Raw genomic sequence first — 229731 nt, 5'->3', positions numbered from 1 at the left:
CGCAACCCCCTGTGGGGTGAGCTACCGTAAAATTCGTTCATAGACTATTTCTACATCTCTTACAGAAGATTCCTACCAAATTTGGAATTTATAGGAGCTATATTTTCAAAACGGGAATTGTTCATTGTTAACGCCCCCGCAATCCCCTTTGGGGGATGAATTTCATAAAATCCGTTTTTAGTTGATCTCTACATAACGAAAGTAATATTCCTACCAAGTTTCACATTTCTAAGTCCTATAGTTCCCGAAATTTCGTGATGAGTAACTATAGAAATTGGAATACTTCGATTATCATCGAAATTTTTAACGTTTTAGCAGACTTTTTTAAAATTTTCTTACTTATAAACATTCTCCTGACAATTCTGAAGACAACAAAAAAAAATTAACCCAATCGGTCCAGCCATTCTCAAGTGATACTCGATCATAGATACGGCATTTTATTTTTATCAAAAAATGAGAGTGGGTGTGCAGGGGTGCGTGGGAGTTGGTGGGTGGATGCATGAAAGTTTGTAAGTAGATTCTTAGCTGAATGTAAAATAACATTATCCGTTTAGTAAACTCCGGTGAAATCCATGAAAACAAAAGAATCAAGAGAAAACGCTTGTCTTTTGTTTTTATTAGCGGGATAAATGTTCATAAAAGTAAAACAGCAATAAAAAAATAAAGGAACGTTAGAATTCTAAAAATAAATAGTCATAAACCATCTAGGAAAAATTTCGCATCGAATGGTGGTAGTTTCATGTCGATACGATCAGTGGTTTAGGCGTGATTGAGCCTCAAACGAAGACCATTTTCATTATATATAGATAGATAAAAGTTGTAAATAAAAATAATGCACTGGTAAATAATCTTATAACTATAAATATATTTTATTTTTCATTAATTAATTAATAAATAAAATTAATAACGTAAACGATAGACGTAAACAATACATAGATCATTTTTGTATTTTATAATTTTTTTTAATTATTTTATTTACTGTAACGTCGACTCTATATAATTAATTATTTATAATTTATAATTTATACTTGTTTATTTTGTATAATTTAAATAATAAAACTGATTATTTAAAATACTGCCAATTTTTTTGAATACACTATTATTTTACAATAAATTACGCTTGTAATTAATTTTTAAAAATATATAAATTTGAGATTCGTCTATATTGGCAAGCATTTAGGCTGGTTAATTTAAAAAAACAAGTAGTTTTTCTGGCAGCTGATTAATCAGCTAAATTGTGTTCAAATACAGTAATTAAACTGTAAATAATTTATAATTTTATTTATGTGATTACACTGATGCGTTAACATTCTTCGGCTATATTTAAAATACACAGCCGTGAAATGATTTAAATAATTGTTAGCGCTTCTTTACTCGATCCTTAACTCGGCGATCGAGCTTAAACTTTTCCAGTTAAGCGATACGGCAGTCGCTTTAACTGATGATGAAAATTTTAAAATTCAAATTCCAAAGCTCGTCATTGAGCTGCTTTTGGTGAAGGTATCAAACTTTCCACAGCAAAAGGTGATTGGTTGAGTCTTCACGACCTGCTTGAAGTTCTGCAGAAGCCTGAGGCCCGCGGAAGTCTTCGTAGCCATCACCGCCTGAAATAACCAGCAGCTTTGTACGGATTATGCTGCTAGTTTGTGGTGTTTTACCAATTTTTAATGAGTAACGATTTATTTTCGAGTGTGCGTCGACTTTTGTTGGTGACGGTGCTTCTACACATGTAAGAAAACGCACATGCCCTGTATGACCGTGTGGTATCCCTGGAAATTTATTAAAATTTTTTATAATTTAAGATGTTTAATTAAGATATGAGTAAAAAATTAATCATTAAAAAAATTTTAATATTACATTGCTTGAAAGATTGAAAAATAATTTTTTTTTTTAATTAAAAAATTTTAAAAAAATTATTAAATTATAAATAAATAAAATTTCGTTTTATTAAATAATAAATTTTGTCAAATTGCACTGTACTGTCTTAACTATTGACGTTTTTGAAGATATAAGCTCATCCTGATGTTATACTCATCAAGAGCTTTCATTTGAGTACCCACATGCATTTTCATATATATATATATATATATATATATATAAAAATATATGAAAAATTGATGTGGGTAAAAAACCGATTTTATCGAATGACTATCTTGGACACAAAATTTTTCTTATTCTCTTAATAAATAGACAATAAAATTTTTTTTTATAATTAATAGTATACTCAAATATCTCATTTATAATTTTTTTTTTTTAAATCTTAGTTTAAGTTTCTAAAACAATTTATGTACCACAATTAACAAACATTCGTCTTAAAATTTTTATTGCAAATCGTGTAAAAATTAATAAAACGAATATGAAAATCCAAATATATCGACTTAAAAATTCAAAAGTATGTATTTTAATTTCCATTCAACATTTGTTATGAAATTTAAAATACAAATGTGTTAGTTAATTGTGTTACACAAATTGTTTTTAAAATTAAAAAAAATTCCTAACGTTGTAAGGTCACAAGTATAAATATCTAACGGTATATTTCTCATGCTTAGTCTGTTACAAAATTAAACCAACCATTCTATGAAATGTTTGTCACTGAAACTTAAATATTTTGTTAGCAACGTGAAGGTTGATATTTTTTTTTTATTAAATCAAATATTTTGTAATACTAACCATTTTAAATCTCAATTTTTAATTTTAAAAAGAAACATAAAATATAATTAACTATTTTATAATCCGAAAAAAAATTTAAATAATAAATAAATAAGTATGCTAAAATTTTATTTTATATTTCTCGGGATTTTTCATCAATTATTTAATCTTAGTACTATAAATTAAAGGAATAAAATTAATAAACACTATTTACCGGTAACTGATGGAGCTTGAGGTAATCTCTGTGTCGATGCTTTGATATGTGGAATGGGTACTGTCAAAAGTACACCGGCACTTGTTCCTATCCATAAGAGATCGTTGCACGCCAAAAGCGCGGTAACTCGTAAACAGGCTGCTTTATGCTGTCTTATTATGTCATCGCAACCTGCAACAAATTTAATATTTTCGTTAAAATAAATTTTAGCTTACTTTATCTTTTAATTTCTTAAGATTAGTGGCCCAGTTGTTTGACACTTGCAATTTTATTCTAATTAAAAAAATTAAATGTTCTAAAAAAAAACCAATTATCTTAAAATTTATAACTTAAAAAATTATATTTTTTTTTTTAATTAAAATAAAATTGCAAGTGTCAATAAATCAGATAATAAACCAGTTAAAAAAATGTTTATCTTCACCGCTGACCCTTGTGATAAATTACAGAATCGATTTTATTGTAAAAAAAAATACCGATCAGATTAAAATAAAAATTTAGCTAGTAAAAAATAATAAATTGAATACTTTACATAATCAACAATACAGATTAAAAAAAAATCAATCAAAGATTTAATACTTACTGGCAAGCATTTTGGTAACAGCAGGCGCAATATTGACATCTGACAAGCACTCATATGAAGTAGCATGATACAATTTAAGTACAGCACTATTATGAAGTGAAATCCACACACCAAGAGACCCTGACGAAGCGATACAAGATACCGGACGTGCATTATCGCCCCCGACATTGAAGGCATGCTCTATTTCTAGAGTGACAATATTTATTATTTTAACAGTATTATGACAGCTACACCAGAGTTTGTTGTTCACCGAAACAGGGACCATTTTGGTGACAGGATATTCAGTGGTGCCGACGGACACAGTCATGGGATCCAAGGTGTTCCAGCCATTTTGATCCCGACTGTAGACAACAATATCTCCGTTAGACAGTGCGACAAAAACCTTGTTGTCCAAATAGATGATCGAGTGAACGCTGCTGCCATGCTGAATTTTTATTTTATTTTTCTTTATTCTAATATTGTCATTGCAATTGTAGACATGTATACAGCCGTCCTCAGTACCCAGCCACATCGTCGGCTGATTAGTGTCTTCGTCAGCACCATCGATGCTAGATAAGTCGCTGTACATTGATCCCGCGGCAGTTTCAATAGCCCGAGTTATTTCGTCTGAGTCTGAGTCATCAGAACTTGAGCTGCTGTCTAGTTGAATGTTTCTTTCGCTCGCATCGGTGTCTTGTATCGAAATACTTATCCCACTTTTGCTTCCCGTTAATGAACTATCACCATCCAAATTATTATTATTATTATTATTATTATTATTATTATTATTATTATTATTATTATTATTATTATTATTATTATTATTATTATTATTATTATTATTATTATTATTATTATTATTATTATTATTATTATTATTATTATTATTATTATTATTATTATTATTATTATTATTATTATTATTATTACTAGTTGACTTGAGAGTGCTCGATTTGGAGCCAGGCAATTTAGCCGGAATACCAGCAACGCAAAGTATCCTCGCGTTGCAAACACCATTGCAGGAAGTTACTTGCGGAGGCTCCGGACTCAAGCTCAGCACACACACCTGTCCTACGTATCCATCACTGTTGCATACCCAAACGTCAGAGGAACCTTGGCCGTTGGTAATTGTCGGAGCCGCGCACGTAAACTGCAATCCAGCCCGGGTCTTGCGAATCGGCAGAGGTCCAACAAATTCTGGACACGGCCTCTTGTCTGAAGACAGCGCTAATTTTTGCTTCGCTTCATTGAAGCTCTCTTCCCAGCTGGCACGCTTCTCGGGCTTGGTGAAGATTATCGAGATATTCTCCATTCCCGACTGAGTGTTCAGGGTGAATTCCAAACAAGCTAATTGCGAGTGCGCTGTATTGCGATCTGCTAGTTGACGCTGGGTTTGGGATAGCATTTCCTTTATTATGTCTTCTAATTGGTGTTTTGCACCGTGTAAAGTCGCAGCTAGTTCTTGCAGTTGACTTAGTGTTGCGCAGTCTTCACGTAAATGGTCTACTTCACGAGCCATTTTTCTTAAATTTTCGTCTTTGGCTGGAATTTTCAAGTCATTTAGATATTTTTTTTTTTTTTGACGATGACTTATATGAATAATAATTTTTTTATTTTTAATAATCACCTTTCATTATTTCTAAATCGTCTAGAGAAATTCTCATAAGCAGCTTGTACTTGTTAGCTTCAAGAAGTCCAACCAAACTGTTTGGACATGAGCTTCTGGATAATTAAATTTTTTTAAATTAATATTTTGTTTAAAATTAATGGCTTATATTTGTAAAAAAAAATAGAACTTTTTTTTTTTTTGAGTTCCCTACAAAAATATGTTTAATTATGATTTTTTGACAGTCCTCTCTGATAATTAGCTTGATGAAAATTTTTTTTAAAGTCGCTCAGAATTTAAAAAGTTTTTAAAATCTTAAAAAATTGTTTTTGCATTTAATTTTTTTTTCTCATTATTTTTAATGTGAATTTAAAAAATTTTTACTTCTGAAAATCTCAAAAAATTTTTTTAACTTTAAAAAATGCAAGATAAATTTTTTTTTTTAATTAAAATACAGTAGTAATAATTATTTTTTTTTTATTATTGACATTTTTAAAGATATAAGCTCATCTTGATGTTACACTCATCAAGAGCTTTCATTTGAGTACCCATATGCATTTTGATATATTTTTCATATATACATATATATATATATATATATATATATATATATATATATATATATATATATATATATATATATAATATATGAAAAATTGATGTGGTTACTCAAATGAAAGGTCTCGATGAGTGTAACATCGGGATGAGCTTATATTTTGCGCCACCCAAATATTTATATTAATTTTAATAAAAAAGTTACGTACGTTAATGGCTTTCTTATGGTCCCACTTCTTCGTTTAATACTAGTGATAACCAAAAGATCAGAAAATAAAAAAAGCGCTCTTTCTTTTCGGGTACCTTGGTTGGAAGCTATGGTGACTAAGTCATGACGAATAAACGCTCTATAATAATAATAACAATTATTCTATCATAAATATGAAATATTTAGTAATAATATTTGAGTAATCATTCATCTAATAATTAATCAGATAATCAATAATAAAACTAGGAAAATACCTATCATTGGTAACAATTCCGGCTAGACCTTCAACTAATGACTGAACTTCCCTCAAAGTAGTTTGTTGCTGCTCCCACTCAAGAGACTCTCGTTCAGTGCAATTAATCTTGACAACAAGTTCGTGTATCTCCTTCTGAGCGGCAATTAACAGATCATAATCTGGATGGGATGTGTCGGTATGTTTCAATAGTCTCTGGATGAGTAATTCGTACCTAGGAATTTTTTGTACTGGCTTTATTAGTAATTGATCCAGTCCGAGTTTTCCTTTGTGTTCACGCTCCATTGTCTCGAGAAATCTTGCAAATGCTGGCTTCGATTGACAAGTCGCTTTGATGGCTTTCTTAGCGGCCTTCCAATTGTCAAGAAACAGAGTGTATGTTTCTAAGACCGCGGGCTTTGTAAACTGCAAACATTTTGTCATGTTATTAAATATAGAATTTAAAATTTTTTAGATTATTTAAAAAATCAGAAAAAAATTATTTAAAACTAATTTTTTTTAATTTCGTAATTTATTTTGAAGAAAAAAAAATATATATATATATATATATATATATATATATATATATATATATATATATATATATATATATATATATATATATATATATATTTACCACATCAAGAAAAACGTCACCAATTGTTTGACCAACTTCCCAAGTATCTAATCTTTTTTTAAGTTGTTGTAAAAAAACTTCATGATGACTAAGAATAGCTGGTACCTTTAAAAAATATTATTTATTAAATTGTCAGAATTTTTTAATTAATTATTTAATAAATTAAATAAATTACCTGATAAAATATTTCATCGACGGTTGCTGAGTCTACAAGTCCAGAATTTTCCGAACTTTTTAGAGTTTGCAAATATTTCTGAAGATATTAGAAAAATATTAATAAAAATTAGGAAAACGGTTGTCCCTGCAACTTCCCGCTAATTCTATAATCAAGCGCTTAAAATTGCACTTATGACGTCTTCGAGTTCATAAGTCTGATAGAAGTTTAATAAAAAAAAATTTTTTTTAATTTTCAAACTGCAATTACTTTTAAATCATTTGATATCATTATGAATCTCATATTTTGACACAAAAATGAGATTTATATAAAAATCATACCAATGTACATTTGAAACTCGTAATAAATAAAAATACTTATCGGAAAAAATTTTTTTGAAAGTAAATTAGTAAAATTTTCATTTTTTCTGTTGATCAGAGGAAATTTATAATAATTGAGAAAAACAGTATTTTTATCATGCACTAAGTATACTGTTGAACTACTTTACTTTCTTCCTTGATTTTCTTAACTTGGAAGAATATTTAAAAAACACTATCTTGGTTAAAAAAAATTTTTTTCGTCTTAAAATAATTATTTTTTATTTTAAAAACAATTTAAGTCCTCCCAAAAATTTTTTGAATTTAATTAATTTTTATTTTTTCTGAATACAGTTATGACTCAATAATTTTATATTATGATTTAAAAAGGCTATCAATATCATTATGGTTTTATAATAATAATAAAAAAAAAAAAAAAAAAAAAAAAATTAATAATCTATTAGTTGAAAAAAAAAATTTGTTCCTATAAATATTTTACTTATTATGAGAATCAAATGTATATTAATATGGCTTTTATATGAATCTCATATTTGTGTCATAATGAACCTCATTATAATATCAGATGATTTTTCACGAATAATTTACTAATCAATACAAATTGATCAGACAAAAAATTTCAGAGTAAAATCACTTCTTTTTTTTTGTTTTAATTTTATTTGTCAACGATAACTGACGAACAAATCAACCAATTTTGATCGGCCCGGCAACGATTGACGTGTTTTTTTTTTACATTAAGTTCAATTTCCAAAAAACGGGGTAAAATTAATAACTTCCCAATTTTCTAAAATTTTCAATTTTCTTAGCGGGAAGTTAAAAAATATCAATTAAATAAATAAAAAGTTATTCACTTACATTGACTAGTATTTGCAACGCCTCTACGTATGATTTTTCAGTATCATAAAGCTCCACCACGACATGCGTTCTCGTATCCTGCAACAACAAAAAAAAAAAAAAATGTAGACTGATGCAAAAAATTTCATAACAAAAAAATACTTAATTATCACGTAATTAATTGGTTAGCGAGTAATCACACACATTAATCACTCAATAACAATAAAAAACCAAAAATATACCAAAGTTTGACGAATAATCGATTCAGTATCTTGTATTGTATCGTAATTAATATTTCGGCGATTATCGAGTGAACTTTTAATAGTAATATCTAACGGAAGTACGGACGTAATTATTCGTTTGAAGATGTTCATTATGTGTTGTGGCATTTGATGAAATTTACTTTTTTAATCAGTAAATTAATAGTTTATTTATCAAAAAATAAATAATTAAATTATTTATTTATTTATTTATTTATTTATCGGTAAATAAATTGAAATATTTGAAACACTTGAAGACACCAACTTTAATATCTATGAAAATGAAGAAATGATAAAAAATTTCATAAGCAGGAGTTACTATCAACCTGTACTCATCCACGTAGACGGACAGAATGATATGATTAATATCATATTACTTTAAGCGAATTTGTTCATTAGTTTGGTGGGTTAATGTCACATTGGAGCACGTGCTACACGTGAACGCATAGAATTCACGAGTACATATACCCACGTGCAATTATTATTCTTTAACCGATTGTGCGTATATCATAAGGGTTAATTATGATACTGCTTTTTTAATTTATTGAATTACTTATGTTTATTATTATTATTATTATTATCATTTTTTTATTATATCATTGCGCTTCATCCCTTATTTTGTATTGTTTTTTGTTTGTAAGGGAACAGTGTACTAAAATCAGTTCAATAAACTGCATTATTATTGTTATTTTTTAGATTTTTTAGTTAATTGGTTGTCCAGTCTAATACAACAATTTTTTGTCTTTTAATTTTTTGGTAATATTGTTAGCCTGTATTTCCCTCCAGGGATGAACAATTTAGCCTCAATTCACATTTAAATTTGCCATTAAAAATAAATTTGCTTGAAAAAATAATTCGGACGACCCAGACCAGGACTCGAACCTGTTCTTTATAAATTGTTTATCCCTGGAGGGAAATACAGGCTAACAATATTACGAAAAATTGGAGAAAAAAAATTGTTGTAAAATTAAATAAAAAATCTAAAAAGTATTATAAACCAGTCTTTAGAAGAAATAAATGTTAAAGTATATCATCGGCTTTAGAAAAAAATTATTAATATTTAGTATTACGATTATTATTTTTGTGGAATGCTAAATATATAATATATATCAATAAATGTTACATGATTTACTTTTTAACTTTGTGATAATCATTACATATAAATATTTGTATAATAGAATTTAAATGTAACTAAGGAATTTCGCACAAATTTCATAACAACGTTATGAAACGAGTTATTTTTTATGTCCTCCAGAATATAGGAATAAATAACTTTAAAAAAATTTATTTAAATAATGTAGGGTAAAAGTACCGGTTTTGGCAATCTTAAGACCATTTTTAGCCACTTGATATTTTAGTGAATTTGTAAAAAATTCAACTTGCAAAATATTCAAGTAGAATTTATGAATTAGTACCTTTGTACAATAATATGAAAATAAAGTGGCCAAAAAAGGTACACTGGCCACAAACGGTTCTTCTACCCTATATATCTTTGTCTCCAAAAAGTTTGAATAAAAAATATTATTTTTTTTAAAAAAAAAAAAAAAAAAAAAAAAATTATTGAAAATCGGCCGTTTTTTTTTACCGACAAAACCTATGTAACCCCATAATCCTTGCTTTTTAAACATTATACATGTGCTACTGATTTTCATTTTTTACACAATAAATACAAATTTTCAAAAATTATACACATTTGACTTTATAACAATTTCTTTTTTCTACCTACGAAATTATTAATTTTATAAATAAATCAACATAAAAAAATAAATTTTGGTCTGATTAATCTGACTTCAATATATTATAAATTTTTAAATTAAAAATGATCACGATTTTTATTTTATTTCTTCACTTGCGTTTTAGTAAAAAATAATTTTCTTTCTAAAAATATGTATTAATTAAAAATAAATTAATTTCTTCATAGCGAGCAGTCTAAATATTTTTATATCAACCTTAAAGGTAAGCTGTTAAAGATATTTAAGTCTAACATGAGAAAACTTGAGAAAAAAGCACTTGAATTTTTTAAAATCCAAATTTTGAAGTTAAAAATTAAAATATTAATTCAAGATTGCAAAGATAAATTGATTGTATTGTAACATAATTCTATTAATGCTTATCATCATAGTATTAAAATCAATAATTATGGAATGAGTCGAAAATGTGACTGGATTATCAGCAGTATGATTTTCTTAAATCGGACTCAAAATCACATGGTGAAGAATGAATCTAGGTGAAACTTATCAACATACTATAATTTCAAAATATTGTATTGAGTGTGTCTAGAAGAATGAATAAGAAACATAGAGCAAATATAATAAAAATAAAAAAATGTAATGTTTATATTCCTGGTCTAGTAGCCTGTGGGCGACACCGGAAATCCTCACCTGAGCCAATACGGATATGACGCTAAATAACATTTCCGGTTCGTACGATTTAGCATTAGGAGTAATCCGGTGTCCGTTTAGTGCACCGTAAAAGGAGTAAGCAAGTTAAATAGAGAGCATATGAATTATTATAAGATATATTTCTTCATTCATGTGTTGTTACGTTTGAATACTCATCTGCTGACGTCAATGTGTGCTAGCGGCTAGTCTAGAGTAAAGATCAATTCATTCATGTCCCGTGGCTTGTTATTTTCGCGAAAAATGACTTATTTTTTTTTTGCTCTTTGTCTCCGTTATTATTTTGTTTACTAAATCATTATATTTATATTTACATTGGTACGTCACTATCAGTGCGTATGCGTATGCGTAAAACCCGCTTTTCTTAGCCGAATTCGCTCATTACAAATAAAATCAACGGTCATGCGTAATTTGGTTTTAAAATAAAAAATTTTTCTACTAAAATTATTTTTTTATAACTTAAATCATTGATCTATATTGTTGGATTTAAAACTTATATCCAGTAAAATTCAAATCTGTTTACGATTCACATTTACAATGATAAACCGCAAAACAATCTCTGACATGTATCACCCGGATATTAATAGACAGATGTTTATATATATATATATATATATATATATATATATATATATATATATATATATATTCTCAAGATTCTAAAGATTCTTATGTCATATTTACACGGAATAGAAATCATAAAAAATATATAAATAAATTTTATTATTGTTTTTATTTTACCGCATAAATTATTTTATGTTTAATATACTAGAGCGTGTTTTTTTTTATTCTTTCATTTTCTAACATCTTATTCAGTAGTTTATAAACTACTCAACATTCCACCGGAATGTTTAACGTTTTATAAATAACTTTACTAACTATCAACTATCTGAAATTTTTTATAGATATGTATATATAAGAAGTTAGTCTTACGTTTCTGTGAGTAGTAAGCACCCGTGCGGGGTGTTCAGACGACCCGCGAAGAAGCTGGGCTAGTAATTCTGGACTCGGTCCCGGGAGACCTTCTAGCTTACTCGGACTGGAAGTTGCTCTGTGGTGGCACGGTGTCGGTGGTTCTGAGTTGCTATTACTTCCTGCACTGTATGACGAATTTGCAGATACTTTTCTCTTTGGTCCAAGACTATCAGACAGTGCTGAATCGGCTATACGTGGCTTAGCCATTTCTGCTTCTAACATTTGCCCGTATGGCCCTCGAAGTGGTCTTTTGCTATATCTAATCATAAATTTTTAATATTAATTATAAATATAATTAGAAATAAAATAGAAATTTTGACTGTAAAAATTCTTTGAAAAAATTCGTAGAAAAAAATTTGTATTTATTGTGAAATTTAGATTTTAAAACAAATATATTACTTTGTAAAAAATTTATTTTTATTTTTTAAAAAACAGTGAGCCGAATTTTATGAAAATTTTTTTATAAAAAAAATTTATCAAATTCAGCTTTTTTTTTTTCTAAATTTTTCTAAAAAAATTAGAATAATTTTATACCAAATTCATAAAAAAAATTTGTTTTAAAATCAGAATATCATATGAAATTTACAATAGATAATGTTTTTTTCCACGGGTAAAATAAAAATTTTCCTTATTCGTTTAATTATTTAGACAGTAAATGAACAATTACCGAAAAAATATCAAATCATAAAAAAATCGAAATTCAAGAGCTTTTTGACGGCAAAAAATTTCTAACTACAGAAAACCATTTTATAACAAAAATAATATACCCGTAAAAATTTTTTTCTGATTAATTAATTTGTGTGTATAAAAATAATGTATTGTTTAATTATAATTAAAATATTTGAGAAAACAATGTTACCTTCGAGGCACATGACCTTCACAGTCTGAAACATCACTCAAGGTAGCCGGTAAATCATCCTTCTCTTCCTTTTCTTCTTTACTGTTATCGTCTTTTTCGTCTTTTTCTTCACTGCTCTGTGCAGACAATTTGTTTTTGTCATTTTCCGAGGGTTCTGGCCACTGGGTTATGTACACGCCTTTTCTGCGTTTACTCGTGTCACCACGATATCTCCGTACTTTGCCCGTGAGCGCTAACACCTCGGGGGTCTTTTCACTTGGCACTTTGGCCGGCTCGTTAACTGTCTGGCTCAGTCGCGATTCTTCAGACGGTGGAGTGATTATTACTTGGTGTAATTCTAACCGGTCTGTTGATAAGTAATCACTCATTATCAAACAAAAACTTTCTATCAAGCTAAAACTAAAAAAATAAAACAAAAAAATACCTTTGGAGTCATTATCATCGGTTTCTTTAGTCTCGACTTTATCCTCCTTATCATCAGCGCAAGGATCCGGATGCACTGTATTGATAGGCGAAGATTCTCGACACTCGAGCACCGGAGGTTCAGGACTAGTTAGGGCGCTGGATGTTGCCAGACTGTCAGACCCGTCACTCCTGGGTCTCACTTCCTCGCCGAGGGTTTGAGTCGCTCCTAGACCCTCTGTCGAACCTACAGCGCTATCAACGCTCGCTATTGAAGCTCTTGGACTCTCAGGATTTGGGCTGTTTTGAGACGCAGCGCCTGGACTCGTTGCTCCGGATCTTCGTCGTGGCAATGTACTTGCTCTTACATCCTTTAGCTGGACTCGATTTACATTTGATATTGGTTGGGTTCTATGACGATTACCTGATTAAGAACAGACTCTCTTGCATGTAATTAACTTTTAATATTAATAATATTGTAAAAAAAAAAAAATTTACTTAATCAAGGAATTATTACATGGGTTTCCTCCGGAAAAAATGAAATATTTTCAACAATTTTTTTTTATTAGAAAAAATGAAATATTTCATTCACACTTTTTACTATCTTGAAGACAAAGTTTTGAGTTTCAATACAACAGCGCCTTGAGCGCGCAACTTTTTAAAACTGTATCTCCGAAACTATTATTCAGATCGATTTGAAACTTTAGGATAATATTCTAGAGATGTTGTAGAATTTAATAAGACATAAAAAAAAAAAAAAAATCGATTTTTTGAAACCCATATAACCCCTTAAATCAAGTAAATAATTTCGAAGAATTTCATCTTCTTGATTTGAATATAAAAATTTCTAAACTAAGAATTTTTTTTTGGTTTAAACAAATTTTACTTGATTCAAGATAATAAAACTCTTTTAAATTATTTTCTTGGTTCAAAATTGTTTCTCTGAACACGCGGAGATGTAACTTAAAAAATTAAAAATTTCTAAGAAAATAATACTCAACAATAAATTTCTGATAATGTCAATGGCTCATATATACATATTCATGACATTAATGTACCAGATAATAGTAACAATAATAATCCAGTAGAAGATATTTTATTATTAATAAATAAGTTTTGATTGTACATCTGATTTTACACAAAAATCAAGTTCTCAAGAATCAGACTTGATTGGTAAATAATAAAATGGTTTCAACCCTCACAAATTGAGATAAAACTGACAATAAAAGAATTTCTGATTGTGATGTTTCCGATGGTACACTAACTAGTGTAAAAGGCAAAGTATTTAATACAAGTAGTGATAATATATCACTATATCTATATATCTATAAATGAGTAGTAGATGTATTGAAGTGACGGGCGCATCGGCTTCAAGGTTTCCACCCAAACACGTCGTATGTGCCAACGTTGTTATTTTGAAAGCGTCTATACTTGATAGTGTCGAGAGGTGAATTTTCATATCTATCATCACGATGGCTACTGACTATTGCGCGACAAATATTTTAATATACAATATTATATAAATATCTGGCAAAATAAATAAATAAACTATAAATTATTAATAATATAGACAAAATTAAACCGATATTTATATTTAAATCTCTCATATTTATATTTTTATTCAATGAATCAATGAGACTTAATGGTCTAATAGGCGCGCAGTAGCCTATCGGATCCGACCCTTGATTACCAAAGCATTGGACCGGGTTTGAGTCCCGCGTACACCCAATTAATATTTTCAATATTTATTCTGCTCAGCCCAAAAAATAAAATACGAGTTCTAACTTCAAAAGTTTACCCTCTACCGTAGTCGCTCATGACCTTAGTATTTTATGTGACTTTAAAACAATAAAAAAAAAAAAAAAAAAAAAAAAAAATTAAAAAAAAAAACGATCTCTTTCTTCTTAAAAAATTTTGACCAAAAAACAATGAAAATTATTAATTATAATTAAATTACCTTGATTGAAGTCAACTTGCCCGAAGGATGCGCTTCTAAAGGGTACACCAGTTCGATGGAAAGTTAAGAGCGATGTCCGAGGCTCTAATGTGGTCACTGCGTCCCTGGCCTCACTCTCACTGCCGCCAGATACTGATGGATTTGTTATTGTTGTCGTAGACGCTGCTGCTGGTGAGATTGCAATAGTATTAGCAAAGTCAAAAAGATGATCCGGGCACTTAGCACTATCAACCACCAACGAATCACTGTACTGCCTCAAGTGTTTTGGCTCACTGTAGTACAAGTCCGAGGAAACCCGTCTAACTTGATCATTATTGTCACTACTTTTTTGTCTAATCACACTTCCTGGTGAGGGTTTTGACCACGAAGTCCTTAACGACCAAGCGCTTGGTTTTTCATCGCTGACCGTCACTGGGTTAACTGTAACTGTTGAATACTCGTGGTAATCATCACCATCGACACTTGTACTTCTTTCTAATGTCCTTTCGTGGGTGTTATTTCTTCTATTGCTCTCTGCGGTGCCAGTTTCAAGTCCCGGGCGGTCTTCGTTGTAAATGTAATTTCGCGGCGTTGATCTGTTGGTTATTGACTGAAAGATTTACAATTAATTAATTTATTTATAATTAATTATTTTTAAAAAGAAAAATTAAGACAAACCTGCGGGTACTGATGATAATGATGATGATGGTGATGATGGTTGTTGTGATTAGCTTGCTGGGTGGGTAACGACGGTGGAGGCGGAGGTGGAGAAGCGTGAAGACGTGACGGCTTTCTTGGTGGTGGTATTGGTGCGGTGGTACTTTTTATTTTTTCCGTCAATTCGCGAAGACGCTCGGCTTTTTCGCTGCGGGGGCCAGAAGAGGATTTTTTTCCATTTCCTCCTCCGCCCCCACTCCATCTAAATCTGTGCAAGCGGTCCACCGCTGGTATGTTTTGTTCCTGAAAATTGAAACAAAATTTAAAATAAATAAATAAATAAATAATAAAAGAATAAATTAATAAAAAATAATAAATAAAATTTATTTATATGATTAACTTTGGATATTTATCGTTTATTTGGTAAGCCCATCCGTAATCCAAAAGTCAGGGATACTTCTTACAGCACACTTCTTAATTTCTTCAGCACAGCGAAGCTATGTCGTGAAAACACATCCTCTTGCTCTTACTCTTTTCTCTCTCGACAGACGATAAAAATAGGCCATCACTTGGTCTCGGCTTAAATACAGACGCGAGTTTAGAGAGCGACGCTAATGTTTAAGCTACGTGGATATGTTGATACCGTACAAGCATTGTCGGCTCACTAGTTTTTATTTTTTAACAGCATCTACTATTAATTATAGATGTGATTTAAAAGCTTTACAACTAACTAAAATGCTTTTTAAAAAAAAATTTTATTTTATTTTTTATTTTTAGACTTTAAATAAATAAAAAAAAAAAAAAAAAAAAAAAAATACTGTCTGACAAATTGTTGTGAATAACAATGACGTTCATTCAGTGTTGTCATCCTTTAATGCCTATCAAAATTATTTAAAAAAAAATTTTTTTTTTTTTTTTTGTAAAAAATTATTGAAAAAAAAAATTTTTTATTTAATAATGTTAATAATAAAATAAATTTAAAAATTGTACCTGTAGTTTGAAAGAGTGATGTTTGGTCCAGTGAGCGATTTGTCGCGGCACAGAGACAGAGTTAATTGTCGGAGCAAAAGCACGAGTGGATAAGACGGCGTTTGTTGAATTGGTGGAAGCCTTAGCTGGTTTCGCGGCCGCAGTTGTCGACGACGATGATGATGATGACGAGGATGATTGCAACTGGGAGCCGTGGCTTCCCATTAGCTGCAGCCCCCCGCAGTTATTAATAGCATTTGAGTTTGACGGTAGTCGGTTGGACTGGGTTGTTGTTCTGCTGGTGGGAGGCGGCGAAGATTGTCCTCCTACTCTAACTACTCCTCGTGCACGATCGACGGCAGCGTTGCCGATGCTTCCGCCCAAACTAGAAATTCCTCCACCGCTGTTATTGGCACTGTTACTATTGCCGGCGTTACTTCCACTGTTACCGCCACCGCGTTCACCACTTGATGAGCATACACTTGGACTTGGTGATGATACTCCGGACAGTCCTCGCGGCAGAGGGAGCCGCGAACGTGGACCGATGCAGCAGCAATCCCCGATACCGCTCAGCCCCGAAATCTTCTCCGACGTTGGCATTTTAACGCTCGTCACCAGACTAGTGTCTGTCAAACGCTCACGAGAGTCACTTTTTCGGCAACAGTACTTTCTTTGACAGCTCTCCGATGAGCTGTCTGTTGGTATTGGTGATACGGCTGGTGTTGGTACTCTTTCCTGAATATATATATATATATTTTACTAATTATTTATCATCCCTGACCTTTTGATTATTTTTTATTTATTTAATTAGAGCTAAAAAAATTTTTTTTTAAATTACACTTTTAGTTTTTCCAATTTTTTACAAATTAAATTTTTTTCATAATAATTTCCTTGCTATAAAATTCATAAAAAAATTTTTAATTCCTGTCAACTTCAGTGTCATAATTATTTTTTTATTTAATAAAAAAATGTTCATTTGAATCAAGAAAATTGTAAAAAAAATTCTTGAAAAAAAAAAATTTTCTTGGCTCTAGAAAATATTTATAAAAATAATAATAAAAAAAAAATTTTTACTGGCGCCAAGATTATTTTGATCTTCTTGATTAATTTTCTTGATTTAAGTAAACTTTTTTTTTTTTTTTTTTTTTTTATAAAATCTTGAAGTTAAATAAATTGGAAAATAGTCTCTAGCTCCAATTTTAGCTCAACTTGTCACACGATAATATTTAATTTTAATTATTAAAAATAATTTTTCATCAAAAACTTTGAGAAAAATTAAAAAAAAAAATTTTAGCTTGATTTTATAAAGATAATGTTTTTATTCCTATTTTTCTATGACACAAATTTAGAGCTCAGAAAGTTCAGAAGTATTTTCAAATCCACTCAACGCTGATGTAAATATCGTACAAATGGAACGATACTTATAATTATTCTATAATAAAATTGTTATTAAAACTAACTTCAAAGCAAGTTGATTAATGTAAATATAAAATTTAAAATTCATATCAATATATCTAGTATTTTTCGTCTGGTTACTGCACCAAATAAATTTTTATTTATAAATCTTGAGTATTTTTTACATCAACACAGACTATTTCTCAAAATTATAAAGTACTATTTAAAGCTGTGTCTTTTTTTTTATTTTTAATCAAAGATACATACCTATAATCGCGATTATCGTCACACGCGAAAAACAAACATCAGATTAAACGAAAACAATTATAATGACTCATAAAAATAGCGCGAAATTTAATAAAGTTCTTTATCATTTGTAAACTTTAATAAATCTATATTATTAATCAAGTTTTCATATCGTTCTCACCGATAGTCAATTTATTATGATAAGTATTTGGGCTGCATTCAAAAATGGTCTATCTCTAGATTCATAATTAAGAAATGACCTTGTATCTCGTGAACTATTGACATTTTTAAAGATATAAGCTCATCCCAATGTTACACTCATCAAGACCTTTCATTTGAGTACCCACATCAATTTTTCATATATTTATATATATGTATATATGAAAAATATATCAAAATGCATGTGGGTACTCAAATGAAAGCTCTTGATGAGTGGAACGTCGGGATGAGCTGATATCTTTAAAAATTTCAATAGTTAAGAAAGTACAGTGCGACTTTAAGAAAAAAAAAAAAAAAAAAAACAAGTTTACTATTTACTAATTACCAGAAAAATGTAATGAAAATAATTTTAAAAAATTACCTGAGAAAGACGTATTGCATATTTGGTACCACCTAAAACGACGTATGCATTTCCAGTATTTCCGGTCATAGTTCGAGTCGCTCCACCTGTATACCATCCCGCCAATCCACCGCTCTGCCTCTCGTTCTCGCCACCACCATCCCCTTCTCCGCCGACGCGGGGCATTCTTCATCCTTCTTTCAACCTTTAAATTAAAATAAATTTTATTTTATTTAATCTTGTTTAAAAAAATTCAGCCGAGCCGGTGAAGAATTCTCACAATTAGACATATAAATTTCGGCGTCTGGGTCTAAATAAATGGGTAAAAATGAAAAATTATTTGTCCGTGATAAAAATGATTTAAAAATAATAATCATCACATGAGTGATTTTAAAACTCTTAGGCTCGGTGAATTTGTGTGTGTTTATATGTCTAAAAATAAATATTCTCCGCGAACCGCGAGTGGACGAGCAATTTAATTGGACGAATGGAAGAGACAACCATTTATCTGCTGGAATCCCACTGGTTTATAAACACACAGAGGTACCCGAAACACGTGCCAGCAATTTACTGGTCATTCGTCGTATAATATTCTTCTACTGTGCAAAAGTTATTATTGCGAAATAATACACTTTTTTTTTTACACAATTATTATTCTTATTTCATTTATCCTATTTAACTTGCTTACATTCGTTGTCTCATCTCATTTTTATCCACTAAATACACAACAATATAAATTTAATACAATTAATTTAACTATTGACACACTTAATAGACTCCTTATAGTAATCACATTGTATTTATACTTCTTTATTATAATAATAAACTCGTAACGACCTTTTTTACACTGTTACTTTAATTGTGTAAGTATAATAACCGCTCGGACAAATATTTCAACACTTAATCATCGGGATATTGTACTTTTTTATTTGTTAAGTGATAAAATCCACGTGTTAAGTTTTGTGCGATAGATTACATACAACTCAACACAATAATACAATTATAATCCTTAATGTACGTGTATGTATACAATACATAATTAAACATTAATCCCAAGCAAAGTAACACCCAAAAATCTCAGTAACTCTCACAATAAATCTATTGAAAAAAAAACAAAAAAAAAAAAATTAAATGTTTTCTGTTCCAAGACCTTGAAACACATCTCACTTTTAAATACATTACTGCTATTATTTATTATCAAAATAAAAAATTTATTACTTAAAAAATTAAACACCCAAAAATGAGGTTTAAAAAATAATATTCGTCTGAATTCTAAAAATAAATTCGTATGATTAATAATAGATGTGATTAATGAAAAATCTTTGGAATGGCTCCAAAAATGTGGTAAAATTCAGCAAAGTATTACCCACATAAGACACAATAAGAGATTCTGTAAAATTTAAGAGAATACACTGAAAGAAAAATTAACTTGAATCAAAAGTAAAATTCTTGAGACAAGAAAATAATTTTGAAGAAGCTCATTTTTTTTTAATCAAAACAAAAAATTTTTAAATCAAATGAAATTTCTTAGTTTAAGAATTTTTTAACTCAAATCAAGAAAATTAAATTCTTTAAAATAATTTACTTGATTTAAGTAAATTTTTTTCTTCTGTGTATAAAATAACAAATGTATTAACTGAGAATAATGAAAATAATTACTATAAAACAGTAAGTAATTAAAAATGAATTAAACTTGATAAAAATCAACCTGGCAATTGGACGACGCTTAACATTTAAATGTCTATATATAAATCAGTGTTTTTTTAACTCTGTTTATTACACCATCGCGGGCAATGTTAAAGAACATGTGAGCAAGATCTTTCAAGGCTGCCGATGATAATTATTTTAACTTATAACATAACAAGAGCAATAATTACTTGGTTTTTTTCGGTAAATTTACACTGAACAATGCCGCGTTAACTGAACAGAGAGAAACTGGGAGTAATAATAATAATAATAGTATTACTTAATTGGTAGCTAACCGGTGACTGGTAGTCCTATGAGGAGCAGTAGTGTGTCGTGAGTACGAAATTACGGATGGGACGTTCCTCAACGTCAACCTACACGGTAAAACGTGTACCTATATTAGCTGTGTACATACCTAACTCTATAAGAGTGTTCAGCGGTATTCTGTCATGTATTAGCACAGCTGTGGGCAGCTGTGGGGCCACCTTGGTGAAAGTAACTAACCAAGACAAGACTGTATGATCCAAAGAGTTAAGTCCTCTTATTCTACACTACATTACTCTCTAGCTCAAAACTTAAACTATTCATTTTATTTTTGTGTTAAATCAAGATAAATCTCAATATTACGCTCTTAAAAGACACCTCAATAACTCAATGAGTCATTTTCCGAGTGTTGCTCCTTTATGATTGACTTTAACATAATCCTAAGATTATTCGGTGATGTATTGCTCGAATCTTATCCACATTTACAGCAACTAGTACATTACAAACTCTAAATAGTTTAATTTGACTCAAGTTTGTTGTGTACTGGCTTGGCGGGAAACAACATATATCAAGCCAAGCGTATCACTGCGGTCAATCAGTTATTGCTGTTTTAAGTAAGAAGAGATTTGTCTAATGATATTCAAACAAAATTTGAAGAAATTAATTAATTGTTAAATTACTACTCTGAAAAAAAATTTGACGAATCAAGAGAAAAATTCTTGAACCAAGAAAACTATTTTGAAGAGTATGTCTTGAATCGAAATTAAGGAAAAAAAATTTTAAATCAAAGAAAAATTTACTCAAAACAAGAAAAATTTTTTATCTTAAAAAAAAGGTGTACACTCTTTTCTCTGTCGTCCTTTATTGGACCAACCAAAGTATCTCTGTCATACTTGTACAATAAATGGAATCTTAAAATGCATTTTATACATAAATAAATTAAAATTTTCCAAAAAAAGCGCTTCGCTTGATAATTAAATTATCTATCGAAAAGTGAGGCATTTTTTTCGAAATTATATCTTATACACGAACAAAACATGTTTAATAATTAACTATCAACCGCTCTTGAGAATTTTTCTGCTCAAAAGAAGATGAAGTTCTTCAAAATTATTTACTTGATTCAAATGAATTTTTTGGTAATTTTTTACAAGTGGGTCAAATCTATTTTTGGCCATATCTAGGTGAAAAATTAACATTTAAAAATTGTTTTCTTTTATTCGGCTTGTTTTTACGGCGAATTTATAATAAAAAATGTCGTAAAAGGAAAAAATAAAAATTTCGATAGCTTTTTTGCCTTTAAAAGTTGAAAAAAATTTTGGCTTTCATGTTTTTGGATAAAATTTCTATTTTATCTTTTTTTGATATATTTTTTTTTTAAAAGCACATTGAAAAATATATATATATATATCAATAAAATCAAATAGAAATTTCATTCAAAAAAATGAAAATAAAAATAGTTGACCCCATTTGTAAATATTTACCAATTTTTTTTTCTGTGTATTAAGTACTATAATCTGTGATTTTATTAAATAACTTACTTTCAGGAATAATTGGTCACACGTCGAATAAAATCCGTGTTAAATGATATCTTCTGATCATCTTGATCATTTTAATAACTTTAGTACTCTGTAAATAAATAAACAAGTATGAATAATAATTTTAATTTTTAATAGAAAAGACACAAGATTGCCGGTATATAAAATAAAAAGTAAATATATCGCGTCAAGACAGTAATCATACCGTAATGCTATCACGCACTATCGCATCTTATTTCAACCACGCACACGTTTTTGATACCCGAGTTCGAGTCATGACTGTTATATATATCGTGTATATAATATAGGTGGGGAATGCAGCGGTTACCATTCAATTGGAACGCGCCTTCTTGGCGTACCTTTCTTTTCTCTCTATCACTTTAAACAATCTCAATTGTTTTTATCACTAATTATTTATAAATCCACATGTTTTCTTACAATTATTTGAATAAAATAAAATAAAATAGAAATTACCAAATAAAAAGTCTTGGATTTGTCTCACTAAACTCCATTTGAGTGAACGGTGTTGGTATTGTTAAATGAAATGCTTTATTGAATAAAGTAATTCACATAATAACGTTGGGTTGTGTTAGGTTGTACTGATTATACTAATCGGTGATGTTCAGCTCTCATTGAATGTACTTAACGGTTATTAAATCGTTGGGGACTATTTTTGGAGGATGGAGAGTTTCTACCTGGGCCCAAAAACCAATCTCGATGTCAACTGACGTGTGTAAATTTAAGCACGTAGTGTATTGCAATAAAAGCTAAGCAAACCAAAGTTAAGGCGATACGCCAGACAGTACGGGTTTTTTAACCGGACACAATCAACAAGTTGAAGAATAAGAATACTTATAAGAAGAAGAAGAAGAAGAAGAAGAAGTAGAATAAGAATAAGAACAATAATGATAATTATTAAAATAAAAAGAAGAAATATAAAAAAGGGGTTACATTAGCTAATTCAAGCTTCGTACGATGAATATTAAAGTTTATTAATATATAACAAAGTATGTTGCATGCACATCGCGTGCATAAGTAGTGTAAGTGTGTATCACAATATTAAGTTAAGTTGAGTAAATAAAGTAGACAGGCGACACTGATTTTTATGATACTTTATGTTGTCGAGTACTACTGGTTAAAGTTGTAGAGACAAGACACTGAGCAGAATAAACGGGAATAATGTCATCGTCCCAAACTACCAGAGATTAAGATGATAAAAGTCACAGTGTCACTTTTCAAAAAAAAACTTTTACTCTTTTGGAGTTTTTAAATTAATTTTACTAAGGACAGTAAAATTATTTTTAAGAAAATGATGTGATGAAGATGATGATAGTACTATTTTATCGGTATTGATATCGGAGTAATATTTTACTACACAGGTGGTTGGGAGCTATTTTAAGGACTCGGGTGAAAATGACCGCGCAAATTGCACACCGCGAATTAATTATTTAACTTTTTAATTTGTTGATTAAACAACGTTATAAACGAGTGACGTGAGAAGAGCTTCGCGGTTTTAAAACACACCGGTCCCTGTTCAACGACACAATGAAACCAAACTCGTTGTTGCAACGACCACGGGAAAAAGAGAAAGAAAGAGAGAGAGAAAGATAACTGGTTCTGGATGCCAAGAATATGTATATACGTATATATTCGAATATATTCTTCATTGTGTTATACGTATATATATGTTTATAAATATTGTGAGAGTAGATCCTCTGGTTCTCCAATTGACTGCAGAGTCATCTAGGCCAATGGTATCAGAACTCGGGTATTGATGCTGTGATCCAGGATCTCTGGGCTTTTGATCAATTAATATGGTTTTAGGGAATGAATTGTTAATTATTTTAATATGAGTTTAAAATTATAAATTGTAAAATTTACGCTTATAATTTTTTTTTCAATTTCTATATTTTTAATTTTTGATTTTATTTTTTTTAAATATTTAAGCTACACGGAAAGAACAAGATGACACTGGATATCATCCCAGATTATATTCAGTAATATCTGTGGTGAACAAAAATTTCAGATAGTAGCTAAAAAAATTCCAGATTATACTGCGTGACATCTGGATTATACTCATTATAATCTAGATTATACTCATTGTAATCTGGATTATACTAGCTACTATCTGAAATTTTTTTTTTTTTTTTTATAATCATTTTTACAGTAAAAAAAAAATTTCTAAACATTTTTAGACATCGGCTAACTTAATTTTAATAATTTTTTTCAAATAATTTGTTATGAAAGTTAAAAAAATTGAAAGTTTTCTCTTGATTTCAATATCATATTTAAATTTGGCGCGCTGCACGACAACAGCGCAAGTGAGTCAATCTAGTGACATAGTTACTAAGTAAAATAACTAAAAGCCTTGGGGAAATTGTTGTAACAAAAGTTGGTAAAATTGTTGTATGTAATCGAATTACTGTGTTGTATTATTAGGGTGCGGTTAAGGTGGGGCACATTTTTAAGTTTGTTGTTAAAAATTATAATTAGTTTAAATAAAATAATTCCGACAAAATGACGATTTTGGAATCATGTTGGTCTCCAATTATTTGGACAAATAATATTAAAGCGGGGAGTAAAGCAATTGCTTTTTACACTGTGGTAAGCATATTATAACCATTGCAATGAAATTTAGTAAACAGTCAAACATTATTTTTTAATTTTCAAAATGTTTTATTTTATTTATTTATTTTTAGGCAATGAGTATTATATTAATAACACTGATTGTTTATCAAATGTGCGGGGGAGATTCTACTCAACTTTACAATCCGCTTTTTGAAGCCGATTCCAGACTTTGTAAGTCACTTTTTTTTTTTTAAACCGATGACACATTTTTACTCAGTGTCATCAATTAAGATAGTGAATTTTTTTATTATAAAATTTTCTCTTAAAAAAACATTCTTTAAAAATTAATAATGTGTCAATATTAATTAAAATTAATTTAGCAGATATTTGATAATTCTTCAAATTTTTGTGACAAATAAATTATGTCAAAAAAATAATTTAAAAAAATTGACGTAGAAATTTTCAAAAGTTAAATTTTGGAACAAATTTTTTTTATGAAGAAAATTAAAAAATTGTCAAGTGACCGCTAAATTTAATGTCATGAAATTAACAGACTTCTATAAATTTTTAGAATTTTTTTAAATAAACAAATTATTACAAAAAAAAATCAAAAGATCAATTCTACACGGAAAGAATAAGATAACACTGGATATCATTCCAGATTATATTAAGTGAAAAAAAATTTCAGATACTAGCTGGTAATATCCAGATTACAATGAGTATAATCCAGATATCACGCAGTACAATCTGGATTTTTCTAGCTACTATCTGAAATTTTTTTTTTCACCACAGATATCACTGAATATAATCTGGGGTGATATCCAGTGTCATCTTGTTTTTTAAGTGCATTAAAATTATTAAAAAAAAAAAAAGTATTAATTTTAAATATTTTCTTTCAGCCCTGCAAGTTGTAGGATCATTATTCATAGCTTTCTTCGTTTTGTTGATTATTTTTGCAAGATTTATTGTGATTGGTATTAATCACCGCGTGAGAGGATGGTTATTACCTTGGCTCGTTGCCTGGTTTATTTTCTGTGCCTTTCAATTAGTATTTGGACTATGGTTATTAGGAGGATATTATATTTATGTAAGTATATTATTTATTTTTAATATACAATTAATTTTATAATACTTCAAAATTAATCATTGGATGAATTTATTCGTAGCTTCAAGTTGTTTTGCCGACACTGATCAATTGGCTTTGGATGGGATACAACGTAAGTAAATATAATTTGAGCCTCGTAATAATAACAATTACCAAAATATTAATGAAGAAATATACTGATATATATTTTATTTTTTTTTTTACAGTTTTACTGTTGGTTGTGTGTCCTGTCGGTTTACAAACTCTTCCAGCAGATACAGTCACCCAATATTGAATTACTGTGGCCGTAAACGAGATTTTTTTATGATAATTTACACGTGACCTTATAACCCAAATATTTTTTACTAATTTTTATTGAAGTATTTAAAAATTAAGTTAAACGATAAGTTTAAAAGTGCAAACGTGACAAATTTTTTTTTTAAATTGTTGATAGTGTAAATTTTAACACTACATCTATTTGTTCAGTAACGATCAAAGACTGAAAATAGATTAAATACTATCCGTCCAAATTTGATCTGTTACCTTTTGTAACTTATAAGTATAAGATAAATTTTGTTACACGTAAAAAGTATCGTTTACTTTTAAGATGAATGCAAATAATGAAATTTTTATATTAAAAAAAAAAAAAAAAAAAAAAAAAAACGCACAGAGATTTTTGTAATCACTGTTAGAAAAATTATAGGTTAATATTTTTTATAAATAAAGTACCGAAAAAATTTTTATTTTATTTTAATCAATTTTATTTTGGATTTTCCAAATTTTTTTTATTTTACTGAAGATTTTAAAAATAATTTTTCGGTTGAAAATTTTAATCATTTACGTATAGTGCATTTGAAAATCGATTCAGGTGAAAATAAATACCTGCATTACATTTTTGATTCATACAAAAAGAAAATTGAGCGCTACATTGATTGTCGTTGTAACAAAAATAATCTAAAACTTAAAGACACTCAAGCCCGTTTTCAGTAACAATTTCTTCTTTACAAATACATTTTTTATTTTCTGAACATTTTGTTTGTCTGAGTTTCTCAGTGCAGTCAGAGTCATACGTACAATAAGTTCCTACTGGAGCTAAAATTGAAAATATATTATATAAAGTAGTTAAACTTTTAAAAATAATATTATCTTTGTAGAATAAAATCAATTAATTTACATTTAATGCATTCATTTTTAGATAAAGGTACATAATCAGGTTTACATTGATACTCATTGTTATGACAAATTGAATTATTAACTGCACATCGTTCATTTTTCCAACAATATTGTCCAAGAAATGGCTCACATGTACTGTTATTAATTTCATTATATTCATCTCTACAAACACATCTTTTAGATTTTGAGCATTTAGCATGTAAAACGCTTGAACAGTCATCATTAATCTCACAAAAATGTCCCAATGGATCTAAAAAACAATTATTTATTGAAATTGTAAAATAATTTTCATACTTTTTATTTTATACACTGATAGAAGGATTTACTAACTATTAATAATTTAATTTATTAAATTTTAATAAATATTTTCTATCATTCAATAAATATTTATTTGGGAGAAAAGTACATTTATTAATAGTTAAAAAGTTTTTATTAATAGTTAACAAATATTTATTAACAGTTAATAAATATTTCACTCAATAGTATAATCGAAGTATTGACGCGCTTTTCAAAATTTCTATTCAATTTTTTTTCTGTTTAATAATATTTTATTGGGCAAAAATAAAACTGTACTCAAAATTTCTCAGCTCTGTGCAATTTGTACTCCAATAAAATAATTTAATAAATTAAAAAAAAATTTTTCACTGCATATAGTTATATAAATTATATATAATTGAGTAAAATTAACATTGAATAAAGTTTGTAAAATAATATAATTTTATTTGTTAAGAATAAAATTATTGAGCAAAGTTTTTTTTTTTTTAAATTACTATTTTTGCTTTTTATTTTAAATAAAAATTTTTTAACAGTTAAAAAATATTTATTAGCCATTCATAAATATTTAATAAATAATTTATTAACAATTAATAAAGCTTATTAAATATAAACAAATCTTTCTATCAGTGCGTTTAGTTTTACTTACTTGGTATACATTTATTATTGTTATGAATGGATTCAGGTACAAATTTATCCTTACATTGACATTTAAAATACTTACAAACCGAATTATCAACTTGGCAATTTTTATCATTTATACAAAATTCGCCTAAAAGCGGTTTACACGTTGCATGATTTTTTTCGACATAATTATCTTTACAAATACATTTATTATTGTCAGAACATTTTACATTTTCTGCACGAATACAGTCAAAATCTATTTACAACTTTTTCTCAAGGGTACTAAAAAAATAAAAAAATATTAAATGGGATAATTGAGAAAGTAAAAAAAAGTTAAATGACGTAAATTTACTTTGAACACATTCCCGATATGTCTTTGGAACAAATGATGGATTACATTGACATTTATTGTCAATACAAGTAGAGTTAAGAGCTATGCAAGTCTCATTATTTTTACAAAATCCGCCTAAAAATGATGCACAGGTAAAACTGTTTACTTGAATATAGTTCGGTAAACATTTGCATCTTCCTTCTGCACACATTGTGTAGTCAACGTGTAGACAATCTAAATTATATTCGCAACTGCTATTTAGATTTGATGATTTAGTACACAAAAATGTATTACTCATTGAACCCCATCCCATACTTTTGCATTGATTATCAAAGTCACAACATGGGCGATATAATAAGGGATTACACTATAAAATAAAAATTTTATTAGAATTTAAATTATTAAATATTTTATCAAAATTAAAATTATTAAAAATTTATTTCAATTTTAATTATTAAAAATTTTATTAAATTTAAATTATTAAAAATTTGATTAATAATTTAGAAATTAAAAAATTACACAATAGTAAATTTTTTTTAACTAAAAAAATTACAAAGTAGCAAATTATTTGTAGCTAAGAAGATGAATTTTTTATAGTTACTTGCTTCCCAAATTTGGCGCATTCTTGAATCGAATGAATTATACTTGCATCTGATTCGATGAATAATAGAAGTAAAATGGCAAAAATCATTTTATTATCTAAATTTAAAAATAAAAATAATTTTTAAAAATTAGATTAAAATCATAAAAAAAAAAATAATTAAGTTTTTAATTAAAAAAAAATTTTTTTTGATTTACTAGTTAATGCACGACTTAAATATAACTTGAGGTATCACTGTTTGAAGAATATTATGTATGATATTGAACATCAGATAGCGATTTTTTAAAAATAAACAGCATAGCCGGCGGCTAGCGTATATCATCAAGTTCTTACCAAATAACAGACACATTTGGTAACATAATAACAAAATTTATATCGTTAAAAATCATTAAAATCATTAAAAATAGATTTCAACAATCGATCAAATATATAATTCAATACAAGCCGTATTTATCGTTAAAATTCTTCAAAGAAAGATTGAGAAATCTCAATTAAATTCGATAAAAATAAAATTTATAAAATAAAAAATTAAAAAAATTAATCAAACAATTAATTCAATAATAATAAAATGACTGAAATTAAAACTATTTATTTCAATGATAAAATGTCTCATTAGTAATTATCTGATTATTAATTTAATCGTATGTCAACAGACAAAGAATTAAAAAATTCAAAAATATTTTATGTTGTAAAAAAGACAATTTATTTTATCATTAAATGTCAATCATAGCTTCTTTATTATTAACAGCAGGTTAAGTAGAAAATTCATCTTGTGTGTCCATTCACGCACAGTTAATTCAATTACTGTGCAATATTATTTCAGCAAATATTATACAACTTTATTTATAACATGATCTTTGAAATAAATCTACATAAACCCGTGCTATGATATATTGAAACAATTAGTCATTAATTTTTTCATTCAACTTTAAAAAAAGTATAATAATATTTGCATAGAAATAATATTTGCTCAAGATTTGCGCGAGAAATTCTTTAAAAAAAGAAGAGACGAAATGTAAATACATTTTATAATATGTGTTGCATAATGAAATATCTGGAAGTTAATTAATGTTTCATTGCGACCGCGTTTATCTTTCGTATTAATAAATTAACAAGCAGACAAAAATGAGCTCAATTGGTTGAATGATATCCGTAACATACCATAACATAACATAACATATCATGGACATGTATAAAATATTATATTAACCACAATAATTTAGCGGCGCGGCATTTAAATTTTATCATGTTACTTGATCTCGTTAAATTAACGTCATTGTCGACGTTAAGTAATCGTTTTTTCGGTCTACATCTACTAAAAATCAAGTGATACAATATTAAAGGGTGCTTAAGTAGTTAATCATAAAAATAAATTAAAAGGAGTAAAAATAACGTCGGTTGAGCCGATACAACCAACCTAAACGATCGATTTGTCTTAATGAATGACGTAACAGCCCGACCGGGTCTTAAGAATTTATTTTTCGTTGAATAAATCTTCGGCGGTGTATTTCGTGAACCAGACGGCACTAATTCGATTCCCAAACGAATGGAATGGAACCAGCGACGCAGTACAAGCATAAGCAGTTAAGTAACAGCAGCAGCAGCAGCAGCAGCAGCAGCAACAGCAACAGCAGCAACCGATCTCATCCGAAAAAAGTTTAAATAAACCTGTGTCCTGTGTCTATTGGTATTGGTTACAGGGACCCGAAACTCTCAAGATAATATTAATCCTGTGAAATATTTCGCTGCACCTGAACAAGACGCACGTGGTACCTGCGCCGGAGAATTAGCATAAGCCTTTATAGGTATTTTTTTATTGATGAAATCTAAGTGCCAGGACCTCGCTGTTGCCTCGATATTTATATTATAAGACCAGACAGTCCCAGAATAGTATTTCTCGCGAAATTTATCCCTCTATAATTATTTTATTGTTGAACCCTCATAAATATAAGCTATCTACAATTATGCGTCTATTATACTCTAGAAATGGATTTATCGACGAAAATAATCTAGTGACGATTCAAACTTTAGGTCCTCGCATTTCGCATAATAAAATAATTTAAGAGTGTCGCAATCAGCTTCAAAAATAATTCCAAAGGAATATTTAACTTATTTGTTTATTTATTTATCTGGTGAGAAATTATATCGAGGTGTAAAAAAAATACCTCTGTAGATAGAACCAGTATAAAAAATAACAGTTTTATGATACTGGCAATTTTGTACAAAATTTATGTCAATAAGATAATGCAAAGAGAAAATAAGTACAAAAAGAACGCCATTTGGCAGCCGAAATGAAAGTAGATTTCTAAAATACAGAAAACTTATTTTTGATAACAAAAAAACATTAATACTAATAATGTATAACTTAATTCATTGTTTAAAAAGAAAATTCAATTATAAATTTAAAACTAATTTTGTTCAAAAATTTATATTGTAAAAAAAAAGTTTCTCAAATATTTATCAAACAATTTTGAAAATTATGAGATTTAAATTATCAATATCCAATTTTAAAGATTTTTTTTTAGCCGGATTAAAACAAAAAAAAGAAAACGGTAAAAATAGCCAGAAAATTTTCAATCAGTCGCTTTTTTTTTTTTTTAAATGAAAATTTTCAAAATTCCGTCCGTGCAACGATAACTACATCCTTACTGATTAAAAAGCAGTTAGGCTTTTACGAGATTGTTAATAACTTTGTAATAATTAAATATTTTTTTTTTTTTTTTTTTTTGATAAGATATAACTTCAATTTTTATGTTTTTAATTCTAAATTATTCAAATCGGGTATTATAAATTAAAATATCTTGGATTAAACTCAAGTTAAAAAGGTTCATTTAATATGAAATATTTAAGCTATTTATTGAATATTTAAACCAGTGTTGATGATAAATGATAAGCGATAAATTAAAAAATTTTGGGGAACATCTGAATGATTTATGGCAGCGTAAAAGATCCAGGACTGAAGATCCGTTTCACAGCCACAACTATAAAGTTACTGCGACAGTTGAAGTCTCTCTGTCATCGTATTTATGTTGTATTCTTACGCGCATAACATTAGGGCGTCACTCCTATATATAGTATATATATTTGTTGTAGCAAACTGATGATTTTTTTGTCTATTTTTTTAAAACCCGTACTTGTGGTAACATCTGGCTGCGTCTTAACCGTTGACATCGAGGTCGCCGCGCAATGCGTGGGACAACGAATATGCGGGTATTACAGTAGACTTTATAATTTATAATTTATAATACAATACTTGTGTTATTTATTATCATTTTGTATTGTGTTTTTCAACCCGCGGCTGCTTCCAATCAGTATTTTGTTTATGATAAATTAATTATAATTACAAATTGTGTTAAGAATCAATGGTCTTACTCAATTCCGTCGGGTATGGATAATTGGGGGGCAAAATTTTATAATATTTAATGTAGAAACTTATAAAAAAAAAAAAAAAAAAACAAACAAACAAAAAAATTGGAGTATCAATGATACATTATTAAATTTGTATATTAGTAAAAAAATTAACTTGACTCAAAAGAAAAAATACCAATTTGAAGAAAATAATTATCTTGAGTCAAAAAAAAATTTTTAAGCTAAAAAATTTTTTTTTTGATCAAGATTTTTTTTCTCTTGACTCAAAATAATTATTTTTTTCAAAATTGTACACAGAAAACAAAAATTTCTTGAACCAAGAAAATTATAAGGAAGACCGAAGTTATTTTGGAGCAAGAAGAAATTTTTTTGGCTTAAAAAAATTTAACTTCGTTCAAAAAATTTTAATTAAAATTGTTTCACAATTTTCAATTAAAGACACAGTAAAAGAGTAACGATCAAGCTCACAAGAATGACATAACGCATAAGTACGATTCTGATGAAAGACACCATTGGCTGACTCCCTATTGAGACGTGTGCATCCTGGTAGTTTAAATTGGGACTGCAGCGTTCAAATTCTTTAAAGGAAAAGGAACTCGTTATTTCGAACAAGATCCGTCTACATTGGACTAGTCTTAACTGAACTGACTAGGCTACTTAGTCTTCTGTCTTGAGCTCACGTCCTGTATTTAAAGACGTTAAGACGCCTCCAGTCCTCGAATCCGCAATCCCGAGACCGGAGTTTCTTTCATTTGTACTTTAGCAACTGTTGTGTCTTGCAAGAGCTGAAGAGCGAGCATGTAATGCCGAATAGAACTCTCAAAGACGATGACAAAAAACACAAACAAAATAAAGGACAGCGGAGACGAAAAGCAACCCGGAGAAAGAAGGAAGAGAAGAACCGAGAGGAGACACTGTTGTGTGTTGTGTGTTGTGTGGTTTGTCAATGTAGCTAAACCGAATGGTTCTTATTCTTTGTCGGAGTTGGCGGCGTACTCGCGCGGGTTCCTTCAACTTGTATCCTCGGGGATTTTTCATGATGCAAGTGTACGAGGATGTCATTGTCGATCGTTCCACGTTCTCAACTCGGACGCTAGGTTTGCATATTAAGCAATCCCCTCGGATGCTACAGAATGAAAAAGTTTCATGAAAGTACAAAGATAAAAAATAAAAAACGAGCTTAGTTATATCAACTCATCGGTATCTCTTTTCATTAAAACTTCGATTGGAGCTATACTCCTGTCTTGTTGAAATAAAAAATTTTATTTATTAAAACTATCACTATGTGACTGCCGTAACTTGTAAAATAAAAAGAAATAAAATTTTACTTTATTAAATAATGACTTTTGTTAAATTGCACTGTACTTTTTTAAATATATAAGCTCATCCCGGTGTTCCACTCATCAAGAGCTTTCATTTGAGTACCTACATGCATTTTTGATATATTTTTCATATATACATATATATTTATATATAATATATATAAATATATGAAAAATTGATATGGGTACTCAAGTGAAAGGTCTCGATGAGTGTAACATTGGGATGAGCTTATATCTTTAAAAATGTCAATAGTTCACGAGATACAAGGCAATTTCTTAATTATGTATCTAGAGATAGAGCATTTTCGAATGCTGCCTAAATACTTATCATAATAAATTGTCTATCGGTGTCTAAATTTAAAAATAATAACTTGTAAAAATTGGATTTAAATTACAAAAAAATTAACCAAGTATTTAATCCAAAATATTTTTTTTTTAAATCAGTATCTCTTTTTCATCAAAACTTCGATTGTAGCTCTACCTCTTGTCCTCTTGAAATAAAAAATATATCTGCCTTTAAATAATTACAATAACGGTCTGCAAACGAGTTTCATTGAGAGTTTTTACCCCGAAGTAGCAAAAAGTTTTAATAATAAAACATTTAAAGTTTAATGTTTCCGTAATTTTTTCTTAAATTAATTTCACAATAACTAAACTCGGTACGGGCTGAACAGTTAGTTCACGTAAAACCGTTTATGGCTGTGTTCCTTGTAAAATAGCAAAAAAAGGACAATAGAGAAAGAGGCGCTCGGATGTACATACAATAGTTAAACTTAGCGTCGTCTCGTAGTACCGTGACGAATCGTGTAAATTGTTCAAGGAGAAATTGGTCCGTGATATCGCAAACGTCTTCAGGTGCAGTTAAATATCTACATGTATAAGTATATTCCCTATGGTATCTTATAGCACGGAGAATATTGTGGTATACATGGTTGAGCTTCCCACGTATTATCTACCTAAAACTCTCAAGCTAATTTCTCTCTGTTCTCTTAATGTCCGCGTCTCGACATTTAAACCTCTCGAGTAGACTAAACTTAAGTTAACTATTAACACACTCTACTGTGTATAGAATTAAACATAACCAACTTTGGTGTCCTCTTTTATTTCACGCTAATAAATGTAGTGTAGTGTAGTGGAAGAAAACTTGACAATGGGTTAAGTCCCCTTTATATGCATTCGCAGTCTTAGTCGCGTGTATTGTAAATGTCGTGAAAGCAAGCCCCACTAGTTTGTCGCTATTATTTATTTAATTATTTATATAACACGACACAGACAATTTTTAATTATGTTAATTAAAAGTAGCCATTGTAATTGACGAAAAAAAAATTTGAATTAAGCTAAATAATTACTCGAGTTTAATTAATGGTCAATGTTTAGGTACCGGACATGATACATGTGACATGTGTGTCATATTATGTATGTATGAATTATTTATACACTGATAAAAAAATTTATTTACTTGAAAAAATTTATTGAATATTACTAGATATTTTTTTTTTTTAATTTTTATAAATATTCTTTTGGAAGAAAAATACGTTGTTTAGTCAATTTATGATGATAAGTATTTAGGCTCCATTTGAAAATACTCTGCCTCCAGGTACATAATTAAGAAATTACCTTGTATCTTGTGAAATATTGACATTTTTAAAGATATAAGCTCATTCCGATGTTACACCCATCAAGACCTTTCATTTGAGTACCCACATCAATTTTTCATATATTTATATATATTATATATATGTATATATGAAAAATATATCAAAAACGCATGTGGGTATTCAAATGAAAGCTCTTGATGAGTGTAACATCAGGATGAGCTTGGAATATTTAATAAGAGAGTCTAAAAAAAAGTTTAATAAAAATTAACTGTTAATTAATCATATTCAATAAAAATAAATGATTTATTAATTATAAATATTTATAAAATAATCTAATATAAAAAAAATTAATAAAGCTAATAAAATATTAAAAATTAATTCTATCATCTGAATAAAGTAGCAGTCGCGATAAAATGCGTTTAAAAACTCGTTGATGTGATGTTGATGCCAATGGGAGTTTGTTTTCCCTTTAGATGTATCAACATCTCGAATTCATTGAGAGCCAGCGGCCCATTGACAACCGTCTTATTTCTTAGAGTCATTTCTGGAGGGAACGTAAACGGTGGAACTTGTATATTGCAAGTACTGAAGTATTTAAGTACATGATGTCCGATTGCATTCGTTTGAGTCCAGTTGATGATAAAAGTTGGATCGATCGATCGATTAAAAAAGTAACCGATGCAATGCAATCCAGTGGTACGCCGGGTGAATCGACAAGGGAGATCTTGAGTTGCTGAGACGTGTCGTCGGATACTCGCTCATTCAATACTGAGGCGTCCAACTTGAGAATTCGAATCATATCTTCTTTTTCTCTTATTTTTATTTCTTCCTCTTCATCCTTCTCTTTAGATTTACTCACTGTACAGATCGGTATTATATCTGGTTACTCGATTGGTTTTTTTACCTCATCTCGGAGCTTGGACCACTGCAGACTGCAGCAGCGAGCCGATAATTGTAATTATAATTAATTGTTGTAAGCTTTTTAAAAATTAAACAATGTAAACATATTTATACTTAAGTATTGTATGTTTGATGCATGTTTGTCTGTTCTTCTCAATGACATTCAATACTAGGTGATAAATAACAAAAGCTCGGGTTCAGTTTCACTCTCATTGGTCATTTTGTTCGTTTCGACGAATAAAGAAATTCAATTTAACGAGATGATGTGACAAAAACTGGTTGCCTGATTATTGTACCGAGATCTCTCGAATTTTTTGAAGTAAAACACCAACGTTACAAAATAAGTAAAAACAATATAAAATAATGACAAAATTGAATTTAAAGTTTAAATCGTGCATTGAATTCTCCGACTACAGCACAACAACCACTCACCATTAACTTTATCTTCCCGTATAATCGGTTAATTTTTTTTTTACCCAATAAAATTACAAAGTCAAAGTGTAGAAAAATTTATCGTATTAATTTTAATAGCAAATACATATACGTATATATATATATATATATATATATATATATATATATATATATATATATATATATATATATATATATATATATATATATATATTTTCAATAATAATAACTTTTTAAAATTAAAACGACGAGAGTATGAACGGAAGTTGAAAAACGGTGTCCAGTTTTTATCTTAAACTTCAATCGATGTTCGAGGAATCAAATGTCGGATCGTAACTCTTTAAAGAGAATTAAATCGGTAATTCAAAAATAAAAAAAGTTATTTTTATTTTTTTATTGTTAGTTTAAGAAAATCCACTCGAGGTAGTCAAATTTTTAAAACTGCCGCGAAATTTTAGCCAAATTTTTAATTTTTTTGTAAAAACCTCTGCCAAAAACTTAATTTTCATTTTATTTCCTTCGTTCAAGACCTAGTTTGTAGTCTTAAGCACGTATTTTTTTTCCGAGGGCTCACCGTAAATGACGTTACAATGGTAGAGTTTTTAATATTTTTTTTTTCAAAAAATTCACTAATTCCTTATTAAACATATATCTTTAAGACAGTAAAAAGTTTGAATAAAATATTTCATTTTTTATATTAAAAAAAAAATTGTTGAAAATAAGCCGGTTTTTTTCCAGAAGAAACCCATAAGCTTAATAAGCTGCATGGATTTAAATTTTTGGCTTTGAATCAGCAGTTGTAGGTGTAGGAAAGATTTAAGTAACAATTTTAAAACTTTGGTTCAAATAAAAAACGGCATATGTTTATATTTATATTTATATGAAAATAATATGACTAGGTATATACTCATCGCGTTAAAAGAAGAGTCATGTGGGCATATGAGGCACGACAGCGAGTGGAGCCATCAGAAATCCATTAGATCCTTTCACTGTGTGGGCACAATTGCGGGTTGTGTCAGTGCAGTTACACCCACACTGTTATCCTTTGGCTGTATACAAACTAGAGTGTGTGTACTTGTTGTCTTGCCATCAAAGTCATCCGTAATATATTAGCATAAGACATGAACTGTGTCTCTGCTTATTATTGTTTATATAAATATATATAGCGTATATTATATAGTACAATACAATATAAATATATGAGTATACGGAGTTTAGTTTTGTTGGGTCGTATTTTATTGAGGAAGAGTAAATTTACAGAGTACGTGCCAATGGTTAATCTTTTATCTTTATCTGCTAACACTTATTCCTTTAATTTGCTCACTTCAGCAACATCAAACAGTAAACTCACTCTCAAATAACTTTTATCACTTTTAATTTATAAATGTAAACATATTTTATTTTATCGACTCGTTGCAATGCTAGCTCATTTTGTTATTATTAATTAAGCTCTAATTTGTTTCAGTTAATGTCGTGTTTTGTGACATCTAGATCATCTGATATCAATTCATATCAGATGATTTCTTTTTTTATACATTTTTTTTTGTTGCGTGATGTGTGATGTGTTTTGCGGTGATAGGACGTTTGAAGAGTGGACTTTAGAATTTTTTTATTTTTAGTTTGATGTATTGGCTTTAATAAAAATTAGATTTCGCAGAAAGATGAAAATATTAATTAATTTATTTTATTATATTATTATTGTATTATAAATCTTTAGATCTTGATATGAACCAAAGTGAGGTAAGCCAAGTTTTTTAAGATAACATTTAACATGATTCATTTTTTTTTTCCTATTGAATTTAGTAAGAATAAGTATGATTTTTAATATTACGAAAAATTGCGAAAATATTCAACAATAATATTTTCAAGAAATTCATAATAATTTATTCACAAAAATAGAGATTTAAAAAAAAATAAAAAATTAAGGTACCGACATGTAACAGATATTTCTAATAAAATCAAAAATATCCAATCCAATCATCAAGTTTTTATGTTAATCATTATTTACGTTTTCGTTTAAATATTAACAAAAAATGCTGATTTTTGCGCAGAAAAAAAATTTACGTAATTAAAAAAAGACTTTGTATCTTGTGAAATATTGACATTTTTTAAGATATAAGCTCACCCTGACATTACACTCATCAAGAGCTTTCATTTGAGTACCCACATAAATTTTTCATATATTTATATATATTATATATATGTATATATGAAAAATATATTAAAATGCATGTGGGTACTCAAATGAAAGCTCTTGATGAGTGTAATACCGGGATGAGCTTATATCTTATTTCAGCTTTGATAAAATAATTTTAATCAAATAAAATTTACAAAAAATATTGCTTCTTTCTTTTTCGAAAGAAATATTTATCACTCTTTATTTTTAAATAGAGTGTCGAAAAATATAAGAATACACGGTTGATTATTTTTATTTGATTGCTAAAATACTGTATTGTTCAACTAGAGACTGTATATAGTAGTGACTATAGATCTACCCAATAACTGTTGTAATATTAAAATTTACGAGCATTGTTACACTGACTCGATTTAACGGTTGCGAAAAAATGAAAATGTTTAGCCGTAAAAGGCAGCCGTCGGTTCACATGTATAAAGATTGGCGGTGTTGAAATTCAAAGATGAATTACAGCTTGAATGTGATTCATAGTAGACTATGGTGAAGCCTAAAGTGTCAATGATAAAAAAAAAGTTAGAGACTGTTTTGTTGTGCATTAAAAATATAATATAAAGTAGAGATACGCTTACGCGCAAAAGAGGGTGTAGAAAGAGCGAGGGGTCTGTTAAACTCGAAGAAATAAATCGTCTTTCCGGCTTCATTAAGGTGAGGCGCCGAACGATTCGCTTTATAAATCAATTCGTTCGACATCGACACCGACAAGTTTGCGAGTAACGAGAAGAATGTCCAGTTCACGCCTGTACGCTTGTTTCATGCCAACTTCTAGTTACATTATTCTATTTTATCATCACTCATTCCTCATTCGAATATACATACACTTACATCTGCATGCTCCCTTTATAAAAGTAATAATAAAAATTAAAATAACAATAATAAATATATGTTCAAGTATTTTTTTTTTACTTTTGATAAATTAATTGCCGGATTGTCTGAGGGAACACACATTGATGGCTATTCAAGGAAGCTTGTTAGGACATTGACACTCTTGTTGAACGCAAATGAAAAAATTTATTCTCCAATACAACCTGTTTAATGTGAATCGCCTTGAATTGTCATCGCCACAAGAAAATAATAAATATATAATTAAATTTAGCTTACACTAGTAAAAATTTATTTAATTATCATGATTAATAATGCATGCATATTGTAAAAACCTTTTAGTTTTCTTACTTCAACCTTTATTTTATTTTATTTTCATTTTATTCACAGGAATGATGTTACTGTGTATAAAAATCACTGTTTCCTACAAGAACCGGATTTAAAAAAATTTTTATCATTGTTCTTGGAAAAGAATAAAATTTTTTTATCAAAAAAAAAAAAGGTAATTATTTACAAGTGGGGGCCATAACTACACTGAAAAAAAATTTTCTTGACTGGAGTATAAATTTTCTTGGCTCAAGAAAATATTAAAAAAGATTGAAAATTTTTTGAATGAATATTTATGATAAAAAATGTCGTGAAAAAAAAAATAACGATTTCGATAGCTTTTTTGCCTTCAAGAGGTGGAAAAAATTTTGGCTCTCATGTTTTTGGATAAAATTTTTATTTTATCTTTTTTTGATATTTTTGATATATTTTTCTTTTTTTTGGAAAGTAATTAAAAAAACGAACAATTAAAAAAAAAAAAAAAAAAATTGATTATCACAATTTTCTAAAAAATTTATAAATTTTTAAAAAAAAAAAAAAAAAAAAAACACTACACGTAACTCGAATAAAAAATTGTTCTAAACGAGGAAATTTTTTTTTCTATCTAAACAATACTTTAATTTAAATATTGTAACATTAAACTTAATTTTCTAACCATATATTTTCGTACTTATTTGTTTTAACTAATGCTCCGAATGATTCATTTAAAAGGATATCTATGAATCGAAATCGACTTTGATCCAAGTTTAAGATTATTTCAAGAAATTCGATAATAATTTTCTTGGATGATGCATCTTAGCTTCTGTAAAACAATATAAATTCAAATATATAAACATTTTGTTTTATATATATTTTATTTATATGTTTATGATTTACTTACGGGTAAAAAAAGTACGATAACATTTCATTCAACCATCTGGGTAAACCCGATAATCGTCAGCAAGATTTAGTTTACGAGCTAGCTGTTAACTGTTACTTTGGAGTCAGAGGAAGTTGATAAGACACTTATTTGTAATCACAATCAGTAATCACATATATAATAATCGATAAACTTATTTTTTTACAGTTAAGTATAAAATGTATGTATTTATTATTTAAAATTCAAATTACGACCTCTGGCTGCTGAATATCGGAATAAAATCGTAATATTAAAAGTTAAAAGTATAATATTAATATAATCTGTAATTTATAGTGAAATTAAAAAATTAAAGAGGTGGAGTGAGTGTTGAAGGAATATTTGTAGAGGTGTATAGATCATTAGACAGGTTGTTATAAGCTGTCGAGTTTTATGTTATATGCTGTACTGGTTATATCTAATATATTATATATTATACATTACATATTATATTGTAGGAATTAAATTAAATAGAAAATAACACGAGGCATATGTTTCGATAGACTGACGTTTGATATCATGCGTGACGTGTGTGCTGACCAGCGGGCCATACGCTATATATATGCCATCATATATTACTGTACTCATCACATATTAATATTATATGATACAGGCCATTCGATCGCAGACTGATGACGATGCCAGATGAGATCTCTACTTGTATTAAACTCTGCACACTCGATATAACAGATAGAGAGATATCTATCTCTATACCATGCTAGTCACTGCGTTGATGTATCAGATGACGTAAACGATAAATGATATACCTAGATCGTATGTACGTTTTATGCGGGCCGTTCAAGTATATCTGGTGTAGAAAAAAAGAGGACAGCGGACCCCTACGACAAAATCTCTAATGGACTCCAATAATTTTTTTTTTTTTTTTAATTTTATTTTGAAATTATTTCATGCTAATCTGATCTAATTTTTTGACATTTAAGGCTGATAGAAAAAAAAATTAATTCATTAGTGAAAAAAATTTTAATTGAATCTGAAATTTATACAGTCTTTTTTGTTGATTTTAAATTAATTTGTCGACTGACTGGTTGAAGGGAAGTCATTGTACTCGGTCAGATTTTCAACAGTTGACATATTGAAACTGCTCTTGAATACACAACTAGTATGTTAAGTTTAATCGGAAAGAACTTGGAGCATTCTTAAAATATATAAAGTTTTTTCAGATAACCCTGAACTTGTTCTACCGATTAAATTTAGAATAATAATAATCTGTGTTTTATTCCAAGTCCAATTGTGAAAAATGTCAGATCATCACGTCATTTTCGGGCTTTAATTTATATTAACAGTTTTTACAGGCATATAATCTTTGAGTTTGATCTGTTTGAAAAGTTGTCTTACTTTTCACTTAATCAATCTGATTTGATTTTTATCTAAGTTAAGTTTCTGTCAAGAACAATCTAAATGAAAATATTTGTCAACTGGTTCATGGAAAAAAAAAAAAATAGTTGAAAAATTTTTATTATTTTTTTTTTTTTTTTTAGCATAAAAAGGTTATTTTATTAATTTTTTTGCTTGGAACTCTTTTTAATCACTAACAAACTATAACTGTTCAATTTTAATACAAGATAATACTTTCAAAAGAAATCAAATTTCAGTCAAATTGAATTAACAATAAAGATTTCGCAGATAACATTAATTATTTTGATAATATTGTATAATTGATGAAAAGTAAATAGACATTGTTTAATTATTAAGTAGACCATCTCTTCCTTTGTTCAGTTAAGAATGAAAATTCCCCTTTTTGATTAAACGATAAGCTCGCCGTTTGACCACACTTCAGTAGCAGCTGTTGTGTATGACTAACTCCTGCAGTTATTAATTTCACGGATAATTGGTTAATCATTGTCTGCTCTGCAATACATCTTACTCTACACTACTGCATTTCTTCTCACTCTTATTCACAATTTAATGCTCTATATTATTGCAATCAAATCAGTAAACTATAAATCATTTGATTAAACAAAAGCAATTAATATTCAGTCAATTAATATTTCATATTTTAATTTCATTATTATTGATCAATTAAACTACAGTTTTACGTTAATGTCCCAACTATTTCGCTCAACGATTTGAAACAACCATGCTGTAATTTTCGATTTCACATAAACTTACGTTATTAGTCACGGTTTTTAGCGACGTTAATAAACGTCATACTGCAGTCTTGTATTCTGAATTTCTTTTCTCAAAGCTTGGGAATTTTCTTGCGACAATGAAATCTTAACTGCAAAGACAATAAATAGACAAATAGTCGAGACTTTTTTCTAGGCCCATTATTTATAATTTGTCTGTTGATTAAGCGACCTACCGTCGTGACAAGTAACGCTAAATTTATTTTATAATTACTGTAGGAACAAAAAAGATAAAATAAAAAATTGAAAAAAAAAAAAAAAAAAAAAAAATTTACTTTTTTGCATTGTGTCTCTACATAATGACCGGATATTGTACTCGCACAGGATATACGTTTGTTGGGCATCTATTGCGTTGTATCAATCGACTGGCGTGCTGTTACACACGTACACGTATACATATATAGTAATAATGTCAAACGTGATAATTTTTTTCGTTGCCGGTTGTTTCCACTCGATAAAAATTAACATAAATGTAAGCGAGTTTTTAGGTGAATTGCGAAGAAATTTAATTATTATTATTACATTTGTTTTTATGGTTGAATTTACAAACTTAGAATTTTTTCAATTAGATGAATGGCAAAATTTTATTTACTTTTGTTAATTTCTGATAAATTTTTAAATTAAAAAAAAAATTAGCTTGATTTAAGTGAGAAAATCGTGAACTAAAAAATTACTAATGGAGTAAATTTTATTAGCTTAAAAAATTATTTTTTTTTTATTTAAATCAAAGAAATTTTTCAAAATAATTTTTTTGGTTCAAGATTTTATTTTTCAAATTTAATGTAAAAAATTTTAGTAAATTTTACTTGATTAAATAATTTTCTTGATTCAGAATTTGATCTCTTCAATCAAATAAATTTTTTTTTTGGCGTAAGAAATTTTTTTGTTTAAATAATTTTAATTAGATTCAAAATGATCAAACTCTTAAAAATTAAAATTTTGGTTCAAGATTTTAGTTCTTAAATCAAGTTAATTATTTTTATTAACGTGGTTAATGTAATTTTATAATCATTAATTGAATTAAGTATTAAATATTTGAATTAAAAAAAAATCGACCATAAGAGCGTTAAATATTGGAGCTATAGAGAACGTAATAATTTAATAAAATGTTGAAACAAAATAAAATGTACGATGTATTTCGTGTAAATAATAAAGTTTGGTTGTATATGGATAAATATATATATGTATACATGAATATTGTGGGTATATCATAAGCGCAAGCGGAAATATTACGTAAGAAAACGGTGGTGAGATTATGGTGGTATTAGTAAGTAGTATCGTGAGTTTGTCGAGTTGGTTGGGTGAACATTGGCCACCGCACACGCGCAAGTAATCAACAATGTTTTATGTTAAACGGTCCATGTTAAATGAGAATGAAGCCGCTACAAGAGCTATAGATATGTATAAGAATATATATATATATATATATATATATATATATATATATATATATATATATATATATATATATATATATATATATATACGTGTATATATATACCCCCACAAAGCTTGTCTGGTTTTCTGCATCGCCGGATGTGGTCAGTAAGAATGCATGGGATACAACGGGTGAAATCTACAATGAGCTACCGCAATCTCATTGCTATAGAGATACTTTTTAAATTAGACTATCTATAAATTATTGTAATATCTCCTGACTTTTAAGAGATACTAAATACGCTTTACTCTATTTTAGTTCTAGGTCTTTGAACTTTTTTTCTATTGTCATGTTTAATTAATTAAATAGTAACGTTACTTTTTTTTTAATTATCATTAATAATATCTGTTATTATTTTTTTAATTTTAGTAGTTGTTTCTACTCCGGTAAAAATATTACTTTGTTGTTGTAGTTACAGTGGAAAATTTCATTTAATCATATACAGAGAAGAAAAGTAATCGGTATATAACGAGCTGGTACCGAGTAGTTATATTATGCGGGTTAACCCTTATACTATATATACTTAGTAGTTAGTCATACTTTGTATCCATCACTGCTATTTTCTCACAGTTATTGTCATTCGTCACTTATTTCACAATTTATTTAATCAACTAGTTAATTGACTTGTATATAATGCTATTCCACAGTCAGTTAAATTATACCGTGAGATGTTAGATTTTTTTATGAATAATAATCACATCTATGGTAACGACTCTTATTTTACTTCTAAGCAGTCATGGCTGTAAAATTTTTTACTTTTAATTTTATGGATTTAAAGATTGAATTGTAAATTTTTTTATTATAATTTTTTATTGTTAAAAAAATTGATAAAGATTTGAAATTTTTTACGTCACATTTTCAGATAATTTTTAAAGTTTAAATTGACTTTTCAATAATTGATTTTTTTCCTTTAAAAAGTACAAAAAAAATTTCTATCAATTAAAAAATATTTTTTTGCTCTAAAAATTAATGACTTTTTATCAAATTTTAAGTTTCTTTTTTTTTTAATTAAAAAAAAAAATTATTTTTATTAAAAAAATAGCAAGAGTGTTTAATAACAATTGATCAAACAAAAGTATAATAATAAAAACGAAATTAAAAGCTCTGAATAATATATAAGAATTAAATATAAAACGCCTGGTAATGGATAATGGGACAATACACTCAATGCAATGAGCATAACTTGAATCAATGTACATAATGTCGATTTGATTTGATTCTCAATCGATTGAATCGAATCGAATCCACTACTTGATCATGAATAACAACAATACCGCAGTGAGTGGAAAGCGTGATGGTTATTATTCACATGATTGCCCATTAAATAAATTTACATTTATATTTAATGGCTTCCTAAGTTATTTATTCATTAAACATTAAATCAAGGGTTTATACTAATTTTTTTTACCACAACAACTATCACTATTATAATTATAATTTGTTGAACTTTTTAAAAATGTTTGTTTTTATAGCGACACATTAATGACCAGAAAGAATGTGATAGCAATGCGTCGGCGAGTTTGTAGAGAAATCATCAATGACTCGGATTTACGATCGACTTGTTCTCTGGTGAATAACTGACCGTTTTCTATTGCCAGTGTCGACTGTCTTTGCTACGGCAATGCTGTGTCTTCCGTGATATCCTCGTCCTCATCATCCTGGTCACCGGTCTGGTCGTCTAGTGTCTAGTTACCGACCACCACGAAAGTTTCTACTCTCAGATCGTTAAAAACAGTGCGAGGAAATAAAAGATATTCCAAGTTTTCTATCTAACAACTTCACATATATGTATACATATATATATATATATATATATATATATATATATATATATATATATATATATATATATATATATATATATATATTCATAAAATACTAAACTCTTCGACTTAACTCTGATGACAAGTGTTTGCGTTGACCCGATTCTTGCTAACTGCTGCTAACTCTTATTGCCAGTTTAGTTAATAGTTTGTTTGCTTTCATTTGTATTTCCAACTCACCACTTTCTCAAATTATTATTTATCTTTTCTTTGTAATTTGCAATTATCCTTCCTGCTAATTTAATAATCGGTAATCATAAACAATTATTCGTTTAATTATTAATTGATATCTGTTAATATAAATACCGTAAATTTTCATGGGATTTATATTATTATAATAATTAATACTAGCTAACTCGTGTAAATATTTCGCATAAGATCGTGATCAAATAAAAAATGATTTTGTTGTAATGTGGAAATAAGGTTGAGATTTGCATTTACTAATTTTCACATTTTAATATGGCTTAGTTCATATTTATTTATGAACTAAGTGGATAAGACTTTCTGTACAGAGAAAAAACAAATTTCTTGTGCAAAGAAAATTTATTTTTGGAGCAAGAAAAAATTTGCTTGAGCCAAGAAAATTTACACTTTAGTCAAGAATTTTTTTTTTCAGTGTACTCGTGTGTCACCGCACACGCTTTACTCGTTATGCCAATCTTCATAGCTGAAAGCTGTATTCACTCAGTTACATAATGTACTATTGCGTCAGATTGTAAATGACAATTTACATCGCATTCATAAAAATAATGTGTATAATTGTCGATTTTATTGCTTTAATTGATTTATTGATTTAATTGATTTGCGGAATGGATTAGACTTTCGCATAAAGTATAAACATTTAAGGAGCTATCATTTCAATTAAATATTACAACATAATCAAATTCATTATCAACAGCATGACGCTGTATTTTTTTTTAAATAAAAAGTATTTTCAATTCATTTTTTCAACAGAAAATAATTTAAATTTTTCGCATGATATTTTAATTTTTAAGATTGGTAAAAAATTAAAAGAAAATTATTATTATTATTTAAAATTAATTTAAATTTAGTTATGAATAGGCGTGATAAAAAACATTATAGATTCATTAAAAGTTCAATGATGACTCACAGTAGTGTATGTTTGACAATATATACTTATGCATGTGTAAAAGAGCCATTAATATGCAAGAGCGAGAGCGGGAAGTAAAGAAACTTTTGAAGGGGATGAATCATGTCTGAAACATCTCGATGACATTTTAAAGAAAAGCCTTTTTTCAACAAAGACAGTGATAAAAAAATGATTATTTACTCAACTAACAGAACAATATTTCCATTTTTCTATGAATAAATATTTATTATTATTAATAATTCACATGCTGTGAAGAGGAAGATAATAATTGTAAGAAAAAAGAGTAGAATAAAAATTACAATTTATAATCATCGGTTATTATTACAGAGAACTCGGAATTGACTCATCGCTATTGAGAATAAAGCACGTGTGCCTTGACGTCTCGGCGTGACCATCTGCTGTATCGGTGTTTTAATTCAATGAGGATCGTTTTTTTTTGTTTTTTATCCATATTTTTAATTAGTCATAGTTAAACTTTTCTTTTTGCCCAGCTGCATTATTCCCGAAACGTTGTTTTTTTTTTTTTATGGTGAAAAGTTTGCAAACATTAGAGTAAAAAAAAAAATAAAAATAAATTAATAATTGGTAGTTTTAATAGGCGTATAAATTAGTATGTTTTTATCCACCCGTTTATGCAAATGAAATTAATATAAATGAATATAATAGAAGACGATGATTGATAAATTACTTATAGGACTTAGCTCGTCACCAGACGGCTTATATTAATATTATACAAGGGATTATTTTATTTAGAAGAGATGGAAAGAGGAAGGAGAAGATGAAATAGTTGAATAAGCCGAGTAGAGGTATTTAATTTAATATTTGGATATTTATTAACACCAATATCACACACAGAGCTGGTATTTTATGTGAACCAGGAGAGCCACATACCTAACTGTGCACGATACCAGAGGAGTAGGAAAACTAGGCAGCCTTGAGGGGTCCGGTTGCGAATTCAATCCAGGTATATTCACCATCCTTAAGAATAGCATTCTTTCTTATATATATATATATATATATATATATATATATATATATATATATATATATATTTAAACTCCTGGTCAATCGTGTCATTCATTTGCATATATGTATATATCTGCTATTGCGATCTTCTCTACATCTCAACATCTCAAGTTTATACCCATACAAATAAACAATAACATATACATTTATAGGAATGACGTAAACCTGACTAAGTTTTAGTTTTTTTTTTTTTTTAATTAGTTCCAAAAATTATTCGAACTATCTTTTAGTCGTTTAATAATTTTATTTTTTTTTTTTTTACCAAGAAGCTTGCTCCAAATTTTGGAGTAATTTTTACTCTAAATATTTACCAGCATTGTTATAGAAATAAATTATTCTTTTCATAGTTTTTTTTTTTTTATTCTACTTTCTGATCTATAAAATAATTTATAAAAAAAAAATTTTGATACTGTAATTTAAAGGATTAGTAAAAAATTTTGAGAAAAATTTTATTAGAAAAAAAAAATTGCTTCACAAATTTTTGTACGTAATAAAATATTGGTTTTAATAAGAAAAAAAAATGTTTCATACTAAATATTAATAAATAAAAATAATATCGTATTTTGAAATTGTATAGTAACGTGATTAGACGAGAATTAATTAATTTACCGGTTGCGCAGATTATAATTTAAAATTGCAAGATGGATTATTGCAACACATCTGTACATTAATAATTAATGTTTTATTATTGATAGAATAGAATAAAATTGTAATAAATTAAAACTTAAAAATAATTTGTGTTTATATTTTTTTAAATTAAAACGAAAAAAAGTTTAAAACAATTAATAGTAATATGAGCTAATTTACCACGCGCAGGTATTGTAATACACAGCGGTACTTTTTGTTTATGCTGATAAAATGCCATTGATAAGCGTAATGTGTTACGGCGACTGCGATTATAATAATCAAAAGATGCGCTGTGTTGGCATGTATTTAATTGAATTATTTTTTTTTTATGGTTATCTTTTTCATTGTAAATTAAATAATAATTAATTGTCGTTTTATTAGCTGTTGGCTGTCTTCGTACATAATAAGAAAAAGATAGTTTGTAAATATGTGTATTTAATATTTCATAAAATGAGTAAAGTAAATAAATATGTTTATGTGTGTAACGCGTATTGAGATGTAAATAAATAATTGTACATACATCTAGACACATATTCTTGGAATTAAAAAATTGCACGTCAAGGACACACAGAAAGTGTTTTATCTCGTCGGAGAATGTCTCAGTGATATAAGATGACGTTATAAGAGCGGTATGATTATCATGACGAGATAAAATAGACGGTTCAATCGTGTTTTGAGACTGTGTATGTAATTTGCTACACAATCTTCTACTTTTATTTTATTTTAATGTATTTCGTGTATAAAGAACCATTCAAATCAACTTTCAATGTTTTTAGGACTATTTGAGTCTCAATAAAACTAAATTATTAAATATTGTAAAAAGAAAATTGAGAAAGAACGACCCTCTTGAGCGGGCAATTATTTCCTGACTCAAACACCGGAAACAAATTTCTCAGATATATTTTTAAATAATTTTACATTAGTTTAATTTTTTTTTTTTTTTTTTTCAATGACCTTTTTCAAATTGAAAGTTTATGAACATTTTTTTTAATTATTGAAACATTGTTTAATTTAAAATAAATCTAGTGTCTATAAAAATTAATTTATCATTTAGAAATATTTACCGAACAGAACAATTTATTGTTTCCAAAAATCTGCAAAAAATTTTAAGCTTTTCTCTCATAATAAATTAATATTATTCATAAAAAAATTTTTCTCAAAGTCGTAAGGGGGTCAATTGTACTCCAGGTACCTGTTGAGTCTCAAAAATATGTCAAATAAATAAAAAGTTGACGATAAACATATATTTCTTTAAATTTTCAGGGTGGGCTGTTATGCCCTGAGAGACCGTGTCTGACAATTTTAAACACTACCACGTAATTTTGTAAAGTAAATACATTTATTGTCGTCCATAAAAAGTCAAAGGACAGCAATAGATCATTCAGTGCCCAAAATAATTTTTAAATGTCTCTATATAAAAAAAAAAAAAAAAAAAAAAAAAAAAGCAATGAATAAAATTAAATAATATTTTTTGTTTATTTGAAAAAAGTTCAACGACCTTTTAAAATTCAAATTAAGGGTTGTGGGAAGCAGAATAGAGAACACTAAAAGACTTATGTATTAGTTACAAAATGACAGTAATGATCTTTAAAAGCTTATAGTTTTATTTTGGAGAAAAAAAACATTCAAAAGGATTTGGCAGTGTGAAATTTTTTTTTTCCGTAGGTTACATGAAGGTAATAGGGATTGTATGAATACACACCAAATATTCTTAAGAAAGGAATAAGTCATTGCGCGATATTATCTCTGTTACAGGAGGAATGAAAAGACCGCAGAGGGACCGCCCGTCGCGACAAGCTCAGGATTTCTCGGGTCCTCAGTCACAGAAACAGTAACAGAAACATATTACAGGGTCTTCTCTTTTCATTTGACGGCAAATGTTTGCCTAGAAGTACTCGAGATTAGACATGACAGGGAACACTCTGGTAATACTAAACTGTATTTTTTTGAAACTCTATTTTTTACTTTAACTTGAAGTACTTTAATTTAAAATTTTACAACCACTATGCGTCCACCCGAGCCAGTTTCCCATTAATGTTGCTTCCTGTAAATATATACTTTCCTTTCTTCCAAGTACCAGTTATACCGTAAATCCCTTAAATGCTCAAAACTGTTCCTAAAACTCGGATAATCCTCCTTCCATATTTTAATTTTACTTTGAAGAAGAAAAAAAAATATCAACATAAATAAAAATAAAAATAAAAAAACCGAACGTCAATAAAATCTGTTGACAAATTTTAATAGATACCTTATTCGTCAGTAATAGGAATTTAATAGCTCAAAGCTGTCATGATTTATACCTCATATATATTTTATCTTCATCTTCTTACAGAAATTTCTAGAATAATTACGTCAGTTTATAACCTATAAATCTTATGGCAAAAAAATTGAAAAAAATTTGATTGAAAAATTATAAATATTTTTTTTTTTTTTTTTTTTGCGTAGATGCATCTCCTGCGAAGTAACTCTAATAGGATGAAACAGCCGAAAAAGCATATCACTAAATTTAAAGGTAAAAAAAAAAAAAACAGGAAAAAACCCCGCGTTTACTCAACAGTTAAGACGTGGATGGTTACCCGGTTTGACAGGACGGGCTATTATACGCCGGGTTATATGCGACTCGTGAGACAGTCAGTTGTATTAGACCGTGGATCCACTGGCATGATATGAGTACCATCATCAGTTCGTTTATATCGTATATATTATATATATATACGATATATATATATATATATATATATATATATATATAATACACATATATTTGATTTAAATCTTGGGAGAGAATGCCGAGATATAAATTTTGTTTAAATTTGAACCCTTCATACGAATGTTTGGTTATTTTTTACAAATATTTTTCTTATCATTAAACTTGATTTTGAAAATGCTAAACGATAAAATGCAGTTTTTATAAAAATAAAATTTTTTATATTTTATGTAACAAAAAATTTGAATTTCTTACCTTGAATTCTGCATCTTGTTCCATCTTGATTGTAAATATTGGAGTCATTGAAAAAATTCCTGTCCGTGTCAAAAAATTTTATGCAAAAATTTATTTTATTAAATATTTAACACTTTTGTAACACAAAAATGTTAAACATTTAAGATAAAAAATGTTTACACAAACTTTTTTAATATAATGACAAATTTTTTACTGTGCACAATTAAACTCATAAACTTTGAATCACTATGTAGGTCAGTCATTTCACAGAAAATTTTTATCAATTGATTTCGTAGAAACTTCTTTAATTTTTAAAAATAAAATTCTTATTTCTTCCTTCAATAATCAATTCAATCAAAAACCTTGAACTAAATTTTTCCATCTCCCCTCTAGTTAAGAGAAACTTTTAAAAATTCTATAAATTGTCAACAAATAAATGTTCCAAAAAACATATTTTTTAAAAAAATCGATGGCAATAAAAAAAATCTTATCACTTTATGATAAACCAATTTGTTTAAAAGTAACTCACGGTTAAAGTTGAACTTTCAAATATTTTTTCACTTCTTACACTTATAACCAAATTTATTCACTTCAAATAAAACTAATAATGACACTAAAGTCAGCTGACACTTGTCGATATTAAAATCTTTTATAATAAATCAATAATAATAATAATAAATTATAAAAAAATTTATAATTTTTGTCACTGTAGTGTCATAAATTAATAACTTTTCATAAAACACTGAAATTGAGAACAATTTGATCGGTTTAGGATTTTTTTAACAAATAAATCAGAGCAAGAAAAAATAAGAAAAAAAAATTCCACATTAAAAATTTCCAAAAAAATAAAAATGTAATTTTTTTTAAACAATTTTCTAGACCTAGTTTATTTGTCAAATAAAATCTGTGTCACTTTTGTATTCACTCAAAAATCACTTTATTGAAACATAACCAAAAACTCCGTTTGAAAAATAATATTAAAGTTAGCCGCCATTTTGAATTTGTTTTTATTTATTAAATTAGCACAATAAAATTCTTTTAAAAATCGCACCTAAAGTTTTTTGCAAATTACATTTTTTTTTTTTCATTTTTTGTGATAAATTTTTCTTATTGAAAAAATGTATCACAAAAATTAAAAAAAAAATTTAATAACCAAAAAACTTCAAGTGCAATTTTGTAAAAATACTTTTTTTGTTCTAATTCAATTGATAAAAAAAAAATTTTAATTATTAAACGTCGGTTAATTTTAATATAATTTAAATTTTCATGTTTAAAAAACATTAGTTCACAAACCGAATATCTAAACGAGTTTATTTCACCTCCAAAACAAAACTAAAAAAAAAAACAACTGACATACGACTAAAACCCGCGCACAGTGTATATTAGTTCGCGTAATTGCCGCCTAGACGAGCCCTTAAAGGCTTAAGTCGCGTATTGCTCTACTACTATTTGTTCTTATATGCATACAATATTATGCACACTTATATATTCGCATATATATATTTTACAGTACTGTATAGCATCCAACATAAGCACAATAGTGTGTAGCAGTAACATTGGTACAACACATGGCATGTGCGGGACAAGCTCTTGCTCTCAGTCGGCGTTTCTCGCACTACGTGGCTTCAGCAGTTGATCGCGGTGTGCTGTGCTATGTCAGTACTGCTTCGGCCGTCGTGTTATGCGGATGCTGTTATACCATGCGGTTAACCTGTAAAGTGCAATAAACGCGCGCATGCGTTTATATTTTGTTAATTTTTTAATTTATTTTACGGTTCAATCACATAATACTTCAAAATAAATTACTAGTGTTTCAAACCGGACTTTTAAATAGTTACACGCTTGTAATAACAACTATAAATATTATAATCGTCATTTGTTTTTTCAATTTTTTTTTAAAATCCCAGTTAAGTGAATAAACTTATCAGTGCAAGATTTGAATTTCGCTAACGGTATTAGTATCATGACACTGAAGTTGGCAGACATTAAAAATTATTTAAAAATTTTATAATAATGTAATTATTATAAAAAAAAATTAAATTAAAAAATTCCACATGTGAAAATTAATAAAAAATTACAAGTGAAAATTTTTAGAAGCATTTTTTTTGAATTGTAATTAATTTGTTATTAAAATTTTTAAAATTGACAGCTGACGGCTAACTTCAGCATTATTTAATATCGCGTGTTTTATTTTATTTTTTTTTTTTTTCGTTTTGTAACAAATATTTAATAATTCAAATTCATGAATAAAATTTAGTGCGGGCGTGATAATAACGTGAAAATAAAACACTTGTGCTGAGTAAATGTTTGATACGTACATTATTAATGGTATTAACCACGTGGATATTGGTTAGTCGCGGATAGCGGATACGCGGTGCACTGTAAAAAGCTTCTATTTTATTTGAAAGGTAAATAAAACATATTATACTATATATTTAAGTTACTTAACGTTATATTATGGTAATACTTGACAAATAGTAATAATAATAATAATAATAATAATAATAGTAAAAATATTTATGAAACCGCGGCAAAGTTGTTTACGATTGTATGATAACTCAGTGTATATTAAATGCTGACATCATGAATTGTTGGTCATCAGCAACAACATGATCATGATCATCTATTCATCATGCTTTGTAGACCAATTGATTTATATATTTCTATTGTTATTATTTATTTCTTCTTCTTCCTTATTTTTGTCTCTTTACTTGTATTTTAACTTTAATATTTTTATATACATATGTATATAGTAATTTACAGTTGTTTTAATTTACACAGAAAAATACTTAAAAGACCTTGACATCTTGTCTACCTCTTAGTTGTACATTCGAGAATGCAAATTGCCACTAAATTTTCTTCTTCCTCACGTTTAAGCACGATTCTGCCATTCACACGACAAATAGTTTTTTTTTTTTTTTTTTTTTTTTTATCGGGCCCTTTGCTCCAATATTTTTCGCCGATGATAAAAAAGAACGGTATATTATATTATATAAATATGTAACGAGCGTGTGATAAAAACATTTATAACACACTTTTCTCAGGTCGAAAAAATAATTTAAAAAATGATCCTGAAATTGAGAGACATTTAATGATTTTTTTGTAAATAAATAATTTATAACAAGAAAAAATTGTTTAAAAAATTATTATGTTAAAATTAGCTGTCACTGTACTATTTTTTAATTTTATTTAACAAACAAATTTACTCCAAAAAATTATTTTTAAAAAATAGCATTTTTTATTTTTTAAAATGTCTACACGTCAATTTTTTTCTAATTTTCTTTTGCCATAATTTATTTGTTATAAAACTCTTAAAATGATCAAATATGTGCTAAATTAATTTTCATAAAAAGTTTCATCTTTAGAAGCTCCAAAAATTATAAATGAGATTTTTTTAACATAATTTTCTATACTTTTATTTTTTAAGAAAAATAAAAAAATTATTAAATGTCAGAAAATTACAGATTCATTGAATATTAAATTATTTAAAAAATTAATAATTTCCAATTAAAAAAAATTAATAATAAAAAGTAGTGTACTGTTGAATTAACCTTTTATTGTTGTGTCAAGTGCGCTTAAATAATATGTATGTACACAATTGCGTTAGGTTAATTTCTTGAATATTAATTCGTAGATAAATGTGTCGCCAGTGAGTCGAAACATTTTTATTTTATTCATTTGTTGTTTGCTCTTTGGCTCTAATTATATCTATGAGTTTCAAATGAATATACATGTAATGTATAGATGTCATCTAATTTATAAGACGACTAAATAACTTGTAATAGTCTATGTCCCGGTTGCTAAATAAATTGATAGTAAAAAATTAAAGTATGTAATGCAATAAATACCTAACAATATAGTTATGCCCGCTGACCATTTTTTCATGATAACGAGTAAGACCTTTTGCTCCATTCTGATTGCTCGTTCACGCCTCGTTGACATATCGATTGATGACTTTCTTATTTCATTGTAATGTCTATCATTATTGTATTGCAGGATTTTTTTTTCACACGCGATTGCTACATTTTTATTTAAAAAAAGGTGTAAATAATAATAATAATAACAACAAAAATAATAATGATAACAATAATAAAATGGAGAGTGGAGCATGAATATAACGTCTTGTGTCTATAAGTGCTAGACTCAGGGACGTAGTCATGATAGTTTTATTTATTTAATAAATTTTTCAACGGTTGTTAAATTTATTTGAGTTATGGCGCCGATACCGACTAACACCAAGTAAATGCTTCCGTAGAAAACTTACCACATATACTTGTGCTCTGTATGTACTTTTATTATTCTACTTCTCTGTTATGTTATAGTTAGTGTACCAAAGTAACTATCGGTATTATTTATATATTTATACGCACAGAAATTGGTCTTGTTTCTAACACAGGCCATTGATGTTAAATTTTAGTGCTCGCTTATGTTGGATTTCAACATCCATGTTCTTTGATATAGCTGTTAAATTTTACATAAGAAAAATTCATCATATTTTTTAAACAATTTTTTTTTTTTTTTTTTTTTTTACTTACACGGAAAAAAGAAAAAGGGAAAAATTATATTATATAATTTAATGTGGCGCTCCGTACAGAAAACTCGAAAAATTACAATTTCGGATTGTAGTTGTTACAAATTTTGTAAGAATTATATTGTAAAATGTAAATATTAAATTTAAAGCTCTGTAAATTAATGTTCGAAGTTTCAATTTACAAAAATTTTATTTCAAACTGCAATTTTTCTAGTTTTTTATACAAAGCGACGCTTAATACTATTTATAATGTAATTTTTACATTTTTCTTTTTTGCGTGTAGAAGCTTTAGAAATTGTTTAAAATTTATATGAGAAATTTTTGGAGCAAGTTTTGTAATTTTCAAATTTTGAGTGTTAGATGACAAGCTCATTTTATTGTGGTAATTTTACAAAAAAAAAATTTTATTAGACTTTAAATTAAAGATGTTTATTCCAAGTCATGTCTAATTATGTTGACAATCATTATTTCTTAGAATTCTATGACTCATTTTAAGTGACTCCTGGCAGTTTGGAAACTTAAAGATTAGTTTATAATTCTAAAAATTTTTCGATGAGAATCTTCTTAAAAATTTCAAGAGATTTTATAACTATTTTGAAAAATATTGAGAATTTTTTTATAGGTTGAATTTTTTTACCACTCTAAAAATTACAAATTTTTTAAATAAATTTATTAAAATGTTTTTTGATTGATGAGAGAAATTTTTTTTAGAAAATTTTACAAATAAGGCCAAGGATTAAATTAAAAAAAAAAAATAAATAAAATATTCTTATAAAATTTTTCACATAAAAATATCTGTAGATCAAGTCTGTATTTTTTAAAACTTTTCTTATATCAGTAAGACAAATCAAAGTTATATTTTAATGTCTAGTCGAATTAGAATTTCATAAATTCAGATTTCACTGTCACTTTTCCAGGAATTTTTTTATGACGGTCGACAGAATTTAAAACATAAATTTAACGATCGTTTACCAGTGACAGTCAACGAATTTAAAAAAGAATTAAACATGTACCTTGCAACAAAATATTCAGTGTTAAATTTTTGCCTATTGATGCAATATTTATTATTTCTACATCCATTATAAATAAAATTTTTTCCAAAATTTAGTGATCTACAAAAAAGATTGAAAAAAAAAAAAAAAAAAGATAAATTAAACAAAACAAAATACTTACTTTAAGTATTTATTAAGAGATAAAAATTCTTTACAAAATTATACTATAAATATGTAAATTATAAATTGCGTCAGAGTAATACATGTTTTTAGATACTGAAGATAACAATAAATTTAAAGAATAAATAGAAGTAATTACTTAAGTCCTATCGTGTCATAAATAAAAACAAATTTTGAGTGATTTTAATCTTTTTAATTTTTAATTTCAAACGGTAAAATTTTTTTAGAGTGATAACTAGACAATTTTTAACAGTGACTATAAAAAAAAGTTGTAAAATGACAGTTAGATTTATATATAAGTACACAAGCATATTTATAAAGTCTCGAAATAAAGTGTGTTGTATAATTAAATGTTAAAGTAAAATTCAGAAATAATGTATCTTATTAATGACTCTTCTGACATTGTGTTGTCAAAAGCCGAGCCCTCAGCCTTCAGTTAGCTTTCCGCTTTATTAAAACACGTGACAAACACGTGCGACAACTTGTGTATTTTTATTATTGTGCATCTCTTTACTCGGTTATAAGTTTTAGGGTATTTTTATTAATTTTCTCAGGAAACTTTATGGACATCTGGTTTTTATTTAACTTCTCTTAAAAGCTACCGTGATATCTAAATAAAAATATTCTATTTTTCATCATGATTAGATGAAGACTAACTAGTCCGAAGATGTGTATCGGCTTTCTTAAAAATTAAGTGAGAAAAAACCCGAGATTTTATCAAAAGTATTGAATGACAAAAAATACAAGAATTCATTCTTAATTTTTTTTTTTTTTTTTTTTTTTTTTTTTACTGACTTTGACATTTAAATTTTCTGGAAATTATAATTTATGTTTTATAAAATTTCTCACCGTTGAATTAAATGGATGCGCATCAAGGAAAATGAGGTTTAAATTGACTTGATAATTACGTAGGTTCTATATTAAAATAGTGAGGTCATATAAAATTAGACAAATAGAATGGGTCTAAAAAAATGTGTAGTAATAAAAAAAGAGTCTAAAAGGCAAGGCCAAGCCGGGAGGTCGGTTCTGTTAAGATTAATACTGATATACATGCACATATGAGTATACAGATGGGGTATATATTATACATATATACATATATGAAGGTATATATCGAAGTATATTGGAATTGACTGCGTGTAAAACCAGTTTAGCAAGCACACGTCTTTTACACTGGCAACACATCTCGTTGGTAAGCAACCGCGAGGTGTTTTCCCCATTGCCCACAACTAAACGATTCCTGACCCTTGACAACCCGCACATTTTTTTCCCCACAACTTTTCACCTTTTATTTGAATTAAAATCGAAAGTGCTCTACTCGGTATTACGAGACTTACGTCACTTAGCTCGGTCGTTTCAATCGCGGCTGCTTATCGTCTGTTATGAATGAAAACAAATTGAAGCTGTCATCTATTATTTTGTTATCATTATTATTATTTACTTGTTATTGCTGTAAACATACGTTTTCATAATAAAAATAATGATAACTAGCAACCTTGTAGTTACTATGTGACTACCGTGACTTGTGAACTATAAATAAATAAAATTTTGCTTTATTAAATAATTACTTTTGTTAAATTCCACTGTATTTTTTTAATTATTGACGTTTTTAAAGATATAAGCTCATATCGATGTTACATTCATCAAGAGCTTTTTTCATTTGAGTACCCACATGCATTTTGATATATTTTTCATATATATATATAACTAGCGACCCGGCCGCGCGTTGCTGTGGCTGAGTGATTTAGAAAACGTGCACAGCATTGAGAAAATTTGAATTAAAACGTACCGCCATCTATGATATATTTATGTCAGGCAGTACTACAGTTAACTGTAAGGCGCCATCTGTTTCAAATTTATGAAACTTACGATTAATAACGATAATCAACATAAGTAATCATTTTATTGTTAATTAATAAATATTGCGACCATGAATTGAAATGAAAACTATCCTATCTCTCGAGTTGGAACAAAACACACATTTAAAAGAAAAAATAACTGAAATTAGTTAAGTAGTTTAGGAGTCCATCGCGGACAAACATCGTGACAGGAGATTTATATATATTAATGATATAATATATATAAATATATGAAAAATTGATGTGGGTATTTAAATGAAAGGTCTTGATGCGTGTAACATTAGGATGGGCTTATATTTTTAAAAATGTCGATAGTTCACAAAATGCAAGGTTATTTCTTAATTATGTATATTTATATTCTCTTAATAATATAGATAATAATAATTATTTTTTAAAATATGCGCGGTTGTTAATATTATTATTATTATTTTTTATTATTATTATTTGAAATAAATAAAAAAAGGAATTGAATATCATTTGGCCATGTGCAAGCAGCTTAACCATGAGGAGTAACTCGATGTGACCTGGTGTAACTCTAAACCATATAGATGAACATCCCCATCCAATATTATATCTGTGCTTTATTAAACTATGACTATAACTATAACTAAACTAAAGTGAGGATCTTTGCTATATTATATTATGCTTAACTCAACTCAACTTCTATTCATTCTTACTCTACTGTTCCATTTTTTTGAACGACTGTCTCACTCATGTTCATATAATTTGCCGGTTGTTATGTTATTTTCTTACTTATATTATACTCTATTCCGTATATAATATACTTCTACGTGCTCCGTTTCTTTGTAAGCCTAAACAAACATCACGCCCTGACCATATGCCCAATTTAAAAAAAATTTTAAAGCCTCTTATGTATGAATACACACATCAGGCAGCTAATGTAAGAGCACATAAGATCCGTTATCATTTAACATTATACACTCAGAGAACTCATTTTACTATAGTTTTTTTTTCTCTAATAATAAATTAACAAGGTACTTCAAGTTTTTTTATTTTTGTAATAATAACTATTAAAAATTTTTTTTAATTTCATTGAACATTATTAAGAGTAATCAAGTCAATTTTTTTTTGAAATTTTTATAATGTTTCGCGATAGCGACGACAAGAAAATTTATTATCATGTACTTAAGTAAATTATTTATTTATTGCCCAGATATCAAATCCAGCAAGCCTTGAAGCTGCTAAGTATATTGTAATGCTTGATTTTGAATAACATTTCGCACGCTTGAACGCGAAAAGGTGGGTGTGCTTTATTATCACTAAATTAGAAACATGATGGAGTGTGCTCATTTTAAATCATCACCAATTTCAAACAGCATTTTTACGGTATAAAAAGAATGTGTGCTGATATAATATAATGTAATGAGATATATATAACGTACAATATACAACGTAAAAAAAAAAAATCAATCGGAAAAAAACATTTCAGACGTCAGTTGAATCTCAAGATGTTAGTAGGCACGATACCTCATGAAAGATTCAATAAATTGACCTGATTCTTTTTTCACTAGCTTCACTTGACATTCCGATTGGATTAAACCGTTTTGAATGTCACACTGTAATTTTTTATATTTACGAAGAATTGATTTATTGAAGCTCTCATACCGCGGCATCGATTTTTATAATAGTATCCATGTTAGCTTTTTTCGAAGTAGGAAGGATGAATTGTCAAAATGACAAACGAGCAAAAGCGCTCAATGTAATGGTAAAAAATAGACTCCTAATTTTTTATTAAATAAATAAAATTATTATTTTTTTAATTGAATTGAATAACATTTTTAATAAAAAAAATTTTTAATTCGTTCCTTAAAAATAACTTAGATTTTTTTTTTTAACTATATTTAAAGATTCTAAAATAGAACAAATATGAGATTGAACTTAAAACCTTATCAACAGTTGTAGTTTCAAGTTCAAAGACCCTGAAAATAAATAAATATTTATATTTTTAAACTTGAATAAAAAAATATCGTATTTAAAATTTTTTATTTTCAATAAAACAAAAAAAAAGCCTCAAATGCAATTTTATTATTTTGAATAAAAAATTTTCTCACTTTTCATAAATAAATAAATTATTGTAGATGACTGATTATTTTTATCACTTGAAGAGAAATTCTAGCCCGCATTTAAGCAAAAATTTTTTGGTAAAAAAATTGTCAGCTTATCATATAAAATAAAAAATGAAAATTAAAATAGAAAGGTGAAAGAGTTAATTTGTACGAGCGCCAGGCGCTGTAATAGTGAGGTACGTTATCGTGTATTTAATACAGTGCAGTATGATGTGAGTAGTGCAAGCGTTTTGTAATTGCCACTCGTCATTATCGTGCTACTCGACTTGACGCGATGATTACGGGGCATGGACGGAAGTAAATCCAAGGGTGCACGCCCAAGGTAGCTGCAATACCTACTATACCTCTGTACTGTTGACTTCTGCTCAAGTACTTACCTCTAAGTACCATTACCCACATACTCACATGCTCACACTCACACTTACATTTATATTACATTAACATTCGCACTCGCACTCGCGCATACACTTACATAAGTAACTGCAAGTATTATTGCGATGCCCAAGAGAGACAAGAAAGAACAAACGGTACTTTGTATATCGTGCAGCCAGATTAACACCTTAATGGATAATATCATCGAATTATATCCACCAGTGAATTAAATAGCTGTATCCATACTGTAGAAGTGCTAGCGCAACGCCTGTGTTCTGTCAATTGTCTCTCTTACAACAACAACAATAACAAAATAACCGTTTCAACAATAATCTCCTGCTCTTACATGCTGCGAGCTATTTTGTCACACTTATTATCTTTACCTTTTAAATAATTCATACACTACTAATATAATAAATCGAATTTATTCATGCTTTGATAAAATTAAACAGTTATATGATTTATGATTTACTGAATATTTATTTTTATTAATGAAAGATTTATTTATCGATAATAAATGGTATTATTTTAATTTCGGTTAATGAACCTGTTATTTTAAATGGAAATAATTGGACACTCATTACGTAAAAATTCTGCTAAAGATTTTGAGATGTTTACACCATAATTTAGTACACTGATACATAAATCAACTTGATTAAAGAGAAAAAATTTTTTATCGAGCATAAAAATTCCTTGATCAAGTAAAATTTAATTTAACTAAAACCAATTTGTTAGTTTGATTGATTTTTTTCTCTTGAATCAAGTTCATTTTTTAATATCGCATAAAATACCAAATTTCGAAAATTAAAAAAAATTTTTTTCATGATGGAAAATTTTAGTCTTATTTTCAACAAATTAGAATTTTATCGAATTTTACATTTTAAGCTTTAAAATTTAGTTTAATACTGACGAAATGGAGGAATTATTAACTTCTTAGTGATAACTATATTGATTATTGCTTGAAAAAATTTTTGTCAAAAAAAAAAAATTTGTCGAAAAATTTCGAATTTCGATTTTCAAAAAATTTTTCTGTAAAAATAAATAATTTCGAAGTTATTAAATACATTTAGCAGTAGAAAGAGTGGGAGAATTAGGAGAAAGAGAGGTAGCAAGCGAGAGTGAGACAGGGGAAGGTAGTTCCGAAGTCGCCGCCAGCCGTCGCGCGGTTCCGACTTTTGTCCCTCATGAGAGATTTGTTTCTAAAGTGTTAAATTCAAAATTAAATAACGATTTAGTAAGCATACTTTAAAAATAAGCGTCACGAGATTTAAGTGTTACGAGTGCATAAAACATTTTGAGCAAAAAATGTTGGAAATAACTTGCAACGACCGTCTGGGAAAAAAAGTCCGCGTAAAATGCAACCCAGACGACACGATCGGGGACCTTAAAAAATTGATCTCCGTGAAAGCAGGCACCAACTGGGAGAAGATTGTCCTCAAAAAATGGTACACCATCTACAAGGACCCCATAAAGCTCTAGGACTACGAGATCCACGACGGAATTGAATCTGGAACTCTACTACCAATAGTATGTTCTTATCAGCTTAATATCTAGTACGATTATCATTGAGAATCCAGTATATTAACCTGATTTTTGAAACCAGACGGAACTCCGGGGCTTGCTCCGAGTCTTTAAAAACAAACAACTTTAAATTTTTATGTTAACCTAATTTTTTTCTTCAAGTGTATTACACCTCTTCCATAGAAGTCGATAAAAAATCGTAACTTTTATGGGATATAAAAATTAAAAGTCACTTTTATTAACTCAAAAAATAGTAAATTTTTCAATAGAGTCGTCTGTTAAAAATTAAAAAAAGTAAAGTTCACTGTACTCTTTTATTTTTGTATATTTTCTTTAAAGCGGACAGGTTTTGCTAGTATGTAATATAATAATTATTAAAAAAATACAGAGTTATGTATTTTTATTTGATAAATACATTCTTAATCTTTATCTCAATCAGTAAATCCGTTGTTTATTATTTATTATGTAAATAAAATTACAGTGGGTAATACATATTTTATAATTAATAACGTAATTGAGATGTTATTATAGATAAGACAAAAATAAAATAATAATAAACTACTATTTATATTTATTAATTAAGTATTTTTATTTGAGGATTTATAATAAATGTATTGATAGTTACATAAACTAAATAAGATACTTATCTTTCTCGCGATTCCATTGGTTAAGCTAATTTATTTGGAAACGAGTCATCGTCGCTCGAATATGACAAGTACAACCGAACCGGTCGTGGATATGCTGACTGAATCGTGTGCATCTTTTATCCATACATACATACACATATTCGAGTGTACAGTGATCTCACCGTGGCAACATACTCAGTGTACTTAGCTCTTGTCAAATTGCAGACTCCACGTGCTCACGAGACCGAGAGAACGTTGAGTACGACAGGAGTATCGGAGCTTTAGCTTGTGCTTCGCTGCTCGTGACTTGAGTTAGATGGATATGAATTGGATGTGCGAATTAATTACCAGTACATTGACACTTGTATGCTTTATCTCATTTATATTATATATATTTATATTCTAACACCCCAACTTGTCCGTAGGATTTAAATAGACGTTTTAATTAAAGAATCTCGAGTCGAACAAGCTTCTGCTAATTTTCAGGTATTCAATCAGTCAGCATAGAATTTTTATTTAATTAAAACTAAATTATAAAAGACAGCTTACGTCAGTCAACATTTTTAATTTTTTTTATAATTTGAAAAAAAAAATTTTTTTTCGAGTTTTAAATAAAAATTTTTTTGATGACAATTATTTATTACTAAAAAATTGTACTACATACGAAGTTAATAATTAGTAAATAATTTAAATAAAAAAATTTTAGTGACAGATAATCATTTAGGAATTTACTTAATTAATTTAATAACCAAAAACAATATTTTGAATAAATTTAATTTATTATTTTTTTTTTTGTTAAAAAATTAAAAGATTTTACTTCATTTTTTTTTATCATGTTCCATTTTAATATACGTCAAACACATTTGTATTTTATCAAAAGATTATGTTTATACAGTCATTCGGCAACTTTGATTTTCAACCGCTTACTGATTGTGCGAAAAAAATCCAACACTTTAATTTCTTAATTCTAAAAATTTCATTATTTTTCAAGTAAATCGTACAATTTTCTATTTTATTTTTTTTTAGGGCAAAAATTTACAAAAAAAAAAACATTTTTATTTTCTACTTCCGGGCTCTATTAATCAGGGTAAAAATTCAATGTAATAATTATTGGTGTCCGTAATTAAATTAAAAACAAATAAATAAATTCTCACCGATAGTATTTCTAAAGCGAATAAAAATAATAATTGATTATTAATTAGAGCTTAGCTGATGTGCGACGTATTCATTCCTTCACGGTTTATCGAGTGATAGGTATCTCACGGCGCCGCCTGTGCACTGTTGATAGTGGTTTATCGAAGAGTGTGCCAAAGAAGTACAAGACTTGTTCTTAAACCTTAGACGATAAAAATAATACAGAGGCAAAATAAGGAGCGTATAAAGAGTCTGATAAAAAATAAGAAATAATGAAAAATAATAAAAATAAACAAGTGTCGTCTCGGTAATCGTAGTCATGGACTCTAGCTCGAAGAATTTCTTCCATTACATTACATTGGGCTGTGACTCATCGGCATCGGTCTTTTACCCATACGGGCTTACTGTACATAACACGGGCGACAGCATTTATACGTTTATACATTTAAATTGCGACAAGTTTGCGAGTAAGAGCTGAGCGCATACACAAACCGCGGTTAGATAGAGATAGCCATTAAGATGGAGATGGAGATGGAGAACAAGTTAAATGTATAGTAGTAGGAAGCGACTTAGGCGTGGAAATGGCAATAAGATTCAGCGGCAACTTAAGATTCATATCTCTATCCTCGACTTTCTAACTGATGTGCAAATCATCGACTTTTCCTTTGACTTGATTAATTTACAACAAGTTATACCGCCGTTACCATCCAGCTTTACTTGCTCAACTTAATATGTATACATACGTGTAACTCCCCAGTTAAAAATCACAACGTTTGTCATCATTCAGTTTCAGTGGACACAACAAAAAGAGATGTCGTACTCTGTACTGTATATCTTCACCGTTCCTATATCCACACTCAACTTTGTGTATACATGTATGTATATGTATATGTATATGTACCTGTCACGTAGGCCGCAAGAATTTGTAGCTCGAGATAACGACGGGAAATATTGTAAATTACTGTCGATATCGATGCCCTCGAGAATAAGAGACAAGTAATATTAAATAAAGTTTGCATTATGTTTAGTTCTGCTCTGGCATGCTACAAGTTGCTTGTACTGCCCGTGCCGATGATCAAATATACGCCTGGAGGCTCACTTCTATCCACCTTTGTACCATATATAATAATACGAGTATTATATTATAACCAATACTACATGACTGCTCCGTAAATTCAATCAGGTTACATCCAATTGCGAGATACTGTTTTATAAGTAGATGGTTATTTATATTCTCTGTTCCTACCTCTTTTAATTATTATTATATTAATATTAATTGCTGCACTAAAAAAAAAAAAAAAAAATTATCTTGAATCAAGAGTAAAATTCTTGAACCAAGAAAATAATTTTTAAGAGTTTCATTGTCTTGAATCAAGTAAAATTTACTTATACCCAGTGAAATTTCTTAGTTTAAGAATTTTTCAACTCAAACCAAGAAATTTTTCAAAATTATTTTTTTGACTCAAGTCAAATTTTATTAAAATTTTTTTTTACTAATTAATTAAAAAAAAAAAAAAAATTAAAATCAGGAAAAATAATGACAATAGAAAAACAAATAAACTTTGAGAGAAAAAAATTCAAAACTAATGTTTTTAATTGATACAAAATTTTTTTTCTTACTATTATTATTTTTTTATTATTATTATTAATTGGTATAAAGATTGTAGGGTTTTAATTTATTTGCGATCCAAATGATAATAACAATCAGCAACTAGTCGATCAATCTGACGTCTAATATAATTATATTAATTAAAATGATTAAATACTTAGCTTGTTTGACATTAAAATCAATGTTCTAACAAGCAAAGAGTAAAAATTTGTTCATATACATTAAATTGATAATTAATAATTAATAATTAGTTGCTGTTGGTTGATTTTTTCTAGGATAAGATGAAAATACATCGAGCAGACTCTAGGTAGCGGCAATGGACGTGAGCAGCGTTGGAGACCGGCAAGTCGATGGATCGACATGCACTGCAGTGGTCTCGTGTCTGCAACAGGCACGAGATCGTCAAAAGAAGAAAAATTTAAACAACAACAACAACAACAGCAATAGTCGTGCAGTCGATCGATCGATAATCGCTGAAAGAGAGAATCATCATCTTGGGCAGATCATCAGCACGGGCCTCGCAGCAACCGCACGAAATAAGATTGATCCTTACCAAGAATTGGAACTTTACCTCGCTCGAGTAATTGTAAGTTTTAGATTAATATTTTTAATAAGTAAAAAATTTAATTTTTTATTGATAAGGTAGTATCGGGTAATAAAGCCTAGTTAAGTACCTTATTCATCATTACGTCTGAATTAATTCACGCATAAGCTTATTTTTCTGTACTGTGGTTTATTATAATATAATAATGAGAGAAAATACATTAGCAGAGGTACCGAGAATACGATTTGGCTCGAAAATGATGTGAGTAATATTCGTAAAATAATAAGTACAGTGCAGTGTAGTGTAATGGAGATTTATGATCCAGAGATCATTTTGAACAATGGACACTTGAGTGTCCGTGCGCGGATGAGCAAATATATTCTAACGGGGGCGGTTTATATTTACAAATGCGTGGCGTAAACATTTTATTCGGTAGTGTGAGAGAGAAAAATTGAGAGCAGCAGCAACAGCAGCAGCTCAGTATATATAATTGTAACGAGTAACGACTACTCGGTGTATATGGGTAATATCATATCATATAGGCAAGAGTTAAAAGTTAAGAGCATGGTAGATGAGAGTAAGGTAGCTTAAGGAGGAAAAGATAGAGGCAGTACAGAGGTTTAGTTATAGAAACGAGTTTAAAGTTGGCCGAGGCTGAAATTGCCTCTGGTGATATGGCCTCCTCCCACTACTTATATACATATTGCGAATGATATTATCCACGTGTCTTGCTACTGCTCTCAGATTTCCATTTTATGCTCCATAGCTTATAAACTTTAAACTCTTGGTGTTTTATCTTTGCTTTATTTTTTTTTCTTCCTTTCTCACGAACTTAAATTCAATAAATAATGAAATATTTCGCCAGGATAAAATTATAGGATCAATTAGATTTAATTTGTTCGTATATTACATCTATTGACTCATACAGTTTTGATAAGATCTTAAATGTTGTGTTTAGTTCCTTTTAATCGCTAAATCGGGTGAGAGTGAGTCATTTTATTTTAAACTTCTGTTTACTTTAAATTATGTTTATAATTGCCGGAAAATTTTATTGCATGAAATTAAAAATTAGGTATTTAAAGTTTTTTAATTTTTGACTTGAATAAATTATAGGAAGAAATTTTTTTTCGTCTAAACACTGTTTTGTTAATTCATAGAAAAAAATTTTTAATTGAGCAATCTTGAAGGTCTTGAACGTTTTATTAATGTTACATTGATAATAAAAATACGATGCTCACCAAAAATGAATATTCTCATGAGTTTTATCAGTTTACAAAAGATAAAAAATATCTCTGTGTTTATGGTATGGGTTTTCATCTACACCAGACGAGAATATTTTTCTGGTGATTATTTTTTAGACAGTATTTTTTTTTTTTTTTTTTTTTTTTTAATGTAAAAATACATTATGTAAAAATCATTACATTACCTTCAAATAGTTTAAAAATCAAATTTTTCCAAAAATTCATTTTTTTTAGAAGAAAAAAATTTATTATTATTCTATAGAAATTTATGTGTAAAAAATTTTAATAGACAACAAAAAAAAAATAGTATTTTTTTTATTTTTAAATGATAATAAAAATTTAAAAAAAATTCATAAATTTTTATAAAAAAAAACAAAATCAGAAAAAATTTTTTTGACAATTTAATTTTTTTGGCAAAAAATAGGTAAGTTTGAGTTTTGTGCAAGTAAAGAAAAAAATCAATAGTCATTTTTTAAATCACCATAGTTAAAATATCATTGAATACAAATCGTGAATATCAATTCATATAAATAGTAAACTTGAAAAATGAAAAGGTAATGAATAATATTTTGCTGAATGAAAGCGTGTGAGCCAGCAAGTCCCACGTTTAATTCCATTCATTTTCTGTATACATTATACCGATATTATATTATTGCACTTAAAAGTTTATTCTCGGAAGTAAATCCTCGGAAGCGCTTGCAGTGACTTGGAATTTAGCATCAACGTAATCGGATAGCGTTCGATCTAAACTTGAACTATACAAGTGAATTGTTGTTTTTTTTTTAAAGTTTAATTGAATAAAATTCAGGCGGAAAAATTCTAGAAACTACTTTAATTTACAATTAAATAAAATCGGTATCTCCGGCAATAAATTATCGCAGACTACTATGAACGATAAACTTGTGATTATTTAATCACAAACGACATAAATTATCGTACCCATGAAAGCCTACACATAAAATAATCAAAAAATATTTTTTATTCAGTTAATTATCTTATTTAAAATTATAATTTCGTCCGAGGTTAAAAAAGAATTGAGCAATAAAAAATTATTGCTCGTAAAAAAAAAAAAAAAAAAAAAAAAAAAAACGCATGGTTTTAAATATAAATAAAAATAAAATGAAATTAATTAATTCGATAGTTGTGTCGAGAGTATAAAAACGTGACACAGTTAAGACACGAGAGCGTACAAATACATATTCACATTTTATTAACGAGACCTTTTGTGTGAGCTCATAGGGGGTTAAGAAAATGAAAATAAAAGTAAGTAATGATTCAATCGTATCAAGGGAATTGCATTCACGGTTTCGTTTAATACTCAATTCAACTCTTTTGTGTATTACATATTACATTCTACGGATACTGTCATGTCCCAAGGACACTATCAGCCAGAGAACGTGCTGGCCCATATTTAAGAATAATACCTGACGTTCCCTACATAATATTGTAATGGTCTTTCTTTTGCTTCGGTAATTCTCTTTTATACAACAAACGGATTTGTAATAAGTAAGCAATAAGCAATAATAACACACATACACATATTTATGCGGAAAAGTATTGAGGTATACCTACACTTTATTGTCCTATAGTCTTTAGATGCATAAATTAGCCCGACATCGTACGTAACATATTAACTATTTCTCACTGCATTTCTTTCATACTTACTGTTCAAAATTTCGCGGTACATAAAATTATATTTCAATTAAAGTTAGATGTGGAGGGATAAATTTTACACCTTAAATGTCGTAGATAAATAAAAATTATTTTTTGATAAATTTACTTTAATGAAAATTAAAAATTAGTAATTTTAAAAAAAAAAAAAAATTTCAACATTCCAAAAATTTTTGAAATTTCATACAAAAAGAAGAAATCAAACATTTTACCTAACCAATTTACAGAAAACTTAAAATTTTTAAAATTGAGCCAAACAAAAATAAAATAAAATTTTCTAACATTTTAAGAATTTTTGGCAATCATTAAATTTTTTTTTTCTTTTACTCATTTAGAGTACTAAATATTTTCGATTTAGCACAAAAAAATAGCAAAAAATGACCGTATTTTTCAAATGTATAAGTAAGAATGCCTACACGTTATTGTCTTAAGCTTTTATATGTATAAGTTACCAGATATAAATGTATATGCAGTGATATAATGCGTGTACCAACGAACAACAACAACACAATAACAACAACCAACAACCGAAGTAATAATACTCAATATATAGCGACAACAACTAGTAGGACAATGTTATGTACAGTAGAAACGCATCGTGTTTGTATGCAGCCAGATGCGCAGAATAAGTGATACCAGCCGGGCCTAGTATGAATCCACTCAATACTGCATAGCATGTAATGTTGGTTCTCTTTGGTTCATGTCTGTGCTGCTTACAAAACTCTTTTGCTTGGTAGCACATGTATACGGCAACAACAGAAACAGAAACAGAAATGAGAATAATAATAACAGCAGCAGCAGCAGCAACAACGTGGTCTGTCTGATGATGGAAATGCGTCAAGAGAATGGGCATGGGCATATAGAAAAAGAGAGTGGTACGGTGGAAAGAAGTACACAAGTCCCAGTGTGAGTGTGTGGGAGTTTAAGTGTAGGACTGCCGAGCATCCGGTTGGGTGTGTCGGATGTTTAGTTTCGTCCGATAGAAACGTCCGGCAAATCTGTCGTTGGCTGCTGCTTGGCTTTATGTCGATGCCCCCACAGACTTTGAGCTTGCGGAATCTCTCACAATGAGATACCAAATGGAATTAGGTCTATGAGTAATATCGCTACTCGCTTTTAGGGTCATTCTTTCTAAACTCTTCTTTGTTATTTTATGGCCCGTTTCATTTATTATTAAGGTCTGAGGCGGTCTTTTGTTGCCTGGTTAATTAAATATTTATTTTTTAAGCTTTAAATAGATTTTGAGAAAAATTTACCGACAATACGGGTTCTTGTCAGCTTAGGAGGTAATCCATCTGTTCAAAATTTAAATTAGTTGTTTTTTTTTTTTTTTTTTTTTTTTTTTATTTATAAAATTTGGGTAAAACTTAAAAAATAATGGAATTAAAATTTTGTTCGGTAATTTTTTTATTAAAATATTGCACGGTTAAATGTGAATGTTAAAAAAATTTTTTAACCAAAAAATTCAATTAAAAATATTTAACTCAAGAAGTTTTTAATTTTTTCGTCCGAAGTTATAATTTTTGTCAAAAAAATGTAAAAAATAGCGTTTTTTTTTTTTAATTTATAAAAGCTTAAAGCCGGAAATTCAATATCAAACGCTTTGTTATATTATTTCTTCCTTCCTTTACGAGATACATATTTTTTTAGCTACCATTATCTTACAAAACTAAATAATACTAGAGATATGTTATTTTTCATAATTGTTTCTTTTTATAAACTATTGATAAAATGTTATTGAATCTTAATGATTTTTTTACAAATTAATAACTAAAAATTTTTTTGGAAATAAAAATAATCTATATTATTAAGAGAATAAGAAAAATTACATGGCAGGTGTATTTATGTGATATAATAGATTTTTATGGTTAAATTTGGTATCGTTGGAAATAATTAAGAAATTACCTTGTATCTTGTGAACTATTGACATTTTTAAAGATATAAGTTCATCCCGAGGTTACACTCATCAAGACCTTTCATTTGAGTACCCACATCAATTTTTCATATATTTATATATATTATATATATATGTACGTATGAAAAATATATCAAAATGCATGTGGGTACTCAAATGAAAGCTCTTGATGAGTGTAACATCGGGATGGGCTTATATCTTCAAAAACGTCAATAGTTAAAAAAGTACAGTGCAATTTAACAAAAGTCATTATTTAATGAAGCAAAATTTTATTTATTTGACTGCAAGGTTGCTAGTTCTTAATATGCAAAATAAATTGACTTTTTTCTGAGGTGAAATAAAAAATAATTGCCAAGACTTATTTAAAAATGTCTCAGTTGAAATGAAAATAATAGGTTTGTTTATATTATTCAAACTTAAAACTTGTTATTTAATTTGAAAATATAGTCACGTGTCCGCGGATTGGCTGTAGAGCAGAGCATTTACAATAATTTACATCCCATCGGCATTGCAAATGGAAAAAAAACATTTCTCGGAGAAAAATAAAAGACGTGATGTGAAGCTTGAATAAGGAACAAACGTATAGCAGGAAATAAAAAGATATTATTTAAAATGAAAGGAAACAAAAAAAAAACAAAATAACAAAAAGACAAGATAGTAGTTGATGCAAAGAGGGCGAGAGATCTGCTCTCGGAAATTTATTCGATGGTTTCGCTTAAAGGACGAGTGTTGCATTAATGTGTGCTGGTAATCGACCCCTTTGAGTGGGTATACATGCCGGCTGAATTTCTATCTTGAATCAATGGACAGCATAAGCAGTACAGTGAGCTAAGAGTAGAGGACCAGATATACGTTTAGTCACATTTCCATCGTCATTTCTCTTACCTCGTGTTTGTATCTTTACGATTTCAGATTATTCTTCCTGAATAAAGATAATCAAGAAACCGGAGAATTATTTTCCTAGTTATGCTCTAAACAGCTGTCTCTTTCGTATCACAAACGCGGTTTTTTTCTTTTTTTTTTTTTAATTATTATTATTATTTATATTGTGTACAGTGACAATACTTTTGTTGCAGCGTTGACATTGTGGTCGTGTGCATCTGAATTATTCTCAAAGCAGATGTGCAATTCACACAATGTTCTCCCGCTGCGTCTTATACTTTTTTCCATTGCATTGCCTTTAATATCTTCATTTATTTTATCACCGCGTTTTATCAATTTATTTATTGCCGACGTAGATTATTTTTTTATAACAAAACATTTTTATTGATCGTAAATTTATTACGCCAATTATTCGGCAGTTTAATTTACAGTGTAGTTAATTAGACGAAGATATATGTGAGGATAAAAATTCGGCGGAGTTCTTTATAAATAAATTAAAAATAATACAGTAAATTTTATAAGAAGGAATTTTCCAATTAATATTCATCCGCTGATTACTACTATTGGCGAAAGAAACTTAACACCTAATAGGAATTACAATTCAAACTACATAATAATAACTACCTATTTTATTGTAATTATAGCGCTAACATAGCAATCGATCTAAATTGATATACATTTAGTTTTAGTGACGTATAATTATTCAATTATTCTATTCAAAGGCTAAGTAGAAATTATTTTAATATTTTTGTGTTGTATTGCGTACAATAATTATTGCAGTATAATTAAATGGAAAACACTAGCTCATAATCAGGTACATGATTTTTTAGAAATTATTTGATTTAAAAAAAAAAGGAAAAATTATTAAAAAGTCTTTTTAATATAAATTTTTATTAAAAAAAAAATTTTTTTTTTGTTACAATAAATTCGTATTTTTTCTAGAGACCATTTCTTTTTCGCTCAGTCATCAAATTATAATTTTTTTCATATAATTGGAGAGTCTTGACAATAAATGACATAATTTTCCAAAAAAATTTTTCCTATAGATTTTTCCAGTTACAATAAAGCCTCTAGAAGTTAGATTACATAACTATACCCTCAAATTGCTTTTGAAATTTATTCAGATCAAAGTCTTACAAAAGAAGCATTTAACTCAAATAAAATTCTGTTATTCAATACAATTGATTGCTTCGCTCATATGAATAGAAAACTCTTATTATTACTGTGACCTATCATTTACTTGAAAATACTAGTTTAAAACTCGTTACATTTTATGGTAATTGTTGAGATATGGGGCTCGGTCATTTTTTTTAACTTAAAAACTCAGAAAAATTGAGTTATGTATCAACAGAATTTTTTTTTTTATTTATTCATAGCGGATTTATTAAAATTTTATGTTTAATTTTTTTTTCGCAGTTTGAAAATTTTAAAAATCTTGTCTAGATTTTTTTACATAAATTTATAGAGTACTATGCAATTTTTTCTTTAGAGAGTATTTTTATTAAACAAATTAAAAAAGAAAAATTTTTAAAATCACCGATTTTATAAATTAAAAAAATTCGAAACTAAACATCCTAAGTAAGTTCAAAAGTAATTGACCGTTAATTAAAATATAAAATTAAAATTCACAGTTGACAGTATAATAAATTTAATAAAATCTTTTGGGAATTTAATTAGCCTACTACCCTACTGAAGTCTCAAAAATAGACTCGAATATCCTTGATGTAAAACAAGTGAATTTAAGCGTCTCATAAATAATAATTTTAATTGCTTGAATAAATAACAGAAACTGAACAAAATCACGGGTACCAATTTTACGGGAATAGAAATGAGCTAATTGATTTCTTTATCCGCGCACGAACAAACTTATCACATGTATAAATATAAATATAAATATAAATATAAATAAAATGATGTGATTAACAAGAGAAAGCAGCTGAAAAGGAATAGCATCGGAATTGATTGGCAAGAACAATAATTCCATTTAGCTATTACACACAACTCACACACCTGTGTGCCTGCGTAGTTACACCTTGAGTACGTGTGTATTGTTGTGATTACCGTGTGAAAGACAAAGAAAGATAAAGAATAAATTACAGCTGAGGGCAAACACCTTACACACCATGAGGAGGAAAATAACGAGCTCTCTCTTCTCTACCTCAGGCATATCACCCTCGCTTCATTCTCCCGGTTGTCTTCGATATCCACCACACACATACCTACACATTCACACTTATCCTCACATATTTAAACACAATTATATAGATACCCCATATACACAAAACCAACTACTACTCCCATCCGGTGTATTTCGTAATTCTCTTGGCAAACGTGCAAATCGTGCCGCAAATTGATCGTTTGGAAGTACAACCTAACTGGCTAACAGGTAAAGAAATAAGGAGGCATGCTCGTTTAGTCACAGTCGATAGATCCAATACTCTTATTGCGACTTTAATAATATTTCTACTGTTATAATATCATCTCAATAATATTATTTTACATTACATACTCAATTACATCCTCTTTACATAAACTCAAACTCCATTTATCTTTTTTACGCTTTACGTACTTTTATTCTCTTATTTTATTTGCATCATCTAGACTAGACCCTGTAATCCATTTGTTAGAAATTTATTCATGCATTCTATGTCTTTATGATGAAACTTCCTCAGCATTTCGCCATTATATCTTTTGAATAATTGCGTTAAATTTCGCAGGTAATAGTGGTTCAAAAATTGATTTGTAATAAATAATCAGTAATAATAATAAAATGATGCATAGAATATTTTATTTAATTTGGTACGGTTGTTTTTTAAATATTTAATTTTTAGGCGAAACTCTTCAAAATAATTTTTTTTTGTTCAAAAAATTTTTTTTTTTAATCAATCTAATTTTTTTTTCATGTCGGGATAAACTCAACTTATAAATTTCAAAATGTTACATTTTTAATATTTTAGCGTAAATTTTTTTCTTGATATTTTTCCAAAAAATAAAAAAAAATTATTTATAAATCTAAATTTTTTTATCTAATACATAATAGTTTATAAACTACCAATTAAAATGACATGCAGCAAAATAAAAATTTATTGCGGAAGTTTTAATTTACACGTGAAACACTTAGACTTTTTTTATCCTTTTAATTCAATGACTTATTATACGTATACTATTGTATGGTAATCTGAAATCTATATTCACAGTGAGTAGATGAAAAATTAACAAGAGTCCTCACGGACGGCGCAACCGATCGCGTGTATGTTTATAATAATTTATCCGCGCGCGCGCGCGTGTGTGTGTGTGTGTGTGTGTGTGTGTGTGTGTGTGTGTGTGTGTGTGTGTGTGTGTGTGTGTGTGTGCTGTCGGTAAAGAACAATAACAATGTTCTTCATCGGTACTTTTATCAGAAACCTTTTTAATTTAAATAATTTTTACCGGTTAACTATAAATATAAATATATAATATCGTGTCTCATTCTATTATCCTGAGATAATAAAAAATATTTACCGGTCACAAGGTCATCATAGCAGTATCTAATCAATAATAACAGATAATTTAAATATTTTTACGCTTTCACGAGCTTATAAGTGTGCATGCTGTTCGAGTCTAGAGAATAGAAGTTAAGAAAAGAAGAAGGGAGATAGGAAGTACAAGAGTTAACAACGATTTAATATTCTAATAGCTGATGAGGATCAGGGTCGGCGACCTCTTACTTGAATTACTCTTTGGTGGTACAATATAGGGACTGATAACAAGTTTGATCCTTAAATTTATTGAAAAAAAAAATTCATTTAGTTCTCTTTAATTTTTTGTATCAATTTTTTTTATAAGTAATTTATATTCCGATTAAATGTTTATGTTTGTTCTCAACACATAACAGTACAGAGCTTAAATTATATTAGTTTCATTCGCGTTGGGCACTGAATGTAATGTGAATTATGTAAAAAGTCAAAAAATAAACATAACAGAATGTTAAAATAAAAAAAAAAAAAGCGGCTCTTAGTGACACGACAGATACACTGTGCACAAAAGCAACATGATCCTTTCGTTGAGGATCCGGTAATGTAATCTTGGTGTAAGTCTGTGTGGGAAGATTTCTCAGCGACGATCATGAGGATCATGAGTGTTTTTCTGCCCATTCAATTATTTATTTATTTATTTATTTATTTATTATTCTTCGTTGTTAGTTAAATAATCCTTTATTTGAATTGTCGTTCTTAAATATCTTCTTCGTAAAAATAATTTTATTTACAAAAAAAAAATTTGATAGAAGATTTTATTTGGGAAGAAGAAAAATAAAAATTAGCATATTCGTTAAAATTATTTTGATTATTGAGGATGATTGTCAATGAATTTAATTAGTTGTACACGGTCATACAGTTTTAAAAAAAAATGACTTAAATAAAAGAATACAATGTGAGTAATTAAAAATACATTTAATGTATTACATTATTATACGAGGCATTGAGTTAAATTTAAATGCGAAAAGTGAATTGAAGTTGTTACTTATTTAATTAGTTTTTTTATAGTTGTTGCTCTTGACATAAAACTTGGAATATTTTAAGAGTAATAAATGACATAAGTTTATTTTTGAGGGTAATTGTCATTGAAATTCACTTAATTTATATTATTAATTTTTTATGTGAGAAATAAGCTTTGAAATTAAATTAAATTAATTTAATCATGGAGATACGGATGTCACAAGATTTTCATCTTCTCAAAATATTGATAATAATGTGAAAATATTTAAACATTAAATTAATCTTTGCTTAGTCATGCAGAAAAATAATTACTCTACGTTGCTAAAGTTAAATATATATATTTTTTATATATATTTTTTATATCTTTAATTTAAATTCTTAATCATTTTTTGCGCTTAAATAAATTTTTAATGCATGACTTTTTGAAATAATTTATTTAAAAATTTGAAAATTAGTGTGAGGTCTGTAGTCTTCATTCTAGCGCTGACTGACATACGGGAACGACGAAGAAATTGTTGATATCGAATGTAGAGCAGTGAAACAAGTAGAGTAGTTGAATGACATGGAGGGGTTCCAACACTCGTGAAAAGATGGCGTTAAAAGTGACATAGGAAAATTTAATTTGAAACTTAGTCGATCAAACAGCATTTTATTTTAATTTTTCGATTAAAGTTATTTATTTATTCATCCTATCTAATTTGTAATTTAAAACATCTGGGGATTTAAATATAAGTTGCTATGATTTAAGACTTTTTTTTTGGTTTTTCAAAATACTTTATTGATATGTCAGTTTTAGAATATTTATTTCGTGATTTTAACTCTTCCAATTAGATATTTTATAAATTAAGTAACGTTATTTGATTTATTATTTTTATGAATTAGCATAAATGATTCATATTGATTTTAGGAGAAACATTTTGTAAAAAATGCTTAATTAGATTTATTATTTTTTTTTTAATACTGTAAAATTAATAATAACTATTTACCTTGCAGTCACTATGTGAACTGTAAATTATAAAATTTTGATTGATTAAATAATGACTTTTATTAAATTGCATTGTACTTTCTTAAATATTGACGTTTTGAAAGATATAAGCTCATCCCGATGTTACACTCATCAAGAGCTTTCATTTGAGTACCCACATGCATTTTGTTATATTTTTCATATATACATATATATATATATATATATATATATATATATATATATATATATATATATATATATGAAAAATTGATGTGGGTACTTAAATGAAAGGTCTTCATGAGTGTAACATCAGGATGAGCTTATATCTTTAAAAATGTCAATATTTTGCTTATTCTCTTAATAATATGGATGATGAATTAATAGTAAAAATATTAAATATTTTTTCTGATGATATTTTTAACATTAAACTTAAATTTTTTTTATTGACTAAAAATTGAGCCAAAAATACTCATAAAAAATGTAATATAATTTATATTTTATTTATTTAAACGCATTTAATTAACTCCAAATTTTTTAAATTAAAAATTAACCAAAATTGTAAGATGTTTGTTTTTTTGGTCACTAAAGATTTTAAAAAATATTTTGCACGCCTTAAAACGAAATTGTGTTTTATCATAAAAATAAAAATTGGGTGCATTCATTTTTAATTTAAATAGAACTTTTTTCAATAATTCATCGTTATGTTAACAAAAAAAAAAATTTTATTAATTTCAACTCCGTAAAATCAAAATTTTGACATCGGATTATGATTATCAAAAATTTAATATAATATCAAAATAAAAAAAAAGTAAATTTAAATACTGAACATTTTTGAACCAATAAAACACAGTCGATTCCCAATCGGTATAATGAGATAAATATCTAAGTAAAATGAGGTTAAAATGCTTGTCAATAAAAATAAAAATTGAGTTAAAAAATTTCAATGGAATATCTTAAACGTGAAATCATCAGATCGATCAAATACGAAATAAAACGGCATTCTTTACATTACCGTCGTAAAAGCTACCTCACCTCTTTGATCATCAAGTCAACATCGAGTCATTGAGTCTCGGTCTTAGTTTCAGTGTTGGCTTTAACTCGGGGGATCTCGAATGTCGTCCTTAAGATCGTATGATCCTTGATTCCTGTTTGATTCTTCTTCTCGACGACAGTTCTGTACAATACAGAAGTCCGTATAGTATCGCTCTTGTATTGGAAATGTAACTTAAAGTGCAACTGCTGGTCGCTGCATACCTGCGTGCTTGTATGCGTGTCGCATTTCTTCTGTCTCTTTGGTCTCCATTGGTGTCTTGGTGGCTTGAAGGAACGACAAGATACCGTATTAGGGCACGCTACGGCGCTACTGTCGTCAATAGAATTTCCAATGAGCTTATTGATATGAGTTTCGCTCACAATCCCACTAGTTATGAAACATCCAAAACTTTTATTCCAGATAATAAATTTCATTTATTATATTTTACGTCACTCTTATTTTATACTTTGTACTTTATTTCACCACCTTGTTCGCTCAAAAAAAAAAAAAAAAAAAAAAAAAAAAAAAAAAACACCTTTGAAAGTTTCCCTACCAATAATTTAATAAATATCATTTTTACTCACAATAAATAACATTTTTATTGTATTTAAAATCAAACAAACAACTCAAGACCAAATTTAAGAGCCTCGAGATTTATTAACTCGGATAATGATGACCATTATTTCTGTTTGTATTGTTCTTATTACATATAATACAACCACTGACCGTACTTACCAATACTCGATTCATTCCATTGTATTGATTTACGTGTAAGCATTGTTTTCACCAATTTTTACAACTTGGTTACTACTATTCGACGTCAACTATACAAAACTAGTGGTATTAGTTTTAAAAACCTGAATAATGTGAGAAAGACAATAGGCTTGAGGAGTTTCTTGTGATTCAACATCGCCGACAATGTCAACGCAAAGATAATTGACTATAGTCGCCATTTCACAGATAAATATCTACTTAAATTAAACACATTTCCGTATTCTACTACTATTACAACTTAACCTTTATTACACTCTAAATCATTTTACTTTTATTTCCATACACTTAATATGTACTTTTATTTCTCGTTAATTAAACGACTTACGAAAGAAACTCCCTATACATTTTACACCAACAAAATTAGTCTTATTAAATTTTATTTTTAGAATTTAACAATAAAAAAAAAAAAAAAAATAAAATAAAAAAAAACAAACATTGATGGATAATTGGACAATAACTTTTTTATTATACGATCAAAATTTTTTAATAAAACATTTATTTATTCAGATATTAAATTCTCGGGAAGTTTTTATTTTTATATCCACATTTCATCTTGTTCTTACTTAATTTTATTTGTTGACACAAAAAATTGGCCTTCTTTTGCTGGTTAAATTTTTATCAATTTAAAAAATGGAGATGCTTATTCTCAATGAACAAATTACTGATGAAAGAGCAAAAATTTGTCTTGAATTGAATGATATAATATTAATTAAAAGAAAAACTTTTTAATAATTAATTATCATCATTTAAACTTTATGTTCGTTCCAATAAAAATTTTTCTTTAATAAAAAACGTTCCAATTTTTCAAATTAGTTTTTATTATTGCTCTATTTTTTTTTATTAAATGACGTAATGCTACTCTCAAGTCCCACCGCTTTTTCAGACAAGTCTAAAAAATATTTTTTTTTTTTTTTTTTTTTTTAATTAAAATTGTGTCTAGCAATATGAATAGTATCACCGATCTTATTATTATGATCATTCGATTGTAAGGATTACTAATCAGTGAGTAATTTCAACGCTCCCTTATTGTGATGTTCTGTGACGGAAGTAGATGTTATCAGTCGGGAAAAATAACTTTTCTTTGAATAACATCACTTTATTAGTCATGAATCACAATATCTATTTAGACACTTAAATGTTTGCTTGTATTCTTAAACAAATTTCAACAGACTATTTTTTTTTTCTAATGAATAGAACAATTTTTTGTTATCATAGCAGCATTTACAAACTTACAGATATTAATTTTATTTTTAATTTTTTATCAGACTCAATAAAATTTACATTTGAATAAATACAATAGTCCATAATTTATCCTTCAAAATTCTAAACAACAAATTTACAAGATTTTTTTATAAATAGAAAAATTTTTGCAGATAAATTCGATTTTAATTATTTATCATACTCAATAAAAAATAAATAAATTGTTGTAAATTTTGACAAAATTTATAATTTATTCTCTACAAAGTAATATTTAATTAAAAAAAAATCTTTAAATATTACCCATTATTCTTCACCAGCTGACGTTGTTATTAAAATTTCAAGTCCCTTTTTTCCCAGTACATTAATAAATCCCCACCATTACCAAATTTACGATCTCATTTTTTTAGTTATTACGGTAGTACCTCGTGTTCAATGTTTCGTGGTTAAAAAATAAGCCCAATTCCTATAAAAAAAAATCTCATGTAAAAATAAAAAATGTTATTCAGATTGTCACAAAAATATCAAAAAAAAAAAAAAAAAAAAAAAAATGACAATAATCAAATTTTCTTGAGGGCCCCCGTTGTTTGCCAGACCAACAGTTGAGTAAACATTAAATCACAAGGTAAAAAAATATAAATATCAAATGAATGATATCAAACGATTATACAGTTCTTAATATACCTATTATGTATCAACATTATCATTATTATTGTTGTTAATATTATTATTATCATGAAGTTTAAAAAATTCTTGAACATATACACATACAGACGACGTTCTCAAGGCGTTGGCGAACAAAAGTCCATGAAGGAAACAACATAAAAGCTGTTTCTTTTCCTCCACTACTTGGACATTATATGAGCGTTTAGTCCGATACGATGGAGAAGGAGGATCGAGTAGAGCGTCAGGGAGACCCACATGCGGTTATAATTTAACAGTTCCACCGCGTCGTTTCTCGTGGAATGTAAACATTGTATATGTAGTTACTTCATTGCCACGATACTTAGTACTTAATACCTAATAGTACGATTAATTTATATCTCGAATAAAAAATTTAAAAAATTACCGCGAAAAATTCCGCAATCTTCCGCTAAATAGTAAAAAAAAAAAAATATGTAATTAATGAATGTGCCGGTGATCGAAAGCCGAATAATCGATTGCATGTGCCGGTTTGGATAAAAAAGTGAAACTATAAAAATATCGATTGCTTTATCTGTTATCGTGATTCACGTGTTAAATACGTGAAAAATAAAAAAATCTGTCAAACTTTATTACGATACATTAATTTATTGCTTATTACTTATGTTGTAATTAAAAAAAAAAATAAATAAATAATTAATTTAATTGAAATTAATTTATGAATTATGAGAATGAGTAATTGACTTTATTATTTTTCTTGTTAATAAATAAATTATAAAATATAAAATAAGTAATTCATAAAATAAAGTATTATGGGATTATAATTGACAGTGGATTGAGGCGTGAATCTTAATAGATGTGTCCAAGTCATTTAATCCCACCTACGCGTGTGAGACCAGGTGCTCGCTTACGTACATCTATATACATATATGTATGTTATGTTATATTAAATGTATTTTTATTTGTGTATCTATAATAACGACGGTGAATAAACAACTTTTAATTCGATTGATACGTTCAATCCTGGGCAGCTCACCCGATGATGAATGTCGCGAACGTTTATCGCGGACGTCGACCGCCACCGGCCACGCTGGAATTTAAATTATATTGGAGTGAGGAAGCCAGCTATGAAAGAGAGAGAATGTACCTCGTCCAAGGTGCGTCGTACGTGATAATATTATTCCGAGAGAAAGGATTTTATTTTTTTTAAATAATATACTTTTACCTTTTTCATTTTTCATTTTAGCTTGTTTTTTATTATTATTATTATTTGCTTATTTATTTATTACATTTTCATTTTTAATCACCAAGTTACGTTCATTCTGTTTCATAATCGCACCATTATTAAATGATTAATCAACATTAAAATAAACATTACTCGAGAGAGTAATAGACAAAGGTTTTGTTGGTACTTTTTTTTTTTTTTTTTTTTTTGCAAGCTAACAACTACAAATGTCATCGGCCATATGAGCGGCACTTCGCAAATTAACTCAATTAAAAGTTTAACGTTCTTTAAAGATGACATCACTTGCATGCTCAAAGATATTTAGTACTTGTACATACTTTGTTTTAAATTTTTTTTTCAAAGTTCTGACAAATTAAAAAAAAAAAAAATTATTTTAAAATTTCAAGGAAATACTACCCGCATTGAAAAATAAAAAAAATGTTATTCTATATATAAACAATGTCCTCGAATAATCAATCGAGGTTGTGAAATCTAAAAACTGCTTTAATTTCCTATCGAAGATGTGTGATTTGAAAAGCGGGGCCAAGGATCACTAGTTAGTTTAGTAAACATACCGTTTGTTCTTATTTGTCATCATAGAAAAAAAATATATGATCATAATAATAATAATAATAATAATAATAATAATAATAATGAGAAAATAAAAATACCAGAATGGTCTTGTGAAAGTAAATCTATTAAATTTAAATTAAATTTCCTTATCGATATGATTTTATTTTCAGAAAATTTATTTATCATTAAACCGAGTGGTTGATATTCATCATCACGTCGGTAAACCTGGTGATTATAAAGTATTAATTAAAGAGTTGTAGCTATTATGGTGGTCCCCTTCCCGGTTAAAAAAAAAAAAATAAAAAACAAAAGTGGCAATTAGACGAGCTTTCGATTTGTCTGCGCTTTCGCGTCCGCTTTAATTGGAACTCGATTATTGTAAGATAAACGGAATAATTATCTTGAGATTGAGTTACTGAATCACTTAAGCTACATTTTAATTACTATTTTATTTGCACTTTAAGGGATTTTGTAAGCAAAGAGTTTATTATTAAATGTATCTGATAAAAATGAGTATTATTGCTAAGAAGTTAATTATTTCTCTATTTTTTCACTTCAAAGCTGAATTTTAAAATTAAAATTATGAATTTTGATTGTTATATTAAAAATACAATTTTTTTTTATCATAAAAAACTTTTTTAAATTTTGTGGATCAGACACTGATAAAAAATTAAATTAATTTGAGACAAGAAAATATTTTTCACTTTTCTAATTTTCAATTAAAATTGATTGAACTTTAAATTGAAGTTAAAATTGAACCATCGATTTATAATTGAATAAATTAACACGATTTGAATGAAATTTCTGTTACAGGAGGAAATTGATGAAATAATAGTCACGTCGCTGCCATCACAATCTATTCAAGCTTCGATTCCCGTTAAAAAACTAGAACCAACGGTTATCAATAACAACAACAATAACGTTGATAATTCATCAGATGGAGTAACTATTGGAGATAATTTAAACGGTGAATCTGTGGACAGATATCAAGTAAAACAATCAGAGAATCAACTGGCATCTCGAGTTTCCAATAAATTAAATTCGCCGACGAGCAAAACATTATCTGTCGACGTACCGCAATTGATCGCTCATACCCGAGTGTTAAATAACATCAACATTGATAAAACAACAACAACAGTAACAGCAACTCCAGTTATTGAATATCGCGATTTGTTGAGTGAATTTGGGTTATTAGATAGCGATGGTACTGAAAGTTGTCCCGACAGCAATAATTCATCGGAATACTACGACAAACAATTATTATCAATTAGCGAAGATAGTATTAGTGACAGTAATGTTAAACAAAGTAGCCATATAATTTCAATAAATAACAATAACAATGAGTCCAAAGATAATTTAACGGGAAAGGGGGAGGGAAGTGCAAAGGTGGAGGCCAAAAAAATAAGCGGTAGTTGGCCGGGTATTGACTATGCTAATAAAATAATAATAAGTAACACTGGTTCCCATAAAACTGATGATAAATTATTGTTATCATCGTCGGGTAACAGTTCTAGTCTACCAGCGTGTCTTGATAGTAGAAAAGATTTTAAAAATTCAAAGGAGATTCAGTTTGTTCAGCCAAATAAATTATCAAATTACGGTTTTGATAAAACTATTAATAGTAAGTGTACAGTTAATGATGTTAAATGTTGTTGTAAACCTCCGCGACAGGTTAATGACATCAATTGTAAAAATAATAACAATAACTCAAGTCCAATGAGTCGTAGATGTAGATCGTCGACGAATTCATTAACAAAATCAAAATTGTCGGCATCAAGAACCGACGGAAAGGAAGAAGAGACGACGACAGATGCCGATTACGATGATGTGTTTATCGATGACAAAGTTAATTTACATCTGCAGTTTATTGATACAACAGCTCGTTCAGCCCCAGTGACACCGACCGATGAAAAAAGTCTCCCGTTTTCTAAATTATTCCGTAAAAAATATCCGCTTAGCTCTAGTTGCAGCAACAATAACTGCAATATCAATGCCAGAATGACCGACGCGATTTTGGTCAGAGTGTCCTCGCTACCGGATCAAGATCTACTGGACATTAACAATGATAAAAATAACCATCAGCACCATCATCATCGTCATCATCACCATCACCATCACCATCAGGAGTTTAATAGACACCCAATGAAGAAAAAGAGACGAGCTATTTCACCGCTGACACTTAGATCGGACATCACCGCCAAGAGATTATCCGAGTCAGATAAAGATGTCAGTCAAATAAGTCCGGTTCAATTAAAAACCTTTTTTCCGCTAAATAATAACGGGCATAATGACGTTGCTGTCGGTTGTGATTTACCAAGCGGGAGAAAAAACTCATCGGATACGAGCATTGAGAGTGGAAAATCGGATAAATTTGTTAAAAATGAATTCAGGAAAGCTCCCAATGATGACAGTTCGCGATCTGTATCCGTGAGTATTCATTTTATCCTCGATAAATTAAAAAAAATTTATGAATTTATTTATTAATTTATTTATTTATTTGGATTTTGTCGTTTATTTTTAGCTGCCAATATCACTAACGGCATTATTTTCACGGCTGCGCAATGGCGGGTCTTGCTGCCCTAATAGTCAGCCTATGGAGACGTTTAACTGCTCGAATATGGCCACCCAAACATCCCCAGCGATTTCACGCAGCTCGAGTTTTACGTGGGTCAGCGATTGTGATTCGCCTCGAGGTATTTTAATTCACGATCCAACGAACAGTGTTGTTGAGCTTGATCATCAACTTCAACACCATCACGATCACAATCACCATCACCTTCATCATCACTATCACCGAAACAGTAATCACCAGTGCCAGCTTATCGAGTTAATGAAAAAATATGATTTTTCAGCGGAATCCCACATTGACGATCATTCGCTCCAAGATGAAAGTACTCTGGATCTAGCGGCCTCACCTCAGGACACAGTCGACGATGATAACAGGTCCTCCTCGTCCTCTCAAGATCTCGTGCAAAGTCTTGATGAAATTTCTTCCGGCAGCACTTCGCCTGATAATACGGATCGCGCTTCGCCACTCGAAAGCGGAATTGGCACCGCCAGCCCTCCAAGGAGTACAGATCGACGTTCAATCAAACGTAAATTTCACAGTCACATTATTTGTTGTATTTTATTATTTTATTTGGATTAATTATTAATTATTTTTCACGCAGCGTTGATCAACAACAAATGTTGTCGCAAAGAAACTTGGGAAAGAATTCGAAGGCGTCCGTCAAAATTAAATTCACGCTCTGATAAAAATTCTACTGACGTTTGGGTTCGCAGAGAGAGTGTTTACACCCAGACCAGAAATCAAGATAAAGGCTCCCAAGAAGCTGTTGATAGCAGCAGTGGAGTTGATGATACATTGCCGAGGACCAAACTTTCAAGGCCGAAAGATTTAATCATCGGTAATTAGATTGTATTTTATTTTTAATTGATTTAATTTAAGCTATCAATCTTTGTTAACTTTATTCAATTTAATGTCAATTATAGACATCAGTAGTTCATTGAGTTCTGGAGAAATGCTTGAAACATTGCCACTTTCATCTCCGAATTTGCAAATCCAACCCATTGAAGAGCCGGCTGAAAACGCTGACCACCAGGAGACTCAGGTATTTTTTATTTTTATTTTATCTCAAGTGATCAATTTATTTTATCGATATTTAATTTTTAATTTGAGTTAAAAAAATTTTAACTTCGTTCTTTAAATTTTTGGCAATTTAAATGAAAGTAGATATATCATCATTACTATTTAAAATAAAATTTTTTTTTACGTTTTCATAAAAATTCGATAAGGAATCGCGTTAAAAAATTATTCGGAAATTACTCGGAAAAAAGAAAAATCGAAAAATTACATTATAAATAGTAATAAGTGTCCCGTCGTATTCAAAACTAGAAAAATTACAATTCGAAATAAAATTTTTCTAAATTCAAACTTTGAATGTTAATTTTCAGAGCTTTCAATGTAATTTTGATAAAATCTGTAATAATTACAATCAGAAACTGTATAATTTTTCTTTTTTCCATGAAAGTTATGAATTTCTAGTTTATACAAATATGAAAAAATTTAATTTTACATCTATCAAAAATCAAACTTTATGAATAAATTACTCTAGAAATCTCGCAGGATTTCACGGTCAAAATTTCATGTCAAAACATAAATCATGTAAAAAAAATAAAAAAGCACCTATCATTATCCTCCAGCAGACACAGATAATTATGCTCTATGTAATGTGTTTATGTATAAATTCTAAAACGTATTTCGAAAGAGTCTGTGTCATAAACAAAACCCGAGATAAACAGAGACACGAAAAAGAACTAAAATAAAAATGTTAATGTGACATTAAAAATAACAAAAAAGTACCTCAGTGATTAATCAGAGGCTTAGGACCCGCGGTGGCACGCAGGACCGATTAGTCTCCAGGTATATTTAATTTATGTTTGTTATTTATAATATATTATGTGATATTAAGCATTAAATATAATATATTATTCAAAGTACGGCAAAATACAAGACTTTCGCCTATGAACAACAAGGGAGTATAGAGACAGAGTTTGAGACCATTAGTTTTTCCTTGATTCACAAGATCCGTCTCTCTTTTCTCTATGTGTACTTACAAGACGGCATTACTCACGGCCCACGCGAGGTGTGTACATGCACTTCAGTTGCCCGTTGCAAATGCGGGTATTTGTATTTAACTTGCAAGACACACCGTCTACAATCTTTACTCCATACTTGGTTTACATACACGATCGCTAATTTTCTAACGTACTTATATACTTATACTCTCCTTGTATTTATTTTATTTTATTTATTTTATCATCGATAAACAGTAAACATGATAGAGATTTAAATCTGGTTTTTATCGTAACTAAACCTCAATGATTTATTTATACAGAGAGTTTAATATTAACCTTGAATAAATTTCGATCGAAATCCCACACATGTTGCCATCAACTATCTATCCCATGTGTGTGCAAGTTAAGTTTTGTTGGTCTTTGCCGAGCTGACCATTGAAAGAAAACTAAAATATACAAGGTATCAATCAAGTGCCAACACACTGACCACCCTTTGACGTATGCATGACCGGATGTCCGGAGAAATACAGATTACGAGGCAACTAGTACAACCCACTACACATATAATAAGTACAAGTATTCTCTTTTCGTGTTGAGTACTCGCCACTGTAGTAACACTTTGCTACGTCTATTCACACCTCTCTGTGTTTGTGTGCTTTAAATTCTCACTTTGGTATATATCACTCGTGGTAGTAGTACTGTGTTGTAATAAAGGGATAAACGCTCACAAACAGACGTGTAGGTGAGCGATCAAAGCGAATCGATCAGTGAGCTGTGTCGCACATTAATCGGTTGGCATCCCGCGACCCTCCGATAACATTCTATAACCTGAGTTTACTAATCGAGTGTCCATCAAACAAATGGCTTTAATTATTAAACTTTCAATCGCATATTGTTGAAGTTACTTTTTTTTTTTTGTTTATTTATTTAAATAATATTCTAAGTGATTTTGCCGAACAAAATATTCAATTTTAACAGTGTTTGTGTTCTTTATTTGTTAAAAAAAGCTCTGATGAAAAAATAATATTTGGTAAATATTTTTAAACAATTTTATCGAATAATTTTTAGTTTTAAAAATAAATGGAAAATTTTTTTTTTTTTTTTTTAGAAATTTTTGATACAAAATTTTTTTTTTTTTTTAATTTTTGATTAAAAATTTATCAAAGTTTAATTAAAGTTATTAACTTAATTATGTAATAATAATTTTTTTTCAATTGCAAGAAAATTTTCAAGATATTAGTCTATGAAAATTTTTAAAAAGTTTTTTAATAAATTTTTAGATAAAATTAATTTAAATAATTAAAATAATGTAAAAAAATTTTAATTACTGAAAAAAAATTATAACATATATATTGAATACAATTGTAAATTGACGATAATTCGCATTGGATTGACAGTAAGTAGGATTTGAGTCAAAGAAGAACTTTATAAACGTTTGAGTAATTTAATCTAGTGTGCGACACACGGGTATATAACATTGAAAGTGTAACCTATTTCTGAAGCTATCGATTAACTGGTTATATTTAGGGACACACTGTGGCCTTGGTTACTTTTTTTTAATATCTAAATACAAAGGAAAAAATATGAATAAAAATAAATATTAATATAACCATAATAATAGCAAGCGGGAGGAATGGAAAAAAAAAAAAAAAAAAAAAAAAAATCGGGAAACTACTAAAGGTCATAATTCAATATCTTCAAAGTCTAGAGTAACAGCATTAATATTTTAACTCTGTGTAAAATCCGCCGCTAAATTTTAACGATAAATATTGTATTACGTTACGTTAGTTAAAATGAAGTTACTATTTTTCACGTACTTTTATTCGTAACAGCTTCAAAGAGATTTATCAGTTTAATTTGCTTTATTTTACAGATCCCGCCGCTTCACTTCCAGCCCGACTACCAGCTATCTGGTGAGTAATTTAATTTATTTAAAATTACAAGAGTATTATTTATTCCGCGTTCTATAAAAGGAATAAAATATATTTTGTTTATAAAAAAAAAAAAGATTTTAAATTTAAAATTGCAATTTCAATTCTACTATACGCGTTATTTGATTTAATCCATCCTAGATTCTATATTTCGCGTTAGCAATAAAAAAAATGAGTTACATTTTATTTGTTTGTTCATTTTATAATGCATAGACATTTCTTTAAAGGTCAAAATGATACCAGTGACGCATAACTCGAGATATAAAATAAAAAAACACGGAAATTGAGTGTCCAATTTTTAAGTTATAATTGCGAATTACTTAACTACGATAAAATAAAAGTTTTAAAATTAAAAATAGAGGTCTTGTAATATACTTAAAGCTTTAAATATTCACGGACATTGACTTGGCATTATGCAATATAACTTCCTTGCACGTGGCGAGTAAAAGCTGCTACACAACACAACATTATTACACACATTAGCGTACACAGTAGTGATACAGTTTGATGCGACCCGACCACTTGGTTATTCTAACACGATTTTAAATTAGCATATGCCATTATACTTAACATAAATTATTTTTGAGCTATACTGTGTTTAAATTTATCCCTATTCTATAAAAATCTGTATGGGGGAAGGCCGAAGAAGAAATGGGGACAACAATGCATTTCTTTTCACTAGAATATCTCAGATTTTTTATTTATTATGTACTTACTTTTCAAAGCTCAGGAAATAACTTTATATTTTTTTACAAAAATACTTGTACAAAAGATCGAGTTAGTTTTACAGAAATTTAAATCTCTGGACTTTAATTTTGTTTTAATATTTTACACACAAAATTGCTCAAAAAATAATATCTCTTACCAAACTTAATTACTTTCATGAAATCTAATTAGATTCACTCTTAGTAATCAAACGTTCTTAACATTATTACCGAAAGTCAAAACGTAGCAGTATTGAAGATATAAATGTTAATTAAAAGTTAATTTTAAATAAATAGTTCATTTCAAAACTTTGATTAACTTTTGAGAATAACAAACTAATTAAAGTTTTTTTTTTTTTTTTTTGAAGAAACTAAAATTCAATATTTTGAGTAATTACTGCTGTGATATTTTAAATGACATCATATTTTTTTTCTTTGAGACTGTCCTTTGCAGCATTAAGATTTATATCATCCGTGTACAATTAATTTCATAGATAATTATCCTTGAGAAAGAAAAAAGTACTGTGACGTTATTATTCAATTGAAAGACTGAGTGGCATATTGTCAAAATATTTATTACAACTTAATAAAACGTTACATTGTAGAAAAAATTTAGTTGATAGTATAAAAAGGTCATAAAATTTAAGTTGGTACTTATAGCACAGATCTTTATTGAAATCTTTTGATATTGATATACAGCCTGAATCATAAAAGCTAAACATCTTTTAATATATATATATATATATATATATATATATATATATATATATATATATATATATATATATATATATATATATATATATATATATATATAATTCTACTTATATTATTTCTTTGTCCGGATTTTTTTATTCAATCTTTGAAATAAATTTTGGAAATACTATCGCTGTCATTAAATTAATTATGAATAATTTAATTAAAGATGTGACGGTACAAATTCATAGGAACTATTTGAAACTACTCCAAAAATTTTGATATTAATATTAATTATCGTCCAAAAAATAATACCATGAAAAAATTCAAATTTAAGTCTTGATCTTTCTAGTGATCCAAAATTTAATTAAATAAACCCAATTACTTATTTTTAATTATATAGATCATAGTTTTGACCTTGAAATTTTTTCTGTAAATTTAAAACTTATAACCTTGACAATTTATGGTTTTTCCAAGATATTTTGAGTCATGATCTTGAAGCTAGAAGAATTATAATCTTCTAAATGTCAATAGGGTTTTCCCCGTTGATCAAATCGAGATAATTTTTTAAAAGTGAAAAAATCTACGCATCAAAAGCTTTCATAAATATTTTTTTATTGATTGAATTATTCATTTTTTTTTATTGAAAAAAAATAATAAAGCAGTTGTTCATTTGAAAATTAAAAATGCGTTGCTGAGATTTTAACAAATAATTAAAAAGAAAAACTTTTTTTGAATCAAAGTAATTTTTATTTTTCAGTTCGATAATAAAAGATTTAATTTGTATCTATTTGAAGTTGGAATTACACGGAAAGAACAAGATGACACTGGATATCATCCTAGATAATACTCAGTGACATCTGTGGTGAAAAAAAATTTCTGATAGTAGTTAGAAAAATCCAGATTATACTGGGTGATATATGGATTATACTCATTGCAATCTGGATTATACTCATTATAATCTCGATAATACCAGCTACTATCTGAAATTTTTTTTTCACTCAATATAATCTAGGATGATATCCAATGTTATCTTGTTCTTTCCGTGTAAAAAGTCAAGAAAATATTTTACAAAAAAAAAAAATTATAGAGAATAAATGGATAAAAATCTCAGAAAGATTTTTCAAATGAAAAGAAGACAACCCTTAAAGAGGAATTTTAAATTTCAAGCTGTAGCTTAATTGCGTAAGACGAGGTAAAATTTTGAGGGTTGTAATTAATTCTGGCAATTAGAGTGGGTAGCAAAATATTATTTATGTTAAATGAATTAATAAAGATATTAATAAATAATGTAATGTTTTATAAAAAATGTAAGATAAAAGCTAAAATAATAATGAGTAATAATTATTATAGCGTTAATTATAAATATGAAAGTGAATGGTTTAAATTCGGTCAATAAAGACATAACCAGTGTGTTGTATCCTTTGACGATGACACCCAGGTGTGTTTAAGACAAAAAGCTATTGAGACGCCTGCGCCTGGATTCTCCATGCGCTTCGGTATTCAACGAGGAGGCTTTGAGTTTCCTCCGTACCGCCGCTATCACAACCGTCGTCGGATAGTCCCGCAGTTTATACGTAGCATTCACGCGATACGTCCGCTGATTTTTAATTATTATTAAAATCCACATTTTATCGCCCGACCATGTAATTAAACCTTTGATTTATACTTTAATCCCATCAATTATTATTCCATTACTTTAATTCATTTTAAAACTCAATCTACATTTTTATTTTAACTTTAACATTATCCGCGAGACGTGATGTGATTTTTCAGAGTGATTTTCTATTTCCAATCACTTATTTATTGAAAAGAAATAAAAATAATCACCGCTATTTTTTTTTTTTTTTTTTATAAATGCAATTAAACAATTTCATGACGGTAATTTGAAATAAAAAAAAAATTACGCAATATAATAATTATTTTCGTGAATTTGTTGAATATTATTAAATTAAGTGAAAGGTTCAAAAATAAATAAAATAATAAAAGAGGAAGATAAAAAAAAGTTGTTTAATTATATATTGTATAAGGTCTGAAAAGTATCACATCAAAGTACTTAACTTAATTCGAGGTGAAGAAATCATTGAGCGAAATAAAATAATTTTAGAGTAAAAAAATAAAAAAACGGTAGCCTCGGGTCTATTATTCTTTAAGTGAAAGATATTTTATAAATTACTTTTATTTTTAGACGTATTTTTTTTTCCATTTTCTTTAGGTAGTTTAAAAACTAAACTTTTGTAAGCGGAATCATCTCTTTTGAGGCTAAAATTCTATTTGATTTTTATACCTTAAATATTAATAACAATAACTGAGTTGAAAACTTTCGAGTTTTTCCATTTCACTCATTGTAATAAATAATTTCTCTCAGCTTTTGTGTATATTGATGTTGCTCCTTGTTATTGCTTTCACTTAGAGCGCCATTAATTCGAGTAAACGTTGAATAACACTAGTTCCAGTAGTTAAATTGCTATTTTCTAATAGACGGACCGTCACAACTACAGACGTTTCACACTCAACACACAAAACACCTTCTCTATTTAACTTATTTTAAATCAAGTGCTTAATGACAATAACTTATTTAAATTCAATTTATCATCGAACATTAGAAGATATTTCTTCGTTTTATTTTATTATTATTATTATCATTATAAAAGTACAATGATAAATAGTTGTAATTTGTATAGCAATGGAAATAACCTACATTAAATGGAGTATTAAGCAAAGTTAATTATTCAAGTATTTAATCTTGTCAGAAAATTTACTCTATGCACTTAATACACTTATGTACTTAGTTTTCTGTTGGTACTTACCAAGTAATATTATTTATGCTTTAGGATTTATTAATATTGTCATTTTTCATCAGTTTATTTTTATACTTTGAATTATTCATTCATTTATTTATTTATCATTTAATTTACATATTTAATTCACAATACAATAATAATTCCTGGGAAAAAATTATTTAGAGCTATAAATAACTTCATGAAGACTTATTTATTTAATTTTTTATACAAATGAAAAATTTTTGAACCAGAAAATAAAAAAATTTTAATTTTTTAACCACAAAATAATTTTAAACAATTATAATTTACCGACGATCTTTTGATTAATTTTTAATACTAAATTGTTTCTTCAAAATTATTTATACTTTTATTACCAAGCTTGCTTATACATTCATCAAAAATCGTTTGATCTCTTATTACATGAAGAAAGAACACTTGACAAAATAAAGCTTTTTATAACACGGTGCTTCAAAAATAAATAAAAATTTCATTAAAAATATTCTTTACAATTTATTATAGCACAAATAAATCATCAACCCATACGAATAAATTAAGTAATTTTTTTATTAGAAAAAAAAAAAAGGAATTATTGAAAATTTATTAACCTTATACGATCAAAAAAAATGTAATTATCTTTATTAAATCATTATTGAACGTGTATTAATTAATTAAATTAATTATTCAATTATTTGCGCTAAACTAGATACAAACCTTGACACAAAATATTACAGGTGGTTTAGTACATAATAAATCACAAGTTATCTACAATAAATAAGCTTCAAATATTTATAGCAATAAATCTCGAGTTATCATAAATGAGAAAGCATTAATTACAAATACTTGAATTTTTAATTTTTCATTTACATTGAATTAATTACAACTCTCAAACATGAAATTTTTATTTAAAAAATCGACACACACTGTAATAATTTACACTGTAAAATTTGTGCTATTTATCATTGCGTTCACATAACTGGGGCATAAAAATTCAACAAGCGCGACTTCCTGATAAGACAGTGCCTATTCGTGTAATCTTTTTATTTAATACTTTTTTATATTCTCTGGCTTGACACTAAAAGAGCGGAATACGAAATACCAAATCGCTAAATTTAATAATCGTCAAAAGTGTCGGCAATAAAAATAAATTACCGTTAATTCAATTTCGAGTTTCATTTTACAGAACAATAGTCAATAGTCAAAAGTGTCATTATTACATCAACGGTGATTGTTGACTTGATTTAAAATTGATCGATTATTTACCACAAACTTCATCACTGTAAAAGTTACAAAATTAATTAATTAAATGTCAAGATAAATTTTAAATTGCAATTGAAAAGTTTATGATGAAAATTATTAAAACATTATTCTCATTATTAATTTACTTACAAATATTCATACATAAAATTGTAACTATAATTAGCGTAACCCATCTGCCCGCTCGGTCGTTCATTAAATCCCGCGCATTAATATGCGATACGAGCTTATTAGTTTCTCACATACTTACCAAAGTTATACGATAATTTTTTGTCGTTTTTATTAAATTTTTTCCTTCCCACAAATTTCATTTTCGCAACTAATTTTTCTCAATTAATAAAAAATATTTAATTAACTAGTTCGTTACGTTTCATGGTCAATAATATTTTTTATTTTTATTTTAATTATTGATTATAGTCAGTATTAATTCGGATAAATGATGCCATATAATCTGTGATACAACGATGAACAATGATATAAATAATTTAATTAAAAAAATTATTTAAACATTTAAAAAATAAGCCAGTGATTATTTATTTGACTGTATATTTGAAATAACAAATAAATTAAAAATGTCGACGGAAGATATAAAATCCCGTGCATCACCTGCGCCATCAGCTAACATTGAAGACACATCGGGAATTAGTTCTCGAAGAATGTCTTCATTTAAGGAGTACAAATTTTTTCGGAGCTTCAGCGCTAAAGTGGAAAATTGGCCGATGCGAAAAGCAGAAGCTTTATGGCGGCGTATGCGTGAGAGAAAAATTGCAGGTACAATTAAAATATAAATTTTATATTTATTTCAAATAAACTTAAATTTTCGTGAAAAATTTTCTTTATGAAAAAACATTTTTTATTTAATTTTTGTTGAAAAAAATAATTTCAAGCGCCAAAAAAATTTTTAGGAAGACCAAATTTATTTTGAAACAAAAACAAATTTTCTTGGCTCAAGAAAATTTGAATTCGTCCAAGAAATTTTTAGTCTTCCTTAATATTTTCTTGAGCCAAGAAAATTCATGCTCGAGTCAATAATTTTTATTTTTTTCGAAATAGAAATAATAATAATAATAATTAAAAAAATTTTTCTGAGATATTTTTAAATTGCAAAAATACCTGTGAAAATAATTCTAGATCAAAATTTTGACCTGAGATTTATTTTTTTACAAATAATTATTTGTTCGAGAATAATAACTAATTTATTTAATGAGTAATTGATCTATAGAAAATTAAATGAGAATGTTTAATAAATATTACTTTGACATTTCTCATTTTTCCAAGATAATTTCGGTAATTAAATCCAAAAAGTGTCATTTAACATTTGTAACAACAAAAATTAATTGAATATTTATTGAATGCAATTCACAGTTAATAAATTACGATCTGCATTGTAGAGTTGATGTAATTGAATTTTTAATTATTCAATTACCGCAGTTAATTAAACCCTTTGAAAATATGTATTCATAATAGAAGTTCGAATAATAAATTTTGTTGAAACAAATAAAAAATGAATATGAACAATCAATATTTAAAAATAAAAAAAGATTGACAGTCAGCAAATGTCAATACAATTAAAAATACTGGCGCTTATCAAGTACAGGGGTAGTGTATCGAAAGTAAAAATAAAAAGTGCCCAGAATGAAACCACAAACCGAGGCGTTGTGTAAGAAACATGACTCGAGGTTTAATGAAATGAAGAGGCGAGATACTTACATGCCACCGTGTCACCTCGAAGGGAGTCTTGAGGTGTTTTTTTTTTTTTCTTTTTTACGTTTCAAATGACGCCGACGCTAATGGAGCGATCGAGTACTCTAGGTATTGCGATCTAGTGTTCGTACAATGTCAAGTGGACATCTGTATGTGTCGAGGGAGATGAAAACGAGAAAACAAGTCGACACTTGTACTTATAACTTATAACTAACTATCCTACTAGTATTTATTATTATTATTATTATTATTATTATTATTATTATTATTATTATTATTATTATTATTATTTTATATACAGCCATTGAATTGATCTTGGCTGCGGTCTCCTTGCGGGCTACGTCGGATCGCAGTAAAACAAAAAAAAATAAATGTAGCATCTCAGTACAATAAAATTCTCTAAACATGTAATTCAATAAAATGAAAATGAAAATAAATTTTATAACTTATTCTGTCGCATCATATTCAATGACATCAGCTGCAAATTCTCACGTGCATCTTGATTTATGACGCTACAGACTATACAGATATAAGTTATAAGTTATAAATAAATAATTCTCACTCTCAAAATAAAATTTTTCAAGAGCACAAATTGACCTTATCATTTGATTACTCTTTTTATTGTTGCTACATTTTGTTCAATTTTATAGAATAGAATGTGACGTATGAATGAATTTTTGAAGGACAGTGAGGAGGACTATTTCAATGAATTCAAATTACATGTGAAATAGATTTTATCAAATGAAGACCGGGGCGGCCGTTAGCTTTTATATTTTATATTTTATATTTCATAGAATTTGAATTATAAAATGTTATATATATATATATTATATATTATACAGAGTGAGTAGGTAGTTTTTGTTGTATAGAAGTTTAATTGTTTCTCAAACAATACTGAAAGCAACGGTTGACTGAGTCCTTCGACGAGTGATTTTGTTCAGCCTGGCTTACTTTGAATACCACTTTTGCATTTCCGAGGATGTTGTATTCTCGATGCCAATTAAAGCTCTGCAATATTCAATAAATTCAAAAATTCTATTAAGTAAATAACAAACTACTCGATCAATTTTTTTATTTTTTTCAATTTTTCATTATTTTGCAAAATTTTATCTGCCTGTTATTTTAAACGAGTCAGCATTTTTTATTTTTTATATTAAAAAACGCGTGAATAAATATTTTTGTTTACAATAAATAAAACCAATTTGGATTTGTAAATAAATTTATGCAAAAAATTTTTATACTACCGTAAAATAAACAGAAAAATTTTGATATAAAAAGCTTGGAGTGACTTTAATAAAATTTAAATTGCGGCTAATTTTTTTTTTTTTTTTTTTTTTTTTTTTTTTTTATTGTAATATTGTACTGAATAATATTGAAGAACGAGGACAAAAGTTGCTACAGAATGACATAATCGAGGCAAAATAAAACCTTTTACAGACTTAGCTCACTTAAAGTCTGATACAATTAGTTGTAAAGAGATTATAGTATTACGCTGGCTCAAAAGTAAAAGGATTTAAATGTGTATTTTATATATTTAATACCTATGAGTGTATTAACTTTTGAATCTCAATTGCTGTTTTATTTTTAGGAGAACGACTAGTAAATTTACTTTCTTTGTAATACTCGTCCTACGACATTTCTTGTGGTCTTCTGTTTGGTATTCGTGTATAATATAAGTATACTAATACGCATATGTGTATTTATTGGCATCAGTAGGCCACACTTAAACTAACCAGCAAGGATTAACCAGTGTAGCTGAGTTCAGCTGTTTAGATTTATAAGAAGGTATTAGCTGTCTAATGGGCCATTCACGTTAAACTCGATAAGGATAATATTAATGAGGCCTTGATTGATATCCATCAACAACTTGATAGCGTCGTCTATTCACTTTAACAACCTATCGTGTCCCAATTAATCGATTACTGCCCAGCTTTCCTTATCCTTATTTATTTTTAATTTATAGAAATTTCTAATATTGATTTTTTTGTCACTCTCGATCGTGAAAAGTAAAGAGTTATTCTGTAATGTGAAAAATTTATGATCTTTGTTGTTATAAAAGTCATTTTTATTAAAAATTTTGAATGTCAATAGTTTAAAAATTGAATTTTATACGGTATTTAATTTCTTAAAATATTTTTTGAGCGACGGCATAAATTTTTTATTGAAATTTAAAATTCTACTTTTGAAATTTTTTTTACCGCTTAAAAAAATTTTTCTATTGAAAATTTTTGGACAATTCTTACAACGAAAATTATTTACAGTTTGATAAAAAGTTATTAAAATTAAAAAATTAAATTCTTAGACAATTTAATCAAATTTTTTATCGAAGTTTGCAACTTTAATTTAGAAAAAAATTTTAAGTCAATTTTTACCTAAAAAATTCTCCAGTTTCATAAAAAAACTGTTATTATTAAAAATGTAATTTTTTTTTATGATGAATTAGTGATATTTACGGTTGCACGGCAGCCGTCGATCATCCCGCTCTGAAACCTGCGTGGCATACGTGCGATCCGATGACGTGCTCATATAGTAGCTTGATGTTATCCCATAGCATGCTCCGATCCCCAAGCTTCTCTCATATCAAGCTTTTATTATTTAATCCTTTTTTTAATTGTTCTTGATTTCACCTTTTTTATTTTTTGTTAAACGGCTGTGTTGTGGACGTGGGCGATATTTACGGGGCGATCAGTTTGCCCGCGGACCCGTGGATTTATTTGTGGAGCCCCTGGAGTGCTCGTAATAGATTAGAATATAAACCGGCAGGCGCCCGATTTGAAATCGGTTGCCAAGCTTCCTCCACGATTTACCATCAATTCTCTCAAAAGGCATATTGTAACACACAACACACATATATTTATATATTCCCCTGGTGTTAATACTCTCATTCATTGTTCTCCGGTGGATTTATTTATTCAATCAACAAATCACTCTATTCATACCCCATATTTAAGTTAACTATTATTTCTACGAGTTTATCTCCTTGCGTAATTCTTTTAAATAATTTTATTATTTAATCTTATTGCGTCTTCAAGTTTCAGGTTTTTAATTAAAAATGAAATTAAAATCCTGACAGTATTATCGAGGTAACACCTCTCTCGAGTAATACAATTTTAAATATCGGAGAAGTAAAAAAAAAAATATGTAGTTGCACAGAGAATATCTCGCAGTATAAAAAAAAAAAAAAAAAAAAAAAAACCAATTATTGATTGTAATAATTTTTTTTCCATCAAATAAAAAATCATTAATGTTAGCTGGTTATAAAAAATATTTGTTTTTTTCTAAAAAAATTTTTTTCATCAACAATTTAAAGTTCAAAGTTCCTTTTAATTATTAAATTATTATTGAGTTAACGAAAATACAAGTTTTTTAATAGAAACTGCAAATTACATTTAAAAAAAAAAAAAAAAAAAATCGATAGAAATATAATTAAAAAAAAAAAAAGTTCTTAGCTGTTGAAAAGAACTCTTGTAAATTTTCCTCCTCAATTAATGTCAGCTTATTTACGTAACATTTCTATTAAATTACAAGAATAAAACCATAAAATATTGAGGTTTTTTTTAAACAACTTTGCTGGAAATTTCTCAAGTTTATTTTATCTAAAAAAAAAAATTTTAAGACTTTTATTTAAAAAATTTGTCGAGTTAAAATTATTGAACGGAATTTAAAAATACCAATTTGATATAAAATAGGGTATCCTATTTTAGTATCGATAATTACTAAAATTTTAGTATCGAATATCCGTAAGTAATATTTATGAATATGTAAATATCAAAGTATGAACATTTAATAAATAATATAGAGCAAGTAAATTTGCAGACTGTCATATAAAAGTTTCCAATGCTCTCTATCATTTCCACTGGTTCTTTCTTCAATAAAGGCATCTTTACATATTTATCCTTGAATAGTTGATTCATTTTCATTCAACGTTGAAAGTATTGAAGGATGAATTCTTAAAGGATATACTTTTCACTTTTATTAAATTCCTCGAACAGATGTTCGATAACTATCCGATTAGATAAAATAGGTCAATCTATGAAATTTTAAAGTCATTAAAATAATTTACGGCGAAGCTTAAAAAAAAAAAAAAAATTCGGAAAAAAATTCAAGAAAACATGTTTCAGTTTACGAGCTAACAAAACACTGCAATCTTGAGAGTTGATCATAAAACGTGAAAGCTGACATTTGTCACGTTCAAGATGTTAAGTATGAGGATAAATGTCAAAATGTTAGCTCATAAAAATTGATGCCCTCGCTCAAAAGTGCATTCCGTCTAAACTTACAGGCTGGAGGATAATTTTGTTTAGAACTTAAATCATACTTTTTCAATTGTTTGTACGTTTAATCTCAGTAAATAGTTATTTATTAGTAATATCATACTTATATATTCATACATATACATTTACTTACATGTTGGGAATAATTTATGAATACTGTTTATGCAACGGCTGGCGCCTCTTTCCTCTTTCTCGCCTATTTTTGTTATTTCATTTATTATTCTGTAAAACGATTTTCCTTGACGCTGAAATGTGTAATGAAAAAGAAACAACTATTTTTTTTACGCGTACACAACAAAACTATCCGCGAACATAACCCACCCGATTTTTCATACTCAAAGTAAGTAGCGAGCCAGAGCTTCTCCAGTTATTTACATCCAGAGTCTGTCGGTATTTTGTTTCCGAGTTGAGGGAATGGAAAAAGACTCTCACACCCTCACACATGCAGAGTTAACATTTTATTGCCATCGTAAGAATCATTTTATGTTTCAACACACTGTGATGTGGACGAGAAGAGCCGGTACTTTTATTTTTGCCGGCTGATAAACGCTTCGCGGTAGGGATACATGATTATATATTTGGCGATTGTCAAGACACGAGACAGTAATAAGATTATTTTTAAACTTCGATCTAATGTAAACACGGAAATGTTTTTTAATATTTAAAATTTAAATAATAGTTATAATAATATAATTGATCGAGATAAATTGGAGTACTTTGTTTTAATAATCAGTGACGAAAAATTAAAGGCGTATCGTAAAATCTTGTTTACCTTCGACGCATCCGGTGCTTTTCTGTACAATGATTACCATAATTATCAGAATTATATGGTTTAACTAATTATATAGTTTGTCGATGCATATTTGTATTTTCGGTCTTGTTTATTTTATTTTATCTTATTTTATTTTATTTTATGCTGTACCGCGATTCATTGTCGATAAAAATAAAAAAAATAAGTATTTAATTACGAAATTGAATTCACCACTTTATTTGCATTTTAAGTATATTATTTTCGGTAAATATTATTATTTACTCGAGTCTTAAATTTATACACACAAAAAACGTGAGAAAAAAATTATATATCAATCCTCACGAATTTTTTTTTTTTTAAGAAAAAAATAAATTGCTTTAAAATAATGATGTTTTTGAACTAGAAAATCCGCGACAGTTTTATAGGTCAAACAGTTTTTGTAAACTTTAAATTTATCGTAATAATATTTTATAAAGTTTCGTAATCGTTAAATTAAATTTTTTCTAATGAATAATCCTGAGAAAAAATAAATTCGTAAGAATTTTATATAGAATACTGGGACTGGGGCAAATTGAATCATCTTTTAAAGAGTTATACTTTTTATGTTTCTGTTTACAAATTCTCACTTACGATACAAAGAAAAATAGGGAAAGTAGGTCACTTGGGGTAAACAGACAATTTTTAAATTTGATAATTATGCAGCTGTATGGTATTTGTTATTTTTAGTTTTATTATTTTCTTTTCCCCTGAATCAATGAAAAATAAAGAAAGATATATTCTTTCACAAAGTAAAACAAATCGAACAATGATTTGCTTTTTTTTTTTTTAATTAATTTTTCTCCACAAAAAATAGCTAATTTAATTTCACATATTTACTCAGTACGTCTCCTATTATTATTTGTGATTTATTATTTATCAATAACCACATTAGACCATTAAATGTTTATCAGATCGGCCCAACAATAATATGCCAATAGACGTCATAAAGATGACGCAGATAAATATTGATGCATCTCGATTCTTTGTCCCGAGGGCGCATAAATACATATAATACTTCAATAATACTTCAACAAAATACGTCTACATCTACATTAAATAATGCAAACAAATACAACTGCGCTTTTATACCAAAGGTTTCGATTACTGGCCTTAAAAATACTAAATGTATTTAAACCAGCTATTTCCGTTACATTTGAATTTCCTTTGATGTTAAATACACTCATCGAATTACGTATTGATGAAAGGAAACAATAAGTTCCGAGTTCGCTCTGCTCGGCAAAGAGGTTAAATTAAATAATAATAAAAATCAACTTTTTCTGAGCTTCTATTAATTTATCAAACCATAAATCATACAAAAATTCACAATTAATTTTTTGGAAAAAATAAATAGTCACGCTCGGGGATCGAACCAGGATCCTTTGACGTCGCATCATTGACTCTAAGTCGATTCAACCTCCCAATTATTTTTTCACAAATTTCCTTGTAAATTTGACATTTTTCGACCGATTTAAGTTATATCAACATAATATTTATGGCAAGAATATTTATTAGTAAAATTAATGTAACTAGCAACTCGTAATTTCTTAACTATTTACATTTTTAAAGATATAAGCTCATTCCGATGTTACACTCGTCAAGAGCTTTCATTTGAGTACCCACATCAATTTTTCATATATTTATATATTTTATATATTTGTATATATGAAAAATATATCAAAAATGCATGTGGGTATTCAAATGAAAGGTCTTGATGAGTGTAACATCAGGATGAGCTTATATTTTTAAAAATGTCAATACGTCACAAGATATAAGGTAATTTCTTAATTATGTTTCTGGAGATAGAGCATTTTTGAATGCAGCCTAAATACCTATCATTATAAATTGACTACTGGCCACGAAATTTTGCTTATTCTCTCAATAACATAGATTATTATTATTCAATTAAAAATTCACAATAAATTTTTTTTATATTTAAATTTATAATTATATTTTAGCACGTAATAAAAATTAAAAATAATAATAATTGATAAACATTATAATGCAAAATAAGTGTAATTATTTATGGAGTTAAATAGATGCTTAACTTTCTTGGTATGTGAATGAATATAAGATTAACTAATGTACAACATAAGCGGTTGATTATTTTATAATGTGAATGAAAATTTATCCCGTAAGCATTAATGTATACATAAATAAATAAAATAGGACTTCCTGATGGTGATGGCTGATGGGTAACTCAAGTGGCAATAACTGCCATTTATATTTTTTTAGCAAAGCCCCGTGAGAGGCAATACAACAGTACTATACAGCAATACTGTCTGGATTGGAGATCTCAGGTATCAAGAGACTGCTATGCTGTCTGATGCATTCCCTTGTGTAAATATAAATAGTCAAGTATAATAAATAAATATTACAGTTAACAGTTAACAAATCTAAATTTTATAATAAAATATATCAAGGAGATAATTGATTGCCGGAGGGTAAATATTTTTAATTGTCTCGTAGATTTTTAAACGGAACCAAGTGGTCTGGCCTAAAATAAAAAAAAAGTAAATAAATAACTGTCTATTGTACAAGATGGATAGGCGTGAGATTTAAATACACTTACATATGCATATAAATATAAATATAAATATAAATATATACGAGATATATGTGTGTATGTGTAAGAAGAGATTTTGCGGGAGTAGGTTACTGTGAATTTCCAATAAGACGTTGAAAAATTTACGAGTGGTAAAGCAAAAGGCGAGAAAGCCTAATTTCTTCGAGCCCCAAGTCCATTTGTCACGTCAGCAAACCTGCCAATGGAGCTGAGCACAAGACCGAGCTTAATGCAAAAGGATACTACAAAGACAGCATGTGAAACGAGTTGCCGGACGTTCAATTAACGTGATAAGAAATCTGGGTACGGCCATTATTCGCGTTGCCTTTCTTCTATATATGTATATCCAAGATATACACATACATAAATATACATTTGCATTTAATATGTAACCAGCTGTGTGGGAAAGATGTCTACCGGAGACCAGCGACCAGAGACCAAAGAAGATAACAGATACAACTAAGGATTAATCCTTAACATCTCTATTTAAAATGTATGCTAATGGCAACACACTTTAGTTTTAATTTCATTGCATTTATTTTATCACCGGTCACCAGTAACTTCAATTCCTTCACCTTTGATTTTATTATTATTGATTTCTAATGCCAAATTTTTATTATCTGAATTATTAAGGGAATAAGCAAAATTTTGCGGCCAGTGTATTTATATGACCTTGTATCTTGTTAACTATTGACATTTTTAAAGATATAAGCTCATCCCGATGTTACCCTCATCGAGACCTTTCATTTAAGTACCCACATCAATTTTTCATATATTTATATATTTTATATATTTGTATATATAAAAAATATATCAAAAATGCATGTGGGTAATCAAATGAAAGGTCTTGATGAGTGTAACATCGGGATGAGCTTAAATCTTCAAAAACGTCAATAGTTAAAAAATTACAGTGCAATTTAACAAAAGTCATTATTTAATAAAGCAAAATTTTATTTATTTATATTTCACAACTCACGGCAGACACATAGTGACTGCGGGGTTGCTAGTTTTTAAATATTTTAACAAAAAAATTTTTAATATTTATAAGTGTAAAAAATAATTATTATTACTAATAATAATTCTTAATATAATACTAGAAAAAATTTTCTTGAGAACGGTAGCGATAAAAATTTCTTCACACGAAAAATGACTTCATATTTTTCCGGATTTTAAGTAAACAACTAAATGATTCAACTGATATTAAAAAAAAATTTTTTTTTTACATAACATCAATAAATTCTTCAAATTAAAATATATGCTCTGATAATTGAGCAATTCAATTTTTTTAACACAGTAATATTTTTATTAACAAAACTATAATTTTCTTGAAGTAAAAGTCAGTAATAATTTTAAACAAAAAATAATAATAAAAATACTTACAGTAACTAAAAACTTTTCACCCCTATTTCCCAGAATAATTTAATTTAATAGGCAATTAAAATTATTGTATATAAAAATCCGTAGTAGTAAAAATAAATAAAAAAAAAGAAAAAGATAGCGCAAAAATAGCTTGATTGCACTTGATCACGATTGGAGCTGTTAGCATCGTGGTTTGAGATAAAAAAAACGAGGTATCCTGCGTCATAACGTTAATGAATTTGTATTGTATACATATGCAAATACATATATAGTATATATCTATATATATATATATTAGTAGTATTACAGAGAAACAGAGCAAAGTAGCACAGTATTAGTGTAGAGTTAGTGATATGGGTTCGACGAACTGGCACACGCGCAAATCGTACCAGCTAAAATGTTATTTTCAACTTTGCCTAGAAGTGTACTTTTACCCCTTTTTCCTTTCCACTTCCCCTCAATCAGCCTCTCTCTTTCTCTCTCTGTAAAAGTATCAGTCGGTACTAAATTAATCTCACTTGAATTTTAAAATCAAACGATAAACCTTTTTCTCTTTGGATACCGAAATAAATGAAGTTACCAAAATTGAAATAAAAATAAAGCAATTATAAACATCGATTTAACCTCCGAGTTTAAAATAATCGGTTTGTATCCATACAATCACTTACTCGCTCATATAATCACGTATTCCTCTGGTATATACTATATAGTAAATCCTCTATCGGCCTCTTTGGAGATCAAGCCTCATCTTCTTTTTGTTTTTATTTTTTTTTATTTTTAATTCTTTTATTTCTTTAATTTTTTTTTATCCACTTTTTAGTCGGCATGACGTTTGAAAAATAAATTTTCAAGGAGTACACTTTGGTGCGTGCGTTGTTTACGTGAATAAAACTTACGCTCTATTGCACGAACGCTGATGACGAGTAAGTCGTTTTCTCGAGAACTACGTGGTGGGTAAAAAATTTAAGGAAAAAAAAAACATAGCCGAGAACAAGAGCAACAAGTTGAGAAGAAGAGAAATGGAAGAACAAAATTTAAATGTTAAGTAGTGTATAGAGTAAGAGATGGACCGATGGGAGTTTAAAAGAGAGAAAGATTAAATGAGCCGAGTAGAGGATTATTGTTGTCATTATTATTATTATTTTTTATTATATATTATATACGAGTGTTAACAACTATTTTGATGATATATTTATTAAGGTATCAAATGAAAGAGATGAGAGACGCCGTAATAACGCTATCGTTAACCCATTAACCATTAACCCATTGTGGCCCATTTCATTTGAGCTGATAAAAACCAATAAATGTTTATGTATATAATAAATAAAAGGAACGATACTAAACCCGATATACAATATACTTGTTTAGTTGGCTTAGCTGGTGTTGATTCGACTGCAGACTATCGACGTCAATTGCCGACTTAAACTTGGATCTGCCGCGTTTAATATACATATAGTTCTGCAATGGTTACCGCGAATAAGAAGCTTCAAATTTAGAATGTCGTAAGTATAAGTATAAGTGTGCATATAGCATGGATAGGACTTCTCAGAATCGAGTTTAAACAAACCACGTTACGAAAAAATGATTAAATAAATTAAGTAATAAAATTAAATAAAAGCAAAAAAAGCGCAACTTAAACTGCTCTGAACCGACTGACATTGCGTGGTGGCACGAATAAAATGTTGCTCGAGTTTTTATTCTCGATATCTGGTCATCAGAATTCCTAGGGCTTTTTTTTTTTTAGTGCAAATGTGAAAAAATAAAATAAAAAAGGTAAAATTACTTAGGTGAAACAGAAATGAAAAAACTCGGTTAAACTTTTAACGAGAAAAAAATAAAAAAATAAAAAAAAAAAAACAAGTTTATTCTATTTCGAGGCACAAAAGAGTGCTTTTTGTTGAAACTTTTTTTTTTTTCGATTGCTGTACAAAGATGATGCTGGGAAATTTATAATGGAGATATGTATATATACCGCTCGGAAAATGCACCGACGCATGTTGAATCACTGTGAGTAAACATCGTGCTTGTCAACAGGGATCTTTACCTATCTCTTATAGGCTTCAGTACACAGAAAATAAGTATTGAAGCTCTTTTATATTATATGTGTCGTAAGCGATGTATTTAATGTACTTTTGGTGAGTTATGAGATTTTAATGGTGTTGGAAGTTTAATTTATTGGGTAAGTTTATAATTGAGTTTTTGTGTGAAAGTAGTTAAGAATAATTTTATACTTTGGTATTTTTTGGAGCCATGTAGAAAAATATTATATCGCAATATAATGTAAACAAAAAAGCTGTAAATTTTGGAGTTTAGATGATTTTGTTGTAAATAATTTAAAATTTATTAAGAATAATTATTAATACACTTAATCACTGCATAAGATTTTTATTCGAATTAACTCACTGGTTAATAAATATTTACAATACGTTTTTCTCAAAATTTTCATTATAAAACAATGTGATTTTTTCAATTTTGTCAAAAATTGTGGGCAATTTTTATTGGATGACGCGGACGACTTTATTGGAACTTCTTCACTAACTAAAATACATTAATTTTATATAAATTCTTATTGTCTCATTTTTAAATAATTTTTTTGATATTTTTTGATTGAATAAAATTATCAATTTTGACTCTAAAAATTCACCGAGACATAAATTTTCTTTTTTGAGTTTAAAAAAAATTTCTTAAATCTAAAAGAGTGTATTTTTTGAGCTACGACTTTTTGGAGTCAGTATTAAATAAAAAAAAAAAATTTTTATGAAATTTTTCACGCGATATAAAAAAGATTAAATGATAAGTTGTTTTTTAATTCGCCGAAAAAAAAATAAAATTGGCTGTTTATTTTTTTTATTTTTCATAACACTTGTGTTCCTAGAATGGTAAATTGACTTGGCCGTTTCTAAGAGAAGATTTTAATGAGCTGCTAAACGTTGCCGCTAGCAAACGTTGCGTAGGTAGAGAGACGGGATGCATTTGCATCCTGGCTCCCGACTCAACTCTGTAGTGCTGAGATTGTGAATCCAGTATTATCGTCATACTCAATACACAGCACACTCTTACCTTCTTACTTTCATACATACATACATACATACATATAAATACGATAGGAGCAAGTATTAGAGGTGTGTATAAATTTTAAGTTCGAACTCCCGTGTATTTATTCAAATAAAAATATCCGGTGAGTTAATATATCTTTAACTTCAAATGTAGATAAGTAAGCTCGTGTGGGACAGTTAAACACGCAACCTTAACCAGGAAATATCTTCTGGGGACTCGCGGGTGTCTGGGTGGTGTTTTAACAAGTCAACGACATGTTCAACCCGATTCAATGATTCAATACACCAACCATTCAGTAGCTAATGTAATCTACTCTAATGTAACCAATAGACTTTTTATAACTTCTTATACATTCTTATATGTTAACTTTATTACGGAATACATCGTAAATAAAAGTAAAAATCTTGACTTACAAAACCAACATAACACCATACACGCTGGTGATTAATATATGTAAGTCAGGGCAAAATTATACCGTCAAGAAACATTCAACGCTCAACACTCAATAAATTTTCGTTCCATTTAGAAAAAAGTTAAACTCTTTTTTGTAACACTTCTTTTGTGCTCGCTTTAGTTTTTATTCTTTATTCGGGTGAGACTTTAACTGATGATTTTACACCAGATTATCCGTTACTTGGTATACAAGCTGGATAAACAAATCTTCACATGACTTAACTGTTACTGTTTCAATTTTAGTCCTCTTTTTACAACGTTTAACAATTATTTTGTTTATGGATCACTGATTTATTATTTTATTCATTTATTACGATTATATTTATAAATTCGATGCAAATAAAATTATTCGTCACAGTTTTGGATATAAATTAAAAAAAAAAAAAAAAAAAAAATACTAATCAATTATTTTTTTTTTTTTTTATTTAAGAAATTCAATTTTTTTACTATAAAATTTTTTGTGGAAGTATTTTTGATATTAAAAATAATCATATCGTATCATTATTAGTTTGTTTACCTTCACACTCTGAAAACTACTTAGCAGTGATAATATTCATTGCGAAACTCGGGTGTTTATCTTTACGAGAATATTACTGTTCATTCAAACAAGAACAGACTTCTGTTTTAGTATTATTGTCTCCTGACTATGCCCAAAAATATTTATATTTACAATTTAATCTTTATTCTTATTTCAAGCTTATATCTCTTCAATAAAATCCAAATTTATTTAAATATTTTAGATGAGTTTTATCGATATTTTTTTTAAATAAAAAATTTTCAGTTTTATTAAAAAAAAATTTGACATTAAAATTTTCTAGATCTTGCGATATTTTTAAAAATTTTATCGGAAAATTTCCAATGATTGTTATCAAAGACCCAACTCAAATTGTAATAGCGTAAGAAGAATGTTTTATTACGATTATTATTGTTATTATTATTATGAATAGATATTCAAATGATTTGACTTTTGACTGGGGTTGAAGAAGAGGCTTGGAAAAGGCGTGGCCCTTTGAAAAGTACAAAAGATCCATACAATCTGAATGACAGGTTGTCAAGAGTTTTGAAAAGGCCAATCAACTTTTCCAAACCATTAATAAACAATATGAATAACAATAAAAAATTTAATAATGAACAAAACTTATTGCCTCCCATAAAACTAAATTAAATTAATTTTTTATTGAAATTTTTTGTAATGTTTACTACAAAGAAACATCTCATCAGAATGCATGATCGATAATAACAGACAGCATACATAAATTCTGATGAATAGCGAGCCTTCTTCGCGTACTTTGTGTACAATCTACACTCTGTGTAGTCCAACAACAGCAGCAGCAGCACCAGAAGCACCATACTAGTAACTTCTAGATTTTTTGCGATTCAACGTTCGCACAGTTAACTGATTAAAGAAATAAAAAATAAAAAAAGTCAATGAATCAAAATAAAAAAAGCTGTTTTTAAAAAGTTTTGTTTAATTTTTATGTGATCAAGGACAAAGCAATCGACGATACATTAATCGAGGCATGGATAAGTCCCGTGACTAACCCAAGGATCTTTTAACATATAAAGGGATACTTTATCTCGTTATAACCCTCCCACGCTTAAAAAGTCACATCGGGCTGGTATTGTGCGTTTGTGTTAGTAAGAGTGCAAGCACATCAGTAAATGACCTTTCAGAAAATTCTAAACTTTTTGTCACTTCTGTTTCTTATTCAACCTACGACATTGTCTTGTTTTCATTTTTGTTATTTACTTTATTTTCATCGAGGACAGCACACTGGACTAGAATTAAATGGGACAATGGACGTTATTCACAATTTATCATTTTTTATTTTTTATATTATAAAAAATTCATTAAATATAATTAACAAAGTTTTTGCCTGAAAGTGCTTAAAGTTTTTAAGCTTAATCAATCTCTGCTTAGATCTCAGTTTAATGGTTGTTCAGTGTAAATACTTTCTGATATGGCCAATAATTAATAATTTTTAAAATTATTTTTAATAAATAAATTATGGCAAAAAAAATTAGGAAAAAAAAATTGACATTTAGAAATTAAAAAAAATTAAAAATCCAATTTTTGGAACTAATTTGTTTTGTAAAATAAAATTTTTAAATTTTCTAATGACTGCTAACTTTAATATCATGATTTTTCTTGGTTTAAGAATTTTTTTCTTGAATAAAATTAATTGTTTTTTCCGTGGAATCTCTTGAAAAGAGTCAAAAAAATTTTTTTGACTTAAATAAAAAATGATTTATTTTAGAACTTAACTCTCTTCTTCGGTTGAAAAAATATATCTGGTCATATCACGATATGTTAAGCCAGATATGGCCAATTTTTGTCTCAGAGACTCCTTAGCTGAGTAGTAATCAAAACTTTGTTTAAAATTGACTTACTGTAAATAACTTTTATTCTCACTCACGATGTAATCTTACTTTTCTCTATTATACTAAAATCACTCAAACTTTATCGAACCTGACATGAATATATATTTTGCTGTCAAAACAAATGCTATCGTAAGACAACATCCGATTCGAATAATCTTTCTCAGCACAGAGACTACCCTCAATTCTCTTTACTAAATATCTAACTTTTTTATCAATTTATTTTTCTATTTTCACTACCTTTAGCCCCTAAGGACCCCTAAGATTTCTGAATTTTTTTACTTATTTATTTATTTATATATTTAAAGTCTAAATTCAGTCGGGTTTTCTTCTTATCACTGTCACTTTCATCTCTTTAATAATACATTTTACGAAAAAACTTTTTCTCTTAGTTTTATATTTTTATCTCAATGAAAATTACGGTAAGACAAAATCTCAAATATTTACAAACTTTTTTTAAACAAATCCTCGTATTTAGAAACAACAGTGCAATAAAATAAAGATTAAAGCAGTCAATAAATTTGCGAAGGTTTAAAAATACATATTTTTTGCTCGACTATACTACTTTAATTCTCATTCTTTTTTCGGGAACTACGATAACATCATTACGTAGAGACTTTATTTTTCGACTACCAAGGACGTGTGAATTTTCGGCACTGGATACATGTTTTGCGAGTATTAGGTCAGGGTTTTTGAATAACTAATGGCAAACAGTCCTTATATTAATCATGATTGATGAGGATATCTGTCGACTCGTATTGTACTATTTATTATATAACTTATATTTTTTTGACAGTCATGGACTGATCAATCATCTCTTGAATATCTCGGAGATTAGAGTAAAAAATAATAAAATTCGAAAAACAAATATTCAAGGTAACATTGAGGATGAAAATGAACAAAAAAATTGGGAATCCCTCATAAAAATAATTTATAACAAAAATATATTTTCAATAGCTAATTTTTTGTTGATTTTTTTTTTTATATATTTAATAAAAAATAATCAACTATAATAAAAACGTACTACAAATATTAAAAAAATTTCTTATACATATTGTGAACTATAAATAAATAAAGTTTTGCTTTATTAAATAATGACTTTTGTTAAATTGCACTGTACTTTTTTGAACACTGAAGTTTTTAAAGATATAAGCTCACCCCGATGTTAAAGTTATCAAGAGCTTTCATTTGAGTACCCACATGCATTTTTGATATATTTTTCATATGTACATATATATAAATATATAAATATATAAATATATAAAATATATAAATATATAAAATATATAAAAAATTGATGTGGGTATTCAAATGAAAGGTTTCGATGAGTAGAACATCGGGATGAGCTTATATCTTTAAAAATGTCAATAGTTAACAAGATACAAGGTCATTTCTCGATTAAAATAGATAATCAATTTTTTCCATAGAAGTCTTGAAAAAAAATTGTAACTTTAAAAACATAAAAACACTTACTTGCAAAACCAAAAAAAACTAAAGATTGAATAATTCGATTTCTATTTCTTCGAACTAAATCAAATATACGAGAATTTTTTTATCAGTGACTTAGATTTCAATCTCGGGTTCTTGTGTCTTGTCACAAAAGTATCTCCAGTGAAGTTGAGTTGAGTAAAGTCGAAGTCGTTTAATGCAAGAGAAGCTAAGCCGTAGTCCAGGCTGTATATTTCAGTTTGTTTAACGACAAAAGAATATAGCGTGACACGGGTTTATGTCGAATGATAAAAAACAAAAGTTTAGTATTTTTTTACTTTATTCTTTTTGTTTTTGGAGTCGTATAGGCTGGGTCTTGCGTCCAGATATCGCTAGGTACACATGCAGTTGTCACATAACTGCGACGAGTTACAGCTCAAGTGGTTCACTAGGGAGCTAGGGAGGATAGTGTAGGGCGATACTGGGATACTGGAGCTGGAGATGGAGATGAAGCTGAGTAGAGCCCAAGTCCGAGTTCGACTGAATGAGTGACTGGGCAGGAGACAAAGGACCAAATAAATAAATAAATAAATAATAAAACGTAGACGGGGTTGGGAGATAAAAGAATCCCAAGGACCGGTTACGTGCAATGTCGACGGTATTGTCCGCGTCTTTGTCGTACTCAGTACAGTATCATCGGGCCAGTTTTATTCATTATTTATTCTTTGTAAGCCTGAACCACGGTACCACCCTTCTACCTTCTCGGCAGGTTACAAGGAACATGATACACTTTTTGTAGCTCTCGTATGTGGTAAACCCTCGTCATATATATTCAAACAACAAACAACATTTATTTTTATCATATTTGTAATTCACTTTTCTTTCGCTTCCGTTTTGCTCCATGTAAATATCTTTTATTTATAATTTATAATAAAATACTTTACTCAAAATTCATTTTTATTGCTTTTAAATTTTCGTACATTATCAATGAGTTCAGAAGACCAAAAGTTCTTTGAATAACAGCAAAAAATTTTGACGAAAAATATTTTTAAAAATTAAATAAATATTTTGTTTGAAAATTTAATAAAAAAACGTATATAAAATTTAATTTTTATGTAACTGAGTGGATGGGGCTTTTAACTGTGGGTGCGTTGACGCAACGAGCGAAACGGGTGCGCCAACGCACGAATAGAGTACCGAAAGCCTTGTCCACTGAGTTCATATTTAAATAAATGTTATTAACTAACGTAATCAATGTAAAAAAATTTTTTTAAGCAGTAATAAATATTAGATTTATTTCTATTAAAAAAAAATTTTTTTTTTTAATTTTCTTAACAATCTGAATTAGGTTTTTATGTCTAAAATAATTGGAAAATTAGTTAATTCAGGACAAAACTGCAATTTTTCTCTTATTGTATTTTTGTACACTGAAAAAAAATTTTTTTGAACCAAAAAAATTGTAATGAAGACCGAAGTTATTTTCCTTAAAATTTTCTTGATTTAAGAAAATTTACGCTTGACTCAAGACTTTCTTTCTGTGTATGAATCCAAGGCCATTATTCATGATTCAAAAGACAGATATAAAATATTCTGAAAAATATCAAAAATCATAATTATTGTGATTTTTTTTTTAATAAAAAAAAAAAATAATATTGATAATCTTGAAAACAATTTCCGCTCTAATAAAAACAAAATTATTATACTTATTTTGACTTTTACTTCCTGGCGATATTAATTATTTAATTATCAGACGACACATGCGTTCCAGACAAATTAATTTGATTGCTGATTGGCAATAAAGTAATTAATTTTATATGAGAATTATCTCTTTGACAGATAAGAAAAGTTACTCAAGAAAATAGAACGCTAATTTAACTTGGAAAATTATTTGATGTAGGCGTTAAGAAATTCTTTATTAACAATTTAAATCAATTTTTTTTTTTTTTTTTTTTTTTTATCAAAAGTTATTCCCCGACAAATATAAAATTAATTGAATAGCTTGATGCGATAAAACAAAAATTGACTGATATTTTTACGCATGACCTTTTGACGTTAAAAATAAAGGCGAATAAATTGATATACAAATTTAATAATATTGAAGTAAACAATAGGATTATTGAAATAAATTGCGTACCGTAATTGATGTAATTTTGAGCCATAAAATTCCCTCGCTGTATGACGTAAATCATAAGAAATGAATCGATAATTTGGAAATTAGTGTGAATAATTGAAAATGTAAAACTTATATTTAATGATGTTACTTCCTTGGTGGTTACTTCGGTACTGAAGTTCGTAACCTCTTTATACCCTTACCTTAAAAGTCTGCCGTTATTGGCTTATTGTTCGCCAATAGCTTTACAAGAAATAATTGAATATTTAATGAATTATTAAATAGGGTCATGAACCCTGCTAACTTTACTACTAAAGCTTATTAAAATTAAGGGCTTCTATTATTCTGTATACACTTTAGATAAATTAAAAAACTTCACGATTAAGAATAAAAGTATTAAATATATTTTAATTTGTTATTTGAAAAAATTTATTTATATCTTATCCATACACGTGAGTAAATATTTATCGCACATTAATACAAGAAAAATCGATTTATTTTAAATAAAACTTCGCCTACATTCAAATAAAATTTTTTATTAACATTTAATATATTTTTATTATTACCTGGAGATCACCCAAACATAAACGTTCTATTAAATAGCAATAAAATTTTATTAATAGCAAGTAAATTTATCTAAAAAAATTTATCTTAACCTACTGGTAAATTTGTCTGCAATAATTATGATGGCAATTTAAAAATGATTAATGATCGGTAATTAATTATTATAAAAAACAAAATTAAAGAATCACATTTAATACAGGAACAATGCATTATGTATTTTAAATCTTATTAAACAATGCAAACTAATAATTACTGAAAAGAAAGTACAATAATATTTTTTCAAGGATATTTAATTTTGTAATTCATTTAAAAATGTCTTAAATTTTGAAATTATCCATTATGGATTTTTGTAATAAGCTAATAAGTAATAAATCGAGTCATTAAAAAAGTAAAAGAAAGAATATTATTAATTGCTGTTTGGTATAATTTATTTTGAAACTCGAAAGATAAAAAAAATAAAAATGAAAGAGTAGACAATTAGGCAAACAAATTTATTGCCATTAGCAACTAGTGTTTAACTAAATAAATCTTGTAATGCAATGAAAGTCTTTACTCGTACAAGTAAAAATGTCAAGGCCGTTTATTTCTAACGGACAATCAATAAAACACCTGATGGAAATAGCTACATGATTTTTCAATTAATTTAATAATTAACAAACAGAATAACAAATAAATAATAGTAATAATAACAGAGAGACCACCGGAATGAATGCACATACAATTTAATAAAACTGATATGTTTGCTTTGAATAAATAAAACGATAAAACTAACGATTGAATTTTTAATTATTCCAGAAATCGAAGCCCAGGAAGCGTGCAAATGGTTACGAGCCGCCGGTTTTCCGCAATATGCACAGATGTATGAAGGTCAGTTATCTTTATTACATTTATCAATTTATTTTTAATAATATTTTAAGTAAACAATCATCCGTTTATTTAGCTTCTTTTTCTTTAAGTCAATAAATAATTACATTATACAATCGACATGTTTGTTTTGTTATGTAACCCATGGAAATGAGATGTAACAATAATCGCTTTCACTCTATTATTGTATTTTCATTTTAAAACGGTTATTTTTAATTTTAATGATCGAGTAAAAACAAAATAAAAAATTACTACCGGGATTAAAAATCTTAAACTACCTGTTATGATTAGTATCGGTTTTTTTTTTTTTTTTATCTGATTTTAGTGGGATAAAAATTTTGAAATAGAGAAAGAAAATTTAAATATTCAAGTAAAGATAAGACTAAAACATAAACAGTAGCCAGAAGTTTGATAAATTTTAAAATTATAATTAAAATTTTGAAATAAAAAAAAAAAAAAAATAAAAAATTTAAGATCCGGGTAGAATATAAGAAGAAAATGTTGAATTACAAAATGTGAAAGAGATTTTCTACGAAAGAGATAATTCGCGGCGTAAACTCGTACAAAGATATACCTTGAGTTAACTTTTCAGTGCTGACTATTTCTCGATATTGCTTGTTTGTGGTGTGACGGAGTATAACTAAACGTATAACATTTAGGCTAAACTCTCTAGTCTCTATACTAGTCGAGTTTTCCTCTTACTCGCAAAAGCAAAATCCGTCTTACGATTCTATCCCGTCCACTATATTTGTATTTCCTACTGTCCATTAAATATACAGACTTTAAAATAATGTCATGTCTAGTGTGCGCGGTTGATCTCTTAACTAGAAACGTTTTGCGAGTATCAGCTGTTGATATTTTTTATTTTGCAGACATCACTTTTCGCCCTAAGTCTGCATCTACTTCTACTTCTACTTTCGTTTTAACTTACTTGTCTACTGGTCGAGCATGTGCTTGTACTTCTTATTATATATTCTCTGATGTAACAGATGTGTTTTAATTAGTTATTCCAAGTAATTCGTATATGATGTATCGCGAGATTTAAATTATTACAGTAGACTATAAACATAACTATAAATATGTATAATATATATTTATATTCGAAGATTGCTTTCGTACAATAACGGCTCGGTCTTTATGACATTGAGACAAATCGACAATTAGATAAATGGTTTAATCCACTGGAGTACCAATTAAATTTGACATGCTAAACAATCTGATTTAAATCAATTTGAAGGATACCATTTATTAAATGTGTATAGCTGGTATTCAATTCAATTTTTTACTGCTATAAATATTTATTTTTACTTTATTTATTTTATTTATCGAGTTTAATGCCAAGGCGATAGCCGAATGGCAAAAGTATACATTTTAATTACGTTAAAGTACACAGAAAAAAAAATTTTCTTGAATCAAGTATATAATTTTAAAGAACTTAATCTTATTTATTTGAGCCGAAAAATTCTGAAACTAATAAATTTTTCTTGATTCAAGAATTTTTCGCTTTGATTTAAGACAATTTACCCTCTTTAAAATTATTTTCTTGGTTAAAGAATTTTTCTTTCGAATCAAGTTAATTTTTTTTTGTTCAATGTACACGTAATAATTAATGAAAGATGATTTTAAATTAATTTACAATTTTATTTTATTTTAAAAAAATTACAATTTTATTTAAAAAAAAAAAAAAATAAATAAATTTATGTTTTTTAAAAGTTATTTATGCAATTTTTTAATCATTTTATTGCATAAAAATTTTTTTTTAATTTTATAAAAATGTGAAATTTAATTTTTTATTGATTTTTCACGTCAAATTATTTTGAAAAATTTTTTTTTAATTTATACCATTGATAAACTTGAAGATCAAATAAAATTTTCCAAAAAAAAAAAATTCTTATCAAAAATTTCAAAATTCAAATATAATTTAATTTTATCAAATACTTTTCAAGATATTCCAATGTTCTAATTAATAGATTCAATTATAAAAAAGCTCAACGCTGAATAACAAACATTTCCGTTTAAAATTGATTAATGTTGTTTTTACCACCGCAATATATCGGACTGTGTTTTGTCCAAGAAACATATACAATCAAACTAGGTGAAGGTTTCTAGATCTGTGATATTCTACAAAACATAATTATATACACGTTATTTTATTTTCTCATCTCCACTCTACTCTATTTCCGTTAACTTATTTAATATTCTTTCAATCTAACTAGTTTTTGTTTGCCCTTCATTTTTCAAATCAACAAATCACATCGTATTGTATCATAAAAAAATGCGATTAATTCCAGCATACTAAATACTAAAACATTTAAAATAACAAACAAAACAATATCCAGAGCATTAAACTGAAATTTTCCGGTAGTAAAATTTCCCCCGAAAGTTGCCAAATAAACTAGAAAAATCGGGGACGCGAAAAGAGATTAGGCGATTCGTCGAACCGAGTATATATGTAGGAAGAGATAAAGCAAAAGATCAGATGCAGAACAAGAAGACCAGAAACAAAACGAAGAAGAAGAAAAAAGAAGAAGGAGTAGCAGCAGCAGCAGCAGACGTTCGTCCGACAATAAATCTTGCTCTTTGAGTGGAGACCAACTGTCTACAGTTTTTGTTTCTATTCTCGTATATACGTTTTATCCACGCATTTATACATCTATTGAGCTCCCAAGTAGATCAGCATAAAGTAGAGTTTAAATAAGATAGTTGGCGCTGTGTATTAATATTAATATCTCGCCAAAATTTTGAATTAGCTCATTTTCATTTTAGTAAATAAATTTTTTTGTAATACTCGGCACGACCTCGGCACCAAGTTTTGCGTGCAAACCACTTAAATTATTAAGTTGTGTCTGACGTAAAAGCTCCCGTTTAACCACCAACTATTTTGTGGTTCGTGAGTAGGAACATCCAAACGGCATTGAAAAAGTTGCGATAACGGGCTTAAAAAGCCACTGACATAGGTAATCAGGTCAATGACGATCCGATTCTCGTTCTCTTATTGTCGCTATTTTTATTCTAAGCTCACTTACCTTGTTATAATTTTAACAACGCGTATTACTTCCAATCACGTCAAACAATTTTTTAACTTTTACATTTATTAATAACTTAAAGACACACTTGCCAATAAGTACTGAAATTTTTTTTTTTTTTTTCATTTTCTGTACTGACCAAAGATACTTTTCTATATATAAGTAACTCACGCTTAGACGTAAGTTAAATGTCTCGAGATTTTCCGCTGGCCTCCAAATACTTAAAAAGAAAAGTAGAGTGTCACCTAAAGCAGATGAAAATGTTTTATAATTTTTGACTTAGAAATAAAAGTCAAACAAACAAGATCTTGGTTAAATGTCAACAAATTTATACTATACTTCTTAGCCTTTGGTTTTGAATTATAGTTGAAATAAAATTAACTGAAAAATAAAAAAAAAAAAATAACAGAGGAGAACTTTAGTAAAAGGAGAATATCATGCGCTAAAACTAAAACTAGAAATGTCAACCTCTGCGAATATAGAGTCTTTATACGTATGAAAATAAGCGAATAAGGTTAATATTATTCTGGAAAGTAGTTTTCAGTATTCATAGCTTATTTCTAAAGAGAGAACATTCTTTTCATACTCGTATTCGCATAGGTAAAATTTATAAAAAATTTATGACATAATAACACTCACGGAAGCGATATTAATGGTTATAAAAAACTCGGTTTATTTTTTTTTTTTTTGACTAAAATAATATTTTAACTTTAAAAATATTAATATGTTAAATTTGAGATGTAAGTAGTTGTTTTATGTATATCGGACCATTTCGGCAGAGAAAAGTGTAGTATATGGATTTCAGAAACTACGCGTTGGCCTTTTAGCTTACGAGAACATCTTACGATAAAACGAAAACGAAGTAATAATAACTGGCAGGCTATTCTTATCTAATACACTTTAATAATAGCTGCGGTTTCTTCAAATAACACTAGTAAATTATTACAACTGGGCAACTTACCAAATTGTCAATGACCATCACTTTCTAATCACGCAAAATTACATATAAGGGAGCACGCAGTACATCAGAGCGTTATTTATTTCAATTTAAAAAAATTAATTATTATTTTTCTGTCATTAATCATTTTTTTGTGCTTCACTTTATTTTGGACACTTTCTACACAAATTTTTTCTTTTTTATTAAAAAAATAAATTGGGAATTTTTTTTTTTTAATTTTGAGAGGACGTGAATAAATACATGAGAACTTTTTCTCCCGATTTTCTCTATTGTTAGAAATTGTAGGCGTGATGATAGAATAATGATGACAATTGGGATGATGATGATGATGAAGGAAAAAAAGTGAAACTTGTCCTAAAAATCAAAGCGTAATTTAAATATTAATCCAAAGCTTTAAATATAGAGTAACAAAGTAGCACACGAATGTTTTTCGCGTATGATTATTTATAAAAGAACCCAAAAAAAGATATTGTTTAGTGGATGTGCTGTTGACGATGAGCCAAAAGAAAGACAGAGAGAAAGATAAAAAGAGAGAAAGAGAGAGAACAATCAGCATCATCATCATGTCGTAATACAAAACACACCTATAGTTGAACTCAATTTGATTGTACTCCTTTTTTACAACTTTTTAAAAAGTACTCTCTTTATATTATTACACAACCTGAAAGCTTTATTCCGCGAAAAATTTAAGACCGTGACATTAAAATTCCGGGGAAAAGTTTTAAATCGGTGAATAAAAAAAAGAAATAAAAATGATCGCAAGAGGGAGTTTTATTAAATTGATGATGTAAAAAAGCAAATAGATTCCGTACCGTGAAATAAATTGATTTTAAAAATATAAGTGCTTACGTGACTTGGTAATCATAATAAATTTTAAAATATGGACGAAATTACCTCATCGAGTTTTTTTAAATTCAAAATGTTGTAAAATTTAGCTGTATATATATACTTTTTATATGCAAACATATATAATAATGAAAAAAAAAAAAAAAAAAAAAATCATTGTTTCTGGTTGCGTTTTCTGGGTCCTCGGGGCATCTCGCGATGCAAGTTAAGTAAAGACTAATACAAGCTAAGAAGTGTAGACGAAGAATAAAGAGTAAACACTGAAGAAGAAGAAGAAGAAGAAAGAGGTAATGCAGAAAAAACGCAGGGCATGCACCCATTAGCTGTCTCTCTTGCTCCCAAATGGACTTAACATAAGTACACACGTGTTATCTCTTACTCACAACTACATCGCGGGTATTGCCCCCCTCCACGAGGCTTTAACCGCGACAACTTCCCCACTTACTCAACAAATCCCCACTTAAAAACCTCGTTCTCTTGTATATGCTTGCTCACGCTTCAAGACCGCTAGTTTAACGTCGACCCACGCCGACCACTACTTGTTACTACTTACAATCTTTAAAACACTCGATAATTAACTCATTTTTGAGTAACACCAGCGGTTTATTAAACAAGCTTTCGTTTGAAAAACGCGCGATCAACGCGGCTGCGTTTTTTAACTCGAACATTGATCGGACTAAAAACTTTCTTGGTAATTTATTTACAAACAACCAAATTGCTTAGACTATTTGAATAAACTCAACAATGTGTCACAGTGCAAGCAAACAAATGTGTCAGTACAAGCCGAGTAATTTGTGAGTGATAATTTAAAAAATAAAAAATATAAATATAAATTGCTGTGTCAAGGACCTCGCGTTACCGTACATAGGTGTGACAAGTCAACATACCATCTTCGCATCACATCTCGTCCAACGGAAAGTAGACATCTATATGTATTACATATTACGTACTCACACATTTACATTTACATGCTCATATTTATGCTGGATGCTTCGAAGATAATTGAGAGAGCATTTCCGCTGATAAACTTCCGGGCTCGCCGGTGCATAACCTATCATAATAATAATAATAATAATAATTATAATAATAATAAATATAATATAATATTGTATCCAGCCATCAGTCCAACAATCTGTTCGCACATACGGCCAACGGACATGTGTTACACCTGGAACAGAAGCTACGAAATGTGCAATATTAATACGACATTGTTATAAATTTATTCAAAATGAAAGGCTAGTATTTCAATAATTTTTTATTTACGCTAGTTTTTAATTGAAAATTACGCGGTAGGATTTTTAAAAAGAGTAAAATTATTTTCAAATTTTTTTTTTTAATATTTTAAACAATAATTTTGAGTTTATACAAAATTTTAGTGTTTGAAAAATAAATATTTTTAATTAAACTTTAAGATTAGAATTTTATTATTTAAAATCTGATTATTATTGAGTTTTTTTAATGCATACATTTTTACTGTAAAAATATATTTTTGAATTTTTCAATTTTGAAAAATTGAATTTTTTTTAATAATTTTTTAATTTATTTTTTTGGAAAAATCCTGAAAAATTATTAAATTTCTAATAATTTCAGTTTAGTTATTTTTTAATAATCGTATTATTATTATTTAATAGCAGTAATTTATTTGATGGATAAAAAATGAAAGATGTAAGATGTAAATAATGTAAAATAGACTTGTAAAAGAGTTAGATGAGGATGATTTTGAGTAAGAGGGCACTAATTTAACCTGACAATCATAACTCGCGTAGTTTTATACCGATCACAACACAACAGCTTGCCATTTTAGTCCACCGATCACATCCTGGATCGAGAAAACTCGTTAAATCGGTGAGCTTGTAGATGTAGACTTGACATATGCATACATGTGCTATGTACGTGTGTATTATTATTATATGAGTAATGTATAAAGAAACGGCTGAACTATGAGTTGAATACATTAATGCGTGTATATTTGTCCATGCAACAGATTATTATAGTATTATACTAAACGCATGAATTTATAACTCGCCCTCAGCTGGGTACATTTCGGCCACACACGTACTCATACAAATATTTAATAAAAATAAAGAAAAACAAATCAAGCAATTAGATTGAACGGTATAACGAGTCAACTCAGTAATATCTGAAATGAAGTCATCCGGTTGTCAAACGATACCAATGCATACCTTATACGATCGACGTAGGTGTAATTACACTCGAAGAAAGTCACGACTACATATTTTGTGTGCGTGACCAATTTGTCCACTTTGCGGTTCATACATACGTGAGACATTTGAGATGTTTGTGTATATATTTAAAACTGTTGGACAGTAAATTTGTATTTGTATTTGTGTTTGTTTCAGTGATGATGGCTGCGCGTAACAACGTCGTTACGCGTTAGTTATGTCATCATTTTTTTGGTTGCTGAATTATTTAAATAAAGTAAATATCTCACAGTCTCTCGGATTTAATTGATACTAAAAAATTTATTTATGTTGATAAAATAATTCCTTGCTAAAATTTTTTTTTTTTTTTTAACGGAAAAAAAATCAATTTTCTTAAAATTGTAAGAAATTTATTTTAAAAGTAAAAAATTCCAGTTTTAAATAATATTTTTCTAAAATGCAATTTTATTACGGGATAAAAAAAAAAAAAAGTTATTGGGTAGAAAAAAAATTTCTTGATTAAAATAAATATTTACAAAAAAAAAAATAATAATAATATTATTTTGAGTAAAATTAAATTTTTTTGTGTATGAATTTTAAAATAAAATGTTTTTCAAAGTTTTTGAAAATCTTTATTTTAAAATAGTAATTTTTCAGTTTTTTGCTCAAACATCTTAACTATAAAAATTCACACAACAGATTGAAATAATTCAACAGTGATTTTTCTCATGGAGATATGTAAATTATTTCACGCTACCAATAAATAATTCCTGATTGAATGCACACCTATGAAAAATTACAAACGTTATAATATGAATAGCTACTAATTGACCCAGTTGAACTTGACGCGGTGCGGATCGGTATCACCTATGAAAGACAATAGTGATAACAGCTGAGAGTATTTCTATGGAGCTAGAGTTGGATCTGATTAATCGAGACAGCTTGGCTTCTTTCTCACTCTGAGTCAGGATTTATGGATTAGTGGCTACTGCCGAGTACGGACCGTTATTGATCCAAATCCTTCTCATATATACATTACCTGAGCAGTGTACAGTGTACATATAACGATAATGTGTATAGTATATAAATAAATATAAATAAATAAACAAAAAGCCATTGGCCACACCAACTTGCATTGAGCATTACCATTCAGCCGTACAGTACTGACGACGATTTATCCAGCGATCTATCAAAAAATTTATACGACAGCGTTAAAAATAAAGTTAAAAATGACCAGCTGATGTGGCCTTCAGATTTGTCCCAAGTCGGGGTCACTGTAAATGGAGTATAGACATAAGCAGAGGACTTGTATTCAATTCGGATAGTTTATCTTTCGAAAACATCAACTGAGTAGAAATTTTATTCCCAGTAGTCCACTGCATAATGTTAATTGATTAGTCATAGTTATCATTGTTTAGATATCGCTTTATTGATAATAATTCAATATTCACTGTTATTCTAATTCTAATTCTGATACACTCATTGTCATTATTATTCATTATTTTTTATTATCTTTGTTTAACTTATCTCGATCTATAAACTAACTCTCTGTTTTTGTTTGAAATAAAAAAACAAACAAATTTTTAACAATGAAATTTAAATTATGTTTTTGTTTAAAAATTACCGGATACTAATATGGCTTTGTTATTTTAAAATTAGATAATTTTTATGACGTAGAACGCGTAGGATTAAGCAATACTTAATTTTTTCCGGTATTAGAATTTTAAAAGACTTTTTTTATTATGAAAATAATTTTTTTTACATAATACATAAATAGAATTAATAAATTATGGATAAAAAGTATAAAAAATTTCAATACTCTCTGACAAATATTATTAACTTATGATTTTATCTCACCGATCGAGAGAAGATAGCGCAAACCACGATTTCGTGATCTTACTATTTAGAAATCTTAATTTAATGGGTTTTAATTAATTTTTGTTATTTAAAAGTAGAAATTTTTTTAACTTAAAAAGTATTTTTTTGTATTTGTCTTGAGAAAACTAAAATATTATATTTCCGAAGTTCAAATTCAATATTTGTATAAGATATTTTCCTTTCTTTTCAAATTTTTCAAAGGAACTCTCTTGGGTCGTGTCATAAAATTCCTTTCACGAAGCGTACTGGGACCCGTGACGTCAGAGGGTCTTGAAGCACCGGATAGTGTTAGCTAACAATAAGAGATAACACCCCGAAGAGGTCACAGACCTGATTATCATCGGCTTTTGAGATACACAGACCTATTTTAGATCTCTATTGTTCAGATCTACTATTATTATCATTTATTATAAACGCTAACAATATTATTGAGCGTTAATTTTTTTTTTATGTGTATAATTATATAAAGTGGGAAAAGTTTTTAGACATTAAGTAATTTTAACAACACTATATTCCATTAGAAACTAGTTTTTAAAATCACATATGTTCTGACGTCAATTGTAGTTATTATTAACTTTTAAAACTAAACTTCTGTTAAAAAAAAAATTTTTTTTTTTTTAATTAAATTCTAAGAACTCTTGGAACACTTACAGCTAGGTTTTTTTATCTCAATTAATTTTGGTCAATATTTTTTTTTTTTTAAATTAAAAATACTTCAACCTAAAACACTTATTTTTTCACAGATTCACTGAAAAAAAAATTAAAAAATAATAATTCAAGAGAAAAATTTTTAAACTAAGAAAATTATTTTTAAAAATTGGATCTTTTTAAATTAAGAAGAAAAATTCTTAAACAAAGTAAAATTAAATCACACCATGAAAAATTTATAAGTTCAATTTTTTTTTTTCACTTAAATCAAAATGATGAAGCTTTTCAACATTATTTTTTTTAATTCTAAAATTTTTCTTTTTTATCAAGTTAATTTTTCAATAAATTCAATCTCTTTTAATTACATTTGAATTGTTTTAATTTTTTTATCAAGAGTTCTTAAACTAAAAAATTTCTCATTGCTTAATTAAATTTTACTTGATCCATGAATTTTTTGTAACTCAAATGATCAGATTTACAAAAATAATTTTCTTGGTTTATAATTTTTGCTCTTGAATAAAATTAATTAAAAAATTAATGGATTTGTTGATCGTAAATCTACTAAATTACCAATTTTAATATTGTAAGCGAAATATTTAGACTCAAGAATTTTTTAAACATTCAAAAATGACATTTAATGTCAAAAATGTATCTCAGCACAGAAAAGAAATAAAGAAAGTTTAAAATAATTTATTTAAAAGGATGTTTCGTATTGCTATTATTATTGTTTATGATTTATGATATATTGTTGATGTTACAAAGTAAAAAATGTAAATTACATGTGTTTATGTATTTATTTGCATTACAGATTACCAATTTCCAATTGACGTGTCTGGTGTGGCTAAGGATCATCCGTTTCTTGAAGCAGACTCACTTCAGAGTTTGTATCGGAGGCTTGACGCACTCAACCGATGTGCAAACATGAAGCTTGATACCCATCACACCCACCATCACCATCATAGTAATCATCATCATAATACAAGCCACAGCAAAACCGTAAGTATCCACATGCATTAATAAAAATCAAAATATATATTATCTCAATGGCGCTTCACTTTATATATATAAATATATAAATATATAAATAATATATACCTATATCATACATCCAGAAGAGATGGAATAAGCACTGGCCAGCTTCTTTACCGAACATTAGTGCTTTTGAATAAAAATAAAACCGGCTAACCCAATATTTTTATTTATACTCAGCTACTTTTTGTTTTCTTTTTATCAAAATAATTTTTACGAAATTTAAAACATCAAGCTTGGTCCAATTACTCAACAGCGTGCGTGTGGTTGCTCAAAAACGTGTCACGCAATTAGATAGAAAAATAATAAATTTACGTTAAAATTGTGAAAATATTTTAGTGACAGAAAACAAAAATAAATAATAAATAATAAATAATGCAATTTAGCATTTAACGTGCGGTGAATTATTTTTTTTCGCTTATTTTAATGCAAGTGAGAGGATGTCGTCAGTTTATGCACGTGCGGAGTAGTATATATATTTATAATTTACATTCACTTCCACGAGTTCTGTCTTCTGATGAACGCATGAACTAAAATTTATTGTTTTGCATCAACCAGATATTTTTTTTTTGGTCACATCTAGACAGGATAAAAGTTATCGAAATATATTGAAATATTGATTGATACAAATACAGACTAAAAAAAAATTTTAAGATTATTTAAAATTACATTTGAAACTGTAAAAGCTAATATTTAAAATTAAATTGACAAAAAAGTTATTTCAATCTGTAATTTTTTTATTTTTATGTTTTTTTCTTTTATCATGAGCATATAAATAATTTTTTACAATTAATCGATAATGAAAACTATAAATTTTGAAGCGAGAGTAAATTATAATATAAGTATAACCTTTGCGCTCAAGACATGCCATAATTATTTATTCGTCGAGGAACAAAACGCAAACTTTTGGCCGCTTTCACACCTTTTATAACGAATAACAAAAAATAAGTGATAAATCATTGGATAGATCCTTTTATTTGATAGATCGTCTCCTATCATAGCAAACTTTCATCTCTATAAAAGGTATTCAGCTGTCTATATATGTAGATATAACCGTATAAACACACGTGTCTCTTTTAAAATCACTACTGTAATTCTGGATACTAGTGCTAGTAAACTCTGGTCTCTACACACTACGCATTCAATGACGCATACGATTTAATACTTTTACTCAATACAACAAATACGTTTTACTTTGTTGATATAGTTCAGCGTATAACAGTTCCGGTTCTCATCTCCGATCTCTCGGAACCTTTTATTTATATTTTATCATATTAACCTTTTCTCTGACAATATTTTTTCTTTACACATCACACCTTGATTATTTTACGATTTTATTAAAAAATATTTATTATTACTTTTGTCAAGTTTTCTCCTAACCAAATAATTTAATTGTTTTCTGTTTAAATTTTAAAGCCGTCTTTTATTACACAAAAGTATTATATTTTATGACACGAAAAATATAAAATTTAATGCATTAAATTATTCGATCAAAGGTACTTTCGATCTTGAGATTTTAAACAGAACCATGACCATAAGATGACCCTCGAGCATCTGCCTTTCACTCTTGGAAAATTTTGTCCAACACTTTCTTTCCTCATTACCTTGTATTTGCCCAAAAAAGATTAATGTATCAGCGTACGAGTAACTTATAATCATACATACCTACCATTTTTTTATTATCATCATTATTGTTCATGTTATTATGATTTTCACAAACTTTATTATCAGCGTGTATCGCGTTATTTTTTATTTCACAACGCCTCAATTTTTTTTAACGCTTTACTTCAAATATATATAAATATTTTTTCGGCGAAATTTCTTCAAGGGTTCAAAACTGTTTATAAAAGTAATTCTTTTTTTTACAGTTACAGGCCATAATTACAACCTTAAAAGCTACTTGTTATCGTACGTAATTTGTTATGTAAGACGTGGCAATTATTATTTTTACAACACAGTTTATATTTTATGTTGCCTGAAAAGATTTAAGGATTGTTATTTTTAGAAATCTCTCAGCCTTCAGAAAAAACCAGAAGTAAGAAATCGAGAGTATTAAATTATTCAAATTTAAATGAATCATAAGTTTGAAATTAGAAGTTATAATTTATTTATTTTAATAAGATTAAGATTTATATGTCGAATTTTTGACAGTCTAAGAATTACACAATAGATCTATGATTCATAATATTATGAATAAGACTCTAGAGTATTAAAACACCATTAAATTTTTTTTAATGATTCATTTTGTGTACATTTTTTAGGCATAAGTAATATTCTTGTGGAAAAAAAATTTTTGTATTTTTGATTTTATTTTTTTTTTTATTGAATAATTTTTTAAAATATAAACTGAACACAAAATATTTCTTATTCTCTTAACAACATAGATTTTAATAAGCGACTTGAAAAAAAAATTTTTTTTTTAATTTATTAATAAAAATTGTCAAGAGAAAAAGTAGAAAAAAAATTTTTTTATTTGAAAATTTAATTAACAGAAATTTTATTTATTTGATAAATTTTAAAAATAAGAAATTGAAGACTAAAAATGATTATTTATTACGAGTAATTTGTTATTTATTTTTGTCTATGCAAATAAAAATTTATTTAGTAAGTTTGTTATTTATAGACGGTTCATTTTATCTCGTGAAAATTTTTTTTTAATGACGATGATAGTATAAAATATTAACACAGTGACTAAAGAGAAGAAATAGCGAAAAAAAAAAAAAAAAAATAAAAATAAAAATTATCAGACATCACGAATGTAGTATATAGCGTCAAGGCGAATTCATGACTATCAATCGTCCTCGAAAACTAGATGCAATCTGGCAAGGGTACGATCATTATAACGGTGTGACATACAAACCGTGGAAGGAATAATATTAATAATAATAATGAAAATAAATTTAAAAAAACAATAAGCAAGTTGAAAACTTGTTGTAACGGCTAATCATTCGCTACCACCTCATCTTTTTGCTATTTAGCCTCTACAATTAATCAAATATATTTATTATACCCATTAAAAATATATATAATCACAGTTGATGTGTTTTTATCGCGTGAAAAAATATTTAAATAATAAAATAATAAAAAATATTTAATCGTTAGTAATTTTTTTTTTGCGGGAGATTTTAAATGATCTGAAATATTATGTTGACGATACACATTTAGCAGTTTTTATATGGCCGTCCTCATTGATACCGGGTTTAAACTCGTATCGTTTGTATCGGCAAATAAATGATCGTGATCGGTATTATATAGATATAGATACAGATATATATTAAATAAAAGTATGTAAGTATAATGCAGGTGCTTGAAATCGTACCGCGCAGTCTGTCGTACTTGTTAAGTTATGTGTAATGTTTATATATGTATATGTAAGTGAAGTAAAAGCTTTGGTTGTGAGTTGTGATATGTGTACGAGTTGGGTAGACTTACTGGTAGACATGCTGGAGACCAGTTTCCTACTTTTACACGCATTACTGCTGCCAACGGCTAAGTAATTACAGCCTACGGTATTGTAATACGCATATGTAGTCGACATGTCTTTTTTTATGTCTAACGGAATGAGAAGGGACAAGGATTTAATCAACCTACTGATATAATAAGAGTATCGTTGAATTTAAAGGGACAAATTGGGTCACTTTATCTTTTTTAGCGGCCACAAAATACCGACTGATTTTTGTAATTTTTTTGTTAATAATTACTACATTATTAAAAAAATTAATCTGATTGAAAAAAAAAAATTTTTTTAACCAAGAAAATGATTGTAAAAAATTACTTGGCTTTTATCTTGATTTAAAAAAAAATTTTTCGAAATAATTTTCTACAGATTTTTTTTTTTTTTTTTTTTTTATGAAATGATTAGGGGTATCTCTTGTATCTCGTGAACTATTGACATTTTTAAAGATATAAGCTCATCCTGATTTTACACTCATCAAGACCTTTCATTTAAGTACCCACATCAATTTTTCATATATTTATATATATTATATATATGTATATATGAAAAATATATCAAAATGCATGTGGGTACTTAAATGAAAGCTTTTGATGAGTGTAACATCAGGATGAGCTTATATCTTTAAAAACATCAATATTTAAAAAAGTACAGTGCAATTTAACAAAATTCATTATTTAATAAAGCAAAATTTAATCACTTAAAAAAATTCTACAATTTTCTTCTGAACAATTTAAACAATTAAAGTAAAAAATTTTCTACACTCGATTAAATCCCCTTTCTCTTATTAGCAAAACGCATTAATAATACCGATTATTATTATTATTATTACAATAAATAATAATAATCATAAAAAAATAGCAAGTGTAAAAAATAGGTATTTAATTTCACAATCTTTAATAAGAGATCTCTTAATCGTACGTTGCTACCAGTTTTCCCGATGGCAATGATAATCTCGTGCAATTATATATGATATATAAATTGAGGTGAGTTTATAAACATGGACATACAAACGCTTTCCACACGTCTACGTTGATCTATCGCATCATACATACCACACATGAAATAAAGTTACCGTGGATTAAATAAAACGTGCACATAAGTATACATATGTATTATATATATATCCACACGATGATTTCTCCTCGTCGATCTTGGAGTAGCAACTTAGTAAAAACAAAATTTCTCCAACCAGTCCAGACTGCGTGGCATCTGTCTATATTTTTTTCCTCAACTGGCGAATAAGCACAATATTTAATAACCCTTTTCATTATATTACTTTCATTTAATAACCCCAACAATTACAGAGTTATTTATTGCTTATCATTTAAATATAAACAACTTTTTAATTCAACGAAATAAATGATAATTAATCTTGCATAACTCCCTATTTTTTCATTAAATCATCCAGTGTAATATATTATCTGGTTTTTTAAAATAATAAAATACTTTTCCTTCAAGCAACTAAATGATTAACTGCCGGTACATAAAAGTGATTGGGATTTATGAGGAGTAAATGGGTGGACTATTAGTGGCCTAACTAAATGTCGTTTCAAGTAAATCTATGTAGTGGGTAATATATATACTGTTATTGCAGTCTACTGTTCATACGAAGTTAAATAACAAAATAATACATTCAAGTAATATAAAAGTATAAACTGGCTATTGAAACCGGAGGTACATTCAGCCAATTAACGGACGTTGATATAATGCTAGAATAATCATAAGCAATCACATGCGTTTTAGATAGTTATTATGCTCTGCAAAAAAACTAAGTTACGCGGTATTTTTATTTTATTTAATAAAATTTTTACTTTTTTTAAAACTAAAAATTATTTTGTCCTATAAAAAAAAAAAGTCAACGCTTTGATATTCTCAGAGGTTATTTCAATCATTATTCATGTTCGATTTGTTACTCGATTCTCTGTTAGATATTTATACGGCTTCGTAACTAAAGAGCTCACGACATGATAACCCATCAAACCTAATACCTGTCAATGTTGATTTTCAGGGTATTATTAGTCTTGTCACGCAACCCACCCATGCTATTCGGTTTGGATTAGTATAAAGAGAATTCGAATTTCTGAATGTTCTTGTAATCACTTTGGGAGATATTCCGGTTATTCCAATATATGTTGGTCAAGTGTTAGATGTATGTATGGTTCGAGGTGTTATATTATGTGCAGACGGAGACTTAAAAAATTTATTTACCGATTTTTTTTTCTTTGAATTCAAGTTATTTTTTTAATTATTGACGTTTTTAAAGATATAAGCTCATCCCGATGTTACACTCATCAAGACCTTTCATTTGAGTACCCACATGCATTTTTATATATTTTTCATATATACATATATATCATATATATAAATATATGAAAAATTGATGTGGGTACTCAAATGAAAGGTCTTGATGAATGTAACATCGGGATGAACTTATATCTTTAAAAATTTTAATAATTCACAAGATACAAGGTAATTTCTAAAAACCCATTTTATCATATAAATACACTGGCCACAAAATTTTGCTTATTTTTTTAATAATATAAATTTTTCTTAATAATTTTTTTAATTTAATTTTTTTTTTTTTTTTTAAATGTAAATTTTGTTATCAGCTATTTTTTTGTAAGAAATTATAAATTTATTGCGCGTACGAAGGAACATGTATCGATCATTAAGTGATCGATACTTTAAGTTGTTCTATAACTAATACCTAGTTTTAGTTTCCGATTTCAAAGTTATCCAATTTAGAAAATTATGTTAAAATTTTTTAGACTTTTCAAATTTTCACATTGTAAGTTTCTATTAAAAAAAATTAGTTTGATTGGAAAGAAAAATTCTTGAACCAAAAAAATTATTTAAAAAAAAAAGTCGATAATTTTTTTATTATTCAAAAGGGAAATAAAAAAAATAATTAATAAAATATAGTACCAATTTTAGCTGAAAAAACTAATCAACAAGTGTTTATTACATCTTAAGCATTTAATGGGTGTATATGAATGAGTATATAAATGTAAATAATGTATGCGTTAAAAAGAGGACAACTATGTGAAGTGTATGATGAAGGAGGTCTTACAAAGTGACTATACATTAATATATGAAGGCGGATGCGATCTTACGACAGTAGATCCGACGATATGAGAAAATCCACTTTGCTTCTCGGTGGGCCTTGTGCAGTGTATAGTATGCACATTGCGTGAATTTTTTTGCTCTTATCATCCACGCAATAACCGGTCGTTGGTTTAATACAAACCGGGTGTATGCCGGATGCATTCAGTTCATGGACTCATTGCTCAGAGGGCGGTGCTTCTAGCTAGACTTTCCGGCACTAACTCTGCTACTATTAATGCTAATACCAATACAACTCCTATCCTCCATCCTCCTCCTCCTCCTCTTCCTCCTCCTCCTGCTTAGTTAACTAAACAGAACAACTCAATATTAATTATACCTTGCTATCTAGTTACATTATATTTATTAATATTATTAATTAATATTAGTCTTCCTCCTTCGTAAAATAGGATTTCACTCAATCCTATAATTTATAATTTATAATTTATAATTAATTAATAACATTTTCTTTAATTAAAAAAATTTTGATAATTACGAATTATGGATAAAAATTAGATTTTTAATTTTTCAATATTTTTCATTACAATATTTATAATTTGGGTAATTAGTTTTAAAATAATAATTTAATAGAAAAAAGTGGCGAGACAAATATTTAGAAGCAAGAAACTATTCAAAACTTCTACAAAAATTTGCGGCACTAAATTTTTAAATATTAGCATTTAAAATACATAAATAAACAAATTTTATCTAGTACAAAATTTAAATTCACTATGGATGAAAAATATATGAAAAAACTTGAAAAGGTAAAAATTCAGGTTAATATCTTTCTACTAAATTTAATTAAAAGAAAAAAAAACATTTTACAATGCACTGAAAAAAAAAAATTAACTTGAATCAAGAAAAAAATTTTTGAACGAAGAAAATCATTTTGAAGAGTTTAATTTTCTTGAAAAAATTCTTGAACTAAGTAAAATTTACTTAAACCAAGAAAAATTTCTTAGTTTAATAATTTTTTTACAGAAATCAAGAAGATGAAATTCTTCAAAATTATTTACTTGATTCAAGTAAATTTTTTTTTCTGTATATAAATGCTCCGGAAACAAAATTGTCCTTATTCTTCTAATTATATAAATTACAAGTTTGTTAATTAACTGAAAATTTAAGTTTGAATTGGTTAATGTTTCGATTGATAAATTAAATGTGGAGTTATTGTCGGTAATAAGTAATAAGTGGTGCATTACAAGTAATGAAATTACGGAGATGAGCATGAGAGAAGATAATGTAGAGCAATAATGATGTTGAATAAGACAAGATAACGAGGTTCGGTTGGTAGTTTTTGTAGGTGAATCAAGGGCAAATGAAGAAATCGAGGCGTTTGTACAATACGACTTTGAGCGTCTTAGTCGGGTATTGGTATCTGTATCGGGATAAGATCATTTATTCAGTTGCATTACTCAAAAGTACTGCAAGTATGTATGTATGTGTGTATGAGTGTGGGTAAAAGAAGTGAGTCGATTTCTCGGACTTAACTCATTTGATCGATCTTCTGGGAAAGTGGACGTCTACTCCAAAATAATTTACAATTAAATAAAAGTACATGATATATAAAAAAGGTTTTATCAAAAATTATCACGTTCGATGAAAGAATTACGAGTTAATGTACCGTAGAAAGTATGTAATATTAAATGAGATAACAAAAAAATAATAACAATTTAATAATAAAAATTTATCTCAGATTCCCTTTATCGAGTTTTGCCGAAAATACCCATACCATCGAAACTGTAGTTAAGTATTAAGCGCACGGATAAATTAAAAGCATCAAAGAAAGCCGTTAAAGTCTTACTCGCCAATTACAGAGCATCGTTGTCGATCTCAATGACACGTAGATTCGCGTGGTGCTCAAGAGCGACTCTGGTACCAAGTGAAACGTTAATTAAATAAATTAAAACGTCCTGGTGTAGTCAAGCAAGTAATTGACGATCTTATATCTTATTTCGTGTAAATGTATATTATATAGAGATCTCTTTCACAAAGTTTAAGTCTTGATGTCTTTGATATATAATGATAAATAATAAATAAATAATGTATTATATACAGTACAGATAAAAGTGTATTGAATGAAAATGTCTTCGTTGTCATATCATATTTTCCCGGCATTATTTAATACACACCCGTCAATTCCTCTATACTTTCATTTTAAATGTTAACAACTTAATTGATCATTAGATATTTTCTCTATAAATCAATTGCAACATTGTAGGCTAGGTAATTATTATCGGAGGTGAGGCAAGCGAAACTGTCATTCTGAATTTAGAATCCAAGCGAAATGTCATTTTTTTTTTTTTTTTTTAAGGGGATGGCTGTAATTATTTTAAATAGATTGATCGCTTGGTATTAATTGAAGTTTTTTTTTGTATTTAATGAAGCAAGGAATGATATTTAAAAATTTTTTTTAATCTTTTTTTACTTGCAAAAATAAAAATTTCTTTAATTATATCAAGTTCAATTTTTCAATTTTTTAAAAATAATATTAATTTTTAAATTTACTAAAAACTTCCTTAATTTTTTTTAATTAAAAATATTAACTTGTAATTTTTTTCTTATCTAAAAGTTCATTTTTTTAATTGCCTTTATTAATTTGTCTATTGAAATTGTAATTATTTTTTCCACCCCTCATATTTTTAACACATTAATTAGCGAATCTTTCGTAAGAATTTTAATGAAATATTTCAACCTTTTGAAGCTACAATAAAAATACCTTAATTAATTAACAAAAAAAAAAAAAAAAAAGATCTAATTAATTAAATTAAATTAAATAAAATAACTAACAGTAAAATAAAATTTTCTTCAGTAAACTTTAAAAGCGGTCATTTTTCCACGTCTTTAATTAATCTTAAAAAAAATTAATAACAATAAAAATACCTTACAAGCGTCTGTTAACGGTAGAAAAATAAAATGAGGATAGTAGAGCTAAGGGTGACGAGCTTATAATGGTGTTCTTGACTATACTAGTTCGCTGTATGTTTTCTTTATCGGCGAAAAAAAAAAAAAAAGATCACAATGCGACTACAAAGCTAGATGTCTTTTGAAAGACGTCACGAGTCTGGTGTGTGTGTGTGGTTTAAAAAAGTAATAATCGCTTTCGTATTATTAAAGTAGACTTTCCGTGTTGAGAAACGATTGGCATGGCTGAAAGTAGGAGATAAAAAAGAGAGAGAAAGAGTACGTGCGATATATACACAGCCGAACAACCACTGTACATGTACACAGAGAAACTAGGTCCATTGTCACACGAGGTCAGGTCATACAGCCCCATACATTAGCTTCTCTCGTGACAAAGGCGTCAAGTTTCGTAACAAAACTTGTAAGGAGTTTTCGAAAGCCGCCCACCCACCAACAAATCTACGGACCCTACTCAGGACTATGTTCCTATGCTACGTTCCTTTCAGTCTGCTCTATCCTGTCTATCTGCTTCATACTTCAATGTTTAGTTATTATATTTATATACTCTAAACTCTATACTTATACCCAACCACATACTGGGGTAATAAAGTTTAGCCGGCTCGTTTAGTTCTTGTTAATCATTTGTGAATTGTGTCGATTTCTTTCTTAGCTCTTATCCATCATTTCAATCTTATTTTTATCTTTATCTTGACACATTTTTTTCACGACATTACAGCAATGTTATTAATGTCATAATGAATAAATAAATAAATAAATATTTATCTGGGTGTATGTTCGTACCTGATTATTATGTCGTTAATATTCTCGATTCAAAGTGTTAGAAGTATTGATAACCTTAAGCAAAGGTATTCTGGGGGTTAGATAATTTATTGTACATTGTGCGAGTAATTTTCTGAGATAAAAATTAATTTTTTTAACCGAGAAATAAATAACGGAGTTTTGAAAGCTCGCTTAAAGTTTTATCGACAATATTCATAAAAAATTTTGTGCAAATTTTCAAATTAATCAAATTTCTTCCCGTAAAAATAACTTTAAAAAATTATATTAGATATAAGTCAAATTAATATTAAAAATAAAATAAAAGGATGTGAATAAAATAACAATAAAAATTTATAACATTAAATTTTATAATTTTTTAAATTAAAGCAATTCTTTTAATAATTAATACAAAATAAAATTATTAAATTGCATTATATTTAAATTAATTAATAGGGTTGTTTAAAAAGAAAAAAAGGTGTAAAACATGAATATTATTATTATTATTATTATTATTATTATTATTATTATTATTATTATTATTATTATTATTATTATTATTATTTTAGACACATAGTCCGATAATAAGTGTACACTGTTGGATCGTTATATATTGTAAACAATAAACAAATAAATAAAATTTTATTGCACGATTATTTATACTCCGCTTTGTCTGTTTCAGAGTGGCGGCGGAGGCGGAGGAGATGACTCAGATGAGGATACCCAGTGCGCATTGAGCGAGAATTGGACCTTCGAAAAGAAAACGCGAAGATGGTCACGAATCTGCGATATAAGTCAAGCAAATGTCGAGCGATTGCAAGCGATAGCCGCGGGGCAGCTTCCCTGTCCGGATGATTCACTGGAAGACCGCCTGGAGACCGACGACCCCGAAGAAACAATGATAGTCCACGGAAGTGTCAGATTCGAGAATATCTCCAGCACCCCGAATTCAGACGATATGAGTCCGAAGTTCCGTCGAACGGGATCTGAGCGTCTCCGCGACGGAGCCAAGGCATTTCTGCGGCGCGTCGAGTCTCTTAAATCGCGACGTCGCAAGCGGCAAAACCGCGAGGGAGTTGTAATCAGCGGTCCCCAGGTGCTGGACGTGATTTCAATGCAACAGAAGATGAAGGACCTCAATTGCGTGGATGTTTCTCCAACAGGACTTGCTCCAGTGTCTTTTGGTGAGGGATTTTTGCTGCCGTCTCCAAACCCGCCATCTTCACCAGTAACTCTGCCGAACTCGCCGTACCACTTGCCGAGCAACTTGCTGACCAATACGAGCAGTCCTTTCGGGGACGACTCGTCCAGTTACTGCTCTGACGGTTCTCAAAGCGGAGGCCCGACAAACACCCACACCATCACGAGCTCCTCGACAACTGGATCGACCAGAACAAAGTTCAACAAAGCCAAGAGGTTCCTGTACCGCGGCGGCGGCGGAATGAAGGAAGACCAAGGCGCGTTGAGCGATTCCGAGTGCCAGCCCTCGAACTGGCGACACAAGTACCTGAAGGATGCCAACAGCAATCACACTAAAGTACTGGAGTACTTGACCAGTCAGTCACCAGCTCCTATTGGAGGAACGACTCACTCTTCGTCGATAAGCACCAGAGGCGGCAGCCTCAATCTGGGCAAAGACTCCCAGCGCTATCGCGAAAAACTCACCGGTCAATCAAAGCTCCACGACAAGGAGCTCAAGGTCATTGCTATGAAACGCGAGGACAAATTTCACAGGAGCTTTCGCCATGCGCACGATGACCTGGTGATCGATCGGAAGCAGCAGGCGATGTTGATAAAACACCACCAGCAGCATCAGCAGCAACAACAAGTTACCGTTTATCGGGAAAAATCTCGGTCAAGGAGCTCCGAACTCGCGGTCAGCCAGGAGAGCAGCTCGACGATGGCCAGTAGGGATTCTGATCCGGAGGATGAGTCACCGAGGCACAAGGGGACTGTTGTTAGGTGGCACAGTTTCCAGCGCGGGTCGCTCTATCCTGAACCGCTGGATCCACTTTGTCCGCGTGCGATGGCCTCCATGTCTTGCGGACAACTTCTTGTGCTGAGAAAACTTGCTCTACTTAAGCTGACCGCCTGCATGGAGCGTTACTGTCCCACTCATCGGACCGGCTGGAATTGGGAATTGCCAAAGTTTATCCGGAAAATAAAAACTCCTGATTATAAAGACAAAACGGTGTTTGGTGTTCCACTTTTACTGTCGCTGCAGAGGACTGGCCAGGCGCTGCCCAAGTGCATTCAGATTGCGCTGAGGTGGCTGAGGGCCAATGCGCTTGATCAGGTCGGAATATTCCGCAAGAGCGGCGTTCGTTCGCGGATTCAGAAACTCAAAGCTATGACGGAAATACAAGGCGACAATATTAATTTTGATGGTCAACAGGCGTTTGATGTCGCGGATCTTGTTAAACAGTACTTCCGTGAACTGCCCGAAGCTTTGTTGACTAATAAATTGTCCGAGACATTCATTGCCATTTTTCAACATGTACCTGTTGATCTAAGACCTGACGCGGTCCAATCGGTTCTGCTACTGTTGCCGGATGAACATCGCGAGGCGCTGGAAACTCTTCTGGATTTCTTGAACCACGTGGCTAGTAATTCGCCGTACAATCAAATGACTGCGTCTAATTTGGCTGTTTGTCTTGCTCCAAGTTTGTTTCATCTCAATCATAATAACTCGAATACTAATAATCGGTCGTCTAGTGTGTCGCCGAGAAGAAGGAAGACTGTTGGTATTCCAGATCAACGGGAACTGTCGGAAAATAAAGCGGCACATGATTGTCTTCTTTATTTGGTTAAAATGCATCGTGAATTGTTCATGGTACGTTTTTATTATCATTATTATAATTTACTAAGAGTAATTTTTTTTTCTATAAATTTGACTTTTTTTTTTTTTTTTAAATACTAAATTCAACTAAATAAAATTTTTTTAAATGATCCGTTCTTAAATTTATCAATAGTTTTTCTTATTGAAAATTCTTATCAAAAATTGCATAAATTAATTTTTTTATATGTTAAGGTTTCATCCGATATGTTGACACAGTGCCACTTTAATTACATGGAAGAGAGCGTTCCCGTTGGCTTAGAAGAATTGGGCTCTGAAATGAAACAAGACTGGCGTGGTTACATGTATGCCTGTACAACTGCTTTATTGAAAGAAGCACGTGAAAAGTAAGAAATAAAATTAATAATACAATTAATTAATTAGTTTAAGATCCAATCCTTCGAATTAAATTAAAAATAAGAGGAAGAAGGATATATTTACGTTTTTTTAATTACTTGACTCAATTATTTATATTATAAAAATTTTTTATCAAAAATTTTTAGAATAACAAAAGTCACTCGAGTTACAGGTCCTTATTCCTCTTAAATTAAATTTAATTTCATAATAATACACTTAAAAAAAATTACTTTAATTTAAGTAGAAAAAACTTTCAATTAAAAAATTTTTCTTGGCTTAAATTTAAGTAAATTTTACTCAAACCAAGAATTTAAATCTTGAATCAAGTTAAATTTTTTTTAATATAAAAATAATGAAATAAATAATTGATAATTTATTTATTAATAAAAAAAAAAATGAATTACAGAAGCCGTGGTTGGGTAACAGTAAGCAATCCAGCAGACAGCAGCGTCGAAATGGCGTACAAAAAAGTCGGAGACGGGCACCCCTTGCGTTTATGGCGAGTATCAACGGAAGTAGAAGCACCTCCTCATGAATTGCTCCACCGAGTATTGCGCGAACGTCACATTTGGGATCCTCAACTACTGAAGTACCGTATGGTGAAAAAACTGGACGCTAATGCGGAGATATTCCAGTACGCAGCGGGTAACATGAGTCCATTACCGGCGCGAGATTACTGTGTCCTGAGAACCTGGAGAACGGACTTACCGAAGGACGCCTGTGTTATTGTCGAAACATCGGTCCAGCATCCAGACGCCCCGGTGATGCTGGGAGGGACTCGCGGAATAGTCCTGGCGTCACGTTATCTCATCGAGAAGAGCGGAAGTGGAAAATCACGTATCATGCATTTGTCACGAGTCGACACTAAGGGTCGGACGCCCGAGTGGTATAATAAAAGCTACGGTCACATTGCCGCTCTTTATTTAAGTAAAATACGTAATTCATTCAAGCACTCATCCGATGGCCCCGAAAGTAAAGTCTGAGATAGGGCCTCCGTACAATGCTCGTCATTGTACGGATCTCAAGAATCAAGCATCTCTGATCACTCTTCTTCTTCCAGAGATGATATGGATTATCTAACAGTTCCTCTTACGATTGATGAGGAATGAACAAAAAATTTTATTATTTAAGAATTATCATTATATCTTTATAAATTATTAATTATAAATAACCAACAAACAGAGTATATTATATTATATTATATTTAATAATAATTATAATATATTATGTTTATTATTGTATCTATAAAAAAAAATGTGAATCTCAATGTCAATTTTTCCATGTCGACTTTAAATCTGTTTTACTTATTACTTATTTATTTTTTAAAAACTTCACACTAGTTGTGCCCCTAATTAATGTAAAAAAAAATTTTTTTTTCGATTTTCTGATTTTGTTGGTAAAAAAAAATTATATTTATTTTTTTTTCTACTGAAGTAGTAAAACGTAATTGAAAATTTTCATCAGAACAAACTTAAAAAATTTTTTAATTTTGAAAATATTTGAGTTTAAAAAATTGGAAGTACAGATAAAAATTGAGATAAGATCTGAATATCGTAAAATCCTATATAAAAAATGTTGGTATTAATATCAACAATAATGTATATTTTTTATCAATATAAGATTTTTTATGTTATTTTTCTTGGACCAAATACAAACTTTTTTTATATTTAAATTTAAATGTTTAAAATAATTAATTAAGATATTAACTATTGAAGAATATTTTTGTTTGTAGAGCGTAAGAAAATTGTGAATATGTGTTGTCTGTATAATACATATATATTTTTGTGTGTACAAACGAATAAATGATTGATAAGTTCCGTAAAATAATAATTATTGAGTGATTGACGCAGTTTATTTGTCTGCCTATTGGTAGAGCCAATAGCTTTACCAAATGTTAAAGAAAGTATTCAAACTACATTGAAAAATGTTTTTAAACAAAAAAAAAATATGTATGGATAAAATTATAAAGAGAATAAAAATTGTAATTATTGATTTTGTGAGTTAGTAGGTAATAAAATGCACTGCATTAATTTATCGGTACCTGGAAAGTAAAACATTGAAATTATTCATCACAAAGCCTCTAATAAATATTAATGCCTTTGAGCATAATCCTAAATAATAATAATATTAATAATAATAATAATAATAATTAAAAATGAAACAATTATATAAATATAAATATATATATTTATCAATGTATTTCAAGTTAATACTAGTCATGAAATAATTATTAAAAATGCCTATGCAAGTGTATAAAATTATTACTCTGTTAAGTGTTCCAATTATGTCGTATTTAAACTATTGAAGTAAATCTGTATGTAAAATGTGTTAAATGATAAACAAAAATATGTACTATTTTTGTGTTTACAGTGCGTCAGTGGCATTAAAGACATGATAAAAGATCAATAATAATAAATAACTCTATACATGTATTATATTTGTCATGTCAAAAATATAACATACTATATTCTTGTAATCAATAAATATCTTATCGATTGTAAATATGTATCATATTAAAATGACGAATATATATAAAAATATATTATATTGATTAAAAAAAAAATTTTTTGTTTTATTTTTTTATCTTATTTTATAAGTTAAGAGATTAAAAATATGAAAAATATTTTGTTGACTTTTTTTTTTTATTGATTTAAATATAATTTATTTAAAAAATTTTTTACCAATATCAAAATTATTAAAATTCTTCTTACAATATTTTTAAAATTGAAAAATTCAAATTTAATGAATATTTTGAACATTTTGAAAAATTTAAGTTTTATAAATAAATTAATTTAAAAACAATAAAAAAATTTTGACTAATTTTTTTTTTTTTAATTAAAAAAAATCGCTTTTAAAATTTTTAAATAAATTCAAACGAAAAAAAAAAAAATCATGATTTCTTATAAAAATTGAAATTCTAATTTTAATAAAATTTTTATTCTAATTCTAAACTACCGATGTAATTAATCCAATATTATTAAATCAATGTACGGTTGTCAAGGAAACTATTTAACTTAGTTACCACATTTTTAAAGAAATTTAACCCCTAATTCAATCCTGAAACTCTGAGACTTACTTTCTTATTGAATAAATAACAGTAAAAAAATTTTATATTAAAAATAATAGAAAAAAATGGTCCGCTTACATGTTAAGAAAGGTGATGAGAGTCAATTTCTGTATGATACCATCGTTGATACACTTGTTGACGGTGTTATTCAAGAAATAACTGTTATTTACAACGGTCGGCTAAAGATAAACCGGATTGCCTATGGTACGTATCCTCGCTATTTCTTCTCACACAAAAATATCAGTAAAATTTGATAATTGATGAATAATAATCAATATTATTATTATTAATTATTTATAAAATCATATTTATAGAAATGGAAGAACTTGCAAAACATGGCACAATGTTGCCGTCTAATATGATGGGATTAACGGATGAACAAGTGATCGAGTTAAAATTAAAAGACGAGTGGGCTGATAAGTGCTCGCCTATGGGTGGTTGGACGTTCAATAAAGACGTTATGGGTAAAAAAAAATTTTTTATCGTAAAGAATGATAAGAAGATTATTTTTAGAAAAATTATAAATTGTAAAAAATAATTTAATAGGCCGTCGCAATGGCCGCCAGCCAAACGAAAAAATGCAAGAAGTTCTGAAAAAAGCTTGTAAGGACGCGCAAGCTATGATAAGTAAGGTAATTATGATTATAATGGATGAAATATTGACTTTTTTAAAGATATAAACTCATCCTGATGTTACACTCATCAAGAGCTTTCATTTGAGTACCCACATGCATTTTGATATATTTTTCATATATACATATATATAATATATATAAATATATGAAAAATTGATGTGGGTACTCAAATGAAAGCTCTTGATGAGTGTAACATCGGGATGAGCTTATATCTTAAAAAAAAATCAATATTTCACAAGATATAAGGTCATTTCTTAATTTTGTATCTAGAGATAGAGCATTTGCAAATGCAGCCTAAATACTTATCATAATAAATTGATTATCGGTGAGAATTAAATGAAACCTTGAAGAGGCACCTATTTAAGCCAAGATCTTTGCAATGAGACAAATTACAAAAAAAAAAAAAAAAAAACGATTTTATTATCCTGGAAACAAAATTTTTCTTATTCTCTTAATAATATAGATTAAACAATATTTATTAAAATTGACTCGGCAGAAACTTGTTGCTGAAGATAAGCTGATGAGTTTAAAAATAGTTAATGAAGCGTTGGATCTACTAAGAGGTGCTTCAATGATAGTTTATCCGATGGGCTTACCACCTCACGATGTTATCCGCAAGGAATTCGAAAACACTGAAGATTTAACGGGAACCCAGGCATCGCTTGAGGTAATCCGGGTATCCGCAATTCCGGCAATCTTATCTGAATAAGCCCGGATAAATAAACATCTTTAGTATAAATATAAACATAAGTATGTTAATGTTTATCTAGGTGATGGACGTACAAATGGCTCAGCTGTGGTTTTCCGGCAAGGAAATGATACGGGGAAAAAAGCTCAAGGATTATTTGGGCGCCAATGAGAAGACTAAGATCGTCGTCAAGCTGCAGAAACGCGGATCTGGTATGCCAGCTCGCGAGCCCCTGATGAGTGATGACGAGCGCAAGGAATTTATGATGCACGCTTATCGACGCCAGGAACAGCTCAAGGTAAGCTTTTTTTATCTATGCTGTTGATACTGAAGCCGTTGGTATGACAGAAATTTTTTTTTTTTTTTTTAATTAGAATTTTATTAATTAAATTTTAATTGATTGAAATTTAGAGCTGAAAAGTTTTTAAATTTTAACTTAAAATAATTTTTTATTAAAAAATTTATAGAATTTTTCAAAATCAAATTACCAGATTTTTAAATTGGAAAATATATTTTTAATTTTTGACGTTTCGCAAAAATTTGAAAGAAAATTTATTATTAAATTTTTTTTTAAATTTCTATTTAAAATTTTAATAAATCTCAAAAATTTTTTGTCATTTTCAAAATAAAATTTTTCAATTAATTTTTATTTTTACTATTTATTAATTAATATGAAAATTTGGAATGAATTAACTAATACATAATTCATAATTTTAAATTTTAAAAAACTTACTTAAAATACTCCAGAAATTCCGAGAAGTATCCAACTTTGATATTATCAAGAATAAATTCAACTTTTAAGTTTTAATAAAATTTGAAAAAGTTTCTAAAGGAAAGAGAAATTTCCCATGATAACAAAATATAAAAAAAAGTTAATGAATGAAAAGCAAAAGTTTAGTTTACTTATAAGTACGGTATATCTCAACATATAATAACATATGATTAATGTAAGTTGAAATTCAAACAACAAGAAAATAAAACAAAAGTTTCGTGAGTAAAATGAATAAAAAAAGTTTGTGAAAAACAAGAGTAAGGAAACACAAGAGCAGCATCGATTATTTAATATTTTTTCCACAGTAAAGTAGCACGCTTTTTATCGATCCCACTGTCCTGAAAAGACTTTTATATCTAGGATAGTAGATTACGAGAACATGTTACACGATATGCGATATACGATTTTTAATTTATGAGCTTCCCTATTAGACTATTAATAACACACAATAAATATTTACATTGTTTGTTTGAATTTTTATTAGCGTTGCAGAAATTAATTACAAGTATTAAACAGTATACAGCAATCCATATTTTACAGTACAATAATTATTTTTATTAATTACAAACAAATAAAACCCTAAAAATAGTGAAGTAATATTATATTTTTAAATAAAATAGCAAACACACCCGGTATATAAATAATGGCTTATTTTACTTTGAGTTTTCTACTACTTTCATTGATAATTTTTTACAGTGACCATTTTTTATTAAAAAAGTAATGTTAATTCTCCATAAGTCTGTTGATTTCGATTGAATTTGTACGTTTGTTTACTGAAAAATTATATTAAGTGGTAGGTGTTGAAATCGATTTGATACGAGGCCTCGTTAGACCATGCGTGATACATTTATTCTTTATTATTTTAGTTTCATTACATGCTTAGTATATAATATTCACTTAGAACTGAATGTATGGACAAATTTACATACACGTATATATGAACGTATATATGAACACGTATATATGAAATATAGTAACACATTAAACAAATGGAAGAAGGCACGTAGATTATAATGATTATTTTTTAATTAATTACTTTTTTAAGGCGATACTTCACTGTTCGTGCTTTGAAAGTTTTAATATTTTTTTAAATCAATACACATATCTTTTATAGATGACAATTATTTTTATTTTACTCTTTTTTTCAATTGGAATATTTTTCAAAAAATCATTATTACTTTAAAATTTGATTCAAATTGTAATTTTTATTGCTTAAAATTTTTAATGCCAAAATTTAACTGTAAAAAAAAAAAATTTTTTTTTTATTTAAGAAATTTTTTTATTGAATTAATTTTTTTATTAAATTAATTTTTTTTTAATTTACAAACATATACGGATAACACTCACATTCCATGTTTGTAAAGATGGACCTTTTTAACTGTAAAAATAATTTAATTTAAAAATTTAATATTTTTATATTTTTCCCAAAACTGCTCAAAAAGCTTAAAAAAAATTTTTTATACTTTTAAATAATAAATTTTTCAAATTACGCACAGTGATTGCCTTATAATTTGAAATAATAATAATAAAATGAATCTTCGAACAGAAAATGAAAAGTGTGAAAGTGACTGACGATTTTTATTTAACAATATTAATAAATAATTTATATAGAAATTTAAAAATACTTAACAATATAAATTCTTATGTATTAAAACAATTTAACTAATAATTATTCTGTTTATTTTTTTTTCTTTCATTTCTTCATTTGAATATCAGCAATAGGCCCAGAAAAATTATTGTTTCTCTTTAAAAATCTTATTATCTTAATCTTAAATTTGATTGAATAGTAAATATTAAAATTTTTATTACAATTGTAATTCGCTGAGATAAAATTTTAATATAGTCAATTAAATATTTACGATAAAAATCTTACCCAATTATAGTTTTAGAATTCAATAATGCGAAAATATTACCGTACAAAACGTTGATGGCTCGAATGATTTATTATTATTAATCATTATTTTTATAAATATTAAAATTTATTGAACGTTAATTTAATAATGACATTAAATGGTAGTAAAAATGCAATTTTCAAAAAATCTGTGCATCAAAAAGCTGTACAATCGAGCATATCTTTAACATTTATACTTATTAGAAGATATATAGATGTAATTCACATATATAAATATCCACTGACCGGAATAAGGAACAAAAATCGATCGATGTAAAATATTTGACAAGGTAAACTTGTGTAAAGACATTTCCAATTTTCTTTAACTTATTGTCTCTCTCTCTCTCTCTCTCTCTCTCTCTTTAATTTCCTTGCTCGGTGTATTGCTATTGATATATCCTCTTCTTTGATAATATTTTTTTAATTTCTGCAAATAGAGTAAAAAAGGCATTCACGGTTACGTAAATATCAAAGCTAAGCTTATCGGCCCCAGGGAACTTAAATGTTTGTATTTTTATTATTTATCATTATTATTATTATTATTATTATTATTATTATTATTATTATTATTAATGAAAAAAATTAAGTAAGAACCGTAGAATTTATTTCAAATTAAATACAAAAAATTTCTCATACAATAAATATTTATATTTTACACTAAATGTACACTATTGCATTTATCAGTAAACATTTTTTTTTTTTTTTCGTATCTTTAAATTAAATTAAATTTATGACTCCAGCTATTTTATAACTAACAAAAATTACTTTACGAAAGCACGCGAACTTAAAAATAATGATAATGGCAAAACTCACTAAAATAAAAACTAATGAAATATTTATTTGACAACTCACGTGATTCATTTCTTCCTCAATAACTCAAGTGAAACATCGCGTCTAATTTTTGTGATAAATGAGGAAGACATTACTCGATCTAATGCGATACAAATATAGTTCTAATAATCACTGTACTACTATACTATAATTTTTATTATTAACATTATTTATTATTCAAATATCATACTAGTGAAAAATACTTCTAAATTGTGAAAGTGCATTATTTAAATCTCTTCTTTCTTCCCTCCCTCACAAACACTAAAATTAGGGAGAAAAGTTTTATAAACACTACCATAATTTATTTTTTAACAAAATTATCACTCAATAACTAAATTAATAAAAAAATAGTAAAAATTTACAACTTAAATTATTTTGTATCTGAGTATTTCAACGGATTAAAAATGTTTTTTTTAAAAAATTATATTTTATTTGAGAGATGAATTATTTAAAATAGTATTATTAATTTAGTTTTTATTTATAAATTTGATGATTCGATTTTAAATTTAATGATGATCAATATTTGTCTCTTTTTTTATTTTTTAGAACTTGCAAAGTATTTATCTTAAAGTATAGCAAAGCGGGAGTAAATAAACTGCGTAATTAATAAAACTAATTCTATACAATTATTCAACTATATCTTCGGTTTTTTTATCCAAATCAGTTTTTAAATAATAAAAAATATCACATATTGCTGAAAGTGAGGAAGCAATTTAAAATTTTAGACATTCTTGCTCTTGACGTTGAATGTCTCATATTAGTGTTCAAATTTATCTACTTATAATTACAATTAATAAAAACCATTATTACCAATAAATCAAAGAAAGAAGAAATTAAATTTTTTCTTGAATATTTTAGCTTCTATAAACCGCTCGGGTTTCATGATGCTCCGACAAAATGTCCCCGGACAAAATATCTTAAATAATTAAATTTTTTAATAAAACAATTATACAGTAAAAAATTTTGCATCATTGCGTCAAGAAAAAATTTTTTTTTATTTTTGTGTTAAATATTAAAAAATTTTATGTGTAAATTTAACACAATAAATGTTAAAAAAGTGTTAAGTGTTAAATATTTAACACAAATTTTTTTTTTTTATTTTTGTGTTAAATATTAAACACTTTAATGTGTAAATTTAACATTTATTGTGTTAAATTAACACAAAAAAGTGTTAAGTATTAAACATAAAATTTTTTTACACATTGACGCAAAATTTTTTACTGTTTACAAGCTTGTTACCGAGTTGTGTCCTTTTATCATAAATTTTGTGTGATACTTAGTCTCGGGAATATTTTTTTGTGGGATATTTTGTCGGAGATAAAAATTCTCATAGGATAAATTTGAACTTCCTTTGATATTAATTTTTCCTTATTTTTTAAAAAATATTTATTAAAAAGAAAATAGCAAACCTTCAACCACCGACATTTAATTATAAATGTCAGTTGCGTATACTCGTACTAAGTTTCGTTGGTAATCGATTATTAATTTTGTTGTTATATCGCATACAATTTATATATAGAGAGAGTAATAGAAGCCGACAAAGCATAATGCCAATAGGTCAAGTAAAACAAGGACCTATAGCTTCGTTAATCGATAATTGGTTTAAATTTCTTTAAGTTAAGATTCTTAAAAGTTTCATTAAGCTATATGTAGATAATTATCTTAAAGTTCAAAGTCTGTCGATAAGTCAACTCAAGTTTTAACTCGAGACTTTCTGAATATAATGGAGATAGATGGATGAGTTTTTATTTAAAAGTGGGCAAAACGTTTTTTTACGGATTTACGTATTTAACAAGAATCCTCGGCATCTGTGTCAATCAATGGGAGCTTTTCGTACATTGATGGGTTTATGTTAAGTTTGAATTGCTAAAGAGCCATACTACGTATCTCTGTTGCTGTGGAGTTGGCTTGAGTTGTCGATCCAGAGCTTGCTTGCACTAGCCCTTCGTCTTCACCCTCACGCACTTGTCGCTCTGTGCAGTACCTGCATCGCATTTTATTGTCATCACCGACTTGCACTGATCGCGTTATTATCACGAGTGTCAGGAAACTTATTATGAATAATACTGATGGCACTATCGTTGCTATCAATAGTTCTGTTCGTGTTTTATTCAAGTCGAAACGTGCGACCACAAACGATGAATCGTTCTGTAATTTATAAATTTATTTGTTATTTTAAATTCATTTATATTTTGCATAAAAAATTTTGAAATTTGAACCAACTTTCGCTTTTTTTTGTGACAAATTTTGAATAAAAAATTAAGAAAAATATTTTACTTGATTTTTTTTTTAATCAGTTTTCTTAAATGTTGGATTAAAATAAAATAATTAAATGTTCTTCAAAAAATTTTAAACATTAAAATTGTTGGATAGAAAAAGGGTAAAAATTTTTCTCCGGTTTTTTAAAATAAACTTTGACAGTAAGATAAGATTTTTCTTTCTTTTAAAGTCAAAGAAATCCCTGTAAACTTTTTTTGCCTTTGTCGACTCAATACAACTTTAACTTTATAACTCGGAAGACGATTAATAATCTAAACTTTACACTGAGAAAATATTTCTTACGGAAGTCTGAGAAAATATGAGCGTTGTTCAAAAAAAATTTTAATGTCGCTCGTAATTTTTGATAATTTTCAAAAATTCAGAATTTGACATTTTTCCACAATATTTTTTTTTTCAATAGCCTCAAATGTCCCCTTTCAAACAAACGAAAGGCAATTCCTGTATCTGTAATAGCGTTCGATATATTACAAAAATAAAATTGAAAAACTGGAAAAATTTTGAATTTGGATATTGTTTGAAAAAAATTTTTTTATTTTTTTTTCTTTGACAGAACTTGGTTATATAATAAAAGAAAACTTCAGACCAAAACTATTGGTCAATTTAACATGGAATAACCCATATTACAAGTCGCATAATTAATTTTGTAACCATCCCTCGCTCACATTCCCTCGACGATAAAACTCATAAATAAATATTTCAAGGATAAAAATTTGAAACATTACCCTTTTATGAAAACAAGGATATCGGCTCTGTGCAGTTTGATTATCTCCATCGCGTCCGTGAGTTTGCAAAAAATCACGACACTCGCCTCGAAGAGTGTTGACGCAACCCTCGAGGTTGATATAGAGCCTAGAAGTATTGTAGATGGTAAGTGAGCGTTGAGAGGGTAGGTACGCGTTCGTCGGATCGACAGGCTTCCCCAGGCTCTTATCGTAGAGGTTCAAGAAGGTCGTCAAATTAATCCAGGGCCCCGGCATTGAGGCTGAATCCACCAGTGTGCCATTCACGCAGTCTTCCGTCCTGTAATAGAGAAAGGAAAGGGAAATTCACTCATCCGTTTCCATTTTAATTACACACTTCTACACTTCCGCCCACCTCTGTTCCACTTTTACTTTTTCCTTCATTACTTAGCCATTATATTTTTCCGCAGAACAAATTAAACTCCTACAATTAACATTTTTTATTCACCTCGCTGAAAATGGAAATTATATAAAACTCATTTAATTGTCGAGGAAATAACTTTTTTAATTTTTTTCCTTATCGTCCTTTTCAGTTTTTATTGGATCGCTAAAAGTAGAACGCGTTTATGTCGCTGTAAACATTATTCCAACGTGTGTGGAATGGATGTAATCGATCGTCTATAACTAAGCTTGTTTACTTTTTAAGAGGAGTGCTTCTACTCGATGACGTGATAACAACCACCAATAATTTACTAATAAAATTATTTTTATCTTCATTTTATTCTTGATATTAATGACAATATTAAAAGTCTACTTTTTTTTTTTAATTTTGCAAAAACTTTTAATTAATAATTTATAATTATAGTTAAAAGCTACCAGAAAAATATAAAAATTCTGAAGAGACAAAATAAAAATCCCGAGTACGTTAAGGACCATTGAAACTTTTTTATTCCAAATTAAATCATTTATTATTTTTGTTCAAAACACTTTTCTGGAGTTAAACTTTCACAACTTTTATTTATAAGTGAATTTATTTATCCTTATTTTTTATCAGCACGCTTTTATTAGGTTGACTTGTATGTATCTATCTATCTGTCTACCTGATCGTCAAAATCTTTCAACGTCATCGCTGCCGACCTTAACGTGGCTGTAAATTTGAAAATTTCCATACGTATCAAGGACCGATGAAAATACAATTATTTTATCATTTTGTCCCAGTTTTTTGATCAAGAAAATTAAGATAAAAAAAAAAGTGACTAATTTTGCAGAAAAAAAAATATATATCCTCTATAAAATGACAGTAAATATTGTCGTTTCAATTAAGAAAATTATTACATTCTGTTTTAATTATATTAAAAAATTTTAAAAGAAAAAATATAAAATAATTTTTAATAAATTTAAAACAAAAATAGAGTAATTAAAAACGATTAATTTTATTGTAAAAAAAATTTTATCAATTATTTCACACTTTTTTACAATAAAATTAATTTTTTTTAATCACTTTTTTTTTTATATTAAACTTATTAAAAATCATTCAAAATTATTTTCTATTTTTAATTTTTTTAAATTATAATTTATTTGGTGAGCTTTTGTGTATACATTTAACACTTCAGTTAATTAAATAAGTAATAAAAGTATAAAATATATAATTTATATTTACACACATAAAAAATGGCGAATTTGATATAAAATATTTTCCGTGTACAGTATAGAGTGACGGCAAATTGTTTCCTCAATTTCAAGAATCGATTTATTTCTCGTACGTCCGCGATGTGATTATCATCAACAATTTAAACCAATCATTAAACTGGCATGAAATTATTTCTCCGAGTAAGTTGAGGTCATAAATTGGAATATTTTCATAGATCAAACCAATAATTCATATATTTAAAATAAATAAATAAATAATTCATTTAAAGCTTCAATAACCGTAAATATGTCGTAAAAAATATTCATGAAAAAATTAACATATTTCACTAAAAGCTTCTCAGTCTCTCGGGTTACAAAGTAAATCATTGACAAATGCACGGCACTTAAGCTTAACATTACCTCCTATGGCCTCGGTGTGCATCGATTTTATCTTTTTTTAAATGTATTCATAATAAATTTACCACGCAGAGGATTAATAATAATTATAATATAATAAGTAACATTAAAAAAAAATTATATACATAAAAAAAATTGATTTGATTCAAGAGAAAAATTCTTGAAACAAGAAAATCATTGAAAAGCTTCATCGTTTTGATTTAAATAAATTTCACTTGATTCAAAAATTTTTTTCTTGAATTAACAGCCGGTCCCTAAGATTGCAGCTTTATATTTCTTTTCTAGACAAAGAAAAATTAAAAAAAAAAACGCTCTGCTATGTAATAGATTTTTTAATTATCTATTTTGTAGCAGAAATTCTTGCAGCGAGTTCAACGCGATAATAAAAAGGGTATCGGCTGTTAAATTAATTTTTTTTAACTTTGTAGTCGATAAAAAAAAAATCATACCTGATAAAATTTCCGTCAGAGTTGACAGCAAAACAGCTGGCGAAAATAGCCGTATCATTGCTTACATCATCCCAAATTTTAACTGGACTATCTAACCTCGTCCCGTGTAAATTTCCATTAGCCTTGTTGAGTGCTAACGCACGAGAGCATCTCGCTGTAATAATGCTGTCATCTTGCATCAGATAAACGTTGGAGTTATTTGAATTAATCCTGGGACAGTAGCGATCGCAGGAGAAGGGACGTTTTATTTTGGTGCATCTAGAGTTTTGACAGTCGAAAAACCCGTTTAGTTTCATGTTATCTTTCTCGCTGTCGACAATAATCCCGTCGGCTTTGTGGTGACAGAGCACCAGCTCGCTCATATTGGCACAATGGCCTAGACTGCAATTGAATACGCCTGTTAGAGATCCGCACTCGCTTCCGTTGTTGCAATTGTATCTTTTCAATTTCAGAAGATTTACCTGACAAAATAATCATTTGTGTTCAAGTCATGTCCATTATTTTTTCTCCCAAAAAAAAAAAAAAAAAAAAAAAAACGAGATCAAGGGATTCAGACATAAATTTGAGCCAAAATGGGCGTACAAATTTATTTTACTCAAATCCTCTGGTTTAAATTTATGTCTTATCCCCTTATACATTTATCATCCGCTTCATTTATTTTATAGGTCAATTGAAATTTTTCTTAGCAATTAAATCGCTAAGACGTATCTTGTTGTGAGTTTTGTCTTTATGTACTTTTATTTTTATGTAAACTTTTGTATAATTGTGAAAGAGCAAGTGTTTTATCGGCGGAACGGAAATTCTAGAGCGAATAAGAGACCGTCAAAGAGACGACGGTTGCCGTGGAAACCGAGGGATTCCCTTCTGGCATTTAAACATCCCTGTATTTGTGGATATAAATTTTCCAACGTGACCTTCATTTTTATTATTATTATTATTATTATAGGCTCCCGTATCTTTCGATAAAGGAAAACTATCTCATCTTTCACAAATTGATAGCAAAAAAATTCATTTAATATTGTGAGATAAAATAAAAAAGTTTAACGTATCGTGAACTTTCAGAAAACCATTTGTTCATTTTTACTTAGACACTGATAGAAAAAAAAATTCTTAGCTTAAAAAAATTTCTGCTTAATTTAAGACCATTAATTTTTTTTTAACTCAAGATTTTTTTTTTCTGAAATACAATTAATTTTTTTTTTTATTTAGAGAAATTTATTGACATAAGAACATTTATTCTCGATAATTATTAAAAATGTATTGTTTTGTTTGAATAATTGGTCGAATTAATCAAAATAGTTTTAGCTTCATTCCAATAAAATTATTGACAATTTTATTATTTTGTTAAGAAATAAATAAATTAAATTTATTGAAATTTTTGAGCCAAAAAAATCTTTGTCTAAACTTTTTTTTTTTTATTTTCCGTGAAAAATTTTTGAACTTAAATTGAGAAAAAGTTTGAAGTATTTTTAAATTATTGGAAAACTTACTTGTGGACATGAAACGGTAGCAAATTTAGTACAATTTTCTAAGACTAAATCAGTACCATTGCGTCTCACAGTAGCATGAATTTGCGGACAGAATCCCGTCGTTTTGGTCAAACACCATTCTCCACAACTTGCCCACGCACAATAATTTACTAGTGTAGCATTAACTGTTTGGCACATTACGGGTTCAGGATCGATACCTGCGTTAAATGCCCTGAAATTATAAATAAGTCATTGTTATAATTATTTCCTTTAAAATTATTAACAAAATAAATTATAAACACAGAGAAAATTGAAAGAAAACAATTTCTCTGTGAAATATAAAATAAAACTTGTAAATTCTTGGTAATAGAATTATAAATTTCAGACATTTTAATTCTACTTAATCCCAAAGTGAGTAAGATGTTAATTTAATACCGTGACGCAACACTTTTTAACGTTAAGGTCGCAATCAATTCTTGGAAGAAATTTATTAGTATTGAAATTTAAAATAAATTGTTACTACAGCTTGTGAAATATGTAGAGTTTGAAAGATTAAAAGTTTTTAATTAAAATTCAATAGTTTTTGAACTTTTAATATAATTGAAATTGCTTTAACTACTTATTTGAAGTGAGAGATTAATAAAGCTGATAAATTATTTAATTTTAATTTAAAGATTAAAAGTTTTAATTTTGGGGAAAAAAATTTGTTTTTTATTTTTTTTTTTTTTTTATGAATTAATATTATTTGAAACAAGAAAATATGTGAGTAAATAGAAATTTTTCGCAGTTTTATCTACATAATAGAAAAAAATTTTGACAAGTACTGAAAGTCTTACAAAGTTTTAAACTGAATTGTATTTAAAAAAAAAAACCGTGACAATTTTTTATTTCATTTAAAATTTTGTCCATAAAAATTTTTTTTTTAATTTAAAAAAAATGCCCAATACTAAAATTAATGTATTAAAAAAAATTAATCTTGAAAAAAAAAAAATAAATCGATAAATTTAAAATCATAATTAATATATCAGATAAAAAAAAATAACAAATTACCTGTGGGATGGCATGTATATAGCGACAGTTAGATAAACCAAAGAAACACAACTAATGACAATAGTAAACTGGCAAAAACAAATACCACCACAAATTCGTCGGTCTTGTTCTGGTATCGAACGTGATTTAAACTTTCGTCCCATATTTTAAAGTTTTTATATAGACATGTAAAATTACTTCCAATTGACCTTACTGACCACCAAACCGTGCGTTGTACTCACATGCCAATTTCAATAATAAATTTCAATTTTTTTTAGTAATTTAATAATTTAACACCACAATTATATACTGTGATATATTGTCAACTCAACAAATGTTACCTTGCCAGCCAACAATATATCTATATTTCTCTAAAGAATCATCTCTCATCTATAATTCAAATGAACATTTGTACGAACGAATGACACGCATACTCAAGTATTCATAAGTTGTTGACATGTTCCCAGTTAATTTTCGAATGACTTTTATTTAAATTAATTTTAACTTTTTAGATCAATGAAAAACGATCGCGTGTTGATTTATCATAAATAAATAAATTTATTTTTATTTGATTCTTGTATCATCAATTCGCGATTCACTTTAAAGGAGACATTAATATTGCTTTTTATTATTTCATTTAATTATCACTCATCACTCATTTAAATACTTAAAAAAAATCAATAATATTAATATTAAAAATAAAAAAAATGAAAATTACAACAAAAGGGATGTGAGGGAGGGAGAAAGGTGCTTAGAAAAATAATCAGGTTATGTTTTTTTCTTTAAGTCTACAATTGGTTTTAAAAAAAAATTTTTTTGTGATTAATAAATATATTTAACTAAAATTTTTTAAATATCCACAATAGCACATGACACTGATCTCATTTCCGTCCATTTTTGACGTTTACTGTACATCACACGACCGACGTAACGGTATTTTTTTTGTTTTTTATCTTTGGTGCCAAAATTTTAAGCGTTAATACAATTATGAATTTTAAAGAGCAAAAATTTTAATTATCGAGAATAACGTGTCAGCGATTCGGCGCAAGCTGACGGCCCGATAATTTTAAGCGACTGGTCCTGCTGCCGGTTGTTTGAAAACAGAGCTGATGTCTGGGATGTGCGTATCACCGTGCAGCCGGTTTAATTGTAAATATACGAGTGCGTGCGCGAGCGCAAGAGCTTTTAGTCGTGCCGAGCTTGCGCGGAGCTTTCGATGTGTTCTACGCTAGAATGGAATTCTAGCTGATACGAGTTTACTTAAATAGACGGTACTATTACTATTGTACTATAGATACTTTATTTTGGGTTTAATACAGCATCCGAGTTCAACTACCCCCAAATGTGGTTCAGAGGTCAACTCTCGAGTTTAAGGGCACTCGCGGAAGATAGCGCGCTCTGATAACTTTTTTTCCTTTTTTTTTTTCATCAATCCACTGATGCTTCTATAATATTTATTTTATTACCGCCGGGGGTTGAGGGTAGGGATATAAATTCTGTATTTTGCTCAAGTTTATAAGCTTGTTTATTATTTATAGTTTTACCAGAATTTTCAGGTCTCCAGTCGTTTGAAATTATATTATTTATAAATCTTTTCGAAATAATATTTTTTATTTAAAAATATAGTATCATAACTTGTAATTTTTTAAAAAATTAATTCTTTTTAATTTGAAAAAATAATGTTGTAGATTTTTTTATTTCCTACAAGAGTATTTTTAAAAAAAAATTTTTTTGATATTATTAAAAATAATTCACTGTAATTTCTGAAAAAGTTAAATTTAAAAAAAATATTTGGATTAATTTTTTTATTTTTTATACTATAGTATTTTTATTTTTCTTTTAAAAAAGTTGAATTGTGAAGTAACATTAGGCGGGTGTCAAGTAGAGAATACTTAAAATTAAAAAAAAAAAAATAATGCATGATTTCTGACCAGCTTCATTTAAAAAATTATTTCTTTTCCTCTACACGGAAAGAACAAGATGACACTGGGTATCATCCCAGATTATACTCAGTGATATTTGTGGTGAAAAAAAATTTCTGATAGTAGCTAGAAAAATCCAGATTATACTGGGTGATATCTGGATTATACTCACTGTAATCTAGATTATACTAATTGTAATCTGGATTATACTCATTGTAATCTGGATAATACCAGCTACTATCTAAAATTTTTTTTCATTTAGTATAAATCTGGGATGATATCCAGTATCATCTTGTTCTATCCGTGTAGTAGCCTCAAAATATTGGTAATTTCTAATTTTTATAATACAAAAATATTATAAAATGAATTTATGTAAGCAGTAATTAAATAAAATATCAAGATTTTAATAAAAATATATAATCCAAATTTTTGTGAATTTTATCTAAATAAATATAAAAATAGTTTCTAAATAATCAACACTTGCCATGATTTTTATAATTAATTTTTCTGTTTTTACAAAATTAAAAACTTGAATTTAAATTGGTCTTAGGAATTGAAGGTAAGTGAATAATTAAGCAAAAAAGTATAATTGCAGTTTGCCATGATTCAAAACAGAGAAAAAATGTGATAATATATTTAATAAAATTATCGTACAATAAGTTATTTACATATTAATTAATTATTAAAATAAAATGAAATATTTACAGCTTATTTTAAAAATCACAAAGAAATCACGATAAAAGCTGCGAATGTTACAATTATTTATATTTTATTTAATTTATATCTTAATGTGCTTGAGGCAGTAGTTTCGGGTGCCTCAGAAGCACTTTTGCGATTCAAGGCTGATTTAATATCAAGTACGACCAGAAACAAGATTGACTTTATTATTTCGTCTATAATTCTAGTTAAAAAAAACTAGAATCATAAACAATTATTGAATATTGTCAAACTTGTCTCCAATAATTGCGCGTTACTCATAAAAATATTATTAATTTACTTATAAACTATTGCTTATAAATTAATATTTATAATAATAATTATCAAGTTCTTAAATATTTAATATTACATTCTATACATGCGATTAAATCTTTCACTCTAATTTCACTTTTTACCTCGAAAATATTTATTTATTTAAATTTTATTTATCTCGAAATATCATACAGATCTCGGTCTTAATGTGAACGAGTTCTTGGCACTAATAAAAAAAATATAATTAATATATTGAGAATTGATAGTTAGTAATACAACATTGATAATTAAAATTTATAATCTAAAGATTAGTTGGAGTTAAAATTTTTGGAGTTAAATACTTTGATAATAGATTGTCGGCAACGTCTAGTATTGTTAGTTAGGCAGGGTAATTATTTTTAAAATTTAAACAAATCAATAAATGAACCATGCGATATTTTTAAAAAATTAATAAATTTTATTATTATAATTTCTTAAGTAAAAGTAAAAGTTTCAAAGTTTACTATAAGTTGAGTGAAAAGGGTAGTAATTAAATTACTAATTGTGATGAGCGATACGACTATAAAATAATATAGTTATAGTTTTAATTTTTTTTTTTTATCGTTGACTATGTTAGTTAGTACATAATTAGCTCATTATGACTGATGTATTTTTCCGTCTATACTTTAAGGCCTTTTAAAGGCTCTTTTAAGATTCACAACCATTCTAGATGTTTAGGACACACATGCTTTCAGAACTTATTCGAAACGATCTGCTCTTCACAAACTATTTCTTTACTTTTTAAATTTTTATTCTTTTTTTTTTTTGTTGACAAAAAGGCGAAATACAGAGAAAGAACAAAATTACACTGCATATCATCCAAGATTATACTCAGTGTTATCTGTGGATAAAAAACAAATTTTAGATAATATCAAATATAATCCAGATTATAGAAAATTATTTTTGTATTATACTCAGTGTAATCTTCGATTTGACCAAGTAATTTTTCTAGTTATACTGCGTAAGATTACACTGGATATAATCCGAAAAAATATCCCGTATAATTTGAATTATACTCAGTAGAAACTTGGATTATATAATTTTTTCAAATATTGTCATATTCTACTTTTTTTTTTTTTTTTTATTTATAAATTTATAAATTTTTTTGGAAATTTGGAAAATTGATTAAAATGATGATAATTAATTTTTTATTATGTATTTTTCAAAAATACAATGTAAAGCATGGATAGAAAATATTTAAGGAGCATTTTAGCAAAAATTTTCCGATAATTTAGGGGTGAAAAATTTTTTGATAAATATTTTCAAGTAGGGTCACCATTTTAATTTTTATTTTTTGACTGAAATTTCTATTTGATTTTATTGAAATAATTGTTTTTTTGAAAAATACATAAAAAATTTAACAATTTAAAGAAAAAATTAATTATCACAATTTTAACAAATTTTAAAAAGAAATTTATAAATTTATTAATTAAAATTCAAAATTTGAATATGATAATTTTCGAAAAAATTATATAATACAAGATTCTACTGAGTACAATTCAAATTATACGGGATATTTTTTCGGATTATATCCAGTGTAATCTTACGCGACATAACTAGAAAAATTACTTGGTCAAATCGGAGATTACACTGAATATAATACAAAAATAATTTAGTATAATCTGGATTATATTTGATATTATCTGAAATTTTTTTTTTTACCACAGTTTACATTTTTTCCTTAAAAAAAAATCCAATGTAAAAAAATTTTAAATTTGACGGAGCTTCAAATTTTTATTAAAAGATTTTTTATCCATGAAATGGATAGTTTTCATTCTAATTTTTCTTGCATGATTAAAATCTTTCAAAAAACCCCTAAATTATTTTTTTTCTAAATAAAAATTTAAAAAATTTTAAAAATATGTTTGCGAAAAGAAGTTCGATACGACAAGCACAGAAAACATTTGACACGTCCCTTTAAAAAATTGAAAATAATAAAAAAACAAATTTATTACAATTTCAATACATATTTATACGATTACGTATATATATATATATATATATATATATATATATATATATATATATATATATATATATATATATATTCATATATATCTATATCTATATATAATATTTATATAACACGCGGTCAATAAATTACAATAAATATTTATGATCCGCCGTATGTACAAAAGTTGTAACAATTATACATATATACCCCTTTAATTAAATTTAATTATTAATATCATTAATTATTCACAGGCGAAATTTTAATTTTATTCCTAGCTTATTATAATTAATTAATTAATTAATTAATAATTTGCTTAATAAAGATAAAAAGGTGAGCTTCGAAAAATTTGGAAATAATTAAATATAATAAATATATATTCAGTAATACTTAATTAAAAAAGAAAGAAGACCAAATTTGATTACCTATATAAATGGCCTTAAAAACTTTATTTAAAATTATTTATTTAGCATTAAACGCGTTAAACGATTGCGTATTAATTTACTGGCAGACGATCGAGTCTTTTGAAATCTTTACAACTATTATCATTAAAATTTACATCATTTATTATTTTAAAATAAAAAACCTATCAACAATTATAAATAAATTCTATTAATTAACAATTAAATAACTAAACTCTAATTGATTGATAATTAGCAATTATTGGCCAATTAGATAAATCAATTTTAAACAAATTTGATTGGCTTCTTTTGAAATCACTATTATTAATTTGGTATTTGTTGTTTTTATTATTATCGTTACTTTTATTGCTGTTATCACTTTGGGTCACTCCCGCGCTGGGGGGTGAGCCCTCGGTAACAATCAGTACTCCTCTTCGTCTTCCTCGAATTCGTCTTCCGCTAGAATGCTGTAATAAAGGAGTACAACTAATTATTACGGTGAAGTATTTCGTTCTTTGTAAATTATTCTACCACTGAATTACATCGATTTCATCTTTTATTATCTCAGCGGCTTTTATCAAAAATATCTACTGAGTTACATTAAATCGATCGATGTAATTCAGTAGAATAATTAATTGTTGTTTTTCTGCGGGTTTTTTTTTTCGAGTTTTAAGGAATTGTAAGTAACTTACTCCTCTTTTCTCGAATATTTATCGATCAGATTGCGACCTGGTCCTCCGCAGCTCTTCATTGGTGTGCAATGCCAATAAAATAACACAGCCAAGGATATCACGAATATTAATATTGGTATCACTATCGCAAGTACTAAGTGCCTCAGGTTTTGATTCCATGAATATCTGTAACAGTAGATCATTTTTTTTTTTTTTTTTTTTAATTATTAGGTCAAGCTTACTCTGTGCTTGACAAAAAATTTATAATTAAAACTTGATTATTGGAGTAAATTACTGACAGTAAAAAAATTATTTTTAAAGTAGTGGTAATTGTGCACTTTTTGTAGAAAATTTTTGAATATTTTCACAAGAAAAAATATTTAATTTCTATTTGATTCCATTGATATATTTTTTTTTAAATACATAAAAAAATAAACAATTAAAAAAAAAAATAATAAATTATCACAATTTTAACAAATTTTACAAATTTTCAAAAAAATTTGTAATTTTTTTAGAAAATTGTGAAATTCAACTTTTTTTTTAATCGTTCATTTTTTTATTTACTTCTCAAAAAAAAATATATCAAAAACATCAAAAAAAAAAAAATAAATAAAATAGAAATTTTTATCCAAAAACATGAGAGCAAAATTTTTCCAACTTTTGAAGGCGAAAAGCCTCAAAAAAAATTTGAAAATGTTAATTTTTCACTTAGTTAAGCACCAAAATGGGATTGACCCCACTTTTAAATAATTACCAAAATTTTCCTATAAAAATTGATTAAGCGTAAGTTTCACAAAAATTTAGTGATTACATAGTAAAAAATTTTTCGTCAAAAAATTTTTGTGTTAGATATTTAACACTTTTTTGTGTTAATTTAACACAAAGAATGTTAAATTAACACAAAAAAAGTATTAAATATTTAACATAAAAATTTTTGACGCATTGACGCAAAATTTTTTACTGTGTAATGTATTTCTTATAATACTAAGGGCATACACTTTTTATTCTATAGTATGAAGGTATAACTTCTTTTATTATTATCCAAGTTTGGTCGATATGAAGTCCAAAGCATAAAACTGTTAATATTAATTTTTTGTTAAATAAACCTTGAAAACTTGTATGCTGAGAAAAAAAATTCACATGATGAAAGAAAAAAATTATTGAATTAAATAAAATTTCCTTAATCCAAGGTAATTTTGTAAATAAATGAAAGTAATGATTTTTTAAGTTAAAATTCTCCAATTTAATGTGTTATATATTTTAAAGTATATAAAGACACAATGCTTTATAATTACCCGCTCCTTGAAAAAACAAAAGTATTCTCTAAATTTCAACGACAAATAAAATAAAAGTATAAAAAAAAAGCCAATTAAAAATCTCTATAAGTTATTATTGATCACTAATTGAAAACAACGATTGAACTCTACAGACAGAATAATTCGAATTGAGTCCTATTGGAATGCCATTGAAATTCTATTGTTTTCGGTAAAATTGAATCAAGTGCTTGAATCAATTTAATTAAGATGCATTGTTCAGATTTATTCTAAAAAAATTCGATGCCTTTTCTGTTTTTCTTAATTATCCTTTTTGGAGTGATGGAAATTTTGAAGTGTAGTAGAAAATAATTACCGAGAAACAACAGTCCCAGGGTACGTCCTACTGTAGAAGCAAGGAATTATTTTTCCCATATTACTGCGTCCAAATTCTTTAGCAAACACCGAGCAGTTAACTCGAGGAGGGTATCCGCATCCTTCGGTGTTTATGTAAAATTTCGTGTCAGTAACATCCCACGCTACGGAACCCAGTGGCTTGGTTATAAATTCGTCATAGGGCATTCGGGAGTAATTAACTCGTAACTGGTGACACCTCGTCGCTGCGCTTGTGCAACCTAAAAATTAAAACGTAATTAATTATTTTATTCAAGACTATAATAACAATAATTTTTGCTAAAATTTTTAAGATAAAAAATTTTAAGTGAAAAAATTAATGTCGTTTTTATAGGACATAAAAAAAATTTTTATTGTGAATAAAAATTGTTTTGACTAGTACAATTTTTTAAAATAAATTATAAAATTTTTGTATAAAAAATTAGAAACTGCACAGTAAGTAAAAAAAAGTAAACAGTAAAATTTACTCGGATTCCAGTTAATTTTTATAGTTTCAAACTGTACATCAGACATCGGGGTGACAAAAATGTAAATATTACGACTCTCTTATCTTAAAAAATTACAGTTTCAACCATTAAAAATTGTCGTTTGAATATATAGTCTATAATATGAGGAGAAGGGGAAGGTCTCACAATCGGAGAATTTAATATTTGAAACAGTAAATTCTACTCTTAAAATATATATTTTACCTGTCCCAGCAAATCAATAATTATAGTTTGATTTTTACACAGAAAAAAAAATTAACTTGAATCAAGTAAATAATTTTGAAGAATTTCATCTTTTTGATTTGAATAAAAAATTCTTAAACTAAGAAATTATCCAGGGTCTAAGTAAATTTTACTTGATTCAAGAATTTTTCGTCTTGATCCAAGACAATAAAACTCTTCAAAATTATTTTCTTGGTTTAAGAATTTTTCTTTTGATTCAAGTTAATTTTTTTTTTCTGTGCAGCAAAAATTTATATTTAATTTGAAAAACTAATTCAAGCTGTATTTCTTACATAATTTATAATTTATAAAATTTTCCAATCTACTGAAAAAAAAAAAAAAAAAATTAGTAATAATAATATTAATAACCTTCTCTGCAACTAGCCCAGGAACAATTTTTAAGTCCTTCAGCATAAACATGTTCGCTAACGACACAGGCAACAGGATGAGGTGAAAAATCGGCAAGTATCGTGGTGATAGCCGGTTCTACGACAAAAGGTATTAAAAAAAGGAACCCAAAAACCGCGAGTATCGCCATTGTACCGAGAAACAGCGAAGTATAAAATTTAGCTTTTTCCAAGAGCGTTAAAATTTGAATAGCCGGCAAATCGGTGGCTCCTCCAGCGCCAACTCCATTCGTTGTTGAATTGGGATCGTCGATAATACTGGACTTGTCGTCCTCCTGCGCCCCCATAATCACCGTTGACTCGTCGGAATCAATGATTGATCTTTTTTTTGGGTCAATAAGACCCAACGATTTCCGTTTCAATTTATTTAGCTTCTCCAGCTTTCGTCCTTAACTCACACTTGCTCTTTTTCTTTTTTTTTTCGCCGACCGCGACTTATTGCTCGTAACTCCTCCTAAATATTTATCAGCCGTCGCGGGTCTGTAATTTATTTTATCCGATAAAAAATAAATAACATTGATAATATAAAAATAAATAATTAATTAATAATTTAAAAGTAAAAATACAACTACAACTATTTATTTATAAAAATACTTGATGTAAAAATTAATTATTTAAGTCGGTCTCCTGCCAGTCTACGCGCTAACCACTAACAAGCCAATAAAAATACTATCAGTGTCCTAAAATAAATAATACCGATTATTATTATTATTATTATTATTATTATTTCCTATCTAGTCCATCAGTGTGTTCAGTGTTTGCCTAATCGATTTATTTATTTATTTAAATATTTATTTGCGTGAGAAAACTGTTAGTTAGTCTTAAATAATTTAAACTCTCAGCTGCATTGACGTGAAAGCGTGTCTATTTAGCGTTTTATTTTTAAAAATCCTTCACGTCCTTTCGTTAATCTCCATCCGCTGAACACGTGGCAACTTTTTCCAAAATAGTTTTGTTAAATCGGTCAAAATTTATTTTTTTTTTCCTTTTATCATTTATTTTGATATATTTTTATTTTTATTAAATTCTCTTTCATAATTATTAATATTTTATGGCAGTGCAAATAATATCCTGCACTAAAATTTGATTAATAAAAAATTTATAATAATTTGTTTTATGTTTTGTTTCTTTGTTTGTCAATTCAATATTAGATTTTTTAATAAAGATAATTTGAATCACGCGTTCCCCTCCCACTCCCTCTCACTCTCTTGCACTCTTTCAATAGTGCCCGCGTAGGGAGAAAATCGATTGGCGAGCCGGGCTCTCCTCCAAGAGGGGAATGCCTGTAATTTAAAAAATAAAAAATATTTTCATCAATTTGCAAACAAAAATAATTATTTTTGTATTAAAAAAAAAAAAAAAAAAAAAAAATCTTACGTGACGGATCTCAGAGCGCCATAACAGAGTCTCCTCCCCCAGCGTCAGCCAAGTTGCCTGACATACTTTTATCAAACTCGCTCTTGACAATAGGGATCCCCTTGAACCGCATTTTCGCGTCGTCGCCCACGACAACAGTCCTCTGGCACAGGATCAATGTCAAGCAACTGACAACAAACAGGACACTGGGAAACACCAACGCAACAATGAATTCCTTCCAAGTGGTTTCCAAATCAAATTTACTGACGACTATTTCTGTCCTGTCTTTAGCAAAGAAGCAAGGGAACCTGGCCCGAGCATTGTGATCCGATCCGTCTTTTCCAAACTCGTGCAAAAATTCCTTACACTCGTCCCTCAGAGTGTTAACACAGCCCTCAAGATTAATCATCAGCCGACTTTCATTAGCGATAATCAACGTATGCTCCGGTGGAAGCGCAAAATTTGCGTCGTCTAACGGCTTGGATGCGTACAAACTCAAGTAGGACAAGTAGGTAAAGTTAGTAAGATCAGTGAGCATCGTCTTCTCAAGCACCGAGCCGTTTATACAATCCACCGCTTCAACCCCCAAGCTGCTGTTGTAAATTCCGTAGCAAGAAGCCATCAAAACATCTCCCCGATTTTCGTTCCAAATTTCCCTGCTGCTTTCGACATCAATCGCCCGCTCGCACTGGCTCAGATAAACTTTATCTCCACTTATCAGGATCATGTTCTTGTTGCGGGTCGGGATGTCAACGCACCGGCGGTCGCAGTTGTAGGGCGTTCTAATCCTTTCACAAGTTCCGCGGTTGCAATTAAACAAACCGTCTATGGCAATACAAGTTATCTTTCCTCGTCTTCCCGAGCACTTTAAAGGCGGATCTGTGTCGCGAAAATTGCACTCGAAGGCGTCGGTAATGTTGATGCAAATCCCCGCGGTGCAGTTGAAAGTTCCCGTCAAGTTCCGGCACTCGTCGGCGATACACTTTGACTTTTTAGCGTTTTCCTGGTCGATACCGTAGCACGTTTTGTTGGTGATGTTCGTGCAATTCCCGAGGAGGATCGTCGAACCGTTGTTCCTCAAGTTAACGTGGATTTGAGTGCACGGGCCAGATGTTTTTGAGAGACACCACTCACCACAACTGCCCCAGGAACAATTGTCGGCGTTTATGGTTCTTATTGTAGTGCACATCGCCGGAACTGGAGATATTCCCGAGGAAAAAGCTCGGGTGCTTGGCATATAGATCGCTACTGTTAGATAAACTAATGCCACTGATGAAAGGACTGCTGTCATCTGACATATGCAGATGGTGCCACATATCCGACCATCTTGAGGTGGGATCACCAGGTCTTCGACTGGTATCGGTTTTCCCATACTGAGACAACTTTTTAATCACTGCTTAGGATATCACCATCACTGTTTTTTTATTTTTTTTCTTTGTTAATGATTATTTATTTTTATTTTATTGATTCGCCGAATTTGCGAAAAATTATCCAAGAAAAGTTACGATCAGTTTAAATATCCACAAGCCTCACCGGTCACATTACATTGAAAAGAGTTTGCGACGACGGTGCCACGGACGTTTTTGCCGCACCAGAAACAACTAATGAATGTATGGAAATTTTAAAATGCGCAATCGCGACCTGCACCAACATCGATCTGCGGATGCGCGTGATCCTCGACTCTAGATAATACTCACGGTTAAATCAATAATCGAGCCTGCGCTCCTATTACTTTTAGCTTTTTTATACCACGGGCTTTGCCGCAATGACGTCATTTTGGATTAAATCATTAGCTATTTCGCAATAATGCTTTTTCATTGATAATTCTCCAGATCTATTTTCATTAAATTTTACATTTTAGATTTTATTTTACTTTATTTATTTATTCATTTATTTTTTTTTTATTTACTTGACTATAAAACTAATTAAAATTCTTTCTCGAAATGAATTTATTTATTTATCTAAAACTAATTAGCTTTGAGGTTTTAATTCCGGTGAAAAATAAAAAAAAACTAGATTATTACGTGCAGAAAAAATGAGGACTGTGGTAGAGCACGAAACTCGGTTTTTATCGAACAAAACTCGTACTCATACTTTGCTTGTATGTTTTAATATTACAAAGTAGACAGCGTGGCGCCGGTATTGTGCACTGAAATAGTTTGCAGTTGCAATTATGCGTGTCGCGTGTACACGCTCACTTTATCATACTACAGATCGTTTTTAAATTATAATTTTTAGTAATAGTATAATAATAAAAAAAAAGAGATTAATATCTCTCTTTACTTTTTTCTCCTTTAACGCGGATAATAATTACCCAATTTAATGTAATTGTTATCTCTCATGTTCTTTTGATGTATTTAAATAGATAAATCGATTTATTGCTTTTTCCTTATTGTCATTATTATTTTTTTTTTTATTCTTCATCTGACCTTTTAAATAATATTTACGTCATAAAAATATTTTATTGGAAATTTTAATCTATTGACATAAATTTTTTATTTTTATTTAAATTTATTTACAAAATAAATTTTAACGTTTATTTTATTGCTTGTAATTAAAAAAAAATTTTTTTTTGATTTTAAATGGCTGCAAAAAATTGACAATAAAAGTCTTAAACGCTAACAAAACTTGCCACGTGACAGCTCCTCGATATAATAAGAGTTAGAGCTGATACTTGTATGTAAATCGATGTACTTCCGGTCACTACCACTCAACGACACTTGTATACGCTCCAATTATGTCAATCAATTACTATTTCACGGCTAAACACTATTTAAAGACATAATATGTCTACACATGTCTACACATTGTAACAATCTTCCCCTCTCGAGTTCTATTTTAATCCTTCATTCTATTTTTTTTTTTTTTTTTACCAAAATAGCGCAGTCATTGAACCGACTCAAATAATTAATTCAAAATCTATTTTTTCATAAATTAATTTTCACCTAAAAAAAAAACAACAATAGGACCACAAAAAACAAAATTAATGAAAGATTGTTTACATGAGCTTTTATCATAAGAATTACAACCGCGTGCCCACATGTCACATGTTTAGATTTTTAATACAAACTAAAAAAATGAAATTTATAAAATCTTTATCGACTTATTAACAAGGTTTATGATTAATAAATAAATATTGATAGTTACTTACGTAATTTAGAAGGAGTTGTTAGCTCGTTCACCGAAAAAAGCTTACTTAACGCAGTAAAGCTTCATTCAGCCAAACAAATATGGCGGTTGCAGGGCCGAAAGCAGCGCCACCTCGAATTTGCCGTATCTCACTACTAAATCAATATCACGTTATCACTATACATATATTTATTTTTTATGATTATAAGCGTAACTATGACTATTATTAAAAACCCTCCGGGAGGATTTTAAAAGTGTCTTATGGGTACTTTTAACCTCTGTCAAGCCTCGTTCTTGTCAACATAACTTCTATTCGTTTTTACTTGAATTTACTTTAACACAGTTTTATTACCGTAGAATTGAATAATGCCTTTCATCTTTAACCGAGGTCTGACTGAAGCCTGGATACTCTACTTACTACTTACTACTCGCTACGTTCCAAGTCATTTTATTAAATATCAAACATTAACTAATTTGTTGTACCTGATTTTTTTTATGCTATTAAAAATAATAATAATAATAATATTTTAATATTATTTGCGAACAAATAAATTTAGGGTAGAGTTTAAAGATCTAAAGTATAAAAAACACTTTATTCCTTGAATTAAATTGTATTGAGTAAATAAAAATAAAGATAGAGGTCAGCGAAGCTTTCGTGACAGAATTAAGGGATTGAATAAACAAAAACTAATCAGTGTCATTTGCTGTTTTACGATGTTGGAAATTTGTCTTCAGACTCATTTAGTCATCCTTTGACCCATTTAATATACTGGCGGTTTGCCAAAAGCCTCCTGGCTTTCTTACCTATTTTTTCTCTATTTACCAAATTGGAAGCCAGCGGAAATTAATTGCCCTTCGATCTTGTTAATATTTTTATCGATTCAAATGCAAAAAGTAGTTTTACATTTTTGGCAAACAAACTTATAATTTTTTTTTTTTTTAAATCGGAGATTCAGCTAAGGGGGAGATAATTAAAAATATTGAACGGATTGGTATAAATATGAATACGAGTATTGGAAAAAAAGATGATACTTTGGGAGTACTTGGCGTGAGCAACCCTCGTTACACACCAACAATCTGGCAGTGTCTCGAGAAGGCCAAGTGTCATTGAGTTTGAATACGCTGGAGACTTTGAGTATAGATGGATCTCGAGAGATCTCAAGAAGACTTCAGGTGGTTCGTTAGGACGTTGGGGACTTAATTTTTGTTTGTATCGACTGGTTACTTTTTTTAGCTCTAAGCTTTGCCATTATCGAACGTTCGGCTCATTAAAAAGCTCCGGGGAACCGATAATTAATTTGGTAATTTGATAGATTGCTGATATATCGTTATTATTATTATCACCATTATTATTGTTAATAATTGAGGCTTGCGTGTCTATAAATTTTACAGAAAAAACGTTTATTTATCAACAAACTGATGGAATAAAGCATGATACCCGAAATAAGACACCTACTTCGGCGTAGTGCCAATCTCGATCCCTAAGATTTCCCCAGAGCATAGAAATAATTCTTTTTGTATCTTATTTCTTGTCAGCAGCTTTGGAATTTTACTTTTATATTTATTAGAAGCTATTTATTTTTATTGGATTATTTTATTGATATTTTCAATATAAAAATATTTTATTGTTATTATTATACTTATTTTTGTTTGTTTTTTTGTAAGGCTGAAAAAAGTTTTGCTTTGTTTTATTTATTTGATGATTATTTAACCGAAAAATATAATACATAAATTATTTTTCATATTTTCTTTAGCTCAATAATAATTATAAATCATTTGATATTTTAATTGCAAAAATAATTATTGAAATTACTAATAATATTTAACTTAATGTTATTCATATAAGTAAGAATAATAATAATAATGTAATTGATCAAAGTAAATATTATTTAACTCTGAAATCTAGACGGAAAATAAAACAAACTTCAGAAACTAACAATTGAAATAATAAAGCCCTCAAAAAGTTCTCTGAGATATTTGCATATTCAATGCACCGATTTTTTTAATATTTTTCAAAGAATCAAACAATTTTAAGTTTTTTAAGGAGTTAAATTTTTTATAGTCAGACTAAGTATCCTTATATGATCTAACTCCTTATTTTTTAGACAATTTGTAAATTAGAACGTCGATATACAGAAAAAATTGCTGACTCAAGGAAATTTTTTTCTTCAAAGTAAAATTTTCTTATCTAAAAAAATTTGTTCTTACTTTAAAAAAATTTCAGTTTTTTTTTTTAATTTTTTTATTTCAAATGAACTTTTTGTATGTACACGGAAATAACAAAATAACACTGGATATCATCCCAGATTATACTCATTATAATCTGGATAATACCAGCTACTATCTGAAATTTTTTCCACTCAATATAATCTGAGATGATATTCAGTGTCATCTTGTTCTTTCCGTGTATATTAAAATTTTTTAAAAAATTTATCTCTGATTTCCACTTAACGCAAATAAATCATTATTCTAACTGATTATGATAATCATTCGTATATTTTCATACAATCCAGAAGTAGCAGACCATACTATGTAATACAATTTAGCTATTTACTTTGATCCTGACGATAAATATATTTGGTTGCCTCCAGCAACCAGTACATAATAATTATCGAATTAATCCGCGGTTTCTATTCAGCCTTTTAATCTAAAAATAGTTAAAATTAATTAACAACAAAAATAACCCCGGCCATATAAAAATGACAATTAAAATCTAAAGAAAAAAAAAAAACAACCAACCTAACGAAATAATTAGTGAATTTTGATTTAACGATCAGCGGTTTTACATTTACAAGCGATTTAATAAGAAGAGTACATAAATATTTTTTCAGTTATTATTTGTGCAGACCGTGAAAGATGAAATGTAGGTTTACGATTGTACTAAATCTCAGTAAATGATTTATATTTATATTTATACATAGATAGATACGTGTAGAGTGTGTAGTGTACAGTGGAAACAATATATTGTGTTGTAGGTTGTTCTCACTCATATCTCATCGCCTTATAAAATGTATATGTGTGACGAGAACGCCCTGGAAGTGTGGCGGTCGATGCTACTAGATTCTGTCGTCAGGGCGCTGCGATCGCCCAGAAAATAAGCTCGCCCAAAAGCCCAAAGCTGCCTTGGACTGCAGTAGCCCGGCATCCGCCGACGCACCGTGTGTACCGTGAGCAACCACTCGTGGCCTGCCATGGTACGTTGACAACGGTGTTAGGCAACCACTGTAATCATCCCTCTAAAAAACAAACCAAACAAACAAACACTTACAGACATTACAGTACCATCCTTCTATAATTTTATTTTTAACTCATTTATTATTTAACAGATTCTATTCACTTTAATATTATACTCTTATATTATTTATTTTATCTAATAACTATTTTAATTAAATTAATTAATTATTTTAACGAAAAAGCCCGCGCCAAAGAGTGATTCCGCGGAATTAATGTGTCAAGTATGAGGACACTAATTGGTAAGATCATGACTTTGGAGCAATAAATATCCTCGGAGCTCGAGAAAGTAGAATAAGTGAAGGTGGCGATACTTGTTTAGTGTTAACCAACCCGTTATAAAGTAGTTGTGCTAATTGTCAGATCAGACAAATGTGCTTAGTCGATCTGCTTAGTGTTAGATAAAATATGTGAAGAGCCCTGAGGGCTATTTTGTGATGTGCTCCGAGAACAACCAACTATAAGATACAAAATAACAAAATAAATACTGTTATGATGATGCGGGGGAACAGGAAGAGGGTAAGTTACTTTTTCTTCTTTTTTACTTCTTTAAGTACAAGTACAAGACTTCAGTGACATTAATCCTACTGATACAAAGAATCTTTTAAAGTTAAACGTCTGTTTTATACAATACTGAAATTTAAAGGCATTTGATCATTTTTAGGATTTTTTAAAAATTATTTTAAAAAATAATTTAGACTATTGATGAAATTTTTTTAAAATAAAAATAATCGTTAAATTTTAACGATATTAAAATTAAGAATTTTTTTAATATAAAAATTGTTACATAAAAAAATGAAAAAAAATTATTTTTTTAAACAAAAATAAAAAAATGGTCAATTGTCTTTCTTTTATTGTATCTAATCAAAATTTTCAAGATTGACAATCAAAATTTTTTATGGCTCAATTTAAAAACTTGTCTTCAGTGTTAATGAAAATGCCTAACGCTATTGGTTAATAAGTATGTTTGTATATTAAAGTTTATTAATCGAGTTATAAATTGTTCCTTTACCCTCGAATTCGGTAGACTAATTCTAATCAGGAATTTTGTATCTCAGGGGATTTAAATTGATGAATATCATAGGTCTTTATTTAGACGGGTAAGACTAGACCGGCTTACATTGTATTGTACTGTATTGGGTGGATAAAAACCCGCGGCATTTGCTCGTATCAGTATGCTGTAAAAATAAACTGGTTATAAAATTAGAATAATCGATAAATTATTGAGTTATTTTATAAATTAATAATTAAAGTTTGCCTATAACTATTCAGCTTTGTACTATTATTATTAACTTTTTTTTTATCGTCGCGTGCTGCACTCACGTGTACCGGAGAATTTAATGTCCTGTCCGGTAAATCATGGATTTGATAGTACTCTCGATTGCCCGTATCTGTTAATGAGTGTCGAAGTTTCTTGGATTTGCTACAGTTGCTATCAATTATTAATACTATTTATATTTTAACATCTAAAATAAATAATAAAAATAAATTTATTGAGATAAGAGACTTTTAACGTTTAAAATAAAATATACAATATATATATATATATATATATATATATATATATATATATATATATATATATATATATATATATACTTAATTCTCGATATGTAAAGGCATCGATTTAGTTAACCCTGAAGAATGGGTCGATGTCAGTTGACGCAACTATAAAAATTTAGAGTATTTATATTATTTTTAAGTAAAAAAATGAAAAATTCCACAGATTAATCAGATGTCGGGCGTTTGACGTTCGTTATAAATAAAATTAGGAATAAATATCGACGAGTGTTAAGAAGCATCAACCGCAACCACTGCCCCCGTTCACCAAGATGGCGGACGAAAAAGACCAGACGTTTTTAGAGAAGCTGCTGTTCTACACGACCGCGTTCTTCATCCTCCTTGGCACCTTCAGCCTCTTCGCCTTCCTCTTCTTGGTCCCCTTCGTCATCGACCCCGCCTTCACCACGATCTTTATGGATTTTGACACACGACCGGCCGAGTGTGTCACCATAGATGTTGAGTCACGTAGAGGTGAACAATCTCATTCACTCACTCACTCACTCACTCACTTACATATATTAATATAATTTTAAACAAATACACAATTTAATAAGAATAAGAACCTTCAGATTGTTGTCATTGTTCGTACTGAGCCCCACTGTAAAAAGTTCTGTGCATGTCAGCTTTCGAACCAGCAATGTCAGAGTTTGCTTTCGTTTTCCCTGTAATTGATAAGATCTTTCTTCAGATCGAAAATTATCATCCATGTTTGTAGTTATGTGTGTTGTTTTTCAATTTTCTGTCCAATTTTATTGTTGTTGGTTACCAAAGTTATCTTTAATTTTAAAAGTCATGTGTTCCTTTGCCAATCTCTTATTTGTTGACTCCAAGTTATTTTTTTTCCTGCTTTTATGATATCACGAGTACCTAAACTAAAAAAAAATAAATTAAATTTATTCAAAAGAAAAATTTTTGAACCAAAAAAATCATTTTTAAGAGTTTGATCATTTTAAATAAAAAAAAAATTTATTCAATTATTTTTTGTCTTAATTCAAAAGGAAGAAACTCTTTAAAATTATTTTTTTTTGTTAAAGAATTTTTCTTTTGAATAAATTTAATTTTTTTTTCAGTGTGCGCAGTTATACTGACATCAAGTACATAGAAAAAAAGGATATCTTGGCTCAAGAACATTTTTATGAAAATGACAAATGTCTTGATTCAAGTAAATTATTTTCTTGATGAATATTTTGTTTCAAGAGTTTTAAATAATTTAATAAAGTAAAGTAATATGTATCAATAAATTCAAAAGTTTATATAAATCCTGTATAGCTAAGAGATATCACAATTTTTTAAGAGTGTGGGACGATCAAGGTTCGAGTCCGGTCTTGTGTATATTTTCACCCTTTTTAAAATTAATAAATAAACGCTCTCGTCGGTTTTCTACATCCATCAGTATTGTAAGGACATCATAAATACTATAATTAATTACAATATTAAATTAACGTAATTATTACTGTAAATTAATATTATAGTTCGCAGTAATATATAATGATCAAGAGAATAATTATTAGTCTGTCCTCGTACAGCCATTAAATCATCAATTATCATAATTTAAATAAATTTAAGCAATTATTGTAATTATTTACTTGTAATTATTTTTATTATTACTTGAAATTATTATTACTTGTAATTATTTTTGTAATTATTACATATTGTCGTGGACTATAATAATTAACAAATGGAGATATATATACATATTTTTTTTAACTCTTACAATTAATTTACCATTAGTTAAGTTAATTACAGTGTTTACACTCTTAAGTTAATTTAATATTTAATATTGCAATTAAATGTATTATTTCTGTTGTCCTTACAGTAGTAATGGAAAACCAACAAGACATTTACGAAGATGTAAATAAATACTAAAATAAAAAAAAATATCCTCTCAACCGAAAGAGTGTTTATTTAAATATATTATAGATATGAATGGGAACTTGGATAATTTAAAATTAATAAGTCCTATACTTTTTTAAAATATTTTTTAACACAATTTAAAAATAAATTTCTTTTTTGATTAAAATTTTTTTAACATTAACAATTCGAATAATTTTTTTTTAATAAAAAAAAAGTTTTTTTTTACAAACAAAAAAAAAAAAAGTTTTATTTTTAATAAAAAAAAATAATGTTTTTTTTTTGTTCTAGAATAAATTTTTAAAGACCAATATGTTCTTGGTTTAAGTTAACTTTTTTTTCTGTGTACTTGATTTTCTGCTGTAAATTATTTAAGTCGTGTATCAATCAAAAAGTTCGAATAATAAATGAGTAGCTTGACGCAATGAACTTTTACCAGTTGAAATAAATATATAAGCTGAGTAGAGTGGCTATTGATTTTCGATAGATTATTTAATATCGCTCTTGACAAATGTATCTGGACATTTGTGCTCGCAAGTTTTGGCATCGAAAAACTATTTATTGACAAATATCAATATAAAGTAAACTCTTGAACGAGCAAAATATCTCTTTAACCCTATTCACTTGAAAAGTTGAGTATCAATGATAGAAATAAAAATATTAAACACAGAAATGTAAAATAATATGATATATAATATCTGAAGCGAGTTATTTCTTTGGAAAGTTGACAGACAATAATTTAATATCTCGTGATATCGTCCACGTGGTCAATGTGTACGCCTGCGTAAATATTTCCAAGCATGCATGTGTTTTAAATGTGTTTGGGCGTGTGTGGATTTGTTGTGTCGTATATTGGTGTTAATGTTGATGGAAGTAAATAGTTTAACTGAAATTGAGCGTTGTCTTGTGTGTTATATAATGATGAGTCCAGGTGCTAGCAACTGCTCGTGGACCTCATGTAGAGAAGGTTGTACCAAGGAACTTTACGATTGTACGCAAATACGCGTTAATTACAAACTACCAGTTAATGAAACTCAGTTAGATGGGACCGACAGGGAGGGCAGGGCGGGAGGAGGTGTCGAGGGCGACGAGGCCGGGTACAAGTCGAGATATGAACGTTCACCGAGGGATTACAATAATTACATCGAGGATTTTGACGACGAGTTTGATGAAGATGATATTGATAATAGACTGCCAAAACCTTTTCCTACAGGTATTGTATATATATATATATTTTTTTTTTTTTTTTTTTTAATCTGATGAATAAGATTTTTTTCATACAATATCCAATTTTTTTTATACATAACTTGTCTTTTCATAAAATTCTCATAAATTTTTGGTAAAAACTCCAAAATTTCTTTTTAAGTCAAAATTTTTTTTTATATTTATTTTGTTTTATTTATTAATTTATTGCTTCCCGAGAGGATACATTACCTTAGCAAGAAAATAATCAGAAATATAATTTTTAGTTAAAAAATATATAAAAAATCAGTATGCAACATAAATTTACGTCTTTGATTAAAATACTCAATTGTCTATAGCTTTAGTTTATTAAAATTATAAATTATTTGGAATACTTAAAGAGAATCTCGTGATACCTTACAATTTTACTCCTAATTTTTTTTATCTTTGAAATAAACGAATTAAAATTTTTTACGGCAAAATTTTTACATTTACAAAAAAATTTTTTACATTTACAAAAAAATTAAATTGATTTAAAAGAAAAATATCATTGTGAAGAGTTTGATCATCTTAAACCAAGCAAAAAAAATTTTTAAAGTAAGAAATTTTTGGTTAAAATAAATTTTATTAAATTCTATCATTTTTCTGCTTGATAAAAAATAAATCAAATTCATTTTTTATCAATGTAAAAATTTTCTTTTCAATAACTTTCAATGTCTATAAATTTTTCCATCCATGTAATTTATTATCGGCTCTATAAAGTACCTCATTACACCCTGGTTTACAAAACACATTAATGAGAAAAACTTGTCCTGTCATAAACATAAGAAAATTTTAAATTAAAACGAGTCTCTACTAAAAACTTTAATAAAAGTTATAAACTCTCTAAAACAAAGTCCTGTAAAGTAGAGCGTAACATATTTGAGTAAAAAAGTAAATTATTAACGAAAAATTATGATAAATTATTGACTTAAAAAAATATCGATAAAATTTTATCGATAATTCAATTTTTAATATAAAAGCTCAAAGATATTCCGATAATTTACTTTTTTAAAATTACAGCCAACCAAAATTATATTATCTAAAATAAATTCTATCCCAGTAAATACATTACATAATTTTATGGTATATTAAATTAAATTATTAAATTTTGAATTATATATTTTAAGAATTTTACAAATATCTATCGAGTGAATTCAGGTCATCGATTTTCCGGAGTGATTTTAAATTAAACGATATATATTTTTAAAATTGACAATCAGTATAAAATGTTGATAATTTTACCAAGAAGAATAAAATAAATTTTTATTAATAAAATGTATATAACCTTTTCCAGGTCTGATGGGCAACGATTCCGAGTGGTATTTCACTGGTGCTAAATTATTTCCCAATGTAAAAGGCTGTGGATACCCTCCAATACTCAATTGCAGTATTTTTTACAAACAGTACACTAAAATAGGACATAATTTTAGTTGTTACTATTCTAAAATAGATCCTGGGATCGTATTGAGTGACCTTGATATGTGGCAGGTCTCTATTAAATATTACATTACTTTATTCACCTCTTTCCTCTAAGAGAGCCTTTACATATCGTATGATATTAATATTAACATCAATATTAATATTGTAAAATATTTTCTGTCTAAAAAAAAAAAATTTCATTTAAATAAATAACGTCAATCACAGGAGCGATCACCTCTTCAATACTCTTGCTCAAAAAATCAGTCATTGAATTTTCCAGGAAAGAGCTTTAACGCGAGAAAAATAAAATCTGATGGACATTTATTGAGCAAAAAAATAAATGGTCTTGAGCTTAAACTTGCGGAAACATTGTAACCGAGACGATTTCAATTGTCGGTGGACAATGCCGTACCGATGTTGAATAGAGCGAACGGCTAAGTCGGAAACCATCATCTTTCTGATAAAGTACCATCAAAGAAAATTTTTTATTTTTATTATTATTATTATCATCATTTCTTCATAAGTCTACAGCACCTCTTTAATATTTTCCGATCTGAATTCAATTCCGCTGATGGTTTTTCTTTAAAACGTCAATCAATTGACAATTACTATTATCCACTGTCCTGGTTTTAATATTACTAGCGTAAAATAAATTTACAATATCTTTTTTTCATTATTTATTTTTATTATTAGGTAGTAATAAATATAAATAAACTCTTGGCAATCGTTAAAACTTTTAAACTCGCTAACATTGTCCATAAAAACTACATAGTACAAACTCAAGAGTATTGATTTTTTTTTTTTGCACAAAATTATATTTACTAAAACGATAAACGTAAAATATGAAAATGTGTGTTTTGGAAGGAAATGAGGCTCTAGAATTTTTATTAACTAAAAAAAACCAATTATTTATTTTTATGTCTTGCGCTGAAAGTTTCAATTCCCAATGTGTTCCGCCGAGGGCGAGGATCATCGCGATATTTCGGGTCTTAGTGAACACAACTTACCGCATCTGCAAAGGGATGTTTGAATTTCAGTCATTGTTTAAGGGAAAGTTTGAACATGCACGTATTCTCTTTATTTTGCCGGTAGACTTTATAGAAAGCTACAATATAACTTTCTTCACGTTAAACAGGTTAGGAATTTGAACTTTCTACAAAGGGTTGATGGAAATGAATCCACTCATGCGCTAACCTTCGCAAACAATTGGAAAATTCTAACTTTGGCTTTGGGATCTAATTTGGTTAAATAAATTTTCCCAAATAATTCGTACCGACAATAATAATAATTGTGTTAACAAATCTGATTACATTAATAAGTAGCTTATTTTCTACAAATAAATTTTATGTTATTTAGAAAATTAATAGAGATAGCGAGTGTTTTTTATAAACTCAGGACCTTTTCTGATTAAGCAAAAGTAGGGCTTGACCTATTTTCCCTTGGAATAAATTTAGTTGTGGCTTCACAAGTTGTATTTAAATACTATTTGGCTTAGCAGATTGAATAAATAAATACTTTGGGAAATTCGAACTTTTTAACGATACGTGAGTTTTAAAACTTAAAACCGCTGATTCAGCGAATTAACTATTTCCAAAAACTTGAGTTTAAATTTGCATGAAATTATATTGCTCACACACGGAAAAAAGTAAATTGTAATAAATAATTGTCGATTTATAATAAGTAATGATTAACTGCTAAAAATTACCATTTCAAACTTTTACCCTTTCTAAATTATACAGTAAAAAATTTTACATCAATGCGTCAAAAAATTTTGTGTTAAATACTTAACTAAATATTTAATTAAATATATGTAAAAAAAAAAATATTTGTGCAGATCCTTAAAAAATTGAAGTTTCAATTCCTTCTTTTTATTTTCTTTATTTACGTTTAGTTTTTCACTTTGCTGTAATTGTTGCTCGCGAAAATTCATTGAGCGTATTTTTTTTTTCGCGAAAGTAAATACTCGGTGTTTTAATTCAATTTTTTTTGTGAAAAGATGAAAGAAATCTTTGTGTTCACCGCATCGGCTTTATTACAGCGCAAAAAAAAAAAAAAAAGAATAATGATGATGATGATGATAAAAGAAAAAGATGTTTTAGAAACACGCTAAGTTTAACAAAATGCTCAATGCCTTTGGAAGGACTGAATAGAAAAAGCTGAGATAAAAAAGCAAAAAGAAAAAAAAATAATAATTGCGAAAATTCTAAGTATTGAAGTTGTGATAAAATTGACGTAAATATTTAAATGAAGATAAATACTCATCAGTTGAAATGAGAATTTAGCTGTATTATTTGTTGAACTGTGTATGTGTGTCTGTGTCGATAAATGTATGAAATATGACTAAATAAAGGGTTAATCTCCAGGTTTATATGAACCTAGTGCTTGCGATGGCAATACCAATACCATCTTTCATTATTTCGGTGATATATCTCACCTTCGCCTACTTCAAAATTTACAACGAAGACGAACAGAATTTGGTGGACAAAAACAGCGAGGGAGGCGATAGCGGCGTGGTGGGTGACAATGAGAATGCCACGCCGTTTCCACCCACGAGTGGTGCCGTCACCCCCGGAAGCGAGGCCTTCAGAGAAGACCTCGCGAGTTTCGGGCACCAGCTAAAGGTCGCGATGGCCGATGAGGTCAGCAGAGAGAGTCTTGATGGGATACCCAACTGTGTTTCTACTCAGGGGTAAGACCGCTTTTATCAATAAATATTTTTGTTTCAACAAAATTTTATTTATTAATATCAATTTTTTTTTGACTATGACAAAAAATTTTCAAAAATATGTTGTAGTTTTATGAATTGATTAACAAAAAAATAATAAAAATAAATTTTTTCAACACTTGATAATTTTATTTCATTTATTTATAATTCACTTTACTCTAAAAAAAAAATTTATTATTTAGAAATTAATCTAAATTTATTAATTTTTTTACAAAAAAATCTCAATTATTTTTTTTACTTGACTTAATTAAAAATTACTTCGAAAAATTCTTTAAATAAGAAACTGTATTCTCAATAATTATCGAGAATATATTTTTTAGTGTTAAAAAAAATTTGGTAACTATTTACAAGTTGGGTCAAACCCATTTTTAGCCATAATTAGTTGAAAAATTCACATTTTTAAATTTTTTTTATGGCGCATTTATGATAAAAATGTCTTAAAAGGAAAAAATTAAGATTTCGATAGTTTTTTTGCCTTTAAAAATTGGATAAAATTTTAGCTCTCAGTTATAATCACTTTAATTGATTCCATATCTGTTTTTATACTCACAAAAAGTAGCCACAGCATTTAAGCTATTAAACGGCGGGGCTAATTGACATTTAACTAGGTCAATACGTTACATTACTATATAGCAACCATTTTTTCTTTACAATTTATTATTAGAATTACTCGAACGTCTAAAATTTATGCATTACCAGAATTGCCATAAAATAGCTTGTAAATGGGCAAACTATTGCCAAATTTTTCTTCGAATACCATTTGAATCTTGAAATATTTTCACCTCAGTAATTCCGTTCCCGAAGTGGAAAATCCAACCAGAAATTTTATTTTCTTAAATTATAAATATTTTTACTTTTTATAAATACTTAAAAAAATTCTAAGATTTTTGTTTTTTAAATAGTTTTTAGTACTGTAAAATATTGCAAATTTTGTAAAAATTTTTGATGTAGAAATTGATACTAAGTACTTTAACTATGTCGATAATTTTCTGAAATATTTCACAAGTTTCTCAAGTTGAAGTATGTAAATTCCAAATACATAACTTTAACTATTTTTATAACAAAAAAAAAACATTTATTTAAATTATTATTATTATCGCTATGTTATAATAATAATTTTGACATTTAATCTGAAAAGTATATAGGTTTAATATAATCCATTTATATAAATTTATCGAAGCTATATAGACTTGCGATATCGCGAGTATTAAGTCTGAAGTATTTTAGTTTATTGGAAAATCTTTAGCGTACTATTTTCTCCAAATGCAATTTACTCAAAGTTTAACGTTTACACGAGGACGGGATATTTCAGTGGAGGTGATGATGACAGAGGTAGAGAATCAGTTTAGTATATATGTATATACATACATACAAATATAAATAGTCGAGGTGAACTTTTATCAGAATATTGGATGCTTGGAAATTTGCAAATCAACTCGATAATTCATTCATTCGTATTTAGTACGTTCGATATTTGATTTAATATTTTTAAAATAGTTAAATATTTAACGCGAAATAGAGCCTTGGCCCTAAGAATAGAGAAAATTTGTGTTAATTGTAATTATCGGAGGACGCTAACTGATTTAAATACAAAGGGAGGAAAGAGTGAATCTAATAAGAAATAGCGGGAGATATTGAAGTTGAACGATTGGGGAAACTAAGAAGCAAATTTAACAATTATGTAAGTCTCACGGGCACCATTTGGTGGCAATTTGCCTCTGGTAATGTCTGTGACATAACACGTTACATAAATTTGTATTATGTGCACTACATTTCACAAATTGATGCTGGTTATTGATGATATCACTAATCAATTGACCTAAATTCTCCGAATAGTCTTGTTAACAATTCCGCATCATTATTTTTAACTTTATTAATTAATCGGCTTATTGTCAAATGTTATCATTTAGTGTTACTATACTTTCAAATGTTAATTTGAAATATACTTTTTTTTATTTCTATTTTATTTCTATATTTATTATTATTTTAATTATACTTCAAAAATTCATGAAAAACAAAAATGTATTGCGCAATTTATATCTCTTTAACTTTCAAAATTTTTTCAATTTTTTGAGAGAATTAAAGCAGGGAAAATTTTTTTATTGTTGTTTTTTAAATAAAAAAATTTTTTTAATTATCTAATTTGTATTGACTATCAACCTTGCAATTATAATGTGACAGCCGTGACTCGTGAACTAAAAAAAAATTAAAATTTTGCTTTATTAAATAATGACTTGTTAAATTGCACTGTACTTTTTTAACTATTGAAATTTTTAAAGATATAAGCTCATCCTGACGTTTCACTCATCAAAAGCTTTCATTTGAGTACCCACATCAATTTTTCATATATTTTATATATTTATATAAATGTATATATGAAAAATATATCAAAATGCATGTGGATACTCAAATGAAAGCTCTTGACGAGATAAAATATCGAAAGTAAATTTTTTTAATTATAAAAGAGTATTTTAAAAATTTTTTTTAGTTAAGAAAAATTAATCATCTGGTCCACCCCACAAGAAAATAATTTATTTAATTAATCCTCTTACCGCATGAGTGAGAGTATGTAAAATCGAATTTACAGAATAAAAATACACATCAATTTTTAAACAGATAAACAAAAATAAAAACGTTTGATGCATAAATACAAAAAAAAAAAAATCGACAGCCTAATTCATATAATAGATCTCAGAAAATATGAATATCGCTTAGCAATATTATATACAAAAGTATTTATGTTTAAAATAAGTAGATTGAGGTAAGTTATGGAGAGTTCGTGCGGGTTTTAAATCGATGGTTGATGTCCTTGTAAAGTTTTCCTGGTGCATTCGCTTACATTTAGGATATAAACGCTCGATTTGCACAGGTTGTTATTCTAGTTGTGGGGTGAAATTGAGTTATATGAGCTTTATTAAATTTGTAAATATTTAAACACATACCAGCAGAGTGGTTTATTGTGTAGGGTTACCGATCGATAAAAATAAATGCTTTGTCTTGTATTACTTTTTAATACTTCTAATGCACAGATGTGTAAGTAAAGCGTTTATTTTTTATTATTGGCTTAAATGTGTAAGACATTGGTGAGAAGGTCATAAAGTATAATAAGCTTAATATTTAATACTTCAATACTTCTGTCGCTTGAATTTATTTATGTTTAATAATATGATGGGCTGACAAGTTAACACTTTAAGTCCGATCAAATACAATCATTATAAAAATATTTTTATCTTTATAATAATTCCTTAATTTTTTTTTTGCAATTGTAAAAACTGTCAAATTAATAATCTTAGAATTTTTTTTTTATTTTTAAATATCTGAAGTATTAAATTTTTAAAGTTACAATTAAATATATGAGAAATTTATTTCAAATGTGCTACTTAAAAGTCATAAGTAAACTTTTGAATTTTTGAATGTATGGCAAAACTTATTTAATAATTTTATTTTACAATTTTATGGCTCAGTTTTTTAAATCGTGAGTTTCTTAAAAATTTGAGCGTAATTTCTCAGTTTCGATCGATTCCAATTAAGCCAATATTTGTCACATCTTTAACGAGTTTGAAAGTAGAAGAAAACAAATTAGTTTGATGGAAAATAAGTGTTTAATTATTGAGCTGAAAGCTTAAGCGAAAACAACTTTAATTAATTAATATATGAGTAAAATATTTCTTTCAATTAAAAATAAGTTTTAAATTTGGAGAGTAAATTTTTTAAATTACACAGAAAAAAAATTTTACTTGAGCTTAAAAAATTAATAAAGACGATCAAAATAGTTTTGGCCTGAGTAAAATTTTTCTTGAAGAAAAAAAATTTTTTCCGCTACACGGCGAAAAAAACAGTAATTTTTGCATAGGAAAAATTCCTATGTTGACATTTTTTTTTTTCAGTTGAAAAAAAGTAGAAATCGAAAAAACACCATTCAGGATATTTGTAGAAAATGTGAAAGTTTTATATGAAAGAAAGTAAAAAGAAATTAAAATTTTTTATCATCGAGAAATTCGGAGTTTTTTCGAAAAATCTAAAAAATAACGATAAAGATAGGTTCGAATAATGTTTTTCGATTTTTTCCCAAAAAAAACATTTAATAAAAAAAATTTTGAAGAAAAAAACATCCCGATAAGTCAAGTTTTGAAAAAGTTATGGCAATTTAAGCCACACCGTCCATAATCTGCTGGATTTTTAATTTTTTCAAAATTAAAAAAAAAATTTCCTCGAATTTTTTTATGACAAACCGACTGTATATCACTGTTTTACTTTTAAATTATTTAAAATTGCTCGAATTAATTTTTTTTTTTTTAATTATGAAATAATAATAAACACCTATCGTGTAATAGGTCTAATACTAATGTGTAATTGCACTGCATGTAAAGTAAAACAATGAAAAATAAAAAAAATCATGATTGACTTCTAACAAACTCTAAAAATGAGGTTGTTATTCCAGTTTATTAAATGAGTAAAGTTAAAGAATGAAAAAATAAATAATAAGAGGCATTTAACATTGAGACAGGTGAAATTAATTGCTTTACCTTTAGCACTTGATCGTGATATTGCAACCGGTGTAACTCTGTCCTAGTCTATACTTGCAGGAGCATTAATGGCCATTCTCATGTTCATGTTCTACTGACATTGTGCTCTCATTGTTCTATGCATGTTATACTAGCATAGATTCCAATCACGAATATACACTGTGTATGTTTACCATCAGTTATAATACTTCTTCCTCTACTTATTATTTTCACATCAGTTAAATATTTAGGTCAATTATCAAGTGATCCTTGTAATAAAATTATTTTACTTGTTATTAATATTTTACAAACGGAGCTTTTATTCATGTCAATATTTAATTTAGCTAATTAAATAGATTATAAGTATAAAGTACAAAAACAAACAAATAGATACGAATGTTCGGTAATGACTGGCACATGTCCTTTTAAACTTTCTTAATTAATATCAGAAGTTTATTTTCTAAAGTCCATATGTAGGAATTTTTAAAATTTCTTGCTGAACTTTTTAAAAACTCTTTCTAAGTATCAATGTACTTTTTTTTTTAATTAAAAATTAAAAAATAAATGTCTATTTAAATTATTGTAAATTTAATAATTTTTTTTAATGAAAAATAATTGTAAAGAAAATTTCAAAAAAAATTAGACATTTAAAAATAAAAAATTTAAAAAAAGGAATTAGTGCAATTTTTTAAATATTTTTTTAGCATTAATTTATTTTTCCAACAAAACTAAAAAACATATAATTTGTTAAATCTTAATCTTAGAATAATTTATTGAAAAGAAATCATTTACGACTGAATTAATTTAATAGAATAATTGATTACTAGCAACTTCGCAGTCACTATGTGACTGAAATTAAATTCTGGTTTATTAAATAATGACTTTTATTAAATTGCACTTTACTTTCTTAAATATTGACGTTTTTAAAGATATAAGCTCATCCCGATGTTACACTCATCAAGAGCTTTCATTTGAGTACCCACATGCATTTTTTATATATTTTTCATATATATATATATATATATATATATATATATATATATATATATATATATATATATATATATATATATATATATATATATATATATATAAATATATGAAAAATTGATGTGGGTACTCAAATGAAAGATCTTGATGAGTGTAACATCGGGATGAGCTTGTATCTTCAAAAATGTCAATATTTTACAAGATACAACGTAATTTTTTAATGATGTATCTAAAGATAGAGCATTTTCGAATGCAACATAAATACTTATCATAATAAATTGACTATCGGCGAGAATGATATAAAACCTTGAAAAGGCATAAATTCAAATCAAGACCTTTGCAATGACACTAAATTTCTTTAAAAAAAATCATTTTTATCATATGACTATTCTGGACTCAAAATTTTTCTTATTCTCTCAATAATATAAATTCAAATTTAATAAATTGAACTAATTTTCCATTTTTTATTATTTCTTTAACTATAATGTCAAAAATTAGACATTATGTAAATTTGTCCAATTAAAAATAAAACAAGAACTTTGATTTAATTAAAAAAAAGTTAGATATTTATTAGATAATTTAATATTAAAAAAATATTTTTTTTTTTTCATTGAAAACAAGGAACTTGAGCAAGATGATGACGACGAGTATCTTAACTCCGGCTGGGCCGACAGCGGCAGTTTGAAACGACAATTTCAAGGATTGAACAACATTTCATGGAAGCCCAAGTAGATAAAAAAAAAGTATATACAATACAATACAATACAATAAAAAGCAGCCGATTCAAATCCGCGGACAGTGAAGAGGATCAAAAAAATACTTGGCACAAGTATAATTTATTGTTTCCTTTGTACGAAGATACTTATCGCGGTGATAAAGATTTAATCGGAAACCACTTTATTGTATTCTACACATTACGGAGCGAACCAGAATAAAAAAAAAAAAAACTTAACTTCTGTATCGGGGAAATAAAAAGATTTAGCGCATATAATAAAATAATCATGTGAGGGGGCATTATTGTTAACTTTAGTTATCCTCCGTTATCTGCCTGCTAATCATACGGGTAAATATGAGAAACATATTGGACTTTCAACGAATTTTTTCAAAGTTATGAACGATTACAATAAAGTCAAGGTGATATTCGTTGAGTTTGAGAAGTTAAATAGGATTTGACGTTAATAATTGTTTAAATAAATAAAAATCAAGTCTGGTTCACTCTGATATTAAATTTTATAAGAGAGTATGATTTGCAGTACTGAAAAATCACATTTAATAAATGCTATATAAAAAAATAAATAAATAAAATCTAAATAATTAAGTGCATAAATGATAAATAATGTTAAATTATTAAATAAAAAATTTAATAATTCGCTTGTTGTGGGATCATATGCATTCATTCACCGTTGCATCTTAGTATCAGATAGGTAATAAATTTATTAAAATAAAATCGCTCCACGCCAACACAATTAATGGATAATTAAATTTAAATAAATAAAATAAAATAACAATATATAAGACTAAAAAAAATTCTTGATAACGGCAAATATTGATGTAATGCTCATTACTTGAAACATTTAAGAAAAAACAGTCCATTATTTTATTTTATTTTATTAATCTGATACAAAAAAAAAAAAAGTAAACAAATTACCTAATTGACTTTCCCGGCCGTCCAATTAATTAATCAGGCTGTCATTTTTAAATCACTCATGTACATTTGTGTGATTTGGTAAAATTAACATGCGTAAATGTTTAAGCGTATTTTATTTTTATTTTTAATTTTAATTGAAAAATAAAAAAAAATTTTGTAATGAGCATTGTTTGGATGAATAAAAAAAAATTCAATTTTTTCTTAATTAATTATGTGTAAGGGGGATAGCTACTGTGAGAATCGAAAAAAATAGGTGATTTTCGAAAATTAATTACTCAAAAACGGTACGGTGAATTGATCGGAAATTTTGGTAGTAAATTATTAATATATTAATATATAAATAATAAATATATAATAATATATTAATAATAAATTATTAATATATAAATTAATATATATATTAGAGATATTTATTGAAATATTTAAATTTATACATCAATTCTTACAATTGCATGATTGTAAGTGCTATTGTAATTAAATGTATTGTAATACGTTTACAATTCCTCGCGATTTTTGCTTAATTGTATCAAATATTTTTTGTTATTATAAATTTAGATTATTTTTACATATTTTAGTTATTGTTTGACTTTTTTAGATAAAAAATTTTATTAAAAAACCTAAATAAATATAAGTTACACGGAAAAAACAAGATAACACTGGATATCATCCCAGATTATACTAAGTGAAAAAAAACAATTTCAGATAGTAGCTGGTGTAATCCAGATTACAATGAGTATAATCCAGACTATAATTATTATAATCCAGATATCACCCAGTATAATCTGGATTATACTAGCTACTATCTGAAATTTTTTTTCACCACAGATATCACTGAGTATAATCTGGGATGATACCCAGTGTCATCTTGTTATATAAACTTTTATTTAATAAAAAAAAAAAAAAAAAAAATTTTTTTGCCCTCCGGGCGGAAAGTGGCAACTTTCGTCCCGCTACGCTAAACAAAGTTGCCGCTTTCCGCCTTCGTCGGACAAAAAAATAGTATACAGCCCTTGGAAAGTAAAAAAGAAAACCTCAGATCACATGTTTGTCGACCTCGGCTTCGCCTCGGCCAACAATTACATGTGATCTGAGGCTTTTCTTATTTTCCTTCCCAAGGGGTGTAATATACTATTTTTTAATTTTACAATGGCTATCCTCCTTAACAATGCTCAAAATAAAAATCAGTATTGCAAATTTTTTAATTTTATTATAATAAATTTTATAAAATTGACACACAATGTAACTGAGTGCTTGAGAATTTATAAATTTGCCTGGACGCACATAACAATTACACAATCATATTATACACTTGACACATATGCTATCATAAATAAATAAATAAATAAATAAATAAATAAATAAATAAATAAATAAATAAATAAATAAATAAAGAAAACTAAATTGTTTTTATGAATTAAGAACAAGTTGTCTGTGATCTACAATAATTGAAATAAAAATAAATAAAATAAAATAAAAGAAATAAACAAATGTATAAAAAAGTATTGAGGAGTTTAAAACAAATAATGTATAAAAATAATTAAATATAAAACGTTAGCGAAACAATTACTGGATTGGACGTACAAGTTTTTAAAAAATGCTTACTTAATGCGAAGTTGCAACGCCTGTTTTAAACATATACATATAAATATATAAATATAAATATATAAATATATATATATATATATATATATATATATATATATATATATATATATATATATATATATATAATTAGGCATTGCATACAATAAATGTGCCCGTCAGTTAAAAAAAAAAAATGGCCACGGCTATTTTCCGTTTATTTGCGATGTAAAATAATAATTTAAAAAATTAACGCCGTAAAAAAAAAACGAATTTGGTAATTAAAATAAAAGCAGCGATACTTTGTCGATTGATAATAAGTAATTGAATAAAATATAAATAAATATAGTAATTTTTTTAGATAAATAGAAGCTCAAAACACCAAATCATTCCTTCCACCCGCTCCGGCCGTGTATTTATTGACTACTGTACCGCGTCTCATATCGATTTATTGAATAATTAATGCACTTACTGTACTGTACATCATAAATTTAAAAAAACTAAAAGAAAAAATTAAGACAAAAATAAATAAATCACCGCCAAGTAATTATTTCATAACGTTATTAAATGTTTACAATAATTTTTGTACTGTTTAGCACACAACTCACGTAATAATGTATATTGCAATTAAAATATATATTATTTACTTAATTATAATATTTAATATTTATGTAAAATATATATATATAAATATATATTATTAAGTTTATTACTTGTCATTGACATAAAGATTTTTATTTAGAATGAATGGTGTATATGATGGCTTTCTGCGGTTAATTAATAAAAAATAATGTTGTCAAAGCTTTGATATCATTCGTTTATATTTATTCTGTATTTCATTTTTAACTTAATATATTATACATTATGTTATTTGATAATACTTTTATTTATTATTCATCTTCTAACGTTCCTTTGAATTCGTCGAGCTCGTCTTTCTGCAACAGATGTAATTATTTTTTTTTTTTAGAATTTTTATTCATAAGTTTTATATTTAAATATAAGAGATTAAGATAAAATCAGAAAATGAACGATATGTTGTCATCTTTAGTTCAGGACTCTAGCCAGAATTCATCAAGTAAAATTCGTATTTTTTAGGTAGATTTCATAGATATCAATCTTTTTTGTATTGGTCCTCATGACGGAATTTTGTCGTAAAATACAAAAATTTTTTTTCGGGAATCGGCGTATTTTTGTCCGAAATGCAAAAAAAAAATTTTACGCCCTTATGACCCACCCTCGAATGCCACCATAAGGGCGTATAATAAAAATTCCATTTTTTTTAAAGTTCAAAAAAAAGGTTTTTTTTGCTCTTCTGCACGTTTCATGAAAAAATACATCGGTTTCCAAAAAAAATTTTTTTTCAACGTCCCTATGACTACTAGGACCCCACCTCGGATGCCATAAAGGCGTATAAAAAATTTGTTTTTGGGAATCAATGTATTTTTTGTATGAAACGTGAAGAAATGCAAAAAAATTTTCTCCAAACTAAAATTTTTTTTTGGACTTTCTTGGATTTTTTTTTTTTGGATAATAACCTTGAATGAGTTCGAAGATGAGCGAATTCTGTCAATAAGTGTAGAAATGGTAGCTCTTCAAAATGATCAAAATAGTAAAAATCACATCAATTTATTCTATGAAATCTACCTTTCATTTCGGGTGTTTTTTTTTTTTATTGTAAATTTATTTAAAAAATTTTTCTTACCAGTAAAATTACATTCGAGACTGAATAATTGGTTTTGAATCCGTTTAAATAGTTGAATCTGTAAAAAAAAAAAAAAATAAATAAAATTTATTAAGCTTATGTTGGTTAATTGAAACATAAAATTTTAGTGTGAGTATATGATCAGAATTTTTTGACATCAAGTTTTTGTCAGAAAAGGTAAGGGTAAACAATTCATCATTTATTTTATCTATAGCGCTAGTAATTGACTAGTGATATTTACGTTTACTTGATAATTTATTTTTTTTTAATTGAAATTCGATTGCAAGTAAAAAATTCTTGATCAATTAAAATTTTTCCATGTTCGATCTTTAATGATTCATCAAAATAAATATATTTCAGTGAATTGAAAATTAATTTGGAATAACTCTTACCAATGCAACTTCAATGGAAATTAAATAATTGAATCCGGATCCTCGAACTTGAAACTCGAAACTATAAAATTTTTTTTTTTATTAATTTTATGTTAAAATAAAAAAAATTTTTTTTTTTTTTGAGTAAGATAAAAATATATTCAGATTTAATTTTAGCATCAAATAAAAATCAGCAATAATTTTGCCTCGGAGATCGTCATTCATTATAAAAAAGAATATTTACTTTGATACAAAGTGAAGATGTAAATTTTTTTTGGAATAAAAAAATCGAATCAATTTATCAAGAGATTTAACTTCCCGAAAAAAAATTTGTTATACGCCCTGTTAGCTTGATATTTTAATAATTAATTTGATATACATTTTAAGTTTAACTACAGGCAAAATTTTTAGTTTTATATATTACAGAAATTTTTATCAATTCAGGGTTATTTAATTTACCCTTAAAATTCTCTAATGTAAATCACTTTAATTGTATGTATATTCAAATTGCATAATAATTTAAGTATTTTATTCATATTTTCTTATTACCATTTGGCGTTAGCCTTGGCATAATTGTCAATGAACTAAACTAAATTAATTACTATTTAAAATTCAGAATTTACACTTACAAATTCAATGAAACGTCCGATGATTCCTTCTTGGTTATCAAAAACTTTGCCTTTCAATTGAGAGCTGTAAAAAAATTTGTTACTTTAATAAAATGTAATTTTTAAAAATTGAATTAATTCTTTAATTTTTATAAAAAAAAAATCAGTAAAAATTTTGACATCAATGTCAATCAGTCCCGAAAGATGTAAGCATCATTTTTATTTATTTAAACGAGAATCAGCTTTGTTCATATTGGTAATACATTTTTTTTTGGAGAAAATTTTATATGAATATAATTATAAAAAAAAAAATTATATTCAAATAAATAAATGTGTCAATAAAAATTTAGTTAATATTACGAAAAAAAATTTAGTCATTCAATTTTATTGATATTTTAAAAAAAAATTTCTATTGATAGTTTAAAAAAACAATTTAAATAATTATTAGTAATTAATAAATCAAATTTTGATAAATCACTTACCAACTCTGCGCTTTCAAAATAAATCCGCTCATCCATTTTTATTTTTGTTGGCCTCAAGCTAAAAAAAAAAAAAAAAAAAAATCTGATTAAAATTCAATTGAATATAGAACAAAACTTTTATTTGAAAAAATAAAAAATCAGTTTAAAAAGTGACATCAACGTTAATCAGTCCCGAAAGATGTAGGCATCATATAAATTCAATAAAACAATTTTTAACAAATTAAATAAATTAACTGTTGAATAAACTTACCAAAAAATAAAAAAATATCCAAGAGTTACTACTTCATTGTTGAAGCTCTGATTTTTGTCTGTAACGTCACTACCCACCTCGTAGTCGTTATTGATCTGAATAATAAAAATACTTTGTTAAATACTAAAAATAACAGCTCGCATATGAATTGTTAAAGATAACATATAAAATTAATTCAGTACACGTTGGGATAATTGAACATCAATATTTTCAGACCCGAAAGATAGAATCATCATTTTAAATTTTATAATTTTTTTTTTTTTTTTTTTTAATTATAAATTTAAGTTAATTTAATAAAAATAAATATTTATCACTTACGGAATTATAAATCCAGTGGAATTGAAACGCTAACAGTAAAATATTGATCTTGACACAAAACATCAGGTATGTTAAATAAATTTCATGTCTCAATAAACTGCTATTGCCGTGACCTGAAATTGAGTAAAAAAAAATTACAACATGTTCACTGTAAATAAATTTTTTTTTTCCAAAATAATTTACTAATATTTTGTCCAATACAAACTTAAACTCGTTTGAATTTATTGATTAAAAAATAAAATATTAATGATAATTTAATGGAATATGTATGGCTGAGAAAACCAATTACCAAACAATATGGCTTCTTATTTATGAGGGCAAGAGAAAAGTATCAATTGTACGAATAAAAAAAAAAAAAGGAAAATAAATAAGAATATCAGATGAAATAAACGTGATTTGTTATTAAGTACGACGTAGAAGCGCTATTAAAGAAGAGAATATTGCCAGTGGCAATCTGATACTGGTAGAAAGTATAGATTTATATTCAAAGATACTAAATCATCCCCATTCCCTTTTTAATTTAAATACCATACTTTTGAATGAATAAATAATTTAATTGCCTAGCACAGCTCAGATTTTTAAAAAATAAACCGCGACAACCATCGGATAATAAATCGTGTATCAGCATATATATATATTTAGGTTGTCTTCGGTAACAATTCAAGCTCTGAGCTGCTGTTAAATCCAACAAAAATTTGTTAGTTTTCTCGTTATATTGTTTGTGAGATACATATAGGTTTTTTTCATACTTATTTTTTATCAATGCTTCATTGTAATGATTAATTATAGATATACCTACATTGTGGATAATTTTCAATCAATTCTCCATAACTGCAGACAGTGAAAAGGTAAATAATACATTTATTATTAGCAAAATTTTATTTTGCGTTGAGACATTTTTTTTTTTTTTTTTCATTGAAGGTACAACATTTCATTTTTTTTTTTTTTTAATTTAATTAATTGAAAAAAATCATACTAAAAAAAAATATTGCAATTAAAAGTTAAGAACTTGTATTGCTAAATTTTTTAAAAATTAAATTTAATAAGGTAAAGTACCCAGTAGTTGCAAATTTTAATTGATAAATTAAAAAAAAAAAAATTATAAAAAAAATAAGAAAAAAAAAATTAATGTCAAGTTTGAATAAATTCTGCTTGATAATTAAAAAATTAAAAATAAATGTTACTGAAAATAAAGATAAAAAAAAATAAATTCCTGTAAAAAATATTTATATATATTATAAAATATTTAAATTCCCCCCAAATATATAATTATTCATTAAATGTTTAAGAAAGGTTTTTTTTTTTTTTTAGTTGTTGATAAAAATAGTCACAAAAGATCCATCCCACTGGAATTCAATTGAATAGTAAAACATTTTTGCAAAACTACTCACCTCATAGTGGACTAGTGGAATTCATTGACAAGTGGATTCAAGAAAGAAAGATAATCTTGTGATTGCTGTTCCATCCGCCGTTAAAGAATGTTGTAATAAAATTCTCAAAATTGATATTGTAGAAGATACTGTAATATCTGATTGTCTCTTTTTCCAAAGCTAAGTCGTGACATTTTTTTCAAAGTCAATTAGAAGAATTGAAGACTGTGTATAAATATATATATATAAATATAGATCTATATATATATATATATATATATATATATATATATATATATATATATATATATATCGAGAGATCTGATAAAATCATGAGTATTGTTGATTGATAGAAAAAAAAATTTTTTTATATTCATTTGCTTTTTAAATTTTATTGATAAATTGTTTCAAGCAAGTTAATAATAATTAGCATGAGACAAATTCACATCTAGTGTGACAATGAAATTAAAAATAATTGAATAAGGTACTAAATAACTATTTAGTTATATCGCTATCAGCAGAACTGTCATTACCATCTATTTTCTTTTTTTAATCATATTATTTTCATAAAAAATTGCATGTAAACATACACATTGTCCTATATAATAGTTCATGTATTGATAAATAATGCAGTTAATTTTGAAAAAATTTTTCAAATCAAAATTACGATGAAAAAAATATGATTTTAATTTTTTATTCATTCAGTAAAATCGTTTGTCACGATTTGTCAGATACTTACAGACTAACCATGAAAAAATTTTATTATCCAGAGTTTACACGATAATAAAATTATTAAATATTTTTTATCAATTAATTAGTACTAATTTTTCAAGACAATAATAATATTAATTAAATAATTGTTCAATCAATTCAGAATTAAGATAATTTGATGAATGTCAAATAAACTCTAATTAATTTTTTTAAAACCACCATAAAGAATTATTTTATACACCTTAGACAAATATCGACACAAAACAAAAAAAAAACACATGAAAAAAAAATAAACTCTGTCTCTACTGAGCGTCAAAAAATCTACATGGAATTAAGTTTATTGAGTATTAATATTGTCAATTTAAAAGATTACTTTATTTTTATAGTTAAGTTGACTAGCTATCAAACACACATTTATCTAATTATCTCAACAGCAATTGATTGAAATTTAAACCATAATTATTTGATATAAATTTTATTAATTACTATATAATTAAAAGGATTAAATACAAAAAAAAAAATATTCTTGCGTTCCCATTGCAACCCAGGAATCTTGACAATTAATTATATTTTCTTTAGCATGTATCAAAGTAATCCCTTTAATTATAACTGTATTTTTTTTTGTTTGTTTTTAAGTAGATATTATTGGAAACACGTTCCACGGAAGAATTAATAAACGTGCTCATGTACATTGTTACTCATTGTCGAATGAATAAATTAAAGTATCTAAAACTTAATTATAGAGACCATCTAAATTATATTGTTAGTAATTTAATTAATATTTGTTAGTAAACATGAATGACTAAGTCAAACAAATAATCGTGTAAAATTATATACTCGATGCCCTAAATTATATACTCGATAAAATTTCCTCATTTGCACGAATAAAAACTGACAATTACGTGAGGAAATAGCGGGCGTAAAATTTATTTTTCAATAAGTCTAATTTAAAAAAAAAAAAAAAAAAAAAAAAAAAAAAAAAAAAGAAGAAGACAATATGATGACGATAATTAGTAATAATGCAGTCATGATAATAAAAATTATCAATTTAAAATTGTTCTAACATATAGATAGGTAATACTGAAAATTTATATAAATTCAAACAGAATTTTTCCTTTTTCATATTTCGCTTGACAATTTTTTTTTTTTTAACGTTATTGCTGATTAGTCAGTTATTATTTATCTAATTATTTAATAATTATAGTGATGTTTGTTTCTAATAACGTCGTCGTTTATTTGGAAAGTCTTCCTGGCGATTACGATCATTGCCACCTTGCCAACGACCACCGCCGACGCCGTTATTACCACGATTATTACCACCAACACCACCACCCATGTTGTTCATATCAACTCGCATATCCATAAGATCCATTATTGGTCCACGATCATCGTAACCCCCGCTACCGTGATTCGTGCGATCCATATTATTATACGCGTCCATGAACGATTTAGGATCCTGATTATTTACATTTTTTTTTTTATAATTTAATTAAATTAAATATTTAAATTATTAATTTTTCAAGTTATCAAGTCGAGTACATTTGTACATGATATACAACATACGAAGAATACGGTTTATTCAAATTGTTTGAATTGATTAACCGTAACACCACGTACGACGTTTATATTGAAACGCATAACAGTGGATTTTGATTTGTATTGCAGATTATTGGGATGTTAACCATTAATAGTTTTATAATGGTTTTGTTCATTAAAGGTGACCATCCATCACACAGCAGCAGATCATCGTCAATATCACATAGAAAAGAAAGGGGAAAAAATAATGTTAGAGATTGTTTTCCGTCATTTTTTTTTTTTTTTTTTTTTTTGATAATTATATAAAACGCGATTTAATTTTATAGAAACCCTAGTTTAGTTTTTATCTATAAGGTTTCAATTTAAACCAGATTGCTAAATCGCTAGTGGATAAATTCGTTGAATTTATCGTTATTGTTATACATTTTACCGATAAAAATGCCCAACACATTGGCGACTTTTTAATTAAGTCAGACAATGCTCGTCTTAGACGATATTTATCTTGTCAAGGAGGTCCTTTCACTTCAGTTAAGTCACAACTGTCTGTAGTGGTCAATATTTGATAAATTAAAATAAAAATTCCTAAAATTAAAAAATACATATGAAAATTAATTAAGCTGATATTTGATAATTAAAAAAATTTTTTTACAAATAAATTACGGTAAAAAAAATGAGAAAAAAAATTGATATGGTAAGATTTTACAGTTTGTTATAATAATTGTAATAGAGCATAATAGAAATGGATTGTATTGAATTGGATGACTCTGAAAAAATACTAACATGGTTAAAATTTTTTTTTTCAAAAATTTCCACGGTGAAGAATAAATTAAACTTCACTAGTATATAAATAACGACTTTAACTATTAGATAAAAATTAATTTTATGCATAATCTAATAATTTTTATCTAACATTGACGGCGAAAGGACCTCCTTAACCAGGTAATATAAATTATTAAAATATATTTAATATTAAAGATAAATTATTATGAGCGGCTAAAAGACTTGATCAGGGTCTTTTTGTCCACTAAAAATAATTTAAACTTTTGATGATTTATTAAAAAACTACGGCGCATTTTCTTATAGTTAATTTAGTTGGGCATTTTTTTTTTCGTCTGTATAATTAGACAAAATTATTTGAAAACCTGAATGAAATAAATTAAGTATCAGGTGTTATTTTTCTTTTTATATAAAAATAAATTCACTCAAAGATATAAAACAGAGTCTTTTGCCTGCACACACATGGAGAAATCAATCGTGACATATTTTAATTATTTTTATTTTTTGTATTTACAACATCTTAATGTTAAATAATATTAATGACAAGATGCCTATTGACAACACACGAATTAAACTTCTTGCGCGAGTTAATTCATTGTGAAATAAAAGGAATTATGTTTAAGATAAAAATAAAATTATAACGTAGCCTTATAACTACGGACGAACATGTACAGACTTTAAGTCGTGTACTGATGTATTTAATTAAAGAGAAATAATCTCTTTGATTCAATAAATTTTCTTATATACTTTTTCCCTCCCAAAGAATTATATTTTAATAAGCTTCAGCAGTTTTATTTTTTGTAATCGACTGTCAGAAATACAAAATTTATTCCAAGACAGTCGATTTAGTTCCAAATAATTTTTGAATAAAATAATTTATCAATATCGGTGCAAGTAGCTTGCACACTATGGTATTTAGTGATGAAAAAAATACTCAATTTTGTTCAAGTTTTTTTTATCGAACGATATTAATTAAGTAAGCGAACGTATCGCAAGTTAAATTATAAACGTCAGTCGATAACTCCATGCGGTTGTGTTTTACACGAAATAAAAATTTTAATTAGTAGTTTTAATAAATAAAAAATTAATTAATTTTTATACAAGCTTGTTGAAAGTATACAAGTTGAATAGTTAACTTTATTGCAGGCATAAGAACTCTGTTAGCATCAATATTCATCAGAAATGTAAGAGTAAACGCGTGTTTTTTAACGACGGACAAATTTATATTTTCATCATGCAAAAATAATATCGAATATCTTATTATTTAAAATCAATCAATAAAAATAATCACGCGCTATTTTTAGCGATAAAATATTTCGATAAATCATCGGATTGAAAACAACAAGACTGATGAATTTTTTCGATTTCTGAATATGAAATTTTCGCTCTAAATTTTTATAACGAAATCCATTTTCGAATGATACGAGTTATGAGAGTTAGAATGACTAGATTAGCAATCAATGTTCGAAGGAAAAATAAAATTTTAATAAAATATTGAGTTGATTAAAAAGAATACGTTACCACTGGCATATTGTTTCCTCCTGTAACAAAAAAAAAAATCATATTTATTTAGTATTATAATTCATTTATTTGGAAATGTTAATTTTCATGTTGAACAATTTTCTACATCAATATTAAATAAAAAAAATTAATAAAAATCAGAAAAACTCACCGTCGGGTCCGTTGTAGGGGTCACGGTCGTTAGCACCAGCGGTGTCATAGTTTTTTCCACCGCCGCCGCCACCACCACCACCACCTCCACGCATGGCTTGTTCCTGTGAAAATAAAATAAAAAAATTTTATTTCAAATTGTGAATTTACAAATTTTCAGAAAGTTTTAAAAATTTGACTACTTCACGTGGATCTCCGTAATTTCAATGATTAATTACAAACCTGCATGAAGAGATTATTTTCTTGCTGACGTCTATGCAATTCTTCTTCTTGACGACGAATGCGCATTGTCATTTCTTCTTGCTGACGACGCTGGACTTCTTCCTCACGCGAACGGCGCTCTTGGGCTTGTCTTTCTTTCATCTCCCACTCGCGTTTTTGTCGTTCACGATCAGCCTCACGAAGACGCAATTCTGCAGATTAAACAATAAAAAATTTTTAAATAAATAATTATAAAATAAAATAAAAACTAATTTTATTTGAATTGTAAAATTGTACCCAAAGGTTTGGCACACGTATAGCAATTTAATTACAATCGTGCTTCCTATTTGGGCTTTCTTTTACTCTACCCTGATTAAGTATACATTTGGCACTTGATGATTATAAATTCAATCACTCAAACGTGGCGGCAGGGATAAAATTGAGTTAGTAAATTAAAATTAAACTTACGTTCTCGTAGTAACTCAGTTTCATGTTCGTATCTAGCGAATTCCATTTGAGCTTCAAGCTTCTCTTCTTCCATGGCCATTTCGCGTTTTAGAGCTTTCTCCTTTTGTTTGTACAATTCGTGCAATTGTTTCCACCTAGTACCGTACTCGTGCTCAAAGCTACCTTGCTGAGCAAAGCGCGGTCCAATTTCACGGGCTTTGAAAAATTCGGGATTTTTGCGCTGAATATTTTTGTCTGGGTAACCGTCAATGTCGTCTTGCTGTTCGAGTGATTCAACGACAACCGGTCTCAATGATCTACAAAAAAAAAACAAATAAATCCGTGATAAGTTAAAGCTATTTTAGTATTTAAAAAAAAAAAAAAAAAACAAATTATTTTTTTTCTTTTTATAATAAAAATGTATCCGAACTTTTGGCACACAGTAAAGCGTAAAATTTATCCAACTGTGCTTCCTAATCCGGACTTCAATTAATATTCCCCTAATCAAATGAATATTTGGCACTTGTACAATCAAACAAATTAAACAAGCGTGGCGTCGGGGTCGTAAAACATAAACTAATAATTAACTTACGCGGTGAGGAAGTAGCACCCTTCGTTACATTTTCTTAGAGCCATTAAAGCCGATGGTTTTCGAACGTATTCGACAATGCCTTCGCCCATGCTTTTTCCTCGGTCATCAACGATTACAATCGCCCGCTCTATTTCACCAAAGACACTGAATGCCTTCTCCAAGAGCTCGTTGGATACCCAAGGCGTTAGATTTTTTACTTTAATTGCTGAAGAGTGGGGAGAGAATCTCACTCTAATTGGACGGCCTTTACGCATTGTTCCATCTAATTCGTGCTTGGCTTTTTCGGCGTTTATTCTGTAATCCTGTAAGAAAAAAAATTTTCTTTTTTATTTTCACTGTTTTGTGATGAATAATAAAATATATTGACATTTTTTTAAAATCATAACATTTAAAAAAATGCAGCCGAGGGGTATTATCACTAAAGCTCAGACGGTAATTTTTATAATCATTTAGAAATGTATTCATAATAATTAAAAATATGTAATTGTAATATTTAATAAATTTACCATTCTCAGAAAAGCGAAGTTCTTCTCTTTGTTGACGAAGAGCTCTGATATTTCACCGTACGGACTGAACATATTTTTAATTTCTTCTTCAGAGATATCATTGGTAAGGTTTCCTACGTAGAGTCGATTGCGGCCACTGAATTTTTTCTCAGCAGTATCTTGGGGTGGAAGATCGTGAGTTGGGCCATTGAGACTCATTATTCTCTCCATTAATCGGTCCTGAGATAATAAAATTAAAAAATAATGATAAGAATATATTCAGTTTCAAGTAAACAAGTTTATAATAATAGAAGAGAAATTAATAATTTTTTTTTGCAATATATGAATAAATAATTACTTCTTGTGATCGGTTTCCCATGTTTCTGTCACCACCACCGCCTCCGCCACCTCCACGACCTCCCCGTCCGCCTCCGCGGCCGCCACCACCGCCTCGTCCGCCACCTCCTCTACCACCACCGCCACCTCCACCACCACCGTCATCATGACCTTGAGGCCCAGCACCCATTAGGCCTGCTCCCATGTTATCTTGCATGTTTGGATCATCCATCATGGAATCACTCATTTTCATCTGAAAAAAAAAATTAATCAATAAAGAAGTTCAAAAATTAAAATTGGAAAATTTTTTTTTGTAATTAAAAAAAAAAAAATTATTATAGACTCATAAAATTAGCCGACATTGTTAATTTTAAAAATTTTTTTTTAATTACTAAATTAAAACTAAATAATATTAGAAATTTGAATAACGCGCTACGCGAGCACCTTAATTTTGACCAACGATAAATCATGGCCCATTTTTTTGCGACGAGTTTCGATCTATAATTAACTTCAAGACTTTCATGTATTTTAATTTAGAGGATTTATAAAAAAATTGCACTTATAATTTTTTTGTATCAAAGCTTTTAATAAAGAATATTCTAAAAAATTTTAGATGTCGGCTAACTTAATTTTCATATTGAATTGAATTGAAAAAAAAAAAAACTTAAGAATTTTATATTAAATTTAAAAATAAAAAAAAAAAAAAATTGTTTAATTAAAAAAAAAAAAAAATGGTGTGCTCGCTATAACAATTACGTTAAAAATATAAGATAATAAAAAATAAATTTATCGACTTAAAATATCAGCCATCCCGTGAAAAGACCGCGTGGTAAGTAAAATGGCGCCGAAAATAGACGCTCTGAACAACGAATTTTTTTTAACTTCCAAATTATTCCAAAAAACAAAAAATAATAAATGAAAATTACCTGCATATCATTATTATTTCTTTGACCGCCACCTCCACGACCACCAGAAAATCTGGAGCCTTTTCTACCACGTCCTCCGCGGTTTCCACCGCCTCCACCTCCGCCACCTTGGTTTTGTCCTGGCCGTTGATTATTTTCATTGCTGTTTTCCTGCGACGGATTTGTGGTATCCGGTTTATTTTCACCGTCCATAATTGCTTACTGATATTTCCGAAGTATGAAATTTATTTCTAACAAAGCTATTGCTTCATAAGCACAAAGTGGCTTATGAAATGATAAAAAAAAAACCTTTTTGTAATTTAATATTCACCTTGAACCGTGGATGTTTAGAAATGAGCGACGAACTAACTCATCCGGGTGACAACGGACAAAGAGACCGTGGAAAGGGAAAGCGACGCTGTATAGAGGGTAAAATTCCCACTCTCCGCACCCCATCGTCGCAATGCACTCTGGGAGACTTGCCAGCCAATCAACTGCCATCACGTTGACACGTCATTGGTTTAATTCAGCGTCGTGACTTTTATCGCACCTGCGCATTTTTTAAAATTACACACTAGCGCCAAAATTATGAGCGGGAATTTTTGTTACGACTGTCGGTAACTTTTGAAAGCTTTCATATCGACATTAACCCGGGAAATATTTGAAATATTTAATTTTTATGAAAATTAACTTCTAAGTTCTAAAAATTTTTAGATGTCGGCTAACTTAATCTTCGTTAATTTTTTTATAACACTGAAGTTGACAGATATAAAATTTTTTTTAGATATTTATAGCAATTAAATTATTATAAAAAAATTTAATTAAAAAGTTTCACATGTAAAAATTAATAAAATTTACAAGTGAAAATTTTTAAAAGCATTTTTTTATTGTAATTAATTTGTTAAAATTGACAGCTGATCGTTAACTTCAGTATTATAAAAATTGACCTGTAAAATTAAAAAAAAATTAAAAGTACAATTTTTTTAAATTAATTTTTTGGAATAAATTTATGTGTTAAATAAAATTAAAAAATTATCAAGTGACAGCTTACTTTAATTTCATCATAAATAAATACACTCTCAAAATACAGGTATTAATTTTTTATTTTTATTTTAAATACAGAAAAAAAAAAAGAGTAAAAAATAACAGCTACGAGTTAAATTATCTAATATGTTTTTGGAACAAATAAAAATTTCTATACTTATATTTAACTATGGCGTAATTTTTTATATAAAAAACAAACAAAATCTGCTCCATTTAAATAAAACTTAATTGATGAATAAATAATAATAATTGTTATTAAAATAATTTAAATTTTAACTTTCAAATTGTTACAATTAATTGATTGTGTATCTATTAAAATTTTAATTGCAAATTTATGTCAATAATGTAATCATAAATATCTAAGCTAATATACAATAAATTATTATTATTTTTACAAAAATGTGCGGCTTGCCAAAACTAGTCGTCCATTACCATGTATTCGACGATTTTCTCACAGCAATCATAAGGCAAATGATCAACGAATATAGAGGAAATAATTTCCGTAGCCTGTTCTAAGAGTATTTTCATTTTCTTGGCATAACTTAATCGATCCTTCAGTATTTTGCAATAATTACCTATCTTGCCTAATAATTCTGGATCGTACGTTACATTAAAATCTCTCAAGGCCCTCTGGGACATTAATTTGATCAGCTCGCTCATTCTGCAGGTCAACAATTGCTGAATCGTGATATTGCTACCCCAAATCTTCCTGTTTTTCATATAATGTACCTGATCACAAATTGTAGCTTTCCAAGAATCAACTATTTTTGTATGGGTCTCCATTGTGATCCAGTGATAAGGTGGACGCTTTACTATTAAATTGTTATCAGCAGGTAATCCAATCATTCTTAACTCGATTGCTTTTATGATTATATGATATGATAACAATTCAAACTGCCTTCTAAGAATATTCATGTAACGCTCATTATCCTGGATATCGCGTGTTAAATATTTTCTTAAAATCCGTGCCCTTTTCATGGTTTTCATGTCAATTTCAATGAAATTCAATTCATAACAACTCATTAAATATTGGACTCCATGAGCAAATCCGTACTTAATCATATGATGAATAATTGAAGAGCGTGGTTCAATTGCCGGGAACCGGGCATTGATATTAGCGCCCATCTTTCGCAAAATCTTTATTATGTTTAACTTTTCGTGAGACTGTTCATTTTCTTTTATACTGTATGCACTTACTTTTCTATTAACATTGAGCATGGTAAAATGTAACACGGGTTGTCCAAAATCATCCCGATCGTTGACATTGGCATGACACTGATGCACAAGATATTCAACCCATAGAACACTATTAACTTCAACAGCTTGCATTAATGCTGTTTTTCCAAAGCTAGTTTTTGCATCAGCATCAACTTTATACTCGAATAACAATTTTATGATTGGGGTCAACTTTCTAAGAATTGCATAGTGTAATAATGGAAGATCATGGCCGCGACATAAACTACGATGAATTAGGAATTTGAATTTTCTAAAAAATATATTAGGAAATCTAACATTCACGTCGGCTCCGTGACGGCAGAGTAATTTCACCATTTCAACGTCATTTTTGTGCACTGCGATATGAATTGGATGATAACGTGATTTGTCGTCATCATTTTTAATTTTTAGAGAAGGGTTTGCACCGGCTTCTAGAAGGAGTTTTGCATTGTGGAAATCACCATTCAAAACCGCCAGATGAAGCGGTGTATATCCGTGCTCTCCAGATCCACTAATAATAGGATCTAAGGAAGCACCATTTTCAACCAAAAACTTTACTATCGTGTCGTAGCCATTGCGTACGGCTACGTGGAGTGGAGTCTCCATGAAAGATTCTGTCTCATTTATGTTCGAACCATTTTTCAATAGTTCCTTCACTACTTTTAAAATTTTAGCTTCAGTCGCAGATTTTATTAAGTCCTCTTTTTTTGCCATTATTATATTACCACTTTTTTTTTTTTATTCTAATATTTTGTCCTTATTAAATAAATTTATTTATGTTAAAATAAATTTTTCACTAATATATGCTTCACAGTTTTAGTCTAGAATTTTTTTTTTAATTATATTGCTTATTACTTAATTTATTTATACGTTTAAGTATTCACTTCACCCTTTTACTTTATGTATAGTCTAAATATTTTTAGTAATTGCTAACACGTGGAGCTCCGCCCTTTTTCAGTCACAAAAATTGATAAAGTATTTCTAGAAAATTCGTTAGATTATTATTTCAATTTTTACACTATTAAATCTGCAGATTTAATTAAATTTTAAAAGAGTGTAATTTTTTTGAATTAACATACGTCAAATTTTTCCACGTGGGCACTATTAAATTTTTTTCCACTTTTTGGTATAATTTATTTTTAACACATTAAAGTTAAAAACTTAATTAAAATATTAAAATTATTATTTTGCACTTTTTTATCAAAATTTCTAACAAAAAAATTTATTAAATTATTTAAAAAAATTTTTAAGAAATTTCAAAAATAATTAGATTTTAATTTTAATTTAGTAATTTATCTATTTAAATTCTATTCTATTCTACATACACTATTGATTTTTAAAAGATTACTATTTGGACACGTCGTCCTTTTTCCCTTTTTGACTATAGTCCCATGGAGGACCACACGCCAGTTGGTTTAATTCGTAATCCTCAACACTTGTGCGCAGGTATAATTTGAAACACTAGCGCCAAAATTCAAAATTTTAAGTAAACAATTTTTTATAACTACTGTCGGTAACTTATCATATTTTTTATGCACATTTTATTTTAATAGTTGGCACCACTGCAGAGTACGCTGATGTCCCGCTTTTTCTGATTCATGAACACAACAATTGACTAACTGATTGACTCGAAGCTTCTTTCTAACAATTGCAACGCAATAATTAATTGTTAAAAATGATTAACAGATTAATTTCAATAACATTTTGCACTGGAGTGGGAGTACTTACTACAGAATTATGCTGGAGATTGTGGAAAAGTTATAAAAAAGCGAAAGCATGTCAAGAAGAGCAGGATGAAAATAATAAATTGATAAGTGAGGTATTTTTTTTTGCTGAAGATTCTATGGGCTGCCGATCACATGCGTCGAGGAAGAAAGCATGTGGTTCAAGATGTCCAATTAATTGTATCAAGTAATTTAACCTTTTTTTTTTTATTATTTTAATTTTTTATAAAAAAATAATCAGACAAAAGAAAACGACTTTCTTAATTTTCATTTGTAGTTATTTTAAATTTTGACATTTGATAAGATATAAGCTCATTCCGATGTTAGACTCATCAAGAGCTTTCATTTGAGTACCCACATGCATTTTTGATATATTTTTCATATATACATATATATATAATACATATAAATATATGAAAAATTGATGTGGGTACTCAAATGAAAGGTCTTGATGAGTGTAACATCGGGATGAGCTTATATCTTTAAAAATGTCAGTAATTTACAAATTACCTTTCATTTTGTGAAATATTGACATTTTGAAAGATTTAGGCGACATCTAAAAATTAAAAAAATTTTTTTTGTTCTAATTTAGTTAATGAAAAAAAATTAAAAACGTCGGCTAGCTTGAGTATTTCAATTCTTGTATGCCACTGAAATTATCAGACAGTTTTTTTAATTTTTTTTTTTAAATAAACTAAGTCTAGAAAATTATTTCTTAAAAATTGTATTGATAAATTTTTAAAGCTTCTAAAGATAGAATTTTATCACTAAATTTATCTTACGATAATTTATTTATTAAAAAATGATCAGGTGCCTCAATTTCAATATCATTTTTTTTCTATTTATGATAATGATGTGACACATTATATCACCTGTCAATTGATAACAATAGACATTAAATTATAATGTTCCAGTCGCATAATCTATTACATGGACAACGCAAAGAAGACCCTAGATGTCTGTATGTATATCGTAACCTGCCAAGAGATAATAAACGCAATTTCTCGTGCTCACAAGAGGAAAGTTAATGTCCGAGTTATCGCTGATGCTAGCATGTCGGAAAATTCAGCATGTGGAGATCAATTGACACGATTGAGACGTACAGGTAACATTCGACGGTTATTAAACCAGTTAATAAATTTGTTTCTTGTTAAGTACTCAGTAAGTGAGTAAGTACAGTGTATATTTGAGTTTATATATTTGTAAATTGATTTATTAGGCATTAAAGTGAGGATACAACGATCAAAGGCGTCATTAATGCATCATAAATTCACAGTGAGTGATAAACATACTTTGATTTACGGGAGCACTAACTGGACAATGCAAGCTTTCTTCGGTAACTACGATGGAATTATTATGACTAACCAGAAGCAGATCGTCGAACCGTTTAATGACGAGTTTGACAGAATATGGGAAAAACTGAAGTAAAACAAACTTATGAAAATAATTCTGACATTTATCTAATAATAGTACTGAAAATTATCATCAAATATCAGATAAAAGTCAAACTTTTTACTCGTTTTAACTGACATAAAATATATCAAGCCAACGCGCTAGTTATCTATTTTACGCTCATAACATTTAAATTAATAAATAATATAATTTTAAATAAAAATTTTTAGATCTTTGGATTAATATTTTATAAAGCTAATCAGTTATTCATTGCATTAATTATTAGAGTTTAAATAACTACTGGATCGTGAATCATGATAAATTTATAACAAATTAAAAATAAAATATAATTTCCTATTCCAACGGATGTAGTATAATTATAAATGTGTTTAAAAATGTGTTTAACAGTTGATATAATTTAAATAGACGGATATTCAGCATCACCGGTTACTGGTACATTTACCTCAATATTTTTAGTAATCTGATAAAATACTGATAAATATATATTTAGTACAAGTTAAGTAATTTAAAGATCTGAAAATCATTTCTCGACATAATAATGTGTGTCCATTATTATTATAATAGTATTACGAGATGAACTTGAAAAATATTCGCGTAAACATAGGCCAGTTGCGTGGGTTACTTGTGTTTAAATGTACGTGCAAAAATACCCACACGATTTGTTATTAATAACTATATTAAATATATCAGCCATTAATTTAATAGCTTATTTTTGAGTTTATCGAGCGTAAAAATAATTGAAGAAATAGCAATACTGTATTAAAAAAATTATGTGACGTTTTTTATTGTTGTTATGGTGATCTTACTATGACAACGATTACCATAGCAACGGTTACTACAAAAACATTTAAATATTAATGCGTAATATTTGTAAAAATATTGATTAATTAATTGGTATTTAATCAATTAATATTTTGAAAGAAGCGCGGTCGATTTTCTAATATTTTTTTTAATAATTGATTAACTCTAAAAAGACATTTCAATACGCTGATATTTATGTACCAATATAATATAATATTATATTGTATTGTATTAATATATTTGTTTAAATAGTAATGGACATGGAAGTTGGATGGTTATTCCTAATGCCAGATTTCTTTACAGTCGATGAGAGCAGAATGAACTCTACAATCAGCACACTGTGAATATACTGTTGAGTACTTTGGGGGTGTTGCCATGACAATCCTGACGTCACTTGCTTACTCCTTTCCTCCCGTTGTTTTTTCATCTCCTCGATTCTCACAACCGCGCTCACCTTTTCAATTCTCTGTACGTGTATGTTAAAATTTAAACATTTACATCCAAAGTCCTACTACCAAACTCTGTTTTTTTTTTTTTTTTTTTTTTTTTTTTTTTTAACGCAAAATGATATTTGTCATTTGGATTTTTATTGCGATATAAGATATAAGATATAAGATTACCCTCACACATATACCACTGAGTATTTAAATTTATATTATCCGTAGACTCGTTTAATCGTTTATTATTTCTCAGTGTTTTATAATTATTACACTTTCTCTTATGAAATTTAATATATAGTTTATATGTATTATACTCATTATTCTTTGGTCAACTTGCACAAGGATTAAATTACTTGGATCTTGTTTATCATTTTGATACCGTGTTATTTTATGTACAATTTATTTTAATTAATAAATTTATCATTTTAAGCAATGATTAATGGGCATTATAATTTTAGGTCTTAAAAACGTTGCTAAAAATATAAGCAAAGGCTAAATTTATATCGACATAAAATTGTAGAATGTTTTTCCTTTGGATCAACCCTTATGTCATAGTTAAGAAGCTACTAAATATGTTGATAATTTATTCTTTGACAAATCGAAGCGGCTTCGGTCAAAAAAAAAAATTTAGATGAATAATTTGTTAAACTTCTATGAGTATTATTCAAAGTATATATTGAATAAGCTCAATGTCAAAACGAAAAGAAATCAAGAGCAGGTGAATTTGTTTTTAAATAGAATTTATAAACTATTAATATAAATATTTTTTTTTTTTAAGTTGAAAATTAAAACTAGAGCGGTTAATAATATTGAACAAATTATTATTCGTAAAAAAATGAGATTTTTATTACTATGGATCTAATTAATAATTAAGTGATATTTTTAAATTTATTACAAAAATATTATTGATGAAACTATAAAATTTTGCTTTATTAAATAATGACTTTTGTTGAATGACACTGTACTTTCTTAACTATTGATGTTTTTGAAGATATAAGCTCATCTTGGTATTACACTCATCAAGAGCTTTCATTTGAGTACCCATATGCATTTTAATATATATATTTTTTTATATACATATATATAATATATATAAATATATGAAAAATTGATGTGGGTACTCAAATGAAAGGTCTTGATGAGTGTAGCATCGGGATGAGCTTATATCTTTCAAAATGTCAATAGTTCACGAGATACAACGTAATTTCTTAATTATGTATATAGAGATAGAGCTTTTTCGAATGCAGTCTAAATACTTATATTATTAACGATACAACGATACCAAATTTAATCATAAAAATCCATTTTATCATATAAATACACTGGCCAAAAAATTTTGCTTATTCTCTTAATAATATAGATTAAAAAAAAAATATTGAACATTTTTAATAAGTCCATAAAAAAATTGAAAAAAAAAAAAAAAAATGATATGGTATTTTAGAAGTGATTTATTAAAAGAAATTTGAATAACGCAGAAAGGAATTTATAGCAATATTATACAAAGCAATATACAAAATATACTTTTCACACAATCTAATATTAGAAATTTTCAAAATATTATTACATAAAGAAAGTTTTATATCAAGTTGAATAAGAACGAGTGGCTTATATCGTAAGCCTCGATTTATTTGTTCACGAAACCCATACTTAGCAGATTCCAATTTCGGATATTCCTTTTCCTTTTTCCTATCAATAAATCCGAGCAAGTGAAAGCTTGTCGTCTCGGAAGAAATAATGAGATTAGATAAGAATGTTTGTATTGGGTTATTTGAATATATAAGTTATATACATAATTTTTTTTTTGCATTTCCTGTGATGTCTAATGAAAGTAATTAAAGTGTTTCAAAAATGAAATCATACAAAATTTTTTTTTCAAACTAAAAAGTTTTTTGGACTTAGAAAAAAAACAGAATTTTCATTATACGACCTTATGGCATATGTAACGCGATATTTAGTCAGAGGCGTTGATTTAATCAGCGGTAGCGTTAAAAAAAAAACATTATTTAATCGCGTTTAATTAAATTAAACTCCACTAAAGTTGAATATATATTTATAACGACAGGAAACAGTTGTCATAAAAAATAAAGAGAAAAAAAAAGTAAAAGAAAACTCACATCTTTTACACTTATTCTACGAAGATATATATTTTTAGATTTATAAGCACAAGCGCAACCCTCGAATGGCAAGAGCCCTTCTTAAAATAGAACTTTCTAGATCTCATCATCATTATGATCATCATGATCATCCCTTAAGATGGTAAAATGTGGCCCATTTGCATTTAATTTGGTCTCATTATATACGCTGTATATATTTAATAATAATCATTAGGATGATCAATAATAGTGTGAGTAGTTGTAGCTTGTCATCAATTCCGTCTGGTTTAACTTTGGTAGGAAAATTATAGAGCTGGTGGTCATTGCCTCCGGGTTATTTATTTACTTGCTCATCACATACAAAATGTAAATAACTATATATGTACTGAAATATATAAGGAAGAAGAATAAAGAAAGAAAAGAATAAAGTAAAAAGCTGAGGCTGAGATTTAGTCACTAAAAGATAAAATTTGTCATGACGGAAAATGAATGTTTTTTCTGGCAAAATTCATCCACACATATGACATTAAAACATAACGATTAATTCCTGGAAACATCTAAAAGCTTTTTTACGATGTAAATAAATAAAATAATCTATTATGTGTAAATTTTTCCGCTATGAATTTTTTTCAGCGAAACCCAAAACCGAGGAAATTCTCATTACTTTTCCTGTCTACCGTCAGCTCTTCTTGAGCACAGCTGTACACTAAAATTTATTTCTCATTTTTTTTTTATTTCAAACTTTTGATTTTGCATTCAGATTAATTTAAGCCGCTTTACTCAGAAATTTTAACTATATTTTATTTATATTTATAAATTTATATTGTAGACTATAATAATAGAGCAGGAGATAAAATTAAATGAAACCTAGGTGTGTATTTTTTGCGTTTACTTCATCGAGATCGTTTAGCGCTCGTAAGTCACTTGAGATTATTGATGATTAAAAAAACGTATTACTATCAATCATGGAAACGCATCATTTCTTCAGAGCTTGTGTCCACGTCTAAATTTTCTGGCAATCGTCTATCTGCTCTCCGTTTAACGTCCGTCCTTAATGTTTATTCCCGCAAGAGCATCATCGTCAGCATCACAACACATCACGGTGACACATTTTAACACCTAGTGGCCTAGATAAATATTCCTAGCCGATGTAATCGGACTAAATAAAATCTAATTATAAAATACAGCTCATCGGCTATTATTTTATAGATTTTTATTTTTTTCAATAATATAATCCTTGAGATAACAATAACTTTATTTTTGATATTAATTTTAATATAAAAAAAAAAAAAAAATTTAATAAATAGCATCTTCTTTGCTTTATAATCTTACGCTTATTTTTATTTTTATAATTAAAACTCTCAAGTGGACTCGAACCGCCGACCTTACGTTAATTAATATCTTGATATAACCGCTGGATTGCGTAATTATTTTCAACGATTACTAAACCGCAATTTAATTTTTAAATTATCATTAAACATTACTGAGTATAATTTTTTATTTAACGACCCGAATTATCTGATTGCAATAATTTTAAAACTGATAAAAATTTTGAAACATTTAATTTTTATAGTTTTTGGATAAAATTTCTATTTTATCTTTTTTTTATATTTTTAATATGTATATTTTTTTTTTTGCAAAATACCAAAAAAAAAAAAAGAACAATTTTCTAAAAAATTAAATGTTACAATTTTTTAAAAAATTTATAAATTTGTTAAAATTGTAGTAATCATTTTTTTTTAATTGTTCATTTTTTAATATATTTAAAAAATAAATATATCCAAATTTTCAAAAAAAAAATTCCGTTAAAAAAAATGATAATTAGAATGGTGGATCCCACACGGTAAGACCGATATTACACTGGATATCATACTAGATTATACTGAGTGAAAAAAAATTTCAGATAGTAGCTAGTATAATCCAGATTATAATTAGTATAATCCAGATATCACGCAGTATAATCTGGGATGATATCCAGTGTCATCTTGTTTTTTCCGTGCACTTGTAAATAATTATCAAAAAAAATTTCAAGTGAAAAAAATATTTTATCGAGTAAAATAAAAATTATGCAAACGGAATAAATTTATATTTTGGACAGTTTAGTGTATTAAATAATAAAAACATAAAAAAAAGCAATAAATCAAAATTTATCGGTATCATATTATGTATGTGCAGACATAGACAATACAATAAATGTTTGTAGAATAGCCCGGGCCATCTGTTATCAAAAATATTTATATCTACACGAATATAAACATGCATGCGTAGAAATGATGACGACGATGAGGCATCTTACGTTTGAGGATTTTGAACTCGGACATGGAAGAACCAGCTACCACCAACGAACTCTACTCACTCGAGGAGTGAACGGCCTTTGAAAATCGAATTCTGTCACCGAATTGGTATTATATCTGGGAAGCTGGTGGTATCCTGGCGCTGGTACCCAGTAAGTCTCCGCGGATCTTTGACGTCAGTAGAATAAAGCAGCGTCGTAAAACGAGACCGGCCACCAACAGAAATACACGACTGCATCACGTCGGGTGGTTAAATATTGCCGCAACCGATGCAAGATGCCGGGTCGTAGACTGATAGAAGTAAAGTGGAACATTGTCCGTATGATGATTTATAAATAGTATTTTATGTTACCAAAATAGATGATGGGCCGTTGGACCTCAACACGTTGGTGGATCGATCATATTGTTATCATCCCCTATGACGTACAACCGAATACCACCAGCACCAATTACTACCCTCTATCATTACATATCATCAGTGCTGCTAGGTGCTGAAATTCATCTTAAAATACTTCTTCTTCTTCTTCTTACTCATCTTCTTTTTCTTCATCCTTATCCTTATCCCAAGTATCAGTCGCAATTTTTATTATTACTGTTTGATGTTGCGAAAAAATAAATAAATCGCGTGGGATCAGTGCTCGATAATCGGCGGATTTTTCCTTCCAAGTAATTCAAAATTTCTTCTTTTAAAAGAAATTCCAGTGGGTGTATTAAATAGAATTTTATCTTGATCGAATGAAGTTTTTTTTTTTTTTTTTTTCAGTAGGATTAAATTTATCAGGATTAATATAAACGCATTTACAATAATGTGTTGACGGGTCAAAATAGCACCGCTAATAATAGCTCGGTGTTTGATTATAGAAATAATCCCAAATAAAATTTGTTAAAATAGATTTCTGTACAACTGTTTTAGAAGTTTTAGTAATAATAACAATAATTACGGTGACAATAATATAACAGATAGTATGTATATATGGTATTTAATTCTTCGCAGCCTTGTCTTTTATCTTTTTCTTAGCTGTTGCTTAAATATATATATATATATATATATATATATATATATATATATATATATATATATATATATATATATATATATATACGATACTTTTGTGTATTTTGGTCAGTCGTAAAATAATTCTGAGTGATTCTCATCTTTAAAATTGTTTGTTTGTTTTATAATTATTATTATAATTAAATGATGATGATAATAAAAATAAAACTTTTATAGAGTCATTTCCCTGGGCGTCGATGACCACCTACAGCTGGAGTTGGGGTTATAAAAATCTCCCAAAATAATATATAATTATTTTTTTTTTTTTCGCTAAGTGTAAGAGAGATTTATGAAGTAATTCAAATTTGCGTTGTGTATACACGATTAAATTTGAAAGCTCTGTATTGTTGGTAGTCGGGTCTCTCCGTCTATTATATTCAAGCTAGAGTGTTATAATAATACCGGATTTGATGAACACAAAACACTGAGGGAAATGCACTATGATGTATGATGCTTTGCGTGGTTGTCGAGTATATTTGGTTCTACAATGTACATTGTATGATTATTTGATTTAAATTTGATTAAATAGTGTAGGCGTATTCAGGATGCCAAGCTTGCTTCGCGATAACACGCTCGAGCGGTCTCAAGAAAATCAACGTATCCGAGGATTATATATTTAACTATCTTCCTGGAATCTTCAGCCACCGCTTTTCTCTTCACTTGGTTTGCTTGTCGTCGTGTATTCAATTAGATGACATCAGCTATTTCTTCGCGAGTAAATACGCGGAATTGTTTTTTTTACCCAAAATTTACTACTACTTAAATCTCTTAGCTGTTAAAATTAAACGATAAATTTATTTTTGAGTATTTTTAAATTGGTAATTATTGATTGTTTTCTTTTTGTACCAAGAGTATTTTAATAAGATTTTATTACTCTTGGGTTTTATTTAAAAATACATCAAGTACATTGGGAAGTAAATGGCTTTAAAAAATAATTATTTCAAGTAATTTAAATATTTATTATTTTTTATTAGAAGTTATTTATTTCCTCATTAGTTTTTAAATTAGCGTTTTTATTTTCAAGGGTGAAATATTAAATAGATTATAAAATATTTATGTTACTACCCTTCATTACTTTTAATTCAAATTTATATTCTAACTTTTTTAGTTTTTTGGATAGTAAAAAGTTTCAATTTAATTTAAAAAAAAAAAAAAAAAAAAAATATGACCTCTAAAAGAAACAATTCGAAGCAATCGCTTAAAAATACTTTTGTTTATTAGCTTAAGAGCTATTTCATTTTAAAATAACAAAGTTTACAAGGGTAAAATAATTTTTTAAACTCGCTAATGAGTACCAGGAAAAAAAGTCGAGAGAAAAAACTATTGATTTCTTCACACTTTTTAGTGTTTAAATTAATCTTTTTTACCTTATAAAATAATTAGCAAAAAAAATTATCTATATTATTAAGAGAATAGGCAAAATTTTGTGGCCAGTATATTTATATGATAAAATGGGTTTTTGTGGTCAAATTTGGTATCGTTGGAAAAATCTTGATCTAGAGTTGTGCCTTTTCAAGGTTCCATATCATTCTCACTAATAGTTAATTTATTATGATAAGTATTTAGGCTGCATTCGAAAAAAGCTCTATCTTTAGATACATAATTAAGAAATTACGTTGTATCTTGTAAAATATTGATATTTTTAAAGATATAAGATCATCCCGATGTTATACTCATCAAGACCTTTCATTTGAATACCCACATCAATTTTTCATATATTTATATATATTACATATATGTATATATGAAAAATATATCAAAAGTACATGTGGGTACTCAAATGAAAGGTCTTGATGAGTGTAACATCGGGATGAGCTTATATCTTTAAAAATGTCAATAAGCTAGTATATAGTTAATTGCAATGAATATTATTGAGCACAGAGTCAATTTTATCAATATTACATTAATAAATTTTGTATTATTTTAATTGTCAGAAAAATTTAAAAATATCAATCAATAAATCTATTTATTTATTTTTAAAAATTAAAAAATTCTTTTTAAATTAATTGTGTAACAAAATTTTATAAAAATTGAAATATTACATCCAACAAAAACAAATAAAATTTATGAGCCGTTGGACACTAAATGTATTTCCTTATTCGTAATAATAGCAAAATAAATTGTTTTTTACCGGAAAAAAATCTTCAAAGTTAAAACTCGGAAAGTTAAATTGGTAAACAAACAAGTAGTAGAGTACTATAAGTAAAAGGTCAGGTTGTAGAGTAATTAACAAGGATTAATTAAACTTTAAACTTATTAGAATTCGTAGATTGAAGAAAGCAAATAGAGATATTTTGAGTTTTAATGGGTAATTTATTCTAATGAGGCAGACAAAAAGATAATACTTTGAGTGCTATTATACCCGATGTGTTATTTTCGGATAGGGAAGTAAAGAGCATAATTCGCGAATGAATATAGTGGGAAATGATGGGTGAGGTCGGGATTCTAGCCCCGGGTATCTAGGCTCCGTAGTCATGGAAACGCCTCCTATCCAGTAGTCACCCTCGGTCATTCAAGGGTTGCCTCCTACCGTCGATCTTTAAGTACTTAAAAAATAATTATCTTATCAATAGCTCCCATAAATCCCCAGATAATACCGTAATTAAACACCTTTTGACCTTTGGTAAACTCAATTTAAATAGTTATTCATCTTCTGTAATTCACTTACACGTAGTCGATCGATCGGTTTGCCTGCTTGACTGGCTCCAGATTATTTAGCTCCTACTATTACTCTGCTATTTACGGTTTTACTCTACTAGCAAAGGGTGTGTCTTAAATACAAGAAATAAATTTACTTAATTAAATTTTTTATTTTATTTTATTATCAACATCATTTAATTCAATATATACAAAACATGACGTGACAGATATTTTGTTATTTTATTTTTTCTATTACAATATTATATTTAGAATAATTTGCATAAATTAGTTATAAACTATGTCTGCGTACCTTAAAAAATAAAGTGTTATTTGAGATCGTTTCAACAAACGTATAAATATAAAAACGTTTTTTTTTTTTTTTTATTTTTCTCGCAGACATGTTACTTATTATTATTAATCATTTATTCATCATATTAACCGATCAAACTTTCAACAGGTTTGTCGGTTTGATCAATTATTACATAATCACAACATATATAAACATTTACATGTATATTTAATTTAACTATCACTTTTATTGTATTTAATATTTGTCGGCTAGACTTTTAGCAAATATTTTAGATAATAAATTAATTAAATAAATTTTAAAGTCGTGGTTGTGATGCCTGACATCTAATCACTGGTTTATAAAGTAATGCGTTGTTAATCCGACTTAATCGGGGAAACCCTCGATAGCATGGGGTTTTTCACACAAGTCTCCTCGTTTTTTATTCTTAGCCTGTATGTAAGGTTTGTACATGTATGTGGTGAGTAAAGGCGTCTTACTTGCATCGGCGAAATAGAATATTAATTCTCGGGATAGGTCCAGGGCGCTATCACTTTAGTACCTGTTTTTTTTTTTTTTTTTTTTTTTTTTTACAAGTAGAGGTACTTTCACTACATTTGTCATTTATATTTATCATCTATTTCGTTTATCTTTATACACACTGTTGATAGACTTGTACAAATAATACTATGTTTTTTTTTTTTTTCACTTATCCAAACAAACTGGACCGGGATAAAATAGAGTATCATTGCTTTTGAAATAGTTATTAAATTATTGAAATTATTTGCAAATCAAGTTAGACACCCGTATTATCAAAGATAATTTTTTTTTTTTATTTAATCCTATGTTTTGTTTTAATTGACTACTTTTTGGTTTGGTAAGACAAACTGAATACTTTAGAATTTCTGATAAAATTTTTTCTAAAGCAATAATTATTTTTTATTAAAAAAATAAAATTACAACCGAAAAAAATGATTCGAAAAAATTTTTTTCGGGTGTCCGAGTTGTTGCATTGACATTTAGACGTATAACTATTTTAAAAACTGTCTTTCCATTTTACCCCGTCTATTTAAGGGGGTATTTTGGTCTAGAAGCATAAAATTTCAGGTAATTTTTGAAGTACCGCAAAAAAAGGCAATCAATATTTTTACTGTAAATTTTTATGTAAAAAAAAAAAAAATTAAAAAATTATAAAAAAAATGTATGTTAAAAATATTAATTGCCTTTTTTTTACGGCACTTAAAAAATTACCTAAAATTTCATGCTCCTAAGCCAATATACCCCCCTTAAAAAATTGAAGACTTAAAATAAAATAAAAATAATAATAATTACTATTATCGTTGATACTGAACGTTCTAATTTGGCTTTCATACATTTTATTGACCATAAATAAATAATTTGATTGGTATTAAAAATTTGTAAGTATATTCTTGGACCCCATGAGGTGTGACAGATCGATACTACTTACGAGTATCTTAATTTATTTATTTATAAAATACGTTTACAATTTTATTTATTTCGCTATTTTTACACTTCATAAATTCCCTGTATGTAGAGTAGCACAATTTTATAAAATAAATAAATCACTCTCATATTTTTGTTTGTTTTATTTTTTTTTAAGAATAAATTATTAAGTAATTTGAATATAAATAAAATCGATTATTTTTTTTCTATAGAAAGATAAATATAAATTTACCCACTACAAATTGAATCAGTCTTTTTTAAATTTATATTTATTTGGCTGTTGTGTGTGAATTTATATATATCATATGTCAATTCAAGACGTTCAGTTTCAACGTAGTGCACTTTTATTCTACTTCTTGATATCTTATCGTCGTATCAACAATTTATTTACACTCAATTTTTAAATTTTATAAATAAACTCATAAACAAATCATACAGTTTCCGGAAACCTATTTTTCACACATATATATATATATAGCATGTATTATACAATCTACATAAATTTCTACAAGAATATATTTGCGTGGTAACGCGTTCATTCTAACGTGCAATCAGCTATACATATATTTATTATTATTAATAATATTTGTTTAAATATAAACCTACACTGTTTTCAATCTACTTTGCATGGTCCTCATTGAGCTATGACTAGTCTAAATTATAATCATCAATCGTCTATCTAAACAAATAAACATACATAAATACAAAAAGCCACGTGGATTTTTCCTTAAGCCTTAAAATAATATATTTATAACTATGTGACTTATTGTCCATGACAATATTTCATTTTTTACACCGATTGTCTCATTGTTAAAAAATATAAACAAAATTTTAAAAAATTACTTATACATACTTAAAGATAGTCATTGGCACATATTAGTTATTAATTTACATTATCAAAAAAAAAAAAAAAAAAAATTAAGTAGCATTTTTTTTTATTACGTCAGAAACTGACTCTTAATTCCCCGATCCGTGCTTTCATAATCAAAGTCAATTTCATTTTTTACGGAATAATATATTGAAATAATTATTACGAGCACTTGTGAGAACTGCTATTGACAGTGAGATCTAGTGCGAATCGCCAAAGTATTTTTAAAAATTTTATTTAATTATAAACTGAAAAAAAAATTTATTTTTCTAAATTTTCATCAGTTTTGTATTATATCCTACTTAATTAACTCTTCAGTACTCACGTTATTCGGCTCAACTTCTTCAAAAAGAAAAATTTTTTTTTTTTTATTTATAATGAAAATAAGTAATTTGTTAATAAACAGTTAAAAAATATGAAATTTTCGGAAGGTAAAAAAAATTTCAAGTGGTCTTTCCATTTGAATTTAAATAATAATTAAAATTGAAACCGAGCTTAAGTAAAATTCTTATAACTTAGGTAGTGAAGGGTTAATAATTAAAAAATAAAAATAATTAATGATAATGACGCTTAAAACAGGAAGAATATTTACACGGGCGAGTACTGAGAAGTCAATGACGCCGCGCGTAAGCTTCTATCATCAACTGGCACATGTAGAGTAGTAAAGCTCAATTGTCTGACCTCATGAAGAGGTTTCAAGCATGGTTCGCTGGAAGATTTTACCATGTCTCACATGGCTTCAGTGCCGTACGCAGAACTTAGGTGCTGATGGTGAATATCTTCAATATTTGAATCGCACTGCATAACCCACTCCCAAATCCTCTTGGTGACGACTTTTTGATCAACCGCAGTTTCTAGCCCGTAACTGTTCAATAATTTACGTAACTTATTTTTATTCTCGTCGATATTCAACCTTTCGTCAACAATAGTGTCTAAATACAGCAAACTATCACCGCGTCTGGGTATGAGGTTATTGTCACTGACCTCAACACTGGTTGAGGTTGCACTGTGGCTCAATTTACTGACACACCAAGTATCCTTCAAATATTTGTTTATCTCCGTAACAACAGCGCGTTTCTCGGGCTTGTGCTCGAAGACTCGTCTGAAGTAACGTAGCAGACGGGGAGTAAATCTACGGAATGTGCCGGGAATCTTGGTAGTACGTCGTTTTAACCATCGTTGAAATGACGAGTAGTCTGGATCTTGAATGGGGTCAGCGCTTTGCCAGGGAGGATTTCCCGTTAGGCAAACAAACAGGACAATTCCAAATTGCCAGCAATCAGCGCTGCGCTTGCAAGTGTACCGCTCGTTTTTTATAACTTCGTGGATTTCTGGAGGTAAAAACGGCACCCATGTGCATCGTATCTTGTTAACCAGCGTACCTTCCCGCTTAATGCACCCAAAGTCGCACAATTTTATCTTTGACATATCCTGAGCGAACACCAGAACATTCTCAAGCTTGACGTCGCGGTGAGCCAGCTGTTTTGAGTGCAAAAAATCAAGCGCTGAAGCTAATTGACCCGCTATTTTTTTGCAAACGTCCTCATTTAAACCTCCAGCCTTGACATTACCTGCCAGGTCACCAAACGGCGCGTACTCCTGGGCAAATATGAAGCATTTTTCAGCCTTAAATGCCACTGCATATGAACTCAGGATGTTCGGGTGCGGACTCAAGTGGTACGAATAATGAAACTCCCGGTAAAAATCCTTCTCCGTAGTTAATTCCTGGTGAACTGCTTTTAGCACGACACGTGTTTGTGTTTTACGGTGAGTCGCCAGAAGCACTTTGGCAAAACTACCCTCGCCGAGGGTTTTTTCAACATTGTACTCTTTAAGAAGGTCTATTTCCTCCAGCACCACTTCCTGGACCTTGTGAATGCTTGACTCTTTCTCGTGGAGCTTCATCTGTAAAATTAAAAATAGAAAAAAGCTTGTTAAGTTATTGGATTTTTTTTTTTTACTGATATAGTAAATTATACTACACATAAAAAATGTAATATATATGTATATTTTTTAAATAAAACTATTCTGTGCGTCATCCTTTGACCTTAAAGGTAAAATTACTTTAAGCTTAAGCTTTCTCTTAAGCTATCTCTTTTTATCCCCTTTCCGTACAATATCCATCATATTTCCCTTTTACACATTTATTTACGAACGCATTCAAGATAATAATCGCTTTACGTCAATTTATGTTGCGTCACTGCTTCTTTGGGTCACGCAACATTGACAATCATCAATTCAATATTATATTCAGAAGAAAGATTATTTACTATTATTATTATTATCTAATCATTTTTATAGCTTGCAAGAATATTAATTGAAATTTTATTTGTCAGAGGTATGAGTTTAATTAATCTGAATAATTTGCAAGCTTGAAATTTGATTTTATACTCTCATAATTCAAGTGATAACACTTATCTTATAAAAAATTTAAACTCTTCCGGAATTATTCTTGACAAATATCAATCTGTAGACTTTAATTAACGTTGTATATAATTAAAATCTGTCACTCTTCAAATTTAAAACTAAATAAATAAATTATGAGATTTTGCTAAAAATAAAAAATCAAGATCTTCTGATTTTTTTTCTTTAATTATTAAAAATTATTGATTCGATGAAGTTTTAAGAAATTTGCAAATAATAAATTTTAATACAAAAAACTTAATGATCTGCTGACACAATTAGTCAAATCACGATTTATATTCTTACTCGTTGATAACTGCTCATAAATTGGTTGATAAATTAAAAATATCTCTACCGAAGATTTTCTTAGATAATCATAGGAAACAGAAGTGAAGTAACACCTGCTACGGCGAATCGTAAGATAATGGGGCTATTATTTTTTTATAGATAATAATAATAAAATATAAGCGGCACTCAAACGCAACGCAAATAATGCCTCAGTGTCCAGAGTGTTGCAGGCTTCTTTTATATTATGTACCGAAAGAGGGAGAGCGAGAGAGAGGGAATAAAGACAAAAATAATTTTCCTGGAGAATAAATACAGCATCACAGAGTACAGCAGTGAACGACGTGATGCTTGTGTAAAGAATCGACAGAAATGTATACTCGTCACACTATAACACTGCTCTTCTGACACTCTGTCTGTATTTCTTCTTCAAGTTTAATGTAAGAGGGCTTTCAAATCAACTTTACTATCTCTGTAATGCATCTTCGATACATAACATAACATTGTAAGCTATGAAGTTTCTATATATTTCTTTCTATATACCTGATACTTTTCACAAATAGGGTATTTGCCGGCGAAGCGCTTTCCTTATTATTATTAACGTGGGTTGTACGTAGGCGAATTCAATTAAAAGTTTGTTTTTATTTTTATCATGTAAAAAAATTCATCCATATTCACAGCTGGAATATTTTAATATCAGTAGTTTTCTCATAAATTAAAATCCAAGGATTTATTTTTTTTTGTATTTATAATAATAAAAAAATAAAAAGAAAAAAGTTTGAAAATAATTGTTCAGCGATTAAATAATTTTTTTTTTTTTTTTTTTTGTGAAAATTGCAGAATAATTGATTGATGTGGGTAATAATTGATTTAATGTTTAGTGTCGACTAATTTACAATAGCAATAGCGATAAAATTTAGAGAGCTTTTTTATACAAATATAACAGGAATAAGAATCGATATTAAGTTGGCAAGTGGTCAACACACTTGATTGGAATATTTCCAAAGGCAGTTTTTCATATATTATACTCGTATTTTCTTTCTTATTTTACATACACGCACATACACTCTTCTTTTTAAAAGTACACAACGACGATATGGTTGGCATACTCTTACACTTGATGGGTTAATCAAGGAACCTTATTGACATTATACAGTAATAGACTAATAGTATTCTTGGCAGCGTAATATTAAATTCAAAACTCACTCTGACAAAATCAATAGCAAGGACTCCATAAATAATTATTATTGTATCAAATTTGTTTTCAACATTACTTCCAGCGCGAAAACTTTTGTTATTTATATTTTTCTATCTGACATTTTTACGGTTTTAGATTCTCATAGATTACACTACTTTTTAATCCTGTGATTTAGGATGGTGAAACAAAAGTGATGCTCCATTTACAGAAACTTTACTTGCGGTATGTTTCGCATGGAAGAAATAACAACTAAGTACTTTCATGACCTATAATTTTATATGTAAATAATGTAACTTTCAAACGTACTCTGAAGTGTATATAGGAGCGTTAATTTTTTCAATAATAAAATTTTTGTCGTAACTCAGGTTTGAATCTAAAAGTAGGTCATTGGCTAAATAAATATTAATAATTTTTAACTGATAAAAGTGATAAGAAAAATAAAATACACAGAAATAAATTTATTTGAACTGAGAAAATTTTGAAAATTGAAATTGATTCGGAGCAAGAAGAAATATTCTGAAAAAAGTGAATTTTTTTAGTTTAAAAAATTTTTATTTTATCCAAAATAAATTTTTTCTTGCTAAATATTTTTTTGAGTCAAGAAAATTTTAAGAAAAACAAAAGTTATTTTGGAGCAAGAAGAAATTTTTTTAGCTCAATAAATTTTGACTTCATTCAATGAAATTTTCAATGTTTCTTAATATTTTCTTGAGCCAAAAAAATTTACACTGTTATGTAAAACATATTTTTTTATAACGTTTATCTTTTCTATATAATATTGAAGACCGTCATAATTTTTCGTTGTTCGTAGACCAGATAAGAAAATAACTAGAGTTCATGTCCCTTATCTAGATGCTCAGTCTGAGACCTCAATGCATTTAAGATTACAAAACCGGAACAAACAAATAAATGGAGTTTAAACATTAGGAAAAAATATCCAGAGAGTTCAAAGGTATTTCTTAAATACATTGCGGCACTCGAACTCAGACTGGGAAATTTTTATCATTATACTTTCATTACTGTCCAAATATTAGGCATAGAAGATAATATAGTATGAGTCAAAAGAAATAATAATTTTATGATAATAAACAAAATTTCTTAAACAATCTTTTACAATAAATTTAGTTAGATAATGTCTTGAGAATAATAAATAATTTAAGGTAAAAATAATAAATAAGAATTTCAAATTGAACAATTAGTAAATGTTAAAAACTAAAAGCAAATAAATTAAAAGTTACAAATTAATTATTAAAAGGAATTGACTAATTGTTTATTAAAATTTTTATCGATCACAAAAAAGAAATCATCCGATTATTGATAAAATCGTTCGAAGAAATTGTTTAAATATTAAATTAATTTAAGAAATGTTAATATTCAAAAATTTTCATATGTTAAACAACAAGTAACATTAAGATCTCCGTGTGCATTTGTGTGTGTATAGATGCGCCTATACATTAACATAAGTGTACCAGTAAGAGTATCGTTGTACAATGTGTAGGAGGTAAAAGCATACAAGTATAATAAGATAACTTGTGATCTATACTTGTACATCAAAATACGGGGAAACCGCCACCGCAGCATTTTCCGACACATCCGAAGAGAGGGTATTCAATTCTCCCTCCAATTGACAACGGAGGGCCCGTAAAAATCTCGGACCCGGGAAGCTGCTGGGTGTTCGCTCTCTTCGTGTTTTGACCTATCTAGTGTTAACATCATCAATAGATTACGACTAATTCTGTTTTTTTTTATACAACCAATTGTAAAATAAAGTAAAGTTGTGAAGTGAATTAAATTAACGAAAAGAAAAAGAACAAGATTCACCAATTGTACCAGGTAAAATTTAAAATTATTAATTTGTAAATTTTAACAATTTGAAACCGCATTGTATGAAAGAAAATATTAGATTTCACCTTTTTGTATTATTTGTAATGAATTTATAACTTAACCAATTTTTAGTTAAATAATATACTTATTAAATTTACCTAACGAACTATTTATTCAATCAAACCTATCATTCTCAATAAATTAAAACTCGGAAGTTCCCGGTCTATTAGTCTAACACGCTAGGACCAAATACTGTTAATCACTTCAAATGTAAAATTAATTAATTATCATAAATTAAATAATTTTTACATAACACACTCAAGTCAAGAATTTTTTTTTCAGTGCAAAGCCAAAAATTTTCGATTTCTGTGAAAAAGTAAAATTTTTCTTAATATCAAATTATCATTTGAATTTTTCAAACCAAAAGTATTATTTAAAAAAATTAAATCCTTCTGAATAGACCAAAAAATTCTTAAACTAAAAACTTGTTCTTGCTTCAACTAAATTTTACTTAATTAAAGAATTTTCCTGCTTAAAAAAATGATTTTTTTGACGTTAGATTTTTTTCCTTGAATTAAGTTAATATTTTCATAAATGTATTGTAAAAAATTGTAAGTTCCTATTTGTGGGTCACTGGATCACGCAGAATACTGTTTTATTGATTTCACGCAAAAATTGATTTAATAATATTTATTTAAAAAAAAATTTATGTATAAAATTCCTGTGCTTAGGCATTGATTTAATAGATGTTCATCCTTGGTTTTATTTTCAGAATTACCTTATTAAAAAATGCGATGAAATGTTAAATAATAACAATATGTAAATATCCAAGTTCATGAAGTTATTATGCATGATGTGAAACAATTCTCAGGCATCATATTTTATTTAGACTAGTGCAATTCGTCCGTAAGTCTCTATTTTAATCTGTTTAAAAAAGTTACACGCGTTTTTGGCTATACGCACGTGTAGTAGTTACATACGTCTAATAACATGTTCATAATAAAACAAATTACCGACATATATATATATATATATATATATATACGTAATGACGCTTGTAAAGTGTCAATAAAAGCCGGTTCGTTAAACAAATGCACCGGAAAATGCGTTTGATTTTTAATTTAAAAATAAATATTAACTTACCGTTTAATCCCCTGATTTAATGCAGATCCCAGTGACAGCAATTAACGTCAGGAACCAAAAGTTTGTCAACAATTATTTATAATAAAATATTTATAAATAAAAATGATGTTGATTGTTTTTAACACTGTTAAAAAACCATTACATGATATTTTTTTAAATAAAAACACGATAGTTTTCACTGGGGTTGAACTTAAATAAACTTAAAATTTAAAAATTTACTGAGAACGTAAAATGAGTTGAGTTAAAGTCAAGTTACGTGAATTGTTTTCCGCAACTTGGTTACATTTTCAGCGATACGCGTATATCTCGCGTCTGGAGTGGCTGCAACGACCAGCGTTGCTTTTATAGACCTGATGGGGCCGCGCAGACGTGGAAAGATTATAGACAAATGTGAGGAGTAAGGCGGTACTATGTACGTACGAGCTATTATCTTTATCGTATTTTATTACGTAGTGAAAAACCATTATATGGAAAAACAAAACAGATTTTTTTTTTCCCCGGGTCGTACTTCAACCCTTACGGTAGACTGGAAGGGAAGAATTTTCCGGCTGTTTGATAATTATTAACTTCATTCTTACACTACATTCTGTTCCGTTACATTATAAACACCCTTAAAAGCGTACTTGTGATTATCGGTGACGTAAATTGGTACGTCATCGAGGGAACCTTTGTTCACTATTTAACAACTTGTCGCGTCACTGTTTTTTTAAAACGCTCAGATAAAAGCCTGAAGGATCGTTTCTTTTTTACGATTACTTACTTTTTTCCACCATTGACTTTAATTTTTATGTCCTCTACCATTCATTGTTATCATTATAGGATCGGGTACTACGTAAATCCTTAATGTAAATAATAAATATATTCATAGTCAAGTGAGACCACTTAAGACTTATCGGGGTAATCTGGACCCTTCCAAATAGATTATTTAATTTTTTTACCGTCGTGTTAGGTATCCTCCATCGATTTTGTTTGAGAAAACAACCCTTAGATGATAATCTCGTGAGGGATTGAACTCCTTGAGGGTAGCTTTTTTTCATTTATTTTTGAGAGAATTCTTCATGCTTAAGTATTGTTAAATTATCACTTACCGATCAGCTGTGAATGATTTTAATTTATATCGATTAATTTTTTTCTTAGTCTTGAGAATTCTGAAATATTACTTGGAGTTTTTGCTGCAAACTTTAATGTAGTAATCAATTTATTATGCGCCGTCATTCTAGGGATAAGACGAAAACTAGCAATAGGACGAAAACAAATAATTTCTTGACTCCCCTGAAACTGAAAATAATTGGTGATTAATAATATAACTGATTGAATTGGTTTTCTATTATTACAATTAGATTGTGAGGAAAAGAACAGAAATAAATAACGAAGATTGAAAAAAGTAATACAATAGATTCTAAACGTGAAATATTATTGTATTTATTGTTAGTTCTTGGCCCTGTAGGTATTCCGATTTTGGAAGCTCTGTTGATCAAAACATCGTACAGCTTCTCAAAGAAAATTTATTTTTTTTTTTTATTTCTTTCTCAAAAACGTTTGGAATATCAGGTACATTAATTTTGAGATTAATCCAAATTTGAAATTGATTTGTAGATAGAAATTAGCACACTTGTAAAACTTTCGATCCTGCTTCAGAATTTTAATGAAAACTTGAGAAGATTTTAGATAAAATTTATCCTGAATATTCTTAAGTCTTTATTAAAATTCTGAAGCACGGGTAATAACTTTGGACG

The 229731-nt window shown here is 27.9% G+C and overlaps 12 protein-coding genes, 1 long non-coding RNA gene, 1 other non-coding gene and 2 pseudogenes across 22 annotated transcripts; 7 read left to right on the top strand and 9 right to left on the bottom strand.

Moving 5' to 3' along the window:
• Positions 1 to 961: 961 nt before the first annotated feature.
• Positions 962 to 52258, bottom strand: LOC141527566 (uncharacterized). 4 transcript variants are annotated; one of them, XM_074243124.1, is made up of 18 exons: positions 51752 to 52258; positions 22129 to 22216; positions 18662 to 18845; positions 16462 to 17175; positions 15493 to 15774; positions 14836 to 15424; positions 12901 to 13302; positions 12477 to 12822; positions 11576 to 11876; positions 8005 to 8082; positions 6836 to 6913; positions 6661 to 6765; positions 6046 to 6449; positions 5793 to 5930; positions 5050 to 5144; positions 3444 to 4964; positions 2864 to 3040; positions 962 to 1769 (listed from the first exon to the last, which is right to left on the bottom strand). In XM_074243124.1, exons 3-18 carry the CDS (start codon positions 18824 to 18826, stop codon positions 1504 to 1506), a joined length of 5661 nt encoding a protein of 1886 aa, XP_074099225.1. In that variant the 5' UTR covers positions 18827 to 18845; positions 22129 to 22216; positions 51752 to 52258; the 3' UTR covers positions 962 to 1503. The 4 variants fall into 4 exon arrangements, with proteins under 4 accessions (XP_074099225.1, XP_074099226.1, XP_074099227.1 ...); XM_074243125.1 differs by lacking the exon at positions 51752 to 52258 and adding an exon at positions 22600 to 23735; XM_074243126.1 differs by having other exon boundaries at positions 963 to 1769; positions 2864 to 3037.
• On the top strand, positions 24550 to 26440 carry Pasi1 (septate junction component pasiflora 1). The gene is made up of 5 exons (XM_074243128.1): positions 24550 to 24729; positions 24825 to 24924; positions 25593 to 25780; positions 25860 to 25910; positions 26005 to 26440. The coding sequence occupies exons 1-5, from the start codon at positions 24643 to 24645 to the stop codon at positions 26086 to 26088; spliced, it is 510 nt and encodes a 169-aa protein (XP_074099229.1). The 5' UTR covers positions 24550 to 24642; the 3' UTR covers positions 26089 to 26440.
• LOC141527568 (uncharacterized) lies at positions 26577 to 28342 on the bottom strand. Its single transcript, XM_074243129.1, has 3 exons — positions 27873 to 28342; positions 26952 to 27200; positions 26577 to 26869 (listed from the first exon to the last, which is right to left on the bottom strand). Exons 1-3 carry the CDS (start codon positions 27978 to 27980, stop codon positions 26861 to 26863), a joined length of 366 nt encoding a protein of 121 aa, XP_074099230.1. The 5' UTR covers positions 27981 to 28342; the 3' UTR covers positions 26577 to 26860.
• On the top strand, positions 50351 to 51589 carry LOC141527520 (uncharacterized). Its single transcript, XR_012479211.1, has 3 exons — positions 50351 to 50465; positions 50545 to 50714; positions 51235 to 51589. It is a non-coding gene; the product is annotated as an uncharacterized LOC141527520 (long non-coding RNA).
• A 1105-nt stretch (positions 52259 to 53363) lies between the features above and the next one.
• On the top strand, positions 53364 to 143806 carry Cv-c (RhoGTPase activating protein). Its single transcript, XM_074243123.1, has 13 exons — positions 53364 to 54138; positions 66917 to 67227; positions 84594 to 86207; positions 86302 to 86473; positions 86633 to 86875; positions 86951 to 87187; positions 87273 to 87391; positions 90232 to 90271; positions 117203 to 117274; positions 127598 to 127785; positions 138741 to 140891; positions 141090 to 141241; positions 141658 to 143806. The coding sequence occupies exons 2-13, from the start codon at positions 66958 to 66960 to the stop codon at positions 142232 to 142234; spliced, it is 5835 nt and encodes a 1944-aa protein (XP_074099224.1). The 5' UTR covers positions 53364 to 54138; positions 66917 to 66957; the 3' UTR covers positions 142235 to 143806.
• LOC141527120 (ubiquitin-like protein 5) lies at positions 62983 to 64306 on the top strand (annotated as a pseudogene).
• Positions 63257 to 63421, top strand: LOC141527787 (U2 spliceosomal RNA; annotated as a pseudogene).
• Positions 143807 to 144383: 577 nt separating the features above from the next.
• On the top strand, positions 144384 to 191754 carry LOC141527670 (cilia- and flagella-associated protein 298). Of its 2 annotated transcripts, none has more exons than XM_074243251.1 (6): positions 144384 to 144522; positions 144633 to 144782; positions 144865 to 144950; positions 145450 to 145620; positions 145724 to 145939; positions 188437 to 191754. In XM_074243251.1, the coding sequence occupies exons 1-6, from the start codon at positions 144384 to 144386 to the stop codon at positions 188545 to 188547; spliced, it is 873 nt and encodes a 290-aa protein (XP_074099352.1). In that variant the 3' UTR covers positions 188548 to 191754. The 2 variants fall into 2 exon arrangements, with proteins under 2 accessions (XP_074099352.1, XP_074099351.1); XM_074243250.1 differs by lacking the exons at positions 144384 to 144522; positions 144633 to 144782; positions 144865 to 144950; positions 145450 to 145620; positions 145724 to 145939 and adding exons at positions 173550 to 174057; positions 175265 to 175572; positions 177884 to 178165; positions 179471 to 179664; positions 181959 to 182284.
• Positions 150358 to 158096, bottom strand: Teh4 (tipE homolog 4 phospholipid transfer protein). Its single transcript, XM_074242578.1, has 5 exons — positions 157110 to 158096; positions 156081 to 156291; positions 154591 to 155051; positions 152138 to 152435; positions 150358 to 151283 (listed from the first exon to the last, which is right to left on the bottom strand). Exons 1-5 carry the CDS (start codon positions 157250 to 157252, stop codon positions 151002 to 151004), a joined length of 1395 nt encoding a protein of 464 aa, XP_074098679.1. The 5' UTR covers positions 157253 to 158096; the 3' UTR covers positions 150358 to 151001.
• Teh2 (tipE homolog 2 phospholipid transfer protein) lies at positions 162159 to 175948 on the bottom strand. The gene is made up of 8 exons (XM_074243252.1): positions 175868 to 175948; positions 175665 to 175763; positions 173294 to 173543; positions 170330 to 170462; positions 165785 to 166302; positions 164671 to 164929; positions 163063 to 163227; positions 162159 to 162856 (listed from the first exon to the last, which is right to left on the bottom strand). Exons 5-8 carry the CDS (start codon positions 166107 to 166109, stop codon positions 162601 to 162603), a joined length of 1005 nt encoding a protein of 334 aa, XP_074099353.1. The 5' UTR covers positions 166110 to 166302; positions 170330 to 170462; positions 173294 to 173543; positions 175665 to 175763; positions 175868 to 175948; the 3' UTR covers positions 162159 to 162600.
• On the bottom strand, positions 166296 to 168755 carry Teh3 (tipE homolog 3 phospholipid transfer protein). Its single transcript, XM_074243249.1, has 2 exons — positions 167200 to 168755; positions 166296 to 167105 (listed from the first exon to the last, which is right to left on the bottom strand). The coding sequence occupies exon 1, from the start codon at positions 168548 to 168550 to the stop codon at positions 167210 to 167212; it is 1341 nt and encodes a 446-aa protein (XP_074099350.1). The 5' UTR covers positions 168551 to 168755; the 3' UTR covers positions 166296 to 167105; positions 167200 to 167209.
• A 93-nt stretch (positions 191755 to 191847) lies between the features above and the next one.
• On the bottom strand, positions 191848 to 204213 carry LOC141527668 (hrp65 protein). 5 transcript variants are annotated; one of them, XR_012479222.1, is made up of 16 exons: positions 203828 to 204195; positions 202924 to 203154; positions 202587 to 202805; positions 202081 to 202382; positions 201510 to 201805; positions 201063 to 201253; positions 200842 to 200944; positions 200691 to 200710; positions 196167 to 196370; positions 194776 to 194888; positions 194458 to 194552; positions 194208 to 194265; positions 193747 to 193810; positions 193139 to 193199; positions 192747 to 192804; positions 191848 to 191979 (listed from the first exon to the last, which is right to left on the bottom strand). XR_012479222.1 is itself a non-coding variant. In XM_074243246.1 (10 exons), exons 2-10 carry the CDS (start codon positions 204017 to 204019, stop codon positions 198073 to 198075), a joined length of 1794 nt encoding a protein of 597 aa, XP_074099347.1. In that variant the 5' UTR covers positions 204020 to 204028; positions 204138 to 204213; the 3' UTR covers positions 196508 to 198072. The 5 variants fall into 5 exon arrangements, 2 of the variants coding, with proteins under 2 accessions (XP_074099347.1, XP_074099349.1); XR_012479223.1 differs by lacking the exon at positions 193139 to 193199; XR_012479224.1 differs by lacking the exon at positions 196167 to 196370.
• LOC141527788 (small nucleolar RNA SNORD2) lies at positions 193883 to 193949 on the bottom strand. The gene has a single exon (XR_012479253.1). It is a non-coding gene; the product is annotated as a small nucleolar RNA SNORD2 (small nucleolar RNA).
• Positions 204214 to 205194: 981 nt separating the features above from the next.
• Positions 205195 to 207378, bottom strand: LOC141527020 (uncharacterized). The gene has a single exon (XM_074242247.1). The coding sequence runs from the start codon at positions 206777 to 206779 to the stop codon at positions 205268 to 205270; it is 1512 nt and encodes a 503-aa protein (XP_074098348.1). The 5' UTR covers positions 206780 to 207378; the 3' UTR covers positions 205195 to 205267.
• Positions 207379 to 207669: 291 nt separating this feature from the next.
• Zuc (Mitochondrial cardiolipin hydrolase zuc) lies at positions 207670 to 210855 on the top strand. Its single transcript, XM_074242210.1, has 3 exons — positions 207670 to 207976; positions 208704 to 208894; positions 209009 to 210855. The coding sequence occupies exons 1-3, from the start codon at positions 207741 to 207743 to the stop codon at positions 209215 to 209217; spliced, it is 636 nt and encodes a 211-aa protein (XP_074098311.1). The 5' UTR covers positions 207670 to 207740; the 3' UTR covers positions 209218 to 210855.
• A 10299-nt stretch (positions 210856 to 221154) lies between these two features.
• On the bottom strand, positions 221155 to 228279 carry Meng (serine/threonine-protein kinase meng-po). The gene is made up of 2 exons (XM_074243385.1): positions 227996 to 228279; positions 221155 to 223047 (listed from the first exon to the last, which is right to left on the bottom strand). Exon 2 carries the CDS (start codon positions 223045 to 223047, stop codon positions 221872 to 221874), a length of 1176 nt encoding a protein of 391 aa, XP_074099486.1. The 5' UTR covers positions 227996 to 228279; the 3' UTR covers positions 221155 to 221871.
• Between the last annotated feature and the right edge of the window lie 1452 nt (positions 228280 to 229731).

Source organism: Cotesia typhae, unplaced genomic scaffold (assembly GCF_013202065.1).
Source record: "Cotesia typhae breed Kobodo isofemale line unplaced genomic scaffold, CoteBio_Ctyphae contig_4, whole genome shotgun sequence".
Taxonomy (NCBI): Eukaryota; Metazoa; Arthropoda; class Insecta; order Hymenoptera; family Braconidae; genus Cotesia; species Cotesia typhae.
Note: the sequence above shows the minus strand (reverse complement) of the source record. Positions and strands in the feature narration are given on the sequence as shown.

What these genes read in the sequence shown, in the direction of transcription:
- LOC141527566 (XM_074243124.1), bottom strand. Translation starts at nt 18,826, where the DNA reads ATGCCCCGCGTCGGCGGAGAAGGGGATGGTGGTGGCGAGAACGAGAGG. An exon ending in ATGCAATACGTCTTTCTCAG is followed by an intron (nt 17,176 to 18,661) that starts GTAATTTTTTAA and finishes ATATATATTCAG; the next exon opens with GAAAGAGTACCAACACCAGC. An exon ending in GCAAGTTGACTTCAATCAAG is followed by an intron (nt 13,303 to 14,835) that starts GTAATTTAATTA and finishes GTTCTTAATCAG; the next exon opens with GTAATCGTCATAGAACCCAA.
- Pasi1 (XM_074243128.1), top strand. Translation starts at nt 24,643, where the DNA reads ATGACGATTTTGGAATCATGTTGGTCTCCAATTATTTGGACAAATAAT. An exon ending in CAATTGCTTTTTACACTGTG is followed by an intron (nt 24,730 to 24,824) that starts GTAAGCATATTA and finishes ATTTATTTTTAG; the next exon opens with GCAATGAGTATTATATTAAT. An exon ending in GGCTTTGGATGGGATACAAC is followed by an intron (nt 25,911 to 26,004) that starts GTAAGTAAATAT and finishes TTTTTTTTACAG; the next exon opens with TTTTACTGTTGGTTGTGTGT.
- LOC141527568 (XM_074243129.1), bottom strand. Translation starts at nt 27,980, where the DNA reads ATGATAAAAATTGCCAAGTTGATAATTCGGTTTGTAAGTATTTTAAAT. An exon ending in CAATAATAAATGTATACCAA is followed by an intron (nt 27,201 to 27,872) that starts GTAAGTAAAACT and finishes ATTGTTTTTTAG; the next exon opens with ATCCATTGGGACATTTTTGT.
- Cv-c (XM_074243123.1), top strand. Translation starts at nt 66,958, where the DNA reads ATGGACGTGAGCAGCGTTGGAGACCGGCAAGTCGATGGATCGACATGC. An exon ending in CGATTGTGATTCGCCTCGAG is followed by an intron (nt 86,474 to 86,632) that starts GTATTTTAATTC and finishes ATGATTTTTCAG; the next exon opens with CGGAATCCCACATTGACGAT. An exon ending in GCCCGACTACCAGCTATCTG is followed by an intron (nt 90,272 to 117,202) that starts GTGAGTAATTTA and finishes TAATTATTCCAG; the next exon opens with AAATCGAAGCCCAGGAAGCG.
- Teh4 (XM_074242578.1), bottom strand. Translation starts at nt 157,252, where the DNA reads ATGGGACGAAAGTTTAAATCACGTTCGATACCAGAACAAGACCGACGA. An exon ending in CTACCGTTTCATGTCCACAA is followed by an intron (nt 155,052 to 156,080) that starts GTAAGTTTTCCA and finishes TTATTTTGTCAG; the next exon opens with GTAAATCTTCTGAAATTGAA. An exon ending in TCTGACGGAAATTTTATCAG is followed by an intron (nt 152,436 to 154,590) that starts GTATGATTTTTT and finishes TCTCTATTACAG; the next exon opens with GACGGAAGACTGCGTGAATG.
- Teh2 (XM_074243252.1), bottom strand. Translation starts at nt 166,109, where the DNA reads ATGGGGGCGCAGGAGGACGACAAGTCCAGTATTATCGACGATCCCAAT. An exon ending in CCTGGGACTGTTGTTTCTCG is followed by an intron (nt 163,228 to 164,670) that starts GTAATTATTTTC and finishes CTACTGTTACAG; the next exon opens with ATATTCATGGAATCAAAACC. An exon ending in AAATATTCGAGAAAAGAGGA is followed by an intron (nt 162,857 to 163,062) that starts GTAAGTTACTTA and finishes CGTAATAATTAG; the next exon opens with TTGTACTCCTTTATTACAGC.
- Teh3 (XM_074243249.1), bottom strand. Translation starts at nt 168,550, where the DNA reads ATGGGAAAACCGATACCAGTCGAAGACCTGGTGATCCCACCTCAAGAT.
- LOC141527670 (XM_074243250.1), top strand. Translation starts at nt 175,371, where the DNA reads ATGGCGGACGAAAAAGACCAGACGTTTTTAGAGAAGCTGCTGTTCTAC. An exon ending in AGATGTTGAGTCACGTAGAG is followed by an intron (nt 175,573 to 177,883) that starts GTGAACAATCTC and finishes TGATGAGTCCAG; the next exon opens with GTGCTAGCAACTGCTCGTGG. An exon ending in GCCAAAACCTTTTCCTACAG is followed by an intron (nt 178,166 to 179,470) that starts GTATTGTATATA and finishes AACCTTTTCCAG; the next exon opens with GTCTGATGGGCAACGATTCC.
- LOC141527668 (XM_074243246.1), bottom strand. Translation starts at nt 204,019, where the DNA reads ATGGACGGTGAAAATAAACCGGATACCACAAATCCGTCGCAGGAAAAC. An exon ending in GAAATAATAATGATATGCAG is followed by an intron (nt 203,155 to 203,827) that starts GTAATTTTCATT and finishes TTTTTTTTTCAG; the next exon opens with ATGAAAATGAGTGATTCCAT. An exon ending in ACTTCGCTTTTCTGAGAATG is followed by an intron (nt 202,383 to 202,586) that starts GTAAATTTATTA and finishes TTTTTCTTACAG; the next exon opens with GATTACAGAATAAACGCCGA.
- LOC141527020 (XM_074242247.1), bottom strand. Translation starts at nt 206,779, where the DNA reads ATGGCAAAAAAAGAGGACTTAATAAAATCTGCGACTGAAGCTAAAATT.
- Zuc (XM_074242210.1), top strand. Translation starts at nt 207,741, where the DNA reads ATGATTAACAGATTAATTTCAATAACATTTTGCACTGGAGTGGGAGTA. An exon ending in TGTCCAATTAATTGTATCAA is followed by an intron (nt 207,977 to 208,703) that starts GTAATTTAACCT and finishes ATAATGTTCCAG; the next exon opens with TCGCATAATCTATTACATGG. An exon ending in GACACGATTGAGACGTACAG is followed by an intron (nt 208,895 to 209,008) that starts GTAACATTCGAC and finishes TTGATTTATTAG; the next exon opens with GCATTAAAGTGAGGATACAA.
- Meng (XM_074243385.1), bottom strand. Translation starts at nt 223,047, where the DNA reads ATGAAGCTCCACGAGAAAGAGTCAAGCATTCACAAGGTCCAGGAAGTG.